The sequence below is a fragment of the Peromyscus californicus genome, unplaced genomic scaffold (assembly GCF_007827085.1).
Source record: "Peromyscus californicus insignis strain IS unplaced genomic scaffold, ASM782708v3 Scaffold_22__1_contigs__length_63687245, whole genome shotgun sequence".
NCBI lineage: Eukaryota > Metazoa > Chordata > Mammalia > Rodentia > Cricetidae > Peromyscus > Peromyscus californicus.
In genome coordinates this window covers 2,732,120-3,020,477 of record NW_026294525.1, presented here as the reverse complement: position 1 = coordinate 3,020,477, position 288,358 = coordinate 2,732,120, and the positions used below count along the sequence as shown (strand labels likewise).

At 46.6% G+C, this 288,358-nt stretch overlaps 1 protein-coding gene across 2 annotated transcripts; it reads left to right on the top strand.

The window, feature by feature from the left end:
* Positions 1–50,465: 50,465 nt before the first annotated feature.
* Positions 50,466–183,081, top strand: Smoc2 (SPARC related modular calcium binding 2). Of its 2 annotated transcripts, none has more exons than XM_052750754.1 (13): positions 50,466–50,771; positions 95,156–95,327; positions 107,708–107,814; positions 108,905–109,004; positions 117,062–117,109; positions 120,277–120,360; positions 121,865–121,939; positions 146,578–146,764; positions 153,203–153,285; positions 175,009–175,111; positions 177,632–177,906; positions 179,833–179,870; positions 181,744–183,081. In XM_052750754.1, the coding sequence occupies exons 1-13, from the start codon at positions 50,688–50,690 to the stop codon at positions 181,759–181,761; spliced, it is 1,374 nt and encodes a 457-aa protein (XP_052606714.1). In that variant the 5' UTR covers positions 50,466–50,687; the 3' UTR covers positions 181,762–183,081. The 2 variants fall into 2 exon arrangements, with proteins under 2 accessions (XP_052606714.1, XP_052606715.1); XM_052750755.1 differs by having other exon boundaries at positions 50,467–50,771; positions 120,310–120,360.
* The last annotated feature ends 105,277 nt before the right edge of the window (positions 183,082–288,358 follow it).

Sequence of the window (288,358 nt, the reverse complement as noted above, 5' to 3'; positions counted from 1 at the left end):
CTCCATCGAAACTCTTTGTAAAGTACGTGTGACATCTTCCATAAAGATGGGTTCTATAGACTGACTGAGAAAAACAAGCTTATGATAAGGGTCTGGGGGAGGGTCCAGGGTGGTCTCTGGCCACACAGATAGTACAAAGGTCACCAGGCTAGAAAGCATGTCCGCTTCTAGCCTTCTGGGCAGATAACAGGTCTTACATTCCTTCCCTTGAAGGAAGAACACTGTGTGCTAAACATTCCAAGTTCCTCTAGTGCTGATGTTTGAGCACAAGGACCTCTGTGTCCCCTACAGTTCAGTCATTCGAGTACACTGGGACTGATTCACTCACTCATTCATTAATTCACCCCTTCATTCCTTTAATCATTCATTTTCTTACTTGGATGTGGGAATGTGGGTTGATTCTTAGGGTTCATGTGCATGGATGTTTTTGATGACAGTGACCATCATTAGCAGCACAAAGCTGGCCATGAAATTGTATCCTCATTTCCTTTGTGTAGAAAATACCACGATAAACTCTGGAAGGACACTTGGGCATGACTATCATTGTTGTTGGCTCTATATCACTTGGCCATCCTGGGGCCTGGGACTTTATGGTTTCCATATTGACTATATTTGTTTCACAGCTCATGTGTCTTTTCTGTTGATGCGAGAAGTCGATTTTGACATTTGAAGGATATCACAGTACTGTTCTATAAACATTATTTTAAGAGTAAAGTTTCACTCCACTGGCTGGGGAGAGAGCTCAGTCAGTAAAGAGATTGAAGTGTAGGCATGAGGACCTGAGTTTGATCCCTAGGACCCAAGTAAAAAGTTGGGAGCTGTGGTGCTCACTTGGAATCCCGGTGCTGGAAAAGAAGAGAGAAGACCTGGATCTTTTGGTTGTGCTGGCCTGTTAGCCTCACCTTACAGGTGTGGTCCAGGCCTCGGAGAGACCTTGTCTCAAAAATAAAGTAAGCAATGACGTCTGAGATTTCCTGTTGACAAAGAGCCTTCACTGATCTAAAAGCTAGGTTTGTGGGGAAGGTGTGCACAGAAATGCTTGTACCTGATGTCTTATACTGGACACTGCCTGGGAGACTCTGGAACACAGAACTCAGGCCTCTGCATTGTAACCTGACTCCTTAAAGAACAGCCAGGGATCAGGGCTGTTTCCAACTCCAGTGGTCCCAGTGCACAGATAACCAGACAACCACTGGAGAGCTGTAAACGCCTGATGCATGGGGTCGCACCTGGGCTTTGGACTAACACGCTCCCATTGTGCCCGGCCATCAGGACTTTAAAATGCCCCCTACTTGTTCCAAATGTGCTGCCACCATGGATGGCCCTGCATTCTATCACACACCCTCCTCAGCACCGCCCCACTGGCTCCTGGCTGTGAGCCCAGGTGAGGTCTGCTGTAGCATAAGCTCCCAGAGGAAGGCAGACTCGCTGGGAGTGGACGCTGGCTCTTGGCTGGATGCCTTTCCCGCTGTGTGATGGATGATCTCGCTGCTTTGCTTTAACCACCTCTCTACGATGGATGCTGACATCTAACCCCACGTCTTCCAGCACAAACAAGGAGCCATCACTGGCAATGATAAATGGGACCAGGCCCGAGCAATGGAAACAGCTCTTCAGTGTCCTTAGTGCCTTTCCCTTGGAGGGAGGCAGGATTAACCACGCACTGGGCAGACAGAAGTCCAGTTCTTGGTTGGAGCCCTAGGTGAAAACCTGGTCTCACTAAGACTGTATTTATAGTCAAATTCCATTGCCACTCAAAGCAGTATTGCTGTTTTTATTTTTCATCTGGAAAATGACTTGCAGACTTGCTGGCTCATGGTGAGGCTCAGAGTCCTTTGTGACTCCACTTCTAATTTTTTTTTTTCAAGATTCTGGCAAAAGCTGTGTCGATGTGCGAAGAGTGCAGAGTCTGAGTGATGAATGGTTTCAGAGGAAAGCTGGCAGAGTGGGAGAACGCAGAGAACCCTGTGAGCCGTGGTTAGCAGTGATAGCTTACCCGAACTCCTCCTTAGGCAGACGTGAAGTATTTTTCATTTTCATTCTCTTACCCTTTGCTCTGTATTGCAAAGGAGAGCTGATACGGCAGGAATATGACTCAAGGCTCTTCATTTCTAATTCACACATGGATGTCCCTAAAGGTTCTCTCTCTCTCTCTCTCTCTCTCTCTCTCTCTCTCTCTCTCTCTCTCTCTCATTTACTTATTTGCATTGCCATGCTGGGATAACCCCAGACCCCCTTTCCCCTCTTCCTGCTTACAGATCCACTGGCATTTTCTGGCAAAGCCTAGACTTGGGAGAAAGGAAGAGCCCCAGGGAAGAGGTGTAAGTCTGGAGTGGTATGATTGGCTCTTAGGACCACTGACCTGAGTTTCTAAAGTGCACGAGCCAAATGGAAGTGAGCCCCAACCGCTCACTGTCTCCTTTGTAGCCCACAGTGGCACTGGGCCTTAGTCTTTCCACTTCGCAGGCACCTCACATCTATGGACCCTGAAAAATGTCCAGGCAGCCAGGTCCCACACCCTGCTGTCCCACGTGATCCATCTGTGTGGCTACCACCCTCATCTTGTTGCTCTCCAGGACAATCTGTAATGCTGACTCCATATTGCCTGTTAATAAATCTTACCTTTCCTTATGTGAGTATCCCGCACTCCATAGTGCCAGCCACACAGGAACCAGCTGCCCTGTCCCTGCGTAAGAGCTGAGATGATGTTAAGATCTGAGGGCACAGCTGACTGACCAGCTCTGCAGTGTTACTCATGATACTGCTTAAACCCAGATATTCAGGGCTGCTGGTTCAAACTCTGAAGGCCAGGCTTTTTCCGAAAAGGCAGATTGTTGTAGAATATTATTTTAAGGTGTGTTACTTTTGTTTAATGTTGCATTCGTTTAACTCTGTGAAGCTGTGTGACTTTGCCTGTCTAAAACACCTGATGGCCTAATAAAGGGCTGAACAGCCAATAGTGAGGCAGGAGAGAGAAATAGGTGGGGCTGGAAGGCAGAGGGAATAAATGAGTGTGAAATCTGGGAGAAAGAATGAGAGAGAAGTAGCTGAGAAAGAGGAGGACTCTGGGGGCCCAGCCACCCAGCTACACAGCCAGCCATGGAGTAAGAGTAAGATGTACAGAAGTCAGAGAACGGGAAAAGCCCAGAGGCAAAAGGTAGACGGGATAATTTAAGGAAAGCTGGCAAGAAACAAGCCAAGCAAAGGCCAGACATCCATAATGAAGAATAATTCTCTGTGTGTGAATTATTTGGGAGCTGGGTGGCGGGCCCTCAAAAGAACAGCAGCAGGTGGTACTCCAATCTCCCTACGGCTTGCTGACCCCATCCTATGCTAAACAGGACAGCAGGTGCGACAAATGCTGAAGCTGTTCACACGGAATCCTTGCCAAAAACTACATTCCCTCATCACGAATTCTAGTAAGCTTCTATCTAAGAGGATTCTACGCTTCAGAAATTAATTGAAATGTATGTATGACCCTATGACATGTATACATTTATTTATATTTACACATATTTATATACATACGTATATTTATGGCAATATATGTTTGGTACAAGGAGCAATGAAGCAGTGAGCCCAGGGCTGCCTTATGTCTGGAAATGCCGTACTGATCATAATGACTACTGGATTTTCTCATTGTTGCTAGGAGGCGGGTTGGTGGTTTGTGCTGTGTTGCTCAGAAGTAGGTCCATGGCCACCAGGAGCTGCAGTTGATTGGAGAGACCCAGAGTTCTTCAACCGGTTGCTCTTGAAATGACCAGTTTGAGCAGTAGTGCCACCAGGGGGCACTCTTGACCCATGCAGGACGAGGTCCTCCTGAGGGCTGGCTCGGTTCAGAGGTGGCCTTCCTGTGGGAGACAGAAAAGTAGTGCCTAGGCTGTTGACACACAAAGCAGGAGCAGACCCTGCAGGCTCTTCTTACTCAGTTCAAATCCTGTTTTCGAAGCTACAGGGAGGCCCACCTTCTTGGGGAGGAGCTGTCTGCCTACTTTGCCACAGGTAGAGTCAGAGATGAAGGACTGGAGGGGCCAGGTACAGGAGCTCGGGGCAGGTTTTTGAGATATCCTTGGGATAGACTGTGGCTGGGTCTTGGAGTCCTGCTGGGCATGGGCGGGTTGGACAGCAAGGTTCAAGGGCCCCATCGTCCCCCTTGGTTTTTGGAGGTCAGTCGTTCAGGGTTTTGTGACTTAGACAAACGCCACACAGATGAATTGTTATTTTGCAAAACGGGCGTGTAATGAATACTTTGGTTAGAAAATGCAAGCGTGTCTGACCTTTCTGTCACTGGCAAAACAAAGAGGCAGAAGCCACACTCGGTCGACACGGTTCTGGCCCAGAAAATCCGAACAAGCGGACAGAGCAGAAGACATGAGGTTCCTGCGCCTGGATGCAAGTGCCTACTGAACATCTCCGTGTCCAGACAATGTCCCTGTTACCTGAGTGTTAGCACAAGATACATCACTGCAGGACCCCCTCCAGAGCTTTGGTACATGTACTGTAAGCCTCCCGTGGCCAGGATGGGTAGATGATTTGAATGTATTCATAGTTTGCAAGACCTGAGAGCAGAGTCAACCTTCAAGAAATGAACACAAGTGCTCTATTTGGTGTCTCTTCCCTTCTGGTCCCCTAGCCTGATTCTGGCTCCAGTAGGACTTCATTTTAACTTTACATCAGCTGAGGTCCTATTCCTAACTAAGCTCACATTCACAAGAACTGGGAGTTGGGATCTCGAAGTGTCATCTCGGGTGACAAAACTCAGTTCAAGAGGTGTGTATGTGGGGGGGACTTTGGGGGTGTTCCCTCTGCTGGCAAGCACCTGGTCATCTGCAGGAGCAGCTATGTACCTCCAGATGGCACTTGGCTCTCAGGACAGGTGTGCTCAGGGCTCTACAACCCTCAGTGGGGAAACTGATTCCCGCAGTAGCCATGGAGCTGGATAATTACAGCCCCTGGTGTTGAGATCCTAGAAGGTTCTCCGCTTCTTTACGAGTCCTTATGGCCACAGTAAAGGGCTTGCTTTCCCCTTCGTCAATTCTGAAAAGACTCGTACTGTCCCTAGGCCACTCTGGCTGGATGTTCCCAGACTCGACAAGCACTCCCAGTGGGTTAGGAGAAGGGAGCGATGAGGAATGGCTACCTGAAAGAGGAAATGTCCGTCTGAATTTACCTGTCTCCCTGGAAAGGGTGTGGGGACAGACAGATTCCTTTGAAACTCTCCTTGGTCAGTGCTGGGAAGATATACGCTACAAAAAAGGACAGGAAGATTCTAGAACCAACAGCCAGATCAGGCATAACATCTTTGGGGTGCCGTGCGAACACTTGCATGAATGTATATAGATATCCCTGAACATAGGAATACTCAAAATGCACACAGATACACACAAGCACACATGCAAGCACCCTTCACACAAGGATGCACACAAATCTCTCTGCATGTATGTGTGGGCTTACATGATCCTTGTATACATATGCACATCTCCATGCACTCATCCACACTTGGTCACACTCACAGGTGACTGGAGCCTGGCCTGTGGCTATTATAATGTCAACTGTGGCTAGATACTGGCCCAAGATGGTGTGCATGGTCCCAGTGCCTGATCTAGATGCAGATCAGAGACCCAGTCACTCTCTCTGAAGGCCCATGCTTTAGCCTTACACCTTACAGGTCTGTCTGCAGGGGAGGCCTCCTCCGGATCTCTCCCCAACCTCCAACCCAGGTCACTGCTCCTCTCCTCCTCCACGGACACGTGTCTCCTAGAGAGTCCTCACTGGTGTCTGCACCTGACTTGGAGCAGCCTGCTGCTGTAGCAAAACTAACACGGCCTTTCATGGTTTTTTATGGCTGTATTTGCTACTGAGAAGCAGTTTGCTTTGATGTGGTGTGCACCCGAGCACGAGCGGGCTACCGGCCCTCAGCAACAGTCCGGCTCTAGGCCGGGGCTCTTTCTAACAGTTTTTTATGGCCTTGCAGGTGCCCGAGGCCAGGATGAACTGGGCGGGCAGGCGGTTATTGATAAGGAAACTTAATACCTAACAAGTGCCAGGTGACATTTCCTGCTTGATCCACACTGGGATGAGGGCTTAGATCTGAGCTGAGGTGAATAAAGAGGATGATTGTGAAGGGAAAGGAAAACAAACCGTCACCTGCCTGGCAGCGATTAATGCACACCTGTGTTGACTTACTGGTAATGAGAACTCTTTCCCCTCAGCTCAGCTGGCTCTCCGCTTACCCAGAGGCCACATCTTTGGGCCCCTTTCAGAGAGAACTATGGCCTCTGGGGAAGATGGGTCTTTGTTCTTTCAGTTTAGGAATGTGGACAACAGAAACTCAAATGAACAACCTTAGTTCCAGTTAAGAGTCCTAGCTCCAGGCTAGGAGGCAGCACAGATTCCCTCGGAGTCAGGGCTGAGCCTAAGGTAGGCTCCTCCATGCAGGAGATGCACTGAGCTGCGCCAAGGCCAAGCGAGAGCCAAGCGGGGCTGAGAAGAGACAGAGGCGGGTGGAGGTAGGGCAGAACTTAGCTAGAGCAAGGCCAAGGTAGGGCCGGCGTAGTTAGAGCAGAGCAAGGGTCAAGGCTATCAAGGGCTAAGCCTAGCTAGGGTCACGCAGAGCTGAGTTGGGCACAGTACCCATCCCGCTGTCTAGGGACTCCATTGGTCCACTGATTCCATTACATCCCAGTACTCCTGCATGGCTTCTTATCACCTTCCTGATGCACACTCACTGCACACCTGCACTCCGCCCAGGCTTGTGGGCCCACAGCGTTATCATAGAGTTAGCCAGCACATTTTCACATCTCCTTATTTCTGTGAACGAGTAAGCTTAGTAGATGAGACAATGGAAACACTGAAGGTCTCGGCCGCAAACTCGGGAACACTGTAAGGTGGAAAGGGCTCCAGTTCGCAAACCATTATGAAATCCAAGGGGATGTGGTGTTCCTTCTCCTTGGAATGAGAGATAGAGCAAGGAGAGCGGCGAGTCCAGTTCTCCCAAGGAAGAGAAGGACCTGGGCCACTGACTGCAGCGGACGTCCAAGGCAGACGCAGCTCTTGGTGACACTGGGCCTGGACATGGCCACCACATCAGCCTCGCACCCCAAGCTTGATACTCAGCTGTCCTGGATCTGAGAGAGAGGGGACACAAGTGAAGGATGACATGCTGGAAGAACAGACCTTCCCCCCTGAGGCCAGCTTCGGCATCCAGCACATGGCTGTCATCTGGGGCCGACTGGTGGTTCAGACACATGGTTATCTGGGTACGGCCAGAAGGAAGGGCTGGTGTGAGGACAAGAAGCCTGGACGGCACAGGGAAGATACAGGGGATGGCAAAGCCACCTTGCTTTTCTTCCAGAAATGATCCGTTCATTCCGCTAGGGTCTGCCACCTCCTGCAGCTGTCTGGAAACCCCAGCTCCTCCAGATAAGGTTGGGTATGGGGCCAGCTATTTTCAGGACCTTCTTGGAGGCTGTTACTGGTGTCCTGGCTGAGGGGACCCAGGGAAGCCTTGTGCTACGTGTACGCTCCTCCAGGTGCCCATTCCTCTCAGGTGACTGCCTGGTTCTAGCCAATTGAGGAAGGACCTCAGCATGTACCCACGATGTCAAGGGAGCCGCTGTCCTTGCCCCAGACTGCTCAGGCCTCTGGAGTTTCAACGAACAGTATTTGCAGAAACAGTTTTAGATCCCAAGAAACCATGAACACAGGACCATGAAAGCCCCCTGTCTCTCCTGCCCAGAGTCACAAGATCTGGCCCTTAAGCTGCCACAACAAACTCCCAGAGCACGTATGGGAGGGAGCACACGCCAGACTTCCTTTTTGCCTGTCTCTTATCACTGTCCCTATTAAGTTGCATTCTGCAATGGGGTGAAGACGTAGTATGTGGCTGTGGGAGCAAAGGGGGGTGGGGGGACTCAAACTTCATTCTGTCACCCCTCAGCTTTGAGAATTTTGATACCCCATGTCAAATTTATCTACAAAACAGGTATCACAGTATATAAGCCATGTTCCAACATTTATCAAACGCATGTGTATGATGAAGTTGAGGATCCTTGGCTGTCAGTCCTGGAGGGTCCCCACGGACAACCTTGAGTTACCTGTGCCTCAGTCTCCTGTAGCAGACAGGCTTATAGAGGCACAAGAACAGCCTGTCTCCCCAGTCCTTCTGGAGTTAGGAGGATTGCTCTGGGGTAAGGAGGGCTGCACTGGGGTCAGTGGCATGGCTGGGGTCGATGACAGAACACTGGAAAGCCAGGTGCTGCCTGCTCCATCATCTGGCTCTCCTCAGTCTCTGACCTCAAGTTGGCTCCTTTCCCAGGTCGCATGGCTCTGAACAAGGTGTTTTGGGCTGAGAATGAATTACCTGGGGCTGGAAACCAGATCCGGCCTCTTGGCCCATCTGTCCTGGAAGTGTCAATATGGAATGATGTCAGGAATGCTTTTCTATTCTTTTAAACGTCCTCTGCACGCGGCTGTTTGGACAGGTCTTACACTGATCAGGATAATGGACTCCATACATTCGATGGTTTAGAATATCTGAGCCAATGCATCCCCCTTCCCATGGCCTCATAAAATCTGACATTTATAATCTTTCTGTAGTCAGGACTTAAAAGATTGGTAACACGGAGGTGGCCCAGCCACATATGCACATGGTTAGAGGAATTTTTAAATAAAGACATCTCTTGGGATTTGTTTTGTTTTGGTTCTGTGTTTTCATACCACCAGATGCTTAGTAATCTGTTGATTTAGTAAAGTATGTATTTCATCCCCAAAGAAAACTCTCAAAGAGTTGGCATCTTCAAACCTCTAGGCACGGGACTAAATTTCGAACAAAGACCCTTGGCTTCTCCAGGCCCCAGCGAGCCCCACCTGTGACAGGGAAGAAGGACACAGTGCCATTTTTTTACGGTCTCTCACTGCACCATGCAGAGCAAATTCCCTCACCAGCAGTGTTCAGGAGTAACCAGGTGCCACACAAGCAGACCAGCCAGGGCTCATGTCTACATCTGCATAAACACTCTGATTTTTTTTTTGCGGGGGGGGGGGGGGGGGGTTACTTTCTGTTCTCTCCATCAAATTTCTTTTTCAAACGTAAGAGCTCTTAAAGGAGTTTTTTGTTTTGTTTTGTTGAGAAAGGGTTTCTCTGTGTAGCTTCACACCTTTCCTGGAACTCACTCTGTAGTCCACGCTGGCCTTGAACTCACAGAGATCTGCCTGCCTTTGCCTGCCCCGTGCTGGGATTAAAGTCGTGCGCCGCCACCACCGCCCAGCTGAATGTTGAGGTTTTAAATGCAGTGTTTTTCTTCTACCCGACACTTCTCTGGGGTGCTCAGAGCCCCTGCTCAGCTGGGAAAAAGGAAGTCTTCTGTCTGCTTCTTTGATCCATGGACAGAGCAGAGCTCAAAGCTCTGAATCCTGAGGCTCCTCAGCATCTCCATGGCTTTTGTCCTCAAGGGCTCTGCCTCAGACTGTGCAGCTGGGGGTGACAGCGATGGTGGTCGAGTGGTCCCAGGGTTGACTGGCTTCTGAGGTGGCTCCATCACTGAAAGACAGAGCTCACATGTGTAGCAAGAATCTTAAAAGTTCTTATTAATAAGAACAAACCCAGGGCCTGATATTGGGGTGAATGCTGGAAGATCAGAGAAGCAGAACAAGCCACAGCTTCCTCACCTCACCAATTCCTCAGCTGATCCTGTTTCCTCAGACTGGAAGCCTTTCAGTCCTCATCTAGAATGAATCTCAGCTGAACTGCTGCTCAAAAGCCTAAAAGCTTAACCAGCCAAATGCTTCTAGTTCCTGGTTTTCACGCCTTATATACCTTTCTGCTTCCTGCCATCACTTCCTAGGATTAAAGGCTCTTGTTACCATGCCTGGCTGTTTCCAGTGTGGCCTTGAACTCACAGAGATCCATGCCTCCCAAGTGATAGGATTAAAGGCGTGTGTGCCACCATTTCCTGGCCTCTACATCTAGTGGCTGTTCTGTTCTGATAAGTTTATTAGGGTACACAATATTTTGGGGAACACAATATCACCACACACATGGTCCACACTGCTGCTGGGTGTGAGCCCCCTCCTTCTGCCTGTGACTTCATGGGGTGCCTTGCAGGGTTCCTTTTGATGTTCCTGTTCTTCTCTGGTCAGAGACTCCAGCTCTGCCAGTATTTGGTAAGATGCATGGTCTGTTGTAAGGCTCCTTCATCCCGTTTCCGGCTGACTCATGGCGATGCTTGCTAGGCCACACAACTGCTTCTGATTCTTGAATGAGAGGGTGTGTGCCAGACAGGTGAGTGTGTGGCATGTGCTGTGTGAGCCACACTACGTTCCCTGTCTTTCTGGCCATGAGACATTAGTGTGAGGTGCAGAGTGCCTTCCTGAGACTGGAACTTCATTTCTGTAGTGGGGCTTAATCGGCCTAGCAACAACACCCATTTCACCTCACATCCAAGCTGTTCTCAGGAGAAATTAATGTGCTCCAGTGTCCCGGGATCAAAAGACGTCTGAGGGAAACTGGTCTGTCTTGACTGATCCAAAAGAGCATTGCTGCCCTTTCTAAGGAAGTGTTTCACTCTTAAAAGACCAAGAGATTTTCCCTCTTCCTGCTAAATTTTGCATGTTCTGAGCCACACTGTGTCCCCGGGGTGCCTAGGCATTCCTCCTGGCCTGAAAAGGATGGTCCAGGGGAAATTGGGGTAAGGCCCAGTGAACTGCAGGAACTAGAACATGAATGTGATTACTCCCCCACCTCCATCTCTGGACCTAACACAGGGAGTATAGCTTCCTATTGCTGCTGTGACAAGTCACTTCTCCCTCAGTGACTCAAAGCAGCACAGATCTGCTGCCCTAGAATTCCAGAGGTCATAAACCAGAAGTCAGACTCACTGGAAAAGGGGTAGGTATGGATAGGGCTGGTTCATTCTTCAGTTCCAGACAACCAACCTTTTCCAGTTTCTAGAGGCCTATGTCTTCCTCTATCTTCTGAGAGTGTCTTTCACTGTAGCCTCTGCTCCTGGAATGTATCAGGAGTCAACACACTGTCAGGTAGGTGTTTCCTCCTCGAGGGAGGAGTTTACAGGGCTAAGGAAGATTAGAAGACTCAGGAAACTCCTGAAACTCACAAGCCCTCACCCCCACCCTAACCCCCAAGCTGGTAAAGGCAATTAGCAACAGCTTGAGAGAGAGCTCGGATCAGTTGAGTTGTGTGGGGAGCTCCGGGAATGCAGATCCTGTGAGTTTCCATGCAGGCCAGGTGAGACTCTGGGGATGCAGCTGTCTCAGAGTCAACCACGCTCCTGTAAGAAACTTGGATAAACTCTGGTGCACCCAGTTAGATCGGGTATTTGTGTCCTCAGTACCCTATCTGGGGAGGGCAGATAGTTATGTCTCCCAGAGGAAGTCATACATGAGACCCTCTCCCCTTTCTCACAAGAACACTTGTGTCTGTGCCCAGAGCTCACTAGTCAGTCTAGGATCTAACATTACTACCCCACCAAGGTTTCTGACTCAATCACATCTGCAAGGTCCCTTTGCTGTAAACCATGTCCACAGCCTTCAGGGGTTACGGTGAGACTTCCCAACTGGTCCCACTGGCCGAAGGTTTTCTGTAGGGTATATACTGAGGCCATATGGATTCTGACATATTCAAACCCTCTGCTGTCAATTCGTTCAAGGCTCGGAAATCCCAGCAGTGCCAGACCTGAAGTCACCGTGTTAATGTGGAGTAAACTGGGAGTGCTGGATGTCACTGTCACAGAGCTCATACCTGGAGGCCAGCCTGAGGACTCTTACTTAGAAAATCTCCCATTCGCAGCGTGTTGGCTGTGGGTGCCAACAACGACCATGAGTGACAGCTGTTAAAATAAAACAGGAGCCAATAAAGGAGCAATGAGTCACACTGTGGTCACAGTTACACCAGCCAAGCTCTTGTAAACGGTAGGGCTGTGAGCCCTGCACTGGGCTGTCTCACTGGGAGTCTTCATGACACCTGGCATGATGACTATTCAGCTCCCACATGCTTATAATAGCATCTACAGAAGACTCAATGGGTCTTTAGCTTCTCCATCTTACTGTATTTAATGTCCTTAAGGGGAAGAGGCTCGGCCCTCTTTATTGTCTTGGTTCCCTTGCTCATTAAAGGGTGGGTATTCACAATTTTGGGCTAGACCTTTCAAAACTGTCATTGAAAATAAACTTTTATCATTAATAGTAAATTATTTTTGGTATTTTGGTATAGCTGATTGATATAAGACATTGGTATCAAGAGTGAGATCATTGGCTACAGCTATACCAGGTAAGCCAGAGGAGGCTTTATGTTATAGGACAGGTTTGGAGAGCCTTGAAGGATCAAGCTATAGGAACTTAGAATGCAGTGAGGAGAATTTATTGTGCAGGTTTGTGCAGTCTTGGAAGAGCAGAATGCTGAAGGAAATGTGGACAGTAAAGGCCATCTTGATGAGGGTTCAGATGGACACAAACAGTCTCCTGGGAATTGGACAAGAGGCTATCCTTATTTGCACAACAACAACAAAAATCGATGGCATTTTGTCCATGTCCTGAGACTTTGTAGAAGACTGAGCTTGAGGTGATGGACAGCTTCCCTGGTGGAGGGAATTTCAAGGCAGCACAGTGTCCAGGCAGCAGCATGAGGGGACCTTCTGCTTTAGTCAACTTTATCGTGAGGATCAGCAGCAAAGAGGAACGGAACAGCCAGCTTCAGAAAATCCCTGGCACAGCCAGGAATGAAATGTGTTTTTGTTGTATCCAGGGCAGGCATAGTCAACAGTATAATATAAAGAACCAAGTGCTTCAGGCCTCTACCACAGGCTCAGAGGTGGAGAAATGCAAATATGTGTTTCAAAGATTTTTCCAAGGCAGATATTCCCCCCAAAAGAGCCCTGGGGTGCTTGCATGCCCAGAACTGTCCTTGGATTCAGACCCATTTCCTTCTGTTCATCCAGTGAAATGTCCCAAGAGTACCATACACATGGTTCAAGCATACTTCCCTCTGATAGCACACCTCACAGCTGCCTCCATGATGCTGGTTCTGTAGACATGCAGAAGGTAAGACTTATTGCACCATGGAGGTCTCTGGTGGGGTTTAAGGAGGATGCTTTGGCTGCCAGGGCACTGTGTGGCAGGGTCAGAGATACTGCATGAATCAACAACAGGATAGTGGAGACCTAGTGATGTGAAACATGTGCCTGGGAAGCTCCGGAGAGCGTGCAAAGCCAGCCTCAGAGAGTAGTCACGTGTGGTGCAAGCAGCCATGTTACAAGGGTGGAGCTCCTGGGAGTTCACGTCCCATGATCATGATCCTGAGACGTTGCCATGGAGATTGTGACTTCAGTTTTGGCCTTGGTCTGCTCCTTGGTCTGTGTTCCTTATTTGTAGAATATGAATCTGAGTGTTGAAAGTTCGTAACCCGGGGCTCCTAGTCAAGTTTCTGGAGTCTTAGAGCAGTCTTCAGACTTGACCCTTTGGCTGATGGCTGGACAGGTGAGACCTGGAATCTCAGGGTGGACATGGGCCTTTGGGGCCAGAGATGGAACGCTGTATTCAGTGTCTCATATAGGCTGTGTGTTAAAGGCTCTCACTAGGGCAGTGCCCCTGGGGAATAGAGGGAAATAGAGCTGGGGCTGACTGGGAGGTCCTTAGGTCCAGAGGGCATGCCCTGAACTGTGGGGCTCCAGGCTCCCCCTTTCTGCTTGGGCTTCCTGGCTGTGAGGTTCCTTCTATCCCAATCTTCACGCCAGTACCCCATGATGAAAGCTGACTCCATCCAGCCATGGACTGGAACTGCTAACACCATGAGACAAAAATAGCAGTTTTCTCTTCACAAGCTAATTATCTCAGGTTTTTTGTTATAGTAATGGTAAGCTAACTAACACAGAACATTTCCTTTTGAGGAAATGATGTTGTTATAGTTGGTGACTTAGAAAGGAAATTTCTGTGACCTTGAAATTTTTTAAACTATTGCTGTATGAGCAAATATTCATTATACGTGGCAATGTGTTTTATGAAGACTTTTTCAAGAATATTTCAGGTATTTCTAGCATTTCCCCACCTCTACCTTCTCCTTCTCTTTTTATCCCCCTTTATTACTCTAGGTTTACTTCTATTTCTGTGTTCTACATGTATATATGATTTTTTTTGGTATCTGTATAAATTCTAGTACTCACAGACGAGAAAAAAATCTGACATCTGTTTTTCTGAATCTGACTCATTTTGTTTGACATAGTGGCTGCCATGGGTGCCCATTTCCCCACAAATACATTCTTCTTTGTGGCTAAATGAAGTTCCACTGTGCGTCTGTGATACATTTCACCCACATCTGTCATGGGCATCTGGGCTGATCATAGTAACTCGCCCAGTGTGAGCAGTTCAGCAGTGAACACACGTTCACAAGTATGTCCGTGACATGTCGACTCTGGGTCTACACCAAAGTCTTACAGGTTAATCTGAAAAGCTCCATTTTTAGTGTTGTTGTTGTTTTTTTTTTTTTTGAGGAGCCCCTACAGTGATTTCCACAGTGGCTGTACCATTCCCCAGCAGTGCAAAAGGGGGCTGGAACATTTTTAATAACAATCATACCTCCCAGTCTTCTTTCTCACCAGAAGATCTCAGCTGGTAGCTCAGGACACAAAGTGAATGGGGGATCTGGAAAGCTGTCGGATAGGTAGGTAGGTAACCCGGCTTGCGAAAGTCAGGGCATTCCCTCAGACTTGAGCTCTGTCAGTCAGAGCAGAGAAAACATGTTTTTCCTAGTCTAAAACCACTCACAAATCATGGGTTATAAGTTACAACAACAAAAACTCAGTCCTGTTCAGAACTGACACACATCCCCACCCGGCACGTATCTGAGGATTACAGGCCATTTGCTGTGGGTTCTGTGCATGAGAAGGCTTGCTGTTTAGTGGGTGGCTGCCTCTCTTGAACGGAACTTTCAGGGACAGTCCAGGGCACTGGCAGGGGCCCCCAACCACCAACGGCTGGCTTGGAGGCCGCAACAAGGGGGATTGGTAATACATGGCTTATATTTCCTTTAAAATAAATATCTGCTGAAAAATTAAAGGGAAACATGGTTGGCCAAATGTATTTGGGTTTTAATCAAACCAGAGTTATGTGAAAAACAGCCCCAATACTCAAATAACTGAGGCCACAGAAAAGAGCTCACAACAGTGTCCTTGGACTGAGTGTGGAAGGCAAGCTGGCTTCAGATCTGACCTGAGGGGCCAGGTAGCCACAGCCAGTGTGGGCTCTGACAATTAGTGGGATGAGTTTGTATTTTGGAATCTGAAGCACATTTAAGAAAAGCTGCTTCCTCAACTTCTCTTCATCGAAGAGCCCCCCCCCCCCCAAAAAAAAACCCCTCTGCTGCATGCAGGAGTTTGCATAGAAGCCTGGGAAGCATGAAAGTGGAGACAGCTGAGCGGCAGACAGAATACCCTGGACCTGGATGACAGCCCAGGTGAGACAATCTGTAAGGGTGGCGATGTGGCCAGGGCTTCCCCAAGGCACCAGGAGACTCACTGGAGTTTATGCCATTCTGAGTCCTCATGCATGAGAGGCAAGATGGAGGGTTAATCTGTATTCTGGCATGTCCGTCAGGGCTATGCCTTGGTATTCATGCCAAACACGGGCCTGGATGTCCCCTGGATTCAGACTCCTGGCAGAACCCCCAAGGAGAAGACTTGGGCTGCACCCCTGGAAAATTAGACAGATCATTGATTACTGTTCATCCCGAGGGGTAAGAACGAGCATGTGTGGGAAAACAAGATCTCTGAGGCCAATCTGCAAGGTAGATGAGGAACTGCTCTGGCCCAGGCGGGTTCCGGCCTTTAGCTTCAGGTCTGCACAGCATGGGAGCCACCCACAAGCTGCTTGCACCTGCAAGCGTTAGTCACAGTGGCCAGGTGGTCCGCAGGGCACCTGCCGGGCCAGGTGTGCCCGATGAGGTGAGCTTGCCGGGTACGTGGCCCACTTCACAAGCTCTTCACAGCCACTTCTTCTCTTTGGTGGAAACCCAGGAGTAGCCCCAGGTCACTGAAGCTGAGAACTGTCACCCTTTCTTCTGTTAATGAGCCCATAATCCATCCTGAGGCGTGCAAAAGCCCATAATCCGCACTAGGCTCTGCACAGAACCATAGCCAAGCTGGTGCCCTCAGCTGGCCCATGTGAACATGAAGAGCAGCGCTCATGTGCGTGGAGGATGTGGGACAAGCAGACAAGCAGACCCCCAGCTTTGAGACAGGAAGAGTCTCTGTGTTTGGCTAGGACTTCTGTGGATGACTGACGTTGGCCACCGTTGCCGATCAGATGTCCTTGGAGGAGAGTGAGGGCACAGGCCTGGCAGTAAGTCTCAGCCAAGGCCTGGCAGCGGTTCCCAGAACCTGGCTGGGCTTGCAGCACACCTGGCTGATCTGCAGCTCTGATTGGGAGCTGAGCTTCTTCCAACAACTTTCCCGCGGAGCCAAGGCAGGGTCCCATTCAAACAAGGGCCTCTGTAGGCCTGCTCGCTGGTTCCAGGATCCAGAAGAGTTCCACAGGAACAAACACAAATGCAAGCCACACCAGGAGGAAAAGAGGACATGAATGAGACCTGGTGTCCTCCTCCACTGCGGAGAAACACCGTCACTAACGGCATGAACACTGGGCTAGCACTCTCGTTCCCGGGACTCACCAGGCTTCTTGCAGCTGGGTAGCCTCAGGCACCTTCCTGTCTAGTTTTAACTTGTCAGATACACACACACACACACACATATATTTTAAGCAAAAAACTAAACCAAGCTCTGCAGGCCTATTTTGGCCTGCCCTTGCCTTGAATGCTCACACATGTCTAAATTCTGAGCTGGTTCTGGGCTGTCCCTGTGTCCTCAGGTAGCCAGGGCTCCAGGTCTATGCATCTGAGTGGACACTCCCAGGCTTCCTCACTCCTGCTGGGACCCAGTGTGTGTAGACACAGTGATCTGGAATGCAGCAGGTGCCCATGCCTCTGCCTGTGTGATCTTTTACCAAGTGCCAGCATGATGGGATCAAACTGGGGAACTGATGGGGGAGCTTTGTAGGTCTGCTCTGCCCTGTGAGAGCCACCACAGACATGGAGGGGTCTGCAGCAACACTGTGTTGCATCCTCTCTGTCCTCAGTGGTAGTGTAGGTCAACAGCAGCATGAGGAGCTGAGGGATACCTCGGGAGAACAGGGACCGCTGTCTGGGGAGTTCATCTAACGTGGGGTGAACACTGTAAAGCTGTTTGGGCACAGTGCTCTTGTCTGCTTAGGTACCACCCAGAGCTGAGCTTCTCAGGCTGTGAGCCACCATGCCTCATAGGTTCCTCATAACCCCAAGCTCCCCCAGGAGGAGCAGAAGTCTGGGCTCCAGCCAGGCCATCTCAGGGAGGGCCTGTTTATCACTCGGTCGGTCGGTTTATTGTTTCTGGGCAAGCGTTCTTTAGAGAAAGGGATCTAAGGCCAAGGCTAGAATCAGTGTTTAGAAACCCATACTTTAGGCCTTGGATGGCTGCTGTGTGCTTAGCATATGAAAATAAGTGCTGTTCTGCTCCACTGTGTTTCGGCCTAACTTGCATCCCTCATCCACTCTATCCTGGGATGGCCACCTGCCCCACAGGCAGCAGGACCCTAATACAGTCACCCTGGGTGAGGCAGCTGAGGAGAAGCCGTCTGACCCAGGAACTGGAGAAGTCAGCATCATCACTCCTACCAGCTGATGTGCAGGGTCATTTCACCAGGAAAGTGACATTTGAGTTAACAAAAATACAACTGGGAAGCCCACAAGAGTCTAAAATATCACCATCTATAGAAAGCAAATGAACCATACAGGGCAGATGGGATTAAATCAACATTTTTAGGCATCTGTCATGTGTGAGCTTTGTGGATGACATAAACAGAAACAGTCTTGGATCCTGCTCTCCAGATAAGAGGGACTGGATTAAAATTCTGTTAAGCTTTTAATCCCCTGTATGTGTAGTGGAATCATCATGTCTGAGCAGACATACAAAGTCAGTTATTTCCAGAAGTTATTATGAAATATAATCATCTGGGCACCAGCTTCAGATATGCATTTATCTGTGAGCATGTTGAATATGGACGTTGTTGAGAGCAATTCACTCATGGTCCTGTGTCCGCTCAGACCCTTGTAGGTTTAGTGGTAGCGTTGGGAACCACATGCTGGGAGCCTCCTGGGCCTCCCTGAATTAGGCTGGGACACTGTAGAGGACAGAATAGAAACCCCTGTAGAGGACAGGTAGGCAGACTACTCACCTTTTCAGGCCAGCTCAGAGTTCCAGAGCTGCTTAGGGGCCACCACAGCCTTTCTTTGTCATTGTCTCCAAGCTTGCCCCTTGCCCTCTACCAGGACACACCAAGGGCTCTCTTGTGTATTATTCAGGATTCTATAGAGGAATAGAACCTATGAAATGAATACATATATGATAAATGGGTTTATTAGATTGGCTTATGTGATAAGAATTGTCTGTGGTGGTTTGAAGGTAATTGGCCCCCATTAGCTCATAGGAAGTGGCACTGTTAGGAGGTGTGGCTTAGGAGTTGGAGTAGGTGTGGCCTTGTTGGAGGAAGTGTGTCATTGTGAGGGCGGGCTTTGAGGTTTCCTATGCTCAAGATACTGCCCAGTATCACAGACCATTTCTTGTTGTTTTCTGATCAAGATGTAGCCAGCACCATGTCTGCTTACATGCCACCATGCTTCTCACCATGATGATAATGGACTGATCCACTGAACTGTAAGCCACCACCTCAACTACATGTTTTCCTTTATAAGAGCTGCTGTGGTCATGGTGTCTCTTCACAGCAACAGAAACCCTAACAGAGACAGTCTGTAAGCTGGAGAGGCTGAGAGGATGGTAGCTGCTCAGTCTATAAGGCTGAGTGCCTCAGCTGTCCCATTCTGGTGCTGAAGACCTGGAGGAGAGTCCCTGGTCTTCAGTCCCCACAGGAAAGCTGAGAAGCTGGTTCCTGGCGGCGCGGCGGCAGAAAGACAAAGCATTAACAACAGCACAGGAACTCACTAGCAAGAGGGGAAGGCAGGCAGGCAAGGGGTGCTGCTTTCCCTCAGATGTTTCTTATATCTGGGTTGCTTATGCTGGGGTGAGGGTCTCCCCACAAGTTAACCTTCCTGGAAATACCCTTACAGACCCACCAGAGGCGTGTCTCTTCTTTGATACCAGAGACAATCAAATTGACAACCAAACATTCACACCTTGTTTCTAAATCAGACACAGGTAGAAACCTATCACCCAGGATTGAGCGCTGCTCACACTAACCGGCAACAGAGCTCATATGTGGACAGCGTGAGGCAGGTACCAAGGCACCTTCCAGGCACCAGGGCAGGGTGCCTAGCAGCACCACCACTGTGGGAAGATGAGGTCAAGCAGGTGTTCACTGAGATGGGCAAATGACCCCTTAGAGGGATGTGAAAAGCAGCCTGTGGCCAAGCTCTGGCACCTGTACTGGTCACCATAGTCTCCCACGTGCATTTTGGGATGAGCATCCCTATGCCATCTTCCCTGGACTCACTCAACACTGAGGATGGGGAGTCTGGGTAACGCCAGCCTCCATCCTCACACATGGATGGAAGACATCCTAGGCCTCTTTGGAGGACTCCACTCCCCCCTGCTGTGACTTTAGCAAAGATCTCCAGAGACAAACGTGAGTCAGTGCTGGGGAAGGAATGTGAAGCCCCTCAGTGGGCCAGGTGAGGACACTTGTTTCCATCCCACCCATCTAGTGAGGCTCCACCTGCGTGTGTGGCTTGGATTAACAACAGTGCTGCTTTTATCTGAAGAGAAGTTGGAGGTTACTAAGCAAGGGTTTTGATGTACATTTAAGGACGGAGCTTGAGAAGGAGTGGGAGATGAAGGAAAGTTTAGGAGGACAGTGCACACACCCAAGCTTTACCCAAACCAGTCTATTGTTAATCTCCTTTTCCAGACTTGCTTTTTTTTCTAGTTATGGAAATAATATAGATTACTTAAAAGAGAGCAAGGGGGAGATAGATAGATAGATAGATAGATAGATAGATAGATAGATGGAGAGAGAGAGAGAGAGAGAGAGAGAGAGAGAGAGAGAGAGAGAGGAGGACATAGGAAGTATAATATGAAGGAAGATAGCTGAATAATCTTGACATGGAAAGCCCCTAAGATTTTGGGACACTTTCTAAAAACAACAACAACAAAACCCACACATGGATATGTGAGTATGCATTACACAAGTATGCACAAGAGCATCCATATGTGCACACGAACCCCTGTACATGTATAGGAATATGCTTAGACACACTTATACACACATGCATCCCAGGACACTGGCATAGGGGTACATGTTCAATTAATATCATGCATGTGTGCACATGTTCCTATGGGGCCACACATAAACATGAATGTGCACACACATAAATATGCACAGGGAACACATATGCATATACATAGGCACACATGCACATGTGTAAACACATGAATGGGCACATGCATGGGCATGGACACACATGCCTAGATGTGTCCAAGCACAGTAGCACACTTCCATGAACACAGCGACATACAGATGCAGTGTGACAATGCACCCATATGTTTGTGGATACACACATGCACGCACACACACATGCACATACACACAGACACACACAGGCACACACACGTGCTCGCTCAAGAGTTTGTACTCAAGGCAGGGAACTGACATATCTTGCTGTCAGATGAAATCAAGTCTCAGAGTGGTGTGTGATCTTGGGCTCAGTCCCTCATCTGAAGATGGAGTGTGAACAATCTTCATTCTCTCAGGCCTGTTGAGAAAAAGCACCAAGCGTGTGGGCCGCCTGAAGCACATAGAAAGTGCTGGGACACCTGCATTTATAGAAACATCCTGAAATGGCATGGGCTATGCTTAGATGTTTTTTTTTTTTCTTGAAGCTTCCAAACCTTTCCATACAGTGTGTGCTGTATTCATTAAACCGACCCCTGACTGTTAGGGCGATCTTTGACTTTTCTCCGGTATGTGAAGCTTCCATGAGCATCCTCTATATAAAACATCGTGGAGAACCCTGGCAATTTCTTTAAACTAGTGTATGGCCTTCCCAGTCTCCCAGGAACTGACTTGAATTTCATCTCAACCTTCCAGGAAATGGTAATTTCCAGGATCTCATCTGCTTCGTGAGGACTCACACCAGTCTCCCCTCTTCAGTCATTGAAAATAGGCGTTGACACGGGCAGGATCGCGTGGGCTTGGCTGGTGCCTTCTCTTCCCTTTGGCCTCTCTCCAACCCGCCACCCTCTCTTCCTTCCCTGTATATTACAACCACTCGCCCGTGTGTGTATGGTTATGTTTTAAATATTTGGCACTGTGGCAAGAATGAGCACGCTGCCATTTAAATCGCGTGTCTTCGGCGGGAGAGGATGGGAAGGGTAGACAGAACCTGCTCAGGTGGCCAGCAGTGGTGGATGGGGAGTCTCCTGATGGCTCCTTGGGAGCTCGCCAGGGCAGGTGTTAGACCTAGACTGTCCCTCCCCATGCTTCTGCCAGGAGGTAGTTTTCTTATCCACGTGACATCCAGAAGAGCAAGAATTGGTTAAAGTGACAAAATGATACTATCTACTTGGACCACCAAGAAGGAGAATAGTATTTCCTCAAGCCTGCCAGCCGTCTGGAGGATGGAGTGCCTGTCCCCAGTCCTGGAGAAGACAACAGTGTGGCATTATTAGCACCAACGGGCACCACTGGGGCTGCCATGCTGTCTGCTTCTCTCTTCAGCTCCGTGGCTGCCTGCGTCCGACTGTCTGCAGTTCCGTGGTTCCTGATGAGCAGAAGGGCCTCTTCGAACAGTGAGGTCTGAGGAGCAGGCTAGGCAGAAGGCCCCTCTGTGTTCTGGGCACCCCTGTCCTGATCACACTTGTGAGAGGCTGGATTTGTCCTTGGTCTCAGGAGTGAAGTCTGTAGTTGTTCAGAATGAGGCAGCATTCGGCGTCAAAGTCGTCACGACCACAGCCAGGTTTGTCCTACTTAAGACCCGGAAGGGACCAGAGGGACCATCAGTGACCCGTGGAGAGCCATTGGCCTACCTCTGATGGGTGAGTGAATGAGCACGTGAAGAGCCAAGTGCCCACGTGTGACTTTGGAAGTACATATGTGAACAGGAATGTGTGTGAGCGTGATTGTATGAGTGTCCAGCCCCATGGGGCCTGTTTAGTTCCAGCAACAGGTAGAGTATGATTATTCTCATACATGTTGGTCATGGGAATAAAAATTTAATCATAGGTTAGTTCTCCTGTATGAGAAGGGGCAGGATGTGACTTTACACTGATGTGAACATGTCAACTGCAGCCCTACCTCACCCAGGGTAAGGCAAACAGATACTGCTGATGAATACATTTCAGACGTCCCCTCAGATCAGCCTGCGCATGGTCCACATGGGAACGGGTCCTAGCGACTTTGCCAGTCTTGTTGATATTTGATATCAGGCCCCAGATATTTCCGGCTCATAAAACCCTAGGGTGTGTGCAATTGATTCAGTTGGAGCAAATGCAGGACGTTATTGAAGCCAATCAGCAAATCCGCTAAGGGGTAATTCTAAGGAGAGGAGCCAGACTGGGAGGTCAGGCTCAAGCCAGAACATCTCAGTGTGGAGGCATCAGTGACAGGAGAGGCGGAGGCGATGGTGTCACTCTGGGGGCTATTCCAGAAGAGACCGTATCATCTGTGTTCACCTGGTGCCCATGTCACGCTGCGTGGCTAGGGACAGATGCAGCATCCTGTCAATCACGTTTTTTTTTTTTTTTTTTTTTTTGTGGCAGATGGCACAGCATTGTGCTGACCAAGATCCACCTCTTATTCAGGTCCTCTGTGGCCCTGAAGTCTCTCCCAGGTGGCTGGCTGGGGTGGAAAGTCAGCTAGCTGGGGAACAGAGCCATCTGTCTGTCCTTCGACTATGCATCCAGGAGGCCACAGGAGGTGAGTCACCCTGACTCACCTATCAGAGAAGTGAGTTCTGGACCTCCCACTTAACCAGGGAGTGAAAGGCATTCGATCCCCAGCCCTGCTGATGGGGGATGGGAGAGCAGAGTCCAAGGAGCCCCACCCACTCCCTGCTCAGAAGCAGAGCCCCAAGAGCCCCTTGATGCTCAGTGCCCTGACAGCAGTTCTCCTCAGGTGGGATCTTTGTGTAGGGCAACGCGTTAGTCAGACTTCCATCACTGTAACAAAATTCAGAGAACATCATCCTAGCGAGAGACGTTTGCCTTTGGCGGTTCATTCCGGAAGCTTCAGTCCATGACTGACTGGCCTGTTGGCTTTGGCAGGTGTTGAGGCAACAAATGGAGGAGGGAGTGTATGCTAGAGCTAAACCACTCATTCAGGAGTCAAGAACAAAGAGAGAGAAGAGCCTGGGGACCCTCTTCAGTGATCCAAGGATGTCTACCTTGGTCTGATCTTTTTGTAAAGTACCACTACTTCCCAGTGGCACCAACTTGAGAATCAAGTTTTTGGACCTTGTCTGGGTACTTGGGGACATTTTAGATCCAAGCTATGATAGGAAACAGCACAGAATGCTTGAACAGCTTGAGGACGGGGAAGAATCCTCCTCATCCCCTTTCTCTGGATGAATTTAGCCCAGTCAAAGAATTGAGCCTTGCTGTACTTGAGCGTGCGTTTTCACAAGGCTTAAGAGGGAAGCATTCTGTTGGCTTCTGTCCCCTAAATTACAGAAGCCAGTGGAGCTCAGATGCACTGGAGTGATGGCAGAGCCGTGTTCCTATGATGACAGAAGGTAATAAGAACCAAACGTCGCCCAAAGCCGAACAACGACAGAGCAGAAGACATTTGTGGAAACCACAGCTGTGATTAAAGGAAATTGTAAAAGTCCATAAAGGGCTCCATAACAGAATGAGGGTAATTAAAGATTCAATTAGTAAACCTGAAGATAAAAGCCAGATTATCTCTCAGAAAACAGCTAAAAACAGAGAGATGGGAAAATGAGGAAAGACTAAGATGTGTGACCAGTCAAACACAGGGCCTGGCGTCTTTCTCCAAAGAGTGATAGTAAGAAAGTTCCAAAAACATTTAGGGAAACTAATCAAAAGGAGAAAAAAGAAAAGAAAACTCAGAGTTGAAGGAAGGCATAAATCTTCAGACTGATGCAATTCACCGAGAACAGAACAGGGTAGACTGTGTAGGGGTTTAACTCATCAGATTCTGGGGACACTAGGCTTGCTAGGAGAACCGGTAGATAGCGAAAGTATCCATAAGAACAAAATGTATTGCCTACAACAACAACAACAACAACAACAATAAACAAAGCAAAACAAAACAAAAAACAAAAACTGAAGGAGATTTGCAAAAGCCTTACTATAAAATCCACTGCCCCAAGGAAGAAAAAGAGATGACTTTGAAATAAGGAGAAGGAGCAATTTTAAATCAAAGATGCAGTGTTCAAACCAGCTACCAGGGAGTGGGATGGGAGGGAAACGAGGCATTTTCAGACCAGCTGAAAATAATAAAAATGTACCTTATGCATGCACATTGATTAAAACAGCCTGATTGTCTCCAGCGAGTCACATAAGGAATCCAAAACACAGAGAGACATGGGACTTGAGCAGAGGTGTGGGGCTCAGCCAGGAATGTGGACGGGAGGGGGCCAGGACAGCAGTCCAACTTGGAAGAGTCGGTCAGAGCCCTGGAAGGCTAGGGCTTCAAGGAGGAAATGTGTTCCATCCAAGAACTTCTAGGATAGAAGGCCCAGAAGGGTGGGGTTGTGAGAGGAATGTGTGCACTGTCTGCAAGCAAGGTGAAAGACAGGGCCACACGTGGGGAGACAGGGCTGTGAACTACTCACCTCACCTGATCCAAAGTCCCCGCCCCACGCCCCCAGACTGTTCTCCATCACCATGAGATTACAACTGCTTTCTCATCACTTGGGAAAGGCCCCCCTCGGGGCCCACGTTCCTCCCATTTTAATGTTACCCATTTTTGATGACAGGTACTGTCAGTCCCATGTGCCTGTGCTGCCGTGGATCCTCAGTGTCCCTTTCTCGAATGGCCTCTCACTCGAGCTGCTCTACATACGATCACTGATGGCCTCTGAGTGACTAGATTCCACAGTGTCCCTTGACTTACGCCCAGTATGATCTCTCCGACCTTCAGGACACTTCATGTCAAGCCCAGCAGTCCATCTGCCTGGGGCCCTCCTGCCTCAGTTTTTCTCTCTTCTCCCTGGTGCCCTGATGTGCAATGTGGGGATGGGGCTTGGTACCCTGGATGCTGCAATTCTAGTTCCCTTCTGTGGTTGTATCTATCAGGGTTCCCAGGGGGGACAGAACCAATGGATGATATTCATCTATTTGTTTCACCACCAAGGATGGGCTCATGTAATGATTCCGCATCACCGTCTGGAGAGAACGGAGGTCACAAATGACAGTACAGCAAGGAAGGAGCTACAGGGTGTGACGGGGTCTCCTTGAACTACAGTCTCCAGGGAGCACAGGAGTGTGTGTGTGGGGGGCGACAGCGTAAGTGCTCTGTATATCTCCGCTTCTCTGCCGGCACACGTCTGTGGGCAGCAGACACAGCAAGAGCTGGAAAGCAGGTCCACAGGCCACCTTGTAGCAGAGGTGCAGGTGTTCAAGCTCCCTCAGGTCCGCCGGGCAGGGCCACCTGCACTCTTGCAGACATACGGTGAGGCGAATCAGTAACATGCGGAGTGGCTGGTTCCCCTAATGATGGGCACGAGTCGGGGAGCCGCACGGCCCCCCCCCCCCCATGTTAGGGGACTGTGGGAAGAAGTTACAGTGTCACTGGGGGGCTGCTGGGAAGTGTTTTCTAAGAAAAAAAAAAGCCATGTCCCTAGCAGTCCAAGTTTTGTACAAAAGATGAAATGTGTATGAAACTGAGAGGGGATGCACAGAGTCAGCAACACTGGTCACCTGGGGCCAGAATGGGACAGTCATGGATGGGCAGAAGATATCCCCATGACCTCTGGATATAGTATCCATGACATTTTGTGGTGTCTCCACGCTGGACCTGTTGACATATTATTCTGCAGTATGGAAGCAGCTGTAAAAATAACAGAAACCGTCAAATAACAAGGGTCAGCAGCGGTGGTGGTGGGCGCAGCCAGAGGCTCTGGCCTTCCATTTCTAGGCTTGGGCAGGGATTTCTTTATCTATGTCTGATATTATTTTTATAGTTTCAGAAAGTTGGAGCTGTGGAAGGTCAGAAGCTGCTGTTCCCCGCTGAGCTGCCACGTAAGCACCTTTGCCTCAGGCCACAAGCCCCACAGGAAAATGCTTTTGACACACAGCAAAAAGGAAGCATCACACAGGGGATTCAGGGTTCAGAGCTTCTAGAGTATGCCTGGCCTCCCCAGGGCCACGTGCCTCCATGGGTGGTGGCCTGCACTAGGCTGTCCCTGTCCAGGGAGTACAAGGACCTCTGGGTGCTGGTTCCTCAGGAGACAGAGGGTGGTGTCTTGGCCTCACTTCCCGAGAGGGATGAGTGTGCCACAGGCTTAGTTTTATACAATAGGAAAATTGTCCTCAGTTTCTTTCAAAGAAAACAAATTTGTGGCCGACTACTTAACAGTCTCCTGGAGCGAGCGTGTTTACCCCGGGTGAGGAGAGGCAGCCTGACCTGGGTCCCACAGGCACCCTGCTGATCACCTGTGAGGGTGTGCTTCTGAACAGTCACTCAGCCTCTACAAGGGAGGCCCCACCTTGGTCCTCCATGTGGCCTGCTGGAGGCTAGTGCTTGGAGGCCAGGCCATCCTCCCATATGCCCGACACACACTTTTCTCCTCCACTTGTGGGGGGCAGCCATGCAGTCTATTAAGGAGTCATCCTCCATGCGTTCAGCTTCGGGGCGAACTCACCTGCTTTACTGAAGGCGGCAGCAGAGAGTCCTCATACCAGATAATGCCCTGAAGCTCTTAAGTGTAGCTTTGGGGTGTGTGTGTGTGTGTGTGTGTGTGTGTGTGTGTGTGTGTGTGTGCTCTCGAGCAGGCAGGCGTGTGCGCAGAGCCCTCTTGGTGTATACTGAGCAAGCACATTTCATAAAATGACAGTTCCTGTGAACGTGAAATAAAATGAAAGAAGTCTGAGGCAGCTGCAATGCTTAAAAGAGTCCGGCAGCATGAAACAGACCGTCAGGGACGACAGCCTCAAGAATGATGCCGCAAGGGCAGGCGTCCTGCAGCCATTGTGAGCTCCGTCCTTTTTCTCAGTATGTCTCCATAGTTGCCATAACTCTTGTCCTCCCACAGGAGAGGGTATTGTCCTCCTCACAGAGCGTGTGAGTAGTAAGGCCTTTGTTTATACAAAGACATGGGAGAGATTTTGAAAATGGTGCTTTGGGTAGAAGAATGAATCAGTAGTGGTGAGAAGTAGCTGGGTTTGCAGGAAATCATGGGCAGGGAGAGCAAGGCAAAGTCCTCTAGTGGGCAGGGCCAGGAGGATAGTGGGGTGTGTGTGTGTGTGTGTGTCCTGGGGTGGATAGGCATCCTTCTCAATCCTTGTAGCCCCAGGATAGCTCTGCTTGGCCTGGCAAGGAGTTGTCTCTGGCATGAAACATACCATCTACCTAAGTTTCTTTTGTGGCTGTCCTAAAATGTCGCTGTAGGTTCTCAGTCTTTCCAGAAGGCTGCTTTTCCTGTCTTCCTTGCCCAAAGCCTAGAATTTAAAGTTTGCCAGCAAGAGAAAAAGGCGCCGAGGATGAGCAGCCTTCCTGTCCTCCACTGATGACTAGGAAGGAGGTGGCCAGCGGAGCAGGTGGTTGGAGGCACATGATGGGGACGGAGGCAGCCGCGAGCCCAGAGGCCCCCGAAGCAGGGTGGGTGACTGCTGGACCTGTGCTTTTTCGGGTCTGGCTGGGTGTCTTAGGTGGTGACTTGTACCTGGGAGTTTTCCTTTAAGTTCTAGAAATGATTTGACAGTGAACGATTCACAGACAGGAACCATAATTGTGGAATGAATCATTTGAGATTTAATAAAGATTTAACTCAAATATTTATAGGCAAAGCTAAAAATATGCTCACCCCTGCCGTGTGGTCTGAGAGTTCGCCAGGAGGGTGAACAGAGCACAGAGTACCATGTGCACCGAGGCCCTGGGCTGGGCGGCCCCTCCCACCTGGCCCCTCCCACCTGGCCCCTCCCACCGGGCCCCTCCCACCTGGCTCTGAGCTCGAGGCGGCCCTTTTCTGACCTCACATCCCAGGGAACCTCCCAGCTCTCCTCAAGCTGGCTGCCTCTCCCAGAAGGTCTGCAGCTCACTGGGGGGTGCTGTGCTGTGCTGAGGCCCTTGGGCAGGTGAGGCGCTGACCTCCACAGGCTGTGCCTTCCTGCATTCTTTCCACAGCTGGCCTCACACTCAGGAAAAGTTGAGACACTTTCTATCTTTTTTATTGAGATTGATTTTTTAAATTATTTTTGTCATATAAACTCGCATAACTCTATGTTCATGCATGTGTGTAGCACACTCCCCATTTCCCTCTACCTCTTCTTTCCCCTGCATACATTCCTTTGTTCTGCAGGTTTCTACTTTCATGCCATCTGCACACATATGATTTTATGGATCTGTAAAGTCTAGGAACACAAATGAGAGAAAATATGCAGCAATTGTTTTACTGAGGCTGACTTAAGTCATTTTGTATGATGTCTCCAGTTGTAACCATTTTTCTACAAATGGCCCCACTTCATTCTTTGTGGCTGAAAAACATCCCCTCCCGTGTATGAACCACACTTTCTTCATCTTTTCCTTTGTTGATGGACACCTAGGTTGGTTCCATAGCTTAGCTGTTGTGAGCAGTGCTACAATGAATGCTGATGTACCAATGTCTCTGTGGTTGGTTGAATTGGTGTCTCTCGCTCTTAAGGAAATAGGCTCCAAATGGGGACAAGTCCTACAGCTTTCCTGGATTTTGAGAGAGGGCATGGCTCAAAGTAAATGTTTCTGGAAACAGTCCAATGCTCTTCTGTAACAAAACATTGCATTGTTTCACACCTGGTTACTTAGAGACACAGTGTGCAGATGGTACCCTCATGGTGACTGAGGCAATGTTACTTCTTTGCTGTCCAGGTTCCCTAGGACAGTGACCTCTGCCTTTCCCAAAGCTATGATGAGAGTCTAGTGAATCTAGAAGATACAGGGCCACATCAGGAGCCCTGGGCTGAGCTGGGAGAACTGGAGGAACTAAAGCTAGTGTGAGATCTCTGCACCTCAGTTGGCTGTGTCAACCCATCAGAGTCAAATCCCAGCCTGTCTCAGTAGCTTCAGCTGGCCTGGTCCCCCAACAACAGACACTTCATTTCAAAGCCGAGGCTAGAAGTCTCTAACCCAGAAATGGAGGCAAAATGCTTTCTAGTGGAAGAATCTTCCCTGGCTTGCAGACAGCGGCCTCTGCTCCCTTACTGTGTCCCAACGTGGCCTCTTCCCTGTGTCTTGAGAGAGTCAGTGCTCCCAAGCTCCTTAGCTCACTCTCTGTAGACACCAGTCCTGCCAGGTCAGGACCCAGCCTGCCAGCCTTAGCTCCCTCACCTGCTCCACCAAAGCCCTGCACTGGATACAGGGTGATGCAGTAGGGATGCAGGATCCGTATTTTGGGAGTATAGTAGAGTTTATGAGACAGGGGTCCCCTGCACAGGGGAGAAAGTTGAAGTTCAAGGAAACTCCTCAAAGCTGAGCCCCAGCATCTCAGAGAAGGCTGGAATTTGCCTAGCAGAGGATGAGCCAGGGGTGTTTTCCGATGAGGAACGTCTCTGTGGGTTCTTGTCAGCTTAGCCTGGGCACTGGTTGCCCTTAGAAGTGAAGACCGACCTCAGGATCCTCCTCCTCTGATGTCCGAGTGACGACGGTCAGGGTGTAGACTTCTAGAGTGGAAACTAGTTTTGTAAACACAGACTTGAAGCTGTTTCACGACTGTTCATGTCACTGTAGGGGTGCGTGGTTCCGAATCCTGGTCCAGCTCGAAGTTGTTTCTCTGCAAGGCAGGGAATCTAACGTCCCATCATGATTTGAGTTTCCCAGGAATATCCTTGGTACAGATGACTTCTGGACTGTGCACTCAGACACAGCAAGCTATATAATGCCCAACAGCCATTTCTCTTGTTCACTGGGCTCCAGGGAGAGCACGCTCTTTCAGGCAGAACAGCGTCTGTCAGGCCCAAGATCTTTTGCCACCAGACACAGACTTCATTGCCTCTCACTGTAGCTGGCTTCCTCTGGTCCAGCGGCCTTCTGACCATGCTGTTCAGTGACTTCCAGGCTGAGGTCAGCTGTTGCCTTTGGTCCCCACCCCGGCCATCCTTTGTGTACTTGTTGGTAGAAGACAGGAACGTGTACAGCACTTCGCACACTAGAGACACCCCGTCTCCAATCAGCTCAACTGAAGTTGCAATTACTCATGTGATCTTCCCAGCTGGGTCTGGTAAGTCAGAGCACTTAAAAGCTTTGCTGGGATCTTATTTTGCTACCATGTAGGAAAGCCAGGTGAGTAGAGAGGCTCCTGGATCCTCCTCCAGGGGCATTCTCTCCACATTTAAGCCACGAAAGATCTGGTCTCCCCTTTAGTGGGTATACAAAGAGTCCACAGCCCCAAATAAGCCAGGCCAGCACTCGTGGGGACCCAGGTACTCCTCAGTTACATGTAAAAGCTGAATCATTTGTCCTTACCACTTAAAAATGATGTTGGCATGTGAGATTATTTTTAGAAACATACTCTTCCATGGTTCAAAAATAAAACGCAGTTTTGTTCAGTCTTAAAACATTCACACAAAATTATTTCTTTGGTGGAAAAAAAAAAAACCAAAAAAAACAAGCCAAAATAGTTTCAGCCAAAAGGTTTTCAGAAATTTATGAGTCACTGAGTGAAGGTCACAGGGGTGGTGGTGGTCTGTGGATAGACTTCGCTGAAGCATGGTGTTCTGTTTTGCTGTGCGAAGTTGTACCCATGGAGGTGCCTGGAGGACCGGAGTGCTGAGCCCAGGCAAGGGTTATGTCTACTTCTGCATGATGTAAGCCTTTCTTGCAAGGCCAAACCATCCCCATTTCTTGAAGACCCACTGGGCTCAGCCTTCTTGAGTAGCACCCACCCCGAATCTGCTCATCCCCTGCCTTAACTGATAAGTTTAGTTTTTCTTTACTGGGTGGCTTCCCAGTTGCTGACGTATTACCATGCAAATATTTCTAAATAGCAGGCACAGGCTGTGGTTATTCTATTGATAAATGATGTTGGATGGCTGCTCCAGGAATGGCAAGGGGCGCTTGGCTCCTCCCAGATAGTCAGAATGTCACAGTTAATAGCGTGTACAGCCAGTGTGGAACAGGTATCTCCACGGCCACGACTGTCCTCAGGGAGCCATGGGAAGAGCCACAGGAGGAGATCAGCCCTGAGTTCCAGGACTTGGTGGAGAGAGCCTGCAGAGCCATGCAAGGAAAGGGGAATATGTTAGTTCCTCTAGGCAAACTCTACAACTAAAGGCTTCCACTCCCATAGGCACACATCAGACCTAACAGTAAACTTAAAGATGTGGGGCCCTAGCCTGAGCTTCCTGCCCCTGTCACTGACTTCTTCTTTCTGTGGCACTTGTGACAGTCAGAAAGGGTAAGACATCCACCCTCTATGGGTGGGTGCAGGAGGGCTGGCAGAAGAGCAACCATATGAGAGAGTGGGGCCTCCCAGAGGAAGGGCTCCTGGCTGTGGAGGGGAGTTGGGGACAGGTCTGCTATTAGGAGCAACGACTGCATGCCTGGCCCTCCGTGGGGCCACATCTCTCTCAGCCCTGTGCTGCAGATGAGGCTTACCTGCTGTCTCATTCGGGGCAGTTGGAGCTGCTGGACAATGTGCCATCCTGGTGAATCAGGAGCACCCAGGCCCAGTGAGGTATTCCTGGGTATCATGCTATTGTATCACACTGCCTGGGAGAAGATCCCGACACAGGCATGTGCTCCTTTAAGATTAGCTGCTGGCCTGCTCTGCACTCCAGTGCTCAGAAACTGCTCCCTACAGTGTCTTGGAAGGGAGGAGCATGAGGGAACAAATAGATTCACAGCCGGGGTGTGCTCAGATGCACCCAGGACACTGCTCAGAACTCAACTCAGGAGCACAGCCTCCGTCTGGGCCTCACACTCCCCCTCGCCTGGGCTGAGTCTTCCTCAAATGCCCTGCTCTCATTTTGGACATGCTCCTGGGCCTCCTGGAAGCTTCTGGCAGAGCACCAGACATCTATGTAACACACTCAGGAAACCTGAGCAGGAATTTCACCATCAGCTCCAGTAAAGAAGAAACACACCTTTGTGATAAAAATACAAACAGTTTTGGCACATGGATACGTCATTAGATATTTATCAAATAATTTAAAAGTTGGCTCAAAATGACTGTAATTGACTGTGAAGCTCCCTGATAGCCAGATAAAAGGAAGGACTGGAAAGCAGTCCTGGCCGACTCTACTCTGGTCCTTCTGCATGGGGCTTCCCCGGGAACCACATGCATACCCACCATGGTGCTGCTCCAGGGACACAGCTTGTGAGCAGCATGAAGAGCCTCTTCAAGCACCTATGAAGATGGTCACCAGGCTGTCTCTGAGATGTGATTAGGAGACCTGGTTTACGGGGGTCCCGAGGGGGTGGCAAGTGGTGCTGTCCTTCACATGCAGATAAAGCAAAGGGTTCTTACGAATAATGGAGTGGTTAAGAGCTAACGTGAACCCGTAATGATGATGAGAATGACTGTGCCCTCTGGGGGTCACTCGTGTCCCTTGGCTACCTGACAAAGGGAGAGGTGTAACTCAGAGCCGAGGAGAAAGTCAACATTTGGTTTTGAAGACAACTGTGTGAACAGAGGGGGTTCTGGGTATTACCAGTCTTCAATCATCACAGAGGCTGCATTCCATTTCTTTATTCTTGGGCTCTTGGCGAGTGTGCCTCTGGTGTTCTGACACTCTGGGAATGTGGGAGACTGGGAGAAGGATGCTGGTTGTTGGCCTCATCTTAAACCTGCTAGGGAGCTTCATAAGGTGTGGACATCACTGGACACATCCACTCAAGGATATGAATAGGGAGGCCCACCCAATCCGCTAGCTGTGGTGAATGGCACCCTCCCATTGTATAGACATGAGGTGAACTAAGAGAGGGTATCAGATCATTCTAGATCCCTAGAGTAAACATGTGGGCTGCCGCAGTATAGGCAGTGGCCCTGGTTTGGTTGAGGACTGGGCTTTATGGCCCACACTCTCCACAGTGCAGCTGTGTACGCCGAGCTCCAATGTGCAGCCCGTGCAGTCTCGTGAAGCCGGCCTCTCTCTCCCTAAACTACCATCAATTCTGCAAAGCAAACGTACTTTAAGACATGTCAAAAGTTGTACATGTCCCAGGTGGGCCAGAGAAGAGGGAAGACTGGTGTGAAGGGAGCCAAGAATTCTCGCTTGTTGATGAAAGGTAAGATTACGCACCTGGCACTGGCTGCCTGACTGCCTGACGGCTGTGAAGCAGCGCCTTGCTCTGGCCCTCTCTAAATGTGTTTGTTATGCTGGCTTACACAGAGGTGCTATTCACAGCTGTGGTGAGCCTCGTTCCCATTTTCTCTGGACGGGCTCTGGAGCCTGGTAGACTGAGTCTCCTGGGAACTCACGCCCGAATGTTGATGAGACAGATGCCTAACATTTTAGAGGGGAGTAAACATCTTCAGGTGTCTTTCGTTGTCTACAACCCAAAAATGCACGTAAGGATGATCAGAGAGCAACCTGAGAAAGGGAATAAAGAGGTCAGGCAATTAAGCTCTCCCGGATGGGGATGGAGGTCTCTTCATGGAGCTGGCATCCAAGCAGGCCACACACCTTTGCTTCTACCAATCACCGTGAGCTGTTCTGTGGCCTGGCTCTGTCGATCTTGGGACGATCTGGGAACCCACCTGGTTGTGGCCATAAGGACATCTGTCTCACCGGAAGACCTTACCTGCTCCTTGGTGGCCTCTCAGGAACTGTCCCACTAAGTCTTTTGTCTGGACTCCAGTCTTCTATCTACATAGCTAACGGGACACCTCAAACACCGTTTTTTCCTGAACGTAGCAGTCTTTGCTTCTTTCCAAAGCTGCTATCTCTGTCTTGACTCACCATGTGAAATCCTTCCCTGTGCATTGACCCATGCCAGAATTCTTCACAACATGTCTGGCTTTTGCCTTTCTTTTAGACGCTGATGCAGTCTGTTAGGAAGCGGCTTACAAAACTTCTAATTCCTTCTGGGTGTTATCCACTGATAGGCCGTGCTAACATGGCATCCCTGCTGATTCTGACCTGGGATCTCTCTCTGAGTCCCAGTGTGAGAATAAGCTGCCAAACACAGAGCTTAGTGAGAAGCCACTAGCTCAGGGAAGCCCCAGCATCTTGCTCTGGCCACCCCACTGTGCCTTTGTGAAGCCTGCCTGCCATCCCCTGCGATCCCCAGGCTGTGAGTTGGTTTCTCAGAGCTTATGGCTCCAGAACAATGGAAAACCATACCTCCCCGCCCCTCTGCTTTATCCCCAATTCTGTTCTCTGACACTCTTTCTCTTGAGTTTGGCGTGGCTAGTGTGTGTGGTGCCACAATAGATATGGGGGGGGGGGGGCTGCCTCTTTTCAGAACTCTGAACTCATTTTCTTCACTTGTGTTCCTGGCAGTACGGTCCTGGGTCCATTGAGTGTCAGATGTCCCATGTACCATCCATTGTGCAGTGGAGCCACCCTCCTGCAAACATTCAACTCTGTGGAAGATCTCCATGCTGTTTACCATTCTCTGTAATAGAACCAACTTACATTCTCCTCAAGAGCACCAAGACTTCCTTCTTGCCAGCACTTGTCTGTGGACCAGGAGGCAGAAGCCATCCTGAAGAAAGGCATGACACCTTGCTGTGACTCGGGTTTGCGTTTTCCTGGGATGACAGCTAGTTTTAGTGGTCAACTGGACATAACAAAAGGGGAAGAGTCTCAATGGGGAATTATCAAGATAAGGTTGGCCCCCCCGGCACGCTTGTGAGGGATTTTCTTAATTGAGTTAATTGAGGTAGGAAGACTTACCCCGAATGTGGCCGCACTTGTGGCTGGGTCCTGGACCCTGTAAGAGTAGAGAAAGCTAGCTGAGCACGTGCGTGCTCGTTAGTTTCTCTGTGCTCACGACTGTAATATGACTGTTGGTTTCAAGTTCCTGCTGTGACTGTCCTACAGCAACGGACTGTAACTCGGCATGGTGAGCTAAAAGGTTGCAAGTTGCTTTTTGTTGGGACACTTAATCACCAAAGCACAAATTAAACTAAAACACCTGTTATTAACACCGCTGAATACTTTTTGATGTATCTATCTGTTGGCCACTTCTTTTGAAAAATGTCTGCTTAGGATCTCTGCCCATTTTCACTTTGTTTCACATGTTGGATGTCTGGCTTTCAAACAGTCTCTCCCCTTTCACAGGCTGCCTTTTTTTTTTTTTTTACTGTGATGAACCCTTTCATTTTTAACATAATGTCTTTTGCCCATTTTTGCTTTTGCCCTGAGGATTCCTTCTGTAGCCCAGGACCCACAAGCTTTCTTCCCAACATTTCCCTCTAGAAGTTTTTACAGCTTCGCTTCTTGCATCTCAGTCTCTATTGAAGTTGATTTTTTTTTTTATGCACAGTGAGTGCGCTGGTTAGTTTATCAACTTGGCACAAACCCAGACTTATCTGGGAAGAGAGAATCTCAATTGAGGAGTTGCCCCTATCAGATTGGCCTGTGGGCATATCTTCAGAGCGTTTTCTTGATTGCTGATTAATGTGGGAGGGCTCAGCCCACCATAGCTGGTCCCATACCTGGGCAGGTGTTGAGCAAGCTAGAGAAAAGCCAGTCACTGAACAGTACTCCATGGTTTTCTATGGTGATATTTTATTTGTACTGAAATGTGATTTTATTTGTATGTTAATAAATAAAGTTGCCTGGGGGTCAGAACTAATAGCAAGCCATAGCAGAAGCCAGGCAGTGGTGGCACACACCTTTAATCCAGATCACATGACAGGCAGATCTCTGTGTGTTCAAGGATACAGCCAGCATGGAGACACACGCCTTTAATCTCAATACCAACCATAGAGACCTGGAGGTCTGTATAGACAGGCAGTGACGAGGAGGTCATGTGGTTGGGTTTACAACCAATGAGAAGGCAGAACAGAAAGTTAATAAAAAGACAGATACACAGGAAGTAGGTCTCTTTTGGAGGGGAAGGACAGCAATGGCAGTGAAGGGTAAGAAAGGTTTTTTTTTTAGTATCAGCTCTTAGCTACTGCTCTGACCTCTTGGGCTTTTAACTCTGCATTTGGCTCTGTGTTTCTTATTTAATAAGACTGTTCATCTACAGTTTTCCTTTGAGCTCCTGCTTCAGCTCCTACGTTGGCTTCCAAACAAACCCTTTCCTCCCCAAGTTGGTTTTGGTCTGGGGTTTATTACAGAAGCAGAAAGCAAACTGGAACAGTGAAATGCAAGAACTGGATTTCATTCTTCTGCATGCAGATATCCAGACTTCCTGCCACTGATTATCCGAAGAGACTGTTTTTGTTATTGTTCTTGTTTGTTTTTCCTCTGTGTATTCCTGGCACCTTGGGAAAAGATTGGAAGACTGCAAATATGTGGATTTATTTCTGGGCTTTCTATTCTGTTATGCATGATACTTACCTGCCTTATGACATGCCATACTGTTTGGGCCACTGTGGCACTATCGTGTACTTTGAAATCAGGAAGCACAATCACCCTGGCATTTTTTCCCCCTTAAGAATGTCTTTTGCTATTCTGAGATTCCATTTGAATTTTAGAGTTTTTAAAAATTTATTCCTATGAAAATGTCATTGGAATTCTGATAGGAGATCACTTTGAATAGCAGGCACATTTTAGTGTATCATTTTTCCCACTCCATAATGAAGGAATATTTTTCCATTTTTTAGCATCTTTAATTATTTTTCATGAGTGTTTTATAGTTTTCTGTGTTTAGGGAAAGAAATACTTTTCTAAAAGGTAATTTCTATCCCCAAATAGCGATAGCGTCAGACTGTGCTTGAGAATTGTGACGACCTTGAGAGACCAGATGAGAATATTGCATAAAAGACAACCAGGGACGGGAAGAAGCAAAGCAACTACATTCAACCAGAGCCGTGGTTCACACAGGAGAGAAGCCATCGCCTGCATCATGACGAGGCTGAGGAAGAAATGACTCTCACGAATGTGCATGGAACAAGCTTCAAGGGTGCACAGAGCACACACGGTGGAGATAGGTCTCTGACTGTACAATATGGTTACGGCACTGCCCGGTCTCCCTATGACCATGAGCACTTTAATGGGAGAATAGGCAGCATAATTCAGAAGAAAGGAGTGCTAGGAAGAGGCACCACGTGTGTGAGCAGAGAAGATGCTGTGTGTGACTCAGCGAGGTTCAGGTTCCTGACAACTGGAGGAGGGGGGCATGGTGAGGGCAGGTAAGGCCTGAGAACTCAGGGGAGTTCACAGCATTGGTGAGGGAAGGTCATAGTAAACTTTGAAAGTGTTTTGACTTTCATATGTTCCCAATATGTTTGACTGTGGATGACTTTACCTAACTGAGTGAACAGATCAGACTGTGTCCCTGGGAGGTCACACAGGCTGCAGGGAGCTTTTGTGGGGAGTGGGGGGTGGGAGGAGCTTCTGTGACTTAGAGTTGAGTAACAGGAGGTGATGGAAGTCCCATGGTCCAGGACCAGAAAAGCATCCTTGTCCATCCTTATCCTCCACCTTCATAACCCCACTGCACTGGAAGCCAGGTTCATTAAAGCTTGATTCCTGTTAGGGTGCAGGGAAGAAATTGCAGTCTAGAGAGAAATAAGAATGATGAGAAAATAGTAAGTAATCAGCACACACTTTTAGTGAAATAAACAATGTGCATAGCCCACAGCTAGGTGAAAGGCATCCCTCCCTCCCCCATCGCCTCTCCGGTGCAGTCTCTGGTCTCTTGGCAGAGTTTGATTCTGTGTGTTCCATACAAGGCAGCTGATTCAGGACCTCGACTTTTGTGTACTTTAAACAGTGCGGATCAGTGCATAGCCTGGCTCTTCTTTTCCTCCTGCAGCCAGACTTATCTATGAGTTATGAAACAAGACAGGAGTAATTGAAAACAGGTGCTGTGGATAATAGCGGGCTGACTTGTTACCTGCTTCTCATCCGGTTTATCCTTCCATGGAAGTGGGTGTGCCCGGGGTATGTGCAGCCATGCTATCTTGATAAGATCTCTTAGATTTCTCTGTCCTTCCCTTTCTAAAACGTTTAAAGAACAGGAAACAGCGAAAGGAGGAAGGAGCAGAAAATGCAAATAATTCATGGGCTGTGCTGCCCACTCCGACTTAGCACAGCTTGATTTTCTTATCTGCTCCGTCTTCTCTTTGAAGGCAGCAGCCCCCTTGCAGCAAGGCCCCGAGTGAGGCTGTTTTCATATGTGTCTCTGTGTGATGCTGTTGATAAAGCCTTCGCCGCTGGAAAACTTTCTCCAAGAGCCATACTCGGTCTACCCAGTTCCAAAATGTTGTTTTAGATGTCTCTCTGTGGCTCGGGGACACGGAACAGCCACAATGATCAATTTTATGTGTTAGTGTGTCTGGGCCAAGATGCCCAGCTGTTTGGCCCAGCACGATGTTACTGTGGCCATGAAGCACTTGAAGATGCTGTGAACATTAAGCCAGCAGATGACCTTGTGCTGTGTAGGTGGGCCTCCACCAGCCGGCTGAAGCCTTTGGAATCAGAAAGTTTCCTGAGAGAGCAGACATTTTGCCTGCAGAAAAAGCCTCTGGACACAAGACTGTGGAACCAGCTGTTTCCAGGGTCAGTTTGCTGTTTTTCCCTGTGGATCTCAGGCTTGCCAGCTCCCAATACTGCAGAAGCCAACTCCAACCGATATCTCCCTCTCTGTCCTGAGTTATGTAACAACTCCCTTTTGCTTTCCATAATACTTTGCTAGACTGTGAGGCTGCCACCATCAAGCCTGGCCATTCATTGAATGCGTGTTAGCTCTGACCTGCCGTGAGCGGTGTACCAGCGTTCATAGGCGCACGGGAAGTTCTGGGTATGACTGCCTGAAACCTCTCTTTTTCTGCAGTACCTCTTCACCCCCCGTTCAAGTCCTGCTCACCCTGTGCTTGCATCTGGGTCCACATATGCCCTCTTAGTACTTATTCCCCGTGACTCACCCTGTATAGCTCAGCAACCTGAGAGCCTGAATGCATGTCAAAGAATATGCCAGGCACTGGGCACACCCAGGCGCTGGGCACACCCAGGCCTTGAATCTATGCAGGAACTTAGAGCTCAGGGGGCAAAGAAGATACATAGGTACTTGGGGCAGACTGTGACTGAACAGCAAGAGGAGGAAGGGGACAGGCATTGATCTGAGTGGCCTGGCATGAAGTCCATGCCTATAGCAGAGATGTCAGGGAGACAGGTTTTCTGAAAGTCAAATTCAGGGGAAATCTATCCAGGCCTCAAGTTTGATGAGTATCTAATGATCTGAGAACAGATACGAGGTGAGGACCTCATGGCAGGGAAACACTCTTCTGCAGAAGCACTGACTGATAAGCAGACCCCTCTGAGTTGGGGTTGTAGCCAGAAGTCAAGACCCAGAAACCTGAAACACGGAGAGAAATGTAAATTCTAGGCACGTGTCAACCTGTGCTATGGAGTTTTTTGTTGTTGCTGTTTTAATTTATCTCACGTAGGAATCATGTATACTCTCAGGTCTCTTCTGCTGAGTTGGTATCTGTTATGCATCCAAGAGCCCAGGTGCAAATATGGAGCTACAAGGCATCAGGTGGGGTGGGGGGATGTGCCTGCGTGTGTGCGCGTGCGTGTGTGTGCGCGTGCGCGTGTGTGTGTGTGTGTGTGCCTGCCTGTGTGTGTGTGTGTGCCTGTGTGTGTGTGTGTGTGTGTGTGTGTGTGTGTGTGTGTGGTGTTGTTGGTAGGAAGAGCACAGGTATAAGGTATCACTGTTGTGTCTGTGGCCATGGCCCCAGTGCAGTGGTAATTAATGCGCAAGATGGCTGCTCCTATGGTGTTGATTCTTGCTCTACCACCCATGCCCCTCAGGCATGGCACTCAATAGAGCAGAAGACATGAATGAGCTCACAAACACTGTAAGAAGGAGGAGGAAGACTTTGAGATAGAAGAGCTCATCTTCTCTGAGTTGGAGGCCATTCCTAGAGCCTTGGCTTCTAAGCCAGGCCTTCCAGAGATAATTTGGGCATATAAGTAGTTCAGTTAGAGCTGGTGCATCATGTCTTGGAGACCTGGGCATGGGTTCTAGCAATGAGAAGCTTGTAGTCAGGCTAGGTACTACTGGGCTGCTGCAGGGCAGCTAGGAGTCTGTCCCTTTGCTAAGGACATTCATGGATCCAGTGACCCGAAGAGACCACAGGGGACAGGGCTGTGAAAACTCTCTGACTTCCGGGTGGGTCTGTGACGGTACCCAGACCCAGAGGACAGCATGCTGTTTCTGCAGCCTCTGTTGCCGACCAAGGTAACCAGCTGAGCCTTCTCCACCCTACCCACCAGCATTTGAAGACAGCTCCCCCCTCTTTTTTTTTAGTTCCTGAAGTTTGGGTTGACTGTTATACAATGGTTGCTGAAGCGTGGGGGTGCTCTGCCCCCAGGTGTTCTGAGAGGTACAGGTGAAGCTGCTGGGGCCACCCTACTCAGAATCTCCAGATGGAAGCTCATTACAAAGTGGAGAAAGAAAGATACCATACTTAAACTGCAGGAGGTCTGGCCACTTGGAGCTTGGTGCTCAGTGGAAGTAGAACACAAAGTATTTAAAGCTTGGGGAAATGGGGCCTCATGACTTCTAAGTTGAGTCTGGAGTGTCTGCTCTGCCAGCTGGCTCAGCTGGAATAAGGCACCTTTCTTGTCATTTCTGTGTTCCTATCGGAGGGAGTGTTTCCATGTAGCTATTTGTCTAGAGCCACAGATCTACAGGGACGTGGGGGAGCCGGGGAGAACCCGACTTATCAGTCCATTTCATTTAAGTAATCTTTCTAAACGTTTATTTTGTGTTTCTATGTATATGCATGTGTGTGTGCCCGCAAGAGGACAATTTACGGAAGTCAGTTCTTCCTCCTCTACTATGTGCATCTCTGGGATCAAACTCAGATAGTTGATGACAAGCACCTTTACATGCTGAGCCAACTAGCTGTCCCCATCCATTTCATTTTAAAGTTAAGACAGTGTCACTTCCTAGAGCAGCCCAATCCAAGGGTCCTATTTTTAATGTACAATTTTTTAACCTAATTAAATATAATTATGTTGCTTCCCTTCTCCCTTTCCTCCTCCCCAGCTCCCTCCCAATTTATAGTCTCTTCTTCATTGTTACCACACACACACACACACACACACACACACACACACACACACTCACATACACACACATACACACACATACACATACACACACATACACACACACATACACACACACACACACACACACACACACACACACACACACAGACACACGAACAAATAAGTAAATGCAACCTGTTGAGTAAGTCAGTGTTGCCTGCATGAGGCCTGAACACTTGGTATTGGACAACCAATCAATCAGGGGCTCATTCCGGGTGACGACTCAGTCCCCCTCTTTCAGGAGTTGTTAATTGAGCTCATCTAGAGGTCAGGCCCGCCCTGTGAGGTTTCCCTCATCTAGGTTGGGATGTCAACTGCTGTTGGCATTGATCAGAGGGTGTTTAAGCAGCCGGTGGTGTTATTAAGACTTCCCTGTCTGTGGTGATTTGAATGAGAATGGGCCTGCCCCATAGGCTCATATGTTTGAATACTTGGTCCCCAGTTGGTGGGAATATTTGGGAAGGATTAGGAAGTGTGTCTTTGTTGGAGGAGATCTGTCACCGGGGGTGGGCTTTGAGTTTTCAAAAGCCAGCGCCATTCCAGTGATCTCTCTGCCTCATGGTTGTTATCTCAACATTTAAGCTCTCAGCTACTACTCTAGGGCCATGCCTGCCTGCTTCCATGTTCCCTGCCATGATGGCTGTGGACTCACCCTCTGAAACTGTGAGGCCCCAAATATACCTTTCCTTCTGTAAATTGTCTTGGTCATGGTGTTTTATCACAGCAGTAGAGGAGTAACCAATACACCATCATAGCTAGAAAGCACAGTCTCCCAGCAGATTTCCTGGTCCTCTGGCTCTCACAGTCTTTCTGCCTCCTCTTCTGTGAGGTTTCATGAGTCTTAGGTTCAGACGTTGTGGTGTAGCTGTATCATCTGGGACTGGGTACTCTAGTCAGGTGTTCTCTCCATCTTGACCAGTTGTGGCTTTTTGTAACAGTCTCCTGCTGCAAAAAGAAGCTTCATGTAGTTGGTTGTTTTTACTCTTTAGTTTTTTGGCTCTTTTGGGGGGCCTACCATCCAGCTCCCAAATAAATCACACACACACACACACACACACACACACACACACACACACACACACAGAGAGAGAGAGAGAGAGAGAGAGAGAGAGAGAGAGAGAGAGAGAGAGAGAGAGAGAGCTTATTTTTTCTTATGAATGATGCCTGGCCTTAGCTTGGCTTATTTCTTGCTAGCTTTTCTTAAATTATTCTGTCTACCTTTTACCTCTGGGTTTTTATCTTTCTCTATTTCTGTATACCTTTCTTTCCTTCTTATTCCATGTCTGGCTGGGTGGCTGGCCCCTTCTTTTCTCACTCCTTCTTCTCTCTTCCCAGGTTTCCCCTCATATTTATTCTCTCTGCCTACCAGACCCACCTGTTCTTTCTACTGCCTGGCTATTGAACGTTCAGCTCTTTATTAGACCAATCAGGTGTGTTAGACAGGCACAGTAAGGCACAGTAACACAGCTTCACAAAGTTAAACAAATGCAACATAAAATAATGCAACACATCTTTGCATCATTAAAAAAAAACAATGTTCCACAGCACAGACAACTGTCACACATCTTAAAATAATATTCCACAATAGCTTCACTAATGAAGAGTGAGAGCTATATTATCTGCAGACTTCAGGATAAGTATTTAGAGTGTAGTTGCAAAATTATATAGGTCTATGAGAGTGGTGGTAGGGTCTATTTTTGAGTAAGTACTCAGTCTGTATCCCTCCCCTACTGCCTTCCCTGCCTTGCCCATCTTTCTCCGATTCCTCGATTTGGTGCTGGTTAGGCCTTCTCCTCTCTCTGATCTTTGTCTTGCCTTCCACGTGCACTGGGGAGGAAAATTGGGGCAGTAATCCTCCTGTGCTGCCCTCCTGTGCTGCCCTCCTGTGCTGCCCTCCGTGGGGTACATGGTACAGAGGCTCTGGCTCCCATGTTCACTGGGTACGTCTTTAAGGTGCTGCAGATCCTGGTACCTCTTCATTTTTGAGGAAGGGGCATGCAGGTGGGTGGATCTGTCTCTGTCTCTCTCATTGTGTGTGTCTGTCTGTCCAAAGGTCCCCTTTAGCAGAGGGCTCTACTCTCCCGTGAGTGGAATCCGGCATCTTGGGGCTTTTGTCCCGCAGGCTGTCATCCTGGAGAATAAGGGCAGCGCCTTCTGCAGCTCGCTCCACCATGTTTTAACATCCACAAAGTGGGGATGGCCCTAAAATATATTTATTTGTAAGACAGTACTGTGTCATAAGCTAATTAGAAATAGTTTCCTTTTCATAGTTGCAGATTAAATAATATTATACTTTCTCTTAATAGTATTATGTAAATTCTAATAGTTTCTTGATAGAAAATAAATTTGAAATGTTTTTTAAAAAAACTGAAAATTCTTAAAATAAAATTTACAAAATCTTAAAAATGATTACAATTACAATTCTTCCCTTCTCCCCTCCCCCTCCTCGAGACAAGGTTTCTCTGTGTAGCCCTGGCTGTCCCAGAACTCGCTTTGAAGACCAACCTGGCCTCAAACTCATAGAGATCTGTCTGTCTCTGCCTGCTGAGTACTGCGATTAAAGGTGTGCACCACCACACCTGGCTACTTCTGATCATTCTAGTCACCCATATTAACCAATAAACTTCAAGACTCTCTTTTCGGCCAGATGAGTCCAACTGTCGTTTCACACCAACTGTTATTCCAGATCATGTCCGCTTAGAGGTTCAAGGTCCTATGGAAGCCCTGGGGTGGTCCTGCTGCTCCTCAGACACTGAGTAGATCAAATATGTTACAGAGCTCACCACATTGCTCCGTCAATGTGAGGGTGCCTTTGGTGTCTTGATCTGTGCACAATTGCTCAAAGGACAAGTGTAGCCCAAAGTCACAACTCCATTTATTCCCAGAAAGTCCAGATGCATCTCCACAGAGATCCTTCTGGAAGTTTCAAAACAGATGCTAAGTGTCCTGAGCACCCGAAGCACATGACAGGCTGTGCCGGGCGAGGGTCGGCGTCCATGTCAGTGTTAGGAAAGCACTGAAGATGTTGGCAGATGTGCAGGAATGAGTAGTGCAGGTTATGGAGGAGGCGGGTTCCAAGGGCTTGAGCAAACAAGGAACTTACCCAGGAGGGGGGAGCAAGAGGTAGCAGACCGGGACTGTGCCACCCTCCCTGTGCCGCTGTGTGTGGATCTACACGCCTCCTCCCCGCATGTCGTGTGAGCCCGCGGCATGAAGCAGCCCTTCGGTGCACACGAAGAGCCAACTCTGTAAGATGTAGAAGTATCTTTCTGTCTTCCTTCCTTGAGCTGTGAGCTTCCTGGTCTGAGTGCTCACAAGGCTAAACTACCTTACAGGAACGAAAGAAGAATGTGGTTTCCTTCGGGCATGCAGAACTTCAAATCACACAACGAAATCTCTTCAGGTGTGATTTTTCTATGGACAAAAGATACTATAGAGGTTGGGGGTAAAGCTGGCCAGGACCAAACCGGTTTCGGCTTTCTGGGCTGGAGGTAGAAAGAGGATGCCTGGCTCTAAAGACAAATCAGAGCCAGCTGGTGAAGGACAGCTGCCTAAGGGATATGTTGTCTAGGGGACACACAGCAGCGGTGTGTGGCGGTGGGGGACTTCTCATATCATGGGCTTCCAGTGCCAGGCAGCTTAGGCATGAGGTTGTTTGTCTGAAATACATAGAGCGTTTTCTCTTTGTGTGAAACATCTTACTGCTCTGAGAAGAGGAAGGAATTAAGGCCTGGAGGGTGTGTGGAATTCTGTTCCACTGTAGCTGGGTCAGGGAGAGCTGAGAGGAGGCGGGAATCACTGGAGGTTAATGGAGAGCTCTTTTTAATAGAGTATCTTCTTACGCTGTTTTCTGTCCTTATAAACTCTGTCTGTGTGGTCCACACTGCCCTAGAGGACTCCTGGCAAGCCATATTTCTCTCACCATTTTAAAACCTCTTCTCCCCCCCCTCTTCTGAAGGTATGTCTCCCATGAAGAAAGGAAGAACGGACTCCCTGGGCTGGGTCGACAGGGAGGGCTGGTCCTGAGGTGGTGGTATAGGCTTGATTGACAAGGAGGGCCGATCCTGAGGCAGTCTAGGCAAGTTCACAGGGAGGGCTGATCCTCCTCTGCTGAGGTGGTTTAGGCTGGGCTGACAAGGAGGGCTGATCCTGAGATTGTCTAGGCTGGGGTAACAAAAGGGCCAGTCCTGAGGTGGTCTAGGGCATGTGAATTTGGAGGAGGTTGACTTCACTCAGCTCTTACCATGCTTCTGTGAATAGACCCACCACACATGGTCTTGGTGGACTTTCCTAACTCTAAGCTGATATATTCTGCAGTTGTCACATCCTGATAGAGGGTGTTCCGGGAGTGCAAAGGCAGATCTTTCATAGAGTCTGAATATCGACAGTAGTCCTCACAGGGTCTTTTGAGCATTCAGTAAGATCCATTATTTAGGTTGAATGAATCACTCATCCACCTTCCCAGGACTGTGTCCTTTCTGCAGGCTCTGGCATCTGTCACCAGTGCTATAAGGAAGGATTGCTCCAGGAAGGTGATGATTCTGCCTGTGGCTTTGTGAGACAGAGCTTTCTTTAGAAACATTAACCTTAAGTTGTGAAACACTGTACTGGGGTTGAAGAATCGTCAATCATTCAGAAACAACCACAAAGTGCTTTTGTTTGTTTTGAGGTAGACCTCGAACAATATGGGAAAGAATGAACTAGTGAGAGTGTGTCCATGTGCGCATGCCCACATGTTCTCCTGGGCGTAATGTCTGTAGTTTCCATCATCCCTCAAAAGACTTCATTATTTTGAATCTTAAGAATTAAGGGTTTCAGGACCAAGCTGTGCTATGGCCTGAGCCTTTCCTAGGCCCTTCAAAAACCAGAGATTCTGGGCAGAAGAAGACCCTATTGAGGCGAAGTCAAGTTAGGGTCTGCTCCTATGCTGTCAATGTGGATCTGGGCATGTTCTGTGACCTCCTGCATTCATTATCATTGTTAGCAGAAGATTGCTACTCTCAGAGCTCCTGTGGGAATGACTTAGCTAATGTGCATGTGACAGCCAACACATTCCAATCAATCACGAGCTATTTCCATGAAAGTGATGGCAAGTGTTGACATGAAATATGTCACGTGAAGGACACAGGGTTGAATAAAAGGACACATCCAAACTCTGGTACAGGCACAAAATTAGAGCAGTGGCCCTAACCTCAGCCAAGAGTAGATACCCAGCTACATGGTCTCTCACCAGTAAACAGTATTGCCCATCTCAGCATGGCAATATTGTCCATTGAGTCCTGCAATGACAGCTTTCCCAACTAGGATTCACTACCCAGAATTATCGGAAACATGATCATCTCTGTCAAGGTCTACTCACATACTCTAACAAGCAGGGTCTATAGTTGAAGAACCTGGTCTAAAGGCTCGGTATGGATGTGGGATCTCAGGTTACTCATGTGTTAGAGCAGCAATGAAGACCCATCAAGGGAAGAGAACAGATGCCCTGTCCTGGGCTGCACCATTCACCTGGCCAAGGGACCATCAGTAGGAAGGCAGGCTTACCTTAATTAAGCCTGCTAAAGAGACACGTGAAATAATTTTTCCTTCAAGAAGACACCATACTTGCTCTTCCCAGAATCTCGGCTGCTAGTGCAACAGCTTACAGAGCAGCAGCAAGGTAGCTTCGTAGATCTGCCCGCTTTTCTGAATTACTCAGAAAAGCTTAACTTTTCTTTTCATACTTTCTATGCTGTAAGCACACTTTCCCTAACTCTTTGGGCTTCCCCATCTTTCTTTAAAGTCCCCCTCACTGCCATGTAACTGCCTGTCCTCTGTGTGTCTGTCCTCCATGCCAGCTCAGAGGGAGTGACCTTTTCCCTTTTCTGCTCCATTCTCTTCCTCTGGGTAGCTGCTAAGATTCACAGCTTGCCTGCCCTGGGGTGCTTTTCTTTTAAACTCTACTAAAATTGTCTTCTAACTTCTGTTTGAGTCATTCTTAATTTCTTCTATTAATGAGTCTAAGATCTCTGAGAGAGGACCCCAATTTCCCCAATATCACAGGGACTGAGGGGACAACATTACAGGAAGTAGAAGGTAGGTCAGGACAGTCGCAGAAGAGGATGGAGACTTCAAAAACCCTGGACACTTACACAGTGTAGACCAGAGGTAACCCAGGGGATCTGTGAAGATTCTTCCTCTCAGGATTAAGTAGAAACCTGGAGAAAATGTTATGGAAACAAGTGTCTGGTGGGTGACCATGATGTGCATCATTGGCACAGTGGTCAGCTGCTTGCTCCAACTCAGCCACAAAAGGACAGCTGAGGTAAACCTTGGGAGTCACCAGACAAGAAAAGAATACTTCACTCTACTTGTGTTTGGTATGCCAGGAGGTGGGAAAATGTCTGACTTTCTTTTTTTTCCTGGTTAAACACAAGTAAGCCATAAATGACCATTATGGTGAACGATCTCTTCCACAAGTGTAAAATGACAACTCAGTTTAACACTGAAAAAAAGAAATTCGATGGCGTGTTAATGGCCAACAAGCGTCTGTGGAGAGAGAGGTGGGAATGGGTTGGGAATGGGGTGGTCTTGGAGATGTACCTGTTCTCATCCTCACTGTAACTTCCACTAATGGCAGAAATGTAAATTTGAGGTTCACGGGTCACATCCAAAAGTGAGTCTGCCACACTAGTTGCCTAAATGTGAACACCCATTTTCCAGGAGAAGGGGATATTCTTCATTCCTGTAGGGATGTCTCAGAAGTGTGAGCTGGCTACTTCCTGTCTTAGCTTTGAAGGAAGTGGCTGACACACATAACCATCTCAGAGTGGTTTTAATAAACATTCTATTTTTTTTCCCCACACAATGGGAGCTGGTTACCTCTCCAAATTCCACTTCTAGCATCTTTGGGAAAACAGAACTTGGCCTTCGGTCCACTTGAGTGCCTCCAAATGTGAGAGGGTCTCTGAAGGCTCCAACTCGCCTCATCTGTCAGTGTCTTGGAAAAGTATGTTGTTACACTGATCTTTCTGGAATCCCAGAGGACACATGAAAGATGTGTTGAGATTTGAGGATTCAATGCAGTGAGAGCCAAGGAGTTTTCTTCTGCCATTTGCTTCTCTGGGGGATGTGAGTAGACTTGCCAGACTTCCAAGTTAGGACATCTGGACTCGGCCCCTGATTCTGTGGCTGGCTAGGACATATGGCCATTTCTTTTGTTTCTCATCTGTAAAATGGGAGCAAATGAAGCCTGTTACTTGCTGGGCACTCACAGTGGAAGAGGGTGGACATAGAGCGATTTCAGACTCTGAGTCCTAAGAAGAGGCCAGACAAGTCAGCAAATAATCTGTGCCCTTGAAATAAAAGGTTAAAGGAAAATGTTTTGTACCAAATGCTTCTTGAATGTGGACTTTCTTGGGATGGTTGTAGAAGTTAGAAGTGAGCAGCATTTATTTATTTGTTTATTTATTTTGTTTTTTTTTGACTTAAATGTTTATGTGATCTGCTTGCTCAGTCATGCCCGTTCCTGGACTGTCTGAACCTTAAGGATTTTGGTACAGTGTTCCCCTATGTCCTCCATGTAGAAAGAGTGTCAAATGCTTGAAAGATTGGAGTTTGAAGATGTCTTCTAGTAGCTGTCTCCAGAAGAGTCTCTTTCTCCATGTGCTGTGAGAATACCCTCCCCGTGGAGGAGAAGGAATTCTCCTCCTCCTCATAAGAGCCCAATAGCAAACCAAACTATGGTTCCACCAAAGGTCAACTCGGGGAAATAATGAGTTTATTAGACTTTCCTACATGGCATGGGTGAGGGGTTACTGGCAGGGATGTGACTGACCTCAAAGCAGCCATAGTAGAAAGTCTTCACATAGCTTGGATGATGGCTTCCCTAGACCCACATAGATGGAGCCCCTCTCAATTAATTTTCCCCAGCCCATGTACTCTAGCACCTCCGGAGACTCCCAAGGCCAAGTGCTGTTAGGGAGAATTGCATAAAATGACTTGGGATAAGCAACTGGAATCTCAGGTGAGGGTCCAGTGACACTTCCCATTCTCTCCGTTGAGAGAATGTTAACAGCCCACAGGCCCACTCCTGATGGCCTCTTTAAAGTAGGCACAGCTGATCTGATGAAGCCGGGTCAGCTTTGCCTGGAGGACCTCATTCTGCAATGCCCTCCTTCCACACCCCCAGTGCTGTCTCCCTCCAGAAGACCCAGTGCACAGGCCAGCGTGGGATAGCTGCTTTCTGATTATAGTCTCAGAGCTCACATGGATCTCCAGAACAGCAGAGGAGAGAAAAGTTTGCTGTGTCGCTCCTTACAGAGAGCCCCTGACAAGTCAATTGATTCTTTGTTCTCAAAAGTCTTCCCCGTTGGCTTTCTGTGTGAGGTAGAATTAGGGCCCTTTCCTGTGAAGCTACCAGCCAAGGTTAAACTATTTCAACAATTCTGTCCCTTTGCAGAGCCTGGCCTGCAGAATCCCCTTGGTTTCTATCACTGTCAACAGCCTTCTCCACCAGGCTTGTTGCAGAGCACCTGAAATGCTTGCTCAAGCTGTTGAAAGCGGCTGGCTACATCAATGTGTGCGCTCACCTTCCCCTAAGTTAGCCCACGTGAAGGAAGTCATAAGCCTCACAGATCTGTGTCTAGACACCCCCTCTCATCCCCAGAGTTAACCTGTGTGGAAAGTGGCGGTGCCCTCAGAGGCCTTGCTGCAGAGCCAATGACTAGTCAGTATCTGAGAGGGCTGCATTCTGGTGAATGCAAAGCCTCAGGAGAGCCAAGGCGCAGTGGGGACCCGCCAAGGCGAGGACAGAAGGCGCCTTGGGGCAGGAGGGCGGGGCGCGGTGCATCTCTGGGAGCCTGTGTGAGTGTGCACGCCTGTAAGGTGTGCCCTTGTGTTCGCTTGAAGGAGGTGTGCAAGCAGCACCAACACGCGTTTGCCGGGCCCTGGTAGCCCTTGCCTTCTCCTTCGCAGCCCTGGGCGCCGGGCGGCCCCTGCGCGGGCGCGGTGGCCGAGGGAGGTGGGGCCAAGGGAGGAGATCTGCGGGCGGGAGGGCGGAGAGGGCGGAGAGGGCGGGAGGGGTGGATCCGGGAAGCTAGGGCTATTTGACAGCACCAGGGGCAGCCGCAGAGTTCGAGGAGCGCCGGCCGGAGCGCGTCTGGAGGGGCCGGGCGGTCTCCACCAGCGGCCGCAGGACCGCGGAGCAGCTCTAACTTGCCCGCCCGCTCGCCGGCGCGCTCGAACACCCGATCTCCGCCGCGTGCCAGGGCGCAGCGCGTGGAGCGCCTGCCTCGCTTGGTCCCCTCTAGCGTCACCATGCTGCCGCCGCAGCTGTGCTGGCTGCCGCTGCTCGCCGCGCTGCTCCCGCCTGTGCCTGCGCAGAAGTTCTCGGCGCTGACGGTAAGTCCCGAGCCCCCGCTTTCCCCCCTCGTTCCTCACTCGGAACCCAGGCTCTCCTCTGGGACAAGGCTCCAGGAGCAGGTGGCCCGGTGAGCTCCAACAGGTGGGTCCGGGAGCGTCCCATGCCTTGCGTGTCCAGGGTCGATAGCGACTCACATGTGAGGGACTGCGGGTCCTACCAGCCCAGGATAGAAGGGAGTTGGCCCTCGGGGATGTACGTAGTCCCCCAATTTGGGTGGGAGTGCACGAGCATAGGAACAAGTATCTGGGCCACCAATGTCCCGCAGCTGTCTCAGGACGAACTCACAGTAACTGGGCACTCACCTTGCCAATGCCGACCCAGTCTGGGGTTAGGAAGTGGGAGGTTTTCAGCTTGGGCGCCACGAGGACCCACTGTTCCCCTCTTTTTGGGGGAAAAGGGGCCGCAGCCCATGGGCTCCACTTGTGGTGGAACGTCGCAGAGACCCCCTTAATTGAGCCGAGGAAGAAGCAGATATGATATTGAATTAAAGACCATCTTTCTTTTGTTGAAGAACTCACAGAGGAGAAACGATCTGTGGCACAGGAGGCACAGAGGAGCGTCCCTGGTTTCGTGGGTCCTCTCCTCAGTGGCAGGATGCTGTGCGCGCCAGGGCGCGCTCCCGAGCGCGTGTGGCACTGAGGTTGACCGCTCTAAGTTTGTCTCTCTTAGTTGCACTACTGGCTACGCCAAGGCAAGAGGTGAGGTGCCAGAAGCCGAGCTGTGGATGGGGGCTGAGCCAGTCCACCTCGGGCCAACACAACCGCGGCCACTCCGCCAGGCCGGTGTCTGCAGATCCCAGCGGGCAGTCCTTGTGTGGCCCGCGCGCTAGCGAGTCCATAATTAATGCAATCTGCAGAAACGAAAGCATTCCACTTAAATGTGTTTTTGAACAAGTGCTTGAGAAAACACTAAGGTAGTGATCAGGCCCCCATGGAGAGGTGTGTTGCCACGGCCAGGCCAGTGCCCTCAGGAGCTGCTTATCCTATGGGAAACCAGGGCTGGCCCAGGAGCTCAGGCTCTTTACAAAACCAAGCTGCCGGCCAGCCTGTTGCTTTTTTCTTTCTCTCTCTTTCTCTCGTTTTCAGCAGCTTGAAGAGGGAAGATTGAGTGAGTTCATTGTTCATACCTAAAATTCTTCTGGAGCAGTCCGAGGGCCCTGCCTTGTGTCTCATGAGTGACTGATAGATTAGAACTGTAGCTAGAAGTTGGAGGGAGTTTTCACCCACTCAATCTTGCCCTACCCTGAAAGAAGCCCAAAGGACTGCATGTATGTATTCATATATGGATGTGTGATGTGTGGATAGATGTGCATGTACATACAGAGCTCACGCACACACTCCAAGTGAATTAAAGGCCACAGGGAAACAGACCAATTCCCAAAAGGAGGTCTTAGCACCATCTTTGTGAGCGCCAAGAAGCAGCTGCCTGCAGCTTCTAAAAGAACCAAATGGACATTTCTTCCCGTTCTCTCTCTCTCTCTCTCTCTCTCTCTCTCTCTCTCTCTCTCTCTCTCTCTCTCTCTCTCTGTCGTGTGTGTGTGTGTGTGTGTGTGTGTGTGTGTGTGTGTGTGTGTGTGTGTGTGTTTAGACTGTTAATGAAGACAGTTTACAACTCAGCAGGTTTTCTTCTCTTCTTGTCCTGTGGTCCTGCCCCTTTTGGAAACTTCTTGATTTCAAACTCTCATCCTTTGTCTCCTTATACTGTTGTAAGGGTCTCCTGGGCTCTGAGGGTGCCAGCAGCTTGTGGGGTCCCTTTACTGGAGCTGGTAGCTGGTCTTAACACTCTATAGGAAGTGCCCCATTTAATGTGCTCCCCAAGAACACTTTGTTTTAAAAATCACCTTAACACGTAAGATGCTGTTTCTTTTGCATCCATGAGAAATATTTAAGGCTATAAACTATTGTCATAATTCTTCTCCCCTCACCCCAATATAGAAAATTAAGACTGTGGTTGCAATAGAAAGTACTTGAGATATAATTGAATTTTGAGTGGTCAGCCACTGGGAAATGTTAGATGTTCTGGATTTTTCTGTGATACTAATTTTTCTGTGTGTTACCTTTTGTTCGTCGGAGAAGTCTTCAGGTTCCTGAAGCCTAACTTAAAGAACAGCCTCCTCTGCACAAAGCTTAAATTCTGCCTCTAGTAAATGACAGAAGTGTTAGTCTGTAGGACTACATGGGACTCAGTTCATAGAAGTGTGTAGAACTCAATTTGTGGAGGTACCTGGAGCTCTCAGTCCACAGGAGTGCATGGGACTCAGTCCATGACAGTGTGTGGCACTCTGTCTACAAGGGTGTGTGTGACTCACAGTTCATGGGGATGTGTGAGAGCCAGGTCTTTTTTTGATGGGTGTCTGATCGTATGCAAGGGACTTGACTTCTTTGGTCTCCTGTGGTTTTACCTATAGAATGAGGATGAAGACTACCTAGCATGTCCTGAGGGTGAAAGCTAACATTTGGTGTACCTGGGCCATGCTCATTCTCCGATCCAGATAGTGCTGCTGGTTCATGGAAGGGAGTTTCAGAAACCATAGGCACCAGCTCACATGTGGTGGTGCCCTTAAGGAGTGTTTGGATATTGACTCTATTGGAATAGATCTCTTGCCTGGCTTAGTTGAGACAAATTGTATGGACTGTCCAGGCAGATGGGAAGAGCACATTTTCTGCCTCCTTTTGTCCTGTCCATTTCCTCTAGAAACAAGTAAACTGATTCACTTCTTGGGGAGGAAGTGTGCAAGGACAGAGCCAGCCCGTGGGTTTTTCCATGGCCTGGTTGTGCACAGACATTGGCATTATTTCCAGTAAGCTGCGGGCATTCTGCTGTGTGTTTTGTGTTCTTCAACTTGGGTTTTTGGAGGGAAGGAGAGTGGGGAGACAATGTTTTGCAAGTGTGGATTCAGAAGAGCGTTGTCGATGATCAGTCCGTGATCTGCTGTTGATTGTCCTGTTTCCTGCGGCACTTGAGTGACGGTGGAGTGGAGGGTATGGACCATGCTGCTGAGACACTTCATCCCTCAGTCTGGATGTTCAACAAACTCATCACATTTCTCTTTCCTCATCTGGCCACACGTTTTTACTATATTCGATGCCATGAGAAGACGTTCATTCTCCAGAGAAGACATAAGGCAGACTCGAAGGCTGTGAAGGAGGAGGGAACTAAAGACAGTGTTTCCTAATAGGAACACATTTACATGCTGTCTAAACCCAAACATTTAGTTTTGATTTGAAATGAGGATCATGAATAACTTCCAGTCTGGTAGGATATGATAGGAGACCCTGGATGCATATGGGCCACCATGGCTCAGAGGTTTAAAAAATCTTATACCTCTGTGACCAGCCAGGTCTATAAGATGGGGAGGCCATAAAGACTGGCTTTGGCTTGTGGAGTTGGAGGTTAAAGGTAATGTTTATAGGTTAAAAATGATGTTAAATGACACATGATTCCATACATTCAAGCACAAGCTTACACCAAGGAAATTAGTACTTTGAAGCTAGAGAAGAAAATGGAAGAGATCATTTCTATTTGTGGATGAGTTCATTTACGAGAGATGAAATGGACAGCCCTGTGTGGTATCAGGTAGGGAGCAGGGCTCTGCCACTAATTGTGTGTCTTTAGACTTCCAATATCAATGCCTATATTTAATATTAGATTGCAGCCCACAAGAGAGGTTTCAGAATGTGAGTTCATGTTTCATTGAGTTCTAATTTCACATGGACTGAAACCAAATTACTCCAAGTGAGAACCATGGATACGTTCTTCTGTGGTCTTCTAGTTCCGGCTGGAAATCAAAAAGCAAAGGTTGTAATTCAACACAAATAAACAGCATGGAGCAAAATGTCAACCCACATTTATATTTTAGAATAAAAAAGGAATTATAAATGAGAATTTTATACTATGATATCTGGCCAAATTAACCAGGTTTTCAACACCAAGAAGGTCATGGGACGGCTTTGCTTTGATGAAACACAAGTATATTCATATTCACAGTGTGGCTTACAGTAAAACTGGCATAGGGCGCACACATGCAAACTCTCCCTCCCCCTCTCTCCCTCTCTCTCTCTTCCTCTCTGTCTTTGTCCCTCTCTCTGTCCCCCTTCTCTGTCTCTCCATCCTTCCCTCCCTCCCTCCCCCCCCTCTCTCTGTCTCTCTGTCCTCCCTCTCTATCTCCCTCTGTCCCCCTCTCTCCGTCTCTGTCTCTCTCTCTCTGTCCCTCTCTCCCTCTCTGTCTGTCCCTCTCTCCTTCTCCCCCTCTCTCTGTCCCTTTCTCTTTCTCTCTCCTCTCTCTCCCTCTCTCTGTCCCTCTCCCCCTCTCTCTGTCCCTCTCCCTCTCTCTCTGTCCCTCTCTCTTTCTCTCTCCCCCTCTCTCTGTCTCTCTCTCTCTCCCCCTCTCTCTGTCCCTCTCTCTTTCTCTCTCCCCCTCTCTCTGTCGCTCTCTCTCTCCCCTTCTCTCTGTCCCTCTCTCTTTCTCTCCCCTCTCTCTCCCTCCCTGTGTAGTGTTAACATCATCGCTTCCTTGTTCCTGGCTTCACTTCTCCATCCATCTAGTGCCGTCACAGTTACACTTGGGCCTGTGACCACCTTCTCCCCAGTGTTGAGATTCTGTTTCCTCCTGGCCCCCACTGCAGCTCCAGAAGGGAGTCCTCAGTCAGCTTCTGTACTTCACATTCTCAGCCCTGTGTCCCTGCGCTGCGGTCTGTGGTTCTGGGGAACCTCTTCTTCTCCCCAGAACCTGGCACTGACAGGGAGGATTCCTCTAACAGCCCCGAGGGCTCAGAGGGCCAGGGGCGGTGGGTCAGCCAGATCTAGAAATTCTAGTGAATGCTTCCCCACTAGGGCCGTTCTGTGCCTGTCCTGGAGTTACACACTGCAGCCACTTTTAAAGGAATAAGACCATACGTTTGTTGGCAACAACCAAAATCACAACTGGCACATGCAAGTTCCCCCTCCAGATTTGGATGTTTTATCTTTTAGATCCAGTAACCAAGGAAATAGCAACAAAGAATCCAATTTGAGCCCCAGATGGGTGCACCCCAGGGTTGAGTGCTCCTTGAGATTAAGACAATTACCTGATGTTTCAGGACATTGCTTGCCCTGGTCAGCTCATATGGTACCACAAAGGACCAGAAAAGAAAGCAGGTCTCTCCAGACCGAGACCCCAGCATTTGCGCAAAAGAACCAGTTATGGGTTGATGGTGGTGAGGGCTGGGTCCTGAAGGAGCAGTGCAGTTGTCACATGCTCCAGGGTGCTCCCTCTCGGAGCTGGACTCAGAAGCCCTCATGTTGGCCCCCAGAGGACTATGCTGGCCACGCCTCTCTGGTTGCACAGGTGTGTGCACACCTGCTAGCACTAATGCTTTCGTAAAGAGCTCAGAAGCCCAGCAGATGTGTTGGCAGCACTCTGAGCAACAATGGTAGCATGTTGTTGGGGTAGTAGATAGGTGATTGTCATTCCTAGGGTACCTTTAGCTTCAGGGCAGCAAGGCTGTGAATGCCTGAGGTGGGAAGTGTCTCTGTGTTTAGCTGACAAATCTTCCTGAATCTTTTCCAACTTCATTACTTTATTGTGCTCTGATTTTTATCCATTGTTACAGGCATACTACACAAGTAAAACCCCAGCCCCGATGTTTAAGACTTCATACCAAATCTGCTTTCTTTTCTCTTTGGTCACATCCAGGCTAGGCTTGCCTCTGCCTTACAGTCTGTCTTGGTCTTTGAGGGTTCCATGTAGACTCCTTTCCTTCTGTGTGGGTTTCATCTACACACATGCCCTTTGTTTCCTACATCAGATGCTTGTTATAACATCAAGGACAACATATCAATCTAAAATATGGAGAGATCTTAGCATAGGCATATTTCACATTTATGGACTCACTATAGCGTCTTTCCTTAGAGATCAAGTAAAAGTAAACAGACTTGATAGGATATAGTCATCTCTATTGATAACCATTCTGATATGAAATAGAGATTTCATGATTTGGGCAGTGGCGGTGCACGCCTTTAATCTCAGCACTCTGGAGGCAGAGGCAGGCAGATCTCTGAGTTTAAGGCCAGCTTAGTCTGCAGAGTGAGTTTCAGGACAGCCAGGGCTACACAGAGAAACTCCATCTTGCAAAACAAACAATAGAGATTTCACAATAATGAAGGAAATTTTATCTGTGCTCATAATTTAGAAAATAATTGAAAGTTATGTACTGTGCAGCTTAGCTTTGATTATTGATTAGTTCATTCAACAGAGGATGTGGGTCTGTGTAGTTAAGTTTTTCCTAGTTATAGTTAAACATTTTAAAATTTAGCTCGTAAAGGCTGGGAAGATGCCTCATTCAGTGACATGTTTGCCTTGCAAGTGCAAGAACTTGGGTTTGATTTTAAGAACTCATGTTTTTGAAAAGCTAGGCCCGGCAGCATGCATTTAGAATCTCAGTGTTGGAGAACCAGAGACGGTCCAATCCCTGTCACTCGTTACCTGTCAGCCTAGCCTACCTGGTGAGCTCCAGGCCAATGTAAGACCAGTCTCAAGTACACAAAGAAGGATATGAATGACGCCCAAGGCTGTCCTTTGACCTCTATCTGTACATGTAAACATGCATATTCACCCACCCCCACACACATGCACCTGCATACGCAAACATATCCACGTACGTGTGTATCTGTGTGTGAGTGTGGGTGTGCATACACCCCCCCCACACACACACACCACACGTGTGCGCAAGCTAAGACCTTAGTGTTATTTTGCTTTCTGGTGTTGGCACGATGTGGGAGGGGGAAGAGGAGAAGTATTTTTGAGTTTTTCATCTGTTTATGGTTTGGGGTTCCAGGCAATGACACTTCCTGCGTGTGGAAGCGGCTCCTGAAGCTGTCTGTGTGGTTTCCTGAGCTTTATGAAAGTGTGAAATGCATGTTGTACTATTCCATCATATTTCTGTGTCAAAGGAGAGTACAACCAAGGATGGCAATAGGTCTGTTTTCAGGGACCCATTACATTCTTCATAGGGAAATGAATAGACAAAGAGCATTCCTGTTGTTCTGGCTGAAACAGTGGCTCTGCCCTGTCTGTCCTGTCTCTAAGGGACGATGAGTTCCAGGGCACACACCATCACTTCACCTTCTTTTAGAGGAGCTTATCTCTTAAAAGGGGCATGAAGAGGAAGGAGAGAGAGAGAGAGAGAGAGACTAAGAAGGGGGAGCAGAGGAAAGCGGATCCTGCTGTTGGAGAAAACCAGATATATGGATCATGGGCTTTTTCTGGGACAGTCTTGGCCAGACCTGCTGCCTCGGGAAGTGAGTGAGTGCACAGGACAGTTTACACTTTGAAACAGGGGGTGAAATACTGAACTCTGCCCCTTTCTCTTACTTGGGATTAAATGCATGACACAGTGCCTTCCCAGGACACCCTGTCTGAGTTGCCTGCAGGAGTGTTTAGGGACTTTGATTCCAGTGGGGTTGGAATCTTTATTTCAAAACTTGGCCTGCTCACCAAGCAACGAGAATCGACATCATTTTCTTTTCTTTGAGAACTGTTCGTTCATCCCAGTGTTGAAAGGAGATGGCAGGACTCTATACGGGCCACCTTCTTTGTCCCTATCCCTGTCTTCTTGGACCTGTGTCTGCTGTCACTGCTAGCCGGGTTCGTGTGGGTTACATGAGGAGCTGACATTGCAGTACTCAGTGCTTGTGTGGTATGGTGACCCTTACTGGTTCCTCCATTGACCCCCACAGAGCGGTTACTGGCCATCTCAAACATGTGACTATCCATACCAGACAAGTGTCAAAATTCATTATCATAAACACAACCTTGAACTACAGCAGATGTTGGTATCTGGCTGATATTCCTAATGACTTTCTGAGATTGTATCCAGTCACCCTTAGCTGTGTTTTTGTTGGTAAACTTTGCTGTTACAGGGATACTTTATCATTGCTGCTCGCTGGCATTTTCACTTGGACGCCTAATTTCAGGTTGGAAATATCCTTCAGATGATGCAAATGTGGTGTGTTCATGTTTCCTCATGTAGAGGGGCTTCCTTAGCCCCTGGGGTGGGCTTGTCCAGACTTGTGCCCCCAGTTGAGACTCAGATGATTTCCATTTGCTGCACAGTAGTCAACTGTCACTGGAAAAAGCCTCAGGAGACTTGGAGCATTGTAGCCTCCAGCCCTCTCATGATTTAACAATGGTCATTGGTAAAATGCTGAATTGGATCCCCAAGTTGCACTACACCATTAGGTAGGTGAGACTGTGTGGTCAGCTGAGGCTGTTCACAACTGTGGATTGTGATTCCAGCCCTCCTTATGTGGACAGCTTCCTTCCTGGACACCTCACACCTCTAGCCCTTCTGAGTAATAGCACGTGGTCTCTCGTACATGGAATTGAGATGCCTGTACTAATAACAAGCTGTTTTTTTTTTTCCCCACTCTGTGCTGTTCTCTCAGCTTTCTGAGCTCTTCCAGATAATATCTCACTTGCCCTCATCGTCTCCCTACCAGATGACTATAAATATATGTCCTAGCTGCGCGTAGCTCCGAATTTTGAGATCCCCCGAGGGTGAGGAAAGTGAGCAATAGCTGCGGCCTGAACATACACGCTCAGGTTCTTTCTTGAGCGGATACACAGATAGGTACTGTGCCAATCAGCGCTTCACTCTTAAAAGGTTTATCTTTGGGTAGAGCTGCCAAAGACAGAGCTTTCTATTCATAGACATAATCCAGGTGGAGCTGGGAGTTCTCTTTCTGTGCTCTTGGCGTCTCTCCCACCCCCCTCTCCTCCCAGAGACATCCAGGTGCAATCACTGGGCAGTATCAACCTACCCGGGGTCTCCACCCTTCAGAAAGTGCTTCGAATGTTTCCTGGATCCGCCACAGGAGGGAGCCCAAAGGTGCAAGCTCTGTCTTCCAGAGGGGCTGAAGGTGGGGCTGGAATTCCCGCCACAGCAGGTTCCAGCTTCCAACTACCCCCAGGCTCTGCCACTTAGCGTGTTCCAACTTTCCAGTCTCAGACATTTAACTCGAGTCACAAAATCCCAACTGAGGGAATTAAAAAGCAGGGACACTGTATTTGATGCTTCTAATAACTTTATTTAGAAGTCTGGGACATTGATGTTAAACTCAGTGTTACTCCCCAAATATCAGATAGCAGTAGAAGGTTTGGCTTTAAAACAAGCCATGTTGGGGGAGAGAACAGGAGGCTGGGCATCTTCTGGGTTACTATTTTGTTTCTGTTGCAGACTTAATTACCCTGTCAGTTTTAAAGCAATGACTAGAGTTATTTTATTTGCTAAATTAATATTATGTCTGTGTTCTTCACAATAAAGCTCCGAAACGTGACATTTTAATGATTTTAACCTATAATAAAAGAACAATAGCTACAGAAAATTACCATTCTGTGTTCAGCATTGCAAAACTTTGTTCCTTCTTAGTTCAGCAAGTTCAAATGTGCTTTCTGGAAGTCCTTTGGGAAGATGAACTACCAGTTTTATTTCCTTTGAGACACATCCTTATCAGACATATACTTGTGTGTGTGTGTGTGTGTGTGTGTGTGTGTGTGTGTGTGTGTGTGTGCGCGTGCACGTGCTCCCACATGCTTATTGGGACCGTTCTTCTTGTTAGATATATTCTACACAGAGGCTCTGATGAGACACACTCTCATGCATATTTTTACAGAGACTTCATTGGCATCTGGCTCAAAAACCATTTACATTTCTTTATTCCAAAGACAGGAGGGAAACTAAACATCACTAATGCCCCTACTAAAATTCATGTCACCATTCTGCCATTTCTATTGCTTTGTCCTCTTCTCTTTCTATTTTCTTTGAAACGTGCTAAACATACCTGCCTGTTGTCCAGCTGCTTTGAATGTAGAAGCCTCTTCAGGAGAAGGGAGTCTTTCCTTCCTCCTTCATCCCCCCTTCCCTCCTTCCTTCTGTCCCTGTCTCTGTCTCTTTATCTCCCATGCTTTTCCCAGTGTGCACACTCCTCATCCCTTTCCGCCCCACCCCCACCCCATGACTGGATCCCTTGCTGTCCTGTAGCTGGGCTCTGCCAGGCTCCAGCTGCTGGTGAGTCTAGGAAACACCAGTGAGGTTGTCACAAGCTCTCGTGAAGAGAGAGGCAGGGGTAGCAAGATGTCTGAAGCAGAGAATGTAAGAAAGGTAAGAGGTAGAGTCCAGAGCCTCTTCTGCTTTGAATCTGACAGTGTCTCCAAAGCTAACTTGCTTTGGAGAGGTGTCTGGACCCTGAGGTCCCTAACCTGGTGAGTGGCTTAGTTCACCTGAATGGGCTGTTAGGAGAGTTTTAGGGAAGGCTGGAGGGAGGAGGCTACTTGGAGCATGCCTTTCAAGGGTAGACTGTGTTCCTGGAGCCTTTTTATCCCTTTCTCTGCTTGTTGGCTACTATGTTCTGCCTCACCACACCCAAGGAACCACAGAGCGACGCCTCAGAAACTCTGAACTGAAATAAACCTTTCCTTGGAAAAGTTATTTTCTCAGGTATTCTGTCACGACAAGACACGTGACTAACACATGACTCAGAGCCAAACCTAATGAGTCCTCTATTTTTACTTTTTAATCACTTAAAAAAAATAACCTTTCCCTCTGTAAATGCTCTCTGAGTTTCCATTTAATGCCGAACCCAAAATAGTAACTTTTAAACTTAAACAAACAAACAAAAAATACCCTCACAATTTTGTAATTTTTTTTCTTTTTTTTAGCTGAGGGATCTAGAGCTCTCAGGACATGGTGGTGGGGGGCAGCAGCTTGACTTGAACTGTGACAGCGGGTGCAGCTGAAATTTACACCACAAGCAGTCATTCTTTGTAAGGTGTGGTAGGAGAGGCAGAAGCTGTCTTGGATGTTCCCTGCCCCCAGAGGCTCTTTGTAGGCAGCCAGGCCCCCCTGCAGGTCTTTGTAGGCGGCCAGGCTCCCTGAAGGATGCTGGGAGCAAAACAGTTCTGATACTGAACACTGCCATTCTAAATCGATGCTGGTCCTCTCTCTGTGGTGTGTAAGTACACACGGGTGGCTTCCGGGGCTAGCCCACCTCCACACACACACTGGTGGCTTCCGGGGCTAGCCACCTCCTCCACACAAAGAGCACTTCTGTGTGGCTCACTCAGGTTAGCTCATCTTTTGTAGTCCCTAAAGGACAGTGTTCTGATTATAAAATGACCTGAAGATGTCATTTGGAAATATGCAGAATAGTGTGTTCTAGTCATGTGTGTGAGACAGAACTCGTGACATGAGATCTGCAAATGAGCTGGTAACAGACACCAGTGACTCCCACATAGCTTCACACCATTACTCCAGGCCCACGCTCCTTCACAGTGTGGCCTCTGGATGGAAGCTCAGCAGATGTCACTCAGGGGAAGCCGGGACTTACCACCTGTCTTAGTTAGGGTTTCTATTGGTGTGAGGAGACACTATGACCACAGCAACTCTTATAAAGGAAAACATTTAATTGGAGTGTCTCACTTAAAGTTCAAGTGATTCCGTCCATTATCATCATGGTGGGGAGCATGGTGGCATGCAGACAGACATGGTGCTGGCTACATTCTTGATCAGAAGGCAACAGGAAGTGGACTATCTCACTAGGGGTATCTTGAGCATGTATGAGACCTCAAAGCCCACCCCCACAGTGACACACTTCCTCCAACAAGGCCACACCTACTCCAACAAAGTCATACCTCCCATTAGTGCCACTCCCTTTGGGGGCCATTTTCTTTCAAGCCACCACACCACCTATTGGTTCTATGTCTTTTTTCTTGTCTTCTTAGCTGATAGCAATGGGCTGGCTTTATTCCTTCCTTCCCTCCTCCTCCTGCACTTCTTCACCTTTGACTTGTCCTCTTACCCTCTTTCCACCGGGAGGGTGGCATCCCACCCCAGTCTGTTCTCCTTACAGTAAAATAGACCACACAGTGAGATAGGGGCCTCTGGGACATTTTCCAAAATATCTAACTCTAGAGGAGCTTGGCAAGAAGACCTGGTGTGTTATAGGTGGAAGACCCAGTGCATGAAGGCCTCCACTGGGCACCAGTTCCCTAAGGCCCCATGAGCACCATGTGGGTGGTACAGGGACTTGAGGTAACGTGGGCTCCGGGTACATTGTTGCCTGAGCCAGCGTTCTGTGCATGTCCTGGACTCAAGGCTTATTGTGGTGGACCTGCTCTTGAGTCTCAGTCCCCTGCGTTATACATGGGAAGAGGGTCCTCAGTCACCACCCTTGTGACTTCAGTCTGGCCCGTCCACATTCTGTGTCTCGTTGCTACAAGTTAGAGCTAGACTCCTGGTGAATGCAAGGCTCTCAGAGCCGAAGGGTACCGTGCTGGTGGGCTTGGCTGCTGATGCAGAATGCTTGCTCCCACCTCCCAATGTTCAGTGCCTCGGGGTTCCCTGTCACTGTGAGCATCTGCCTCTTACTTTATACAACCTCCCTTCCTCCAGAAAGGCCTCTTGGCTTGTAATGGCTGAAACCTCTGTTCTGTGTATAAACAAAACAGAAAGCTAGACATTGGTTGGGCCTGTTATTATATTTATTCTCATTTTTAATGACTAAAATCTAACTTATCTTTGAAAATAATATACTATAGTGGTAAAACTTTCTGGAATTAAATACTTGGCACTAATTGACAATGATGTAGTTTGGACAACAATGGCTAACATTTCTGCAGTGTGTGGTATGCACAAAACCCTGTTCAAAATGATTAACTCACATATATATTCACATATATATATGTGTATATGTATATTCTAATTCTCACTATTATCCTTAGCAATGAGTATCTTTAACTGCATCCCTAATAGCACCTGCATCTAATTCTACCTGTTTTAGTTACTTTCCTACTGCTGTGATAAAACACCATGACAGAGGCTACATATCAAGGAAGAATTTATTTGTGCTAACAGTTCTAAAGGGATAAGAGTCCATCACCATCATGGCAGGGAAGCATGGTGGCAGGCAGGCAGGATACTGGAGCAGCAAACTGAGAGCTCCCATCCTAAACCACAAGCAGGAGGCAGAGAGTGTAAACTGGAAATGGCATATGGCTTTCGAAACCTCAAGGCCCATTCCCATTGACGTACTTCCTCCAATAAGGTCACACCCCCTAGGCCTCCCCAAACAGCATCATTCAAATGTCTGAGGCTATGGGGGACATTCTAATTCAAATCACCACATCTACCCCTGTCCCCAGAGGTTTGTGGTCATATCACAGTACAAAATGTATTTAGTCCAACTTCTAAAATCCCATAGGCTTTCAGTCTCAACGCTGTTTAAAAGTTCCAAGTCCAGGATTCCTTCTGCAACTCAAGACAGTAATTGCAACACCCCCCTCCCCCGTAAAATCAAAAAGTGGATTATATACTTCCAGTCTCTCTGGCACAGAATATACGTTACCATTTCAAAAGGAAGGCATTGAGGAATAGTGAGGAAATACTGGCCAAAGCCCAGCTAGGTGAACACCAATTTCTCTAGTTTAATCTCTGGTATAAAATGGCTTAGATGGTTCTGGCCTTCCAGCTTCACTGCTTGCAGGAGGCATGTCTTACTCAGACTGGCTGCACGACCCGTGTGCAGCTTTTCTTAGAAAACATCCCATGGCTCTGGCATCTGCGACGTCTCTGGGTCTCCAATGCAGACCCAGGCATCACTTCTGCAGCTTCACGCAATGGCCTCTCAGGGCCCCTGTGCAGGGGTCCCCCGACATACTCGGTGGGATCTCAGCAGCTCTCTGAAGCTGCAGAGGAAGAATCTGAGATCCCTTGCTTGTGACTTGTGTACCCTTCCTGACTCTAAAGCCAGCACCGGGTGGATGACATTTATGTTGCCAACCTTTGGCTCCGAGTTTGGGATGGACCCTTGCCCTCCTGAATTACATTTTCAGCAGCTTTTGTTTGTGGTTCCTTTCTAAGAGCAGAAAATCCTCAGGCCTTGTCCTTTCACAGATTGGAAGCTCAGCGGGGTTTGGGGTTGTTCCGATGGCATCTCTTTCCTTTGTTCCTATTAAGAGAAGTCTAGCTTCTCTTAATCTTCCCATAAGCCTTGGCTGTAACACTGAATCCTCTGGTGGTGTTTTTCTCTTCAAACTGTGCATTTTGTGTTTCTCTCTGTCCCACTTGCTTTTCTGCATTGTAGACCTACATGGAAGTGATTACTAATAACCATAGGACAGAGTCAATATTAGGCTGTTAGGAAATTGTCTCAACCAAGGAAATTAGTCCCTTACTTTTAAATTTCGGCTCAGGCAAGTTCTTAGGACAAGGCCAGCAAGCAGTTACATTGTTCACCACAATCTCACAAGAATGGTCTCGAGCCCAGTTGCCAGTGTTGTTTGCTCTGAAACCTTTGGAGCTGGGCTTCCACAGTCCACATCACATGACTTTCAGGACTACTGTTCCATCAGAACTACTCCTTCAGCCCGCCAAACTCTGCTTACAGTGTTCAATTGCTTTTCCAGTGAAAAGTTTCAAAGACTTCCACATTGCTCCCAGTTCCAACATATTCATGTTCTTCACAGAAATATCCCACTTCCTGGTACCAACTTTTGTATTAGTTACTTTTCTATTGCCATGGTAAAACGCCACGGCCAAAGCAATGTATAGAAGGAAGGTTCATTTGGACTTCTAGCTCCAGAGGGATAAGAGTCCATTACTATCATAGTGGGCATATGCCAAGCACAGCAGCAGGCAGACGTCATGGCTGGAGCAGCTGAGGGCTCACATCCTAAACCACAAACAGGAAGCAGAGAAAATGAACTGGGAATGGCATGTGGCTTTTGAAACCTCAAAGACCCCTCCTCCCAGTGACATGCTTCCTTGAGCAAGTGCACACTTCCTCAGCACCCCCAAAGAGCACCACCAACTGGGGACCAGTTATTATAATGCCTGAGATTATGAGTGACATCTCATTCAGAACATTACAATACCCTTGGCAGTGGGTGCTAAACTTGATACTTAACAGCATCTATAACTTACTGTATCCCATAGCAGTGGGCTTTCTTAACCATACCCACAGCACCAGGTACATCTTACTGTACTCCTAGGAGCTGATGCTTCTAACTACATCCCTATCAGTGGATAGATACTTTGAACTACACCCTTAATAATGGGTGCATCTAACTGTATCCCTCCCAATGGGCACCCTTATCACACCCATCTTACAGACAAGACAATTGAGATATGGCTGGATTAAATGACACAGCAGGGTCATGGGATGAGTGAGTGTCCAGCCCTGATGAATGATGTGGGAAAGTTACAGCCAGTACAAGTTGTGAGTCAGGAGCTTGGGCCAGGGCCTAAACCTCACTCTAGTGCTCCATAGATGTGTTCCTGTCAGGGTCACGGGCTTGCTGGACTGGTGTAGAGGAATCTGGGTCATAGGCAGGAAGTATTGGGTCCCAGAACAACCTGGAAAGGATCCGTCTACAACATCTGGAGGGGATTCTCAGGACATGAGAGGATGAGTTCAGATTGGTCATGCCTGGGAAGGTTGGGGGAGCTAGTGAGAGGCGAGGCTGAAATCTGCTGTGGGAGATGCAGGCAGACCTGCATCAAGAGCTGGGATAGAGGCCGAGCTGGGATAGGCCCAGGCCACTGTGGTCAGCATAGCCTCTCTGGCTCCCCTGCCTCTGAATCACGGGTATTCCTTTCCAATAGTAGGCATCTGGCTTCAACAATCTAGACTGAACAATGTCTGTCACTGAAATCCCAAACTCTTTGGAGACCCCTAAAAGATCCTTTGGTTTATTGTAAAAAATAAAATGTGCTTTGACTGATATGCAGAAGCAGTTTCCCAGGCAAATTTTATTTGTGCAAACTTACAGCCAGGATTAAAGCGGCCCACTCACTTGACTGACCACTGGACCCCCGACGTGAAGTACATCCCTGAACTCTAACCTCCAGGCAGTTGTCCAGAATTATGGGGTATCCTTTCAGGCAACCAAAAGGCGTCTTAGAAGTGATACGATGATATAACAGACATTTATATAAGTAAATAGTATATTTTGCAAAATAGTAGTTGTGACTTGTCACAGCAATTTTGGACTGTCTCTGCAAGGCTTTCCTCTGTGGTGTTTGGAAGCATTGTTACAAAGAACGTGTCACAGTGCCTTACTAGTTATTCCTGAGGATAGATGTGGGGCAGGAGACATGTAAGGAGAGAAGAAATCTCTTTCAGTTGGCCTCACTGTGGCACTAGAAGGTTTAGCATCTTGTCTGCTCAGTGCCTTCATTTGATAAGGGGACATTTGAGAATGCACAGTGATGGGCACCCAGGTATGGCACACACATTTTGTCCATTCTACCATCTGCTGCACACCTTTGCTGGCTCTACAATTAACCTGAAGTTAAAGTCATGTTTAACATGGACACAACCAGGGGCAGCCTCAGATACTCAAAGTGTAGACATATGTGTTCATTATTTTGGGAGGAAATATGTTAAAAGGCAATAACTTTACTCATTAAAATTGACTATGTATATATTGTGTCAGTTGCATGGTGAATTGGTTTTGATTTAGATACTTATTCGGTCATGAATGGAAAGCCTGCAGACACTCTGGGGCCGTGAGTGTCTATAGAGATGTGCAGACTCAGGGCTCAGCACCTCTTTCTTGCTAGTGTTGGGCACAGTGGAAATGCCAGGGAGCCACCAGGAGACACAATTCTACAGGGCATCTTTAGAAACAGCATGAAGGGCAACTTAGAAGTTTGTACTCGCCTTGAAGCAAACAGACTGAGGCGGAATCTCTGAGTGTCTTTCCATTGCTATGGGTTGAGCTCCCAGCAGTTTTCTGTCAGTCTGGTAACAGGTGTCTTAGTCAGTGCTCTGTTGCTGTGAAGGGACACCATGACCAAGGCAGCTCTTACAAAAGGAAGCATTTAATTGGGGGCTGCCTTACAGTTTCAGAGGTTTAGTCCACTATCGTCATGGTAATGAGCATGGCAGCATGCAGACAGACCTGGTGGTGGAGAAGTAGCTGAGAATTAATTCTACATCCTGATCAGCAGGCAACAGGAAGAGAGGGACTGGGCCTAGCATGGGCTTTTGAAATCTCAAAGCCCACCCTCAGTAACACACTTCCTCCAAGACTACACCTCCTCCAACAAGGTCACACCTATATGGGCCAGACAACCACATTCCACTCCCTGGCCCCCATAGTTTTGTAGCCATATCATAATGCAAAAATGCATTCAGCCCAACTTCAGAAGTCCCCATAGTCTATCACAACCTCAACACTGTTTAAAAACCCGAAGTTCAAAGCCTCTTCTGAGACCATAGCAATTTCTTACTGCAAACCCCTCTAAAATCAAAAAGCAGATCATGTACTTCCAATATACAATGGCACAGAATATGTATTACCATTCCAAAATGGAGGAAGGGGAGCATAATGAGGAAATACTAGACCGAAAGAAGACTGAAAACCAGCAGGAAAAACTCAAATCCTGCATCTCCATGTCTGATGTCAAAATGCTCTTCAGAACTTCATCTCCTTCGAGCTTTGTTGACTGCAACAGACTTCTCTCTCTTGGGCTGGTTCCACTCCCTGTTAGCAGCTCCTCCTCAGCAGGTAGCCCAAGACTCTAGCATCTCCAATATCTTGGGATTTCCAACTAAATCCAGGCTTCACCCTCACAGCTTCATGCAATGGCCTCTGAGCCTCCATGTGGAGACACCTTGGAAACACACCTGTTCTCAGTGGTTTTTCTTAGCAAAGGAGGGAGAACACAATCCCTTTCTTGTATTTTTGATTCTAAAAAACCATGTGGCTGAAGCTGCCAAGTTCTACTGATTTTTGAGGCTGGCATTGGGCCCGCTTATTCATTTACATTTTCATCAGCTTTCTGTTGTTGATGGTTTCCTTCACTGATGAAACTTTTCTTAATTCCTTTTCACAAGCTTAGCTGGGTAGGGTCTTGCCCTGAGGTCACTGCTCCCTTTATTCCATTAGGATCGGATTTTTCTTTAAACTTTTTACCTCTTTGAGCACTGGACTTAGCTCCATTATACTTCCTGGTGCTCCTTTTCTCCTCAAACTGTACACTTCATATTTCTATTTGTCCAGCTTGTTCTGTATAAGGTTAGGCTGTCTTGAAATCTCCTCTGCCAATGCCACTAATCCAAACCTTTTCAGTTTAGCCTCAGACAGATTTTTAGGACAAGGGCAAAAAGCAGCCATATTCTTGGCCAAATTGTCACAAGAATGGTCTCTAGGCTACTTGGAGATTTCTTAGTGTGCAGTGGTATCCAGTTTTCTGTCCTTGAAATATGTTACAATGTAAACTTAAAAATAGAAAATCCCTTCACTCTCCCTTCTGGAATAGTCCTGGAAGACCAGGCGTGAGTCCTGGCTTGACACCTGGGGGTCCAGGGGGTGGCACTTCCAGGCGGGGATGTTGGTCTCTCTGCAGAGACACTACTAGTGGAGATCTAATTTGGGATTTGAAGTGTGTCACCTGCTCTTGAATGAGTCTAGAAGCATTAACTGAGAAAGTCACACTCCTGAAACCTGATCTCCTGCCAGAGATCAGCTTGTCTGTTGTTATTCTGGTCGGTATTCCTGCACTGGAGGGTTGGACTGCTCTAGGATGGAGGGAGCACTTCTGGATCAGAAGGGCAGTTGGCTTCCACGTCACCAGTTCCACGGCTTCTGTTGGCATGCCCGCCATGCCTAAGACCCAGAAATCCAAGTGCTGTCTCATCTCTAAGTCAAAGCTATCCAGACCTGACAATACTATAGTCAAGGATCCGTAAAATAATTTCCCTGGGGCCAGGTGTGGTGTACGCCTTTAATCCTAGCACTTGAGAGGTAGAGGCAGATAGATCTCCATGAGTTCGAGGACAGCTTGGTCTATGTAGTGAGTTCCAGGCTATCCAGTGCTACAAATTCAGACCTTTTCTTTAAAAAGCTGTCTGTGCCTGTTCAGTAGTCATGTTTTAACATCTTCTGGATTTCCCTCTCCATTGAGACTTCATCCTATCATTATGGAAACATGCTCAGAACAAGTTTGATCTTCAGTACTTTTCTGTTGTGACGATAAACTACCCTGACAAAAGCAACTTAGGAGGAAGAATTTGTCATGGCTCATAGGTTCAGAGGGACACAGTTCATAAATCATGGTAGGGAAGACATGGCAACAGGTAGGAAGACTTGGTGGCAGGTTGGCCGGTGATAACGCATCCACACTCAGGAAGCAGAGCATGAACAGGAAATGGGGCCAGGCTGTGCCCCTTGTGATTCACTTCCTCCAACCAAGTTCCACCTCCTAAAGATTTCACAATCTTCCTAAATAGCACCACCTTCTGGTGACCAAGTGTTCAAATACATGAGCCTATGGTGGACGTTTCTCATTCAATCCACAACCACTTCATATTAATAAAAACAATTTGGATGGGAAACAATGGTCCTATGATGAGACAGGGAGGGGACCATGAGTCAGACTGAGGGTGGACCTGCTTGGAGCATTGGGTATACAGCACCATCCATCCAAGGTTCTACAACATGGGGCTTCCAGACATTGACCTGTAGCTAGAGTTTTCCTGCCGGGCCCACAGTCAGGACAAATCTCTGACACCCGCCAGTCCCACAGCCATTCAGACCCAACCAAATAAACACAGAGACTTATATTGGTTACAAACTGTATGGCCGTGGCAGGCTTCTTGCTAACTGTTCTTACAGCTTAAATTAATCCATTTCTATTAATCTATACCTTGCCACGTAGCTCATGGCTTACCGGTACTTTACATGCTGTTTCTCATCATGGCGGCTGGCAGTGTCTCTCTCACCCAGCTTCCTGTTCTCTCAATTCTCCTCTCTGTTAGTCCCGCCTATACTTCCTGCCTGGCCACTGACCAATCAGTGATTTATTCATTGACCAATCAGCAACACATTTGACATACAGACCATCCCACAGCATTGACCCAGGAAGACCAATGCTCTGAGGAGATTTAGTGGCTCACAGGACAGTCCTGCTCCAAAATCAAACAGCTCACGTGCCAAAAATACCCTCACACCCCCAGCGGATCTCATCTACCAGGGTTTGCCCCTCCATCAGAGGTGGGGACCCGGCTAGTTACCAGTGTCTCCATTCTTCTTTTAATCTGTCACTTCTGCCAAAGATTCAACATATTCCTTCTTTTATTTTTCAAACCCTGAAGTGAATTGTCCCCTTGGTTTTCCCCTAAACTGTTTCTGCTGGCTCTGCTCTCAAGTTCTTGGCTGTAACACAACAAGCTCAGGGACACCTTCGTACAATCCCCCAAAATTACTAGGCTGTATAAAATGGCCTAGATAAGATGTGACTTACAGACCCAAAGATCCGCTCTAGTGTGCCATTAGCTGGGATAGGGAAGATTTGTAGAGATTGTCTGCAGAAAGAAAGAAGCAATCTGGATTACTGGTGTGGACAAATCGCACTGTTGCTTGGTAATTAAAAAAAACAACAACTCGTACAATTTTCTCTGCCAGGTTCATTCAGTGTTTTGTGGGTTGCATCTAGGTGAAGACAAGGTGTTCTTGGTTAGGTGGGAGGACCCCCTCCCAAACCTGGGTCCTTCCCTTATTCCCAGGTCTTGGGCACCTAGAGACCACATGAGGATGCTCAGTGGCCATGGAAATTGGGGGGAGGTTCAGGGAAGTCTGGGCAGCATTTGGTAGGGGAATGGTGGGCAGTCGGGCAACTGTGTGCTGACTCGATGTAGGAGGCATGAGGGAGTGACTCCACCCTCTCCCCTTGCTTGGCTTTAGGGAGTCTATTACCCAAAGCCTCAAGAACAAAGCATATTTGTCATGGTATGTGTACAACACTCAGTCTGGCTTCTCTGCATTTGTCCCAGAGGACAAATTCTTCCAACTCCAGCCCATCGAAGGGTGCACCTGCAATGTGTTTGTTTCCACGTCAGCCACTGACTTGTGTGGGAAGGAAGTGGGGTGGGGAGAGAGGCCAACAAGAAAACTCATCCTGAATGCTTGGCTTACCGGATGTATCAGCTGGCCAAGGAATGGTGACTGGCGCAGAGGGACAGTAAATCCTTGTCCGTCCTCGGCATTCCTTTCAGAACTGCGGTTCCATCTCAGCGAAGGCTCATCTGGGCTGAGCATTGTGGTCATAGTGCTGGTAGGACTGAGTGAGGGGGGCCATCCCGAGGTCCCTGCGGCTCCCAGGTGAACTCTGAGCCTCTCTTTCAGCACCCTCCTGGTTACCATGATGGTTGAGTCTTACTGGTGTCTCTAGAATGCCAGGGGCAGAATGAGTATGACCAACCACCAAAGTGCAATAAGGCCATGTAAAGTTATGTTTGCATGGTAGCTGACTTTAGAGTTCCTTAGACATTTTCATTGCTAATCGAGTGCTATTTTTCTCTTGATATTCCCTTTTTCAGTTCTGGAAATGACACTCGGGACTTTCCCGTGCTAGGTGATCATTCTCCTACTGACTACAGACCTAGGTAGACTTTTCTTGAGTTCAGTGCATTATATGTCACGTGAAAAATCCCTGTGTCTATGAAACTATAGACAAGATGATGTTGCTAATCCATTTCCATTTGGACGAATCACCAGTTTCTTGTAATTATCTGCTGAGTACCTCTCATTGGAGTTAGCCCTGGAGTAGAGCACCTGAAGAGCACAACTGGGTGTCTGACCATTGCTCTTCATTGGCTGAAGGAAGACACTGCCAGCTGTTCACTTAGAGTTTGTGTTCAGGACAAGGGGCACTCTGGGCCCTTGTGTCCCATGGTGACTATAGCCAACAACTGGGGTGTGTACAGGAGTGTCTGCCTTGTCAATACTGGCTACACAATGGGAAGTCCCTACTGCCTAGTGATTTTCATGTCTTTCAAGCCATAGGACCTCCAGTCTGCATTAGTTCCTGCCTGTTGAGAACGTCTTCTTGATGTCACTCCTGTCTATTTATATTCTTAGAGACATTTAAACATTATTCTGTGTGGATCTCAGTAATGGCGGTCTTGTGCCAAACTCATTTCTGGGTCCACAGACGGGTCTGAAGTATTCAGTGGGTGTCTAACAGGGTAACTACTTTCTAATTTCAGAAGCTCTGGCCGTGACATGCTGCAGCCTTGAGGTCACAAGCATCCTCTTTTCTAGTTAGTCACATGAGGCAGTCTGGCTAGGCTGGCCTCCCTCCATGAGGCCAATGTGCTTCTTTTTCCATGTCTTTCACAAGCCCCTGCTTTCCCTGGACCAGGAGCAGCATTAGCTGACCTGAGCCTTCTGTTTAGCTCCAACAAGACTGATTTTCCTTGCCCTGATTGTAGGGGAAAACCAACTTTTACCAAAGATAAGAGCTATCCCTGCAGGTTCTGGTAGAGGCTCCCTTGTGACAGGTTATGTGTGGAGGCCCAGGGCTTGGGGAGTGGGGTGGGGTTAGTCCCTATGAAACCTCCTGAAGTTTTTCTTCCTAGTAAACTTCCTAAGCGTGGGGAATAGTTTTTGGCACAGGAGAGTCCGCAAAGCTGAGCACAGGAATCATCTTTGCTGGGGTAATTGAGTGTTTTTTTAAACAGATATGGCTTCACCAGTTTATGTAAACATAGACATGGCCAGCTGAACAGAAAGAATCAATAGTGTGTAGAAGGTCAGGACTCAAGAACTGGGTAATCTTCTAAATCTCTCTATTTGTAAATGGTCCTGAAATCAATAAACTCCAGCACATCAGCTCCCCATGCAGCTCTGAGTCTGTCCTGAGGCCGGATCACAAGCACTTGTGGTAAAATAAACAGGGCCTTTGGTTCCCGACCAGTGGCTGGTCAGCATACTGACATTTACAGAGACAAAGGGTGCTCACCACATTGCCAGCATGCCAAGATGCCTGGTTGCAGCCTCATTAGAAACAATTTCTCATCCCCATGAGAGACCAGAACGGAAATTTCCAGTTCCTTCAATGAAGTAGTGCATGTTGTCTCTTCCTGCTGTTGGGCAGGCAGACCAAATTAGAAACAATAATTTTCTCTGTTTGATCCACTCAGAAAACACACATGAAACTCAAACAGGTCCATGTCCCCAGAAGTGCCCTTTGCCAGTGGCTTCGATGGGCGCTCTGTGCCTAGTGGGAGCTAAGACTGACCACAGAACTGCCAGGCAGGCGTGAGGCCGCTTGAACAACCCCTTGCCACTTGTTTCTGGCTTCAGATCTGTTTGTGGGTCCCAGTGTTTTCTTCTAGTGGGTTCATAGACCCAGTGTGACTTACTTTGTGGTCTTTGACTGCTCCATGTGGTGAGAGATGGGGTCTAGTTTCTATGCAGCCATGCCCTTTCAACAACCCTCCTGCCCCCACCTCAGCTATACAGGGACCACAGTGAGTCTTCCTGACACACAGGATTCCTGCTTCTTCCTTCTACCGCATCCCTGCTCATTCATGACATAGACTAATAGTTAAGCTATCTTGCAAAAAATGTATGATTTGTTATATTAAAAATCTAGTTTTTAAACAATCTCCATTGACATCACCGGGTTCTCTTTAAGAAAAAAAAAGATGAAAAATGTCTTTAAAGGTATTTCCATTCTAAGATTCCATAATGGCTTCTTTCTGGCTTAAAGAAATTGCAAATGAAGTTGTATTAGATACATCTAAAGCCAATGATGCTCAAACCTGGCACTGATCATAAACTAGCTGCTCTCTACTCTCATCCGAGGCCCCAGGATACAGGGTAGGTAAAGAGAATTGAGTATGAGGGGCAGAAAGTTTGTTATTTGAAGATGCTATCAAATCTGCTAAATAACACAGAAATATCCACACACACAAATCCCTTTAAGGTTTTTAAAAATGATGCGTTTTTATTTTATGTGTTGGAGTGCCAGCATGTATGCCTGGACCGTGTGCATGCAGTGTCCACAGAGGCCAGAAGAGGGCATCGGATCCCCTAGAACCAGAGCTATGTTTGGTTGTGGTCCTCAAGTGAGTGCTGGGGACTGAACTGTCTCTGCCAGAGGGGTGAGCTCTCTTAACCCCTGAGCCCTCCCTCCAGCCCCACTTCTTCAAGGTAAAATTAAGGTAAATTATGTGACGAATTGGTTGTTTTGGACACTTTCATTACTTTCTAGTTACGTTTGTGAAGTACATTTGTGCTGTATACAGCCAACACCCAGAATCTCAAACTTGCAAACCAAATCTCCATCCATTCAACGGCTCCCCATCCCCCCACACCTGTTCCCGCCATCCTGTGTCTGTGGATCTGAGGATGCCCAGCCTTTCTGGTTAGTGGAGTCACTCAGTCTTTGACTTTTCCTCGCTTAGTTCTCGGAATCATCCGCCTAAGGTTCATTTGTGTTGTAGCACCTCCCAGAATTCCCTTCTATTTTAAATTCTTAATATTCCATTATGTGTATAGATGGATTTGCTTAGCCGTTCGTTCATCTGTGGTTCGATGAGGGGACTGGTGTTAGGTTTGTATTTTACGTGTCATTGACCGTCTGGCTCTGTTTAGAGGATATGTAAATACCTCTTCAGACTCTGGTGTGATGGTTTGAACAGCAAAAATCCTCCACAGGCTCATGTAGTCCAACACTTGGTATCAGGTTCATGGCGCTGATTTGGAAAATTCAGAGAGTGTGCCCTTGTTGAAGGGACCATGTCACTGAGTGCGGGCTTTGAGAAGTCACAGCTTTGATCCACTTCCAGTTTGCTCTCTCCCAGACTCTCTCTCCAGCCACCAGGCACCACTACACCCCCACCATTATGGACTCTCCATCTGGAACCCTAAGCAGACACAAACGCTGTCTTCTCTAAGTTGCTTTGGGTGAGGGTGTTTTCTCACAGCAGCACGAAGTAACCAATACACCTTGTTTCAGTTCTTAGTTACTTACTTAGTACTTAGTTACACACTCAAAGCTTGGATCACCTAGAACTTCTATATCTTTTTTCCCCAGTGCCTGTACCCCCAAATATTCCTACCTGAGTTCACCAAGTTCCTGGTCTCTCCCTGTCTCCCAATGACTGTTACTTTCCATTTTAAAATTCTTGTTAGTGGGCCTCCTAATTAGGTAAAATACGACGTTCCATCGTGTGGTTTTGATTTGTATTTCCCAAATCACCAGTGATATTGGACATCTCAATTCCTACCCTGTCTTTGGAGAGGTGTCTGTTCAGCCCCATGCCTATGTGTTCCTCTGGTGATACTGACTACTGTGAGTGGATGGGTGTTCTGCCGATATCCCAAATTTTATCTTCTTTTCAGGGATGTAGTTTATAGACCATTTCCCCCACCCTGAGGATCTGCATTTTTACTTTATTTTTATTTCTTAACGCAGACAGGTCTTTAATCCGATGTCAACCAACTTGCCGACTTTTATTTTTACTGCCTCTGCTTGCGGTGTCGTAGCTGAGAAATCATGGCCAAACCCAAGGTCACGGCTCTTCCCCATGCCTCTTCTTCAAGAGTTTCGTGTCTCGTGACTGCTCTTTGCTTCATTTTCAGTTAACGTCTCTGTGTGGGGTTGGGTCAGTGCCTGGTTCCAGACTTTTGCATGTAGTCGTCTGGTCCTCCCAGCGCCAGTGGCTAAAAGTTGCTGCTCCGTCACCCTTGCTGGCTCTCGATGCCTGTGGAAAATCATTCAGCTGTGTGTGTAGGAGCCTGACTCTGGCCTCCCTTCCTTTTTGTTGGTCTGTATGTCTGAGCTGTCTGCACACACATTGCACGGTTAAAGGACTTTAAAGTACTCCTTTGAAAGAAGTGAAGGTTTCTTTTTGTGTTATGGATGTGAGCTGCATGAGATAACAGTGTGTTTATGTAGACAACACCTTCTTCGTTGCTGAAGTATTGAATTGCTGTTGCCTCTGGGGTCTTGATTCTTCAGTTAAAATTTGACAAGCTTTTGCTAACTCTGATATTTTACATATTATCCTTCATGCAGAGAGATGTGGGGTGCAGGCATTTTCTTCTCCCAAAGCACAAGGCAGCCCCACACTGCACAGGAAGCTCAGGGTCTGTGCTATCAGTACAGGGAAGATGGGAAAATATTTGCTCCTTACGTGAAAGAACTGGCCTGGATGTCCACAGCACGTGGAGAATAGAGGAGGGTTATATTGAAGGTTCCTGCTGTTTCTTCCCTGTTCAAGAGCATGCTTATAATTTCATGGCACCCAAGAAAGCTCTGATTCTTGCATGCGAACACTTCCCCAACTATGAAACTCTTTCATCCTTTGGCCAAAACTCATATGTGCTGAGAAGTGGACAAAGACTGTTAACTAGCCCTTGGCTTTGAATATGACAATGATTCCATATCTGCCAGGACAGGGTGGCGGTGGAGGGAGGGTGGAGAAATGCAGAGACCTTGGCAGTTTGACTGGCTGGAGAAGATGCAGGTTGAGGGGACATGGCCAGTGTGAGCCTGTGGTTATGACTGAACACTGGTGACCTTAGTGAAGCCCAGGTGTGTTGTCTGGGCCCCTGTACTCCTTGCCGTCCTTCTGCTTGCATTTTCTGTATGGTTTTGTTTCCAGCATGCCTGGAGCATACACTTTGCTGTGGCTTTCCCAACTTTCTCCTCTGAGAAGTGCCCAGAGACCATGCTCTGAAGACCCCAGTCCTGCCGGCATGGCTGCAGGGGAAAGTGGTGGGAACCCAGAGTACATGGATGTCAGGCTGCCTCTTTCTGACACTGGAAGATCTTGAGAAATGCATGTCATTCTGCATTTGCTCATGTCACCTGGGAAATAATAGGCAGGGTGAAGTCGGTCACCCAGGCCCAGGAGGAGCTGGCCAGTGCAGAGCCAGTACTGTTAGAGTGAGCACATGTGCCTCAAAGGGCACCTCTGACTAGGATAGTGAGTGTGGGGGGCACACATTCATGATGGGAACTGTAGAACACAGTACATGTGGCAACTGGTGGATCCAGAGCCTGGGGCCCTTTGCTTTTCACTCTCAGGAGACCATGAGCCTTCCAGGGCTCTGTCTCTGCAAAGCCTGGAGCCCCTTGCTGAGGATGCTGAGTGAAGATGGTTCCCTCTCTCCTCTGCATGTTTGTGTGTAGATTGTCTGATGCCTTCTCCAGAAATGGCGAGCTCTTGCTGTGAGCCAGGTGGGGGTTCTCACCCCACACAGGAGCTTTGTCTCCTGTGTGTTGACAGTAAAAGCATTTATATGCAGTCCTTCAAGGGGGCTGGTCCCAGGCACCAGTTCCCTCCTCATTCCAGACTGCCTAGTGCTACCATTATTGATGGGTCCTGGTCAGCTCCCTCCCAGGCTCATCTGAGTCCTCTGACAATATATTGGGCCCAGTTATACCTTCTCTCTCTCTCTCTCTCTGTCTCTCTCTCTCTCTCTCTCTCTCTCTCTCTCTCTCTCTCTCTCTCTCTCTTTTCCCTCTCTCTGTAAAATTCCCTCTTGGATATGCTACTCTGTCAATCGTACACAACGTCTAAGTTAGGTGACCTCCAAGGAGCCCAACTTTCTCTGGCTCGCAGTTAAGAATCACCACTCCATGGCTGATGAGGCCCCATTGTTCTCAGCCTGGGACAAAGCTGAATATCATGGTGGGGTCACACGGAGAGACACGCCGCTCATCTGGTAGTGGTCGGGAAGCAAAGAAAGAGGCGGGAAGACGCGGCAGTCCCAGTGGGTCATTCAGAGGAGCATCTCTGGTGACAGGTCCCATTAGGCTCTACCTGTTAAAGGTTCCGCCATCTCCCAGCGTGCTACAGACTTTGTCCACGCCTTCAGCACACGGGCTTTGGGTAGCATTTAAGCCACAGCAGCCATCGTCTCTGTCGTCAGCTCCCGACTCTCCTCAGCGTTTATGAGGTCTCCTGCTGTTTATACACTGGCTTCCTTGAAAGTTCTATAGACAAGGCTACCATGCTCAGCTGCATGGTAGCTGCACTGCCCAGCCGCAGAAGACTCCATTTAGATACATAGGATATCCTGGTAATCAGCCCAAGCTAAAAAAATTTTAAGTGGCAGTTACCGCGGCGGCTGTTGGATTTAGAAAATGTGGAACCCGTGACAGGTGACATCTCAGCATGCTGTAGTACGTTAAGCTCTCCATATTTGGATGCTAAGAGGCTTGGCCTCCAGACCATACTTTCCTGTGCTACGGGTCTGGCTTATTTTTAAATGGTACTAACTACACTGGTGACTGCAGCCAACTAGTACCTCAGCCTGCAACTCAGAATCCAGATACATACATACATACACACACACACACACACACACACACACACACACACACACACACACACACGGGGTGGGGGGGGGAATAAATGACTCATCTTGGATGTGTTCGCTTGGTAACTAGTTACAATCATGTTCAACCTTCCTTTGAGGGCAGTTTCTTATTTTAGGAAATCCAGGTCTTGTGGTGAGTTTAGAGTCAGGCAGATGGGAGGTTCAAGTCTGGGCTCCATTCCTGGCTGAGTTGGACAATGCCTGTGTGTGGCTCAGTACACGCTCCCTCATACCTGAGTGCTTTTACAGTCTTCTCCGTGGACTCAGTTGAGTTCACTCTCTCACTTACTCCCAAGATACCGAGTACACAGCTGCCCATAGTCCCAGCGCATCACAAATACAGGAATGAAGGAAGCTTGGGTACGGAGTCCTGTCAGTGGGCAAGGATGTTTGGCTACCCCCAAGAGGAGAAACAAGAGTGAAGGAGGTGGTGGCCGTGCTGGATGGAGAGGCAAAGAGGTAGGAGAGGAAGAAAGAGACTGGTGGACTGGGTTGTGTGCACAGTGTACACAGGAGGGCAGAAAGAAAGGTCCTCTAACAGGCAGGCTGCCTCCATAGGCTGGCGTGGCCTCAGGCAGGATCAAACAGATGGATGGGGAGGTTGGACAGGTTTGGGACAAGGCAAGTTTGGAAAGTCTTAAGGTAAATAACTAGTGCTCACTGAGTGACAGTTCATGCCAAGCCCTGGGAGTGTTGTCTCAAAGCTGTCAAGATGGCCATGGAGCAGGATGGGCACCCAGTTCTTACAGATGAGGGCCAAGATCTGAATGCAGCCATAACACACAGGCATAAAGTGTGGGGTGAGGGTGTAACCGATTTACTTCTGACTTAAAACCCTTCAAAGCATGAGGCAGCCTTGGGAATACGCACTGGACCCACACCTCTCCTTATATACAACTGATCACTGACCTGGGAAGAAAAATCTCTCGTGTGAAGGGGCGGAGAACATGTGAGTGCTGGATTTCTTCAGGTGTCTAGCTTGCTTACAGTCTGAGCCTGTTTTCATAATAAAGGCTTTGATCTAGTTTCGCCCCTGATACCCATCCACTTGGGTGCCAAGCACGTTCCTGTGTGCTTTCTGTGGACCTTGAGTATTTTACAAGTTAAGAATGGAAAAACAAAGGAGAATCAAAAATGACTAATTTTAAAAGCAAACCACCAAGGTCCGCTGAAGGAATCTGGAACATTTGAGAGGACAGAGAAGAAAGCACAGGTCTGTAAGTCTGTGACTCAGAGACCAATCGCTCTGACAGTTTTGTGGTGCTGAGAATTTTGCAATTGTTTGTCAATGGAGTTTGTGTGTGTGTGTGTGTGTGTGTGTGTGTGTGTGTGTGTGTGTGTGAGAGAGAGAGAGAGAGAGAGAGAGAGAGAGAGAAAGACAGAGACAGAGACAGAGAGAGACAGAGAGAGGTCCCATATAGTGAATAGAAAACTGGGATCCTATTCTAAATTTACATTTTAAAATATCATTTGCAATGTAAGACAGAACTGTTCAATGTTTCACATGATATGAATTAGTACACTTCCAATGTGTACAAATATAATAGCTATTATCATGACTACTTTTTTGTTTGAGTGGTTTCAAACCCAGGGCCTTGTACATCCTGGGCAGTCACTACCACTGAGCTATAGCCTCAGCCCTGAGGTAACTTACGTGGTTTTATTATTGGAGACCTAGCTTCCCTCGGTTTTATTTTGGTATTTTGAATAGTACTTCAGTGAGTGACATTGCACTCATGCATTTCTGTACAATTCTAAGTTTTACTCCATGCTGTTTGGAAGTGGAATTGCTGGGCAGAGAGGTATTAATCAGCAGGGCGTTGGTTCCAGCACACGCTGTAAATCAGCCCGGCTTTCTGTGTTGTCAAACACTGGGTCTCAGGAGCAAGTCACCACCGAGAGTTCAGAACCAGAAAGTTTGTTTTCCTTGGTTTCAGATCTGCACATCTGCGTTCATTACAGACTCCAGTGTGCGACGGTGGCACTGACTGCAAGCCTTTAACCAAAGCCGGGCTAAGTTAGAAGACTTCTGAGTCCCAATTAAGGTCGGTCGGCTTGAAATCTGCAGTATGCGCGGTCTCATTTTCCTGTGGCTCTGCACTTTTCAAGTCTTGGTGTCAACGAGGAACAGATGGGTTCAGCTGCAGGAGGATTCCTTCCTGGGGAAGCTGCAGCCCGATGCTTCGACGGGCGTCCAGTGTGGTTTGGGCGTTTGAGGTCACTCTCCATAGTCTTATGCTGGGTTCGCTGGTCTCTCTGACTCTGGCTCCACGACCTTCTCCACCTGTCCTTCTGTAGAAACATGTCTGGAACTGAGGCGCTGAGGGTGTTCATTGTTGCAGTTTCTGTGCTGTACTGGGAGAAATGACAGTACTGGGGGCACCTTGTGAGTGACAGAGTTCTGGGTCTTTGTTTTATGACCTCTCAAGTCCTAAAAGGAAGGTAGGACAAGGAACATGAGTGCCTGTCACCTGGTTCTGTGAGTCCTGGCTGTTTGTCTTTTGGGAGAGCAGCATGGTGGGAGTAGGTGTGTGTGTGTGTGTGTGTGTGTGTGTGTGTGTGTGGTGTGTACAAGCACTGTGTACACAAGTGCATGATGTGAGTACATGTGTTTGTGTATGTGACTCTGCGTGAAAGACTACATGTGAATTATATGAGTCTGTGTGCACTTGTGTGTGCAAGTGTATGAATGTGTGAGAATGAAGTACATGAGTGTGTGTGAGTGTGCAAGTGAGTGAGTCATGGGCTTTGGGGAGGTGAGAAACTGTTTAGATATGGTGATCTCAGCAGCCATTCTGGTGAAATACTTGTCTTTGAGGACCCACGGGATAGAAGCTGAAACGCTAACAGTATTTTGCTGCTCTCCAACTCTGTGTGATCTAGAAGGTATTTGTGATTCTACAAACCATGTGTCATTATTACCTATGGCTTCTCTGAAGATGCTGCCTATAAATCCCCGTCTCTGCCAATCCCCGCTTTCTCCTCAGGCACCTGCCGAGCATCTAAAAGTGCTGTGCTCCCCCATACCCATCAGTGCCTTGCTGCTCCTCAGACCCTGCTGCGCTTCCACTTGCAGGAGGTGGTTGGTTTCGGCATCTGTAGCATACTGAGATCAGCTGGGAGAAGGGCCTGAGGTTAGGTAAAAGCCTCAAAAAGGACGTCGTCTGAAACAGACTCCTCTGCCATGTCATCTGTACGAGGGCAGAGCTTCCCACCATGTTGCTTCTTGGTCCATGGGTAAAGGAACCTCTGTGGTGTGTGGTCAAGCTGTCCCCTTATGTCACATAAGAGAGCAAGGGCACCGAACTCCGTGGAGTGTCTGCATTTAACTGGTCCTGCTTTAGAGAGAGCAGTTCGGCTGCTGATTAGTAATTAATATACAATGTTTGAGTTATATTTATGAGACTTGGCAATACTATGTATTGGTGCATTTTTATATACCTAATTACAATACATTCAAAAGGCATTTCTGTATAGATAATAAGAAGTTAAAGATGTGTGGTCTGCAGAAGAGGGTGGAAGAACCCCAGGGCTTCCTCCACCTAGACACCAACTGCTCTGCCAGTGTCTGTTCTGGACTCTGTATTTTGCCTGAGGGCTATGACTTCAGGGGGTGGATTCCACAGTGAAGTGTGGTTAGTTTGTGTTGATTCTAACTCCCAGCATAGGGCAGCTTCACCAATTCTGCCAATTCTCAGTGGTAGATATGGTCGATACTATAGCAGATATATACAGAGACTGAGTGGGAACTAGGGTATTGGGAAGGGACCTTGCTATATGTACTGGGTCCTCTGCTGAGATGAACACTTGCTGCTTCCGATCAGAGGGATGGAGATGGAGATGTGGTAGTCTTCACCACTGTGCCTAGTGTCACACCCTCTCACTGTGCTGAGACTCCTCTTCTAGGGGACTTCAAGGGCCAGTACACATGCCCCTTTTATTTTTTCTGTTTTCCATTTTGAGATATATCGAGGATGAGGGAATAGTTAAAGCTAATCTCATATGCTGAATGAGAACATGTTGCTCAGAAAAGATGTAAGAAGACCTTCGGTTTACCCACCAGGCAGAGCACTCATGCAAAGCCAGCTTGTAACAGAAGAGAAGCACAGCCATTAACAGAAAATGGCTACCTTTGAGGCAGTGGGGCAACCTGATTTCTAGGGTTAGCCCAGTGGATTTTAATGCACAGTTTTAGCAAACAAACAAGAATCACAAGACATTCAAAGAAATATTTCAAAGAAAAAGAATCAATAGTAAAAAACCGACATTACCTGATGGTAAAGGCACATAATAAAGACTCAAGACAATATCTTAAAAAGACTCGAAAAACTCAAGGAAGATGTCAAGGAAATCATGAAACTAGTGTATGGAAAAAACAGAAATTTTACCACAGGGAAACCTTACAAAAGAAATGCTGGAGCTGAGAAGTGATGTAACAGAAATGGAGAACTTGGTAGAGGGTTTCAACAGTAGACTCCTCTCTCTCTCTCTCTCTCTCTCTCTCTCTCTCTCTCTCTCTCTCTCTCTCTGTGTGTGTGTGTGTGTGTGTGTGTGTGTGTGTGTGTGTGTGAGAGAGAGAGAGAGAGAGAGAGAGAGAGAGAGAGAGAGAGAGAGAGAGAGAGAGAGACTGGCCTCTGTTTCTTACCATAGGCCCTGTCTGTTAGCATCATCATGTCTAGGAGAGAGAATAGACTCTGAATCTCCTGAGCCACTTTAGTGAATGAGCTCTGTAGACTCAGTATCTTTCTCAAAGTCATTGAAAAAAAAAAAAAAAACCTAATGGCAGGACCAGGAATTAGAACACCAGCGCACCCAAAGCAGCGCAGTGCCCAGCAAAAGATGTCATGATGTATGGCTTCCCTTCTGCTCAGTTTCTGTCTCACTTCATGGACGATCCCTACGTTTATTGTGCAGCTGGGCAGAAGAAAGGCAATTAAGAAGGGCTTGACTCGTGCTTTTCATTTACCACTCCACAGAATAAGCAGCGGGCCTTGCTGTGAGGTAGAAAGGTCGCCTTGATGGAGACTTAGCCCTGGAAGGGCTGTGATCTGTTCTATGAGCTGAGGAACTAGTTCCAGTTGCTTCCCTTCCCAAAGCTCATGCTTACTGTGTGCACTTCCCAAACCACCGTGACTCACTGTGGCTTGGGGACGGTGCTAGAGGCTGATCTGGGGACACCATCTGTCTCTCTGCTTAGCATGTTCATTTTCTGCTGGTTCTACAAAGAATCTATGACCAGGGCCAACTCTGCTTCCCCAGCCAAGTCCTGTAACTTCATTCGAGGGAGGGCTGGGCTGGGATCTCAGGTCACAGCCCTGCATTCTGGAGACAGGGTATCTGTCTTCCTGCACTGGGCTGTTGTAGCCTCCCGTGACTCACTAGTAGGTCTCTGGCAGCCGGGGAGCCGAAGATGGTGCAAGATGGCTGGTGACTCGACTCCCTTTAGGTTTAACCCCTTAGGACGACACAGCAGGGTGGCGGATGGAGGTTGGATAGGGAGACAGCCGAGAAAAAGCCTCCTTCCATGTTCCAGTACCCTAGACAGCCCTTTCCACCTGTTGCTGCCCATCTTCCTCTCTGCTGAGGTCTGAACTTGTTGGTGATGAGGGTGTAGGTGGTAACAGAATAACCCTAAGCCGAGACCTGTGACCTCGATGTGCCTTCACACTGTCACTTGGTCGTGTTCTCAAGCACCAGATGCTCAAGGTCCTCCTCACCCCGGCTGCCCACAGATACTGGTTGATGGTGAGTCACCGTGGGTTTGGAAGTGTTCACGACCATCAGTGGCTTTGGGAAGGGAAACAGTGTGAGCCAGCCCCGAAGCTCACAGGATAAAGCCTTCCAGAACTCAATCTCCACCAAGGCCTTCTTCCCACCTCACTGCACGGTTTGCTTCTGTGAACAAGCAGCAAAGGGGAGACGTGATTCAGATCCTCCTGTGAGGACACCAGGTGACTGAGCTTGCTGTGGCTGTTGTAACAAGGACCGTGCGTGGGCAGGAAAGTGAGATGCGGTGTGGGCCCCTGCAGGAAGATCTATCCCTGAGGTTAGTTTCCCAGCTCCTGGGCTCTGCTGCTGACTCCTGTCCTGAACAATTAAAGGTTTTTTTTTTCCTCAGAGGATAATTTCCCATGACAGCAAAAATGCAGCCCTGCCTTTCAAAACCATGAAGTCAAGGGGATTTAAATGGGACTTTCCACTTCTCACTGTCTCAGCTACGTCCTTAGCCCAGCGTCCATAGATAGGGGTGCACGTGCGCATGTGTGCGCATGTTCACACACACATACACACATACACACACACACACACACACACACACACGGGGATGACAATGGGGGGCATGTGTGCAAACATACAGGGACACATAGACAGACCTGTATACCAGCACACGTGCAGACACATACAAACATACACACACACACATACAAATGCATAAGCTTATTGTCAACCCATGCAACCCATGGGACTTTTCCTCGGTCTTTGGTAGCCTTTGTTCCCTTGTTTTAGAGACAAGGCACACACAGACAGCAAGGCAGACCCGCCACACACATTGTCCCTTGCCCTGTACTTAGGGCACAAATGGACCCAATTCTCATAGCTGTGTTTAGCCCAACCCCCTGGATCTGAGCCCAGGGAAGTCCCTCTTACAGGAGGTGGGACTCAGTGGTCTCCGAACCCTAATGATATCACGTGACAGAAAAGTGGGCTGTCCATGGGGCAGTGCCAATGTTCGTGACCAAACACCAAGTTGGAGCTACAGCTGGATGGGGCAGATGTCTGCAGACTTTTCTTTGGAGGTGAAGGGACAGTGATGTAACAGATGGATGACAGTCTAAGAGAGTCTCATAGGACAATGTGTGGTCAGGGGCAAGACAAAGGTACATGTCCTAAGCCCTCTCAGAGCTCCCCCCGCCCAAGAGTGTTTTCTATTCTGAGCAAAGCACCTCACTTCTCTGGCGTTGGTGTTGCCTCCTGCACAGTGCAGGATGACCCCCACCTGCACCGGCTCACACTCTTGGGCAGTGATGGCTGTCACCTTGTAGCTTGACTTTGTGTGAGATTGTGTGGCTTTGCTCTGTGTGGGGGGTGCCGGACAAGTGGCATTGGGATGGACACCACTGTTTTCAGGAGAGCTGGCTGTCACGGTCACAGTGCGGCTTATATTAACCCGATGTACTAATGAAATACTAAGTGTACTAAGTGTTCGTAGGTAAAGTAAGTTTGGGAGACACTGCCGATTCAATATGTCTGCTTTTCAATTAGTATACTAATCTTAGGGAAATGATGACCAGGAGGTCATTCCATCCGAGCGCTTACTCCTCAGCTCTGGGCTGCTTCCAACCACCTTGACTGCTGTGCTCGTTTCCATTGGTTCCTCCCGTTCACTGCCTTTTGGGAACTTCTCAGAGGTAACACCCTTCATAGCCTGATATTTTTACAGTCTCTGAACTGCCCACATCACAGGCTTGGAAACCTGGAGATATTATTAACGAGTCACTCAGATGCCATCAAACTGTCCCAAATAAGTCACATCTTTGTCTCCATTGTAAACCCCGTTGTTTTCTTGGGTTGACATGATTCTGGGCACACTGGTCTAGATTTTGGAAAATTGTTATTGGGATACCAGATGCGAAGAGGAGCTTTCTTCTTCGGCCGCCTGAGCAAACGCAGTGACTGATTAAGACAGGGAGCCGGACAACTTGGCAGGGGGGTGCATGCAAGTTTGTCTCTCTTTTTCCTGAAGGTGGGAGTAAACCCGGGCTGGAGGCCTGATTCCAGTACCACACAGCTGCAGGAGCCCAAAAAACTGCTAGGGCACTGATGTCTTCCTGAACAGGTGCTCCAGAAGTGGGAGGGAGAGACACGACCTCAGCCAGCGTAGGGACCTAGGGACGGAGTCTTAGCTGCCCCCAAGCCTCTTGTCACCCAGCTGTTAACTCTGGGGATGTGAACTGAATGGAGCCTTGTGTTAGTTAGATTTCTATTGCTGTGATAAACACCATGACCAAAAGCAACCTGGGGAGGAAAGGGTTTATTTAGTCCATCATCAAGGGAATGCAAGGCAGGAGCTCAAGGCAGGTACGTGGAGGAGAGATCAGAAGCAGAGCCTTGAAGGAAAGCTGCTCACTAGCTTGTTCCACTTCATTGTGTGCAAAAGCCTTCTCACTCTCCTTTGTGAGACAGTGCAGTGACTAGATGCTGTGATGGCCCTTCTCCCAACATCCCAGGTGGGATCCAAGCTTTGCAGGTCAGCTGAATGCTTTGACAAGAGTCACTGAGGGCACATGCTTCCTGTCACAGGGTACCCGGGCTAATGCAAGCTTTCCTCATGCAGGGGTTTCTGTGTCTCTGATAGACAGAGAAGAGGCTCATGTGTCGAGAGCAAGACCTTTGGGTTCTGTCTGCCCAGCTTTTCCTTAATGGCACTTGAATTGCCAGAGATAGTACCTGGGAAGCCAATGGCAGTCAGTTTGGTAACTTCCAGCCCATACATTCTCTGACTGATGCTGACTGAGAGCACCCTGGGGTCTCATCCATAGCCCATCCATATCCTCTGAGAACCTGAACTTTCTTTATGTCTGTGTGTAACATTTAAGCTCTCTGTAATGTGTAGAAAATAGATGCGATTCTATGGGTTCTTCAATGAAGACTAATGCTCACTTACCTCACAGTGAGAGCCCCGGTGCCTGCCAGTGACCTGACAAGCATTTTGTGAGACAGCTGTTAAGGAAAGCTGAGCTGCGCCCCTGGGAGAGAGCTGAGAGTCTCCCCGAATCTGACTCATTCCTGCAGTCCCCCCGGCTATGTCTCATGGACGCTGGTCTCATCACTAGGTTCCCCTCTCAGCACCTCACTTCTCGAGGTCTTCTTCTTTGTGCTTCCCCTTGGGCTAATGTCAGGAGTGAGTCTTTGTCCCGTGCCCTGTTGGGAGGCAGGAGCTGGCCTTCTGAGAGCCTTCCCCCTCAGAGCCTCTCCCTAGGAGTCCCCTTCTCAGAGCTTCTTCACAGCCACCCTTGGGAGTCTCCTCTTCACTCTGCCTCTCTCACTTAAGCACCCCTGAAGTCCCCGGAAATCCTTTCTTCCCCCGCCTACCCAAGCCCTAAATTCTCTCCTTCCTGTAATTATGTCTTCCTTCTCTATAATTAAAAGTGTAAAATTTCAAGATAATTTCTTTAAAATTGTTCTTTTCTTCACAGTTTTGACCTGTTTAACCTGTCACATGCCACAGAATTTATTTCCACCCATCTTATTGAAAATTTGTTCCTTTCTTCAGCATTTTCCAAGCTCAGGTTTAGGGAACTAGTTTAGGGAGGTAATCACATTTCTAGATAAGGAAGGCATGGCCACTGATGGTAGAAGATTTTATGACCTCTACTGTCAGGACAGCAGCAGCTGCCACAGGGGACCACCAAGAACTCAGAGCACAGCTGGGTCCAGTAGGCAGTGGAATTTCTGATTTGATTTTATTGCAATTAGTTTTAACTGTAGAAGCTGCACCACGTAGGGGGTTTCTTCTTGGACTTCAGGGTCTGGAGGAAAATAGATGTTGCGCTACTGAGGGTTCCTTTGAATCATAAACAAGCCTGAAAGAAACCCCCACTGTTGACTGCTTCTGTGGATCACAGACCCTGCTGCAGGACTAGTATCCAGCACGGTAGCACCTGGGAGAAGGGTGCCCCTGCCCAGTCGGGAGGTGTCAGCTGAAGTACTGCAGGCCAGTGTCTGGTGCTGTGGTGCTCAGCACCAGACCCTATCTCCAAGATTGTATTCCTCCTCCAAGGCTGTAGATAGCCCTGGGGCATTCGGGAGTGAGGGGCCTGTACTGGAGGTGCAGAGATGGGGAGAGCTTTCTCTCCAGGATTCCATGACCTGGCCATCCATCTCACAGTGTAAACAAAACTAAAAATATTCCAAGAATCCCTTCCCATCTGTGAAGCAAGGTGAGGGAGAGGGGAGGTGCTGTCTGAGGAAGTTCCCAGACAGGGATTGAAATCAATCCCAGACCCCAGGCTTTCTCCCTATACCCTGCCTTGGCGTCCTTCCTGGGTCATTCACAAGTGTAAGTTTCCTCTTGGAAGAGGAAGACCAAACCTGGTGCCCTGGCAAATGCTACTGGGATGAGTTTGGGTCTGGTGACCTTTTGGACCAGCTGAGTGACCACTGGAAATGATACCGATCTACTGGTGGCCTATGGACCAGCTGAGTGACCACTGGAAATGGTACCTAACTACTGGTGGCCTATGAGCTTCTCCTTCTTGCTCTGATTGAACCATGGCCTCTGTCCCCAACAATACTGTCCCACAAGGAAGGTATCTGAACTTGACCCTTGAGCATTTGACAAAATGATTTTACCCTTTCTGCCACAGGAGAAAGATTTTGGCTTCTTCTCATAGGTTCCTTGCACAGGGGATCAGGCAGGAGAGGTGACATTTTCTTATAGCCCCATCTCCATCCGTGGATCCTTGTAACTTGTCTGGTCATTGGGGCTTTCCCTCACTGATGATGTAACTGAAAGTTTTGGGGCAAAAGCCCTGGTTCCAGCACCCCCAACATGTTTGGCTCAGCCATCCATGTCAACATGCCAATGAAAGAACAAGAGACTTATTTAATATGGCCACACTGAGCAGAGGAGTAGAGGAAGGGTCTGGGGACTCGAGTTCATCTTTAGGATACAGACACGAGCTTTTAGTTTAAATGGAGACAGAACCAGGGGATGTGGAAAGGGTGTGCATAATTAGTATACATTGCCCAAGTGTGGCCAAACTGCTATTGGTCCATCCTTGTCTCAGCTCCTCCCGCCTCTGCAAGGTGGCCTGAAGGAGGCTTTATTGCTGGAGGGGGAAAGGTGGTTCTCAGGATATGATCATTGCTGCTTCAGGTGAGGCCTTCTCTGATGAATAATGGCTAGTGATGGGGGTGTGTGTCTTTCCTAAAAAGCTACCATCTAGGAAGAAAAGGAAACATTAGAGGAAAGGTTAAAAGATATCTTTCAACTCATGTATATCAAGTTATAATGTAGCTTCCGTGCCACACCTCAGAGGGTCCCATGGTTTGCATTTCCCATAGCAGCAGGCTTCTGAGTCTGATCCTGGGGACAAGCCCGCATTTGTCTCTGTGAAACCACAGGAGCATGATGATCACTAGCTGTCCCTCTGTCTCCTCTGCAAGGCAGGCTATGGTATTGTCTCACGAGAAGGATCTAACTGAGAAGAGTAATGCACCTGACAAGCAAGGCTTCCAGCACCTTCCAAAGCCTGGCTCGCCACAGTAACAGCATATTGAAGCTTTAAGCAGGGAGACATCCTGGAAGATGAAGTCTGATAAGACTTGAGCAAAAGGAGGAAAACCGAGATGGGGATGGAGAGATGGAGGACCCATAGGTTCCTCCCACATGGTTCCTGGCTGTTCAGTAGTCTGTGAGCTCCAGGTCATATCGGGGAGTCCTACATCAGTTTCCCAAACCCCTCCTCTTGCCTCTGCCATTCTCCCCACCACACTGACATGGCCCTTCAGGCAATAAACCAGTACTGAGCACCACCATGGAGCCAGTGCCATAGGAGGCACCGAGGCTACATAAATGGGGAGATGCCATCTCCCAGTGATTTCCCGTCAAATGGCTCCAAACTGACTTCCTGAGTCCTCGCTGAAGGGTCTTCCATATCCCAAGTCCGTGTGATGGCCCAGACCTATGACCTGGAATGGGAGTTATTGATGTTTGAGTGGCACTTTTTTGCTTCCTCCTGGGGTCTTGGATAGAATACTGCTTCTCAGTTGTCACTGAAGACAGTGCCTATGGCCCATGGAACCTTCCACAAACACTTTACATTGAAGAGACCTGAGACAGAGCAGGTCCATCAGAGGCCCAACTCTGTCTCAGGACTGCACAGTAAGTCTGCAAACACTTCATCTCTGACCCAAAAGAGTAATGACTGGATGCTGAGGAAGGTAATTTTCTTATTGCCAGAAGTAACTCTTGCATTGAATTAACAACAGCCATATGGTATCTTATTAGGAAGAATTTAGGATAATGAAGTTCCCACTGACTCTTGTAACATGAATCTGTAGCAAAGATTGACTGAATCTCATCCAAGAGGAGTTGACAGGAAGCAAAGGCACCTGTTTTCATCACTGAAAGTACTCAGGAGGAGGAGGCAAGGAAGAGAAAAAGACAAAAGGAAATGTTTGTGGGTATGAGGAAGAGAATTGTAAAGTGAGAAGGACAGCCTGACCCATACCCGAGTCCAGCCGTGGGTTCCTGACCACACACTCCAGAAGTTGAGAGAATGATAGGAAATGTCAAGTCATCATACCCAAAATTGGCATGTCTAATATGTCTATAAAATGTGTAAACAAGGCTTTGTGTCCACTAAAACAAATGATAAATGTCAGGGGAGGGAGGGAGAGAAAGTGAGTGTGTGTGGATGGAGAGAGAATGAATACAAATGGCCAGGATGTCTTAGACGTCTCCTGTTTTGTCTAGGACTCTAGTTCTGAGATCTCCGGCAAGGTGGTGGAGTTGGGTCTTCACTGCACCTGCATCCTGAGTGGCCTTTGCTCCTCAGGCAAGGTGACATTTCCCCATCCTTGATCCTGAGAGAGTGACCACTAGCTTTAGCCCCTGCCTGTCCACCTGTCCCCAGATGTCCCCTGACTTACTCTAGCCACCCTGGGACAGAGCTAACCTCTGTTTTTTCCTCCCCTGAATCCTCCTACGTCCTTTTAACACTTTCTTGAAAGACTTCCTATCACTTTTTGACCTAATTTAGTTCTTTTTACTGCACACTCCCAATCTTTTACCTGGAAATAATCATGCGTGGGAGGGTTGCCCAAAGCTCACATGGTATAGTGGTATTTGTGTGAGTGTTGGAAAGAAGCCATAGTGGACATGTGTGTATTAAAATAATGGACTCCGGGTATGTGATTGGTAGGGCTCGTTGCCAAGGACTTCCTCATGTCTGGGCAAGATGTTTTCCAGAACACTGTCTCATTTTATGGTCATGGTGATCTTTGTGAAATGGGTGCTGTTTTATTGTCTCCGTGTCACACAGAAAGAGGCTGTGATACAGTGTCCAACCTCTGAAGCCAAGACCCACCCTTTATTTCAGACACAGAGCCCTGGTCTGGCTCTCTCCATGTCTTCCCTGGTCGCACAGGTGTCCTTCTGGCTCCCAGATTTCATCTAGTCCTGTAATTCATGACAAAATGTATCTCATTCAGTCGTTTCTCTTAGCTTTCGAATGTCTACACATGTAACTCAGAGGCATTGATGTACACAGACTCTCTTGTACCACCTATCTTACTGAGGCATCGAACCTAAGGCCTGAACTTGAAGGTTTCAATCTTCCCAGTTGAGATCTACATTCTCTCCCCAGACCCACCTTGTCTGTAGATGAGGAGGAAGGAGGGTCTGTCACTATCTTCATGGGGACCGCTTCCTCTGGTGACAGTTGTGCGACCTATGTGAGGCTGCAGAGTTACAGGCAGCACTTCTTCAGGTGTGTAAAACCTTGAAGCCAGATCTTGTGGTACAGCTTTGTCCATAAACTCCAAGCTGCAGGGTGGAGATGAGCTCTCTCTCATCCATGGGCTCTGCGAATCCAGGCAGGTGTTCTTCCCCAGATGTAGAAAATTCGATGGTTATCCATTTGCTTTCAAAGTGGCCAGCACGGTCTTCTCTTCAGTCCTGTTCCTTGTTGGTACCTTGTCTAAGACTCTGCCTCGAAATGAAGACAGGTCTTGGCGTCAGAGGTGGGACATTGCATCGTGTGAAGCATGGTGAAGGGCTGTGGTTGGGAAGAACTTGTGGAATCTTACAGCCTTTGTGTATGTCATTGGTGATGTACTGTTCCACATGCTATCCCATAGCATGACTGACAAGTGGCTGATGGATGTTACAACAGGAATTTTTCTATATTAGGATGTGGAGAGTGTTCACACCTGTTTCTTATCTGGCTTGGTTTTGTTTAAATCTTTTCCTTTTAGTTTAAACTTGGCCATTTATGAAGAGCCGGTGATCTATGATTCACTGTCCTAGTTAGCTTTAAATGTCAGTTTGGGCGAGCATAGGGTCAGAAGAAAGGCCTAGATTAGATTGGCCTGTGGATATATCTGAGGGGGATGGTTTTGATGATTGATGTGGGAGGGCCCAGTTCACTGTGGGCTGCACCATCCCTAGGAGGTGATCCTGACTGGTATAAGACAGCTAGGTCAGTATGGACCTTCAGGGAGTTCTAACCTGTGGACGTCCTGGGTATTCTCATGTGCTATTTGCTTGCTTTATTTTTTTCTGGCACAAGGTTGAGTTGCTCTGGGCCATCCATCTGTGGTGAAGAAAACAAGCTCATAAGAGTCCTCCTTGCTGGGAGAAGAGATACAAATGTAAAGAACTTCTCACCTTAAAGGGCTCCTCCTTCTCCCCTCCTCCCACTCTTCCTGCTCTTCCCCCTCCCCCTTTCCCATCTTTAAAAAGCTTTCTCCCTTTTAATGCATTGCTAATGCTCCATAAATCAGGAAATACCTGGCACTCACGACCCATATCTGTGATGGCCCCTAGTTCCACCGTCACTTGGGAATCATTGTACTTGCCCTTCTATCTGGCTTGATGTACGACTAGACAAGACAGGGTCATGGGCATAAAGAATAGGAAGCAAGATGAATGTGTTGTCCAGGGTGCTTGATCCCTTGTCCAAGGAGAATGGGCAGGGCCAGAAGCATCTGGATTGAGATTTCCCTAGGAGTCACATCGAATTCCTGGAAGAGGAAAGGAAGGATCAAAAGCTTGGGAAATCTGCTCTTGGGAACTACGTCATGCAAAAGGGTCCTGTGGGTAACCACCTTGGTCGCTATAGAGAGGGTCTCGGTGCTGCTACTCTTGTGAGAACTTGTGAGGAAGTGTGGCCTCTTAGACCTCCGCTCTTCCTGCCATGGGGAAGATGTGTGGGATGAGGAGTCCAAAGCATTTCACAGGGATACAGCAGCTTCTCAACTGTGGGGCCAAACATTCACTCAACAAAATGTTTTTTGGAAAACAAAAACTTTCAAAACATAAGAATAAAAATTGAAAAAATGAACAAAGCATAGTAATGCATCCCACTTATCCCAGAACGTGGAAAGTGGAGGTAAGAGAATTAGGAGTTCAAGGCCACCTTTGACTCCATAGCAAGTTTGAGGCCACCCACTGTCTCAAGAAAACAACAACAACAAAAATCAAAACAAAAGCCAATAACCTAGTTCATTGGGGTATACACACATGCATTCTGACAATGCAGCCATTTTACAAGGAAGGATGACTTTCTAGTTCCTGCAGGGCATACTCCTGACATTAGTGACTTCCAGAGGTATGAGAAGACATTGACCTTGAGTGAATTAGCAAAGGGGCTAAAACAACAGCAACAACGACATCTACAGATTCTCCCCCCACCCCAACATAGTATTTTTATTGGTTATTTGGGAGTTTCACATAATGTACCCTGGTCACATTCACTTCCTAGTCCTCCCAAGTCTGTCCCCCACACACTTGTGACCCTCCACTCAATAAAAAAGAAGAAACAAAACAAAACAAAAAACTCAAGTCCAATGTGGATGTCCATGATTGGTGCTCTCCTATAAAGGACAAGGAACCTCTTTTGCAGTGGTCTCAGTGACTGCAGACTCACAGTTGAGAAAGAGAGTCAGAAACTTGTGACAAGCCCTACCCATCCTTCTCCTAAAAGTAACAGCTTAGACAGGAAGCCATCAAAGAGAACTCTTAAGAAGTATGATAAGGATGCCGAAGTGTATCTCTCCACAACTGATGGCTTCTTGAGGGAGTATGGGTGGGGAAGGACTCAATTTTCATTAAGGGACTGGTCACTGGGAGTTTGACCATTCTTAAGAGGATGGCAGAGTAGTGAGCCCCTTCCTCTGTCTACAGGTTCCTAGGGGGAAGCGAGTGGGAGAGCACCTTCCACTCATAAAGGGCTGAAGGTATTTTCTCATCAGACTTTGGATTTGGACTTGTGGCCAGAGATCGCCTACTTGTGAAATGGATGACTTACAATTTTGATAGCGATTCACTTGACGTTTCTGTCAGATGTGAGCACAGAGTGGCTGTATTTCTCTGGAGTCTGTTCTCCTACTGCTCTGTGCTCCTATGGAGTGGACTGTCTTCTGCTCAACCAGAGTTCTTCAAATTTCTCTCGCTTCTTTCTCTTCCCCAAGTTCTTGAGAGTCGATCAAGACAAAGACAGAGACTGCAGCCTGGACTGCCCAAGCTCCTCTCAGAAGCCCCTATGTGCCTCCGATGGGAGGACCTTCCTGTCCCGATGTGAGTTCCAGCGGGCCAAGTGTAAAGATCCGCAGCTGGAGATCGCCCACCGTGGGAATTGCAAAGGTGATCAATGAGAGCCATGGCTGGGGGACAGGCCTGTGTGGAGAGGGCATGAATGATTTATTTGCTCACACTTAACAGCCCAAAAGTTTCATATTGGTAATTACTTCTCAGAGCATATGAAGAGAAACGTTTATGAATTTCAAAGTAATATTTTTTGAGAGCTTTATGTAGCCCAGGTTAGCCCTGAGTTTGCTATGTAACAAAGGCTGGCCTTGAACTTCTGACCCTTGCACTTCCACCTCCAGAGTACTAGGATTAAAGTTGGGTACAACCACACCTGGTTTATGTCTGCTGCAGATTGGGACCAGGGCCTTTTGCATGCTAGGCAAGGGACTCCACCAACTGAACTATTTCCAGCCACAAAACAGTCATTTTTACAAATTGTCCATTGGTCTCTATAAGTGTTTCATGTTGTTGTAAAACAAATTTATCACAAGTGCTTCGGGTTTGTTTATTTGTTTTTCGCTCAAAGTGCCTCTAAAATTATGATCAGCTCTTCTTTCTTAGTGAGTGGGGTTCATGTCCTGTCAGTCAGTTTGGAGTAGACTTGTCACGGACTTGCCAGCCTTCTGATTAGCAACTAGGTCCAGAGTTAAGGCTTAGAGCAAGCCTGGAAAAGCTTCCCACAGTAATGAGGGGTTCAGCTTAGTGGCAAGCACACACAGTGCTTTCAAAGGGGATTTACTTTCTCTGAATCTCTGGGAAACAAGACCACACAGACTAAACTGGCCTTGAGAAGATTTGTGTTGATGAGCCATTAACCCTGACAATCCTCCCATCTAAACAGCCCAACCACATCAACCGCCACCAGGGCCATGCCTCTGCCTGCAGTTAACCAAGCTGCCAAACTGTTGACTCTTTCTGTCACAGTGCACAGTTCTGGCAGGCAGACCCTGGTCCTTGTTACAGGTGAAGCAGACAGACTATCCTGTCGCTCAGAGAGCTCTCCCACTGACAAGATCAAATGTCTTCATTTTGGTCAGGTGTGGTAGAGCACACCTGCAATCCCAGCACTCTGGGAAGCTGAGGCAGGAGAATCCTGAGGTTGAGGCCTGCCTGGGCTATTTAGGGAGACCCTGCCTCAAGATAAAATGGTAGGTGAAAAGAGGACTGGGAGGTAGCTCAGTGGTAGTGTGCTTGCCTAGCATGAAGCCCTGGGTTCAGTACTCAGAACCAAAGCTAGTCATGGTGGTTCACGTTTATAATCCTTATCTTAGGAGGATGAGGAGCACACCTTGAGTTCAAGGCCAATATGGCTGCAGGGTGAGACCCTGTTTCATAAAAACAAAAACAAAACAAAAACCCAGTATCACAACAAAAATACTCAGTACTGCAGAAAACAGAATAACCCAGTTGGTGATCATCTGCCTTCTTAGTGGTTGTGAGGGAAGAGAACAGTTAGGATAAATGTCAATGTCATTTGCAGATGACTTTTTTTTCCCCGGGACAAGGTTTCTGTGTGTAGCTCTGGCTGTCCTAGAACTCACTCTACAGACCAGGCTGGCCTTAAACTCAGAGATCTGCCTGCCCCTGCCTCCTGAGTGCTGGGATTAAAGGTGCGTGCCACTGCTGACCAGCACGATCCACTCCTGTTTATTGCGAAAACAAAACGAAAAACCCAAATAGCTTATTGACTCTCATCCACCTGATGCTGCATACTCCGTATTATTGCTTTGTCTCATTGCCCTTTGTCTCTGGACGCTCAGCTTGTGGTAAACTGAATATTAACTTTCATTTCCTCAGGGGAAGCTTGAATGAGAAAAATCTAATATTTACTCATTGCGGAGCACACATGTAGCCACACACATACTTCTGTATACGTGATCTCATGTCCCCACCAGCATGCAGGTGTACACATGGATACATGCTTATGTACTTGTACACACACACACACACACACACACACACACACACACACACACACACTCACACACGCACACACGCACACACGCACACACGCACACACGCACACACGCACACACGCACACACGCACACACACACACACACACACGCACACTCAGCACGTTCAGGTGGGCCATGGGTGGCTCTGTTCTAATGGACACTACACCTCTCTGGTTCTTTCAAACCAAGCATTGCACTGGGTCTCGACATTTGCTTAGTGTTGGCCATTTTGGAGAGTCACTGCTTCCTTCTGCCCCCCAAAGACTCCTCGAACAGTGCTCTGTAGTCTCAGAGAACCCTTTGTATTCCAGCCTGCAGTCAGTCCCTTGAGAGTGAAGTGTTACCTGAGAGTGAGCAGCCTCCTCTCTGTGAGCTGAGACGTCTCACACTGTGTTTTCAGTTGGGTTCAGATATGAAGGCCACCCAGCCTGTCCCCAGACCTTCTTCTGAGGTGGCTGGGTTTCATGACGGCAGGATGCTGCATATGGCACCAAGAAGAGGCGTGGTGCTCCGAGTCAGGATGTGGAGCTGTATTTAGGCTCTGCCTCTTGCTGCTGTATCCCAATCCAGACCCCAGAGTGCTACCCCATCTCCCAGGGCTCCAACACTTAAGCATCACTGGTGAATTCCCACTAAGCAGCGACTGAGTCTGCTTAGTATAGAGATCAAATACTTATTTTAGGACTACTTTTCAAATTCAAAGAGTCATGTGTATTGTTCTACCTTGTAATTCCAGCCACAGACTGTTCTTCCAAGCCTTCTTGCTCACCTGAAAACACAGCGTGGCTGAAACAGTGTCCTTGGGTTTAATGGGTTCCCTACTGGCATTGTGCCAGCAGCTGTGGGCATTTGGTATGACAGCAAGTCAACACCTGACTTCATGTTCTTCCCTCATGGTTGTCTGAGCAGTGAGTGCTAAACACAGATTTCAAGAATATTTAGATGTAATTTTATGCTTTGGCTATTCCTATCTCAGCTACATGTACAGAAGAGGAACAAATGAAAAATTCTTTTAAATAATCCCGACAGAAGCTTCTAGAAGCAATCGCCTAGGAGGTCTTAGCTTTCAGAAATGAGCACCGTGGGCAGCGGTGGTGGTCACGCAGCTCCACAAACCCTGGCGTCTTTTGTTCCTGCTTCCTGCCACATTCTCTTGGATGACCCCAGTGGGGTATCCCGCTGATGGACCACGAGGAAGTGGTCAGATTGAGCAGCGGCTGCCATGGTTTCTGAGGACCAGTAATGAGACAAGTGTGATGAGGGCCGGGAGACGTCATGATCTCAAGGGTGGCAAAAGGACAGTGGGAGGCTCTCCCGTCCCTACTGCGAGGTATCTCCCCAGGACTTGGACTTTCACTGGCTCTGGTCACAGTTTGATTTCTGTGTTAGAAGGGGACAAAGATATTCTCTCAGGGTGTCCTGTGTCATTTCTGTTTACAGGCAGCCTCCTGTTCCTGGATAATTTTCTTGGTGGAGTTCTCATCCCTTCATGGAGGAAATTTTATATCATGCACTTGAGACCTCTAAAAACACAATGGGGAGAAGCAGTCCAACGTGACACCTCTCCAAAGCAAGTTAACTTAAATAGAAAGGATTACAATAAAAATACCACAGACTCCAACAGCTTTCTGAGTTGTGTTTATGTGGGGCTGTAGCCAGCCCAGGCAGAAAATACAGAGCTGGAGGACATGGTAGCCTTCACACATGTAGTCTTAAAGACAGGTGGGAAACACATGCCTCTGGCCTACGAGGATGTAGCTGAGACCCCAAGAGGCTCTGACTTGCTCCTGTCTGTGATGAGTGAATTTCATCTGCTGGGGTACACCTTCATCTAGGACCTGGCTTGCAGTAGGAGTAAGGAATTACCACAGGGGCTGGGATCTTTGCCTAGGGTGCCTTATACCACCAGGCATTGCTTACCTGGTCCCTAAAGTCCAGTAGATAACATCTCCTGATTTGTATGTCAACCATAGGAAAGATGGCTTGTGGGAATGGACCCGACGCCATGAGACCCAGGCACAGCATTGGCTGCCACAGGATGAATTGTACCAGGACTGACAACTTCTCTCCTTTTTCAATTTCTCTCCTTTTTCAAAGACAACAAATGCTGTGGACTCCACAAGACCCATGTGAGCCCCGCTCCCCTGAGCTAGATGAAGAGGCAGGAGATCAAGTTTTCCTTTATTGCCCTTAACAAAGTATAATATCCACCCAGTGTTTCCCTATGTTCTGCTGGTGTGGAAGCTGGCCATGCAGTAGAGAGTCCCACTACAGCTGGCATCTGCATTTTGAGGTCATTTTTACATATTTTGTGGGTGACAGATTTGTGGGACTGTCTCGTTTGCATGTGCTAGTTTGGAAACAACAATTAAAATATTTTATTCCATGTTTAATTAAATGGAATTAAAATGTTGTACTTGTCTCATGTCATGATTTGACATTGACCCTTACTGGAATCACAGTGGTTTAGACTGATGGATTTTTCTCATGTTTTCATAGAAATTTGTGGAGTTTGTGTTTTCAGAACTCAGCAAACACATTAATATTTTTCTTTTGATCTGAGACCAATATGGATGGCTGCTTTTCTTTTCAACAAAATCTCTGGAACTGAATTTAAAAAAAAAAAAGGAAATAAAAGAAGAAAATAAAGGAAAAGGTCACATGCTAGGAAGCCTTGGAATTATTTTGAGATTTCTGGGAACAAAGCTATAATAGATTTCTGAAAAACAGCTCCCTTGAAGGTTTCTAGACTAAGAGCTTGAAGTAGACTCATGTGGGGTGAGAGGGAGATGCAGATACTTGGTTGTCAGCCCAGTCCACCCATCAGTGCTGGGATCCACCCGTCAGTGCCCACCACCCATCAGTGCTGGGATTCTTGACGTAGGAGAGATATAAACACTGACTCCTGGGAAGGTGCCCAAGCTCACAGGGTGATTGCAGGCAGACCCCATGACAGGAATAAAAGGTTGTCCTTGCTCTGAACTTTCAGAGTTCTCACTGACAGGACAGGTCACAGGACCCTCAGCAGCCTTATCTAACAGATTAAAAATTGATTATTAGGCCTCCACCCAAGCTCAGCTCTCCAGCTGTGATGAGTCGCTCAAGACAGAGGACTTGGAGCTGTAGAGGTCCAGGAGTCAGGATCCTTCCTCAGTGGAGTGGAGAACACATCTGTCTCCCTCTGAGACAAGCAGTAAGAGCAGGCAAACCCCAAGAGTTCTCCCCATCTGAAGGTTTCCTCTCTCTAAAATACTTCTAACATACTTCTACTGATGGGCAACTAGCAAACTAGAAACTTGGTCACAAGCTCCAACATTTACCCCCTTTTCTATACACACTCATGGTTCCACCTTTGAAGACACTCCCATGCGAATGGTAAAGGAAACACTGGGGCAGGCTGGGAAGCACGCAGCCTCGTGTGGGACTGTGTTGACCCCTGGTAATAGCTTGAATGGTCCTGCCAACTGCTGCAGCGATGGGTGGACCTGCATTCCACCGAGGAAAATAGCTGCCCGTGAGAGCTCTGTGCAGGGGTGAGGGCACATGCGTGTGTGCATGCGTACAGGCGTGAGTGTGTGACTGCACACAGGTGCAAGTGTGAGCATGCGCAAGTACACATGTGACCATGCAGGTATAAGTGTGGGTGCAGTGTGTGCAGCATGAGAAGAACAGGTGTGCTTAGCTTTGCTTCTGACTGTGCATGAGAGTCTGTGGCTCTGCTCTGTCCGGCACCTCCCTGCATTTCTTTGTTCTCGAGGATGTATACAGTCCTCTGAGACAGCAGCTCCGTCTGTTTCCCCAGCCCTGCCCGTTGGTCTCTTCCTACAGCCCCACCTGCACCATGCTTAGCCTCCATTACTGCTGTGTCTTCATAGACTTGAGAAGTCACCACAGGAACTTCAGCCCTTCCCCAGGCAAGCCATGGCCAGGAACACAAGCAAATGCTTTGGAATGCTAAGTTGGAAGCAGCCTTCCCTGCTTGCTCAAGCTCCGCTGCAATCTCAGGGTGCAGCTTCCATGGGGAAACAGAAGCCCGGGTCTGCAGTCTCAGCCAGGCTCTCCCTCTGGAGCGTTGGCAGGCAACCCTCACCCAGAGGAACCTGGGGCTGCACCGTCCGTTTTAATGTGCTGGGAGTGATGTGGCTTCTTGTGGCAGAGACGGTGATGGTCAGACCCCCCTGTTCACACGCTGGAGAAACCATCTCCCCTTAACACATGGTGGAGATACTCCCTGCTTACCCTCATGTCCCTTCGCAATGCAGATTGTGTGTGGTGCTTCCTGTCTGTATACTTTATGTTATACTTTGTGAATCTAGGATGAAAGTTTTGTCTCTGTTCCTCTAGTTCTATAATCACATTTTTTTCCCTGTTATCATATGAAGTTAAAAGGACTAACCATTCTTCTATCATCAGTGCAGGACACGCTGTTTTAGCTGACTGCTTCTAGAGATGACAGTGATCTGCCTCTGGTTCCTACCACCGCATCCCATTGTATGGATGGGAAGTATGTTTTCAAGCCAAAGGTCATTACAGTATTGTCTTTCTTTTTCTTTTTTTTCAGTCTGGCCTTAAATTACAAGTGGGTGAAGTATTACAGCTTAAGAACACAGTGTCTGCCTTTATTTGAGGCAGTGAACATCAAAGGCAGGCTCTCCTCGTCTATCATTTCTGTGGCCACTACATGGAGCCACAGGGAAGAGCAGTGAAAAACTGCTCCTGACCCTAGAGAGTTCACATGGCCATCGCAGTAACCATGACAACTGAGTGGCCCGTAGACTCAGACCTGCGACCTTGTCTGCCACACCAATTCCAAGTCTGGTCTGCTTGCCCTGTCCCATGCTAGAAGGCACCAAGGCATTTACCCACCCCCAAGAGGAGCTGGTTCCTCATAAGACACATGTTGGAGGCTGTCCTGGTTTGTTTTAGTTGTTTGTTTGTTTGTTTTTGTCAATTTGACATAAGCTAGAGTTATCTGGGAAGAAGAACCTTAGTTGGGAAAATGTCTCCATCAGATTGCCTGTAGGCAAGCCTGTGAGGACATTTTTCTTGATTAATAATTGCTATGGGAAGGCACAGCCCATGGTGGGTGGGGCCACCCCTGGGCAGGTAGTTCTATAAGAAAGCAGGCTGAGCAAGCCATGTGGAGCAAGTCAGTCAGCAGCATTCCTCATGGCCTCTGCTTGAGTGTCTTCTTCCAGGTTCCTGCTTGAGTTCCCACCCTGGCTTCCTCCAATGTTGGACTGTAACATGGAAATATAATTGAAATAAACCCTTTGCTTTTCAAGCTACTCTTGCTATATTTATCACAGCAATAGAAAGCAAGTGAAGACAGACATAGACAAGCTATCTGTAGTTTGGCATGCAAACATCTCAGCATGGCGGGAGTGAGCAGAGCCCTGGGAACGTTGGTCTTTACCTGCTCCCATCGAACAGGGGTCCCTGAAGGAGGCACCCACTGTGCCCAGAGATCGCGAGCTGCTTCTTCACACAAGCTTTCTGGTAGTGCCCTCTGACTGCTCATCTGAGACTCTTTCTTACTAAGATTCCTTGGTAGGAGCCATCCCTTCCAATGGCTGCTTGATTCTCTTTTGAGTGATTTGAGCAAGAAGGGAAATTATTTGCTTTCTATATTTTTTAAAAAATAGCAGAAATAACCAGAGCAAACCACTGTCCATTGCTTCTTCATAGCAAGCACCACGGTTTTGGGGCTAATATAAATTTATACTCAATCATGTGACCCCACTGGAAAGTATTTTACTCTTCAATTGAGATTGGAAAGAAAAAGTTGTTTCCAAAATAGATTAGTATTAATCAACAATTTATCAGAAACTTCTGTCTGGATATTTTCAGTGGTGCCCTGCTGCCTTATTTGTGAAGTCTTGGCTCTTTCAGGTCAGACCAAAAGGTCTCCAAAATGTCCAATTAAATTTGCATCAAAGATATTTTCTCTGTTCTAGTAAAAAGTAAATTACATACAGTTAGGTGATTAAATTATTAATAAATATATTTAATTTGAATTTTCTTATGTGTATGTGTCTATGTGAGTATATGCTCTCTCTTTCTGTGTGTGTGTGTGTGTGTGTGTGTGTGTGTGTGTGTGTGTGTCTGTGTCTGTGTCTGTGTCTGTGTGTGTCTGTGTGTCTACCAATAGAAGCTAGAAGAGGGCTTTGGATCCCCTGGAGCTGGAGTTACACATGGTTGTGAGCTACCCAGTATAGGTACTGAGAACTGACCTTGGGCCCTCTGGAAGAGCAGCTAGTGCTCTTAACTGTTGAGCCATCTCTCCAGCCCTAGTGAGAACATTAAAATTGGGATTTCTAGTTAAATTGAGTTTCCCTAGGACATAGAAATTAACCATAGTTTTAAAAGCACCAAGAGTGGTGCTTACTAAGATGGCTAGGGCAGTTTAAAAGGAGAGAAGAGATAAGTATTGGCAGATACATAGGTGCAGCATTATAACCCCTGTCCTGTCAATGGGACGTGACACCATTCAGCCCATGTGGAAGTCTCAGCAGCTCTACCATCAGTGACAAAGTCAACTGTGTTGCATCAGTTCTACCCCTATGTCTGAACCCAGAGGACAAGAAAGCAGGCGCTCAGAGCTGACCTGCAAATATTCAGGGCGGCATGTACATGGTGCTGAAGGACGGGATCAGCCAGTGTCTGTCAGTGGACGGCTGGGTGAACAAATCAGGAAACACTGGCGCCTGGTCCACAATGCAGCTGGGGTCTGCTGTGAGGAAGGGTCAGCATGAGGTTCTCCATACAAAATGTCCAGAGCAGGCGAATCTGTAGAAGTAGAAAGGGGGTGGGGTGGAGGGTGTCTGGGCTGGACCCGGGATTCTTTCCAGGGTGACAGCAATGTCCTGGAGCCGCAGAGGATGGAGGCGGCAGAGTGCTGTGGTCACCCACCGTCAGGAATGCAGTAAATGCCACTGACCTGAACTGGAAAATGGCTGAAGGGGGAGTTTTTATGTACCGTTCAGTGGTACCACAGTAATATTTGTTTTGCTTGGGTTTTGAGGATTTAATATTCAGACAAGAAGCAAAAGGCCCAGAGTAAACAACCTCCACAAGGCCTCTGAACAGGAGAGTTGTTCGTTTTCTATAAGAATAAAGAATAGGAACAGTAAGGCAAACTTAACACCAATAAATGAAACTCTGCTAAAAGAGTATTTCTATTCTGTTCTTCAAAATTGACTGAAAATTTAGGTTTGGAAAAATATAATGTTCAAGGTGTGTGAGATTTTGATTCCTGTGTGGATGTGCACATCAGGAGCTTATTAGTTTAGAGTCAGCGGAAGAATACAAGGAGAAGTTGCCATTTCGGACTGCAAATCCCCTGCAGATCCTGCCTCGGGAGGATGGATCTTCCTGGTGGAGACCTTGAACAGACTTGACGGCAGATGTCTGGAGTGAGGCATGGCAGGCAGCTGGCCTTGGCCATCAAGGGGTGGTCGGTATCTGACACATTGATCTTACAGATTTTCTGCTGCTGTCGTCATCGTCTCGTATGACAAACTAGCCTGGGACATGCCAGCCGTGAACTTGGAATGAGCATCCCATTATACAGAATTTCAAGTGAGGGGATGGCTTGACCAGGGGTGATAGAAAATCTTTAGAGATGTTCAAGCCAAGGATGAAACCCACAAGTTGTTTTTTTTTTTTTTTTTTTTTTTTTTTAAATTATGCTCTTCTGGAATGTTTCATGATGGCTCAAGTATTAGGAATATCTTATGGTTCCATCTTTTCCCTAGCTGAGACCCTGCAAGCTAAAGTTCTTATCATTTTTTCTTTTAGGTAGAGAGGCCACAAGTTAGTCTAAAGGAATAGTAATAAGGATAAGCCAGCAAATCCATGGTTTCTGCTCTGTGAGTGCAGACTTCATTAAAACCAAGTGCTGGCCCAAAGAGATGGCTCATTCAGTAAAGGGATAACTCAGAGTCATGAAGACCTGAGCTCAATTTCCAGCACCCACATAAAAAGCTGGAAATAGCAGCAAATGCTTAAAATTCCCACTTTGGGGAGGCAGAGTTTGCTGGCCAGCCAGTCTAGCCAAATGGGTGAGCTCCAGGTTCAGTGAGACATCCTGCTTCAAAACAGAGTGACAGAAGAAGACACTGAATGTGGACCTCTGACCTTTACATGCACACGCACAGGTGCCCCCCAGAGCCTGTCTCATCTGTCTGTCTGTCTCTCTTACACATACTCTCTGTCTCACACATACTCTCTGTCTCTGTCTCTCTGCCTCTGTCTCTCTCACATGTACTCTTTCTCTCATATACACATACATACTCTATTACACACACACTCTTTCTCTCACATACACACATTCTCTTACACACACATACATACTCTATCACACACATGCTCTCTCTCTGTCTCTCTCTCTCTCTCTCTCTCTCTCTCTCTCTCTCTCTCTCTCATACACAAATTCTCTCTCTCCCCACACACACTCTTTCTCACATACACACATTCTCTCTCTTTCTCACACACATACACATTCTCTGTCTCTCCTCTCTCTGTCTCTCTCACACACACACTCTCTCACACATACATACTCTATCACACACACGTACATACTCTCTCTCACAGACACACATTCTCTCTCTCTCCTGTCTCTCTTGCACACACACACATTCTCTCTCTCTCTCTCTCTCTCTCTCTCTCTCTCTCTCTCTCTCTCTCTCTCACACACACACACACACACACACACACACACACAATTTAAAAATTAAACTATATTCTAGGAATACCAGATGCCAGGCCAGAGGCCAAGATGGCTGGAGGCTAGAGCAGGTGAGGGTGCCTCTCAGATGTGCAGGTCTGTGACAACCACACTGTGTCTGATGTGCCAATAACACAGGAAAGGCCCCAAGAAAGTCTGGCTCACCCTCAGCAAGCTTTGTCCGAGAAGTTCCTACAGAGTCCCCCATGTCCCCGGAACTGCTGGGCTAAAGCTGATACATCTGGTCAGTATCCACAATGACAGTGTAGGGTTTAGCTCCCGGGAATAACTGTGGAGAGAAGAGGAATGGACACTTTAGGATGAGGTGTCTTTTGGAGGTGAGAGGCTGGACACTGGTCATTTCAACCACAAGACAGGAATGTTGGCAACTGATCCTTCTCCAGGATTAAATTCAGTGTGGTGATATGATGGTGACTGAAGGAAGCTGGGACTTGCTGTGCTCTGCACAGCACATGGAGCCCATGGCGGCAGATCTGACAATGTTTTAGTGGATTTTCCTCTTAGGACTTGTGACCCTCTCTGCAGCATCGTGAGACAGGTCACAGTTAGTGGTAGACCCACCCCTGAACCCTCCTTGCTGGCATCTGAAATGAGCCAGGAATTCACCTGTGGTTCTCAGGCACCTGCCAGGTCCTGTTCTGGTCAACAGAAAACAAACAAACAAACAAACAAACAAGCAGACAAACATTTTCTCTCCTTCTGTGAGGACTTAACTCTTCTGTTCACATGTACAGATACATTTTTCCCCAGAGGGAAATCAAATGTACTTTAAATTTTTTAAATTACATTACCTTATTTATATTTATTTTCATGTATATCTGTCTTTCCATCATCCATCCATCCATCCGTCCATCTATTTGTGTGTGTGCGTGCGTGCATGCGCACATGCCACAGTACACAAGTGGAGGTCAGAGGACAACTTGTAAGAGTTGGTTTTTCCCTTCCACTCTGTGGGTCCTGAGAATTGAACGTAGGTCAACAAGTTTGTCAACATGTGCCTTTGCCCAGGGAACCATCTCTCTGGCCCTAAATGTACTTTCTGTATTCACGTGGAAGATTGAGCCCAGGGCCTGATGTACCGAGGCGGCATTTTACCACTGAACTCCTTGTGAAGCCTTCTTAGATGTTTTTGAACTTTTCTGTTTTTACCAGTCATTGGATCTTGGAGTCCTCATGCTTCCTATCACTAAATAAATCACTGTGACATCCTCATTTTTTTTTGTATGGGCTATGGGATGTTTAGCTTTTTATCATCATGTTTCCCTAATAGTTTGGCACATATTTTAAGATCCTAGAGATGAGTCTTGACTCCTTTTGAAGGTGGCCTCAGCTCCGACAGGTGTTGGGCTACAGTGGGATGTGAGGTCCCACGCTGTGAGGGGCCCAGTACCTGCTGGTTACCTGTGATTTGAGTTGAACTGTGTCTTCTGGGCTCCCATCTACATGTGGATGCCTCTCAGGGGCCTGGCAGAGCCTGCATCCTGTTTTCAGGAAGCCAGACTTACCTGCTTCCCACAGACACATTTCTGGGAGTGTTCCCAGCCTCCATTTCCCTTCCACACAGCGTGGGGAATGAACATGCTCTTCCCAGCTCTTGTGGGACCAAGAGGGAGGCAACCACTGTGCTAGGTGGTCCCTGCCAGCCCGGCCGGCAGCATTGTCAACAGCTTGTGCTTGCCTCTTAGAATGTCATCTGTTGTCTTCACCTCCTGCCCTGTCTTCCCACAGATGTGTCCAGGTGTGTGGCTGAGAGGAAGTATACCCAGGAGCAGGCCCGGAAGGAGTTCCAGCAAGTGTTCATCCCAGAATGCAATGATGACGGCACTTATAGTCAGGTGACTCATGCTGCTGGGAGCGTCTGAGCCTGGGCCAGTGTGGCTGAGGTACCAGGGAGAGGGGAGGGTGAAGGGGAAGGAGCCAGAGCCATTGGGTGGGAAATAGTCACCTTGTTTCTGAGGTGTCTGGCTCAGGAGCCTCACAGCATAACTAGGTATGTGAGAGAAGGTTCCAGACCCCGGCTGGGGCGGGTGTCCACACCACAGCTGTGATGTGTGCATCTTTGTGCTGCATGAATATGGCACGGGCAGTTCTCTCAGTGAGACTCATCTGCCCTGGTCAACTGGCTGAGCTCTGGCTTTGGCTGTAGCTTCGCTCATTCATGAGCCCCGTGACTCAGGCATCCCACGGAGTCCACCGCTGGATGCTGCCGCATCAAGTCATGGCTTGCCCATGGTCGTGTCGTTGGCCAAACTCAGTGTCAAAAATAGCTTGGTTCTGATGGAGAGTCAGTGCTGTGAGAGAGAGAGAGAGAGAGAAAGAGAGAGAGAGAGAGAGAGAGAGAGAGAGAGAGAGAGAGAGAGAGAGAGAGAAAGAACCGCCTGCAGCATGCCACCGGTGTCATTCATAGGTTCTGGGGTCAGTAAAAGCATTCTGTCGACAACACTTGTGATCTCATGAGAAGTGAGTCCACCTGTCTCAGCATAGTCATGTGATATCAGGAGATGAGAGGGGAAGGGATGGCATGAGGAAGGGCTGGCACTGCTGGACGTTGCCTATGCAGTAGTCACCAGGAGGTCAGACACTGGGCCCTGCGGAACCCAGAAGGTGCAGCAGAAATGCATCTTCACTGCTGGGCACCTGTCAGTCCCGGGCTCACTGAGAGATGCTGGGAAACCTCCTGGCCTCTCCATGTGTGAGGAGAGGGCTTGAGGGTCTCTGCAGCAGGGCCCAGCTCTCACTGCCATGCAGTAAAGTACACTGGTTCCTTTTTTCTCTCCACACACTTGTGGTGAAGCTCGGCACACAGCTTCCACTGAGTCGCCAAATGCTTCACCTGAGCCTCTCAGCCGTCCTAAGGCCTCTGAGGTGACTCTGCAGGAGAGTTGTCTGTGGTTAGCTCACCTTCCTGTCTTTTTTTTCCTGCAGGTCCAGTGTCACAGCTACACGGGTTACTGTTGGTGTGTTACACCAAACGGAAGGCCCATCAGTGGCACTGCTGTGGCCCACAAGACACCCAGGTGCCCTGGTAGGTCTGACTAACATTGGCTCCGTAGAAATTACTTTCCATTTCTCTTGGTCATGTCACTTGTATTTACTCACAAATCAAAAGGACATTTAGAGAGTCAGGGTGAGCTGGCTGGACACATCACTCCATGTTGACCTGAAGGAAAAAAGAAAGCACTTTCGTCTACATGCTGTGGCAGGGGACAGCTCACCCTAGGGACACACTGGCCTTGAGTCATTTGAAAATATATCCACAGAGGCTCGAGTCACCAGCTTGAATGACCCATTGTTTTCTCTGGCCAAAGAAAGCAAAAAGGTCCTGCTCTTATATACGTGGGTTTTTCAAAGAGAAAGTGGATCATTCCTCACAGTTCAGTTTCCAGACGTTTATGTGTGCTATTTTATTACTCAGACGGGAGCTTGATGTACTGAAAGTAACGCGGCTGGCAGCCTCAGTCTATAAAATGGTCCCTTTTCCATTAATATTTTACCAAAAAAGGTTATAAATGATTCAGATCATTTTTATGTGAAACGATCTCCAGCCGGGGCCTAACTTGCTGGGAGACTGTCTGATGAAGCTGAATGATCTTGTCATCCAAGTTTCTGGGCTATAATATGGAAACAGGCAAACCTATCAGTGGCTAGCAACATAAAACAAGTCTGTCCTTTAAGGGTTGAAATGTTAGTGTTTGGAGTTAACCATCAGATTCGTTTTCTATTTAAGGACAGGCATGGCCAGCCGAGATTCTGTTTGTTATTGTGACCCAGGCAGAGGAACTGGGCACAGGTCAGAGCTCATTTCTGTGGCCTCAGTCTCGTGTGACAAATCCTGTATTTAGATGACCATCCATCTCTGAGACCCACGTGATGTGCGTCGTGTGGAAATACATTTGTTTTATTTTTCAAAGCTGTTTTTGCCATTGAAGCCTATACAGTGATAATTCTTTTTCACAAGCTAATGTTTACATTGAATAGTTCCTGTACACACTTGTGGAGGAAAGATGGGAAGGAGAAACAGAGAGTGTTCCGTGGGCCTTGGTGTGAGTCCCATCACGTGTAGCTCAGTTTGCACCTCAGTGGTAGTGCTTTGCATGGAACCTGCCCTCCTGGGAGGAGGCAGAGCGCATGGTGACTTCCATGATCCTAGCCATGTTGTCAGGAAAGCTGAGTTCTCTGTGAAAGAGCTCCCTCAGAGTGGTGTGTAAGATTGCTGGGGTGCTGCATGCAGATGGAACAGCCTTTGCTTCTGGAATGGACTGTACCAGCTTTTCAGTGGTGTGTGACTGCGTGCAGATGCTCCATTGGCATTGTTTACATTGACATTGCACATGAGAGAATAGTCTGGCCCTTTGTTTAAAAAACTAGTATGTGGTGCTTGGGTAGTTCCGAAGTGTCAAAGCAGTGGCATTTCCTAGAAGAAGGTGTCCTTGTGTCTTAGAATCCCAGGGGGACTCTTGGAACACAGGCCTGGAGACAGAAACACAGCAGGGGACTCTGTGGCGAGCTGGTAAGGACAGAACCAGGGACCGTCCACGGCAGTGTGTGTGCCGGTCACTAAGGGTCCAGCTCTTCCCTTCTGGGATGGACCCTGGAGAAACACGGCTGTGTGCTGCAGACATGTGGGAGGCCTATAGCAGTCCTGGTTGCAGAAACCAAACCCCGGGGCCAGTCTGTTGGTGTCTGTAGGATGAAACACTGCAGAGTGCTAGACTCCCAGCAGGATAAACAGCCGTGCAGACAGATACACCCCTGTCTCTCTCACTGGTGCCATGGTGCTGACATCTGTGTGAGTCAGAGGAGTCACAAGAAAGCACAGCACAGGGCAGGGAATTTACAACTCCAAGCAGACAAAACCTCTAGCCTGGGAGGGAGGGTGTCCTGCAGTGACCACAAGGGACAGAACTGACAGGATAGACACACAGCAAAACAGATTTATCAGATTGGCTTGCATTATATGATACAGATAGTTGTGTAGTAGTGGCTGTCTTCAGGACTCAGTAGCTGATCAGACCATGAGGCTGGATTCCTCCACAGTTCCAACCTGGTGCCAAGAGCCTGGAGAATTCCTGGGTTATCACTGGTCTTCAGTACATGTTAGAGGCTGGGTTCTGGTATCGACAAAGGAATGTAGCAACAGTGGCCACAGCAACTGAAAGGCAATGAGGCAAAAAGGCCTCCTTTTATCTGACTGCCATAGGAAGGCAATGTCTACATTTAGGATGTATCTTCCCACTTCAAAAACCCTGATCAAAAAAAAAGAAAGAAAGAAAGAGAAAAAATCCCTCACAGGTTCCCTCGAATGGCTTACGTCTTGGTTGCTTCCAGATCCAGTCAAGCTGACAATCACAGTTAACATCCCATTCACCTTGATCGTTTTATGTTTACGTTCTCGATGCTGATCCACAGTTGTCTTGAGGGGTCAGGATAGAAATGGCCTCATTCCTTTTTTTATGATTCTGAAAAAGTCAGTCTCCTTCACTGGCTTCCTTCATGCCAACCTCCCCTGATGGCCACTGCTTGTGCTAACACATAGGTAGGCCATAAACCAGTGGCCTCCCTGTCCTGATTCCTGGGTGGAGATCTCAGTGTGAGGGGCAGAGGGCTCAGGCAGAAGGGGACATCTGGAGAGGTCCCTTTAACCTGTTCCTCCCATTCTGTCTCTTTCCTCAGTGGGCATTCCTGAGCCAGTGGCCTCCGTCTCACCACAGGACAGTGCTTGGCCGGCTCTTGTAGTGCTCCTGTCTAGACTTGTTTTTCAAGAAGCTCACTCACTGTTCACTGTTATTGCAGTCATTGCCAAGCACTGGCCACAGGGAGCCAGCAGTGAGTGGAGCCTGGCAGACACTGGCATAGCCTGGAGGCTGGGCCAGCAGTGAACAAGCATTACAGCACATACAGGACACCATTTGCTCTGTCCAGTAAAATCCAGAAAAGTACCACAGAGGGGCGGTTCTCATAAATAAGGACAGGTTGGCAGGTATGGGAGAGGGCCTCATTCCTGAGTGCTATTGACCCTGATGCCTTTTGGATTATGTCTGCCCACAGGCAGGTAAAGAAAGAGGGAGGGAGAACTGGAGAAAGACTTGTGGGGGTGGTGGGGGGATTACTTCAAGGAAGAGTAGTGAAGCGGGGGGGGGGGGGGAGGTTGAAAACAGAAGATGCTTTTAGAGGTACCAAGCTGGTCCCAGGTGACGTCCTGTCTCCCCTCCTGAGAGCAGGTGCCTGGAGACTGAGGTCCTTCATGGAACCCAGCAGACTTAGAGCTTCTGGTTTGCAGACAATGCTTGCAGATCCTCTCTGGCACCAGGAATGTCCAAGGAAAACGGCAAAATATCCATTCTCCTATCCTGGTGTCCTGTGCCGGAGGGAGCTGGGCCTCCAGACGACTGTTGTTCATTCAGCTGGTCATGTTTATTCTCCAGGGGTTTTATTTTCATTCTATCCCTCCCTCCTCCTCTTTTTTCTCCCTCTTCCTGCACCTTCTCTCTTCCTTTTAAAAGACTGACATGGCTTGGCATAGATTCAGATGTTAAAAACAAAGAAGTTTTCCTCCAATGTCTGTATCTGGCTAAATCTGTAATTTGGAAAGAACTTCAGGTTTTAACCTCATCTCTCCACCCTAAGCACTGACTGGGAGCTCATTCCTACCCAGGTTTAAGACATCACAGGCTGACCCTTCATACAAAGACTTAAAAGATTGGTTATTATTTTATTTATGTGTGTATGTGCATGCCTTGTGTTTATGTGCATGTGTTTGCAGATGGCGGCAGAGGATGGAGGGCATCAGTTCCCTTGGAATTGGAGTTACAGGTAGTTGTGAGCTGCCTATTGTGAGTGCTTAGAACAGAACTCAGGTCTTCTACAGCAGCAGTGGGTGTGTCTAACCTCCCAGCCATCTCCCCATGAAAGGACTTTTAGCATCAATATATCCTGAGAGTCTTCACTTGGACCTTAGTCAGATCTCGGCCTTTGAAGCAGGCTTCAGATTTCAATTCTCATAAGAGGGACAGAAAGAGCATGGCTTGTATGTGGTGACATTGTACCACTGTCCCCCACACCAAGGACTGGGCCCTGGAGCTGCTGGCAGGCAGATGCTTCAGTAAAGGGCCAGAGATCTTGTCCAACAAGACAGAACCGCACCAAGGGTACCTGGAGAGCAGACAGTCACCGCCTGCCCCAGACCATTTACTAACAAGATTTTGAACGTTCAAACGTGTGACTTGCAGTTTCGTGGCCATTCTGACAGGACTGTGCAGGTTCGTGATCTCTTCTGGAATCTTCTCACGTCCATCTCTGCTGCTACAATCTGCTTTCTTAGTCCAGAGAATTTTACTTCAGGTGTGGAAGACCCAGGGATAAACCACAAAGGGCTTTAGATTGGACCAGATGATCTTTCAACAAGTTGATAAAGAAGTTAGGTAGTCCTCGGCCTCAGCTAGCACAGCCTTTGTAAAATTAATTTAGCAGAACCCTGGTGAACTTCCCTTTGCCAGACATAGTCCACACAGGGCTTTCCCCCTATATATTCTAATAAACTTTCTGAAAAAAATTAAGAGGCCTTTTATAAGTAAGTGGTCCCAGATTATGTCACTCATATGAAGAGTGACACCTGGGGACTCCTGGAGACAGACTACAGACCTTAAAACAAGCGTCATCTCTTCATTTCCCGCTTGGGCCTCACTCCTGAAGCATGAGACAGGAGCGCAGAGGACGGTCTGTATTCCCAAGTCAGCCCCAGAACCCATGACTGTGAGTGCAGCATGTGCAGAGGGCCATGACGTACCCACCCACGGTGCTGCTTCTCTCTGTTAAATCCTCCAAAGATCGCGCAGTAGATGCGAGACACCGAGGCGATGCCCTCTGTGCAGGCTGCGTTCCCAAGGCACTGTAGCACCCAGAAGAGCAGGAAGGGTGAGCTTTGCATCAGCTGCAAGAAGGTATTGCCTCTTCTTTGCGTTGATGAAGATGATGCAAACTTCCAGACGTGGATCCGGCTCAGGCTGCACGAGAAGAGTCTGGAGCCCCCACAGCTGGGAAGGGGCAGGTCAGGTCCCAGTCATGGAAGAGAGTAGATGGCCAGTGACTGGTGCCTTGCTCCCTCAGCAGCCCCACGGGGAAGGAGGTGGCACGAGGGTCCCTCAGATACTTTAAGGAGCAGTACTTGAACTTTAGGCCTAGGAATCTGTGTGGGCTCCACTTCAGGTAACGGCCTTGTGGGTAGGTGGATTGACTGGGAGACTGTGGAATGAGCTTCTGGGGCCCAGAGAAGGACCATGGACACACTCCTCACAGCATCTCCACTTTTGCTAGCCCGATGCTTCATTTGGTGACTGCTCTCCCTCCCCTTCCCCTCTGACCCCCTGCTGGCTGCGGGTCTCAGTTTCCTTATCTGTGTTTTGGGTATAACAGTAGGAACCTGTCTTGAGCTGTTGTTAGCTCGCAGAGACACAGGATGAGGACTGCTTAGGTACTTGCTTCCCACAGAGACATGCCGTGTTTCTGTGCCTGTGTCTCTACTGAACACTTCTCTCTGCATTAGACTGGACTTCCTGGTGCTGTGTTCCCATGCTGTTTATCCAGCAGCACGTGATGCTGTGTCAAATGATTTTACAAATGAGCAAATGAGTTGGAGAAAGCTCATGGCTGAGGCCACAGTGGTGTGGCCATGAGATCTCTGTGCTAAGGAGTAAGCATGCTCCTTCACTGTCTACATGTAGAGCACACAGAGCAAAGCCATGGGTCATTTTGAGGGGGCGGACAGCATTGCTGCTAGCTTCCTTCCTTGTGAGGGTCATGAGTTCACCACACTGCCATCTGACGCTCTGTGGGTGCAGCTGATGTTGGGGCAGTCTTGCTGTGCCTCCTAGGCCAGCCTCAAATTTGAGATTCCCCCGTGCCTCAGCCAAGTGATGGGCTGACAGTCCCCACACGCTCTGCCTATTTTGTAGGTGAGAAAATGGGTTTAGAGAGGTGAATCCAGACGTCTGCCCAGGCCGCAGAGCTGGGAGGTGCTGAGGCCCATAGCCTCTCCTGCCACTCTGCATCCTTCGGTTCTGGCTCGATCTTTTGTGCTATGCTCATACCATCTTGTTAGAGAAGGAGAGAGCAGAAGCCACTGGTCCCTGCTAAGTGACAAAGGGAAATGCTCATCCTAACAGGGAGAGCCGGGTCTGTGTTGAGCTCCCTCGTCAGTCCTTGTCCTTCATGCCAGCACCTTGCAGGGAGGCTGGGCCAGAAAGCTGCAGAATCCTCGATCCTGGACAGAATCCAGACTCCATCAAGTCAAACTCCCTATGTCACAATGATTAGATGGCAGACTGTGTGATCGGGGACACTTGGTTCTGTAGCAAAGCTCTTTCCTGCAGATGAAGATCAAGATAGAACTGTTTTTGGCTAGTGGTAAATGCTAATTGAATGAGGGGCCTGATGGGGGAACCTGGGTGTCCTGGGGAGAGCGCTGGATGCTCAGAGAGAACCTGCCCACGTCCTCCCGTGCCCCCCACCCCTGCCCCGGGAGTGGTGGTGGTGAGCTGTCCTGTCTTTTCCTGATCTTGTCTCTAATCAGCTTTCTGGTCAATAGCTTGCATTGATTCCTCCTCAGATTACAAAAGATTACCTTAATTTAGTCCTGAAGCTCTCTCCAGGGAGTAGCCTAATTACCTATAATATTTTTATTTCCATCAAAAATTAAGACCCACATACACATGCTCAGAAATAGTCCCAAAGTCCTGTCATTGCAGTCACAGGAGGAGAAGTGTAAATTCATCATAGCCACACCTGATGAGTGCAAGGGTGTGTCAGCGCAGGAGCTCTGTTGGAAGCTGGTCCCTGAAGATGGGACAGCCAGAAAGCAGCAGAAGGCTAGGGGACAGGGATGCAGAGTGGCCGGTTCTGACTCTTACCAAGGTAAACCTTGACCTCAGAAGCCATAGATCATGATCACACTCCCTAGTGGGGAAAAATTTAGATGGGAATAAGAAGGTACATGCCTCAAACAACACCTGGTAGGGGTGCATGGTGGTGAGTTGGGCAGTTCAGCCCTTCTGGCCTCCTGGGCTGTGGGCTATCGTCTGTCAGGTGTGACTTAGGCAGCATCTGGAAAGATTAGGATGTATAGAGCTGCCTCCTGCCTTCCAGGAGCCTTGGAATCAGTTGCTTTTGCGTCTCCCAACACATTACCCTGCTTTTCAAGAAATGCCGGCAACAGAAACATCACAAAGTCGTCTTCGCCTTTAAGAGAAGTGTTGATCTCTCTTTCAGTGTCACAGTCACAACTGAAAAGTAATGGATTACGAGTTGAGGTATCTTTGCCGAGGGGCCCTGTTTAGTCTCCGTTCTGACTTTTTTTTTTCTGAGACCTTGAGCAGGTGGCGATATAGGAGAAGGCAGGATCTGACGCAGTTTCAATGCATTGGAAGCAAAGGGACACTGTCTCAGATTTGTGGGAGCTTGGTCTACACTGTGCAGCATCAACACCTTCCTCCACAAAGCAACAAATAGGACGTGTGGTGAATGCATGGCCCTCACATAGAAGGTAGACAAGTTCAGTAGAAATACAGGCACCCACAGCATGTCTGTACGGGGAGCAAGCATCGGAGCAGTCCTCAGCCTGTGTCCCTCACTGCCTCGAGAGCTTCAAACTCCTTATGTCTTTCAGTGGTCTGTGTCCCTCTAGAAAAGACAAGTCTGCAATTTTCCTTCCTGTGGTCAGACTCAAACTGAAGCCAAGGATTTGGTTTTCTTTAGCTTTGTACCCCGTCTGTATCTTGTGGCTCTGACACTCATCGTGGGAGTGTATGCTGACAAGGAGACTGTGGCATCTTTTCAGGTGCATCGATTGCCATGTGTAAAGGTCTCCCACACTTTCTGCGGAGTCTCAGAAATGGGGACTCTTCTGTGCTGTCAGGACTACCACTTTGGGTGACAGTTCCCCCTGGGGTTCCAGGGATGTGCATAATTTAACTAGAACATGAGCGTGCACTTTGAACTTATCAAAATGGAATGACAGAGATGCTTTCCTTAGTTGATGAAACCATTTGGTAGGGTTTTATAATTCCATTCTTTATTTTCCTCTCTTAGGGTCAATAAATGAAAAGATACCCCAGCGGGAAGGCACAGGAAAAGCAGGTAAGTATCTTGAAATGAATTTGCACAATGCTATAGAAGATTTGATGCGATTGTACCGTTAAATGACCCTCAGGTTTAAAGCTGAACTAGGTTGGAAACTGTTACCCAGATCTTCCAGCAGCATGGATCCAGCCCTGCCTTCTGCTAGTCCCCTGTGGGGCAGGCAGTACACTCAGGGGTGTTGGCTATAGCTTGTGTGGGGACCCCTGGAAGGGGCTCAGGACTACTGTGGGTGTGTTGTGTTCAGCTGTACGTGTGTCATATAGTGCCGTAGTGTATGAAGACAACTATGATGTGTTAGGTAACATTGTGGGTGTGGCAGGTTCTACTGTAGGTAGGGATGCTGTGTTCTACTGTGACGTATCAAGGAACACTTCAGGTGTATGAGGACAACTTTGGATGTGTCAGGCAAGACTGTGGATATGGCAGGTCCAAATACTACTGTGGGTCTACGAGGACCACTGTACATGTGTCAGGCTGAGTTGTAGGTGAACTACAGTGAACAGGTGTGTCACGTTCAGCTCTAGGTGTGTCAGGCAATACTGTGGGTATGCCAGAGTCCCTGTAGGCGTACTGAATTCTATTGTAGGTGTGTTGAGTAACTCAGGGAACATCAAGAGAGGCACTCAGTGAGAGGATAGAGGTTCAGTATTCTGGTTTTTCACATATTCCAAGCCATAGAGATTACTGAGGACACTGATAGCGTCTGTGAGAAGGTGACAGCTTTCTCCACGGTAGGTGCTCTTCTGAGGACGAGGTAGACAGTTGACTTCTTTATTTAGGGGCCACTTGATGGTTAAGTTCATCTTCCCCTGGGCTATAACCTGCCTACTGAGACAACTTGGGAAGATTTGTCCCTTTGTTCCTTGACCTTCCTCCGTTTCCACCCCCCAAGTCCCTGGGACACACGTTCTGCTTTAAGTCTTTGAAGTCAGGAGAGATTTTCAAGATGAAATGATTTTTTTTTTTACATAACCGTAAGCATTTCTCTCCTTCTCCCATGGGTTATAGTATAATAAACTTGATAAAGAGAAGCAATATGAAGACAAGACAAATAGAGCTGAGTTTACTCAACCCCGTTTCTGAGGCATAAATTGAAAGTCTCTTGGCTAGGAACTGGGCTTCCTGACCTGGGACAAAAATCTTTATGGTGTTAAGACACATGCATGGAAAAAGTACAGAGAGACCCAGGGCAGATGCAGAGAGGCCCTGAACAGATGCAGAGACACCCGGGGCAGATGCAGAGAGATCCGGGGCAGATGCAGAGGCCCGGGATAGATACAGAGAAGCCCAGAGCAGACACAAAGAGGCCCGGACAGATACAGAGAGGCCCGGGTAGATACAGAGAGGACTGGAGCATCCACAGAGGCTTGAAGTATGCTCCGAGGAGTCTGAAACAGGCACAGTCCTAGATCATTTAGTCTCGAGAACACCTGAAGACTTATGGGAGGGTTCTTTTGTGGCACTTGATGGGGGAACCATGAGGTAGCTCATGGGGTCCACTGGATGACACCCCTAAGGAGTTGGCATATGGGCGCAAAATGAATTCAAGGAACAAGGAGGCTCCTGAACTGAGCTCCACTGCTCTCTGGACACACACACACACACACACACACACACACACACACACACACACACACACACACACAGACTGTGTTAGTGAAGTAACAGTCCAGGCTTAGAGAGAAAAGAGAGGCACGGCAGAATTGTGGAGGGCAAGTATGGCTCCCCTGCTTTATAGACTGCCCCTCTGTTTAGGTTGAGCTTCCTGTGGGCCTGCGGTACCCAGACACAGCATCCCAAGGGCAGGTGGGGAGTTGGGCGGAAGGCAGCCCACACAGGGCCCTCAGCTGGATGGACAGGGCCTGGGCACAGCTCTACCTTCAGGCTGGACATGAACTATGCCCACCTCGTTCTTCGCAGCCAGGCCTATATTCATCCAGCAGGGACCCTGTGGCTTTGGGAATGGCTCATCAGGGTGACCTGCTCCTCAGCAATTATGCACCAGCAAGAATGTCTTGGCCAAACCCCCAGGAGACTTACATATGCTGTTTAAAGGCTTCTCCTATGATCTTTCAAGATCCTTAGTATGTTAAATTTGGTTTAAATGTGTAACTCCTTTCATTTTATTTCCTTAGAAAATAAAATAGTTCAACAGCAAGCTTCCCCCATGTCACTGTCACGGCAAACATTAGGCTTGCATGCTCCATATAAGTCATATTGCGTTTTTGATGTTTGGACAACAAACTTTCGTCAAGAGACTATTTATGATTAAAGGTTTAAAACATAATTCTCCTTTGCTCTCCCGAAAGCCTTGTGCAGGGCTTCTAGACAGTTGGAGGATGCAGTGGGGTCCCAGCTAGCTGAGCCCCATGTCCAGCCCTTGTCTTTCTTATACACTGATTGTGAAATGACTATATCAAAAAGTCTGGGGCAGACATGAAAGAAAGCAGTGGGGAGAGAGTTGGAGAGACCAGGTCCCTAGTCACTGTTACGTCAGGTCCTCCCGACCCTGAACTTCACAGGGAATCCACAGGAGGTGGTTAGTTCAGTGGTGGTTATCCTCCAAGAAACGGGGCTATTCCTCTCAGTGTTCACCCTGCCTTCTCACCAACTCCTTCCCACACCGCGGCCTCCCATGCATACTACTCCTAAGAGTCCCCTTTGTGACTCCACTGCTAACTGGCTGGAAGGACAAGAGGGGAAGGGAAGCCTTGCTGGACCAGACTGTGGCTCCCAAAGTGGCCTCTGCATAGGAACACACACAGGAATGGATTTTCCGCTCCTACAGTGGCCCCCGTGGATCTTCGTCCTCTTCCCCATCTTGTGGCCTTTGCAGACCAAGTTTATTTCCTCGAGCGAGGCCCTCCTGCTTAGTTTTCCCCTTGTCCCTCACTGCCCTATAATGGCCACTGCCCTATAATGGCCACTGCCCTGATGGTTTAGAACTTCATCCAGAGTCTCCCATGTGGGCCGTGGCTTTCAGGTTCCTGTAGCATTTGAGAGTAGCAGCTCCTAAGGCAGCGGGGTCAATGTAGCCACCTGGGCCCCCTTGGTGCTGGCTTTTGTCTGTGCTGGGCTGTGTGGGGAGGTTCTGTGGGGGTGGTTTGCAAGTCCTGGGCTCCAGCCTGGATGCACACTTACTTAGCTTACTCTCATAATTGTAGTCTCCTTGCAAATCTTTTCCGTTCTGAATTCAGATGATGCTGCAGCCCCAGCATTGGAGACTCAGCCCCAAGGAGATGAAGAAGGTGAGCTGGTGATGGGGAGCTGGGCGGGCTCAGGGAAGGATGGTCAGGGGCCGAGAAGTGGTATTGAGTCACTCTGGGTACGATGCTATTCATAATCTGGACACACATAGAAGGGTTCTGCCTGGTGTCACTCACTTGTGAATCTAGAAAGACTCCTCAACCCAAACTGTACACAGAAAGGTAACTCCTGGAAAGGTCAGGAAACACACAGGTCAAGTGACATCAAACTGTGCTTCTGGAGGTCTAGAGATAGAGAACAGATGAGGACCATGATAGCACGTCATGTGCCAGTTCCTTCCCGAGAGAACTCTCCAGCACACACACATGCAGTGCAGAGAATGAGAAGCAGGCACTTTGCTCAACTGCAGACATCAGTTCACTGTGGGTGTCAAGAAATCAGACTGATGTTTTGATATAGATGCAAAATAGTCCAGGGCAGGCTGGCTGTGTGTGGCCATTTCCAGTGTCACAAGGCACCACTGCTTTTCCTGGTGGTTTTCCACATTCTGCTGAGCAGAATACCTTGGTAGTCATTTTGTTAATGGAAATGGATGCATTCAGGTTTTTCCAAGTTGTGATAACACATGCTATTTCCCTACTTATGTAGCTGGTCTTTATGACAAGGATAGATTTCTGATGTTTACCTTTAACGGATTGTCTGTGACAGTGATCATGTTCTCAGGTCAAATGGGGGCAGCTTTGGGAAAAATGTATAAGGAAAGCACAACATAAAAAACAAAAGACAGGAGTACGGAATCTCACGTGCTTTTCAAATAACAACAGTGACTAGTGTGTGCTGGAGGGACTCTGGGTTCTGCCATGTTAACTCTCCAGCCCCTAGAACCCCAGTCCACCCGTAAGAATTCAGGGCTGCCTGTCCTGCACGGAAGGGGGTTCAAACCCAGGCAATGTGCACAGTCTGTGTTCTCAAGGCAGAATAATGACCCTGCCATGCTTAGTCAATCACATTTGGTAAACAGTTTTAAGGGGATACTTTCCTCAAAGGTGTTATGTGAAAGTTGTATTTTAAATATTTTATTTTGTGTTGAATCATTTGACTATGTGAGAACCTCATGTTATGTGGGTAATTACTTTTACTACATGGGATGTGTTTGTGCATTGGGCTGCTTCTTCCCTTGTCTTCCTCGCTCCCTTTATCCCTGACTCAGGGGTGCTGGGGATCAAACCTAGGGCCTCCTGTGTGCTACGCAAGTTACCACACTACTGAGTTACACCCCCAGCTCACACTGGAGTGTTTTATAACACTTAGGACCTGCCTTTATTCAAACAGTTTTTAGTTATGCTTTTGGATTAAGAAAAAATATATTGAAGATTTTATATTATTGTCATGTGCATTCAGCCATTTTTAACTGTGTGTTTTAAAAGGGTGCAGTACACCTTTATTCATTATACTGGGGGACGGGGCCAGAGCACTTACTGAATTCCTTAGCTGAGGGACTCCATGCTTCCTGATGAACTGTCCATCATCTTGTTGTTTCCCTAGATATTGCATCTCGTTATCCTACACTCTGGACTGAGCAAGTTAAAAGTCGGCAGAACAAGACCAATAAAAATTCAGGTAAATCGGGACCTGGTGTCCTTCTGTAGACGAGTATTTAATTCAGGAGTTTTACCTTCTGCAAGTTACTTAAATGTCTTTTATTAGATTCTCTGTATTCTCTGAAGGAGTTCCGTGTAGCTGTGCAGTGGGCTATACTTTCAGGCATGTGTGTGTGTGTGTGTGTGGGGGGGGTGATTGTTGGTGAGTGCTCTCTTTGAGGCAGTTTCTGAACTGTCTGAACACTTGGCTGTTTTAGATTAAAGCCTCCAGATGTATGGATTATACCTACTACAGAACAGCAGTGACAGAACTGACCTTTCAAAGCGACTGCTTTGACATTTTGTAGACAAGCCATGTAGCTTGTTAGTGACCTCCTAGTTTCGGGAGTTTATGGAGCACAGTGGGTGGGGGTCTTGCTTGTTTCCTCTGGCCTTTTGTAGAATCCGAATCCGCCCTCTGGGTTAGTGGATAGGCGGCCAAAGAAGGTCAGGGTGACCACAGGAATTTCCTGGGATTGACCTTGAGCACAGAGATGAGAGGCAGCCACTCCCAAGGGCATCCTGGCACAGAGTGACACTGTCTGGACTGTATGATCCTTTCAAAGTGCATATCTGATATGCTACAGAAGAGTGCTAAGCTTAGGGCATCACAGGTCAGAATAGGAAGGATCTACACAACTCCACAGACAACACAAAGAGGACCAGCTGTCAGGAGGAAGGCTGTCTCTGGTGGTGTACAATCTCAAATCCTCAGGGGACCCCTGTTTGGGAAAGCTTGCTGACTTGTGAGACCAGGGGCCTGAGTGGTGCCATAGAAGGCTTACATGCAATGGTCAGTGGGCTCCTGAAGAGTGAGTGCCACCCCACAATGCTCCCTGCCCGTTCCCTCCTGGCCCTGGCTCTGAATGGCTGAGCCTCACCTAGTCCCCGATGGAGACTTTCCCCCTTCGCTGCTCTGAGAAAGGGTAGAACCCAAAGGTTTCACTACCAGTAAGTATGCAAATGGCAGGGAACTTTAAATATAATTTTCCTCAGCAATGATTGCTATCGACAACTTTCCCTGTTGTTTTAGTCTTATTTCTGTAGCTATGACCAAAAGCAGCTTAGGGTAGGAAAGGGTTTATTCAGCTTACAATTCCATGTCACAAGCCATCATTGAGGGAAGTCAAGGCAGGAACTCAAACAAGAACTTGAAGGCAGGCCTGCTCACTGTTCCCCACAGCACCACCTCAGATCAAGGAACTCATTTTGAAGCCAAAGAAGTGTGGCAGGGCCATGGAGGATGCTGCTTGCTGGCTTGCAGACAGGCTTGTTTATGTTCAGCATGCTTTCTAGACAGTTCTGGATCATTTGCCTAGGAAAGGTGCCTCCCACAGCAGACTGGGCCCTCCTTTAATTAACAATCAAGATACCCCCTCACAGATATGCCCACAGGCTGATATGATCTAAGCAATTCCTCAGCTGAGGCTTTTCTCTCGAGTGACTCTAGGCTGTGTCAAGTTGACAAGGTACTCAAGCTAACTAGAGTACCTACTGTATGAAAAGTCACCTGTGTGTCTCTCTCATAACCTCAAAAATGATTTTGTTCAATTCTATTGCCATACTAGCAAAAGTTATCTCAGTGGTTAGAGTGCTGTATGCTCAGTGGTTAGAGTGCTGGGGACTTAGTGGTTAGAGTGCTGGGGACTCAGTGGTTAGAGTGCTGGGGACTCAGTGAGTAGAGTGCTGTATACTCAACCCTCTCATACGCAAAATAATTAGTGTATGAGAAAATAATTAAATCATTGCTTGTTTCCAATGTATTAATTTACTGATGGATCTTGAGAGCGTCTCATGGGACAAGCAATATGGCCATGACTGATTTTGATTTGAGAAACATGCAGGTGATTATAAACACAGTCACTGGAAACATGTAGTTTAAAGGTGCATTTAATTGTGCTCTGGAAGAATTTCAACTTAGGCAGATAACTCGTAGAACAAGGGCATCAGCTCTCAGCCACCATTGGCAAAGCATTGGGCCGATTATAACTAACCTTCAACAACTGAGCAAGCTTTCAGTATATGGATGATTGAAAAAAAAAATGCTTGAGGAAAGTCTAGTTTACCTATAATAGCAGAGGTTGTCATAGTTTATTTTAAATTTCTATATATGAGTATAATTCAAAACAGAGACATTAAGTTGATTTGTAGAGATGGGTTATGAAACTATTAGGTTTTGTTCATGTTTAACTGTCACCTACTTTCTGAGGGTCAAAAAAAATTAGCTCCTACATGGTGTCATAGGACATTCGAAGCAGTACTAGCAGTGAAGCTGTGAATACTCTTAGTGTTTTGTGGCCTGGCTATTGTTAGCACCATGAGAAGAATTTTATTTGTATTTAATTTCTATTTTTAAAGCTACCTTTACTTACAATCATCTTTGGCAGACATAGAGATGTTTATTTAATAAAATATTTAAGGGTCGGAATGGAGACTGGCTGTGAATGGTGGGGAGTTTCTGTCCCATCAGCAACTCCCAAATACCCAGCAGCCACTTCCCAAATTATCACACAGAGGCTTATATTAATTATAAATGTTTGGCTGATGGCTCAAGCTTATTATTAACTAGCTATTACATTTAAATTAACCCAGTTCTATTAATCTGTTTACTGCCATGTGGTCATGGCTTACCAGTCCTCCAGCATCCTGCTTTTTGGGAGGTTCGCGGCGTCTGTCCCCACTCCGACTTTCTTCATCTCTGTCCTCAGTTTTAATGGTACCGCCTAACCTTATTTTGCCTTGCCATTGGCCAAAACTGCTTTATTATCAACTAATGAGAGCAACACACATTCACAACATACAGAAGGACACCCCACAGCTATTGGCAGCAGAGTACTTTCCTACCTGGGTTTTGTCCCAGGTTGACAAATAACAACTATGAGAGCAGTAATTTATGAGTTATTACTCTCTATTTTAAACATTGACTTACCTTATTGCAATTCTTACATGCTCTTTTACAGTTAATGGCAAACTGGAAATACGCTGGTTTCCCTTTATATGAAAAGTATACACATAAATTAGCATTTTTTCCATGAGTTAATACTAAAATGGTATTATATTACTTTTACTACAAAATCTGTAGGGTACCATGGTATGTATCATGAGACAGGGTAAGCACAAGCCAAACAGACGTCAGGGTTCAGAGTAACAGCAGGAGCCATCCTCACAAAGAGTCAATGAAACTTACACATAGTAGCTACATAAGAAATATTTATTTTCTGAATTAGTAGAGTCTTGTCAGCATGTGTTTTATGGGCTCTTGTGGTACCATTGTCTTGTTGTTAAGCAAGCAAAAAATCAAAAAGCAAATAGGTAAATCTCTCTCTCTCTCTCACACACACACACACATAGACGCACACACACACACACACACAGAGAGAGAGAGAGAGAGAGAGAGAGAGAGAGAGAGAGAGAGAGAGAGAGAGAGACTCAGTGTCATTATATTTTGATTACTGGACCTTTTCTTGGTTGGTTCACCTTGTAGGAGAACCAATTAATGTACATTAAATGAATGAGTAATTTCTTAATTTGCTTTTTACTAAAGAATGTATTATTATTCAAATTTTCCTGTCAATATAAAATGGAAGGTGCTCACTTCTTTCCATTCTTGAATCATCTTACTATATTAAGATTTTTTTTACTCATAGGATATACATTGATTGATTACAAAGTGTTTTGGATAGGAGGTTTTGTAAAATTATTTTATGTACTTACTCACCTATATATTTATTAAACATATATGAAGCTAGGTCACATTCTTTACTATGATGTATATAGTTCTTAATCTGATCCTTTAAAAAACCTTAAAGAGGCTATATTTTTGTCTATTGTATTGTCTGTTAACAGCATCACAAATTAAATGTTGCTCATGAATTACAAATACCAGTGTATATAGGGTTTGTCGTGGTTTGAATGAGAATGGGCCTGCATAGGCTCATATGCTTGAATGCTTGATCCCCAGTTGGTGGAACTGGTTGGAAAGTATTAAGAGGTATGGCTTTGTTGAAAAAGGTGTCACTGAGGGTGGACTTAGAGGTTTCAGAGGCCCACTCCAGTTGTCTTTCTGCCTAATGAATGTTGTTTCAACATGTAAGTTCTCAGCACCATGCTTACCTGTCTGTTGCCAAGCTCCCCACCATGATGGTCAAGGACTCTACTTACCTCTGAAATTGTAAGCAAGCCCCCAATTAAATGCTTTCTTCTCTAAGTTGCCTTGGTCATAGTGTCTCTTCACAGAAATAGAAAAGTAACTAAGACAAGGTTTTATAACCCATTCTAAGTAAGGAGCCTACTCTAGAGGATAAGCCTGAGCTCTGGACAGTTTATGACATTGAGAGAACCTGACTTTCATGGGATGATGATCAGAATAGGAACATCTCTCTGTACCGTTAGAGCCATGGGCAGTTGAACCAGGTGACATGCCCTGGAATAAAAAAGAATCATAGACATGAGGTGCTAGGTGGGTTGCTATCTTCTGGGAAGAGAGGTCTTTCAGTGGGGTGAGTGACTTGAGCATTTCCAGCAAGATTTTGTTTGGACCATGTTTGCATGCTGCACCTCCCCCTCTGCAAAGTAAGCATCACCCTTTACACAACAAATAACCAAACAAAACAAGAACAAGAACATATTTTCAGAGATCACAATCATTTCCAAATGACCAGGAACTGGATGCTTACTCTAACAATGTTCTGAACTTCTCTCAATGTCTATAAATGAATGAATAGCTGGAGGTGTTTTGACATAGGTCATATATGGAGTAGAGAGTAGAGTATGAATTCAAGAAATATCGTTGGAAACTCTTTTGTAGAAGGACAAGTGCCCTGGGAAGGAGGTCTGGGGAAGGGAGGGAAGGGAGGCTGCCTACAGCCTGCCTCAGGCCAGCAGAGTCCTTCTGATGATCAGAATCAAGTTCAAATGTGGACCAAACTCATTCTTCTGCCCATTCCGCTTCCTGTGCCTGAGCTGTAGTTGGGAGAAGTTACAGGGATGTTTTTCCAGGTGAGAAGGCCACAGCTACTTCTTGGGGAGCCTTTGAAAGGACCCGGAGGCTGTGCCAGGGCAGGGCTTCTGTGTCAACCCTGCTCTCCAGGTGCAAGTGCTCTCTGGCTCTTTGCAAGGACCTTTTTGGGGACTTCAGTGGACAGGCACAGGTCGATCTGTCAGTTTTTCTGTCCCTGAATGGACACCAGTAGCTCCACTCACACAGCTCCACCATACTCCCTCCCTCTCATCTCCTCTCATACTGAACACTTGTTCCTCAGTCTCTTTTTAGCCAGTGTGAGTTAGTACTGCCATCAGCATCCAGCCAGGACATCTGGTAAATGGCTGACTACCACTTTAAGACAGAAGAAGTCATGTGGAGATAGCCATACAAAGCCTGAGAGAGACTCATTGCATCTGTCTTCTGCATCCACAGTCTACAGCAAAGCTCCCAGGTGCCTATCCATCAGAACCTAGGGAGTGAGCACTGGGGGGACCCAGAGACTCTGTGCCCTACCAACCTCCTCATGTGAGCACAGTCAATGGTGATGTAACCTGTCCATTTCCTGTGGGGTTGACAGACTGGGTTCTGTGGCTAAGGACAGAATCATTTCAAAATGGGGCCAGACTGGATTCAGTCTAGCAGAGACCTCCCAAGATACCCTCACTGCTCACTGAACCCCACACAGAGCAGCAGGGGAGAGGCATCCTCTCAGAGACTGTGGCTAGAGGAAGGTGAGGCTGAGCTCACCTCTGGAGGGAGGCAGAGGCGCTGGTGTTTATTACGGTCACTTCTTCTAATCCCTGCCATTCTACCTAGCGTCCAAAGCCTCAAGATAACAGGCAATGGTTTTATGTCTATGGTAGCTGTAGCACCCACCGTCTAGATGAACATCTATAGACCTCAGAGGTACCCTACTCTGTGGGCTCCAGCTTGAGCCCATGGCCTCCACAGATGGGCTTGTTCATTCAGGGCTGCAGGAGCCAAAAAGCCCAGCTGGGAGCTTCACACCAGGTGGGGCAGCAGTGACTACCTTTCACTTTCCTTACCCCTACATGGACACTGAAATATTACAGAAGCTATTGCCAGGCCATGTGGGAGCCACATGGACCTCAGATCAGCCAGCCAAAGTGGTACTTACCACCAGGATCAGAATGGAGTTCATGGAGCACAGCATCTGCAGTTACCCCCTTTGCTAGCTGTGAGAGGAGGGAGATGGTCTGACTCCTCTCTATGTCAGGAAGATCTTTTGAGGCTCCTTAAGGTAAGGAAGGCTCTGTTACACTGAGTAGCCTGCCACAGGAAGAGAGCTCTCCTTATTTCCCACCACTTGGAAGCTCTGAAAGATGACAGCCACAGCCTGTGGTAGATGAGCTACGGTGGGCAGAGTGTCCATGGTCACCAGCTACTAACTCAAGAGTGGGTTCCGAGGGCTGCGGCTCCCTGTGGCTGGCTAATCTCTGCAAGTCATCTTTCCCACGTCAGAATGCTGTGGCTTTAATTCCAGCTGTCTGCAGGCAGCCCTCCCCAGGTACTAGCCAAAGGCCGGCCCTCACCTGTACCACTGAAGGGCTTCTGGCTACAGCTCCTGCGCCAGCAGTTGGACATTCCTCCCACTTGAAGTAAGAGGTGGAGAATCTGGGCACTGGTTGTCTCACTGCCTTGTTTATTTTTTTAAATGCAGAGTGGAAGATGTTGAGTATCTGTTTTTTCTCTCCCTCCCTGGCTCTTCCAACAGCTCTAGAGCCCAAGGCTGAGTGAGCCCCGCAGAGCTCCAGGGGAGAGCGCTCCCTGTACTTAGTCTTGCCTGCAGACTGCTGGACACAAGCTAGCCTCTCTGTCTCCCTCAGGCCTCGCCAACTTTTTCTTGTCTTTCTGGATTTTGCACAAGCTGGAGCAAACATAGAGGCCTGGGTTGTGTCATCGTCGGACACCCTCCCCTTCCCTCTGTCCCTCCTCAGCAGTTAAACACTCCTCTGGCTCATGTCCAGGAGGACATCCTTGATGGTCACCATGTCCCGTGGTTTTATGGGACCCCCCTCAGTGGAAATATTTTCTGCCTTATTCTGGATTGATAACTTTTGCTTTATTGCACATATTAAAATTAATGCCAAAAGATAATTATCTTTTAATTCTGCTTTAAATCAAGCTAAATTGCATTCCCTAGGGGAAATAATATGAATTACATTTCATCTGTAACTTTTAGGTTCTTCCTTCTCTTTTTGTTTTTTAAAAGCAACATTATAAAACCATCAAAATACCATTTAGACTCTAAAGTTATAAAGCTTTGGTCATTTGAAGAGATCAAAATCTATAAATTACATAATTCCCATTAAGTATGGCTGTAACCATGCATGATTTTAAAGTGTTCATTATTCTGCTTAATGTACATGACCGAGTTGATTTAATTTTCCTAGCTATACAGGGCTGTGTTAATTTCAAACATGCTTAATTCTCAGATTTCAATGTTCAATCAAACTGTAAGTGATCAGAGTATTCAAAGTTCAGAAAGAAAAAAAAAGGCAGTGAAATCGAGTGGACTCTAGTTTAGGCTGATTGGAAACACGCCAACGCATCTCCATGTAGAGAAGCACATTTGACTTTATTCTCTGAAAGGAAATGAAATTCAATTTGCCATAGAATCGCTAGGTCTAACAGGAGTCTCCTGTGGAGGCAGGGCTGTGCAGAGCTCTGAAGGAACCTGCCTTAAACATGCATTCATTACCTGCTAGTGTTTCTCTGCTGCCTAGCTGTGGTAGGGGAGAGTACAGGGATTGTGCTCTGGCAGATGTAGAATACAGGGTCTTGTATAAGTCCCTTGGACACAGGAAAGGGGCTTGTGTATGAAAACTAAAAAGAGGTAGTCTCCTCATGGCAGACCCTGCTAGCCAGGCCCTGTGATCCCCCTCATCAAACCTGGAAGAGCGGCAGGCATCAGATAAGGCAGAGGTGCATGGTGAAGTCTCACAGGCCAGAACACAGCCTTTTCCAGGTACACTTGGAGTCCGTGGATTCAGCAGCCCAAGGCAGTGTGCTCCTTTTCCCAGGCAGCACCAGGCTAGCTGGAGCCATTCTCCTAACAGCCGTCAGGGCAACTGAGGCTTAGAGTCCTCCAGGCCTTGGGAAGCGCAGACAGTGAGAGGCTCTGGGCTGAGGCTGCCTCTCATCATGGAATCCTGACAGAGAATGTGGCATCTTGAGAAGGCGATGAGGTCTGCCCCGTAGGAAGGCACCAGTCCTCAGTCCTGTTGGGTCATGGGTACCCAATTAGCAAGTAAGAAGGGAACAACATACAGGTATGTGCGCCTCAGCTTGGTGCCCAGCTTGGCAGATGGCAAGGACCAGGGCTTTTCTGAGAACCCTGTGTGTTTTCATATGACAAGGTAACTAATTAGAGTTTAGAGGATTCAGATGCTGGGAATTATAACAGTAGGGTGAAAGGCACCAAGGATTTACCTGTAGTTGTGAGCTCTGTGAGGCCATTCTTCATCATGAGTTAGTCCAAAGCACAGGCTGTGTGAAGGGCCAAGTGTGCATTTCATACTTGAGAACAGAACATCATAGAGGAGATTTCACCATGACGTTCTGTTCTACAGTTTCCTCATGAGTCGGAGCATGTGTATGACTCATCTACAAGGGAAGCTGTGTTTGGAAATGACCACACAGTTGAACTGAAGTTAACAGCCATGCCTTCACCTGAAAAGTCAGCCCGCTCTAAGCCAGTGTCCTTTCATCTGTAGCCACTTTCTCCTTCACTGGGGGACGTTAATACTTGGCATTGGGTGAATAGTAGAGAATGTTATTATCAGTCCCAACTATTTCTCCTGGTCCATCTTCTCTGCAAGGGACAGAGTGAAGCCTCTTTCCTCACTCCTTGTAAACCACTGGTTGATTCAACACCCTTGCCGAGCATGAGATATTAGTACAGTTATAACAGGCTGACTGCCCTACACATTTAAAAACAGAAAGCTGGGGAGGTGGCTCAGTGGTTAGAAGCATTTGCTGTGCTCACACGAGGACTGGAATACAAACTCCCCAGAAACTATATAAAAGCTGGATATGTAGTGTGAGCATCTGTGATCTCAGTGCCCCTACAGGGAGATGTGAGACTGAGACAGGAGACTCTCTGGAAGCTCGCAGCCCAGCTAGCCTGTGTAGACAGTGGAAAAAACAACCAAGGCAGCCTGTCTCCAGCTAGGTGGTAGTTGAGGGCTGGCACCCATGCTTGTTTTCTGACCTTCCCACAAACGCCAGGGTGCATGTGACCATATTCACATACACGGATGGACATGTGCATACATACGCACACCCATACACCTATATATGTATATACACACACATGAATACCCCAAAACAGGATGGGACATTTGCTGAGGAATTTGATTTATTTCCAAGAATTACATGGTAGTTGTGCATCTACATGTATGTGTATAACCAGACATAGGCTAAATCGTTATTTATTCAAAGACATCTTTTTGCTTTAGAGAGAACCTTTTCCCTAGCCCCTGCCCGTCCCCACACTGCCCTCTTCCCCTTTGATATGTCCATATCCTACATAAATGCTGTATGAAAGTTTTGATCATGTTTTTGTTTAGAGTCATCTGAACGTGCTGCTCAAATTCACATCACCAAGATGATGGTGCTCGGAAGGGGGCCACTTGGGAGGTGCTTAGATCTTTAGGCAGAACTCATATAGAAAGGCTTAAGGGGCCCCCTCTGTTCTGATATTTCAGGGACATACGGAGGGCACCATGTGTGAAGGAGACGATGGGCTCTGACCAGATCTGAAGTCTTCCCCTTCTGATCCTGGACTCTAGACTGTAGGGAGTCAGTGTCTGCCGTCCATCTGCTCAGGTCCCAGTGCCCTTGTTAAGGCAGAGTACCAGCTGCATAAAGGCCTTCACAGTGCTGAGGAGGTCAGAGCTGATTTTTTTTGTGTTTGCAGCTGTACATGCACCTTTGGTAGATGCTGGTGGAGGCTGCTAGAGCCTGCTCTCCTACCCTGCTCTTAGAGGTGGTTCCAGAGAAAGACATGGACTCTTAGCACCTGTGTTGCTGGCTCTGAAGTAGCCCTGATGATACATTTTAAGCTTTTTCTTGGTGTGTTGGAAGTTAATGTCAAAATTTATGGACCACCAAGAACACAAACTCACTATTACTGGTGTGAAGTTCTAAATAGATACAAATGCTTCTAATAATCACACTGGATATGAAACAGCTTCCGAGGCATTCTGGGTACAAGTCTTTGATACAGGATAAGCATGCACCTCATTCTATTCTGTGATCTGCCTTTGTGCCTTTTTGGTAGTGTCCTTTGAAGTCTGGTGTTTTCCTTTGGATGGACCCTATTCATTTGGTTTTTCTTTCATTTCTTGTCAAATCCTTTTCTGCAGAACCCTTGCCTAGCTCTGTCCTCTGTGTTTGTCGGTGTTGGTCGCTAGGGCCCTGGAACAGGGATTGGTGGAGCTGCTGCTGGTCCAAAGCCTTTGTGCCCCCGAGGTCAACTGGCCTTAGCTTTGCAGAATTTTGTCTTGTGCACCCTCTTCTTCCATGAGGTTGAGTTGACCCCTGAGAGTAGACTTTGGGATTGATCCCGATAGTTCACTTGTCAGCTTGTTCCTTCATGTGAAAGATTTAAAGTAGTGTCAGCAGCAACTGTGAATGGGAGGCATGATAACAGTGTCATTTACACATGTAGGTCCTGCGTGGGTGTCCTTCCCCTGGTGAGCGTTCTTGCCCCTTGAAGTTCTCATCCATCCCAGTATCTGCTTTGATCTGACAATGTTGCCCAGAAGTGAGGCCACCATGATGTCCACAAACCTTGGTTCAGTTTTTGTGGCCTTAAGGGTTACTCTGATGGGATTCCATAGACACCCCCAGCCCCTCAGCTTAAAGAGTGGGGGATTTCTTCTCATAGGTCATGAGCTAGGGCTGAGCCCAGGGCAAGGAGCTGGAGGAGTTGACTTGTCTTGCAGATTCTCTTTGGCTTGCAGCCGAGCCTCTCTGTTACCTCCCAGGGACGTTCCTCTGAGCACTCCAGGTGTCCCTCTTGCTGTCCCATCAGGAGACATGAGGAACTCACTTAATTCTTAATCGAAATGCCGGGTCTCCAGACCCTCTCATATTCCTTTAAGCTCCATACATGAGGCTTCAGTATACGAATTTTGGGGGACCCACATCAGGATTATTTCTAATAGGGTGACTTGGGCTTGAGTAGATGTAGAGATGGGGCTGACCATGGAATCCTAGTTCTTGTTGTTATATTCTTGCAGTCCAAAGGTCCAAGTGTCCATTTCTGAAATGTCCCCTAAGTAAGAAGGAGTTTTTCTAGCAGGTAGGAGGGACACTCAGCTCCTGGGTGAGTTCTCATGGGTCCTTTGTACAGGTTTCCATTTTTATATAGCAAACATTGGCTGAAAGTGAGAATTCCCCAGGTCAGCCATGGTTTCTCAGCCACAGGTACTATGTATAAAAAAGATTGCTTTTCACCAACAATGCTTGTTTACTAATTTTAGGGGGGGCAGCCAAGTATAAAACTATGCTAATAAACTAAGAAAGCATGTACATGTTTTGGCAAACCACAGCAGCATGTCTGTCTGGCACTTCAGCCAGAAGGCTGCGTCTTCCCGAAGTCCCCTTGTCCCCCAGGGCATGGCCTCCTCTGTGAGCTGCAGTTGTGCACACGGGTGAGGCCCAGGCTCCAAGTGTGCACATCGCACAGGAAAGGGAGCACTTCCGGCTTTGTGGCATGTCCTTGCAGTGGGTGATGCACCTTTCACTGCTGCACCTGTGCATTATTATGCCCACGTGTTAATGCTTCGTAAACTGAAGCTTTCAGCGGAGCTAGAGAGTGTCAAGTACTGACATGTCGCTACATAGAGCAGAGTCAGTCTCTGCAAATGTGGCATGTGTAGCATGTCCAGTCACCCTGAGAGAGGGCCACTGCCGAGAGAGGTGTTCTGGGAACACACCCTGGAGGAGGAGACCTGGGGCATCATTGAGGAATTGTCTCACTGCTGTATCCCCACCCAAACCTTCCAAACTCATCTTGAGAACTAAGTTCTCCAAACCTCTCAGCTGAAAGACGTTTTTCTCTTTTGCTTGGAAACTTAGAAATAATTTTGATTGTTTTTTTCTGTTTTGTCATGATGGTGATTCAAGAAAAAGATACTTTACTTTCAAAGTCAATTTTTAAAACTGAAAAAAAAATAGTGTGCCTTCTTTAAAATGCTTGCTTGTTTGGGGAGACACTTTACTAGTTTAAGCTTTTTTCCTAGTTTAACTGTTTTTAAGTAGTTATATTTTTGTCACAAATGTTGACATATTTTATGATATCTAAAGTTACCCCTATAATTTTTGCAGTAGCAACTTGTTCCCATCAAGTTCCACATGAAATGGAATTATGGGTTGAAGCAAAAGTTAATTAATAAACTACTTAAGATAGTCATCTGTGTTTCTTGTTTTGCCTTTCTGTTTGAAAATCACTACCTTTTATGTCCTGTTTGTGCTTTGCCATAATTTACAAATCCACATTGACATTCTACAGACACCCTGTGGAGTACTGAAAGCCTGTGGACTTCCTAGAATACCCTGTCACAATTCCAACCACTTTTAGATGTGACTGAATCAAAATTAATAGTTTGGGGAAAGAGAGAGGAACACACACACACACACACACACACACACACACACACACACACACACACACAAGAATGGTGGCAGGAAACCAGTGGTGCCTCTGCCCAAACATGAGTGTCCAGGGGGCTGACTAGGACTGCTCTTTAGGTGTGAACAAATTTATTCTTATATCCTAGATACTGTATATTCTGTACCACTGCATATTGGAAGTATATAATCTGATTTTTGATTTTACAGGAGGTTACAATTAAGAGATTGCCTTGAGTATCAGAAGAGACTTTGGACTTTAGCTTTTAAACAGTATTGAGACTGTGAAAAACTGTGGGTACTTTTAAAGTTGGACTAAATAAACTTTGCATTATGATATGGCCACAAGCCTATGAGGAGCAGGGGTTGGTTTGAATGAGGACGCTACCTCCATGTTCTCTCATGGCCATCATGAACTCTGACCCCCTGGAACCATAAGCCCAATTAAACTCTTTCTTCTATAAGTCACCTTGGTCTTGGTGTTTTATCAGAGCAGTAGAAAAGTAAGACAGGGTGTTAGTTCCTTGTTCCATGCCTCGCCAGCCTTTGGTGCTGTCAGAATTCAGGGTGTTAGTTGTTTTCACAGGAGTGTAATTGTGTGTTCTAACTGTTTTGACTGCAATTCGCTTACAGCACTTGAGCCCAAGCACCACCACTCTCTAGGTTCATTTCACATCTGGGTATGTTCCTTGGTGAGATGTCTGTTCAAATTTTTAGTTGAGTTATTTACTTTCTTATTGAGTTTTAAGTGATCTTTCTATGTCAGGGATGTGTTTTATAAATATTTTCTCCCCATGTGTGGCCTCATTTCATTTGCTTTGCAGCATCTTCCTGTGAGCAGATGTTTGGGTTGTAATGAAGTTCTGCTTATCAGTTGATTCTGTGCTCATGGCCTGGTTGTGCCTGAAAGTCATCCTGTCCCCCGTGAGTCACGGACTCTCCTTGCTGTCTCTCTGCCAGGACTCCTTGACCCCAGATATATATGTATATAAAGCATATGTATATGTATATGTATAAAATCAAACATTTACAGATTTGTTATATCATTTATTAATCACAATAACATTTATTTTAACACAATTCTCTGATGGGCATATAATGTTTCTATTTATTAAAGATAGAAGAAAATTGCATACTAATGCTATGGATATGCTTGTTTAGTTTTATGTAGGGTCTTGGCAGAACATCTGATACTTTGGGATGTAAAGCACCTTGAATGTTTATCAGAGATAATCAATATTCTAATTTTATAATTGTTCGTGCTGAGAGTATTGCTTCTCATAAATGCATGGTACAAAATGCCAGAAGTATATTTAAGACCATTTCAGACATAGTTAGAAATTCTGTTCTTTACAAAGCCAGTATTCCCTTAGCAATTTATGTATGTATATATGTGTGCAGGTCTGTACATATATGTGTATATATATATACATATATATACATATATATGTGATGCTTGAGTGTGATATGAATGTGTATCATGAGAGTGTGTATACATACACACACATACACACACATATTTATTTATTTGTCAAACTTTTAAGCTGAGGAATGATAAAAGGGAAATATTCAGTCTTTTTTCCATAACCAAACTCTTATGTTCTATTAGAGCAGAAAACCTTGCAATTTCTGACATACAGCAGTCTTGAATCTGAGCCAAGGTGTTTCAGATAGTTTTCATTGGTGTTGTGTGGTATGATAGTGTCTTAGCTAGTGTTAGTATTGTTGTAATCAAATACCATGACCAAAAGCAAATTTGGGAGGAAAGGGTTTATTTGGTTTACACTTCCATGTTACTGTTCATTATCAGAGGAAGTCAGGACAAGAACTCAAACAAGGCAGGATCCTGGAGGCAGGAGCTGATGCAGAGGCCATGGAGAAGTGCTGCTTACTGGCTTGTTACCCATGACTTGCTCAGCCTGCTTTCTTAGAGAACTCAGGACCACCAGCTCAGGGGTGGCCCCACCCACAATGGGCTGGGCCCCTCCCACACCAATCACTAAAAAATGTCCTTATAAGGCTTATGTACAGCCTGATCTTATGGAGGTGTTTTCTAAATGGAGGCTTCCTCCTCTCTGATGACTAAACCTTGTATCATGTTGATATAAAACTAGACAGCACCATGGACCCCTTATCAACTTGATGCACAAACACATCACTGTTAAGCTACAAACTTTTCTTAAGATCACACATTAATATAAATATCACATACAAAACATCTCCAAATTATTGTGGTCTTCTGCAGCAACTGGGCTGTACCTTCACTGAGAGCCTCTCCTGGGCTCTCTTCAGGAACTCCAGCCCTGCCACATAGGGCCAAGCCTCAGCTGTTCTCCACGACCCCTTCATGTCTTTAAAACCAGTACCACCTGGGTGACTCAAACTACCAGGCTTGACTGCCAGCAGGAGGTACAACCTTGGCTGCTTCTGTGTGCTGACTCAGAGGAAACACCTCCCAGAAGGCTTCCCCCTCAGTGATGCTGGTCTCTTCTTAAATCACCATGAGTTTTTCAGCTCCAGCTGACCAGCATCAATTGTCCCAGTGAAACAGAAGCTGTCTTTTGGTGGCCCTGGCCTCTTACTCAGCAGCTGATTTTTCAGCTCTAGCTGCCCCAACACTATAGAGTCTTCCCATAAATGGCCTGGTAGAGTCTCTGCTTCCCTCTGAAACTTCCCAAACTCTGCACTTCTTTTAACATTCTTGTCTTCAAAGTTCTGACAGATAGCCCACTGAGCTCCCAACACCCAAGGCTCTTCTAGCTCAAAGTTCCAAAGTCTTCCCCAAAACAACATGGCCAGGTCTGTCAAAGCAATACCCCACTTCTGGTACCAATTTCTGTCTTAGTTGGGTTACTGTTGCTGTGATAAAACATCATGACCAACAGCAAGTTGAAGAGGAAAGGGTTTATTTGGCTTATGCGTTCAGAGCACTGTTCATTGCTGAAGGAAGTCAGAACAGGAACTCAAACAGGGCAGGATCCTGGAGGCAGGAACTAATGCAGAGGCCATGGAGAGGTGTTGCTTACTGGCTTGCTTCCCATGACTTGCTCAGCCTGCTTTCTTATATAACCCAGGACTACCAGCCCGCAGGTGCCACTACCCACAATAGACTGGGCCCTGCCTATCCTGGAGCTCCAGTGGCATAATCGGTTAGCACTCAGTTCTCATATCCTACGAGCTTGCATACGGTCTGATTGTCTTAGTCAGAGTTTCTATTGCTGCTGTGAAACACCATGACCAAAGCAACTTCAGGTTACCTATTACTTCCTTTATATTTCATCAATTAATTTAATTGATTAATGTGACTCTGTGTGTGTGCACATGTGCATAGGGCACACACATGCCAGGGCATGAGTAATACATAGGTCAGGGGACAGCTTGCCAGAGTGGGTTCTCTCCTTCTACCACATGGGTCCTCCAGGTCAGCTCAGTCAGGCTCCACAGCAAACGCCACCGCCCACTGAGCCATCTAATTAGTTCCCTTGTCTCCTTTGAAAGCCACTGTTTCAGAGAGGTGGCTCTCTCTGAGCACTGGCAGGCCAGGCCTCTGTCTGCTCTGCTATCAATTCACAGTGGGAAAGCCAGGGGCCTTAATGCTGGGCTTTTCTGTGAAATGGAAGATATTCAGATTGCCTTTGTAAGCACCTGAATACAAAACAAAACCACTTTTCCCTTAACTTCCTTCAGATAGAGCCAGTTTCCCAATTCTATACAGTTTTCAAACAGCATCTCCCATACAACACATTCTCAGGCAACCTGGTGTTCTTCTCACTAACCCCTAAAGGCCCCAGGACAGAAGGGCTCATAGCCAGAGCTGGACTGATTCACTTGATGAGCTACTTTCCTGGGCAGCTGGAGTGTGACCTCTGCGTGGGGACTTGACCACAGAGGAGTGGGGTTGGGACGAGCCCAGTGAAGAGTCAGGCTTTAGGAGGAGAGAGTGAAGATGAATAATATTTCTCAGAATTTCAGAACTGCTCTGAACCTGGTGTGATTACCTCTGAGGAGTGGGAGGACCAAAGAGATTTCAACATAGTGTCCCTTGGTAGGCACCAGGGACAGTGTGATTTCACCATAGGATTTCCTTGGCAGACGTCGGAACACGTGGAGATTAGGGGAAGAGACTGTACTTTAGTAGTTGCTCACAATCAGGGCATCTTTGAACATTCTAGAAGGTCTGTCTCTATTTTAGTTTGGTAGGATGCTTCTCTTCCTCTGACAAGGTACAGAATCAACGGTCTGCTCTGAGCTAGAATCTACCTGATGAGCAATGTCAACTCTAATTTTGAGTCTAGAGAACCTGGATCTAGGTATTTTTTCCAACCTTTATTTTTTTGGAAGTATGCAACTTATTTATTTGTTTATTTATTTATTTATTTGTTTGTTTGTTTGTTTGTTTGGTGCAAGTGAACCACTTTGCCCAGTTTGTCTCTTAGGGGTGCTCTCAGAGAGGGAGGTGTGGGCAGTTTGGCTCCAACCCAGGATTGTGCACCCACATCAATTTCCTGATTCTGTGCTCTCCTGCAGGTTTTGAGTCTCGTGGGAGCCTGGGTCTCCTCACAGATAGAATACAGGGCTCTCACACACCTCCTCCATCCTGAGGATTACAAAGAACACACTTATCATTAGTATCAATCTAGCATGTGTGTTGACCGTGATGGTGATGGCCTTGGATGTGAAAAGCAAGCCTCAAGTCCCCCAGGATTATATTTTGCAGCCAATCATAACCACACCTTGAGCCCAGGAAAAAAAACCAAGCATTGTGATGCTGTTTTGGTCTTTTTACACGGCCCAGGCTGAGTTCTCTGGGCACCCCTTCCCACTCTGCTCACTCCCCATGTCAGTGCTAGCAAATCCAGTTCTGAATTTTTTTTTGTTTCTTTTTAACGTCTTTGATCATCTCATATATGTTTTGTATAATTGACAGAGAACCACAAGAGATTCCATGACTGATGAGGACAGCATGTATAAAAATTAAGCACTGTAATCAGTTCTAGGAAAAACTGAAAACCCACATGGAGAAACCTTTGGCGCATGGAAACATCGCTGATTTCAGCGTGATCTCAGAGCTCCTCAGAAACTCAAATTATGGGGCCTCACCTCCCTCAGACCTGTGGGTCAGAAACCTGGGCAGGAAGTGGGCAGCCTCAGGGACACTCTGATGTTCTGTGGGCTTCCTGCTGGTGCCTTTCTTTGAGGTCACTGGGTGTTGGCAGTTCCATTATGGCCCTAGTCATGAGTTGGTGAATACCCACAGTTAGTAATCATCACAAGATTGAAAACCAACTCTGTGTGAGAGAAGATCATAGCCACTGGGGTTTCATGCACACATAGGCTTCAGCCCAACCTGGCCCTGCCTGTGACCTGCTTTCCTGCAGCCTTGCCATGGACCTTCCCGTTTATCCCTGTTCCCCACCCCCATACACACCCTGTCTGTGCCCCTTGACATTCTACCCCTGCCCAGATCAAGTGATGTGTGCTGTGATATGTGCTGGCAGTCAGGAATCACCTACATGTCAAAGAGGGAATAGATGCTTCCAGGAACAAGTCCTGAGGGTTAAGGAGGCATTTATGAGTTTCCAGAAAATGTCTTAAGAAGACATGAAGAAGCTGGAAGACTTGGGTCCTAACCCCTGGTACACATGGTAGTTGACTGTGCACACAGCAGTATTCCTGTGTAGCCAGCATGAGCTAGCTACCACCAGGCAGGCAGTTTATTTCTCTATACATGCCAATGTAGGGTTCCTGTAGGGGGCTGAGAGTCTGTGCAAGTGGGACCCTTGTGTTTCCAATCCTTCATGGGGTGTGCTTCTCAAAGCGACAGCATAGGCTCAAGAATCAGGTGCACACACAGATAGTGCTGAGCGTGTGTAAGCTTCATGCTGCAAACATGCCCAGGTGGTGAAGGCTCATGTGCTACCCAAAGTTGCCCAGCAGGAAAGAGCATCCAGCTCCATGAGTAACTTCAGAAGCCATGGCGATGGGAAAGAGAGATCAAGCCTGGGATTTACTCCTGAAATAAGGGAGCAAGCATTCCACAGCACAAAGTCAAGGTGCAGGGAGAGGGACTGAATTGCATTGCCAGAAAGGAGTGTGGGCTCAGGCAAGGAAGTAAGGCACTTCCAGTCTTCCAGGCTGTGGTCGTGATAGCCACCAGGACCTTGACATTGTACAGATCATTGTAGGTAAACAAACAAGTCCATACACATCAGATTAGCAAGCAGGATGAAAGTATAGATGTGCATACATAATGCGCGCACGTGTGTGTGTGTGTGTGTGTGTGTGTGTGTGTGTGTGTGTGTGTGTGTGTGTGTGTGTGTTAGTTGGGGAGAGTAAATCAGGCCAGCCAGCGGTAGCAGGATTTCAGGGGGCCACTATCATGTTCACTGTGGAAGTCCAGGAACTCAGGGAATTCTAGCCTCCCAGACCAAGTCCAGAGGAAACAAAGCTACATCTAAGCTAGACCTTCTCATAGTGTGATTTCACATTGGCTTTTGACCAAGTCCATCAGGCACACAACTGAATAGGAATGATGCATTCCGGTGGTCTCCTTCTCACTTCTTAATGAAAACCTTCTCTCTAACAAAGCCAGCACTTTGGGGCCCATGGTGTCATTATATACAAAGGGAAGCATGCACACAGAAGGTCATACTTGGAGATGATGACAATCCATGTCTCATTCATACCCTGAAGTTCATGGAGAGAATGCATTGCTCAGTGGAGAGTGGTGAAGGGGAACAGCACGTCCTCTTTGAAGGACACAAGGCAAGATTGCATGTGCACATGAACTGTGTACTGGGCAGGCAGCTCTGTCCTTCATTTCTGTGCATCAGATGTGAGTTGCTGCCCACTGTGAGAAATTCCAGGGGCTTACTTAGTAATGGACTTTGTTTAATTATAAGTGTGAAAGTCCTTATAGAATGAGATGGGAAGATGGGAGAACATCGCTGGATGTTCCGGTAAATACATGTGCCTCTGGAGAGTCTGAGCCTGTGCCTTACCACACACAGTGGGCGCTACTCTGTAGCTCTGGAGAGCCCCCCCCCCCCCATGGACAATAAGTGCCTTCCCATGAAGGTATCTGCTGCTGTAAGCTCAGCCACCACACATGACTGTTCACTACTTTAGACTTCCTACAGGTAGCTGCAACAGCAGTCTTTCTTTTATTTCTGAGGTGTTGTTTTCAAAGGTAGTACAGTGGTTTTGAGATTCAGTCTTGATAATAATATAGATCTGCCATTCTTCCCTCTCTGTGATATATACATACAACATCATATTATTGCACACAATGTGTAATTCTTTATTTGTGCAACTTTAAGAATCAGGCTGGGATCTTTGAAAAGATCATGTGTCCATTCTTTCATTGGTTGTTTCATGATCTATGCTTTAATTCCTCCTGGACAAGTGTCTAGGATGGATGGGACAGTGGTCTCAGTGCTAGGTCTGCTGTGAGGAGGTCCTGTGAGCTCCAGGTCCTACACGTCCCCCAACATTTGGTGTTGGTGTTTTTAACGTGGAACACGCATGTGTGTGACATCTCAGTGTCGTGATAGTTGCCATTTTCGTGATGACTAATGATGCTGCCCTCTTTTTCTTCAAGTGTTTATTGCTCCATTGATGTCTTGTTTTCTGAAGTCTCAGTGAGTTTTAGGTTTGGTTATTTGTGGTTTTATTGATGTAAAGAGCTGGGGGTCTCTGTCAGATGTGTGTATTAGGAACATTCCCCTCCCCCCCCAATCTGTGGTTGCCTTTTACTTTTTAATTGCATCTTCTGGTGATTGTTTTAAATTTTAATGACGTCTAATTTACCCAGTTTTTCTTCTGTGGTCAGTCTGTCCCCAAGACACAGTGGGGGCAGTGACATGGTGGGGTACTCCTAAAGCCTCTTTTTCATCCTAACATTTCAGGTTTTATATTCATGTATCCCTCATCTCACATAATTATTGTGCAGTGTGTGTCGGTTGTCTTGAATTGGTCCACAGTCACTGCGAAGCTCTGCCATCATTTCTTGGGAACTGTTTCACTTCCCTGTGAGTTGCTCTGATCCCTTCTCAGTGCCAATCAGATAAACACTCCGAGTCTCTTGCTAGTAGAGTCCTCATTCTTCTCTATTCCTCTCTTTACCTGTCGTATCCCACTCTCTGGGTGAATGATTTTATACCTTTTCAAACATGGCACATTAGCCCCCTAACCATGGAGCCATGCTTCAGGCTGTATTTAGGTCTTTGGAATTTCCATATCCATTTTAGAGTCCACATTTTCAGTTTCTACTGAAGAGCTTCTTCAGGTTTTGATAAAAATACATTGTATCCACTAATTAATTTAGAGAAATTGACTTTATAATGTTCCTAAGTCTTGTTACCCATCTACATTCTGTATGTCTCCATTTATTTAGTTAAAAGTTTTTTTTCATTAATGGCATTTTTAAAATATCTTGTACCTCTCATCATGAATTATTTCTAAGTATTTTAGTTTTGATGTTATGACAAATGACATTTAATTATCTTTATTTTGCAATCATTTATTCATGGTATATAAAATATGAATTATTTTTGTACATTCCTTAGTAGTTTCTTTCTTTATAGATGTTTTAGGATTTTTTTGTATATAATACTGTTGTGTGTATTTAAAGGCATTTTTATTTCTTTCATTACAATCTTTTTTTTTTTCCTTTTTGACTCTGTTGCCTTGCCCAGGACCTCTCATGGAATGCTAAAGGAAGGACATTTATAAATGACATCAGCTGTGGACATTTACAAAATATGTCCTTTATCTCAAATAAAGTTTTTCAGATTCCCAGTTTTCTAAGAGTTTTTCCATTTAAGTAATGAAGTCGTTCACCTTAAGAAAAACAAATCAATGAATCCTTGTCACAATACTGGCTGCCCTTGGGGCACAGCCCCCTGACAACCTCCAAAAGAGTAATTCAGTGCTGGCTGCAGTGTTCTCAAGAGCCTCTTCTCTAAGACACATGTGTGGCTTCACTGGCACCCCCTTTCTTGAGGCGGTGGGGGAGGTCTGCTCAGGGTGATGCAATACAACTACATGGATGAAGTCACTTAGAAATAACCCAAGGCTGTTTCCTACAGTTTTGGAAGTCCAGGAGTCCAACTTCAAGGTACAGGCACATTTGGTTTCTGGAGACCTATTTTCTGTTGTATAGGTGACACCTTCTTGAGGTGTCTTCATATGGTGGAAGAGGCAGATGATTCTCTTCTGACCAACTCTAGGTTCCACCCTGTGACTCAAAGATCCCATTTCCTAGTTCCATCACCTTAGAGTTGAAGATTTTGGTGTGTTATTTGGGACATACACAGTGCACATATACACAGACACACAGACAGATACATAGACACACAAACATACAGATACACACACACACACACAGACACACACACACACACACACACACACACACACACATACACGAGTCTACCCTTTACATTAGGAGCTCGAAGCCTCATGGCTAGGTAAATTCAAGTTCAGATTCCACAGCTTTGTCCCTGATTTTCTCATCTTCATTTTTTACTGAGTCAAATTTTTGTAAGGATTAATTCTGAGTTAAGTAATAAAATGCTTTTACTTTGAAAATCAGCTTTACTTGATTTCTTCTTCAGACTCAACTTAGAAAAAAATAAAAAGATAGAAGTGGATTAGCTGTGGATTACGGTGAAGGTGATGAACATTTCATTTAACATTGCATTTATTTTACAGCAAGCTGTCTGTGTAGCAGGAACTTCAGAAGTAGCCTGTGCAGAACTCTGCAGTGGTTGGGGCCTGGGAGGAGCCAAGAGGGGAGGTGTGACCACATTCTGAACTGCCGTCTTGCATTGCCTTCTATTTATGAAGGTCTTACTCATTTTATTAAAATATCCTCGGCCCTCATGGTGGCTTGTCCTACAAGAGAATATGATGGCATCTTTCTAGTAGCCTTGAATTTCCAATATGCAAGCAGATTGTCAAATGCCAGCACCAGTTATCTTCACCACCCTGACGTTCATACAAACAGGATGCCGTCTGACTCCGCCAGAGTAGCTTTGATATTTTACAATATGTGCAACAAATTTTAGAGTTTTTTAATTCAATCAATTTCATTTTGCTTATGAGGATCTTTCAAATATGACATAAATTTCTCACAGGGACATTTCAAAAATTTTCCATTACCAGATACAATATGTCCTTGGAATGGAGCACCAAAAATATTTTGTGGCTAGATAATCACACTGTACATTCTATGAACTAATGAAATTTTGAAAAAGGGCCAAGCAAACCTTAGCTAAATTGAAGAGGTCTGTGTTGCCAAGCTGCTGCGTACAGCTCAGAGGCTGCTCCCATGGGCCATTCCATTTACTCTCACAATGATAGCCTAAATGGTTCCACAAAGAAGTGTCAACTGTCTTCACAGATAGTTGCCTGAACCCTTGTTGCCTGGCCTCCTTGAGTGGCTATCACAGCCTTGATATGATTTGGGAAGAAAGACCAGTGGGTGTCGATTTTTGTTTCACGCCAGTTTCCTGGTGGCAGTTGGGTAAAGGCTTTGTCAAGATCCCCAGCAAGCTCAGGTGTGTTTCATTTGTGTATCTGCACATGTTAGGTACACCTAGAGTGTACTCAGAAAGTGAAGATCATATGGGAAGCAGTACAAAATGTCAGTCAAGGCCCAGTTTCTTAACTTCTCTTTTGCATTTATCAAGTTTTGAGCATCAGCCAGGCGATTTGAACGATCCCCACATACGATCCCCACATGCTGAGCTTTTCCTCCGAGATGTCTGTTTGGAGAGATGTTTGGTTTAGCTTCCTTCTTTTTCATCCAGTAGTCCTTCTGAATAGCAGCGTAGAGGGAGTGTCAGCAAGGTACATCTCTTCCAGTTAGTACACATCATGTTGTGGCTTTTAGAAATCTAGAAACTGCACTTGGTAACGCCGTCAGTGAATGGATAGACCGTAGAAGCGCTTGTAGACTTGTCCTCAGGATCACCCAACGAGCTGACATCTATGTGGCCTTCTAACTGTTGTCTATTGTATCTAGAGACATTAATGAACATGTAGTGAATGCCAATGTTCTTCCAGCCCTGGTACAATGAGGGAAGTGGCAGCGGACATTTACAAAACCCAGTTAGAGGTCCAGCTTGTGCCTGCAATCCCCTGGTCCTAGGAGTGTCACCTGGGCCAGGCTCTGCCCTTCACACCACACCTGCCACCCGTGGCTGGGGCAGCACCAAGGCAGAAGCCCTTCGCCATTGGCGTCTCCATGTTTTCCCCTGACGTCACAGTGTTCATGAACCACTTGAGGCTGTAGCCGGTGCCTTCGGAGCAGGCTTAGACACTGTCAGCATTATCCACTTGCCCAGTTGTAGAGATTGCCTCTTGTGTGTGGTGTCCTTAGCTTGAGTAGAGCCTTTCCTTGCTGTCCTCTGAGTGAGACTGTATGTGGCCACTCCAGGGTCTTTGGTTCTTTTACACTTACTGGTTTAAGCCCTGTTTGGAAAGCGTGTGTGTGTGTGTGTGTGTGTGTGTGTGCGCTTGTGCACATGCCTATTTATGTCTTTTGGCAGATGCCCCTTGGATGTAAACTAGTAGTGGCTAAACACAAAGAAGGAACTGAGTCTCTAGCCTGAGAAGAGATGACTTTGCTCACTGCAGTACGTGTGCCCTGTAGGAAGGCAACTGTTTCCTTCATGGGAACCTGTGAACAGTTACACGTGTTTTTCAGGGAGCGTTCGTGGCTTAGGGGCACACAGTATGACCACCTGAAAAGAATCACATGCTCTTGTCCTGTGGCATAAAACATTCCAGCCTCACAGCATATGGCTGAGGAGGCGGGAGGGGACCTCTTGTCTGTCCCTAGGCCTGGTTCCCACTATCATACTGGGACGGCACCCAGCATCATTTAGCTGTGACTGTGCACCAGCCACCAAGGCTGGCTCCCTGTGCCTGCTCACCACCTGTTTGCTTCTTCCTCTTCCCTGCAGCCTCCTCCTGTGACCAGGAGCATCAGTCGGCTCTTGAGGAAGCCAAGCAGCCCAAGAACGACAACGTAGTGATCCCCGAGTGTGCGCATGGCGGCCTCTACAAGCCTGTTCAGTGCCACCCGTCCACCGGTTACTGCTGGTGTGTGCTGGTGGACACTGGGCGGCCCATTCCTGGGACCTCCACGAGGTAAACGCATCCTTGTGGGAGCTGGGGAAGAGACATCGGGTTATGGAGCCCGGAAAGCTGAACACCCTCCTCCTGCCGCCCCTGCCTCCAGATTCTTTCTGCTATGATGGGTTCAGTTCCTGTTAAAGTCAGTATTACATTGTGAGTGTGACAATCACGCAGGGACTCTGTCCTCTGCGTGGTTCTGGCTCTGGGAAGGGAAGCGTATCCTTAGCAGTCACGGGCCACCAAGCATGAAGCAGAGGAGGGTAACTCTGGAGAGAGCGTTTGGACTACATTAAAGACTAAATACACCCCCTCTTTGCTGCAGGCTTCGGCCAGAGAGGTGAAATGCTGAAGAAGCCAAATGCCTCAGATAGCTTTCTATAGAGCGTAACATTTGCATCTAGGAATTATCATTTAAAGAGAAGAATATATAAGGCAGGAGTGGTCAGTGTTATTCATGATTGCTTGTGTTTTCTGCCAGCTTGAGCAAACAATTATCTTCTCCCAGAGTACCAGCAGAAGCTCGTCCCTACCTGGGCGGGGTATGTTCCTGAGTGGGTGCCTGTGTCGGGTGGGTACCTGTCAGCAGCCTTCATCATTTGACTTGCATCATTTTTCCTAGACTTACAAATACGCAAACATCTTCTCTCTAGAGTTGCTAGCTTCATTCTCTGGTTTCATCCCAGGTGCCTGGATGTTGGAATGCTTCCTAGATCGTTAGTGTGACAACTAGCGCTCAGTGAGGGGCACTGGTCAGACCCCAAGGGTAGAAGCAAAGTCCAGTTGCTCACATGACAATGGCTTCATCAAGACCAAGTCTAACCCCATCACCTTCTAGCTCCTGAGTGAGGCCATCTTCCTTGGGGGCCCTGGTTTGGATACTGTAACAATGCTATAACATCACAGATGATTCTAACACTCAACATCACCTTGCCCTCACCACACTGGAGGACAGTGTGTGTTCTTGGCGACCCACAAAGCCAGGACTAATCTGGGCTCTGGGACAGCCTTAGGTTCGGAAGCAAGCTTGTGCATAGCTCAGCTAGAATTGCCACCGTTCCTGGGTTTTGCTCTGGCAGTTCGCTGTCCTTTGTGTAGGTAGACAGGAGGTACTGTGTTCTGAGCAGCCTTTCTTGGAGGTGATCTTCCTACATACTTGAGCCTCTGGCTCCTTTACTGTGTGTCACTTGGGGCACCAGTGGGCTCCTGCCAGCTGTAGTCTTGGCCCCACGCCACACTTCTACCATAGAGGAGAAGCGGCCCTGGCAGATGTTTTCTCAGAGTTGGCCAATGAAAATCCTTGCGCAGTCAAAACCAGCTCTCCTCCAGCTGGCTCCGAAACAGTGAGATCAGCATTTGTAATGCTTTTCCCGGAGAACCGAGAACAGTTTAGACTGTGAGTAGAAAGCCAGCACCCTCTTTCCTCTGTGCAGACTTTCCCCGGGTTTCGGGCAAACAGGACAACCTCAGCTCTCCGCTTCCACATTTGCCTGATGGAAGGTTCAGGAAAGGGCTCAAACTGAACCCAACTGAAAGGCTTATTCAGATGGCTGTCTTCCTCTGAACCATACTTTCTTATATCCACTAAACAAAAGCCAGAAGAGGGTGTTAAATCTGTTGGGACTGGAGTTATAGACAGTTGTGAGCTGCTGTGTGGATGCTGGGAACTGAACCCATGTCCTCTGGAAGAGCAGCTGATGCTCTTACCTGTGGAACCATTTCTATAGCCAAGGGAGTTTCCCTTTTTGACAACAAGAGCGACATTTCCCTCTGAACTGAGGGACTTGCTCAGTTGTGGTCTCATCCTGAGGCTGTCACCGGTCCAGCCATGGAAGGGAGCCATTTACCAGTCTAATAAACTCTGCTTTGTGAGAAAAAGAGATGATGCCACCTGCAGCATCCAACAGTCAGGCAAACAGAAGGTGACACCAGGGTGGAGAGCAGTTCAGAGGTGGGCAGGGGCACCACCTCTGGGGTGGGGGGCAGGTGGGGTCCCTGCTGCTTCCTGCCTGCTTAGCCTTTCTAGTCAGGGGAGGGTGCAATGTCCTGGGGAAGATAAGCCTATGGGGCGGAGGTAGCATGTGGGGTGTAGAGGGTTCAGTCGGGGCAGGAAAAGCAGAGTCAGGCACGCACTTCCCACAACGGCCCTGATGGACAGACAGTGCTGGCCTGGGTCGCTGCACTTGGTCGGTGGTGGTGAGAACATGTCCTGGCTTCCTCTCCTTCATGTTCCTTTCTGTAAACACTTGAATGATTTGAATGTCCTCAGTGTTCCAGGCATCGCGCTGGAGGATGAGGACTCGGTGAGGGAAGAGGATGAACACCACCGGGGCTTCCTGAGGGAAGGGGGTGGCGGAGACAGAACGGGTCCGTGGCTAAGCCTACACAAGGACATGTTGTGGCTGATGACAAATCTGAAGGGCACTGAGCAAGAACAGGGGCCTGGGGCACAGAGAGATGGAACAGCTGGGTGAGAGACACAGACAGGAGTCAGGAAGAAAGGTGTGAAGGCCACACAGCGAGGCCCAGAGAACGTCGACTAGAAGGCAGAGCATCCCCAGGCAGGCTTTGCACCACACCGAGAAAGACAAGAGTGGAGCAGGCCTCCAGGGAAGCCCTGGCTTGGACTCGCCCTACGTGGAGCTCAGCGTTTGCTTTCCCTGTCTTCCTCCGTAATTCCCCATGAGGACTGCTTGACCTCGGAAACCAGGAAGCTGCAAGCGTCAAACGCTTTGCCGTTTATAAGCCACCTCTCTGTCCTCGTGTCCCACACAGGAATAAGGTGCTTCTGCTGTGGACTTGAGTCCAGCACAAGCCCTAGGCTGTCATCCTTGCAAAGCTGACCTTCCCTCTGAAGCAGACCGGTGGTGGCTCTTGCAGGTTCTCCTGCCCCTTGGGGTCAGGACTGACATTCTGACCATATTTTGTGTGACCCTTCATGGAGTTGGGGCACCACCTGCCAGGCCCTGCTGCCAGGCCTGGTGGCACTCACGCTGGAGGAAGGGCAGATTTCTACCTGGCTGCTGGCCAGCAGTAGCAGGGGTTTGGAGGAGGCTATTGGATTCCTCGTGCAGGCCGACAGCCAGCGGCTCCATTAGTGCCAGAACCGGCTTCCCTTTCACCTTTGTGAGGGCTGGCTTAGGCTTTGTCCACCTGCCTGGTGCTGCAGTCTGGCCTTGAGAGACAGCCTCCGTTTCTGACCCCAGCGCTCTGCACAGTGGCCGTGTGCATGTGGTCATGTGGGCGTGAAATTGCACTTCTCCATGGCGGCAAGCCTGGTATCTGATGGGCAGCCATGGCCAGGCAATGTTCTTTGTTTTCCTTATGTGAAATAAGTGCTGTTGAAAGAACAAAGGTTGTTGCAGCCAAGAGCACTTTGGTAAACCCATGAGCACCTCTCCAGATTCCTGTCTCTGCACTGGCAGGCCATTCTTGGTGCTCTTTCAAATGAGCAGAACACAGTTGCTTAAATGTGCTCTTCAGATTTCAGCACCGCCGTAAGGCTCAAGAGAGCTAAGCCCCAAGTTAGAGCAAAGATCAAATGAGTTGGAATGGAGCTGCAAATGGCCTGGCTCTCAGACTGTGTGAATGACATGAACACTGGAAAGAAAGCTCAGCTCGACACTGGAATACAGTCTGTGGCCCACATACGATGGGACTGCTGGCCTGGGGCTCTGCACTGTCAGTTAGGAGCTGAGACACATGCTCACTTTTCGATAGGTCACAGGTCACTGCAGCAGAGATGTCAGCCCTACCTTACCCCTAACCCTCAGGCACTGCCTGGTACCTGGAATGAAGCTCTGATACCCAGGGCATTTATTCTCTCTAAATTTAGTGTCACTCAGGAATAGGGGTTCATGACCCCTGAGGCAGCCAGTTGTAATCCCCATTGTCTTCAGATGCATTTTGGCTCCTGTCTGGTGATGTGTGGTCCTGGGCAGCAGATGTCGTGGACTGAGTAGGTTTCTCTCCACCCCATTGTCACTGTCCTGTGGTTGTGAATGTTCCCTGCTGTCTGGGACTGAGCCTCTGTGTTCTCAAAGAATATATTTGAGTGGCTTTGTTGGGGGGCAGGAGCGATTGTTCAGCTGTTTGCTGGGGTTCATCGGGGATGCTGATTTTAGAAGCAACATTTCAGAAAGATGTAAAGTTTGTGTGAAGAGGGTGTTGATTTCTCTGGTGCCAAAGCTGCTGTTCAGGCAGGGAAGTCAATGGCACAGTGGTCCTGGGTCTTGTCACAGCTGGGCTGCACCTACTGCTTGGATCTGGTGTTCCATTGAAGTCATTTGTTACGTAGTATATTATTTACGCCGTAGGATATCTTACTGTTTTCGGTTTTGTGAGGTAAATTCTCATGCAACCAAGGCTAGACTCAAAATTACTATGTAGCCAAAGGTATCTTAAACTCTCTTTTAAAAAGTGTGTGTGTGTGTGTGTGTGTGTGTGTGTGTGTGTGTGTGTGTGTGTGTGTGAATCTGGGCACAGACATGTCACATCCTGCATATGGAGCTCAGAAGACAACACTCTGGAGTCAGTTTTTGCCTTCCGCAGTGGATTTTGGGGATTGAACTCAGGTTGTTGGACTTCTGTGACAAGTACTTCTATGCTTAGCGAGGACAGCTGAGCCTCGAAGTCCTGTGCTCCTGCCTCTACTTCCTGTCCTGTGCCTCCTGCCTCTACTTCCTGTCCTGTGCCTTGAAGTCCTGTGCCTCCTGCCTCTACTTCCTGTCCTATGCCTCGAAGTCCTGTGCCTCCTGCCTCTACTTCCTGTCCTGTGCCTCCTGCCTCTACTTCCTGCGTTCTGGGATGATGGACATGCCACCATGCCCAGTTTCAGGAGACATTAAGGAGTGTCTCATAATGAGAAATTTCATTTTATTTTCTTTTTTTGTGGTAGGAAAACAAATTAATAAGGAAAAATGAAACTGAGTAAATGTGACCTCACTATCCTTTCTGTGAGCAGAAAGGAAAGTAGTAGGGAAGAGAGGAAGAAAAGAGTCGGTAGAACTTTGCCATTTCATGACTGAAAATGTGCAGCCCTAGGCCCTAAGACATTCTGTTTGCACCTACTCCCTACTGGCCCTAACCTATCATTCTCTTCTCGTAGCTGGTGTTTTCTGCCTTTAGTCTGAACCTTAGTCCAGACAGGTGTTCCATGAGGGAGCTTCTCCTGTCCATCTCCCACCACATGTGCGAGACCCAGTCCCTAAGGAGTCTCATGGGATCAGTGCATGAGACTTGGACAAAGAGGGCTATAGTTGTGGGAAACAAAGAGACTCAGTCAATGCTGAAGGCCAGGGTCTGCTGGTAGCCGGGAGGGAAGGCTGGGATCACAGGGTCACACCTTTCATTAGGTGGTACAAGTCATCAGGATAGGTTGTCATGAGATACCCATGAGAGAAGACCCCCCTCCCACTTCACTGGGATGGACCTCTCCAGCTCTCCATCCTACCTCTCTGGGATGGACCTCTCCAGCCCTCCACACCTAGTCCTTGTTGAGCAACCCCTTTTCTGACCTCACAGTAGGAGGGTAGTTGTCTTAGGGTTTCTGTTGCTGTGAAGAGATACTATGACCATGGCAACTCTTAAACTGGAAGCCACCCCAATGAAATGTTTTCCTTTATAAGAGTTGCCATGGTCATGGCGTCTCTTCACAGCAATAGAAACCCTAAGACAACTACCCTCTTACTGTGAGGCGTCATGCAGGCAGACACGGTGCTGGAGAAGAAGCTGGGAGCTCTACATCTAGATCTGCAGGCAACAGGAAGTGAACTGTATCACTGGGTAAAGGTTGAGCATAGGAGAACTCAAAGCCCAGCCCCACAGTGACACACTTCCTCCAACAAGGCTACACCTACTTCAGCAATGCCTCACTTCCCAATAGTGCCACTCCCTGTGAGTTTATGGGGGCCAATTACACTCAAACTACCACAGTAGAGAATGATACAGAGGGAGGAAGCAGTGATCTCTAGTACAGGACTCTACTCCACCACTCACACAGATCTGGAACAAGGGCAGTTTCAAGGAGCTGTTGAACCACAACAGAGGTTCATCTGGGTTTGAACCAGAAACACTCAGGAAGCAAGCAGCTCCAGGCAGAAGGCGTGGGCAGACCTTCAGAGCATTCTATTAACACCGGATAGAACCCACAGCACCTAACTTCCTTCCTTCTTTCTCTTTTCTTTTTAAATGTCTGGACAAACTTTTGTAGCTCCGTGAGTTGTATTGAAAATTAGACTTTCAATGACAGATCATTGTGGGCTCTGAGTTCTGAGACCTGGCTAGGATCTAGGAATGTCTGCTCAAGCCACCAAGGAGCTGTGATCCAAGGATGGATCTCCTGGAACATTCTGAGGCGAAAGCTGTACATAGCTGTTAGATGTGAGCAACTGAAGACAACTCCAACTCAGGGTCTCAACCCCACTCTTTTCTCTCTTATCCCCCTGCTCCTAGGTATGAGCAGCCCAAGTGTGACAATACAGCCAGAGCTCACCCAGCGAAGGCCCGGGACCTATACAAGAACCGGCCACTGCAGGGTGAGTACAGCATCCATGGGGTTCAGGCAGCTCTGGGACCACTCAGGACCACTTGTAATGTGGGATGAGGAAGCTGACATCTCTGCTTCCCCGTGGCCTGGTGGATCCTATGTCTTGTGGCTCCACTGAAAGCCTGAATCCCAGCAGATGTGGGAGCCCATGTAAGAGACAGGTAAGACACATGCTGATCTCAGAGCTAACTCAAATTTGGCAATGTGGAAAGGGCTGCTGGTATAAGACCAGATATGTAGGGGAAGAGAGAGAAAGTATCTCTAAAGGGAGCCACAATAACAAAACTCTGAGGGGTTTCTGCAAGGCCTCTAGTTACTCTGTGAGGGATGGTCATCCTGACGTCACTCTTCATTGAACTGGCACTTGAGGCTGGCAGTTGGCTTTCATAAACACAAGTCCATCTGTGTACCAAGTGAACTCAACTGCAAGAACTATTTGAGATTAAACAGAGAGTAGATTTAAACTTACAATGAATCAGAGCTTTTGCTAGAAGATGCTTCTCGGGTGTTTGGTTTTCTCAAAAGGCACATAAGTGTCTGTGACATGTGAGGAACAAGGGTCTTGGCAGACAGACATACACCAACGTCACGGATGAACCCGATGCACCGTGCTTGATGAAGCTCTCTGCTTCATTCTGCTTGGTTGTTTTCCCTTTAAGCATCTGCAGACTACGCAAGTTTAGTCAGAATCTCCAGGCTGTCACGTCCACTCCATCACATCCTCCATGCTAGGCGGGACTGGTCTAGTCTCTTCTGGCCAGGCTAATGTAGTAATTCTCTGCGTTTCCTTCATAGTTTGGAGGGTATTGACAGAGAGGGTAACTTTGAAAGAAAAAATATTTTCCTGTGTATAAACAAAAAGAGAAGGCCAGCACACCCACATTTCCATATCAACCAATGGCACTGTGTGAGCCTGCTCACCTCAGAGGAGTGACTGGCTTAGCTCTGCTGTGGGGAAGCAGGCCACACTTTCCTCCCAGTATGGAACACGTGGTCTGGGTAGTAGTAGCCCACTTTCTGCTCTGATGATCTAGACCAAGACTTTCTGCTGGTTCTCACTCCCTGTCCACCCATAGGTTCAGGAACCCGTGGCGATACAATCTTCAGGACATCATGTTCCTTCTTGTGGACAGCTTCCTGCTTCTTCTTCTTCTTGCTTCCTGCTTCCTCTTTCTGCTTCCTCTTCCTGCTTCCTGGGTCAGGGCTGAGACTCAGAGGATGAGGTTTGGGGGCTAATCTGGCCTAGACTCCCTGCCTGGAACCCTTGCATATGAATGCTATGTTCTTAGAGACCTCTCAGCTGGTGCAGAGGCTCGCTGGCCTGAAGAGTACTTTCCCACCAGTATCTGGCCTCTAAAAATCAGATTATCTTTTGAGGTAATTGCTGATGTAGACTCTGCTGGCTTTCAACTCCCTATGCATTTGAGGATGGCCTTGAATTTCTAGTCCTCCAGTTTCTACCTCTCAGGTGCTGGGACTATAAATGTGCTCCAGCATGCTGCCTGAAACCAGGCTTTTGTGTCAGTGGACACAAAAAGATGGTTTTTAACAATATGCTTGCTGGATTTGACTAGTCCTTATCATATCCTATAGAATTTCATTATGTCCTTTGCCCCCAACACCCATCTTGAAGAACAATACTCCATGACTTCTAAGGACTTCTAAGCATTGTGGCTTTCCATCTATGAATACCACTGTCCAGTGAAACTTCCATTTGTTCCTTTTTATGGTGGGATTTCACACTTTAGGTGGCTACTGTTTTTGATTCAAAGACTGGGGTGGTAAGTAATTTGGTGAGAACTAATGGCCATCACTATGGAGAACATGACAGATATTACTGTTTGGCCTGTTTGAAGGTCAGAAGAAGTTACTCAGGGAGCAAGCATTCAATATGTACAAGAGGTCTCTGTCAGAGCCAAGGCAGCCACTACAGTTTGCCGGCACAAGGAGGAAGGACCGCGGAGCCTCACGGCAGAGACATTGCCTCACTACCCCTCAAACAAGCCCTGGAGAGGTCAGCTCTTCTGCAGTCCCAAGATGTTTGGGAGAGTGATGCTCATGCCCACTTAATAGCTTTCATTATTTGGAAATTATTCTTATTAGGAGAGAAATCCAGGAAAGCCTTAAATTAACTCCAGGATACAGGCTCTTCTTTGTGAGGAGGAAAAAATTTTTTCCACAGGAAGCCAACTGCCCCTGGGTAGGTGAAGCTTCACGTGGCACACGGCCTGAGGGGTGAGCTTTCTTCTGGGAAGACATGCTCTCCCTTCTCTGTTGCTGGCTTCCAGCTGGGCAGCCTTCGTCTCCCACATCAAGCCGGGAAGACCAGTGCTGTCCTCCCCTCTTCTGTCGCTCACACCACCTGGCAGCAAGTGGTGACACAGATTTGGAGTCCAACAATTTAGCACTGGGCTGTATGTGGAAAGGCGACTGCTCCAAGTTCTTTCATGTTGTAGGTTTCTATGTCGGGTTGTCTTACGGCCTCGAGAAAAGTAAAAACTAGGTCAGTAGAAACCTAAACAAAGCACAAAGCCACCTTTCCCCCTTTGGCAAATCTATCTTCTTTCACTTTTAATTAAAATACCTCACAGGGGTGGGGTAGGTTAGAGAGGTGGATCAGTGCTTAAGAACACGGAACTGCTCTTGCTGAGGACCCAACTTTGGTTCCCAGCACTCACATCTGTGTTTCACACTCTATGTGTTTCACACTCTCTGTTACTCTAGTTCCAAGGCAATCTGGTGTTCCTGGGCTTAGAGGGCACCTGCATGAGTGGGCACATACCCACACACAAACATGCAAAGGCACATAATTGAAAATATATGTATTTTTTTTAATCTAAAAAGAGCACATGGGTGTTTTTAAACAATGTACCTGCCCTGTTATTCCATCTACCCCACTCTTCTTATCCTCATACTCTCTTGAGCCTGAAGAGCTATTTGTGAAGAATTCAGTGTGATCCCTTATTGGAGATGTGCCCCCTCCCTTCTTCCCTCAGGACTCACCTTCCAGGGACACCCTCCCTGCCTGTCCATCAGTATGCACCTGTCAGTGTGCTCCTATGTACCCAGGGCTTGAGATATGTGGCGAAGATGTAGAATTATTGGTTTTACCCCTTTTCTGTACCTCACAGGATCCCTTGGGTGAGACCCAGCCCTCCAACTCCCTCCCATCACCACAGAGCCCACCAGTGTGACAGAATAAGGGGCCATTGTTCTCTTCCTCTTGTTATCCTTTGTCAACCCAGCATTCACATTTGTTGATTTCAGTTAACATCAGTCTCTTTCTCTGTATTTTAATTTTTGTTTTGGTTGAGATAGGCCTCCTGAAGCCTCTACCTCTTCATGTTAGGTTGGCCTCTAACTCACTACACAGTTGAGGGTGGCCTTTGAACATCTGATACTTCTGCCTCTACCTCCTAAGTGCTAGAATTGCAAGTGTGTGCTGTACTGCTTCATTTATGCAGTCGTGGGGACTGAACTGATGCATGTTAGGCAAGCATTCTACCAACTGAGCTTCATGCCTTGTCTACGGCATAAGGCTTTAAAAGAATGAACATTTCCGGAGTGGGGAGGGTAACTGATCCTGGAAGTTCACCATTTCTTTAGACCTCAGAGCTCTTTTCATCCAGGGAAAGGAGGAAGAGGTGTCGGAGTGTCTTCTCTCCTTGGCAGCCTACAGCAATTACAGGCATAATTATAACCCTTGACTCAAATACAAACCCCCAAGCCACCTTCTATCCTTTTCAAGCAATAGTTTAGCACCATTTTAAATTGCTTCAAAATTAATTATGACTTTCTGAGGCAGCAGAAAACGATCCTTACCTCGCCATCGGCGTAGCTTAGCTTGCGCCCCAAAGGTAATTAGACCCTAAGCTGTGCGTTCTTGCCAGGTATTGCATGACACATGGAGAGGGTAGTGTTTTCCTTTCTTGCACAGTGCATAGGCTGCCAGCAGACATCGCCTTCCACAGCCAGAGGATTCCATGACAGTGAGAGATGTTGTCAATGGTTCTCTTTCAAGAAATAAATGTCAACTTCCATGATTTTTGCTGTCAGATCAAATGCTGAATTCAGGCATGAGTCAGCTGAGAACAAGGTGCCTTTGTGCTTCTTTATTTATTATTCATTAAAAAAAATTTTGAGACAGGGTCTCATATAGCCTATGCTGACCTTGAACTTGTTATGTAGTGAAGAATCACCTTGAACTCCCGATCCTCCTGCCTCACCTCCTGGGTTCTTTAATTACAGACATGTGCCATTTCACATGGTTTATGTGGTACTGGAGAAGCCAGCCCAAGGCCTCCTGAATCCTAACTAAGCACTTTACTAAGTGAGCTACAGCCCCAGCCCATACTGTGCTTTAGACACAATCCTCTGAACTTGAACATATGGGTGAAGCTGTGTGTGTGTCTCTCTGGGCCATGTGCTCCTCCAACCCCCAAACACACACACACACACACACACACACACACACAGGCCACCCTGTGCCACCCTCCTTCTGTCACGCAGATAGGGAGGAGGTTGAAAGCAATAGAATGCTTTGCTCAAATCAATGACACAAGCCAGGGTATGGTTTCTGCATGTGTTAAGGGTCCCTCCTAACATGGTGATGATTGAAAATGAGACCTGGGTCTTCATGATGTTAGCTTCTGATTACTGGTCTTGATGACTAAGTGTGAAGGTAACCTTGTAGATGAATGTGGTTGATAGTCCTTTAGAAGACAGCTACATGGCAAAAAAGGGAGCATTAAATGGGCTCTGATGAGGAAAGACAGTTGTGGGTCCAGCCAGTCAGGAGGCTCACCTCCTACCTTCCTCCCTAAGGCTTTAGGAATAGGAACAGCAGGAAAAGGAGCCAGGAATGGAGAAGCCCAGTGGTTGGGCAGAGGTGCAGTATGAGAGCCATGTCTGTGAGGATGTTCTGGATGTCATCCCACAGATGTGTTACAGAAAAGAGCCTCCTGGACACCGGGGATAATGGAGAACAAACTTTCTGTTTAGTCCTTACTGCTTCTTCTTTCTTTCTCTCTTTTTTTTATGGCTGAGTTATAAGACACGAACATGGGGCTGAAGGCAAATGATGGGCAAGAATGAAGGAGGAATGCTGTGTACTACTTGACAGAAGTCCTATTGAAATTTTTATTAGAATAGTGCACTCGGTTGATAGTTATTTTCTGGTTTTTCAGAGAATGAGGAGAAATTTGAGGTTTGGGGGGGAGATCTTGAAAAGTATTCATGGTAAAATAAGAATAGACAAGATACAGAAAGAGGTATTTCCCCACTAACCTGTGGAGAAATAAGTGATAAGGGCCAGCCAGAGATTGCAATTTGTCAATGCCCTGACAGGCACGGGGTCCTGAGTGAATGGTGACATTTTCTCCGTTACTTGATGAACATGAAAAGCTTCCTTCCCCCAAAGGGTTTTAAGAAGACTGGATGCATAGGACTGGGAGTGATTTGGAAGGGGCAGGGCACCAGAGTGAGCAAGGGGTGGGGCACCAGAGTGAGCAAGGGGTGGGGCACCAGAGTGAGCAAGGGGTGGGGCACCAGAGTGAGCAAGGGGTGGGGCACCAGAGTGAGCACTCATGGCATCCCATCTACAGAGCATTCACTGTTCTCATAAATTCGGGGGGACATGGTTTCTGCCCCAACTTCTGCCCAGACAAGCCCCTGGGAGACTCCCTCCTCCTGGCTACCAGATGTGTGGTGGCTACTAGTGACTAAAGAGTCTGGGAGGCTTTTCAACCTACCCATAGACCTCATCTTAGAAAGAGGGCGATGTTCAGCCCACACTGCTCCTCATATGTGCTTTATAAGCAGCCGCGCCAGCTTCACCATAGGGACTGGGCACTTGACAGTGTCCTATGCTTTGAAGGGCCTCCTCAGTTGACTGTCTGCTGTCACCACTGCGAGCATCATCCTGAAGTATGAAAACACAGCCTTGTGTGGATGGCTAAGCAACTACCTGTGATTAGTGGTGACACACCAGCGATTCACCTGCATGCCGTCCACAGAAGCAGCGCCATGATGATTAGAGAGCGTTGGTGAACTGTGGGAATCAGCTGGCAGAGGAGTTGGGAGGGCAGGGAAGGTTACCTAGCAGGGTAGGAATCATACTATCTTGGTGGGACACTAGCGAGAGCAGGTAGACAACAAGGAACAGGTAGTCCTCCTCCTCCAGTAAACATCATCCCTGCAGCAGGCCCAGCCCAGATCACAGCTGAATTCAAACACATTTCCCATCACAATGGATGCCAAACCAGGAATACTGACGTACACCGACAGGAAAGTGTTTAAAAATGCTCAGCTTTTGAAAAGCACCTAGATATTCTAAAGATCTACCGGCTTTGATTTGATTTCTTGTTACTCAACACTTTTATATAATAAATACCTCATTCACAAGCTACCCATGGATTTTCCCAAGTAGCCTAGGGCCCTGTGTTAAGTGACACATAAACTAACAGGAGGGGTATTCAGCAGAGAACCCTAAGAGTCTGGAACTTTGGGCCAGCTGTCCAAGCCAGTGTTCCACCAGCCATAGTTGTTTAGAAGAATTGTGTTTATTACTTCTGCTGAGGCAGGTACGTCGCCAGTTATGTGAGAAGCTACTTGACCCCAATGCTTAGAGAGTAGTGTTTACAAAGAAATGAGGCAGAATGAAGTGTAAGTCACTATCAGGTCCTGGAAGAGGCATCATCCTGACAAATTCATAACGTAAGCAGAATTTCAGAAGCAGCTCCAAAAACTTAAGAGAACGCACTGTCCTCGGACACCACCAAATATGTTTAATTGTTGCTAAACAATCTTTATTCTATTACAAACATTTCCTGCCTCTTTATTAAGGCCATTTATCTAGAATAACCCAGTTAGAAGAAACGACCAGCTTGCCCTCTGGCCTTAGTTCATTTTATCCATTTAGGCTCTTCCCAGAACTAATCCGAATTTGCTAAGACTCAACCACAGCCAAGTTAAAAGCTCCCTGCAATACATCTGTTCACAGAATCTAAGTAGACGGCTTAGGCAGAATGGACTGGTCAGAGATGTTGCTGAGGGCCCTGCATCACCAGGCAGGTGCATGATCTCACTCCTCAGGAGCCATCCACCTTGATTTTTAAGTCAGGATCTCTCGCTGGTGCAAAGTTCACCTATTTGACTAGGCTGCCTGGCCACCCAGCCTTAGGGATTCACCTGTCTCCACCTCCCCAGCCCTAAGATTACAAGTGTGTGCCGCCAGCCGTATCTGGCTTGTTACATGGGTTCTGGAGAGCGAACTTGGCCTTCATGTTCTTAAGGCAAACCCTTTACTGGCTGAGCTCTCCCCAGTTCCGTTCTCTTCACTTTAAGTCCTTTTATCATAAGCCCCAGCCCTGACTATTTTTACTAATCTCATTTAGCTTCCTCTGATGGCTCCTGAGTTGGTCTTATTTCTGGAATGATTCAGGTTCCAGAGGGTTGTGACAGCCTTCGAGTATCACATGCCCCAGGCTGGCCAGCAGTGAAGTGAGGTGACACTATTGGCTTGTCATATTGGCTTGTCATGCTGGCTGCTATCTCTCTTCACTGAGAGAAGCCACTCAGACACGGTTAGTTTTTGTCGGTTGTCTTTCTGTCCACCCCTACTAAACTTTTTTTTTTTCATTCTGACATCAAGGTTTCCACCTCAGTATCCCTGTGTTTTGAATCTAGAGCTGGTTAGAATGTCACCCCTTCTCTTTGTAAGTTGTTCCTTTTTAATATTGTGTGTGTGTATGTGTGTGTGTGTGTGTGTGTGTGTGTGTGTGTGTGTGTGTGTGTGTGTGTGTAAGGAGAGAGAGAGAGAGAGCGCTCTGAGGGTTCAGGGTGTGGGAGAACCACTTCTGCTTTCTAGGGGCTGGGACCTGGACACCAAGATCACAGCTTCATTGCCCCACCATCCATGCCCTTAGGCAAAAAACAAACAAACAAAAACAAAAACAAAATAACAATTAACCCCCCCCAAAACAAACAACAACAACAAAAACAATTAGGAAATCTGGGAGAATGGAGGCCAGTATTGGTTAAAATCTCCCCTGAATATGCTTGGGTAAAATTCTTAGAGGCTTTTGTCCAGATTCATTATGATAAGAACAGCTCAGCTCAATCCCCAGAGGGGAGGCACAGGCATTGGGAGGTGACAGTCACCTTCAGGAGAAAGGTGTGGAGACAGGCCACACCCAGCTCCCTGAGGTGATGTTGACCAGGTATCTGGGGTTATGTCCACAACAGGAAGGGATAAGAAAGGGCCCCACTGGTGACAGAAATTGGGTTATATTCTTTCTATAGACCAAGGCTATGGTGCCCACCTGCATAAACCTGTGACAGGCAACAAGGACACTCCTGTAGCCAAAAAATGGAAGGAAACATGGTTTGTAATGAATAATAGCAAGGCATACGAATTTCTAGAATTCTTTTTCTAAAAATATGATTTAAAATTTTTTTCTAGTTCTCTTCGGATGTGTCAAACTGTACCGTGAAACCGAGTCCTTCCCCCCTCCCCATAAGGGTGAAGTGGCTACCCCTTAGGTGTTAATTGGCTTTCAGACATTCCTGAGATGATGGAGGGTGTGCTCTACCCTTTTCTCTTCCCTCCTTCCTATCTAAGCAGCTTCTTGAGCCCTTTGTCCCCAGAGGACAGCTGATGCTGTTCTCACTTCTCACTCTGATGTCTTGTCATCAAGGTCCTGCAAAGTCAAAGAGGAGCTCAAAACTTGAGGGTCCTGTGATGCCTGTCATGTCAGGACACCTCTGGGGCATGCTCTGTGGTGCTCAGCACAGAGGCTCGCTGCCACTTAACACTATCTTGTTAGATAGCAACTACTTTCCACCTTCCCCAAGGCAAGGGGAAGCTGGGAAGCAAGGCAAGACGCTCATTCAATGCAACAGGAATTTTATCTCTGTAATTTTTCTAACTGAACAATTTCTGAAGTAATGAGAGGAATACAGCAGACACCAAGGACACAGAGACACCCCAGCTCCATCACTGCCACCTCCTCTGACATGTCTGTTGGCATCACTCCTCATTCTTGAGACACCAACTCTTCTTGCACAGGCTGGTTTCCCAGAATGCACCAGCCCTGACATCCTCTGTGCATGGCATCTGGAAGGCCATCTAGCCTTCTTCCAAGTCAGTAGAAGTAGAGTTGCTGTGTGTCCAGAGAATCAGCAAGGACCTGGGCCACACCCCCTTCCCTTCCCTGTGGTTTTGACCCTCATATGGATACCTCCACAGCCTCCTCCACAAAGGGAGAGGTGGACACTCTAACAGCTGGTGCCTGTAGCTGCAGATGGGACCAGTTCCAGGAAGCATTCGTGTGTCCTCCAGAGAGGACAGTGTTTCTTCCTCCCCTGTGGACAGGGTAGCTGTAGGAAGCTGTCAAAGTCCGGGTGTGAAGTGGACATTCCAGGAAGCCTGTCTTAGCATGTGCTGGAGAAGTGTGCTGAGTCCTTCTCAGAAGCACCCAGGAGGAGCAGGCTCGGATTTCCACCACCCCTCTCTGTTTCCACACAAGCACGTATACCTGAAATGACCTTTTAACTATCAAAGTGGAAGAGTCAGCGGAGAGTCTGCAGCAGACAAAGGTCCTACACAGTGCTCAGACAGACACTTCAGGCCAGAAGCTTCTGGACTCAGACCTTGCTCTATTGAGGAATTTGCATTTTTTTTTCTGTGAGAGTTAGAGATGAGAACTGGGTAATTGCATTTGTATTAAAAAACAATCATTCTGATGCATTGTGAGGATGATGTGGAGACCCGGGGTGGGGGGTGGGGAGCTCTGAGACCTGCGTGGAGCGACCTGGGCCAGCTGCTGAGGACGAGGGGATGCTGAGCTGATTGTGAGTCCAGAGAAATCCCAGCTTATACTGTGCTTGTTCTCTGCAGGGAACGTGGAGGCCAGGACAGAGTGGTGAGCTGGAGGTCACGTGGCCCAGCAGGACTATAATGTACTGAAAGTCATGCTCAGCCACATCTTGTTGCCCTTAGGATTCTGGGTCTTTTACCTTGGCATTTGCTTTTGGTAGTTTTAGTTTTCAGTCTTCATCCTTTACATATTAACAGTAAATTGTATGTTCTCCAGCTTGGTAGCAAATGCCCAGCTGACCTACTCTGAGGTTTTATGTATGCACTGTCTTGAGAATCCAGTTTTCTTTGAAATAGTTAGTTGCTGGGCCCAGAACCCGCACGAACAGTGTGTGTGTGTCCCCACCACCCGGAATCCATGCAGGCAGTAGGTGCATGCCCTTACCACCTGGAACCCATGCAGGCAGTATGTCCATGTCTCCACCATCTGAAACCTATGCAGGCCAATCACACCTGTCTACTCTCCCAGTCTTCATCTTACAGGTATACACCCCATCTCTAACTCACCCCTCCATTAAGAGGTCAATCACCCAGAGCTAACAAACAGGTTGTAAGTTGCTTCAGACACTCACTTCAAAGAATGACTGTCCAGGCCATCAAGAGTTCTGAATGCTGCTGCCTGGGGAACATGAACTGACGAGGCAAGCCTGGGACCAGCTGCCTTGGCTGCACTTTATGCCTGGTCCGTTACAGAACCTAAGCAGACACAATACTGGGAAAGTTCAGCCATGCTGTCCCCAAGCCTGCCAGTCCCTGTGTAGGTTTGACCTCATTGTCTGTGATGCTCTCCTGCTGTCATTTGTGGCTATGAAAGGACAGAAAGAGGGCTCCAGGGCACTCATCCTAAAACTGAGGTTATCACGAAGGGAGTCCTGTTGTCAGACCAACCCACTCTCAACATTCTCATCAGGCCCATTGTCTGAGCTCACCAGGCCTCTGGCGCTGTCACTACGGTGTAAAGAAACAGAGACGGAGGACACACCGGGCCACCAGGCAGCTGTACAGAAGGGAGGACAGTTGTCTCCAGAGCTCGTGACTGGTGCTGCTCCCGTCACGCTCTGACAAGGGGATGAGAGTACAGAGCCTGGTGATGCCAACACTGCTCAGGGTGATCCAAGCCAGGCACAGAACCAGACGGAGAATACGCCCCGCACACAGAGTATCAGGACTCTGTCGCCCACAGCCTGTGGTGCTTGTCTGGAGCAGGTCACCCAGGTCCCACCACACCTGGTGGTCAACCTACCAGGACAGCGTGTGAAGCAGACGTAAGGCCCATGTGCCAGGATCCTGCAGGCTGCGCCACATCTTAACTGAGGAAACTGAGGGCCTGGTGATGATGTAAGCGTTACTGAAAGGAAAACAGTAGCTTCCAGTTTCCCCATTCGGTGGCTGCTTCTCAAATAAAACTCTAGGGGTTTAGAAAGTCCTTCTGGTTAGCAACATAGCCCATAAATATAAATCAGCACAGAAGCATGAGGAAACAACATTTCATTCAGAATGGGACCCGGCAGCGGTTCACAACAGTCTCGGTAAAGGAAAGTGGAGCGGGACCGAGGAGAGTCTGGAGGAGATAATCAGGGGGAATTCAGAGAGAGTCTGTTTGCAAAGGCAGCGGCATTTAGCCAGTATGAATTATTCTTTCTTTTGTATCGTATCTCTTTTCCTACATCCCTACTCTCTGCTTAGAGTAGTTTGTTTCACAAAGTTTCCATAGGGTGAAGAGAGATGAGTGGAGGCCTTGGTTAAAACAAAAACAAACAAAAACCTCTTGCGGTCCCACCAGCACTGGCCCCCATCCAGATGCTTGCCGCTGGAGCTGACCTCCAGTGCATCTTATACCTGATGACCAGCTGTGGGTATATGCTATTCTATCTGAGTGTACAGGCCAGAGAAGACCCAGGATGGAGGGTTCACCCTCACACGTGGCCAGAGGGTGAGGAGATGCTGGCCATGTCTTTTTTAAAAACTCTTCTTCTTCCTTGGTGAACATACTCTTGGCAGCTCAGCTGCTTTGAAAGGGCTGCCTTGGGTGGCTAGCATGGTGCATTTCCACCTTGTGGCCTCCCATGTATAGGCGCACGGAGGTTGACTTTGTCCCTTCTCCTGGCCACCAGGGTGTGTTTACTCCATCACCAAGGTTCATCTCTGGTCTTGACTTCATATCCTCTGACATGTGCCCCTTGTCTCCACTGTCTGCTTTTGATTCTTCCTTAACACAAATAACCAAGATGGGCAGTCTCCTGGAGCAGCCCTGCCCTGACCCTTTTGTGATTGGCCCTCCACGGTATGAGGCAGCTTTGAGGTTCTACACATGGTTGTCAGAGCATTGGGGCTGCTTCGGTCCATGGGATGCCTGAACTCTGGGCTCCAAAGATTTAATTAAATAGGCCAGCTGTCACTTGGGAGATTTCAGTTTGCTTGAGATCACGATATATAGACCATCTGGCGAGTTTCCACAGGAAGGAATCCCTGCAGCCAAATAGCACCTTTTACATTAGCAACACTCCCCTTGCTGCAGCCCTGGGGAACCCAGGAGTCATCAGGAAATGAGGCGGATTGTTCTGACCTTCACTGAGCAGACACACCACCAAGTGAGCAGCTGAGTCTGAGAGCAGATTCGCAGGCACTGGGCCACCGAGTTTTAAGGTGGAATTCTCATCCTCAGTTCGTGGTCTACCTACCCGCATATTCTTTCTCTCTGCTGCTGCCGTGGAAGTGTTCTTGTAGGAAGTGTAGGAAGCTGGCTTGTCCCTTTCTGGCCCTCAGATTTCCTTCCTAAGCCCTTTCATTCAGTAGCCTGATTAGGTTATCATACACTGTGAGAACATCTCAGCTCCTACTCTGCAAGGAAGCCCCGAGGCTCTGTCTTTGAGTTCTCCAGGGCAGGATCTGGGGGAACCATGACAGGAGTGAAGCGTCTTGTTCATCTGCGGTGAGGAAACTGTGTGGATGATTTCTATGAGCAGTCCTTCCTGGTCAAGATTTCTAAGGTAGAAAAAATCCAAACACATATGGTTGGATCTGATTTTCTAAATGCAACAAGAAATCTCCAGCCATTCGCCAATAAAGGTTGGAAGAGGCTCACGCGAGGTATCCCGGTGGTGTGGGATTCATGGTGGGGATGCAGTGGCTAACGGTGTTGCATTGTACAGAATAGGAAGGAAATCTTCATCAGAGGAACCAAGAAGACAGTGTCCTGAGCACACTGAGGCCTTGAGCTGATTTAGTAAGAATGAAATGACTTAATTTATTAATTGATAGGTGGAGAGAAATGACACCTGAGCAAGATCAGCACCATTGAAGATGAACCAAAAACCAGACCCATGGATTCAGAGTTAAGAAAGCCCAGAGCCAGGGAGCCTTCCTATGCTCCCACGTGCTTGTGTAGCATTGCAGTGTTAGACGTTTTTCAATGAGAGGAAAATTCACATCAGTCATTGGATGGGTCCTGGGGAGATGGGTCAGACAGACATCGTCTTTCCTCAGAGATTTTGCCGCTTTCCTAAACTTTTATCCCGGAATTGCTTGGGCCCTTTCACTTGAGTGACAGCCTGGAAGAGAAGAGAAAAATTTAGTGACTTGAAAAATGTAGATTTAGGCAACATTTTCTGAAGTCATGAGTAAACAACAATCCCTCCACTCCGTTCTTCCAGGCTTGATGCCCTAGTGAGTTTGAAATGGTCAAACAGTCTCCTTCAGCCATCTTCAAGCTTTCCAAGTGACAGGAGGTTCTCTGACAGCTGGGCCATTAGTGGTTGCTGGAGTTGGATGATGGCTAGACATGTGTGCAACACCAGAGACACCCAAGGAGCAGCAACTGTGCTGAAGCACTGTCCCTCGTTGGGGCCTCACCAAGGAGTCCTTAAATGGTTATTTTCCCAGAAAATATTTGGCCGTGCACAGTCACAGATCTAATTTTCCAGAATACTCCTGTGACAGACACCAGTAATTTTGCTATTCTTGACAGTATTTTTACAAGATAACTATTTTAAAAACATTATAAAAACCGTCACTCTTCCATCATGAAAGAAAATGCTTTTTTTCCCAGTGGATGATATGATTGTGCAGGCCTTTGTCACTCACTAAGTACTTTAGGTCAGAGAATATTCATTTTCTAAAAAACAGCAACAACAACAACAACAAAAAAAAAACCACTGGCATATTAGGCTTACATACCCTAGGTCCGGACTTTAGGCTGATTATATTTCGTGTTGGTGCTGCTTCGGTGTTTCAGTAACCATAATGATTTGGGTCATAATTTTCAAAACTTTGGCTATCCCACCTATTGAAAAACAACTCTCGTCTTCATACTGTTTCTGAGTTTGGTTGTCAAGCAATGAATGCCTTTCTTCATTGATGCCATTGTGAAGAATCCTGTGAAGGAGAAACATAAAGACAGAACTTTATCTTTTCCTGGCGGGCTGTGCCAGACCGACATTGGTCCGAGAAGATGATTTTCCTTAATGCTCTTGACCCAGATGTGAACTAATTAACTTTGCCACTGAGTGAGTGTCCCTGATACACCTCAGGGGTCCCACCTAGTCCTCCTGGGTCCCAAGGGCAGAAGTTTCCTCTGTCTCATGGCTGCCCTTGAGGAACTTTCTGAAGCCCAGCAGCTTGTCTAGCTGGGATGAGAGGAAAGTATCCTTCTTTGTCTTCTGAGAATGCTGGTGAGAAACCAGACAACCCCACTTCTCGAAGACTATAATTAAGACGACTCATGGCAACTTTCTTCACTGGCTGGCTAGCCTTCTTCTGCCATTGGGAACCACATCAGATCAGTCCCCTCCAGGGGTCTCTGAATGTGTTGTTTCTTCCATTTCATAATAATGGGGATGATGAATCCCCAGAGCTCTGGGGAGTCTCAGGACTGAGCTTCAGGAGAGCCCCAGGTGAAGTTGGGGTAAGTGGTGTGTGTTCAGCATTTTAGTAAGTGCTGCCCCCATGCTATGGATCCCAGAGTTCACAGCAGCAAAGCCTTGGCCTTCATGCCAATGTAAAATATGAATCATAGCATAGACAATAGAAAACCAAACGTGACCAGCTCAGTCACTCCAGAACACCCAAGACAATGCTAATGCAGAAAGTATGGCATTTGACTACTGGCCATGGAACAGGCCAGAGGTCAGGAAGAGAGGTGTAGCTAGAGTTTTCCTGCCTGACCCACGGTCAGGGCAAATCTCTCTCACCTGCCAGTCCCACAGCCGCTCAGACCCGACCAAGTAAACACAGAGACTTATATTGGTTACAAACTGTATGGCCATGGCAGGCTTCTTGCTAACTGTTCTTACAGCTTAAATTAATCCATTTCCATTAATCTATACCTTGCCACGTGGCTCGTGGCTTACCGGCATCTTCACATGCTGCTTGTCGTGATGGCGGCTGGCAATGTCTCTCTCACTCAGCCTTCCACTTCCCAGCTTTATTCTCCTCCTTGTCCAGCCTATACTTCCTGCCTAGCCACTGGCCAATCAGTGATTTATTTATTGACCAATCAGCAACACACTTGACATACAGAACATCCCACAGCAGAGAGGTCCCATGAGAAGCATGGAGGTCAAGGTGGGAGCCAGGGTATGGGGTTCTGTTTAGTGGAGCCCTCTTGTTAGACCCCACTTCATACTTTGCAACTCTGGACTTCACTGGGTCAGAGGCACGACTTCAAGCAAGAGAGTGTCATCAAGTCAGACACTAGTGCGTGTGTGTTCACTGATACACTCGGGACAGCCTGTGAATGTGGTCTCATTTTACTGCTGCCTTCAGCACTGCCTTTGGAGAGGCAGGGGAGGTAGGAGAGAGCAGGAGCACTGCCTGGGGGGTAGTATGGAGGGAGCACAGTCAAGAAGGAGCGATAGTGGGTGAGGAGGAGGGCTGAGGATGAGCAGCAGGTCTGGGGCTTCCAGCCAGGAGTAGCCACCAGCCTTGCTGTGCCCTTTGGAACTAATGTGGCAGGGAAGAGGACAGTGATGGGGACTAAGAAATCATCAGCCTGTGCAAGGCCTTCGCAGTCTCTCGGGAAGCACAGCGCTGACCTCTGACCTTAAAGTTTTTCTGTGGTGGTGCAAAGAAAAGACACCAAGTTTAGACAGGGCTGAGGGCATGGGGTGGAGAACAGAAGTTTACCTTTCAAGAAAGAAATGCTTCTGGAGCTTTCTGCATGCCCTGAGCTGTGCGGGCCTGGCCTGTCTTCACCTACAGACCTGGACAGGAGCCTACACACGTTCTCATGAACTGACCCAGACTGTAAGACTCTGGGACATTGCTTCCTAGAGACTTTGCAGGGAAGGGGATGCGTGTTCAGGATAGAGGGGTCTTTGTTGGGATCCTTCCCTCATTTCTCTTCTTATTTCTCAAATTCTCTCGTGGGCCCAGTGTAGATAAATTTTTAAAAAGTCTTATTAAATAAGAAACACAGAGCCAAATACAGGAGTGAAAGCCATAGAGATCAGAGAAATAGTGAGAGCCACCAACTAACCTTAGCTCACCACGTCACCATAGCTTCCCAAGAGAGCTTCTTCCTGTCTAACCTGAGCCTTTATTGCCTTCCTGTTCTGTCTTCTCATTGGCTCTTAGCCCAGCCACCTCACTTCCTCATCACTGCCTGTCTATACAGACCTCCAGGTCTCTATGGTTGTTACTGGGATTAAAGGCGTGTGTCACCAGGCTTGGCTGTTCCCTAGTGTGTCCTTGAACACACAGAGACTCTGTCTGCCATGTGATCAGATTAAGGGCATGTGCTACCATTGTCTGACTTCTGTTTATGGCTGGCTATGTCCTCTGATCTCCAGGCAAACATTTATTAACATACAAATAAATTATCACCACAGCCCAGGGCTTTGGCCCCAGAAGCCTGTCTAGATATGACGACAGAGGCTGACAGCACTTCCAAGGCAGGCCAGACGACCCCCATCCCTCATACTCAGCCTTTCGTAAGTCACCCAGACTCCTCCTGGTGTGCCACCAGCTTGCCATCACCTCATGAGTACAATAAGGGGAAAATCAGCGATGTGATATTTCTTATAGCGTTTATTATCCAACCACATCGGTGCTCATCCTGGAATAACTGAGACTGGGAATTGTGTTCAGAATGTAGATGTTCTGGCAAATACCTGCCTACACCTGACTATCCCAGGCTGACGTAAACACGCCGGAGTGTAACAAGCGTTCTCATTGGATTATCTTTGGATAACCAGCCCCACAATAATGACTCGGAGACTTATTAATCATGAAAGCTTAGCCTTAGCTTAGGCTTTTTTTCAGTAGCTTTCATAACTTAAATTAACCCATATTTTTATTAATCTGCATTCTACCACACGGCTTTTGCCTCTCTCCCATTCTGTGTCTGACTTGTTCGGCCTCTTGGTGGTATTTCCTGCATGCCTACATTCTTCTTCCCTGTTTCTCTCTGCCCAGAAGTCCCACCTATACCTCTTGCCTAGCTATTGGCTGTTCAGATTATTATTACACCAATCACAGCGATACATCTTCACACAGTGTACAAATACACCCACACTACATTTCCCCTTTTTTGTCTAAATAAAAAGGAAGATTTTTAACTCTAACACAATAAAACTATGTACAATAAGAGCAATTATCAAGTAAGAATTACATTAACAATGTTTAGTCCGTATGTGTTTGGCAAATTTGGAGAAAGTACTGTATTATCTATCCTGTCTTAGTGAGTCTGGTCTATGGTTTGCCTGTGTCTATGTTTTGATTCTTTTCATAGGCCTGAGGTTAAACATTGAAAAGGTATGAGATGTATGTAAGGAAAGACAGCAGAGGATTGATGGGGGAATGGGTTCTGGGTCCCAGGGCACATGACCCTGAATGAGTCTGTGGCTACACGAGGGGTAGAGATGCTAGTTATCTTGGAACAGCAACATTCTGGGAATATCTGTGACCCTGTGTTTCAGAGGCCATGTGACCCTGGATCATTACTAGTGGCTAAAGTCCCAGGCATCACAGCCACGTCCATTTCCCAACTCCCCACACTCTAGGTGAGGGAACCTTTCTTGGACCCAGGAAAGGTACTAGCTGGGGTTGACTCACAGCAGCCTCTTGCCTGCTCACAAGGCTGTCTACCTTCCCTTCCTCACTCCCCTACCTCCGCAAAGAGATTGAAGTAATGTGAGGACTTCTCTCTACTCCCACCATATACACATTAGGATAGTTGCAAAAGGGAGGTAAATCTGGTCTCTCAGTCTCATCACGGTGGGCTCAGGAGCAGCGAGGAGAATGAAGGAGTCTTGATCCTTGTTCAGTCACAGGGTCCATACACTGGCCTCCTCCAATCCAGTCTGGTCATAGTTTCCTAGACCATCTGCTTTCAGGTTTCCACTAGGCTGGTGTTAAGAGTCATGCCTCTATCTCTTTGTATCTTTATGTATTTGTCTTTCTCAGTATGAATGATTTCATCAATTTTGCAAGGCTGCAGAGTGCCTAAGGCTGGCATGGTGGTTTGGAGAACCTGTGTGTTGAAGTGGGTTCACACAGCAGGTGTAACCCTTTGTGCCATGAGCTGGGTGCTATGACCTGACCTCTGTTAACATCACACTACCACCATGCCCCAGACCCCTTACTCCTTAGAAGTGCTTGTTCAAGAATGCTCAAGGAAACTCTAAGCTTAAAGAAAACAGCACCATGCCTGTTCCTCACTGAGAAGTCACTGCAGAGAGGGACATTTTAGCTGTATGTCCAGTTCAATTGGTAGCAATGCTACAATTTAAAATAGGTTTTCTAAGCTCAGCAAGAATCATTGAACTCAAAATGCAAAATATGTCATCAACCAGATACATTATACCAATGAGGTCTCTGACATTGAGCAGCTCAAGGCCTGGGTTCTCACCCCAACAGCTGGCCTCAATCTCACAGTGTTTTGTTGCCATGACGTTAACACCTTTGTTGTGTCTGGCCAGCTTGGGTATGGACCCAGGTTAGGATCACACAACCTCTTCTCTCTATAAACTGCTCTTTGTCTGTATTGCCTCTGCGTGGGGTTTTTTTGTGGCAGCCAGGCATGCCGTGTAGGTCACTGGGAGAAAGTGTAAATTCATTGTGATGATTTCTAGAGGAGGCTTGCCCGCAATCAAGGGAGTCATCATGAACATGTATAAATTCATGCTGGAAAAAAATCATAAGCATAAGCAAAATTACTGAAATCAGTAGTTTTTAAATAAAAGAAGTCTGTTTTTTTTTTAAATGAGAGTGTTTCATAGAGAGTGCAGAACACATTTATTTTTGAAAGATTAAAAAAAACAAGCAATTTTTTTAAGACATTGACTATGAGCTGTTCTGGAGAAGTGACTTCTGAACTCAATTCTGTCTTTCCTTGGAGAACATCCTCCTAGCAGAACTATCTCTAAGTAAAGTGACTTTCCTGTTACATCAAGACCTGAGTGCCTAATCCTGACACTCACCCTGGAACACCAGCATTCCTGGAAGCCATCTATCCCTAAGACAGGCAGCTGGTCAAGAGGAGAAATTGGAGGCATGAAACATTACCCACTGAGTCTAACCTTTCCTGTCAGCCTGTGTCTGGATGGAGACCTAATCTTGCGGAGGAACCCCAGAGATCACTGTTCATGAGCTAGATGAACAGGTTAAGATTGTAGGGATGGGAACTGGCATCTGTAGAGCTCATGGGCTTCTGTGTACAACACCAGACCACTGTGAGGCCATGTGGGGTCACTGCCCTTTTACCTCAAGCCAGGCCGGTCTCTTGGATGTTTGCCACAATGCATCTCCCTGGTGACACATTTTCAGTGGCATTTCATATACCTGTTTTGAAGGAATCACCTTCAAGAGCAACGGGTTGCTTTAGCTTTCTCTTCTGACCACCACGTCAGTCTCACATCTGTTTGTCTTGGCCCTTGGAAATACTTGGATGCTACAGTCCATGTATCACAGGGGCAATGTTGCCCTGGGCTCTCTAGTGGGGGCAAAGGGCTCTCAGGTTCTGTCATTGAGGAAGTCAGCTCAAGGTGCTCGGTGATGAAGGCAGTGCAAACCCGGGGGGTGTCAGGCATGGCCTTCAGACAGCTCTGGCCCTTCCTCTGGGTCTCTTTCTCACATCTCCACTATTTATGTGGGAGCATCCATGTTCAGTAGACACTCCTTTCACTCTCCCAACTCAGATTGCCTGTGAGTGGCTTCCAGAGTCCTCATTTAGACCGGTCCCATCAATTCTCCTTCATTCTCTCCTCTTTGGAGATGACACAGTGTTCCTTTTCCATTTGTGGATAGCCCTAAAAGTGTAACATCATAGATGTCAGAGTCTAAAGTAAACGGCTCTCAGTTACCTCTGGCAAAATGAAATAAGGACTTCATACCCAGGCATCCATCCCAAGCAAGGGCCTTGCTTGAGTTGACTGTGACCAGATCCCAGCTTCTCCACAGGTCCTCAGTGGACATTCTCTGAGCAGATGTGACCAGTGGCTACCTTTTCCATATTAACCTCCGAATCTCTGGAGAATAAGCAATAGGAGCTCATGGGCGTATCCTATGGTTTTGCCCAAGTCCCCTATGCTCCCTCAGGATGTCTCCTTCCTCATAGTTATCTTGGATCAGCTGGGTGTAAGCCTGGTGCTTGGGAAGCATCATCAGATGGGCCTGTTACATCTTCTCTGTCCTCTGTTTCCACATCATCAATGCCATGTCATCTCTAGTTGTCTTGCAGGGATGGCTTCCACCCACAACCTCAACCACCTCAGGCTTCTGTTTCCTTCCTGGGGAATGCCTCAGGGGATACAGGGCATTTTCTCAGAGACCTTTGCCAAGTGGCTTTTCCTATAGATCCACAATCCATTCTTTTAATTGAGCACAGAAGAGATACACAGTCTTTCTAGTCTGAAGTTCCACACACTCTAGGAAAGACTCACATCTGTTTTCTGCTACAATGTTTAATAAATTGAAACAGACCTCCATAGATCCTTGCCATCGGCAGCTAGCGCTGACTTGAATCATAGTAACAAAAACCCAGGTGTCCAAAAGGAAAACCATGAAACCAGAGTGTCTTCAACCACACCAGCATGCTAGTCTCTCTGAGTAGCGGCCACAACTCAGGGTAGAGAAAATACCTGACTTGATAGAGAAGGAGTCCAGGTAACCCCAGTGGGGCTGAGTAAAGGGAAGTAGGTGTACTTCCATACATGTAAAATGCTCTGTGGAAAGTTGAGCTTTAGAAAGAGGAATTAGTGATTTACTCCTGGGCCCAGTAGCCCTACATAATCAGATCTGGGGCTCAAGGGTGTGAACTCCCTTGATCCTTGATATGTTCAGGAGTGGATCTGCCCCCTCAGGAGGCAATCAGACATCTTCCCCATATTGCTTCTACCCAGACGTGGTGTTTCCAGAAACTTGTGGTGGTTGACTGAGAGCTTCTGGACTCACTACCCGGGGTTAGATCTCCCTATGGGGATCCCAGTTGGGAGAACTTGGTGTCTCCTGACGTTTTCAAGTGTCTCATGTAACAAAGGGATACCCATACATGCCTTGCATTGTGGCTTTGAAGACCAACCAGGGGCCAAAGCCTGAGAATCTTAGTCTCATGTCATAATTCAACAAATGCTAGGTGACGTGGTTAATAGTTGCTGTGAGTCAAGCTCCACACCTCTGAATGACCAAGTGTTTGCATTTGCAGAGGAGCGCCAGTGGCACAATCTTATACAAGGTGTCCAATACCAAGTGTGGGCGCCACATCAGCTCATTCATGTGAAGCAATCTAACATACTTATTTTTGAATACTATGTCTTTTTTTCGTTGCACTGAAAAAAAATCTGTTGTACTTTATGAATTCCACTAACAGAGAAAAAAATGTGCATTTTTTTTTTTAAGGTTGTCCTGGTGCCAAAAAGCACGAGTTTCTGACAAGTGTCCTGGATGCACTCTCTACAGACATGGTTCATGCTGTTTCCGACCCCTCTTCCTCCTCTGGCAGGTATGCTGTGTCTCGCTGCAGAGCAATATGCTGGCCAGAAGCCCAGAAATTTGGAAAGCTAAAGGATTCCTGGCCAGTGGCCAAGTGAAACCAGGCAGTTCACTAGGATATAGTTAGGTCTAAAGAAAGGAGCCCCTCTGGACCAGGAAGGCACTTGGGAACAGCCCCCACTCTTCATTTTCAGGGGCTCCTGGGGTCCAGGCAGGGCTGAGAAGATGAATGCACTTGATTTGGGTGGATATATAGGTTGAAACTGACTCTGAGAGTTACCTATTGGGTTTTAAATACTTTGGAATTCTGCAACTAAAAAAACATTTTTTTTTTTTAAATTTTGTTTTCAAGACAGGGTTTCTCTGTGTAGCCTTGACTGTCCTGGAATTCACTCTGTAGACCAGGCTGGCCTCAGACTCAGAGATCTGCCTGCCTCTGCCTCCTGAGTGCTGGGACTTATTTATTGTTGAATCCGACACGGCACATGAGGTTCAAGTGTACAACCCAGGGGCACTGATCCACCGATACGGCTCCGCCCTAGAGATGGATGCTTTCCTTGTGCACACTGTAGATACACCAAGGCTTCAGTTTTGTATCATGTTAGAACCCACAGTGCCTGTGCCCCCTCTGCCTCATGGTGCAGGGTGACAGAACTCTCCAGGTGAACAGCACTTAAACTCAACCCCATGTGTTCACCAGCTCTGGTGGTGTTTTTAAAAGAGATTTTATTGCAGTGTTTTTGTCTTCCTGAAAATGCTGGTTTCTATCCCACCCTCACAGCCAGCTCCTGGCTGTCTCATGCGTGAAGTCTCCTTAGCAAAAGGCCCTTCATCTTGCAGTTCTTTTGCTAAAGAAGGCGTAAGGGGAGAAGTCAATACCAAGGTGAAATGTCACAATTGCATAATAAGCTAAAGAAAAGAAGTCACCTCTAGCTGAAGAATTCTCTGGTCCCGCCCAGCCCCACAGACCCCGCAGCCACTTATAAAATAATCACTCCGAAGCTTATATTAATTAAAACTGCCTGGCTAGCTCAGTCGGTAGAGCATGAGACTCTTTTTTTTAAAAAAAATTAATGCTTGATTCAGAATCTTGTTTTATTTAAATGTGTTCTTCATGCTACAATACAGCCCTTCAGAGTCAATCAAATACGTAACATCAATAGTTTCCTCAAAACTCTTAAAGACTCACAGCCACATTTCTACACCTCTATAAGGCAGCTTCCGTATGCGAAAGATCACAACACAGTAATTGTGGAATTAAATCCCATTTTTAGAGCATGAGACTCTTAATCTTAGGGTCGTGGGCTTGAGCCCCACATTGGGTGGCAATTGTAGACGACTTTCTAAACAGTCTTATTAAATAAGAAACACAGAGCCAAATACAGGGGTGAAAGCCATAGAAATCAGAGCAATAGCCGCCAACTAACCTTAGCTCATCATGCCGCCATCGCTTCCCAAGAGAACCTCTTCCTGTCTAACCTGCACCTTTATTGCCTTCCTGTTCTGTCTTCTCATTGGCTCTTAACCCAGCCACCTCACTTCCTCATCACTGCCTGTCTATACAGACCTCCAGGTCTCTATGGTTGGTACTGGGATTAAAGGCATTTGTCACCAGTTTGGCTGTGTCCTTGAACACACAGAGACCCTGCCTGCCATGTGATTGGATTAAGGGCGTGTGCTACCGCCACCTGACTTCTGTTTATGGTTGGCTATGTCCTCTGATCTCCAGGCAAACTTTATTTATTAACATACAAATAAAATATCACATTTCGGCACAAATAAAATATCACCACAGTCACCTAAATTTCAACTTTATATTTCATATGGTGGAAGTGACTGACATGCCCTCCAAGTGTCTGACCCAGGATAGTGCCAGGGAGCCCAGTCCCTGCAGACTGTTGGCATCTGCTTGCTATGTCTTCACTCTCATGGAGGAAAGGTCATCCAACCCAGTGGACAGTGGAGTCCACAGAGCCCAAAGTGATGGCACAGGTCCTCCACCTCAGGTGAGAGGTACATGTTATCATGGCACAGCTTCAAGATCTGACTCACAGCCTGACTTACCTGCCTCTTAGAATGTCCAGCTTTAAAAAATATCCAAAGGAAACTGTCTAGTTACAACTTTAAGAATTTTGATGTCACCTTCCACTAGCCTTTTCTATTTAAGTATATCTTATTATACAGTAGAGTAATGATTGCATTAAGGTAGAAACTCTGGGATTCTAGATACCCTTGGTGGATACTGGTGACTGAGGCCACCTGTTGGCCTAAGGGAACCCAGGTCTCAGGACAGCGACCTTTAGTTTCAAGGCCTCAACCAACTGAATAACCACAGAGCACACATGTGCTGTGGCATCCTTAGTTCTGAACACACTGACTGAGCCATTACAGATGACTTTCCTGTCTTGTATCTGAAAGTGACTGTATCCAGGTACTGAGCTGGGACAGGCACAGGCATGGGGGAAGGGAGCTGGAGTCATGGGGTACAGCAGCTTCAGACTTCTGCCTAATATAGTCCTTTCCTTTGTAGGCTGTCAGAGCCAGACCCCAGCCATACCCTGGAGGAGAGGGTCGTGCATTGGTACTTCAAGCTGCTGGATAAGAACGCTAGTGGAGATATTGGCAAGAAGGAAATCAAGCCCTTTAAGAGGTTCCTGAGAAAGAAATCCAAGCCCAAAAAGTGTGTGAAGAAGTTTGTGGAATACTGTGATGTGAACAATGACAAGTCCATTACCGTGCAGGAGCTGATGGGTTGCTTGGGTGTCACCAGAGAGGAGGGTAAAGCCAACACCAGGAAGCGCCATAGTAAGTCTTGCCTCAAAAAGATCTGACAGGATCATTTTGGGGGTTCATGTCTATGGGGTTACTTCCTGGGTTTAACAGGTTGCCTTATGGTCTGTTGTATAGAAGAAACATGGTATGCCATTGGTTGTTGTCACCCATGTAGAAATGATCACAGGTAGTCAGTAACCTGCCACCTGGTCAGGAGAGCAGCAAGCCTTAGGAACATGAACTGAGTGTAGCTCTGAAGCCAAACCAGTTATTGTTCTAATCACAGTGGCTAACTGTCCCAACATGCCTCAGCTCCTGATTTCGGAATCATTGGCGATAACCAGCTGGCACAGTCCACAGACTCCACTGGACCATTCAGGCCAGGTCAGGGGCAGTGAAACCATCACCTCTAGGAGATGATGTCCCAGTGGGTTTAGCTGGCTTATCAATTGGACATGTCTCTCTGTGGGGCCTGGCTTAAGTCACCAGATGTAGCAGGAGTAAAGGAATCCCAGGATAGATGGAGCCTAAGGTTCTGACATTTGATTTGATGACCAGTTTCATCAACGCGCTGGAGAACACATGCAGAGCATGGGTGAGTTTCCACCTCGGTACCTCTGAGCTGTGTGGTTGTGGTCAGCACAACATTACAGTAACTGGCTGAAGGAAATTCAGATAGCCATCTTTAAAGCAAAGATCTACCTTCCCAGAAATTAGCAAGAATCACCTCTCATTGACAGAAATCTAGCCTGGACCCTAATTTAGTTATATAATGTACCCATGGCATGCCCTGGAGACACAGACACAAAAAAGAGAGATGTTTTGCCTTCCAGAAAACCACATGGTGCAGATCACAGTTGAGATGTCTTCAAGAGGGCAGCTGGGGTCAACTTGTTCCTTGGAATGAGGTGGTCATCCGCACAAGACAAAGGGCTGTTGGGAATCATGAACTCAGAACAGGGTTTGGGAGCAGAGCTATTACAGAGGCTTGGCCCGCAAGGAGGGGACATGGATGGGACATCAGGAGACTCCAAAGCAGCTCTAGAGAGGAGCTTCCCGGTCCTGGAAAGGAATGGGCAAGACTACAGTTCTGGGGAAGTAGAGTCCCGTTTTTCTTGCTGCCTTTAAGTCACCTATTAAAACTTCCATGAGTGTCTGTGGTTGGAGGCAGCATCTGGGCTGAGGAACATCTGGGGTTCTGGTCTGTGTGTACTTGTGGGCCACTAGGGAACAGGTTATCTAATGCTACCTCAGGACTAACAGTGAATAGGGAGAGAGAAGGGACATGAGACACGTCCACTGGGACAGACAGCAACTGTCCATGACTAGGAAAGAATAAATGAGGTCATAGAGGTGAGAGGAGACCGTGATGAAGTAGGAAGGAAGGTTGGAGAACCCCACAGACCCTGGCCAAGGAGAGACTGTGGCCAGGTGAGAGGCTGAACTCTGAGCAGAGACCAGGGTGAGGCAGGGGGCACCTGAGGTAGAGGGTCCGTGTACCACAAGAGCGGGTGCCCCACTGGAAATAGGAAGGGGAGAACCCAGTCTCCAAGCCCAGAACAAATAGCACCCATCCCTCAGCTGTGATTTCACGTGAAGATTTTGGTAAAATGAACCTAAGCTGATGTTTTCTAATTTTAATACCGAACCAACATATTTAAAAGAACAGAATGTGTGTGGGGTGCAGCTCAGGCTCAGAGTCCATGCTTTTCTGGGAAAGTTCTGGAAGACCATTCTTGGTGGTTGGTGAACCCATGTTTAAGATTTGGGATAAAACAAGGCATTCTTCTAATGTTGGAGTGTCATTAGACAGTGTCTCTGTGGTGATTTAAAAACCCATTCTTCCAAATCTAGGCTCAGGGTCTCTATGGGTACATTGTCATTTGACCAACTGAGGATGTTGAGCCTGTCATTAAGGAAGCAGTATTTGACTAGCAATAATCTCTTTTCCCCTCCCAGCCCCCAGAGGAAATGCTGAAAGTACGTCTCATCGACAGGTGAGTATGTCTGTGAGTGTATCTGGTTTACTTATATGTTACAAGAAAAATCTGGGGCCGCGTAGGTTTAGGGGCAATAATGCCTTCAGAGAAACCAGAGAGCTCAGCTGGGGCAGCTCCATGTGAGAGCATTTGGAGCAAAGAAGTATTTTTGCCAAATTCTACCTTCAACCACTGACCTGCCAAGTCCTCCATTTAAAGATTCTGCTCTTTTTAAAAAATTATTTAAAATTTCAATTAATTTGTTAATTTAAAGATAGGTTTCTGAGTCTGTGTGGCAGAAATGGTTAGGTAAGCTGATGTTTGCAGTTATTTCTTATATATTGAGGAAATGGCTGGGACAGGAGAAGTTCTTCGGTGCCCATCAAGCGGCCCACTCGCTAGAGACCCAAAGAGGCAGGAGTTGGGCTTCCGAAGAGATTTTCAGTTCCCTGCTGTGTTAATAAACATTTGTGTTTCTGAGGCCACATTTCTAGATGTACAATTAAAGGGCACAGTTGTGGTCCCCACATCCCAGCCACAGCCTAAGTGGGGACACTTTCCAGGGTTCTTTCCCCAAAGCCAGGCAAACTGTGTTCCCTCTGACTCTGGTATGTTAGCTGTTGGCCTTGGCTGCACCTGTTTGATGCCGGACTGAGGCTGGCTGTGTGATGTGGGTTTTAAGTAGGGACCTCCGGCACACACCTTGGAGGGAACTGAAAGCCATTTCATTAGGAAAGACGTGTAATTCGTTCTCCTTTGTTTAGTAAATGTTTATGGTTTTAACTTTTCCAGCCACACTGAAAATCACTTACACTTGCAAAGGGGGCAGGTCTGAGAGCAATTACCCAGCTGCCTCCAAAGACTTCCCGGGGGCTGTTTGCTTTAGCTAATGGCAGCTATTGGCACACATGTGCCATGCAATCTTAAATATCCCCCCCCAAAACCAAGTCTTCCACTTCAGCATTATTCCTGAAAAAGATAAAACAGCGCAGTCTCTCCATCTTTCTTATAGTAACTCAATGCATGGGGTGAATCCCTGCCATTATTACTGTACGGCATGGTGTGGGGCCAGCAGGCCGGGAATCAGAAAAAATGACTTGTTTTTCTAAGCAGCTTCATACTTGCTCAGCAAGGATCAGAGCTGTGCACTCTGGGTGCCAAGGATGACCCTCTTCCCCAATAGTTCTGGTCTTCTTCAGTAATGGCTGAAATACATCCAAAGACTATCTTTATCTGTAACTAATTAAGACAGAACTTCCATCAACTTAGTATAGGAGTTATTCACCTACTCATTGTGTTATCAGAAGGGAGGAAAGACAGTGTAAAAATTTAAAGCTTAGAATTTTCAGTATCCAATAAGAAGATCATCTTCTATTTGTACAAACTGCTGTACTTGACAAAAAAGAGATGGGTGCTTTTCTTTTTCTTATCTAAAAGACTTCCCTTGAAAGTCCGTGTGGTGAAGGACAGCAACAGACCCCTACTATAAACACAAATGCAAGCTGTATGTCCTCGCAAGTAAAAGAGCAAATGGAAAGATAAAAAGGAAGTTTTTAAATGGTATATGACTGTCCAAGCTGGTGGCACATGCCTGTAACCACAGCTCAGGTCTGGCGATGGCAAGGCTGAGGTTACCCTGTTCTAGCAGGTCACTTAAAATATTTGAAGTCAATGTAGTTTTCTCAGATGATGTATTTTCCTGAAGATTTCGAGGGCCGAAAGCACTTTCTACACCATGTGCCCACTCCTCCTTAACTCTGAGCCCCTCTGCCCTTTCCTGTCTGGTTCCCATCATAGCGAGTAGGTTTACCTCCAGAAGCAAGCCTTGGTCTGCACAGAGGGAAGACACAAACATCTTCATAAGATTGTCTTTTTTTTTCTTTCCCCCCAGCCCAGGAAACAAGGATGAACAGCTGGCTATCCAAGGCAGTTCCTAGACATGTGGGAATCTCCCTCACCAAAGAGCTATTAAAAATGAAAAACATATAGTATTTGCACTTTGTACTTTAAATGTAAATTCACTTTGTAGAAATGAGATATTTAAACAGACTGTTTTGATCTGTGAAAATGGAAGGCTGGCTTCGGGAAATTAATCACATACAATGTATGTGTCCTTGTTTGACCTTAAAGATCTGCGCCGGTGGGGATGGGTTTTGAATGCATTTCAAGTTCACTCCCTTGTCCCTCTGTGGAGGGCCTGGTTTATACCCTGGCCCTTTCCTCTGCCTGCAGTCTCTGTTGGCTTGTTCCCAGTGCTCTTGATACAAGCCAGAAGACTATCCTATCTTTAGAAGTTTGCAGGGCCATGCAGTTCCCATGCACGGTCACCTGGTCTAGGGTTGCCTGTTCCATGAGGTTTTTCTGTCTAGAGATGTCACTCACACCCTGGTCACACAGGCACTAGCTGGAGCACAGCCTTAACTTCTAGTATCCCCTGGCTGGGGCTGTGCTGTCAAGCTCCGTCAGGCTCCACTCCGAGCGAGCTTCTCCTTGAGTTTTGCCTCTGCTTGAGCCAATCCTGCTGTTAATCTCCAGGGAGCTGACTGGGCAGAGCACCAGAGGGTCCTCCTTCAGAGAGGAAACAACGCTGGCAGACTGGTTCCATCCTGCTGGCTCAGCACCCAGCCCACCTGCCTCTCTTCCAAGTGACTGTTCCATCCTGCTGTGGCCCTTCATAGGGTCTCCTGGAAGGGAAAATGTCTTCTGCAGAGACCATGGACCACGTCCTGGGGAAGACACAGCTAGACGACATCATGCCAAGAGTCCTGAACAGCAGGCAGCTAAGAATGTCACTGATGAGGGGATTCATCCAAGGCCCTTATGGGATGAAGGTTAGGAGCTGGATGCCCACGCTGTGGGAGACTGGCCTGACCTGTGTGTATGGTTGGCTGTCATTCTCAGACCTAGACTCTAGGTCAATCTGTACTCACTGCTCTCAAGAAACAATTGCAGATGGAAGAGAGCTGGGGCAATTCTCTCTGATGGGCTTCTATATGGAAGACTGTTCATGGCCCCCAGCCTCTCAGTATATGTCTGTAGATGTGCACACACACTCCAAAAGGCCTTTGCTTATTCTAAATGTGTAGAGGTAAGATCTGACCAGCTCACGTGCATGTCAATATTGTCTACAAAAAAAAAAGTATGATCCCAACTGTTTTGGATAATCTTTTATATTTCTGAACCCTGAATTTAATCATTTTTTATTAGATTAAATATGCTATTAAAACTGTATCAGTCTTCTTTTCAGCATTTCATGATTGCTTACTGTTTAAAAATATTTTTTAGATTATTTTATGTGTGTGAGTGTTTTGCCTGAATGTATGTCTGTGTACCTCTTATGTCTCCAGTGCCCACAGATGTCAGAAGAGGGCATCAGATCTCCTGGAACTGCAAAGATGGACACTTATGAGCTGCCATAGAGGAGCTGGGAATTAAAGTTGGTTCCTCTGTAAGAACAACAAGTGCTCTTAATCACTGAGTCATCTCTACAGCTCTTCATAGTTTCTTACTTTAAAAATGTGCCCACTAGTGGAAGTCAAAGGTGTGGGTGATGGCCCAGCAGATTTGGGTCTGATTTTGCCCGTTGAGGCTGTGTGACTTGGGACATATTCCTCAACTTTTCTGAACCTCAGGTTTTCTCCTCTAATACAGGAGTGTTGGCACATTCCCCATGGCAGGTGGGACCTATGAGTTAAGAGTTGTAGATGTCTCAGTTGGCCCTGTGTGATACACTAGAAGTTTCTCTTCCTTCACTCCATGACAGAGACCCAGGACAGATTGATACCCCTGCCCCATGCTTCTCCTGTTGCAGACACTCTAGAGCTGACAGTAGCAACAGAGATGTGCTTTGTTTTATTAAAGCTGATGCTTGTTCCGTGAGTCAAACAGCCAGAACCTTGAACATGACAGTGCGTTCTTCCATTCCAGCATCCAGAGCTCTGCACCATCCTGGTTGACTCTGCAATATTTCACTCAGACTCTTCAAGTCCTTTCTGCACTTGTCTGCCTCTTCCAGTATCTCTACCTCCTCTCAGGTTCTCCCAATTCAGAGCTGAAAGACCCTCTGAAGATCCTCAGTCTGAGCATCAGTGACATGCACAGGGAAGGGAATGAGGAGGACAGAAAGTCACAGAGAGGAGAAAGGGCTTAGGCCAGGTTCTGAAGAAGGCACGAGAGGACAGAATGTTCAGGAGGCTGACAGATCATGGGCGAGGCAGGAGCTACACATGGTTCTGATTGCAGAGCATTAATACTGAAAACCTAAACCAGCAGCTGGCTTCTCTCTCTGCCCACAGTGGCTACATTTAGGGTTGAATGCCTCCCCTAGAATGCCCCACCCACCCTCCATTTGAAAAAGCATTCCTGCTTCCTTGTCATTCTACTTGGAGGCTTTCAGAAGAACACCGAGCATCTCATAAATCATTTGCACAAATGTCACACCCACCTGAGCTGTTTACACGATCAAGGTGAAATGTTTCAGCTCTTGCTGAAACTGATGTAGACATGAGTCATGTGATCCTAACTGCCAAGCACAAAACCAAATTGTACAAGCAACAGAGCTACTTCAGAAAGCCAGTAAAAACACAAGAAGGCTAAAGTCAGAGGAATGGATGATGGTGGTGGTGGTAATAGTGGTGATGTCATGGTGGTAGTGAGGGTAGTCATGATGCTGGCATTGATAATAGTGATTTTGATTGTGGTGATGTTAATGATGGTGGTGGTAGTGGTGATAGTTATGATGATGGTGGTGGTGGTGATGGTGATGATGATGATGGAATTTATGATGCTGGTGATTGTGATGATGATGATGGTGGTGGTATGATGATGGATGGTAACAGTCATGATGGTGGTGGTGATGGTGATGATGATGATGGCGATGATAATGCTGCTGCTGCTGCTGCTGCTGCTGCTGCTGCTAAATGATTGTGGTGAGGAGCAGAAGATGACTTTCTTCCTAATACAATAGCCTACCCCACAGGCTAAAATTTGGAATGCATTTTGAGTAATTAGATACCTAGACATTTTTAGTATTTCTTTACTTTAGAAAGGTGTTGGCCATCTTTTTTTCTTTCTTTCTTTTTTCCTGCAGTACTATAAACAACTCCCTGGAAAACATAGCTGCTCAAGTGTCTCTGGTTTGTTCCTGTTCTTGCCTCTATGTGTGGGAGAGTCAAATAGTCAGGACCCTACTGGACTTGACTCTGTGGCCCACACTGGACACAGGGCTGCTCTGGGATTTCTTCCATTGGATGAGAAAGTCTTCAGGGCATCATCTCATAAATAATCAGAGGCCTGCTGGACCTGACTCTGTGGCTCACACTGGACACTGGGATGCTCTGGGCTCTCATGCTTTGGATGAGTGTGCCTCGGGGCATCTTCTCTAATGTCTGTGCTGAGACATATTGAGCTCAGCTGCTTAAGTGCCCGTTTGTCTGTCCATGCTGCAAATTCCATCTTGTGGGTCAGTGCATGCCACAGGCCAGGAAGCCATGGCAGGGTGGAATGCAGGGTAGAGCCACACTCCCGGGCCCCAATCTACACATGGTATATATAAGGACAGTCTAGTAACAAAGCACTGTTTTTCCAAGGTAGTGAGTAGAAGGGGAATGTGTGCTGGGGTACTGTGAAGAGAATGCTGCTGTGGGCTCCACACGGACCTACGACGTGGTTTACGGCAGATGTTCCACCTCCTCAGCCTCATCATAAAGCTCCCAAAAGATTTTTTTTTAATGCCTCACCTCAGTGTTACTGCAAACCAAGGGGAGTCCTTCCTCGGGAGTGTCTGGTGTGAAGGGCATTCTGTGCTGTCCCACAGCATTCCACGGCTGGTGTGATGTGTTCGCCTCTAGCTGTGATGTTTCTAACAGGATGCTTGAACCCAAGTCCCAGAAATCTATCAGGCTACAAAGTACAGACCCTCCCAGGAGCACAGGCAACCCTCTAAGGTCTAAAAGTGGAGCAGGGAACTTGACCAGGGATGGGCTTTGTTTCTTAGAAACAGAAGTTATGAAGGGAAGTAACAGTGACTGGGAACTCAGTTCACTTTCTCAGTAAACCCAAAGTCAGGCAGGAACCAGCTGAATGGGCTGATGCAGCCAGCTGGTCCATGGCTTCCTCAGACCCCTGGGTCTGGGTTCTGAGCTCTGTCCCTGTGCTGTCCCAAGGGTTTCTGATTGTGCTTCAGGATCTGAGGAGGGAAGGAGGACCGGGAAGTGGCGGAAGTCCGGATATGCTGCATTTTGCTTCGTGCTTTTAGCTTCCCAAGCTCTGGCTGGTAGAATGCCACCAAATCTCTGCCCAGCAGTTACACAGCTTCTTCGCCTCCGTTTGCTGCCTTGGACAAGATGAGAGGCTGAGAGTAGGCAGAGGGGAGAGGCCTGTCAGCAGACAGAGTGGCATCGCCCAAAGGCAGCCTCTCCTTCTTTGTGGAGCAACAACGCCTCATGATTTTTATCTATCTTATGTATTTTATGTGATGTAAATGGCCTCTTTCCTGCCTCTTGCCTCTGGATGCTTGAGTGTTTAGTAATGATGATAAGTGGACTGGATAATTCAGTTCATGTGTGTTACGCAGCAGAGAGGTTTACACGGCCTTCTGCTAAGTCTTTAACTTCGGAACAAATTTTTTATCCTTGAATTAAACTTGAAATCATACCCAGAAAATAATAAATAATATAAATAATAAGTTGGGTTTTTTTGTTGCAAAATTAGAATTTTGATATTCCCTACAATCTGGCTTGATGTTGCCCTCCCTGGTGGAGACGGTTCCTCATAAGAGAAAAAATAAATTCCGAGCATCTTGACAATGAGCCTGGACAGGGTTCTGTATATGCTTCAGTTCCAATTTACATATTCATGGTTCTTTCATTATCATAAACTTCAGAGGGCTAGGTAAGAACATTGAATAAAATATTGTTGGCACAGGCAGATGATGGCGGATATGTAGTTTCTACACTGGGCAACAGTGGTAGTCAACAAAGCAGGTGGAAATATTGGAGGGTGTATCAGTTTTTGTTGCTGTGATAAAACACCACAGCCAAAAGAAATGTACAGAAGAAAGAGTTTATTTAGCTTAGGGTTTCAGAGGGAGAGTCCACAATGGCGTGGGAGCCAAGGTAGAGAAGAAGCCAGGGCAAGAAGCTGAGCGATCACATCTTCAACCACACACAAGAAACATAAGGAGGAACTAGAGTTGGCTGAGGCTATAAACCCTCAAAGCCCATCCCCAGGGACCTACTTCTTCCAGCTGGGCTTCATCATCTAAGCCTTCCTTATCAGCATCGCTAACCAGGTTTCAGATACTGGAGCCTGTAGGGCACATTTCTCATTTGAACCACCACAGAGGAGAGAAAGGTGTGAGAGCATAAATGACACATGAGTGCATGTGTGGCTGGAGCTCCTGGAATTACACACTAGGAGCAGCTCCACACACATCGCTAGGAAGTCAACATCCTTCTCTTAGCTGTTTGGCTCTTGGTTATATTTACACTGTTTGCACAGTCCCTGCAACATCCACGTTATGTATTACACAGACAAGGTAAAACATGAGAAATTGAAGGAGGAACCAACATGGACTTCAAATGAACGGCCCATCTCAGGAGCACGTGGGCACTGAGCCACAACAGAGATGAACACCCCTTCTTAAGTTCTTTGTATTAAGGCTCTAAGCAAAACCCAATTCCACAGTATTTTTATTTCAGTTTCCTTTAACAATAGATCCTTTGAAGCTCTGGCTGGTAGCAGAATAAATTGGTTTTGGATATTTATTTGGTTGACACATTGCTGGTGAGAAAGTCACAAAGGACGTTTTGATTTTGGTGTTCATGTGACTGCCAAGGGTTTTTGTCAGTCGTTGCTAAAAAGAAAACTACTTCTCGAATCAAAGCAGAAGTGTCCGTGTAAATCAGTCTCTCCCGTGGTTGACACTGGGGCCACTTTCTGCAGATCCATGCTGAGCTGAGGAGTGCAGTGTGACTTCCCCACGGGCCCTACCTCGGTGACACTGGGAACAAGATGCTTCTCTGCACCACTCGTGGTCCTGCTGTCTCCTTGGACTTCAATCCGTGCCTGCCTTCAAGGCTAACAGCGAATTGCAGAGGCTTGTGATGGCGTCCTGAGGCTTGCCCTCTGTAAGCTGGAGTGGGTGTGGTTCCTGTAGATGCAGCCGTATGATGAGGGCTGCACAGCAGCCATGTACCTGCCCATGTGTACTCAATCATGTGCCCCCAGCTGTTTGCCTTAGGCACTCTCCATCCACCTCACCACAGACTTCCCAGTGAGTAGAGTTCCCACACTCAGGAACCTCTTGACCTCTATGCCAACAAAAGATGGTCCTGCTCGTGTACAAGAAGCAGAATTATGATCCCAAGTGGCCCAAGGTCATGTAGGGCAGGGCTGCCCCATGGCCCCTAGGTGTGGGAGACTGCTGTGCCAGTGGCTGCAAATCCTTTTCATGAATTTGTGCCCCATGTTGGGCGCCATATGTGGGAGACTGCTAGGAGTCTGTATGAGACCAGCTCCGACCTATCGAAGGATTCTTAGGTAGAGGATAGAGGAATGAGAAATTAGATAGAAAGATAGAAAGAGATGATAAGAAAGACAGAGACAAAGGAAAGCTTCAGGAGGGCCTAGGTCAGTACCCAATAGCCTGGGAGAGGAAAGAAGCAGAAGAGCCAACCGTCTGCATGGGAGAATGTGCAAAAACATCTCATTCTGGCATGTTTGGAGTCTGAGTCTGGGCCTGAGCCTAGGCCTGAGCCTGTGTCTGAGCCTAAACTTGAGCCTAGGCCTGAGCCTAGGTCTGAGCCTGGGCCTGCATCTGTGGAATCAGCTGTCTACACAGGGAAAGGTGTGAGAGTGGCTAACTTCTGTGGTTTTTGGAGCTCAAAAACCTACGGAGTTTGCTGAAGAGAGGCTGCAACAAAAACTGAGCCAGCAGGGTAGGGACTCTGGCCCAGGTTGGGTGGAGGCTCCAGCCGCTTGTAGTTCTGGCCTGAGCCAGTGGCTGCAAAACCACAGGCAAGCAGCTTTTTCATGAATTCATGCTCCACATTGGGCATCAGATGTTGCACGAATTTTAATTTGTCTTATAATGAAAAAAAACTCTGAGCCAGATATTGGGGTAAATGCTGAAAGATCAAAGAGACAAAGGAACAAGCCACTAGAGAAACTTCTCACCACTACCGAATCCTCAGACTGAATGAAAGGCAAGACCCTATCTCCACGAATCCTCTAACTGAAATCCTGAGTCCTCAGCCAAAAGGCTCTGGTTCCTGTCTCCTCACGCCTTATATGCCTTTCTCCACCCATCCATATCACTTCCTTCCTAGTGCTGGGATTAATGGCGTGTGTGCTTCCCTAATACTGGTAGCAAAGGCATGAGATCTCAAGTCCTGGGATTAAAGGCGTATAACTCCCAAGTAATGGGATTAAAAGTGTGTGCCACCACTCTGTTTTCTCTCCTAGACTGAATCAATCTCATGTAGTCCAGGGTGGCTTTGAACTCACAGAGATCCAGATAGATCTTTGCCTCCTGAGTGCTAGGATTAAAGGTGTGTGTCACCACTGCCTGGCCTCTATGTTTAATCTAGTGGCTGGCTCTGTCCTCTGATCCTCAGGCAACCTTTATTTGATACACAATTTATCACCACACCTGGGCACCTCTGGGCAGCTGCACTTTCCATGGGATTCTCATCTGTATCTTCTTCATGTATTTGTCAACCTTCTCCAGAGAAACCACCAATACCATGTATGTGTCATCTATATCACATACACAAGCATAAACTGCATTATATACATGTACAGGTTATGTATAGACCATGTACTATGTACACATAAGTAAGTATATACATTACAAATATATACAAATATGCATGGATCTATATTACATAAATATATGTGTACACATATACACTGCCTATATTGTACATATTAGTTTATTATGCATATGTGCATGTCAAAGCTGCCCCCTTACTGCAGGAGATGCATCTAGAGCCCCTGGTGAATGCCTGCAATTCTGAATGGTGGAGAACTCTGTATAGTACAGGCTTCTTGCACACACACAGCTATCATAAAGTTTAGCTTATAAGTCAGCCTTAGGAAGCCGTCAACAGAAACTCATGATAAAGTTATAATAGTAACACAGCTGGATGGAAGCTATGTGACCAGTCTCTCTCCATGCCTGAGGGACCAATCTTCTTGGGAAGGGGTGAGGTGTTACAGTGCCCATGGATGACACAGGAATCACTAACTGACTGAGGATATCACATTTCCTGTGGACCTGAGTGGATGTTGCAGGATGGCCTGAGGTTTTTACACCACCAGGTGAAATTCTTACGAATTATTTCTGAATTTTCTGTGTCCTATTTACAAGCCACAGCTGACTATGGGTAACTGCTGTGGGATGTTCTGTATGGCAAGTGTGTTGCTGATTAGTCAATAAATAAAACACTGATTGGCCATTGGCTAGGCAGGAAGTGTAGGCGGGACAAGGAGGAGAATAAAGCTGGGAAGTGGAAGGCTGAGTCAGAGAGACACTGCCAGCCGCCACGATGAGAAACAGCATGTGAAGATGCCGGTAAGCCACGAGCCATGTGGCAAGGTATAGATTAATGGAAATGGATTAATTTAAACTGTAAGAACAGTTAGCAAGAAGCCTGCCACGGCCATGCAGTTTGTAACCAATATAAGTCTCTGTGTTTACTTGGTTGGGTCTGAGCGGCTGTGGGACTGGCAGGTGAAAAAGATTTGTCCTGACTGTGGGCCAGGCAGGAAAACTCTAGCTTCAGGTAACTATCACTGTGGATAGCCCACCTACATGCAAAGAAGGGTGTCGCCTGTAAAACACTAGCAGATACGTCCAACCTTTGACGTGATAGTCTATAAAGTTCACATTCAAGAAACATACAATCAAGTTACAAGAGGAAATTGGAAAAAAATGGTGTTTTAAATTTCATGTTGGGCTGCATTCATAGCTATTCTGTGACACACCCACCTTTCAGGCCACAGGTTGAACATGCCTGCCTCTAGCGTGATGGAAGGTATACTTCAGACGTGCATGATGGGTAAAGAGGGCTAAGTGGTCAGCTGGCCCTGAGGTCAGAACTGTCCACTTCTTGGTTCAGTGTGGGCAGTTGTGTGTCTGCTCTAGGAGGAACGGCTGCCCAGCCTGATGTCTGATGATGTCATCACCACACTCCACAGCAGCGTCTCCTTCCGGTTCCGTTTATCCTTGCCTTACCTTAAGCCCTGAGCAGAGTCCCTGGATTTGTTATTCTGAGAAGACCTGACCTCCAGCTAAACTCTCACAGCCACTGCCTTCCTCTCCCCACATGCCCTTTGTGGACCTTCAGTGCCGTCCTCCCGTGTTTCCACCCTGTGCTCTTGTCATTATCCAACGGGGAAGGGTGCTGTGGAGGAGAGGGTGGGTAAGAGGACAACAGCAATGGAGTGTGTCTGAGGGTTTCTATTGCTGCGAAGAGACACCATGACCATAGCAACTCTTACATAGTAAAACACTTAATTGGGGTGGCTCACTTACAATGTCAGAGGTTCAGCCCTTCTTCATCATGGCGGGGGGCATGGCAGTGTGCAGGCAGGTGTAGTGCTGGAAGAGTAGCTGAGAGTCTGACATCTTGCAGGCAACAGGAAGTTGACTGAGACACTGGATGGCATCCTGAGCATAGGAAACCTCAAAGCCTGCCCCCACAGTGACACTTCTTTCAACAAGGCCATATCTATTCCAACAAAGCCACACCTCCTAATAGTGTCACTCCCTATGAGATTACGGGGGGCAATTATATTTAAACTACCACAGAATGTCATAAGAAGGCATCTGAGGTCAACAAGCTGTAGTTCCCACCTCTGGCAGATGGACAGAATGCTACTGTCTCAGTTTCAGGGAGCTGTGGGTTCCACATGCTCGCAGTGTGCTGGTAACATGGACTTCAACACACACACAGATAAAGATGCTTAGGTCATTACTACCATACTGGGCACAAAAGAAATCTCACACTAGCCCACTGCCATGAACAGAGGATGTGTTTCAGAGCTAGTTCATTTGGGGGAGCAGGGGAGCAACCAGGAGACTCTACAGAATGCTTTGTGAGTAAGAAATTGAAGCCTACAAAAAACTGAATGGTCAGGTCCAAGACCCATGGGGACCAGTGAGGGCCACCCCAAGGCAGACCTCAGCTTGGATAGCAGTGGGACAGGCTGTGTGGACTCTGCCCTGCTGCTGGTCTGGCACCATGTGTTATTAGGAAGCCATTGAGTCTCCCAAGGGCCATCTGGAGACACTCTTCAAACTTGCTAGCTACTTGACAGTGAAAGTCAATGAACAATGAAAACACCATTTCATAGCAGTGACCATGACTTTGAAGGCGAGTGACTTTTCGTTATTCCTGGTTGACCTTGAAATGTCAGTTCCATTATGGAAAGAAGAGTGCAAAGCATGTCTTCCTAATGCCCGGGCATGTGAGTCAGCATTGTAGCTCAGAGCCAAGATGCCTCACGTCTGAGTATCAGGGGCCAGGTAGCACTGTTAATCTACCCCTCTGGGAATCATGGAAGGTAGCAGCATGCCAAGGTGAGCTGAAAGGATTGAAATCCTCTCAACTCCACAAGTGGTCCTGTTGCTGTCCTGAAAGACCACGTGCCCACTTGGCCCTGGGGGGCCTGGTTTGTCCTCTGACTTTAGTGACAACAGAAGCCATAAAGAACCTGATACTTTTGCTTTCTTGTCAAGTTCATCACTCCATATGGTCCTCACCTGGAGGCTCAGAACCAGAACACAGGCAAATGTCAAGATGAGTGGGAGGCCAGTGGGCAGAATCAGCAGTCACATGTATGGACCATGGGCTCCAGGAGGCTCTTAGGTCACTAAGGCCTGGCACTGGATGGACCTTTCTCTAAGGTGAGATAAACAGATTGCTTCCTCTTTGGTTCCCACCTCTCTCTCCTGGTTGTAATGGAGAGGGGTGGAGACTGTCTTGCAGAACTAAGCTCTAAACTTGTTCTATAGCCACGCTGGATCCTACAGTGGTCAGAACCTAGGGCTGGACAAGCATCATCGGTTCTGAACGTTTTTGTTTCTAACTTCAGTGACTGCTGAGACTGAGCTTGGAAAAGAGGTAGGCTGTGTCCAAGAACATCGTGTTCTGACAGTGATGATTTGACAAACAGTGTATAGAACGGGCTTTGAGCACTCTAATCCAAACTTCAGAACTGTGATAAAATGGAGGAGGTAGCCAGCTTCAGCTCCACCTCCATCTGGTGTGTGGGGAGGCCCTCCCTCACATAGGCCCTGAGCTGGAGCTGAACTTGGGGGAGGGCTCCCTCCACATTTGGGCAGAGTGCTATCTATTTTGTGTCTAATTGTGTTCTGAAGTGTTTCAACATGGGGGTGTTGTGAACGCCACGTGGTCCTTCCCACAACCATCTCCATCAGTGCAGCTGAAGAGGAGACTGGTGGGCAACCATGGCAGTGTGGAGGTGAGGCTGGACCCCACTGGTCATCCCACTCCACTCTTCTCAAAAGAGGAGAATCCATCTGCCCAGACACGGTGCTGCTGCCTGATTTTCTACCCCATTTTCTCCTCCATTTAGCACATTTCCACAGTTTGGATCAGAGTGCTCTTCACCCATTCCATGCACTATTTATCAATTTGTCTCGGTCAGAACACAACACCCTTGAACACAGCCAACCTCTTTCCCAAGTTTACAGTCCCAGAAATTAGTGACGTTAGGAACAAGTATACTGCAGGTGAAGGCTGTGGGCTGCAGGGGTGAGAGCCCGGTTTCTTGTCACAGGGTATGCAGATGACCTTGTGCCCCTCCGTTGTTGTGGGGGGAGTAGGAGGAGCTAGACTGTCTGCTGGGCAGCCACCTCCATCACATGGATGGTCCCATTCCCTTCCCTGAAAGCCCTTCGGGGAAGTCAGACCATGCACTATCATCCCTCCCTTGGACCCCAGTTTCCTTCCCTCCCACCTGCAAGACTTCCATCTTCATTTTCTAAACCAATTGTATACAGATTAAATATTAAAACGCAGAAAACCTTTCCAGTGACAGTTTTATGAGTTGTTTTTAACCACAGAGGGTGGAATTATAGTTCCCATTTAAAAAACAAAAAACAAAAAACTGAAAACAAATGGAATATTCACTTCTCATTTTACATAGTTAAAGCAAACTTTGTAAAGTTAAAAAATAGTTTCAAAAAAATAAAAAAACAAGACCTGCTGCTCCCATCTCAGTGAGGCCTGGTGCAGCTTTGGTGCGGGGCATTTTGGGGGGGGGGGGTGCTGTTATGCACATGCCAGGCCCTGACTTCTCTTGCTGGATAGAGAAGCAGGGGCAGGCTGCAGAGTAGGGCATGCAACCCCCTGCAGCTTTGACACGTGCTTCTCACTGGTAAAAGCTGAGAAGCGGCTCTGTTCTTGGTGTTGCAAAGGAAAGCCCTGTCCCCAGCCTTGGGGAGTGTAGTGCCAGGTGACGTCCTCCAGAGCTCTGGAAGCCAAAGCCCCACAAAGAGACACATTCATCCCACTCCCACAGGGGGCCTGCAAGACACAGGAGAGGTGCTGTTCAGAGGAGCTCAGGCCACCTGGAGGCGCTCCAACAGCCCCCCAGGAACTCTTGGCATCCCAGTCTCTCAAGCCAGATAAACACACACCATGCAAAAGCCAAGAGGACTCACATTCTGGAGAGATCTCAAAACCGAGTCCACTACCTCTCCATTGCTGCTCCTGAAAACACCAGGTGTGCCTGCCAACCAATAGGATGGACCCACCATCTCTAGGGCGTGAGGTCTAGTGCCTAGCACTGAGAGTGGAGAGGGCACCCGCACTCAGAGTGAACCAAACCCCACAACACAGAGTCCCTCGCCACTTTTCCAGGATTCACTTATTACAAATACACTCTCTGGGGAAGAATCGTCACATTCCTCATGACGTTTATGTCACTGTCGTGGTGTCACTTGGCCTGAGGGGCAAATATTAGGACATTGTGACTCAGAGTCCTACCCTCAGTCACAGCCCAGCCCTATGGATGCCCTGATCTCCCAGTGAATCCAGAAGCCAAGATTCATCACTTCGCATCAGATGCAAGGGATTTATTAAAGACTAGTCCCCCTACCCTTCTCTTGCCCGACTGCTCTGTCAGTTAGAGCACCTACGTCAGCCCTATGTTTTCAGATCCCAGGCCTCAGGTCTGGTCTGTGCCACTGAGAGCGGGAAGGGGAACCAGGTCAGAGTGGAGGAGAGAAAGCTTTGAAAAATCAGCACAGTGTATGCAGAGCAGGAGGTACCAGGCCACAAAGGAAATGGCATCCCAGGCTTGGGTGGTCGTTCAGGAGCACCTGTATTGCCTCTTATTTTTTTTCTAATCCCTGTAGCACAATGACTATTGCATTTTGACAATATTAGCATCGAGTGCTTAGCTAAAATCAGTTAAAAGACTTACTTAAAGCCAGACAAAAAGTGACCCATCTTGTTTCATCCTACGCAGTGACATTAAGAATAGCCTGATGATGGCCGGGCGGTGGTGGCGCACGCCTTTAATCCCAGCACTCGGGAGGCAGAGGCAGGCAGATCTCTGTGAGTTCGAGACCAGCCTGGTCTACAAAGTGAGTTCCAGGAAAGGCGCAAAACTACAGAGAAACCCTGTCTCGAAAAACCAAAAAGAATAGCCTGATGAATGCTGGGTGGTGGTGGTGCACACCTTTAATCCCAGCACTCAGGAGGCAGAGCCAGGTGGATCTCTGTGAGTTCAAGGCCAGCCTGGTCTACAGAGCAAGATCCAGGACAGGCACCAAAACTACACAGAGAAATCCTGTCTCGAACAAAAAGAATAACCTGATGAAATCTTAACGAGTAGAACTTACCAGTTAAACTATGACATCATTGCAGTTTATCTGATGAGCATCCTCTAAGCAGCCTGGAAGTAGCAAGCGGCTCAGTTCAGGTATCAAGAACTGGGAGATGGTGTTTCATCACGCGAAGGTTGAGTAGATATAAATTGTGAGACAACCTAAGATAAATGTCACTCAGCTCTGTGTTACAGACCCCAAGAAGATAGCTGGGCCCTTCTGTGGTGATATTTTGTTCATGCTCTAACAAATAAAGCTTGCCTAGAGATCAGGGTGCAGAGCTAGACACTAATTTACCATAGAGGCCAGGCGGTGGTGGCACACACCTTTAATTCCAGCACTTGGGATCTCATGCCTCTAATCCTATCACTTGGGAGGAGGATACAGGAAGTAATATGGCTGGGTGAAGAGAGAAAGTGATAAAGGGGGGTGGAGACAGGAGCTGGCCCCTTTTAGGCTGAGGAGTTGGTGAGGTAAGAAGTGGCTGGGGCTTGCTCCCTTGTCTCTCTGATCTTTCAGCATTTACCCCAATATCTGACTCCAGGTTTTTATTATTAAGACCAATTAGGATTCATGCTACACCTTCACTCCACTCATTTAGAGGAGAGCCCCAGGTGACAGAGGTACAGCAGAATCATTTGGAAGTTCAGTACCGGGCACGCTTCACCAGACAGAAAACCCAATAGGACCCTCTACTTTGTGTAGGCTCTGATTTGGGGGAGCATGTCTTAGGATAGGGTTCTATAGTATTTTACCAGGCCTTTGGACCTTTAGAATGCCCACAGTTGAGATGGATAATGCATTTATTCTCCCACCTCTTCATCAGATGGTTCCTGTACGGGACCCACTGACCATACCGTTGAAAGGGTCCCCATGATCATTCACTCCAGAGAGAAGACACTGGTCTGGCATCCATGTTTGTCTCTAACAGGTGCAGGCACTTCTGGTCATATTTTGAGCAGTAGCCAGGGGCATGAGAAACCCAATTCCCATTTGTTTATTTTATTTCGCAGAGTGAAGAGGGACCTGCTCAAGATGGACTGACCCTGGCAGAAATATGGATGCACACTCCTCTCGACTTTCCCATGCAATGAGTAACCTTTGTGTGTGGGCTTCATAGATGCAAATAATTCCTTAAAGAACAATTGGATGCAAGTCCATAAACACCTGATTTCTGGAGCCAATAGAGGACTTTGAAAAGGTGCACACACTCACCTAAGTTTCTGTGAGTGGGGATCTCTAAGGATGCTCTTTTATCTGTCATTAAGTGTGTTTAAAGATTGGCCCAGGCATCCTGCCTGTAACTTTTGGTAGCAGGTACACTTTCGTCCCATTTACTCTTCAATCTAAAGCTCTGATTTTTCACCCTCCATCCTGATGACTGAGTAATGCACTTTGAAGTTGAGAGTGAAGGACAGACGTGTAGACCAGGTGGGCTTGGTCCCCCCTGGTCCCCCCCCAAGCATCAGCCATTTTTATAAAATAATCACTCAAAGGCTTAATATTACTTACAAACTGTTTGGTCTATGGCTCAGGCTAGCTTATTGATAACTAGCTCTGACATCTTAAATTAACTCATTTCTATTAATCTATATTTTACCACGTGGCCGTGGCATTACTGGTCTGCTGGCATCTTGTTCCTTGGGTGGGTGGGTGGAGTCTGCTGTGACTCTGCCCTTCTTCTCCTGTATCTATGCTTGGATTTCCTGCCTTGCCATAGGCCAAAACAACTTCTTTATTAACCAATGGAAGCAACACATATTCACAGCGTACAGAAAGACCATCCCACAGCACAGAAGGGTACAAACAAGGTAAGAGATAGAGCCCATTTGACCCCTTGAAGGGGCAGCATGAACATCAGAGTGCTCTCTCCAAGGAAAAGTTCTCTGCTGCTTGATGTCTGAGCACATAAAACATTCCACAGCCCACCCGGCTCTGTGAAATGCTGCCTAGATGCCCATTGTTCTCTGCGCCCAGTTTTGGATTAAACCTGCCAAGCAAGGCTCAGCCTGGGACAATGGCATCATTGAGAAAGTTCTTGTCCTGGAGAGCTGTGTGGGCTTGGCAGAGGTTATTGGACATTCTTAGACACCTTAGTTGGAGACCCATTCTCTGACAGAGAACTGACAGTTTGTGCATTTGGTTAGAAGACGGAATTCCGTGATATCTGTTTGGTGTATTTAACTAATAGCACCTCATTAGTTCCCGGTCTGCCAGTGTTCCGCCCTGCTTCACGACATGGGCTGTAAACCTGCTTTATACCCTAGAAGCTTTACAAAATACAGGATAAGTAAAGCAAAGAGCATGTGTTCAGGAGGAGACCTCTTGAGATGGGTATACTAAATAAAGAGGACGGAATGAATAGGAGTGTGCTTGCTGAATTTCTCATTCTTTGCAAGCAATGGCTATGATTAAAAAAAAAAGTATTGTCATTATCGTGCTGAAATTAACAGCAAACAGGAAATGTTTTCTCAGTGTCCAAATTTTAGGCAAGTGAGTCATAACCTGTACCTTACAGAAGGGAGGTGGTGATGTCCCCACAGACAGAGAAACTCAGGGTTCCTTTGCCTAAGCAGAGACGTTCAGGGTTCAGCTCTGGGGAGTTGGGCCCAGCAGGGTAACCATCAACCCAGGCGCTCAGGAGGGTACTTCCAGCCTGACAACTGAGGAAACTGGGCACCCATTGCTTGAGCTAAAGAGAGGTACAAGCTGTTTGCCTGGGGTTGCCAGAGAAAGCAGAGCAGCTGATGACCAGAGAAGCGGTGGCTTCTGTCACTGGCTGTAAAGGCAATACCCCACAGGAAAAAGCCTGGGGGTCAGCAACAGAGACACCAGACAAGGCAGGAGGAGACAGGAGCCACCAGGCCCAGGATGTGCAGGCTTGCTTTGACTCACAAGGCTCCCCCAGCAAAGCACCAGGCCTACCACAACTGCTGCTCCAAAGTTTATGGCCATTTGGAAGGCAGGTAATCTGTTTCTAGAGTTCTCCCAGTGACGTGGTGGGAACTATGTGCTTGGTGATGGGCGGGCACAAAGTTCGTGTACCCCACTCACATCAGGTACACTGGAATCACAGACTTTCATGGAAATAGGTCTGTTACTGAGTCTGCTTGGTGACATAGCACTGAACATGAAGGACTAGTCTGATCTGGTCTGATCTGACTGACTGGACTAGATAAAGAATTCAGCCCAGAACAATGACTGGGCTACTGTGCTGGACAAGGCTAAGAAAGAGGAATGATGTGTGTGTGTGTGTGTGTGTGTGTGTGTGTGTGTGTGTGTGTGTGTGTGTGTGTGTGTGTGAAAGACAGAGAGAGAGAGAGAGAGAGAGAGAGAGAGAGAGAGAGAGAGAGAGAGAAGACAGAGACAGACAGACAGACAGACAGACAGACAGAGACAGAGAGTATTCAGATGGACCCAATGTGGACAAAAGGAACAGCTGTGGGTATGATGTTTGGGTTCTGCACATTGTCCTTCCAACTTTTGTGTAAACTATAGATTACTTCAGTAAAAGCTAAAACGAAAAGTGGTGCATCTGTAAGAAAAGATCTGTAAGAGCTTTGACGTTGATGTACAACGCAAACAGTCACGGCCACGCGGAAGTATTGACCCATTGCACTGAAACTCAGGGACTGTGCCTTCGTGACAGCAGGTGGAAAACTGGCCTCCACACTGCAGCAGCAAGGGTTTGGAAACTGAACAGACACATTCCCGAATTAGCCATTGACGGAGAAAGGAAATTCAAAGTAAATAACAAAACCGTGTAACTGAACAATGAAAATTCTGGCTGCTATGACATGAAATGCAAGTATAAACAACACAAGAGGGTGTGTCCTGGAGTGTCTTTGGAAAAGCAGGGGCATGGGGATAAGCCAAGCAAATGTCCTCTTCAGAGTAGGGGAACAAGATCGACTCTCTATCCACACCTGTGTCCTCACTGCAGGCCTGAAAGGGGAGATTCCAGAATGGCTGGGGTCTGGTTCCATTACCCTCTTCTCTGCTGGAGATGCCTGGTTCCTCCTTTCAGGGGACTCCAACCGTGTAGCCTGTGGCTGTTTCCAGTCTCAGCTCCTGTGAGCAGACTAAGCAGCATTCGCGGGGATGGTTTCATTTCTCTAACTGGATAAGGATCCCAATCCTTTCTCTGCCTTGCCTTCTCAGATGCTCAACCACATTTGCACCTTTCTCTCTAGCACGGAGTTTTCTGCCCACACGCTGTCTTAGTTCTTCTAAATTTGTGTTCGATGTATACTGATTTTTCTAACTTACTTATCTTTATCTCTGCCTTGACAGAAAGCACCTCCCCATCCTTATTATTCAAATCAGCATATTGTTTGAGGAACTGGCTCACAGGGCCCATGAGGTGACACCCCACGGCAGGTGGAAAAGGCACAAAGGATCCGCCATGCCGGTTTTTTATTTTTCTGTTCTCACACCTTTGCCTGCTGTCTCTGTACTTTTGAATAGCTTCTGTGAGCGCAGAGGTGGAAAGCAGCACAAAGGCAGTGAGGGGTCCGTTCACATGTCTCAGTCTCAAGATTCATTTTTTTTTTTTTTGCCCAGGGTGGGGTAAGCTGTTCTAACCCCAAAATAACTTTGAGAACGTTCTGCACCCAACTTTACTTGCATGGCTTAAAAGGGGGGCTGAATAAATGTTGTAACTATTTTCCTTCTAAATGTCTTCATTATGTTTTAAATATCTGGAATTTAGTAAGCCCTTGAACACATTTAGTTAGGCAATAGCTCTCCGCGCCTTAATCTTTAAGTTCAAGTGGGTCTTAACGGAAATTGTGATTCATATGTTTCTAATTCCCTGCTTCTTACTGAGAGGCATCTAAACGTTGCTTTGTAATAGTTATCTGATGTCCAAAAGTTTTTGAACTTTAAACTGTTTTCTCAAAGTTAGGACCTTATGTTAGGAAAAGGTTTTCTCTCCAAACCTCCATATTTCAACCCTGAACTCATAAGGTTTCTTTTGTACAGGAGTGAATGTCACTCCTGTTGGTTTTTTTGTGGTGCTCTTACCCTATGAGGAAAAGTCACGAAACATGACAGAATCCACTAACAAGAGTTCTATTAAGATAAGAGAGAGGGACAGATGTGCACAGGCCTGCGGAAAGACACGTGAGTAAAGGGGGACCGGGAATCATGGCACCGGCTTATAAAGGCTGGACTGTGCCTGCACACACAGGCCCATGTGGCTATTCCACGCATGCGCATAGATCACATGGTTGCGCTGCGTGCTTTACACAACCACACAAAGCCACGGGGTCCTGGTCACGCGAGACATTTTGACCCAGAAATGACTAGGCGGTCATGATGAGATCCCACCGGGTATGCCTGACCATGCCCAACCATGGGGGTGTGCTGTGAATCCATATCAACTACCAACCAATTATTCAATCTCTTAGGGCTAAGCTGTGAGCAGCCTTCTTCCTCTGTCAGGGCCATACATGAAAAAAACAAACAAACAAGCAAACAAAAGACCCAGGAGCTCTAGAGGGGATGCTGACTTTGCAGTTGGCCACAGGGTTTGGATGAAGGAGTAGAGGATGGCGCAGATGGCCCGGCATGCCTGTGTTCTTACTCACTGTTCTATTGTTGTGAAGAGACACTACAAAAGAAAACATTTATTTTGGGGTCTTGCTTACAGTTTCAGAGGCTTGGTCCATTACCATCATGGCAGGGAGCATGGCGGTAGGGAAGGTACTGGAGAAGGAGCTGAGAGTTCTACATCCTGCTGAAGGCAGACAGACAGACTGGGCCTGGCTTGGGCTTTTAAGCCTCAAAGTCCATCTGTAGTTACACACTTCCTTCAACAAGGCCACACCTCCTAATCCTTCTAATCGCTCTCAAATAGGGCCACTCCCTGGTGACTAAGCATTCAAATAGCCTATGAGGGTCATTCTCATCCAAACCACCACAGCTGTTCACACTGCCTGTGTGCGGAGTCCAGTCCCTTCCAGTGTCCTCCATCTGTCTTAAAGGTGAGATGTTATTTTTCTAGATGTGACTGCTTTGGTAAACAAAGATGAGGAACTCATTACACAGAATTAAGGAGCGTTTCCCTCCATCCCAGTGAAGTTGCTAATGTTTGCTCCCCAAACACAAGAAAAAGAAGCAACCAATCAGGACCGAGATATGCTAGAACTTTAAACCTCAGCTGTCTTGAATCCAGCAGCTTTAGGGGTGACCAGGTTTATAAGCAGAAAACTCAGTGGCAACAGAAGCCTGTGGGGGAGGCGGCCCCCTCTCCTGTCTGTCTCCTCTGCAGTGAGAGACTTCCCTGATGACCCCGTCAGCCCAGTCCTCCTCAATGCAGCCTCTGCCTCGAGTGAGAGAGAAAACACTGCGGAACTCTAGAAGCAACTGAAGATTGCCCCCATCCCAGGCTGCTGTGTCCTGGCTAAACCGTATGCACAAATGCAGTTGGAGACCCAGGACAGGGCCTCATTTTTAATTCATTATATAGCAGGTCTTGAGCACTTAGCAATCCTCCACCGCCTGGACCTCCTGAGTGCTGGGATTATAGGTATGAGGCAGCACACCAACCTTTCTTGGCTGAGGAGGGAGATGATTTTTCTAACAGACTAATGTCACTCCCGTAGAAGCACATGGGAGTCTGCACAATACTGGAACTTCTGCATGATGGACACTGCTCTCAGAGTGAGTATAGAGTGTTTGAGTGCAGAAGCCGACTCTTTACACAGGGAGACAGAGTGTCTGGAGAGAAGGAAGCACATAAAGAAGGGCTTCAGACTGGTCCCTTATGGAATCCCCTTCATCCCAGATTGTCCCTTGGTCAGGGCAACTATTCTATGCTTCCTACTCACCTGATAGTCACTGAGCTATCTTGCATCGGTCTGCTCAGACTAGCTTGGCAGGACCTGATGATGCCTTTGTTCAGATTGTTTTTCTGTGTTCTACACTGCAATATAGCACACAGTTTTGTATCCATCACTTTGCTTCCTCTTATCACATCGGACTAGTGTTGTCTCAAATTACCACAGAAACATTAAGTCTAGTACACTAAGATATTTAGACATAGGTAGAAAGGGGTAGGGGATACGTCAGTATCATAGCATCTGCCACATTTACTTTTTTATACATTTAGTTGTTTTTTTTTTATCTGTATGTACATGTGTGCTTGTGTGTGCCCAGTGTGCATATGGAGGTGAGAGGATGATCTTTGGGAGTCTATTCTCTCCTTCTACCGTGTGAGTTACAGGGATTGAATTCAAGTCATCAGATTTGGCAGCCTGCCCCTTTAACCCACAGACCCATCTTGCTGGCTCATTCTGTCTCATTATTAGTTACTATGATCATTCCTACTGATCCCCTGCTGTGTTCAGTTTATAGGTTAACCTCAGCATTTGATTGAGTAGGAAAAAGCACAGACCATGTTCAGTCCTTTGGAAATTCTAGGTCTGCATGGTCCTGGCAGGCCTCACCAGCCTCAGGGAGGACAGTGGTCTGCTGGAAGGTGTGGGCTGACCCTGGAGTGCCGATTATCACCCCTGCATTGTTATTAGTGTTGTTTCTGTAACACTGAATAGGCCTCCAAGGAGATCCCTGCTACTATGAACCAGATGAGCTCCCAGTGTGTTGGTCTACATAGAGTGATATTCCACTTCTTCACAGGGTGGGTGAACTGACTTTGAACAATGACCTTTTCAAGGAAGCAAATACACCCAGAAAGTGTCACCTGGGATCTTCTTTCTCTTGCTGTTGGGCGGGCAGGAGTCCTCCTGTGTGAGATTCTAGGCAGAGCAGACAGGGTTGGGCAGTCTCCAGGAGACCACCTTGGTTTAAGAGCTTTGCGTGTTTCTCAGACCATTTCCAAACCATACATTTTCTGTGGTCTCTGACCATGCAGATGGGCTGTGTCAGGCCAACAGTAGCTGCCTCTGAGGCCCAACAATGGCAATGGTGACAGCGACGTCGACGGCGATGATGATGATGATGATGGTGATGATGATGATGATGATGGTGGTGGTGGTGGTGATGATGATGGTGATGATGATGGTGGTGATGGTGATGATGGTGGTTGTGGCGGCAGTGATGATGACATCCACCCCACCTCTTTGGGGACCTCCATGAGTGCGGTCTCCAGACTGTTCCCTGGTCTCCAGCTTAGCTTTTGTTTAATTTGTATGGTTTTTGACTAAAGTCATATGGCAATATTGAAGACCAGAACAAAAATCAGCAATTTCATCTGACATTATTGCTGTGGGCTTGCAAGGTTTTGTGGTTTCTTCATCCAACATGTAGTTAAATGTCACAAAATGAAACCATGAAGACCTTGTCTAGGAAAAACCCATGTCTCTCCAGAGGCGCCAAATTAGCTTTCAAGTTAAATGGCTGGGCAAGGCTGGAAAGGTTGCTCTAACGTTTAGTAAACTTGCCTGGATGGAACATTAAATCCAGCAATTACAGTGTTTCTAATAGTTTTCAATTTTGAAATAAAAATAAACTCTGAAAAGAGGACCAGCAGAGACCACAGTGCCTGGGTCTCCTGACTGAGGCTTGTGGGATAACAGACATTAAAAGGTACACGAGGGGGCTGGGGAGGAGTCTCGGTAAAACGCCTTCTGTGTGAGCCAAGGCCTTGCGTTTGAGCCCAAGTTCCTGTGTCAGGCACAGCCGTATGCATCTGTAATCCCAACATTGAGAGGAGGGAGACGGAGAATCTCCAGAGCTCACTGGCCAGTCAACCTAGTGAAACCAGGGAGTTCTAGGTTCAGTGAGAAATGCTGTCCCACAGAAGGTGGAGAGCAGCCAAGGAAGACATGTCAGTCTCCACCTTCCACGTGCACAATCCACCTGCAGGTACACATACAAGCGTGTACACATATGCACTCATACACATCTGCCAATGCTACATGTATTCCTAAAGGATATGAGGCAGAGAGGAGGCCCTGGCTTGCTCCCACCCCAGACTCTCTGGGGCTGGCTCTCCATCTGTAGCACATACTCTTCTCTTCTTCAACTTGTTATGTTTGCAGGGAAAACCGGTTACTCATGGTGACCTGCCGGTGCTGCTGGCTTCTGGGGGCTGTATCTGTCTAGGCCATGGCTCTATGTGGCAGAGAAAACCTCTGTGTCTATAGGACCCACAAAAGAGGGGCTGAGTGGCCTCTCTGCAGCTTCCTCCCCTGCTGCAGCATCCTCTTTTGCACTTTGCCAGGCATCAGTGTAGCACTGAGCTCCTGTGGGTCACTCAGATGCTAGTGTTGAAGGGCAGTTGTGTCCTTATGGCTGCTACAAGCACCTAGAAACAAGCCACAGGAAAGAGGGACTTAGGTTTGCTTGCACACTAACACACCTCGGAGGCCCCTTAACTGGCCAGAAGGCTCCCCTGCTTTTGGCCTGTGGTGAGGTAGACATCACAGCATTTGGTGGAGGAAACTGCTCACTTCAGGGCAACTGGAAAGCAGATAGACAAGAAGGAACTAATCTCACACTAGTTCCTTCAGGACATATCGTAGTGATGTATTTCATTCAACCAGACCCCAGCTCCTATTTGTCACCTCTTCTCCGTAATCCTATAAGTTAGGGGCCATTGTTAAATAAACTCACTGGCAAGTTCTCAGTCTCATGATCCAGCTCTTTCCCAATAACCAATTATCTGACAATCAATCCTTTAACACATTTCAGATTCAAACTATATGGCAGCTGACCAGTGAGTAATCTAGACACTATTACATAAAGGGAAGGACTGAAGGCAGGTTGACCTACATGGTCAGAAACTCGCGTGTTTGGAGAGACTTTGTTTGCTTGCTATTGGTGTGATATGACCACGACCAGAGCAACTTGTGTAGGAGAGGGTTTATTTGGCTTACATGTCCTGGATCATAGTCCATCGAGGAAGACCAAGGCAGAAATGGAAGCAGAAGTCATGGACGAACAATGCTTATTGGCTTCTCTCCATGGCTTGCCCATCCTGCTTGCTTTCTTTCTTATTTTTTTTTAAAGTCTTACTTTTTAAATTGTATTTTAATTTTTGCCTTGTTTTTCAATACCGGGTTTCTAAAGATATTTTATTTTTATGTGCATTGGTGTTTTTCCATGGGTGTTGGGTCCCCTGAAACTGGAGTTACAGGCAGGTATGAGCTGCCATGTGGGTGCTGGGAATTGAACTTGGGTCCTCTGGGAGAGTAGTTAATGTTCTTAACCTCCAAGTCATCTCTCCAGCCCTCATCCTGCTTTCTTATATAACCCAGGACCCCTGCCCAGGGATGGAACCACTCACAGTGGACTGGACCCTTCCACATCAGTCACTAATAAAGTAAATGCTCCACAGAGTTTTCCATGTGCCAATCTGATGGAGGCATTTTTTCAGTTGAGGTTCCTCTTCTGAGATTACTCTAGCTTGTGTCAGATTGACAGAGAACTAACCAGGACAGAAGCTTTACAGACACAGGGTTAGCCATGCAAAGGTTCCCAGGAAGCTGCTCACCCTGCTTGTTTCAGAAACAATGGAATGCCATCTTGCAAACTGCAGGGAGATAGGGAGAGCTGTACTGACTCTCAGTGAGATAGAGGCCTGAGAAGATCTTAGATACATGGTAGGGGTTTACATGGGTATCCCCGGCCCTGGAGAACCAACTAAGAGGGGCTAATGCATGCGTCAGTGGGTAAACTGCTTGTCATACAAATGTGAAGACCTTAGTTTGGATCCCCAGCACCATGTAAAAACTAGGCACAGGGGTGCATGTCTACAATTCCAGGGCTGGGGATGTAGACATACAAGGATCCCTGAAGCTCACTGGAGAGGCACTCTACCTGAATCAGCAAGCTCAGGAAGACACCCAAAGTCAACCTCTTGTACATGCACCTCTTGACACACCATGAACATGAACCTGGTGCGGTGTTAGCACTTGATGCTCTTGCAGAGAGCCGTCTCTCCAGCTCCACTTGTGTTATTCTTTCATTTATTAGTAGTACAAAGTTTCATTACAGCACTTTATTCTCTGGTATTTGTGTATCCTTATTTTGGAAGTCAAGGCCTGTGACAGCAGAATCTGAGACACTCTAAGATTGTCATATTCTGTCACTGGAAGACACAGGACTTATCCTAGGTGGGATGTGCTTTACAGAAAGGGATGCTGTAGGAACAGGAGAGATGTGTTCAGCTGTTAAGAACACATGACGCTCTTGTAGAGGACAGAGATTCAGTTCTCAGCACCCATATTGGGTGGCTCACAACTTCCTCTAACTCAGTTCTAAAAGGTCTATTTTCTTCTGGTCTCTGTGAGCTGCACACAGATGGTGTACAAACCACATAAAAGTAAATAACATTAACTTTTTCTTTCTTTATTTTTTAGAAACAGGATATTGTAGACAAACTGTTGCCAATCCCAGGAGCTTCCAGTATGGCTCTATTTGGAAATAAAGTTTTTGTGGATTAATTAGTTAAGATGATGCCTCAGATGGGTCCTGGTTTGCATGGTGATACTATTATTCAGAGAAAGACATAGAAGACAAGGAGCCAGACTCACTTCTCATGTTCACAGAAGCAGACACCATGGACCACATTTTTCAAAAAGAAGGGTTCGGGAAGGCTCCACAGGACCAGAAGAGCTTGAGTTCATGTCCCCAGCCTCCAGCAGTGAAGGAATTCCAGCACTTGCTGAGGAAAGGGTGAACAGAGGACTCAGGTGTTGGAACCAGAGTCCTCATGGAAGCAGCCCAGCTTGAGCCTAGGCTCAGAGGGACTTGTGGGGAGCTCTGGTCCATTTACAGCTGTTGGCAACTCTCTCACTTCTACCCGTGGTCCGTGAAGTTCTGCTCATCCAAGATGTGGTTAGATCTGCCTTTGGAGGTTGGCTTAGAACAGGTCCTAGGCTCTGTGCCTGCACCCTGAGACAGCTTACATGGAATCCAGACGCAGTGAGGATGCTGCCCCACGAGAGGATGGAGGAGGAGAGTGGAGGGTGCAGTCCCATGCCAAGGGCTGCAAGGGATAACAGCCAGGAGCTGGAAGAGGCACAGGGTGCCCCTTCCTGGAGCCATCACACATTCCTGCTGAGACCCCTAACTCCCACATTCTGGCTTTAGGGCTGTGAGAGGGTAAACGTCTCATGTTTGGAACTGCTCCATTGTTGGCCATTGCCGCTGGCAGCTGTTGGACACCGCCATGGCTTCCTGTGCCCAAGCTGCCAAGCCCTCACTGCATTCCTATTGCCCATCTGGGTCCATTAGAACAGCACTCTTCAGTGCTGTGGAGTCTTTGCTTTGAACCCACTTTGGGGGCAATGCTGGCTTCAGTGTGCTTCTGAAGTGGCTACAGATGCCCACCTGAAGCCAGGGGAGAGGCCTGTGAATGAAGAAGCTCAGGGCCTGGCCAGAGGAAGCAGTGGCTCCTCCACACATTACCCAGAGAGCTGCACAGTATGCCTTAGCAGCTGAGGAAGAAAGAGACTTCTATTCTGGGCACAGAATCCCTTCCTACCTGGATCATCTGGGTGGACAGCTGCATACCATAGAAAACCAAACAGCCTCCCGGTTGGGTGAGCTGAGGTCAGACACTCATTCTAAAACTATTAGCTCTGTGTATTGTGGATATTTCCCAAACACTGCAACTTGCAATATCTTCATCTGTAAAGAGACTAAAGCCTCCTATATTACAGAGACTGTGACCTGTATATGGTATAGACTGTGGCCCTCCTGTAATGTATAGACTATGGCCCTCCTGTATGGTATAGACTGTGGTTCTCCTGTAAGGTATAGACTATGGCCCTCCTGTATGGTATAGACTGTGGCCCTCCTCTATGGTATAGACTGTGGCCCTCCTGTATGGTTTAGACTATGGCCCTCCTGTAAGGTATAGACTATGGGCCTCCTGTATGATGTAGACTGTGACCCACCTGCATGGTGTAGACTGTGACCCTCTGGTATGGTGTAGACTGTGGCCCTACTGTATGATGTAGACTGTGGATCTACTGTATAGTGGAGACTCTGACCTTCCTAAATGGTGACATTCAGGATTTGAGACACCTTAAGAACAGAAAGCAATGGGAGCCAGATGTAGGTCTGAGAGTGAAGGCAAATCACTCTCTTCTCTGTTTAAGACAACACTACACAAGCCTGATCTCTGGACAAAATCATTTTATCAACTCCCACATGCAACCTGAACTTTTTAAGGCTAAGCAGCAAGAAGAGACCGTGGTCCTTCTTCTCACTGAGGTCACTGGGAGCTTGTTCCTGGGGACTGTGTTCTGTACCCTCTGGTCTTAATCAGGCCACCTCCAGATCTGTCATGTCTCATTTAACAGTGTGACAACTGTGGAGGATGCCAGAGGCAGGCTATGTCACTGGTTCTGGACCTATCTTCTCCATGAGTGAGGCATAGAATAGTAAATACCTTCTCCCTCAGAGGAGGAAGCAGTGAGGTTCTTAGGGGCCAGGAGAGGATTATAGAAAGCCTTAGAGGAGGCACAGGAGAGAGGCAGAGAAAGAGGGCCAGGGCAACTCTGATGGGCAAGGCAGTTTACCTTTGAGAGTGGAGAGAGGCCTGGGTAGATTTTCTTAGGTCTGGGAAAAGCCTGCAGGGACTGGGCAACTGGAGATGCATCTGAGGGAGACGGCCAGAGGGCATGCTCCTGGCTCTGTACAGAAGGAAGATGGTTGCAAAGTTTGCTCATAGGCCAGAGAGGTAGAAGGGCATGAGGAGGGACAGGAATAATTCCAGTCCCCTTGGGACACCTCCCTATTGCCACGCCAGTGTGGGTCCCATGAGGCCCAGGCCCATTAGAAGGATCTGTTTAGATGCAAGCCAATGTGGGCTGCCCAACCCCACCAGAAGCTTGGGGAACCAATGGGAATGCTAGAACCCAGGTTTCTGCCCCTCTAGTTAGGCAGCCTGAACAGTTACCATCCCCACAAATTTGGGGGACATCCAGGCACCTTGTGTTTTGAGACCTTGGCCTGAGAAGTTCGGAGCTACCTTGAGTTCTGATCTTCTCACTGGGGTCACTGGAGCTGGGGACCTCACCCCATGAGTGATTGTCAGTGATCTTCACACCACGCCATTCTCCGAATGCTATTCCGACCGCGCCAGCTCGAGCTCTGTTGGTTAGAACAAAGCTGGAAATTATCAGAAAGACGTGCTGAGGAGGGGAGAGAAGAGCAGAGAGAAGTTCAGTACCGACAAAAAGCCTCAGGAGGCAGCAGTACGTGCCAGGAAATGAAACACTGCCTAGAGACCTCTTGGCACACAGCCTTGCAGCCGTTACCTCAGTAGCTTTTGTCTGAGGTGAGAAGAGGAATTCCATGGAATACTTTGAAGCAGCTTCTGAGACTGGTGTGATTTAAAGAGATCAATTTACAGCTCTTTCGTAAAGATTATTTTTTAAAGCCAAAGGGAATCTCTAGTACCTCACTCAAATAAGCTGACAACCACCTGTTAAAGATCCACAGAGAACCATGTGCAGCACTTGGCACCAAGACAGAACAGAATAGAGCTGACACATGGTAGGGGCAGGGGGTGGGGGCCAGGGACTGACTATCCTGCCTTGGCCATTAAGCAGATGAATTGCTTTCTTTTTCAAAGCACACTACAGTCTAGGTAGGCCACTCTAAGCCACTCTTGACAAACAGAAATGATGACCTCCTCCTGGATCCTGAGGGTTGCCTCCTGGCACTGGCCTTCTGGGCATTCAGAGAGTTGATTTAAGCAGGTGTCACCTGTGGCCAGGGTTGGCAGAAGTAGTAATAGAAGAAACCTAGCCTTTCTGTAACGGGAGCATCTCTGGTGTATGATAGGCACCTTTGGCTTCTAGGGAGCCCTCGCCAGGCTGCTCACACTCAAGAACCCCATCAGCTTCTGGGTCTTGGATACTGAACTCCATGTGAGCCACACAGCCTCAACTGACCTCAATAATTGACTCAGCAGCCACATGGCTCTTTTTTCCTGAGAAATTGAAGTAATCAAAAAAAATATGGAGGGTCATAATTTATTGTGAAAATTCTTATAAATGAAAGGGATTTCATGGTTCTTTTTATGTAGGTTAAAAGACACTCAAGTCTACAATTTTCCCAAGGAAATGTGCTGATCATTTAACAATCTTCCCTCATCTGACACTGACTTAACATGACCAACAGAGCATTCTAAGTCTGCATTCAAACACTAGGCCCTAGCCAGAGTAATCTGCCCTTGACAACCTGCAGGACCCTGGGAAGGGATCAGCATTTTCTTTGTGTCAGCCACAGCAGCAGGGCTATGACCAGACCCCCATTTGGTGGGAGCCGCACATGGGTCAGGAAGTTTCTACTTCTGCATTGTGTGACCAAGGAGGAGGGTGGAGTGTGGCTCAAATCCAAACCCCATCAACACCTCATCAAATGTAGAAGAATGAAGGAAAGAGCTCTCCCAGTTCAATGAATGTTCCTACTTAGTTACTAGAGAACTCTCTAGATAGAACATTACAAAGTACAAAAAAAAAAAAAAAAAAAAAGGCAAGGCTGTTGAGGTGAGCTCCCTTTTAGCATCCAGAATACTCGTGGAACATGTTTTATTCAATTGAGTGAGAGGAATTCAAACACTGCCATTTACTTTTGAAGTAGGAAGTGAACACAAGAACCATTATAACAGTGAGTGGGAGTTATTAAGTGACCCACTGGAAGACTTAGGAGCACACAGTGCCATGGGCACAGGACAGCAGCTTCCCACTTATTCAGCCTCCATGGAATGCTGCATTCCTCTGTCAGTGTCCCAGGCCTGTCCTTCATGCATCATCTAGCTCCTGGGGCTCAGGTGTCCACCTGTGGTTGCCTCTCACAGCTCTCTGCCTCCATCTCTTTTTGGCTGTCCTCACTCAGGGTCTCTATATTTATCTTCTTCCTCCTGAGGACACAGGGTACTGCAGTTAGGATCCTTGCCGGTAGAATGAAATATCACCTTAGCTCAGTAACATTTACCAAGACTCATTTTCCAAATAAGGTGACAGTTGGAGCAGAAAGGGTGTATGTGCATATGGGATAGGTGCATGTGTGTCTGTGTGTGCAGGTGGGTGTGTGCATATGTGTCTGTGTGTGCAGGTGGGGGTGAGTACATGTTGAATGTGCAGCTGTATATATGGGGGCTGTGGGAGAACTGAGGTGTGTGTGTGATCATGCAAGTGTGGACGCTTTTCTGTGTACATGTACATATATTTGGGTATATGTATGTGTGTACAGGAAGTGGTATGTTGGATGTGGTATGGGGTAGAGTTAGCACTTCACTCTATCTTCATGGAGATGCAGTTCCACCTATAAGATGCCACTTAGCCACGGACAAATGAATTTATCCCCAGAATTTTGAGCCCTGAGAAGCTATTGGTGTCTGCTGTGGAATAATCCTTCTGTACACTGTGTAAATATATGTCACTATGATTGGTTTAATAAACAAGCTGACTGGCCAGTAGCTGAACAGGATAAAGGTAGGTGGAAAGCCAAACTCAGAATGATGGGATGAGGAAGGGTAGAGTCAGAGAGTCACCAACAGACACAGAGAGAGCGAGATGGGCATGCCATGCTGAGAAAAGGTACCAAGCCATGTGGCTAAGTATGGATAAGAAATATGGGTTAATTTAAGTGTAAGAGTTAGCTAGTAACAAGCCTGAGCTATTGGCCGAACATTTATAATTAATATAAATCTTTGTATGGTAATTTGGGAAGCAGCTGCCAGTTATTTGGGAGCAAGCAGCCAGTACAGGGAAACTCTGCCTACAGGTGCCTAGAAAGGGGAAGAGAGCCTGTATCTTCAGAGGTCCATAGCGACTCTGAGGAGCATCTTGTTTACCATCCCCAATATTGCCGTATTTGCCCTGATCACAAGAGATTTCCAGCTCAGCCTGCATTCTGTGGGAGACCAAGAGAAAACCGATGTGGCCAAACAAGAGTGAGGAAGCTCTGGAACAACACATCTTCCAATTCACTTTCCCACATCTAAACCAGGTGGACAGGGACAAAGTCCGGCAACAGTGTGCAGAGTGCTTTGAGAAGTGGCAGTCCTTTTAGGTATGGCTTACTGCAACACCACAGTCAGTCAGTCCCATCACAGGGTAACCTACAGAACCTCACCAGGCCAAGATGACTTGGCTACCAAGGTCTCTGTCTGACCCAGCTCCTCCTGTGCTAACTGTTCTTGGGAGCCCTAGTAAGCAACACTGGCCAAGCCTTACCTGTCATTTCCAGCTGGGGATCTCAGATGTCATGCTGCCATTTTCAGTGTTGGCGTTGACGTGAGAGGTAAACATAGCCGATGAGGTACAGTGCCATTGCCCTCACAGGCCCAGGATGGCTGTAGCCTGGCATAGTGGCCTGGCCAGCAGGAACCCTCAAACACAGTGGCTGGGAATGGCCTCATCATGTAAAATGGTTCCTTTCCATACTCTAAAGGAATGGGGGCCAGTGTCAAGCATAGCTGCTTCTACCTTGATTTCTTTGCCTGTTTCTGTGATAAAATACTCCAACAAAAAGCAATTAAAGGGAGAAAGGGCTTATTTGGCTCAAAATTCACCACTGTGTAGAAATCAAGGCAGCAAGAGTCACACCCATACACTCAAGAAACAGAGAGGAATGAATGCTTCTTAGTGCCTGGCTTGCTGTCTTGGTTTTAGACAGTTCAGGATCCACTGTGAAAGGAATCATCCCACCCACAGTCAAGATGGACCATCTTATCAGTTAGTGTAATTAAGGCGTTCTTCAGAGGCATTCTCAGAGGCTAAAATCTTATGCCTCATAGGTAATTCCAGATTCCATTGAGTTAAGAATTAACCATACTCATCACAGATGCCAGGAATATCCTGATTCAGGACTCTTGGGAATCAGTTTTCAGAAGCAAGAGCACGTGATCCTGTCAGGGACCAGCAAAATGGCTTGAACCTGTTAGAATTTCAGCTCTTTCAAAGTGTTTATTCTCCCCCCCCCCAGTTTTTATTAGCATATATTCATCATACACAACAGTGGGGGTCATCATGACATTTCACACATGGGTTTTGATCATTTTCACCCCCATTACTGTCTCTTGTCCCCCTCCCTTTCCTGCTGAACCCCTCCCTCTTCCCAGCAGGCCTGGCTAGTTTTATGTCACTGGACACAAACTAAAGTCATGTGTGAAGAGGGAACCTTAATTGAGAAGTCACCCTTACCAGATTGGCCTGTGGGGCATTTTCTTGATTGATGGTTGATTTGGGAGGGCCAGCTCACTGGCGGCATTGCCGTTCTTGAGCTGGTGGTCTCCGGGCTAGAAGAAATCAGACAGCAAGCCATGGGGAGCAGCATTCTTCCCTGGCCTGTGCAGCAGCTCCTGCTGCCACTTTCCTGTCCCGTCCTCTCAGTGCTGGACTGTTACCTGGAATTGTGAGATGAAATAAACTCTTTCCTCCCCAAGTTGCTTTTAGTCATGGTGTTTTATAACAGTCAGAAACTCAACTAAGACACCAGCTAGCCCTCTCTCTTACTATTTTCACGTTTTCCTTTTTATTTTTGGAGTGGGGAGAGGTGACCCATTTATTAGAGTTTCTTACAAGATCCTAGGTGAGAAATTATTTACAAGATTATGGTGGTCCCGACAATGAGGAAGTACTACTCTACACCGGCTGGTTTAAGTCCTGTCTGTCTTTGTTGGAGTCCCTGTCTGTGGAGTCTGGACTCCCCGCTGCTGTTCACCCACTTGTTTGAATGAAGGCCCAGCCCCGAGTCCCCGAGCTGCGCTTCTCTGTTTGGCTCCACGCTGGAAGCTAACTGAACCAATGCTCTTTGATGTGATGGGCAGAGGAAGTCTTCAGAGGGTGTAAGTTCCCTTCTCTCCATTTGTATTTTCCAGGGTCTCGTGTGAACCCTCACTGAGGGGCCTTGTGACAAACATCTCAGATACCCACTGTCAGTGTTCCAGATCGGGTTTGCTCTTCCTACGAACTATATGTGATTACAACATTTTTTAAAAAGAAAGGACACTTCCCTATTACAAATAAAATTAGAACTTTATATCTAAAATATTTATGTGTGCATTTTTTTCTTTTCTACTATAAAACGGAAAACAAATATTTAAAAGTTTTGAAGAAACTGCCGGGCGGTGGTGGCGCACGCCTTTAATCCCAGCACTCGGGAGGCAGAGCCAGGTGGATCTCTGTGAGTTCGAGGCCAGCCTGGTCTCCAAAGCGAGTTCCAGGAAAGGCGCAAAGCTACACAGAGAAACCCTGTCTCGAAAAAAAAAAAAAAAAAAGTTTTGAAGAAACAAAGCTCTTGCCATGACCATTTTGTTCTAAGGAATAAGTACTGAATTTGTGGCAGGGATTTTTGCCTTGCTATAGCTCTAGTGAGTAATTCTGTCTCATGTTTCCTTCATCCTGAAGGCAGTGAGGTTACGAGCCACACCAGCATCTTTTCAACAGGTTGGAGGCCCTGGGTACCATCCTCAGCACAGCAAAAGAATAAGCATGGAAAAATCAGGAAAAATCTAACATAATATAGAAAGCTTTAACAGGACGCAGATTTTCATAAAGTAATACGGAAAATGTCCTGGGGGAGAATCTAAATTATTTACTAATAAAAAAGTAGGGAGTGCTCAGTGAAGTTCAAAGGATAAGGAACACAGGCCTATCTCAGGATGATGCTGGGGCTCGAACTATCAGAGATTCAGAGGACAGTCACCGCTGTGGCCCTGAGTTGAGGTGGCTTTGCTGAAGGAGGAGAGAACTGAGAAGGGAGAGTTTCTCTTTCTCCAGTTCAAGGGCAAGCTTTTAGACTGAGTCACAAGTTCCTGAGTCAGTTTCCCATAGAATGTTGGGAGAAGTCACAACCCAGAAGATGCAGAGGTAGAGCACACAGCCCAGACATCAGACAGAAAATGCAACTGAGCACACAGCCAAGCTGGGGAATTAGATTGTCCAGGCCAGCCTGCAATGCTTGGAGAGAAATTACCCGAAAGAATAATGATTATCACTTCCCACTATGATTCAAGCAAAATCAATCAATCAATAAATAAAGATGACGAAAGTACAGTAACTACACACAGGATCAACTTCAAAGCACATCTGGACAGATCACACCCAACCACTGCAGACAAACCTACAGAAAAAACTTATAGAGGTGTGAGAAATAAAGTTCTCACTAGGTCCACATGCACAATGATACTCTCATTTTAAAACTCCCTTCCCTGCCTGGTGCTTTTACACACGATGCTTAAATCAACAAATAAAGCCGAGGAGAGGGTATTTGGGCTCTGGAAAAGGATGTGCCAAACATGAAGGAAAATAGAAATTAGTGGACAAGTTATCTAAATATTTATAACCTCAGACAAATATTTGGTTTGATTTTGAGGCAAATAAATAACATTGTGGCTTTTTTTTTTTTGTAACCCCTGTCTCGTCTGTGAGGATGAGTAAAAATGAAAACATGGTGAGGTAAGCCATCAGCTCTAAGTGGTGGCTGAAGGCATTGCTCTTTCTACTCTCAAGAGCAAGAACACACTATCACGCCAACTTCTCAACTATCTATTGTATTCCACAATGATGGCATCCCTCAAAATTCTCATTTTGCGCTGAGTGGAAACACCTTGGTGTTTCCTCAGCCCATCCTACTTACATTGTCTTGGTGACAGAGAACTTTCATATTTGTGTGTGTCACCAACAGACTGAAGTTCCAAATGACCTAGAAGTGTGGCCTGGTACATATTTGGAATCTGGATCATTTGGGGGGCCAAAAATAGAGACCCCATTTGGTTCTGGGGGAGGAGCCCCCATCATCCAGGCATCTTACTTGTGTATTTCAAACTCCTGTTTCCAAATTCCTATCATTTGTCACCCAAAAGAGGAGGATCACAAAGACAGGATTCCAACAGAAACCTAGGACCACAGGAGAGGAGAACTCAGCTGTTGACATGTGGGTGACATGGAGTCAGTCTTTCTCTTTATATGGTGGGTTCCATCTAAAATCTTCACCCAGAGCCATTGATTCCCCGCTGCCACAGGCACCTTCCCCGCTCTCGGGTCACGTTAGAAGGGCATGGCCTTCACTCTGACTGCAGTCTCCAATCAGGCGAAGGAGGAGGAGCAGGGTAGGTTATGATCTGAAACATACTGTAGGAAGGCCACCTTGGCTACCAGAACAAGGCGCACAATATGCCACTTTCAGTTCCCAGAGGAGTCCCTGTCTGGTCACCAAGAGGGGAGGAGTAACTGGCTGAGCTAAGGCCTTTCCTAAAGCTGGTTTGTAAAAGTTTTCTCACAATGACAATAAAACAAACAACAACAACAACAACAAAACAGTAGTGAGGATATGCAAGAATATTTAGACACATTAAATTTTCTTCCTCTTTAATTCCTGTTAAGGAAAACCTGAATAACGACTTAGTTTTTGCTCTGTCAACACTAAGGACAAACAAGGCTCTCAAGACTCCTATTTTGGCAAAGGTTAGAGTTGCCCTGACCTGGTATGGCTGTGTCTTGCCTTCACTCTGCCCTGACCTGGTATGGCTGTGTCTTGCCTTCACTCTGCCCTGCAAGGTGAGCAACAGCCCCTGGGATGCGTGCTAGAAATAAAGTGTTTAGAAAACACACGAAACTGAGAACTTCCTGCTCTTTGGTTACCATGAGGGGGTCACCTGACTGGTGGTCCTTTTTTTTTTTTTAACCACAGCCCAGCACCAGCATGTGTGCAGTTACCTACCTCTTGCCCCGCCACTCACAAAGATAAATAAATAAAATGAACAAGGCTGTGTCTCTCAGACCAGCTGTGCTGGAGCTGCAAATGAATGGGCCTCCTTCCTACCCAGCATTCACCAGTCATCAGGTATGTCCACAAGGAAGGCCAAAGGACAAAGGGTCTAGATGGTCTCAAGTATCAATGGCTGTAAGAGCTGCAGAGCCGGTGGTCCAAGCAGAAGCCCTGGCAGCCTTTTCTCAGTTTATTCTTCTCCTGTTGTGTGGGCATCAGACCTGTTCTCACTGCCCTCAGAAGATACCCTGTGACAACCGGTACAGGCCCCTCCATAGTGACCATTTTTCTCTAGAGACCCAGCTAATGCAATGGCATTTTAATTGTAACAGTAAGCAGAGCTAAGTGAATGCCGGAGCTTATCTCATGATGCACTTTTTATTCTGTCTGGAACTCCAGCCCATGGCCCGATGTGCTCACGTTGAACATTCAAGGTGGGTCTTTCCATCTCGTCTAATCCGATCTTGAAACTCCCTTAACAGACATGCTCAGAAGTTTGTTTCCATAGTGAATCTAGATCTCATTGAGTTGACAATCAAGATTGCCCACCACAACTACCTTACACACGGGCACAGGATTTACTGTCCCAGCAAAGATGTGGTTATTCCCAAAGGCCGCATGTCACTCTGACAATTCCACAAATAAGCAATGAGAGTATCTAAATTTCACTTGTCCACTCAAATAATTGTGATTCTTCCACTTCTCCTGACGTCAAAGATGGGAACCTTCCATTACCCCGCCTTCTGCTCCAGAACCAGAGAACTGCAGCTCTGAGCTCCCAGACACTCCTAGTCAAGTTTCTCTCTGTAACTCTGTTCTCCTGTGTGTGATGTCATAGGTTGTGGTTGCTCCAAGGAGTATCTTCCTATTCTGGCTTTGTGACCATGACTTCAGACATCTTTCTAAATAAAACGTGTAAGTTTGATCCCATTTATAAAACTTGATCTGCTTCAATGCTGCAAGTATGTTTTTGGATGTCCTCAATAGATTGTCAAATGCCAAATGTGTCTCCCACCTCCCTCTCCTTTCTGTTCTGCTAAGGCAGCGGATAGGGCAAGAATCTCCAGCACTGAGCATTCTGGCAGCTGCTATTTGAACTTAACAGCCCTGAGGCCTTGGCCTTTAGTTCTTAGGGCTCATAGAGAGGAGTGTGGCTGCTGGGGCCTCTTACCCTGCCTCATGTATCAAACTATCTCCAGACCCAGCCCTCTGGCAGGCAAGCAAGACTGTGGGCCTGGTGTAACCGTAGCTGCTCTTAATTCTCAGTTGCCAGTAACAATGGAGACTCCTGTTGCTAACAGCACAGGGATCCCACACTTACTTGAGATGCTCTCCTATAAGCTGCCACACAGGGTAAGAGTTTCCACATGGGAAGGACCTATCCTCCTCCTCACCAGAGCATTATCTCTAACAACAGTGGGTGCCAGATATTTCCAAGTCCAGCAGGAGCCAGCAGGGGGCATGGGAGTTGACCACAGGTGCAGAGGGGCAGCAGTGGGTGGACATCAGGGCTGTGGTGGGGACCAGCTTGGAGACAGAAGGGGTGGAGAGGAGTTGTTGTGATTTTAGTGGCAGATGACACTGTTCACTTGGTTGCAAGCTGGAGCACAGGTGGAATGGGCACTACATCGACTTCTGACTTTCGTTTCTTTGTGTGGTGCTGGGGTTTGAACCAGGGGCCTTGTCCATGCCAGGCAAGTGCTCTGCCATTATGTATCCAGCCCTTGCCCCATCAGGTCAATGATTCATTTGGAGTCTTATTCTTATTAGAAACTTGGCGTTGAGGAACTCTTAAGTGATACCACAATATGGCTGCAACCATAAACTCCCAAGAACTAAAATACCACAGATTCTCCAAGTACCATGGGTGTAGTAGTAGCTTGCCATGTGTTAGTCACTAATGCAATATTGAATGAACTGTGTACACTTCAAGCACTTAGATTAGTTAAGTCTTCACAAAATCAAATCAGTGCCTTTAATTTTTCATTGTCTTTAAGGTTTATGAAAATAAGAAGTGGATCCTAAAATTGAATAGCCGAGGCAATCCTCACCCCAGTAAAAATATACACCGTGCTGTTGGCACTCACTGCGAGGACTTGTTTAAAACTAATTTGAGCTCAGTAAATGTAAAAACACCCTCCCCGGAAGCGTTCTCTGGCAGCTTCTCACGGGAGGGTTTGCAGCGCCATCCTGTTACTCAATCCTTCTTTCTATTTTTCTCTTCCAGAAAAGACCACTTCAGTCTTGAAGAGACAAAGGACACTCAGGGGTAGGCAGAGAAGTTTTGCCTTGAGTTAACAACAGTGGTGTGAACATGATGCTACTTTTTTTACTCCACTTGGAAAACACGAATTCCTCCTTTCCCCTCTCCTGCTGATTTTGTGAGTTGTCTGTTTAGACTGGTGCTGAAAGTTGTCATTCAGGGAGCCTCAGGAGCAATCAGGCATGGGACTTATCTGCCCATCTTTTGAGGAAGAAGGAAAAAAATGCCCCAGAAGTGTCACAGCAGGGAGTGAGGGGAGAGGGATAGAAATCAACCCTTGGCCTTCATGTGCACATATACTTGTGTGCACACACATGCCCCAACACACACACACACACACACACACACACACACACACACACACACACACACACACACACACACACATTTTGTCAAATTACACAAAATGGAAAATTTTGCAAAACTTGTTACATCCCACACTTGGCTAAGCAATCCCAGCATCACCCTGGCACACTCCCCGGTTGGTCTTGTGGCCAGTTACATGACCTTTTGTCTCTAGCATAATGTCACTCTCCCCTAACATGTCAGCAGGGCAGCAATGTCCAATTTCCTAAAAGCAAAGCCATGAATCACAGAAGAAAGGCTTTTTTCTACAAAATAAGTTTCCTAAACTGTTCTGAAAATCCTGAATTCCTTCCACCCTTACTACTGGGTCCTCTTCTTTTGCGTCTGGTGTTTCTCCTGGACATGGTTTGCTGTGGATCGTTGCACATCCTGCTTTCTCAACTCTATAGACAATCACTGTCAATTTTAGATATTGTTATTGAGATAAAATTTACATCTAGGTGAGTGAAGAGTTTGTAATCCTTAGATAAGCTCATGACTTAAGGACTGACACTCCCAAGCACCCCAATAAAGATACAGAATCTGTCCATCACTCCAGGAAATTCTGCATGCTAAAGTTCATGCCGAGTCCCATTTCCCATTATCAAACAGCAATCTGGTTTAATATTGAAGATGACTCAGGTTTTACTGTTCTTCAATTTCATATCCCTGAAGAATTCCAGGATGGACTCATAGTGTGGACACACACACAGACAGATGCCCACAGACATACACGCAGAGATATACACATCCAGACACACACACACACACACACACACACACACACACACACACACACACACACACACACACACACTGCTATGTCAGCTACTTCTTGTTGGCCACCTCTGGGCTGTGTTCCTCATACCACAGCTTATTTATCCATTTCCATGATGGTTGCATCATGTCTGATCTTTGGCACAATGAATGACATTTGTATAAATTCTTTTATGGATGGACAATTTCATTTCATTTATGTAGAAAGCATTAGAATAAAATTCCTGCCAGTTTTCCAAAGCAGTTTGGCTACTTCCTCACACTTCCACGGCGGTGTGCTTGCTGGCTATGTGCTCCATAGCCTGGGGGATTCAGTGATGACACAGATCATTATGGTTTCAGTTGGTGTTTACTTAATTATTAATGATACTAACTACGTTTTCAAGATTTTATATGAAATTTGCATATATTTCTCCATAACATTCAAAACTTTTGCCCACTTCAATAGTTTATTTTATTTATTTGTGAAGACTCTTGAATGTTATGACTATATAACTTTCACAAATTATATGCATTGCAGATATAATCTCCTGCTTTTACCCCCAAAGGTAACACTGACGATTACCTCTGTGGATTCCAATGTAACACTGAAGGTCAGCTCTGTGACTTCTAAGGCAAGGTTAGTAGTTAGTCTGGTCCTAAGTGCTAAAGGTGAGTTTTGCTTCCTATGTTTAATAAGGTGTGAAAATTCCATTTGTTAGGGGCTGGAGAGATGGCTCAGTGGTTAAGAACACTGGCTGTCCTTCCAGAGGTCCTGAGTTCAATTCCCAGCAACTACATGGTGGCTCACAACCATCTGTAATGAGATCTGGTACCCTCTTCTGGCCTGCAAGGCTATATGCAGACATTACACTGTATATATATAATAAATAAAAAATTCCATTTGTTAATTTTTCCTTTTTGTTTTTGGACCCTTGAGTGTCCACAGTCTCTGACAGGACACTCTCACAATCCATCGTAAAGTGACCCCGTGTAACTTGCCTGTGCCCTCCTTTTGAACTTTGGTGTGACTGTTTTATGTCTTTTGAATTATTCTAAAATTTGAGAAATAGTTTGTTGACTTATATGGCAAAACTATGGATTTGGCTGGGTTTGTGTTACATTTATATATGATCTGTGAACAACTGAGATTTTAAAAAAATACAGGGGTACAGAAGTCCATGAACATTTATGTCCTCCCTTTTATTTAGTTTTCCTTTAATTTATTTCAATGACTTCATAAAATTTTGCAACATAAATTATTTGTATGATCTTTGTTAAATTTATATCTAAGAAGTTATTTTACATTTTCTATGATATTGTAAATGTAATTAAACATATTAAACTTTATTAGTTTCTTTGTTAAATACACTAAATACCATGATGTCTCATACCTCTGTGAGATTATTTTGCTGCTTTCTAAAGTTTTATGTCTTTAAATGATAATTTATTCTTTTCAAATGTGTATACTTGGGGTTGGGGCTTTAGCTCAGTGGTAGAATGCTTGCCTAGCAAGTGTAAGGCCCTGGGTTCGGTCCTCAGCTCCGAGGTAAAAAATAAAATAAAAGGCGAAAGATTTATACGATCTGAAGAGAAACCAGAGAACAAGGGAATCCGTGGCTGATATGTAGAATTGAATTGTTTTGCAAAATAAATTAATAAAAAAAAAAAAGAAATTAAAAAAAATAAAATAAAATAAAATAAATGTGTAAACTTTTATTTTCATCGTCTTATTTCAGAGGATAGGTGGTGGTTGTTGTTTTCCAAAACAACTTCAAATAAAACGAAGAGAAGCTCTATTACTAAGAACATTAGCAACGAGCACTTGAAGTTTCTTGGCCCTGTGATGACAGGTGTACTCTGTTATTCAAAAGGACACAGAGTGTCAGAGAGACGGTTAAGAGGGTGTACGCTCTCGAGAACAAGCCTGAGAACCTGAGTTCAAGTCTAAGGAAATCATATAATGGAAGAAGAGAACCAACTTCTTCGAATTGTCTTCTGATCTACACACACACACACACACACACACACACACACACACACACACACACACAAATAAATAAGTGAATGTAGTAAAATGACTGAATAACAACAGCTGTACATTTTCTATGTGCTTTTTATATCAGATTGAAGTTGTTTTCCTATACCTCAAGTTTATAGTTTATGCCAATATTTTAAAAAACACGAATGGATATTTTGTTTTGTAAGTGCTTTTCTGGTACACAAATTCAGGGTTTTTGTATTACTTTAATGCGTTACTATGGTATAGTCCACTAATGAAAATGTTAACCATGGGAGCCCACAGAGGCTTCCTAGTGAGAACTTACTCAGGGTCAGAGAATCTGAGCTTGCTTTACCCAGCAGGGCTGCATAAGGGGATGATTTGACCACGGGTGTGGTTACCAGGTGTTTTGAAGGGTCTACACTTGGCTGTATGGTGTGCTTTGATCTTGCAAGGGTCTTTTGCCTCTCCCCTTGGAATGTTATAAAAATCCCTTTTGAATAAAGCCTCGAGGCTGTTGGGTATTGACCCAAGCCCTCCCAAAACGATTCCATGTTTCTGTCTTTCTTCTCCTCGGCTAGGTCTCTCTTTCTATCTATCATTTCTTAATTCCTTTCTCCTTCACCTAAGAACCCTTCAAATGGTGGGAGCTAGACACCCCCACACACACACACACATACACACAGTTAACATCAATTAGCCTTGTCTGCTTGGAAAGAACTCTACTTGATCATGATGCTTTGCATGCTGGGAATTAAAGGAGAGCAATGGTGGGTATACTGTAATTTGTAACTTCTGCAGGGGAATAGATATGTTCACAGGGTGGGTGGAAACTTGGCTGTTAGCCAGTATGAAGTCCCTTAGGTAATGAGAACATTTTAGAATTTAGATATTGGTGACCATTGTACAATTATGAGAATCAAGTTGTGGAAAGAGGGTCCACTTGCTAACATGAGGAACAAGGTGAGCTCTTCAAAGCATTTCCGTGGTGGCTCTAGATACAGTTCATAAAGAAGGGTAGCACACACACTTGACCTCAACAGCAACCTCAGAAACTGAAAAGAAAGGAAATGGACTTAATTTTCTCCCATCTTCACCATCAATCCAGTTTGAATGTTGACTATCAAAAAGAAATGACCACAGCCCTCTATTAAAATGCATATGATTTGAGAAGTATATGTGGGGAGCTTGCAGCCATGTAAGTAGCTGGAGTCTACTACATCCAGTTTAGTGCTGACTGGCCCACTGCAGGCTGAACTGGACCGTTATTCTGAGACAGATGAAGGTGGAGTGGGCCAGCTGGGCAGCAGTGCCTAACAGAGACGATGTGAACAGGATTATGGTTTTTTCATTAATAAGACCTTTTAGGGGCAGCAGTGCCTAACAGAGACGATGTGAACAGGATTATGGTTTTTTCATTAATAAGACCTTTTAGGGGCAGCAGTGCCTAACAGAGACGATGTGAACAGGATTATGGTTTTTTCATTAATAAGACCTTTTAAGACTCGTGTTACAGAGTATTTAGACAAAGGAAGGATGACCGACTGGTGGGTGGGAGCAGCCTTCCCAGCCCTGCATCTGAGGAAAGACTGTGGCTGTGGAAAGCATGGTTCTTGTGACTGAAGACTGACATAATCAGAAAGATCACAGTGAGCCTCTTTGACAGGTTGACAGGTCAGTGTTAGAGCTCACAGCAAGAACTACAGAGGACGACGGATTTACTCAAACACACCAGACATCAAACACATGGCGAAGCCGTCTAGCTACTCGTGGCTGGGCATCCGATGCTCACTTCTGATACTCCCTTGAAAATGGCTCAGCTGGCATTGTTTTGACAGTCTCATTGCTGAAGGTACAGTTTCTAAGTCCTGAGTTCTTACTCTTGGATGCCAGAACTCAGAAAAAGGAAGTGTTAAGACATAAGCTTGGGGGATAATTATCTGAGAAAGGGAAACACTGTCCTTAGTTCTTACCCTGAAATTCTTGGGTGTGATAGATCTGTGATGAGTTTAGCTCAAATCTCTTCATGGCATGGACTGCTATGTAGGAGAAAGCACCTGTCTGCAGGGCATTATGGGTTGCAGGTCTCACTTACCTAAGGGCACATAAGTCCTCCTGTTTCAGGTCACAAGCTGTCTTCTAGGCACTGAGACCACATATGGGAAAGGGCATCATGTCCTGAGACTCATCTGGGAAAATTTTTGCAAGTTCAACTGTGTTGCTAAAATGGGTTCTGGGCAGCAGGAGGGAAAGCAGACCTGTGTCCTTGCTCACAGCAGGGGCTTCAGGTCACCGTACATGCATGGTGAAAAGACTTCTTTGCCAAATGGAAAGCAAGTGGTGGCACAAACTCATGGAAGCCACTCACAGGGTCCCAGAAACACAGGAGCTCTCTCTCCGGGGCTGTTGCTGTGATCTAGGGGACAACCACCGGCTCTGGATCCCATCTGCAGACAGAGTGTGGAGTCCTTGGTGACTGGGCTTAATAACAGAACCACCAACACCAGGGCAGACCTAGGGATAGATGCTGGCGGTGTCTGTCCTCATGCTCAGTCTCAGGAGGACGGGCAAGCTTTCTTCTTCAGCTTTGAAAGCAGTTCATACCTGCTGCCCAGTCTATGGAGCAAAGGTCAGTTCAGAAGGCAGTGTTGTGAATCGCTTGCTGTGTTTACATGACTCAGATACACTGTTTTCTTTTGGGTGTGTTTTGCAACCTCATCTCTCTTAATATCCATAAAATAGTTCTCAAGTTCACTTTGTTTCCAAAAACTTTTGATATTTTGTGTGTTTATACTTTTAAAAACTCAATACTGTTTAATATTTAGTTTGAATAAACTCTCCATGAAGGAACACTTGATCAAACAAAATACTTTAATATACAACATTTTTTTACACACAATTTCCTCACCCTTTCCAAAAACTGGATGCACGGATTTCCAATATTAAAAGTGTTTTATTCGTTTGCATTTGAGTTTGCTTAAGACCCTGTGGCTAAGAGGAAAGTCAAACTCATATCCTTTGATTTCTGCAGTAACTGAGAGGCACAGAGGAAAAAGTCTGAAATGACTGTCTAGATGTCAAACAGTCTAAGCAAGCAATCTTGATGAGCCAAGTGGGAGCCTCTGAGGCCCATAGATTCTATCATCATAACACGCAAGGGTTCACTGCTGGGGTCCAGTGACTCTGCACAAGCTATTTCAGGGGGTTATATAGAAATCATTGTATTTCAGGGGATATTTAGAAATCTTTAATAAACCATGAGTGGGTCTGCTCAACCTGGCTGAACTCTCCATCTCTCTCTGGAAGCAATTACTCTATGCAACTGGAAGTCAACAGCTGTTTTGATCATGAAAAGCATATCTGTATGAAAAAAAAATTAGAGGATTGGAACCCAACTGCAAATGAGTTAGGGTATTTTGGTCGTGGCTACACACCTAAGATGAACAGCATGAGTCAAGGAAAGTTAATTTTCCCTGGTGATTTTCGGAGCCTCGGTTCCTGGCCAGCTTGCTCCATTTTGGTAGCCTGTGGCAGACAGACCGTTGTGATGGTCAGAGGATGTGACACCAGAGGTCAAGTGCCACATGAAGAGCCAGGAAGTAGAGAAAGGTCCTGAGACAAGATATAGCCCCCATGAATACAAACCAATGCCCTACATCCTTCAGCTAAGACCCATTTCCCAAAACTGCCATTTAATTATGAACACAGCAGTGGTCTAAGTCGGAGTCTTCATGATCCAACCACTTATCAATGACTGGATCCACTGGCCAGTGACCAAGCCTTTGACACAGGAGGGGGTACCTCATATCCAAACTGTAGCAGCTAAAGAACAAATCCAAACTATGTGGAGGGGTTGGGGAGATGGCTTAGTGGATAAGAACACTTGATGAGACCCATGGGGACCTAAGTTTGAGTCCCCAGCATCCATGTAAGAAGCCGGTAGTGGCCACGCATGCCTGTAAGCCCAGCACTGTATAGGAAGAGGGTGGCACAAGAAGATCACTGGAACTTACTGGCAGCCAACATAACTGAAAAACACAAGCTTCAGGCTCAGTGAGAGACCCTGTTTCAAGGAAATAAGGTGAAGAAACATAGAGGTGTCTGCCTCTGGCCTCTACATGCAGATGTCATACACATATACTTTATTACCAATTGTCTAGACTCAAGTGTCATCCATCTGAAGCTCTGCAAAGCTCCGGAGTCTTTTACTATAACACGCCCTTTAGAACTGGAGCAACTGTCGCTTGGTGCATCTGATTCCACACCTTATCCTTGCCTGTGTGGTCCAGGAACTACCTCACCTGTACTAGTTCCTTCTACATGAAAAAACCTTCATTTTTCTCTTTAAAAAGTCTGAAAAGTTGATACATAAGGAAGCTCAGGGTTTGCTTTCCTGGAAAGGTAGAAGCTATTCCTCTGCATGCCTTCAATGCACCATTTTTTTTCCAGAGCTGACATCTACTGCTTTACAATACTCTATGTTGAGGGTTGGTGTTCCGAGGCAAGGTCCCACAGAAAGGACCTCCCACTTCCAACCTGTCTGGGCGTAGCAGGCATTCAAGGCAGCCAGTGTGCCAGGTGCCGGGCAGCCAGTAGAAACACCAGATCTTTGGTTTAGGCTGGTTCCAAAGACCATTCAGTGCCACTGTAGGGAACTAAACACATTTCCTTGTTCTGCATCATTCATACATCTGCAACGCAAAGCAAGGATCCTTCTCCCATACTGCTTCTGTAGCAGACGGATGCAAGAATACCCATTTACCAGATTTAGCTACTGAAGTTACAGCACGAGTCTTGTTTGTTTAAGACAGGGAACTCTACATCCATCAAGATTTAAAATGGACCTCTGCATTTGAGCTTCCTTGCAGTGGTTGGCTGAGATCACGTGAGAGGGAAACTCGAAGCTTGCTTGGATTTGATGCCGAGCAAGGCTTAAGACTTGACCAAGGCAGCCTCCAGGAGCAGTGTTGGTGAGATTAAAGTGAACAAGTGAAGATCAGCATCAGGTATCTGACTGAGCTTAAAAATCATTATTCGATTCTTCCTAATCTTGGGCAATCTGAAAATGTGCTGCAGAAGCAGTGTGGATTGAAGTGATATTGTGAACTCAAGTTTGGTGCCTAGAAGTCCTCTGGGGGTTGGGATTGGTAAAGTGATCCAAACACTACTGAGGGAGGTGCTCTTGCCTCTGATGCCACTGAGGCAATGGTCCCAGGTCCACACCCAGCTGCCAGGTCAGGTTTTCTTTTTTTTTTTTGAAAGGCTCTGAGTTCAACTAAGGTGAACCAAAAATGTGATTTTTTTTCCCCACATGGAATGCTTGTGTTAAATGAAAATACAGAGCTAATGAAGACCTCCCAGAGTGAAGTTAGATGGAGTGATAGGCCTGGCCTGGGATGAAACACCTGGGCCTGTGGCTTCCTTAACTCCCTTCCGCTCACTGTACATCCGGTTCTGGGGCCCTGTGCCAACCAGCTCCAGGCAGACTCTGCTCTGTGCCCTGTCTGGGCCTGTGGGCTGAGACATCACTCCCTCCCCTGGCCCCACGACCTCAACTGGATGAGCCCCAGGGCCCCGCGCTACACCCCAGGTTAGATCTAATCCTATCAACATGCAAGGATAAGGCAACAGGCCCCTGCAAATACCCCTCACTCAGACTCTCCAGCCCTTTCAACACGCACACTTGCTGCTTCTCAGGGTCAGGAAGGCAAGCATGCCAAGGCAATTATTGTGAGGGCCAGGATGGGTTTAAAGCTGGGGCAAAGGTTATAGAAATGTCCTGTGGGGATGAGCATAGAAAGACCTTGCAGAGCTTGAATTATGTGCAGGGTTGGGCCACTGGAAAAGTTCCCAGGTACTCATGCACATTCTCAGACAATCCTAGTTAGAAAATGACAGTGTAGCCTCACTATCCAAAATATTCCCTCTAAATGCTACAATATAGCAAGGGTCAGGGTGTGAGCCACTGCATGAGCTACTTTCCTGTTGCTGTGATACAATGTCCCCATAAAAGCAACTTTAAGGAGAAAGGGTTTATTTTGGCTTACAGTTCAAGAGGGGCCACAGTCCATCATTGTGGGGGATGCCTGGTGGCAAGAGCAGGAAGCTGGCTGTTCACATTTCCATCTGAAAACAAGAAGCAGAGAGAAAAAACAGGAAATGGAACCAGGATACAAAACCTCAAACCAGAAAGACTTTAAGTCCTAAAGATTCCTTAACTTCCCCAAACAGCGTCGCCAACTGGGGGCAAATGTTTAAACACGCGAGCCTATGGGAGACATTTCTCATTGAAAATCATAGAATTTTACAATAACAGGAAAAGGAGGGATTTGAACAGAATGTCTTAACCAGTACTGACAGCCGTGCAAATAAAAGCTGTTATTTGGTGTGAACCTGTAGGAGCTAAAAACAATGAACAAGCAATTGTGAACTAATGACGATTCATAAGGTGCTAAATAGCCCACCAACTCTAATTAATACGTGTGGAGGCACAGCAGTCTGGTGGGAGTTTTAAGAGTGAAGGAGGAAGTGAGATGTCAAAACCATGTTCTCAAAGTAAATGGAAGATGAATGGTGTCAGGGGAGGAAACGGGACTCCTGTTAGTGATCTTATCCTCATGGTTAAAACTCACTCATCCTCCTTCTTCACCAAACATCCCAACCTCAGAGCCGTCGGCTCTGTTCTGCCACCAGGCTCCTTCCAGACAGCTGTCATTCTTCCATGTCAGCAAGCTCGAGTGCACATCCCACCAGGTCCTTCCTGATGAAGGGCCAAGAAGAGGGCAGCATCCACAGGGTTCTGCTGCCGCATGCCTGTGGGTCTGATGTCCTCAGGGTTGCCTCCTTTCATAGAGTGTGGGGCAGACTGAATGTTGAGTTCCTATGAACAGAGAACTGGGGGTGAGCCACCCCGGGAGCCATGTTGCACATGCCAGGACTTCTTGCTGACTCTCTAGCTCTCTCCCACTTGATCTTCTTAATAGAACTAGCTGCCCATAGAGACTTGCCTCTCAGAGATCACAAGTAGGAAACTTGATGAGATGTGGCTGCTCCAAAAGAACTCCATCCTGCAAGTCTGTACGTGAACTTGTCGTCAGAGCCTTCTAAGAACGTGTTTGTTCTTTTAGATCAGACTACAGCCTTAGCCAGCATTTTGATTAAAGCCTCAGAGAAGCTCTGTCCAAGGAGCTCAACCATGACCGGAGTCCTGACCCTCAAATGTCAGATTAAAAAAGTTTGCATTTATTTTAATTTTATGCATATGGATGGATGTTTTGCCCATGTGTGTATCTGTGTACTGTATGTTTGCCTGCGGCCCAGAGAGGCCAGAAGAGGGTGTCATGGTCCCTGGAACTGTAGTTAACAGATGGTGGTGAGCCACCACGTGAGCGTTAGGAATCAAACCCAGAACTTCTCTAGAAGAGTAACCAGATGGCTTAAACATGGAGCCATCTCTCCAGCCCCAAACGTTATGTTTCAAAGTGACCCGATTTTGGAGTTAATTTATAATTCGATAATGTATAACTAACACAACATTTTAAGTTTTGAGGCTCAGCTTAGGTCTTATCTTTTCCACTAGACTTTTCCAATAACTCAGCCTACAGAAGGTCCTTCTCATATGCATTACCTCAGCCTTATAGTTACTTATTTAATAACAGCTTTTTTTCAATGTGTGTAACTTGTTCTGTGTATATTTTCATTCTATTACTTATTGTAACACTTATACCTAGCAGACCCAGTCATTCACAAAATATCAATTTTATCAGATACAGGCAGATGGATGGTTGGCTGGGTGGGTAGATGAATGACATGGATGGACAGATGAGTGTGAAGGACAAGTGGATGGAAAGAAGGAAGGAAGATGGGTGGACATATGAGTAAAGAATGAATTGGTGAGCAGGTGAGTGGATAGTTGAGTAGATAGATAGATGGAAGGTTGGATAGGTGAGTGGATCGATAGATGGGTATGTGGAATATGAGTAGATATATGAATAGGTAAATGAATGGGATGTACAGGCAGATGGACAGATGAATGGGTAGATAGATGGAGGTTAATGGGTGGGTGGAAGGACAAATTGGTGAGTGAATGGATGGAAGAATTGATAAATAAATGGATGTGTGGATGGAAAGATCAACGAATGGCTGAGTGGAAGGATGGATAGATGAGTAGATGGGTGGATGAAACTCTGGATGAGCAAATGGATCGATGTGTGTGGATGGCTGGCTAACAAGACTGTAAAGGTAGACATTTAATCAGAATAATTGTTCAGGTGAATATCCTAAAAAATTACATGTATCATTCTAGATCATAAGAACAGTCCAGATGGCTGGCATCATCCAAGATGGAAGATGCGGTGCCTGGCTTTGCTGTTCAGGAAGACTACAGTGGGAACAGGTGTGATGGGGAGTAGATACAGTCTCATGCTCTGGTGGTACAGTTGGAGACACCTGCCCCTGAAGATTGATTTTTTAACTTAGCGATTTCTCTGATGGACCACAGCAAGCAAGGACATGGGATCTGAGTGCTGGTGTGTTTACTCTAGACTTGTGGTGCTGGTCTCCCCACCAAGCTCCTAGAGACAACAGCCTCCGAAACGTTCTTGCCTGATCCCAAGTTAGATTCTACAGGATGCTTAAACATTAGTAGAGCGTGGCCAATAAAGATCCCAGCCGCCCTGCTTTCATTGAGTTTTACTGTATAATAATAATAATAATAATAATGAATAATAAAGTAGAAGCCTACTTTGCATATCCAGCCTCAAAACATCAAACCTAATATATTATTACCAGCGTAGTACTATTAGCACATACTGCTTACATATCATTAGCATAAAATCTATCACAAGCCGGGCGGTGGTGGCGCACGCCTTTAATCCCAGCACTCGGGAGGCAGAGCCAGGCGGATCTCTGTGAGTTCGAGGCCAGCCTGGGCTACCAAGTGAGTCCCAGGAAAGGCGCAAAGCTACACAGAGAAACCCTGTCTCGAAAAACCAAAAAAAAAAAAAAAAAAAAAAAAAAAAACAAAATCTATCACAATAGTTTGGAGGGTAAGAATCACAGCAGTTACCTCAGGAACCTATAGTATTAATGAAGGAGGAGAAATAGAGAATAGCTGGGAAGGGCCTTCAGGCACCTGCTAAGTGGGGCAACACTTACGCCATGGTGGACATGTAGAGAGGCCTATTTAGTAGCAGTACCAAGGTCACCAGGGTCCCCCAGGAAGGGGCTTCTGACAATAAGAAGAGATAGAAAGCTCCAGTCAGCCACATGGCCAGAGTTTCTTCCAAAAATCATCTCCCACTTGCTGCTGTCATCACTAAGTTTTTCTGCTTACTGTAAAACTGGCACAACACGTTTATGCCAATTATATACGTTAACACAACTTGACAACATTTTGGAATACCACTAATATGGAAAATCTGATAGACACTCTATCACCGAGTTGACGACAGCCAAGACTTTGTTTTACATGTAGTATGATTTTGTTTTGACCTTTTTAATTTTATCATCATTTATATTTCTTCTCTAAAAGTCACTGGCTAGAAGACTCTTCCGTGGTGGTGGTGGTGGTTGGGGGGATGTGTGGCATACTGCCACCAAGCTTGAGTTTCAGAAGCTTCCACCCCTAGTGACTTAGCTTTCCACCTGTAAAGGTGTCTTGTGGTGGTTAATATTGTCAGTCAGATTCAATCTAGGATCACTTAAGAAACAAGCCTCTGGGCACGTCTGTGAGGAAGTTTCTAGATTGGGTTAACTGAGGAGGCGCCATCCCACGAGCTGTGATCCTGGACTGAGCAAAAACGAGCAAACTGAGCACCAGCATTCGCCTCCCTCTGCCTCGTGGCTGCAGAGGTACCCTAACCAGTTGCCCTGTGCTCTTGCGGCATGCCTTCCCCACCCTCACGGGTGGTGTCTCAGAACCACGAACCCAGACAAGGCCCTCCTTCAGGTGCCTCATCAAGTGCTTGTCAGAGCAGCAGGCTGAGTAACTAACCCATGATCTCTGCCATTGTTCCGCAGACCATACCTACTACACGGGCTTTGATTTTAGAACAAAGCGAAGGAATGGGTGGGGGTAGAGGGTAGAGGTGCGGGTGGGGTGGGAGTGGGAGTGAGCGTGGGGAGGGATCTTCAGAAAGCCAAATCAACTGTCGCCATCTCCGTAGATTAGATGCAGACTCACATAACGAGCCTTTCCCATTTCCCAGAAAACTGAATGTGGTGAAAGAGCGAGAAAAATAACAGCACATGTTCACCTCCAGGGTCTCAGATTACTCAGAGAAAGATTGTTTTATCCGAGCAGCGAGAGAAACACCGCCGCTGAATGACCCGAGCGTTCAGGCGATGGGTGGGTAGCCGCCGCCAAGGCAAAGTCTGTGCAGAGCCGCGGGAGGCTCGGCCAGCCACCTTCACCCAACAGAGTGCGGTTTGTGCTACTGACTGGCACCCCACCTGATACACGGACCCTGCTGAGGCCCGGTGTCACCGAGGCCTGGCATTCCTCCCCAGGCTTCCATCCAGCAGCACGGACGCTCTAACCTGGACATCGCTCTCCTTGATGGGAGACACTGGTGGTGGAGGGGCAGGTGAGATGCAGAGCAGAGCTGTGGGCACGGGCTCTTCCCTGAGCGGCCTGGGTGCCCATAGGTCACTATCACTGCCTCGGAATGGGATGACCTGGCACCAGCCCCTCTCGCCTCAGTCATCTTGGAAGAAGCCCGGGAGTTTGGAAGGCATTTCTGCACTCCTGCGGTGTTGCACATGGTAGTGTAAACAACTGCTCTGAAAGAGTCTATTGGGGTAATTAATCATTTCAACCCCGATAGTTTTTGGATGGGCTCTGATACCTCTGCCATGGGAGGAATGTCTAAATGCCTAGGCGGGGCATCATCTTTTTAAAAAACAATCCAACAAGGGCTGTTTCTTCAGAAATCATTTTGATCTGAATGCCCTGATGACTGGACCTCAAAGAATGATTTAGGTGTTTTTCTACATAACAAGGCAGGTATTCTCCAGCACAGCTGGTCTCAGGAACACACAGAGCTTTCTGTGAAGTATGTCTTGATACTTACAGAGATTTTAAAAGAAAATATTTGGGCTGTGGTTTATGAATCAAACAGTCTTAAGTATGTAAATAAGGAGGGCCTGGCTCTCCTTCCAGAATAGCACACAGGACTGTCCAGCCCAGGCCACCTTCGAACAGCCAGGCTGGGCTGTGCAAGGTGCCAGCAGGCTTGTTTCCTGACCCAGGGCAGATGGGCACGGATTGTGCACAAGGCACTGACACACACTCGTTGGCTGGGTTGGGTGCTCTAGTGAGAACGTGTCCCTTGGTAAGCACGGACACCCAGTCAACTCTCCTCAGAAGTCTTCCTTAGAGTTTATGCTTGGCAATTTGTGTTCTCTCAGGGAGAGTGCATCTTCTTGATGTGTCTCACTGAGTGAGCTACCCTCTGGAGCAGGGGTCAGGAGCCAGGCAGCACAGGGGGCAGGGAAGGGCAGAGACAGGGAGCAAGGGGTTCTTTAGGACCACTTTTGCCCTTTGTCCAGAGCCATGGTGGGCACAAGCAGGACAAGGCTCTGCCTTGCTTTTCCTTCACGATCCTAGAGAAGGTTGTGATGGGCTGATGCTCAGGGAGATTTGGAGTAAAGCTCCAGCCATGCAAATATCATCTGAGGCAGGATTTGGAGGCTAAAATATGAGACAAAGAGCCCAAAAGTGGCCACACCAGGCGCTGGCGGTGAGGGGCACCCCATGCCTGCAGGGGCAGAAGTGTCTTGATCAGCCCACTTCAGGAAGGTCACCCTTGTCCTTTTGGGTAGAAGCAGGCCTGCTATTATGGAGAACTAAACCATCGAACCACCAGCGTGGAGCAGTTAAAAGGTGGGAATCCTCATGGACCGTGACAAATTGGGATAATTACTCAAAGTACTTTCTCTGAGTTGACCCATGGTGGGAAGTGTTTTGGAATATATAATGGGCCAAATGGCTCAATTTTCCACCTCAGCTTCATTTGTAGATAATTTTTAAGATAGGTTTTCAGTTTATGTAAAGTTCTCCTTGGAAAGGACACAAAATGAAGTGTGTTTATGAACAGGCTGATTCCTGGTAGATTTGATTCGTCATTACAACAGAGAAGAAAATTTGTCATCCTTGCCCTGATTTTTAAGAGAGGAAATGGTATCTACCCTTTTAAAAAGATTTTACATTTAAGTGTATGCGCACATGCGTGTGCATGTGCATGCTTGTGTATGTGTGTGTGTGGGGGGGTTGTTGTGTGCACACATATGTTAGCGTGGTTACCTGAGGAAACCCGAGAACCACAAGAGGTGTCTCATGCTCTGGAATTCGAGTTACTAACCAGTGTGACCCACTTGACATGGGTTCGAGGAATGGTACTTGGGTCCTCTGCAAGAGCAGTTAAGTACTTTTTAACTGCTGGGCTGCCTCAAGCTTTCAATATCTATTATCTGCATTTAGAATCCACTAAATTATGGAGCTCTGTGCAAATGGAAACCCAAAAAGTGTCCTACTTTTTATTAATCACATGAGACACAGAAGTCCATCTCGGTGGCTCGTCATGTAACTTTGACAAGCTTCTACTCGCCTGTGCTGAGAAAATTCAGTAGTAGTCCAGAGTAAGTGAAGAATTACCCAGCACTGCGAACTAGCAAGGGTAGATTCCTGTCCTACTTCCCTGAGCAAGACCAGGTGGACAGCTAGCAGGCATGAAGTCCTGACGTGACTCTCTGGGTTGGCCCTAGTGACACCCGTGGCTTGTAGTGTGAAAATAACCAGGACAAGTTTTGCTTCCCAGCACAGCTCTAGTGTGCCCCTCACACACTTTTAATTCACACACTTTCATTCTCCCCTGTTTCACAGTAGAGAGTCAGAAGTTAATTTCTATTTGTGAACTAATTGGGACTCTCGGAAACTAATTAATACTCTTGGGGGAAGATACATGTTGCATTTATATCACAGACTCTAGGATGCTTCCTTATACACCAGCCAGTGGGCAGAGGGTCAGAAGATGGGCATTGGAGCAAAGCAGAATACACTGCAGAGTTACCACTTTCTGGAGGTGATCATGTGACCCACACAGTTGCTCATGGGGGAGGAGGGAGTCAGGGAACCAATCCTGAAGCAGATTGTGTTTCCCATATGTTCTGAGTGCTTCACGATCCCAGGCCTCCTTTACAACTATCGGTGCCTCATTACACTGAATTATTTCTAGCTCATTGCAGATATTTCCTCCCCCTCCATTCTGGACTGAGGTGATAAGCTGTCCCTGGCAAATCTGACACCTCGTCTTGGGGTATGTGCTTCCTTCAGAAATATCCACTAAAGCATACTAGGCTGCCTGACTTGGTCTTCACATAGCAACACCATTTTTTTTTCCTATCATAATGGTTGATTGACTATTTAGCTGGGTATAAAAGTCTGTGTTTCCCTCCTGAAAACATGAGTATTTTTTCCACTGCCTTCCAGCTCCCTGGATTGCCCATGAGTTGTCTGACTTTCAACATTATGTCCAGTTCTGGTCCTGCGCCTGCTGTGCTGAAGGCAGCTCATTCCTGTTTGTAAATCTGCACTGACACCCCTGACCAATGCAGTCCTGTCCCCTGGCATAGTCGGCCTTTGGGAGACAATTCCAGAAGGGCAACTTAATGCATGGGATTTTGATAAATCTAATGATGTCTCATCCTCTACATTCTCTACATTTGGTCAAAGTTTCTTCAGATTTGCTTTTGCTATTTTCTTCTAGTTGTATGCAATGTTCTGAGAAAGTTGTTATTCCCTCCAACTTTCTGTGTCTCCGTTTGCCCCCCCCTCGTGTGTGTGTGTGTGTGTGTGTGTGTGTGTGTGTGTGTGTGTGTGTAAGCAGAGGGGCACATTCAGACGTACAAAGTATATATGCATTCATAAATTCTATTGTTTTAGATTTTAGGATTCTCAATCTTGATTATTGTGGTTTCTTCCTTTTCAGATTGGATGAAATTATATCAGATGGATATAGTTTTTTTTTATCTCCTTGAAAACTTTTCATTTTAATTGTGATTTTCAAGTTTCTTTTGTGTGATGGTTCTAGCATCTCTACTTTCTGTTCTTTCTGCTTACTTGTTAACGATTGGTTTTTTTGTTCGGGTTTCTCTCAAGAATGCAGAGAGCTCAGGTTCCATTTTCAGACTGATCACTAGGCCATTGGTTAGGGGAATGACTCCAGGTGACATCACTGTAAGGGGCCACAGGTGGACCAGAGTCTGGATGGACTTGGGGTGTGTGTGTGTGTGTGTGTGTGTGTGTGTGTGTGTGTGTGTGTGTGTGTGTGAGTGGCTGATGTGTGGAGGGCCCATATGTCTTTGCACATGTAGAGGGGAATCAGAGAAGGGTGTTGGGCATCTTCTATAATTCTTACCACCTTATTCCCTTGAGGCCCTTGAGATTGGGCCTCTCATTAAATGTAGAGCTAAGGTTGGCAATCAGTAAGCCCTGGCCACCCTGTCCCTGCCCAGGGTTACAGGTACACATGACCACCCCTGCCTTTTTTCCTGGGCGCTAGGGATTCACACTCAGGCCCCCATGTGTGTGCAGCAAGTGAGGCTGGGCTTTTCTGGAGCATCCCAAGTTTCCTGGTGAGTGTCCTTCACGGAGCTGCACTGGAAAGTAGGTTAAGGAAGGGCACTGACCCCTGTTTGCTGCAGTGTACTGCCGTAACCATAGCTACTACCCAGAGTCCCTTCATGGGAGGACCAGTGTGCGCAGAAGCATAGTCTTTCTCTAGTGTCTGCTTCTGTCAGGAGCTGTGGATTACCCTGAATGGCTGAAGACGTGGTTGCATTCAGGATTTCAGCTGGTAACACTGTCCCTGAGTATTCTAGAGGCTCAGAGGGACCATAGGGTTGCCACAGTAGAAAGGGAGGCCCAGAGGCAGATGCAGAGATGAGAGAGATGAAGGCAGCGAAGTGGAGGCTCAGCCAATGTCAAGTTTTGGCTCTGCAGGTAGAGGAGGGACCAGGAGCCAAGCACAGGGGCTGGAACATCAGAGATAGACTCAGCCACAGCCCCCCAAAGAAGCCAGTCTTGCTGGCACCTACCCATCCTGCTAAACCATTTTGAACATCTGACTCCCTGACTTCACACTTGCCGGAACTTGTGACCACAGTATAAATCACATGCTGTCTTCTTCCACCCAGTGTGAATGTGAGTGTGTCTGCCGAATGCATCAGCACCATGAAATGAGTAGATAGGTGTGTAGAGGTCTTTTCCTTCATTCAATGCTGCAGTGTATGTCTGTTTTCTGGGGCGGGGCTCCAAACCCATAACTGCCTTGGCGTCCTCGTGAGCAGGTGGGTTTCTCCTCTTCTTGGTTCACTTCCCGTTGGACAGAACTCTGACATTTGAGAAAATCACCATCTCTCCTATCTCTTCTGCTCCTTCCCCAGATTCTCAGCTTTGGCTGCACACAGAGCATAGCTCTTGACTCCTGTATACATGGGATGAAAGGACAGTAGTTGAATTCCAGATTACAGCATTTCAACACAGGTACAAGGATCTCTGGGAGGCCATCAGATGAGTAACCATCAACAAGGGGGTCAGAGTGAGACCCTCCTAAGGCTGAGGACAGACCATGCCACAAGTGATCTTGCCTCCTTCACCCTCAAGAAATAATACTTCAATGTATTGACAAACCTCCTGACCGGTACAGATGTGGGTCCTAGAATCCTAGAATTGGGGAATATCCAGAACCAGGTGACTTGGGCATGTAGTACAGAAAATGAGGTAGAATGGGACAGGTGCTTCTCCAGGATAAGGAACATCCCCCCACCCCGGGGCTGCAGGCTCCAGCTTTCCATATCTGATCCTCACAGTTCAGTACCTCTTTCCTGTATGTGGCTGCCACTTACATGTATTCTGAAGAAGGGCACATTTATAGGACTTATGGAAATGAGGAAGTTTTTTGTTTGTTTGTTTTTCTGAGAGATTTTGAGGCTCTATGTTCTGGTGACTATTCCAGAGATGTGGTGACAAGTCTCATGCTAAGGTGCAGCAAGGAAGCTAACAGGATGTCACAGTGGGACAGAACCAGGAGAAAGTCCTGGAGACCCATTCAGGGCCAAATCCTGGTGCTTCTAGAAAGATCTGTGAGAATGGGTTTGTTGGGCAGGGGGGAAATAAGGAGAGTCCGTGGCTCTGTTGAGGTCAGAGTCTGCATGTGCCCAGCACGGCAGCAGTGTGAGTCACTGAGAGCCACACATTCAGAAATAATGGTGCTGTGTGTATGACGTGGTGTTCGCTCACTGCACTGGGAGTCTTGGACTCATAATTCAAGTCTTGATCACTTGGCTGTCATCTAGTCACACGGCGGGGGTGTGGGGGTGTTGGGTACGAAAGTGTTCTCTTGTGGTGAGAGAAAGTCCTGGTGTGAGTTTCTGTGATCAGTTCCCTGGGGACAGCGTCCTTGGTTGAACACAATCCGCAGTGCTCATTCTTTGACAATAAAAGAAAGTTTCCATTGAGTTTACTGTGAAAATGATGAAGCCCGCCCTGCGTGGTCAGGGACAAGAGGTGGAGGTGTGAAGAGACACAAGGCTGTCAAGTGAGGAGGCTTTCCTCGTAGGGGTCAATAAATCGTGCTCAGCAAGCTGGCTCCACGGGAGGGAGTTGACACCACCCCTCAGCATGCACGGTGACAATGCATCTGGACGCCACAGGCTGATGCAGAGACACCTTAACAAAGCGCAGCATTGTGCTGCCAGCTCCCATCTGTGTAAGAGCACCACCAGGCCCTGCTGGCCCAGACAGAGGTTGCTTCTGTACAGCTGCCCAGTGAGACTGCCAGCTTCCTACACAAGAGAAGGTACTGTGGACAGAGTGCAGCTCACTGGGATTGTGTTTGCTTCTTAGGATGCCCAGCTCTGCTGGTCCAGCCGAAACCATAAACATTCAATTTCAGAAGCCTCTTTCAAAACCGTGAATTTAATATACTCAGTTCCAGAACCTTCCATGAAACTCTTAAAGGTGCCTCCTTCTTAACACTTCTCCTTATCCTGCAGTGAACTTTCACCTCTCGGGGGTGTAGCATGACCTGGTCTGCTGCAGGGTAGTCTATTAGGGCAGGCTTCTTTCCAGGTGGTTCTGACTGATGGATGAAATTTGAAAGACTCCCCAACAGGGCTGCAGAGGGCTGACCCAGAGGTTGCCAGAGGCACTGAACAAGTTCCTTTGGAAACAGCCTAGCCTAGATGTGGCCTCAGGACAGCTCAGCTGACAGTCCCTCATATACAGCCTCCCATCTGTCTTCTGCGGTGGACATCAGTCCTTGTGGTCAGGGGAGGGTCTGTCTTTTGGAACATTTTGGAATTCTGGAGGAGTCCAGCAGCTTTGTTAGAAAGGGTCTGACAGAACTAGCTCACCATGTTCTAGTCGAAGAGAGCTGCGCTGTGGGGAAGGAGAGGTGTGTCTGTGGGCAATCACCATGTGCAGTCACTTGGCATGTGCTGCTTATTCAGTTCTTGAAGCAGAGGTGCCAGTGACCTGTGGTGTACTGAGGCTTAAAAGCCCCCAGAGGCATCATCTACTGCTGCCACTTTCTTTCCTAAGGACATCCTTGAACTTGGTGCCTATGCTGTGGGACACACAGGAGAGATTTAGATCCTATTTTACTGACCCTAGGAATCACAGTGAGTTGTGCTGGATTCCAGAAGCTGTCTCTCCCTGACTTATGAGTAAGCATTTCTGCTCAGACCCCACACCTTTCTTCTAACCTACCCCCTACTCCTGCAGGGTGGAAAGTGTGCTTTTAAAAAGCAGAATGAACCCCCAAACAAAAGTTACCTTTGAACACTGACGTCTTGCTGGATTCTAGAAAGGGTACCTGTGAGACACACCTGTCTCCACTCCATGTCTTTGTACCACATTCCAAACACTACTATGCAGGTGTAGAGGTGGCTTCACTCTCAGGCTTCAGTACCCGCTTGTACGATGGCCAATCCTTCATGGGCCCACTGAGGGGTCTTTCAGAACTGTTCGAACCCTTCACAGAATCTACCTGTAGTGGTGATGCTGTCCCGAGCTTGTGACTCATCAGGAGGACCCGCTGACCTCACTCAGCCTGGTCCTGCTGCTGGCTGCCCAGCTTCGGTGGGTTTTCCCATTGGGTTCTTGTTGGAACGACTGCTGGTCACACGTGCACTTGGCAGCCAGAAAGAGAAGGATGACCATATGTATGTGGAGAATTATGATTCTTAATGGCAAATCTCTCCTAGGAATCCTTTGCTATCGCCCCTTCCCATTGTCTCCACAGCTAAATTCAAATTCAAGTGTTGTCTCCATGACGCAGCCTTTCTTTGTCCCTGACCCAGAGGCTCCCTCTCCCTTTGTGAACTCATTCTGATATCTTGTTCATGTGGCTAAGCATCCCTTGGGCATTTTAAAGTGAGCATCTACTGTGCTCAGCATGGCATAGGCTCCTACCCTCATGGAGCTTTCAGTCCAAGGGGCCAAGCAGGTCTATGAAACTTCTTATTTTTTTCTTCTAAACTATTTTTACTGACATGTATTTTTTGTGCATGGTGTGGGTTTTATATAAACAATTTCTTTCAGGTGCTTTATGTACTGTCTTCACCCTTCCCCAGCCCCTCTTTGGTCCCTTTCTCCTTCACCACTCTCCTCCCTTTCCCAAATCTCCCTTCTGCTTCCTCATCATACTATGATGAGGCATCAAACTTTAATTTGAGCTCTCTCTAAATTCCAGGATGGCATAATGGCTGTGATAATGACTTTGAGGCTGGCTCCATTTTGGAACACAAATAAACAGAAAAATGAGTGGTTTTTCCAGATAGAACCACTTTTCATATACTTTATATAAAAGAATGATTATATTTCACTTGGGAAAGCCAGAAGAGGATTATTTAAGAAATTATGCTAAGACAAAGTTGGCTATCTGTGCAAAAATAGAATTAAATATTTATTTAATGCCTTTTTTTTCAAAATTAATTCCAGACCAATATGAAAAGGAATAATTTTTTAAGAACTGGACACACATGTTGGAGAATAATAACCTTAAAATCAAAGAACATTTTCTAAGATTTAACTCAAGAAATAATAAGACAAATATTAATTTTATTTTATAATAGGAAGTTATATGTTCGACATCATAAAGCAAATTAAGCTGCAAATAGTAACTGGAAATAATTTTCAACAATACATAACATAGCCAATAAAGTATAAAAAGCATTAAATTGACTAATGGCATAAATAAACATTCATAGAAAAAAATGACATGAATAAAGGAAATCAAATGGCTAAAATAAATGACAAAATGTGCGGGCTAACTTTATATGTACTTAATACTGCTAGCTATTGAGTCAGCAAGGAATCTGAAACATTGGCTTCTTCACAGCTGCCATGGACAGCGGAAGACAAACACTTCTCTGTGCCCCTTGAAGAAGACGTAATTGATATATATGTTTTAGAAAGCGACTGATACTATGTTCCAATGTCCAATTTCATTTAAAATAGCCACATTCTTTGACTCTATAGGGCTCCATTTGAAGACTTTCCAAGTTACATAGTAAAGAAGGAATAAACTTGTTTAGACACACAAAGATGTATATTGTAGCATTGTCTGAAAAAGAACTATTTTCTGAATGACAAGGAAGCCTGTCATTCAGAGCATCTTGCATGTATTACATGATAATCATAGCACTGACTGCATCATGGTATTTGACTTGTGATACAAAATGCATCACAAAGTTACAGTCACCCAAAGAGCATGGCGTTAACTTGAAGTTAGACCCTGAGACCAATGGAAGGCAACATAAACCCCAGAAACAAATCAGATTTGAAGGCCGTCTTTGCTCAGTCTCATGTCTTGTGGCTTTAATAGAGCTGAGCATCTCAGATAATGGAACACAACCTTCCTGGCAACAGATTCTTCAGCCCCACCCTCACAGTTTGCCATTTTTTTTTTTGCCTGTGGCATGTTCCCACAGTTGCACTCTGTTCTTTGTTGTTGTTTATTTGTTTATGACTTCTGCACACACTTCTGTAGTCATAAACACCCTCTAAAACACATGGACACCGAGTTCTGTCAGTGTGTGTGCATGTGTTTTGTACATGTCTGTGTGTGTGTGTGTGTGTGTGTGTGTGTGTGTGTGTGTGTGTGTGAAGCTTCTGACTTTTCCTTACAAGCATCTCAGAGTGTTTATGAGGTTGGTCATTAAATAAAGGGCAGAGCCATCCCCTCCAGCTCTAGATGCCTTTGCCCTCTGTCCTTGGTCCCTGGGAAGCTCAGGCTCTTCAGACAAGTAGCCCTCAGATGTTCAGGACATGGTGGAGCTGTTTCTATTCCCTGTCAGGCCTTCTCTACAGGTTAGGCTCTCGGAGCTGTGGCTGGGGCTGATCCCTGCTGTTTTGGTAATACTTGCCTGAATTCTGAACCCACCTCACCCCACCACCCCAACATGAGCATTGTTAGGTCAAACTGAACAGCTGACACACTCTGAAAACGTGTCTGGGATCTGCAAGTTTGTAAAGAAACACTGACAATGTTCTGGGGACATTGTTTTCCAGTCAAGTTTCTTCAGCATTGGCAACACTCTGGAGTCAACTACAGGGAATGAGCTGGTGGTGGAAGACTGGTATAGCCCCAAGGTTATGTCATCTACACAACTGTCATACCAAGTTCCAGAAGATTCTCTTGAATAGACCTTTCCAGTTTGTTCTGATGTTTTGTTCAGTTGCCTAGATTCTGAGCTAGGTTATTTCCTTTGATTGTGACAGCATTTCCAGTGCTTTGGAAGGAAAGCCAACCAAGGACCTCTGCCTACTGGTCTCTGGAGAAGCAGTCAGTATTCATGGCACTCTGTAGTTACTAATCTAGAGATGGTTGTTGCATATTAACAAGACTCACCTTAGCTCCTACTACATTTAGGAAAAAGGGAGTTTGGGATCACTTGGGTCTTACATTTACCTTATATTGCATCTGCAAAGAAATGTATTTCCTTATAGACTCTATAGACTCGTACATAAAATGTTAGGAAAGCATGCAAGTGAAGTCCATCTGAATGAATTCTAATACATGCAAGTGTTTTCTTTAGCTGAATATTGAGAGAAACAAATAAAGCATAAGATACAGCTAGTTATGACATTTAAAATGAAGTCCTCCTTGCATTGACTGTAGAACTCAGAATGGAAGTGTCCTGGATTCCAAGTGCATTAGAACTCTGTAGGACTTTATATCTCCAGTGCTTGAGGTTTCCATTTTCTGAACTCACGGGACTTATTACAATTAGAGCCGTTAAAACAGAAAGGAACCCACACCATTGATTACGTTTAGCAGGAAAAAGTAAGAAAACTGTATTTCTTATCCCAAATAGAGTCCTATTGCAGCTCTGATTGTATACTATTCATTTTTCCAACTAGAATTTTTGTCATTTTTGTGAAATAGAAAACATATGCGAAAAATTAGATGGTCTGATTCATCATTTGGAATAAACCACAAAGCCGAAAGCTCCTCATTCAGGCTAGCTGTGTGTAAGTCAGAGAAGCAGCAGGAGTATTGCTGTGCCTAATATTGACAGATTCCATGAACAGATTGACTTCCTAAGGCTTGCTTTCAACACTTTACATAGAGTTTGGGATTTTTCTCATTGCGAACCAAACATTGGATCTCTGTTCTGGCCTTCTCCTAATGTCAGAATGCAGAAGACTGAGAGAGGGCTCTGAGTCATCAAATCCAAGTTCATCGATTTCCTCGCCTTACTCTCTACGCTCGTATCTTCTGTCACTCCAGTTTTAGATACAGTGTGACATTTTTGCCATGTAATGGCTGCTCCTTTATCTATCAGACGAGACTATCATTGAAAGGTAAACCGCTGTTTGCTCCCCTACCATTGTATAATCTCCTCAACTATACCAGGAGTGCTTTAAGCAGATGAAACCATGCCGTCCTTTAAAGGCGGTATCGTTCTGGCTAGCACCTTGCGTTACAGCCGCAGTAACATCACCGATCAATGTGATCAAGCAAAACCCATGCCACTTCCTGAGTAATTTGTTTTATTATCGTCTTAAAAAATAAAGTTTCCCCGAGGTCTCTGGAGGGAGGGAGAGAAGAAGAAACGGCATTGGGGCACAGAATGAGTGTCCTCTGCTGAGCCATCACTGGGGCCACTTTGGTTAGTGTGATGTGGGGCCTTTCTCAGTGACTCAGAGTGACTTTTCATCCCATGCTTACAAACTCATCTCTAATTAATGAAAGTGCGTGCGTGTGCGTGTGCGTGTGCGTGTGCGTGTGCGTGTGCGTGTGTGTGTGTGTGTGTGTGTGTGTGTGTGTGTGTGTTTAAATGCTACAGTTAAACTATGGCTCTCCCATCTAACCTAAGCAGTAACTCTTTTCATCCATTATTTAATTCTGTGAAGTGCTCAGGCTTTAATGCCTGCAATTCATTCTCTCTTGTTTAAGGCTTCATTATTGTGGTGTAAAGAAAATTGCAGCTTTTGCTCCACTCTGCTGGTTTAGTTGTTAGTGTGTGAAGCACAAAGCATGCCCTAAAACCGTCCATAAATGAACAATAAGAAACCAAGAGAGCAGAGACTGAGAGAGCATTGCAGGGGGATTAGCTTAATGCTGACAAGATGGACATTTCTAGATGGAGCATACTTTAAACCTTTCCTTTTATTTTGTAATGAAAAACATAATTCAATTTGTTGTCTTCTTGGCATGTATAAAATATTAGGTGAAAGTACAAACATGTCACATAAGTATCTTGGAATTTATGAATATGGTAAATAAAACGGTTTTGCAGATTAGTCCTCCCCAAATCATCCCTTTTTCCTGAGTCAGTTGCCTCAGGAGCATGTGAGCTCACATGAGGAGACTCCACTTACTGCCTAACTTGGGCATCTCAATCAGCTCCAGCTGTGGAATGATGACATTTTTGAGTGGGAAGGGCCCTGATCTTAACTTCGTTCCATCCCTGTGGTTAAGTGCACTAGCAATGGCCACTTTGGTTAAAAGCCCACCAGACACTTCACTCACTGTTTTCACATTATTTCTTACACTAATTCCAAAAGATGCTCTTTTGAAGGAAGGCATTGGATCCATTAATGCTTGGTCAGGAAACAGGAGATGGAGGCTTGATGCTTCTGATTCTTCTTCCAGGTCTGTGTGCCCCTCGCCCACCCCAGGTCCTAGGCTGTATGTCTCTGCTCCGATCCTCTTCCCACACATCTGCACTCGGTAGCCGCTAGCTGGATGGGAACATGCTGTTTTGTGCCGTGCCTGACTTTAGACAACTAGAAGCACTTGTCCCCCACTTGAAGCTGCTGCCTATGTCATACCACACCTGTACAATGGACAAGCAATAAACCACAGGAGGTGGAAATAAGACGACAGACTAGCAACCCAGAAAAAGAATTTAAGTGAGCGTTTGATGGGAAGATAAACACGAGAAATCGAAGTTGGCGTTGATATTTACCAGGAAAATGGCACTAACTCACATGGAGCCACACAGTGGTCAATTGGTCGACACAGCCACATAGCCACGGGCTGGGGGTTAGAGCAGACAGTTGTAAATGCTGCTGCAAATAGTAAAAATGCTTGAGAAATTCTCTTGGCAGCCTCTTACAAAGTTGAAAATACAAATGTGTCTGACTCATGAGTGTGTAAAAATGACTTGCATCCAATGGAAGCTGGACTTCACGTTTTAAGGTGTGGCCTCTCTGTTTGCTGAGACTTCAACCTTGGCAATTCCAGGCAGCCTAGAGAGCTGCAGCTCCGCTCAGCTGCATGGTCTTCAGGGTGAAAGGTCAATCTGTTCTGGCACTGAGTTGAAGTAGAAATTAAAGCAGTGTCTGTAAGAAGCTGTGCACAAATGTGCTTAAACTGGAACCTAGGAGATTCCATCTACAGTTGGTGAACATGTTGCCACTCATGTGCACCACATGGTACAACGTTCAAAGCACACACATGTTGATTCGAGAACAGATCAGATAAATGTCTCAATCACAGTGACAAAGCAGTCCCCACAGGGTACCTAATGAAGCAGGATACTGCTGGAGGCTGAATTCTGTCTGCGACAATGAAAACCAGTCACAGTTCTTGGGGACAAAGAGTGTAGATTAGGGATAGATGGAGAAGGGACAGGAGAAGTTTTCAAAATCTATTTACTGTTGAGCGGTTGGAGATCCAACCTGGGGCCTCACATAGGCTATGCTACATCCCTAACCCTGAACTATTTGTTTCTGAGGTAATGAAATTTTACTCTGTCTTGACAGAGGCTCTTACATACTAGCTTGTGTTTTCAGAATTCATAAAAAAAAAAAAATCCGTGGCTGTATCATGTGCATATCCTGCCTAGCAGTGCTGACTACCGATGGAAGAGAAGAACAGGTGAGCTGGCCAGTGGTGCTGTGTGGACCCAGGGAACTGGTACGTGTGACCTAGGACCTTCAGCACCTGGGGCAAGTGCCATTCTTTCTCTGTCTGTTAAGACTATAGAAGTTACACACCTGTCTAGGACAGTCCCGACACAGTCATGAGAAAGGATTTACTGTGATCAGTCCCTCACAAACGTAGCTACACGCACTGAACCCAGACACTGCCCTCTGGGCAGCTGATCTCCCCCTTCTTCTGGTGACAAAGGCTGCAGGCAATACGAGCCACTTAAAATGATTAAGTACAAATGGAGCTGCAGAAAGCTCTTTAGTGTTCAGATTAGAGGAGATCAGTTTTGGAATAAATTCTTTTAGGCGTTGTTACTGACAGTGTTGAAACTTCACATAAATTAAGGATAATCTTCTAGAATTAATTATTCTAACCGTGTCTCTAGGCATGAGCCCTCTAATTTAATATGAAATTTTATTAGTGATGTATTTTAAAGTCTATTAAACCCCTCAGCGTTTGCCCTGATAAAATTCTTCTGTTTTCTAGTTTAAAATATCTGATCCTTTCTCCCTCTGTCTGTGCCTTCATTCCCTTGTTCTCTCTCTTTTTTTTTTAGCTAAAAGACATTATTTTTCTTAAATAGTATTTTTATTATGTGTACTGTGAAAATAATTAAACATCATGACATAAGCAAATTATCCTTTACCCTCACATTTTCATGTGTCGGAAAATGGACTTGCCTTAAAATTTTTTATTTTATGTTTTCACAAATTAAATGTTGGATTTAAAAACAAGAGCAGGGTTTTGACTGCAGTGCTCACTCAAAAGTCCCTAATGTCCAGAGAGTAGACTGAATCAAGCCTATGGATGAGTAGACGCTTTCCATTTTTTCTTTCTTTAATAAACTGTTAGCGGACAAAAGTGTGTTCTTTTCTTATAGGAGTGAAAATGAAATTTTTGTATCCTGAAAACTTGACCGTGCACCTCACACGTGTAAGATGAGCAAGTATGCGACTGAAGATGCTGGGAACTTGAATGGATACATACACAGGAATGTGAGTCTGAGATAGCCATATTTGCTGGGAGCTGGACCAGGAGCCTCTGGAAGGGCAGCGGGCGCTCTTAATGGTTGATCCACCTCTCCAGCCCCTCTCTGATACCTTTTAAGCTTAAGACATTAAAATAACCATGTCATCTTTTTAAAGACACACAGGCTGACACTCCCTGTCTGGCCTTGCATCGTGGGCTAACATTCTCTAATCCCATTTGCTTCGTGTTTTGGGGGTTTCCACTCCTGTCCGACTGCACGTCGGCTCTGGAGAGGTTTTAACCATCTCTTACAATTTGTACTTTGGTGCTTTCAAATTCCGCAATTTGAGAACTCCGGGAGCTAAGCTGTCTGCTAATTATGTGTGACCTGACTGTGTTGGACTCCACTTCAGAGTCCTGAAGTCCTTCAAGGGTATGGACCCCTGAAGCAAGTATGGACTGGACTGTGCCATCTCAAGTGCGCACAGATCTTGTCTTTGCTTCCTCATGTCTCTGTGTTGTGAGATCTGGAGCTCCCGGAAGGCTGACCTTCAGAAAAAGGGGTGGAGCCCAGCTTCCCATGGGGATTTCTAGTCAGGTCACAGTCCCAGCTCCTGATAAACTTTGTGACACCAGAGTTTGCTTTGGTACTCACATTAATTCGATAACATGAAAAATTAGAAACGCCACTCATCTTTCTAGCTCACATTACAGTTTCTGTGGATGGTGTTTATTTTTCTTTATTTAATTTACTTGATCATAAATTGTCAGTTGATATTAAGAGTCTAAATTGCTCTTCCTCCTTCCTTAATTTAACATCTAGCAAACAAGCAAAAGACGGATATGTGATGTGTGATTAGCTCCTGGTGAGCACGAGGCTTCTTGTACAGTTTGTAAGTCTGCATTGCCGTACCTTGATTTTTCAGTTCTCTAAGCACCATATCATTAGGCTTAGATGTTTTCTCTAATGTCAGGCACCACGATTAAAAGCCTATTCTAAAAAATATTTTAAAAACATGTACATTTCACTATTTCACAGCTACTTTTCTTTTCTTACATTCATTTCACTGTCTCCTTTTAACTGATTTTTCCTGCTTTTCTAACTTCTTTCCAACTTAGCAGAATATGAGAAACATAAATAACTAGGGGGCAAATACATCTATAGCGACCATCACACAGTCAGAGAGAAATGAGTCCTGAGAGTGATGATGGGTTTAGATAAAAGAATCACAGCATGCTGTGGGGTGTTCTGTATGTTAAATGTGCTGCTCTGATTGGTTAATAAATAAAACACTGATTGGCCAGTAGCCAGGCAGGAAGTATAGGCGGGACAAGGAGAGAGGAGAATTCTGGGAAGTGGGAGGCTGAGGCAGAGAGCCGCTGCCAGCCGCTGCCATGACAAGCAAGATGAAAGGCACCAGAAGGCCACGAGCCATGTGGCAACTTATAGACTAATAGAAATGGGTTAATTTAAGATATAAGAACTAGATAACAAGAAGACTGTCATGGCCATGCAGTTTGTAAGCAATGTAAGTCTCTGCATGTTTAGTTGGTTGGGTCTGAGCAGCTGCCGGAATGGTGGGTGAGAGAGGTTTGTCCTGACCCTGGGTCAGGCAGGACCAGGAAAATGCCAGCTACAACTGCACACTGACACGCATTTTATACGAGAGCATATATGCATGTATGTGAGTGTTACATATGCCTGTATATTATACATATGCCTGTGTAGACACACACATGTTAACAGATAAACTTTTATTTTTTTATGGGAAAGATTCAATAACCCCGATACTATCATCAAAAAAACAAAAACAAAAACAAAAACAAAAAACTTAATTGGTCACCGCTGTTTCCAATTTCCATTTTGTTTGTTCTTACCTTAATTCTTGAGATTGGGGCTGTCTGTAAAAACCTCTCCACATTCAGTAGGTTTGAAATGTCCCCAAAGGTGCAAATGTTGCAGGCTTACTACATGGATCCCAGCAGGAGGAGGGAAGGGTATCAGGGCATACCCATGAAGGGGTACAGGACATTCACTTGCTATCCTTTGTCTCTTTGCTTCCTGGCCTCCATGAGGTGAGCAGCTTTCCCAACCATGGACTCCCACTCTGCTGTTCCACTTCTCCACAGGACGAAAGCAACGGAGTCAAGTGACCACGGACTGAGCTCGAGACAAAATACGCTTGTCCTTTATAAAGTTGATTATCTTGGTAATTTGCTACATGGACAACATAATATCCTCTCTTCAAGGATTCCCCCGATTTGGGAGGTTCCAGCAGCTAAGTCAGTTGCTGGCTCTTTGACAGAATGGAGAGAAGTTTAGAAGCTGACAGATCAAGAATTGGTGTGTGGGCTTGCTTGCATCTGCTTGAAGGCAGCAGAGGCGTTTTTAATTAAATATTTCGTATATGACATAAATAAACATGAAGTCTTTTCAGTGACCATAGCAAAACAAAATGGAGACTTCACTATAATCACTTAACTGAGTTTGGAAGAACCCAGGCTGATGAAAGTCCCGTGAAGGAAGCTAGAGCACCTTAGATACCGGCAGACTGGGAGACAGTGACGAGACAGGTGTCTTCTCCAACAGCGTGTCTGACATGCTCAGTTTCCAGGAATGGAGTAGGACAGAGCAGCATACAATGCAAGCTTCAGTCTGGGAACAGACTGTGGGGATGGGTTAGGGAGTTGAACTCTGGAGCTTGGCTGGTTACACTGCACAACCTTGGGTATTGACATGCTGAACGCTATGATGGTTGATGTGGGTGTCAGCTGACTGGATCAGGGATGCCCAGGGTGCTGGTCAAGTGTGGCTTATTCTCAACTGTTGCATTAGTCACCCTGAAAGCTTCTGTCAGCGTTGGCTTCTTGTCTCCTATTCAGTGGGAAGCCAGGTGGTCTGACCTGTGATTGGACTGAGTAGAACCGCAGGTGTGTCTGGGACAGTGTTCCCGAGAGAGCTTCATGTGAGTTGGTGGACAGGGTGAAGATCTGCCCACCCTCAGTGTGCTCAGCTCCATCCAGTGTGCCAGGCTCCCATGGACCATCCAGGCAGACGACTGGTGGGTTCTCACTGTTTATACTAGAACCAGGACATCCTTGTTCTCCTGTCTTAGGGCACTATAACTCAAGTCTCTGGCCTTTGGTCTTGAAATGGGCCGCCAGGGTCAGGAGCCTTTGACTAAGGTTTCAGTCACACCCTTGGCTCCTGTCATCCCCGGTGCTTCAGTTCATAGTCATCCTGTCGCAGGACTTCCCTGCCACAATCACCCCTCCTCCTGCACTTGGAATCTCATCTTCCAGCAAGCCCTCCCCCGATTCCGAACGAAAACTTCATTTATACCACAGTTGCTGAAATAATAGGAGTTAGTATGCTTCTTTTAAACCATGCAGTGGAAAAATCAATTTTTAAAAAGTGGAAGGAGTCAATAAAAACACAGAAAACAAGAGAAAAAAAAAAAAAAGACCAAAGCAGAGGACATGCAGACCTGTTGGGATTTTAGTACGTATAAATGGAGAACATGCACATTTGCAAGACAAAGTTTGAGTCACTGGATATTTTGAAGACCCATAGCAAACAACCCTGGAGTGCCCTGTTTCTTGGGTAATCATGAGGAAAATAATTCTGTGGTGGAAATGGGCAGAGGGCCCAAACCTGATGAAGCCAGTGGCTATCAAAACTCAACTATGCAAGTTGGATTTCTGTTAGGCAATTAAAAGAAAACACCTTATTAGAGAAATACTTATCACAGACCGAGACATGTTTTAAGTCACCAGAAATGTTATGTTTTGAACTAGCACCCACTGAGTAATACAAAGCCGTATATTGCATAAAACAAAGGTGGAAAGAGCCCCAAGTCCATACAAAACAGTAGCTAAGCCTAGTGGACACTGCTAACGCTTGCTTAATTGATAAGAATATGGGAAAACAAACTGAATGCTACAATTCACAATTCACAGCGATGCCTGCCTACCAATAGGAGAATAGTGATTCTACTGTTGGACACTTCATCTCTGCAAACACGTAAAAGTGATAACACATCAGCCAGAAATTAAGACTTAAAAAAATTCAAAGAATTGATTTCATAGAAATAATAGTCTCCAAAAAAAATACAATTGATTGAAAATTTAAACTCTCAATAGGCTTGAGAATTTGAAAACATGTTTAAAATGAAAAAGGAGATAATTCATAAGTTAAAGGAAAAATAATAAGAAGAAATAATATTTGATGCTGGAAAAGTTTGAAACGTATTCATATTTCAATTAGTAGCTGAAAAGCTAAAATACTTCAAAAAAGGAAAGGCTTAAAGGATAAGAGTGTAGACACAAAAATGGGAAGTATTAAGTATTCGTTTGTGTATGTGCAGGTGTGTATGTGTGCATGTGGGGGGGGGGCAGAGGTCAACCACAGGTGGCATTCCTCTTCAGGAATCGTCCACCCTCTGGAGCCAGGCTCTCTCACTGCACCTGGGGCCTTGCAGATTAGAACTGGCAGACTGGCCAGTGAGTGGCTGCCAGGAACCCACCTGTGTCTGCACCCTAGTGCTGTGATTATGAGTACATCACACTCAGGTTTTTATGTGGGCGTTGGGGTGGAGCTCACTGACAAGCACTTTGTCACCCCATGCCCCAAAGGACTAAACATTCATGAGCAGTCCACTTACAACAATCCCCAAGACATAAAGAAGTTGGCAAATTTTTTTAAAAAAATACCACAGAAATTATTAAAGAAAATTAATTTACAATGGCAAGAATAAAAACAATAGACTATAACCCTTAGAAAGAACCAATAAAATGTCTGGTAAACAATTTAAAAAATAGACTGAGGAAACTAGACAAATTATATAGATAGCTCTGATAGCTTTAAAAAAACACAAAGGCTACAGTTATTAATAAGAAAATACCACCCTGTTAACTTTGAAACAAATTAAACTGATAAGAAGATATAATACAACTAAAATACTCAAAGCAAAAATTGTCATATATAAACAGAATTTTACTGGAACTGTTTTCATGTCATGTATGAACAGAATTTAGCTTGAAATATTGAGGATATTTTACCAGGAACAACAAAAATAACACTGTCAAATTAATTTATTGTTAAATTAAAGGCAACATTCATGTAAGAAATAATATAATCTTAATCCAACCAAAATATAGAAAAACAAAAATCTCCCTCATGTCACTTGACACTGGCAAGTCCAACATGAGAAATGACTAACACAGGCTAAAAGATGAAAGTCTTACCTACCCATCTACTATCCTCGCATGAGAAATATATTAAATAAAATTATGCATATTACACCAAAGAAGTCATCTCAGGAACATCAGGTCAAGGAAAACCAATTAATATAATTAACTATAGAAACAGAGTAAAAAAGAAAATGTACATGATGAACTCTATAAGTGTTTAATTAACAATTGTATTTGATATGTTTAGTATTAAAATATTAATGATATAAATTATACATAACCACAGCCATGTTTCGTGCCCTGCTTAGGGATGTCCTAGTTTAAGATAATAACTGAAACCTTATTTCATGAACTTTCACAGGATAAGAAGCACATCACAAGATAGCATGCACACTAATTTCATTAACTTTGTATAATAATTTGACCTGTTTTGTTCTTAAAATATCCAGGTTTATATAGTATATTTCATGCAACTCCAAAGAAAAAACAATTTTAAAACCTTGACATGCTCCCTTCATAAGGAACTGTTGAGAATGCATCCCATGAGAATCTTGGAGGATGCTTGCTTTGAGATTCTGAAGGATTTTTTTTTTTTTTTGAGATCTGAGTAGCTGGTCTCACATTACCATTTCTGCTGCCTAAGAGACTCTAAGCAGAGAAATAGGGTTTTTTCTAAGTGCATAAATAAATATTGAATATAAGATCTTAAAATATAAAATTGCCAACATCAGACACTCAAAAGAATCTCAACTTACAATTAAGACAGAAAAATCATTTAGAACTTCAAGTGCTTTGTGTACTCCATGCTATTGAACGGTATGGTGATATTTTATTTGTGCTGAAATGTGGTGATATTTTATTTGTGTGTTACTAAATAAAGTTTGCCTGGAGATCAGAGGACATAGATAGCCATCCATAAACAAAAGTCAGGTGGTGGTAGCACATACCTTAATCTGATCACATGGCAGGTAGAGTCTCTGTGTGTTCAAGGACACAGCCAAGCATGGTGACACATGCCTTTAATCCCAGTACCAACCATAGAGACCTGGAGGTCTGTATAGACAGGCAGTGATGAGGAAGTGAGGTGGCTGGGCTAAGAGCCAATGAGAAGGCAGAACAGCAAGGCAATAAAGGTGCAGGTTAGACAGGAAGAAGCTGGTTCTCTTGGGAAGCTATGGTGGCATGGTGAGTAAGGTTAGCTGGTGGCTATCCCTATTTCTCTGATCTCTACAACTTTCACCCCTACATTTTGGTTCTGTGTTTCTTACTTAATAAGACTGTTTAGAAATTTGTCTACAGAATGGTGAGAACACATAACGTTGCCTCAAAGACAAAAATCAAAGCAACATCTGGGAATAAATAAATGCACAGAAGGTTCACAAAACTTCTGCAGAGAAAACCATGACATCACCAAGAAGGCTAACTTCTAGACTGCAATGAAGTTTCAGAAACAGACTCAGAGATTTGAGGCAGCATAATTTTTGTAGGTCCACGGAGAAGGGACCGTTCCACAGTTGCTGAGACAAATGGCTGACCCTCAGGGAACAGTAAAGCAGGATTCAACCCATCTACCTCTATGCACAATAAGTAAAACAATGAGAAACAAAAGACGCTGTTAGAAGATACCTCCGATTTATATTTATGGCCTCAGGGGAGGGAAAGACTTACGAAACAGGACATAAAAACCACTCAACTACAACAAAATTAATAACTTCTGTTCACCAAAAACATCATAAAGAGTGCAATGAATATGGCACACCATGGCACAAATGGCCATGAGAGGTAATGGCACAGACCAGAGTCTATTATGCATAAATTATTCCTATAAAAAAAAAGCCAAGGACAGGCTGGTATGGAGTGTGCGCAGAATTCCCACTGAATGTAAACGAGAGGACAGAATACTCCACAAGCGTACGTGGAGTCATCGGCCCGCCACTGGTACTCTAGCCTTCCTGGGTACCTACCCTGCTCCCACTCCATCCCGTGATGTTGAGAGGAGCTGGCCTCAGGTTCTTTACTACTAACTCCATTTCCGTCTCTGTGGCTGCTGGTTAGTGGGTATCCTGGCCTGGATTGTGTCCCCCCAAATATATGCCTCGAATTCCGCTTGCACAACAGCTGCGTGAAGGTCTTTGGAGATGAGTCAGTGGAAGTGAGGCTGCCGAGGGTTGCTTCCATCCAGTTTCGTAGGTACTTGTGTTAGAAGAGGAGATTGGACACAGGGCAGGTGTGCACCAAGGAGAGGGTGCACCACCACACAGACACAGCCAGGAGCTGCCACCAGCAAGCCAAGGGGGAGGCAGACTCTGGCCTACTGACCCCAAATCTTGGACACCTAGCTTTGGACACTGTTAGAGAACTGATGTCTGTACTTTGAGCCCCAACCTGTGGCATGATCCCCATTTTCAAGGGATCTGACAGCATCTTTTGATCTCTGGGCACTAGGCATGCATGTGGTGCACAGACATGCATGCAGAAAAAATACATAAAATAGTTAATAAAATTATTGAATTGAACAATTAAGGCAGATGACATTTATGCCATATAAGTGAAACCTCAAAAAAATCCATTAAGAGCTCAGTCTGAGGTAGTGACACATGCCTGTAACTCCAGCACTGAGGAGGGTGAGGCAGGAAGATGGTGTGAGACCAGCCTGGGCTAGTGTGTTCGAAGACAATTGGAGCTATATGACAAGACCCTCCCTCAAAGACAGAACAAGCCATTAACAGAGAAATGATAACATGGACAGAGAAAGTCCAGCCCTGAACCCTAAGCAAAATCCACCCCAAACCATGTCAGTTTCTTCATAGCCTCCCTTGCTGACGGTGGATGCAAGAAAGAGGACTCAAGTGGTGCCAGAAACAAAGTGAAAGTGGGGAGCAGGCTTCACAGGGTGGGGCTGGGGAAGGTAGGATGCCAAGTGCACGTGGGTCAAGGAAGTGGTTTTGCTGGTCCACCCCAAGTCTTGCAGTGAGCCACATAAAGAGCCCCTGGTTTGGAGGGATATCCTGGGCACAAGAGGAATGAAACAGGCCAGACTGCTGTCAGTCTTGGGATTCAAAGCAGGAACAGGTTGAAGGGGGAAGGACGGGAGAGCATGCAGAAAGCCAGCAGCCGAGCCAAGTGCCGGCTAGCACCAGAGCCAGCAGGCTTGTGGAGGGTCTTCCTCTGACCTCCCAGGATTAGAACATCAAAGGAGACTGTTAGCAGCCTTGAAACGGGATCTCTGTCATCCGCCCAGGCTATAAAAAGCATCTGATAAATGGAGATAAGGATCCACATGTTAGTATGGCTTTAAAAGGGGCTGAAGCCGTATGTGTTTATTTCTTGCGATTTTTAAGATGCCTTGACATGGGTGTATTAAAAGTGATGTGTGTTAATTTTATTTAAAGTTTTACGAAGCTTAGTGATCCTATCACATCACCCCGTCCCCATTAAATATGTCATACTTTATAGTTTTAAATTTTTCTTTTTAAATGCAGTGTTTATTCAGCTGCATAAACCACCGTGGTTGTAAGTGGTCTTAAGAGCTCATTTTCAGCTACAACATAAAAAAGGAGGGGCCTCTGAGCTCTGGCTCACTGTGCCTTCTCAAGGGCGTTGGCACAACATGGAGCTGGGTCTCAGCCTTTATACCGCTCTCAGAAATCATTGCCAGACACTTGTAAGAACCCAGCATGCTGAGGACTAGGCTAGACAGTTCCACACCTCCCTGTCCTGGAGGCCAATGGCTTTTTGCTGGACTTATTGGGTGACAGTGTGGCCCCTGGCACACCTGTGTACAGACCCACTATCCTCACTGTCTTCAGAGATGAGAGCTGCCAGGAACTTGTCATCATAGCTTTCTACTGATATCACTCAACACTTAAAATGTTAATAAAACAAAGAACGCCAGAGTCAGGGGCACACTGGGGTGTGGAAGCCCTGTAGCAGCTCTGGGGCTCCTCTGGAAGAGCCTACAGGGCAGGGAAGAAAAGCTGCTGCCAGCGGCTGTTTGCTTTCTTGGGACCAAACATTCCCCCTGATTTAACTGAGATAAGCATCTCTTAAATCTCTTAAAGTGTTTCTGGTGGTGCAAAGTTAAATGTCATCACGCCTTTCCTTACTCTCAGCAGCAGTATGGTTTTCATCAGTGGAGAGGGAACCAATTAGAAGGAGCCCGAGCTTACCGCCAGCGTCAAGTAGGAAGTCTTTCCAGAAGGAACACAGGTACCAAGCATCAGTCTGTGATCATGCACCACCACCTGTGACACTCATGCCTTCTCCCTGTCTATCAGCCTTCCATCACTGAAGAAGCAGACAGAGAAGGTCCCCCAGGCCATTCTGGCTCACCTCCCATGGGTCCCCATGCTTGCCTGTGCTCCTCTATAGACAAAACCTCACATGTACTTTCTCCTTGCCCAGGAGAGCCCCTAGCAGGATAGGTCCCTGTGGTGGTATTGTGTTCCCCAAAATATTGTGCACTCTAATAAACTTATCTGGGGTTAGAGACAGAGCAGCCACAATATTAAACATAGAGGTTAGGCAGTGATAGCACACGCCTTTAATCCTAGCATTCCAGAGGCAGAAATTTGTCTGGATCTCTGTGATTTCAAGGTCACAAGGATACAGCCAAGCATGGTGACACAAGCCTTTAATCCCAGGAAGTGATGGCAGAAAGCAGAAAGGTATTTAAGGCGTGAGAACCAGGAACTAGAGCCTGGTTAAGCTTTTAGGCTTTGAGCAACACAATTCAGCTGAGATCCATTCTGGATGAGGACTCAGAGGCTTTCAGTTTGAGGAAACAGGATCAACTGAGGAATTGGCTAGGTGAGGTGGCTGTGGCTTATTCTGCTTCTCTGATCTTCCAGCATTCACCCCAATACCTGGCTCAGCTGTGATTTTATTAATAAGACCTGTTAAGATTCCTGCTACAGGTCCCTGGTTCCCTTCAGAGTCCAGCTACATCTCCTCTTCTCCACAGTCAGCCCCACACTCTCTCTCCCCAACCAGTCACTGCAGGTGTCATGGCTGCGAACATTGTGAGTGGTCTCACCAGAGTGGTAGCCTGATGGTTGCAGTTAACCTGCCTCATGGGCAGGACTGTTGGGCACCTTGCCGGCTCTCCTGGCTGTGTGACCTACAGCAGTGTGGTCCAGCCACTGAGCTGGTGTCTACTGTACATGGTGCTAAAGCAATAAATGCACTGGAGTCTGTTTAAGAAGTATTAGGGAAATTTATTAAGGTAAATTGAGGAAATACACTCACGAATACAGAATGGAGTAGGCAGCTAAAGTTGTCCTCTGATCTGACCTGGAGCGAATCCACCTCGCAGGCAGGAGCAGGAAGAAGGAGCAGGTGATCTTTCTCCCTCTCCTTTTAAGAGGTCACATACAACAGCAGGAAGCACCTCCTCCTTTGGGCCCGACTACAGACATAAAAACATAAACCTGAAAGAACTGCAGGACACGTAATGTATATTTTACCTGCTCAAACACACAACAAGAATTTATCTTTGGCTGTGAACAATGCATAGTCTGTACTTGTATTAACGCAGATATATATGGTACCTTTAAAAGTCTGAAAACAGACGGCCCAGATAATCCAATGTTTCAGAGAGCCTCTGTTGTAGTTTCCTCTGAGTTCTGCATCCAGAAAAGCTTCAAGGAAACTGGTTGAGATGATGCAGCCTCATAGATTACTCCAGTCAGGACTTGATCATAATTCTAAATTTTCTCAGGGTCCACCAAAGATTACAGCACCCCTAGTCAGCAGGAAGTAGCCTAGAGGACTATGCCCACATTCCCTCAAAAAAAAAAAAAAAAGGATTATGGATGTTTGTCTTTGTTTAGGGTTGGTTATAAATTGTTACTGATCATAGTCAATCTTTTTCTAAAAGAAGGAAAGGAGATATGATATAGAAATGATGAAGGAAAAGGTAGATTATTGAATCTACTTTAATCCAAAAAACAACTGTTAATCTCAAAATATTTTACTTTGGTATGGATTTTGGTTTATTGATACAAATTTAATCTTGTTATACTATGTGTATATTTTTATTCTTTTTAAGGTGTTATGTTTATGCAACTCATTTAAAATTATAATTAAGAAATACAGATTAATATATATAACTATATATATATATATATATATATATAACTATATAGTTATTTATTCCTAAATATATAAATACAACCTGGTCCCTTATATGTATATGATTTGGGGACTGACCACTTGGTATTGAATAACCAATGGGGGAAGATTATTTCTGCCATTCTCTGTACCCCTTAGTTCTTTTTTTAGGGTTGGGACCCTGTGAGATTCCCCCTTTTCACGTTAGTGTATCTCTTGGTGTTGTTATGGTTCAGGTCTTGTTTAGGCAGCCACGTTGATGAGGCCTCATGAGCGTAACTTCTCTGTCGCCCCAAATGTCTGTCTTTTACAATCTTTCCGCCCCTGTTCCGTGATGTGCCTTGGATGCCGGAGTTGTGTTGTAGATGCATCACCTGGAGCTGGATTCCACATGATCACTTGCAGTTCGGTCGGCTGTGGTTTTCTAGAATGGCCTCCATCTGTTGTGAAGAGAACTTTCTTTTATGAGGGGTGAGAGCTATGTTTATCTCTGGGTATAAAGATAAATGGTTTAGAATGTAGTTAGGAATTATGCTGGTTTAGTGAAGTAGTGGGAGAACCCACTCAGTGATTTTTAAAAAATAAAAGTCCAGAGTCGTATAACCCAAACCACTGTCCAATTTTAGTTCATTCCCCTCCTTGAAACAGTGTCCCTCCCCATCATCAGGGAAAATCTGCTTTTCCCTGAGGCCCCAGCCCCCCACTGCCTGTCTGGGGCTTTCCTGTTACAAAAGCCATTTTGGGTTTGTGTACTTACTCTCCACTCAACCTAGAGTGTTTTAGACCCATGCTGGAGTGAGCTACTTGCTAGATCTCGTTACCCATGAGTACTCCAAGGTGGACAAACCACAGTGTGTATCTGTTTTTACGCTGAACTCCTCAGCTCGTTCCTCTTTTCATTACTATGAATATTGCTGCAGTGAACATTTGTGCCCATGTTTCCTTGTGGGCACATTTGTATTTTCTATATTGCATTGTAAAATGTGATAATAGAAGTACATAGCAGACTTATGTGTATGGCTTAAGGAATATTGATGTACCAGGACCCACCACGTCAACACCCCAGCTTGAGAAATGTATCATTTATATTTTGAAAATCAGCTATGTGTCTATTGCCCCCCCCACTGGGACAACACATCCTTACTTTTTTTGTAGCTTGCTGTGTACATAGTATGTGAACTTTTCCTGGGGAGACAAATTGTCTAGTCATCCTAGACAGCACACAAATTACAGGTGATAGGAACATCCTCACTCTGGTCTAGCTTGATGAACCAGGAAGCTTAATTGAGGTTACTTACCAGTACATGGGTGGGGAGATTCCTAGGGTCATTTAGAAATAGCCACACTGCCGCAGAACTGTCCCCCCAGGAACCATGAACCACGTGTCTATCTATCCTTGGAGAGGGGCAAGGCATCATGATCTCCTTCCATCATGGAACTCAATAGGCACAGGCTTATGGATCTCCTTCAGGTAACTGCAGCTGCCAAGAGTTCAAGGGAGCAACACCCACATGTTGCCTGAAGGACAGTATCCTATGACAGCACATATTCCTCAAAAGATATAGAGTCGGTTTCACTTGTATCACAAAATGGAATCATACTGCATTATTTGTGGCTTCCTTGTGTCTCTGCACAGTGAGATTTATGCAAACAAATTCATGCCACTGATTTGTTTTCCCTTTCCATCTCACAGAGGAGCCAGGTTTTAAAGCAACCCTACTTTGTTCCTGAACAGAGTCTGGAACTTGCTGTGATGAACTGTTGTATCTGCCTCATAACATGTGCGTGTAGGAATTGGAATGTGCTCCTAGGAGGCGTTCCAGGTCTTAGAATAACAGTCATGCTCTATGGACAGATATATCGGAGACGTACGTGGTTCACAGCCCCTCAGCAACATGTAGGATCCCAATGATCCCAAAACTGAGCTTCATGCTTCATAGTTAAATCACTTTTCTTTTTCCTAACCTCATGGGAGACACGTGTTACTGCCTCTGGCTATTCATATTTGTTTGATAACAGATTGAGTACGTTCCATTTGCTTCCGGACACGTTGATTTCTGTTTAGTAAAGGCCCAACTGGGACCTGCCATGGCTTTGGAATTCCACTTCTGTTTGGTCCCCACCTTGTTCTTTCTAAATAGATTCAAGATTTTGTTATTCTCACCACTGGCACTGTGTGGATAAGAGGCAAGGCTATGCTTTGTGTCTACCTCAAATGGGTGTTTTATCTTTTCTTTTAAGTCAACCTAAATAAATTTTCAAAATAGGAGACAAAATTTCCTCACCTTTATTTTTTTTAAAGATTATATGGACTATTTTGAGTCTCTGTGTCTTCATGGAAATTTTCAGATTGGTTTGTCACTCACTGCGAAAAGCTTGCTGGCACGTGTACAGACACCAAATTGAATCTATGAACCAATTTCTTACAAATTTCCATCTTAAAAACACTGACCTTTGCAAGCAAGAGTGGAGAGCACAACTCTTCTTAATGAGATGTGCTTGGGTCTCTTTCAGCCTGTTTTACAGTTCTTACTGGAGAACCTTACTTGGGAGGGCAGGTTGTTTCCACGGCTTCTCTGGCAGGGTGTATTTATAAATGGAGGCTGGGGCATCTTCCCTGTGTTGTCGACTCCAGCCTTCCATGCTGAGTAGGAGAGCTACATTAAGCCTGTAGCTTTTGTCACATGCTGCCATGACACAGGATCTCCCTGAGGACCTAGCCTCCCACTGCTTGTGAAGCGTTCACACCGTCCATTGTGGTGAGTTGTTTTGTGCTTGACGCTATGCTTGTTCTGAGCATTGGTGTGTATTAGTTACTTACTTGCTGCTGTGAGAAACATCCAACAAAAACAACTTAAAGAAGGAAGGGCTTATTTTGGCTCACAGTTTGAGGTTACAGTCGTCCATGCTAGGGAAAACATGGTGGAAGTACCCTGAGGCTGTGAGGAAGCAGAGTGATGAACTCCGGCCAGTGCTCAGCTTGTTTTCTTCTTTTTATTCAGTTCAGGACTCCAGCTGTGCACCCATAGTGGATGTTCCAATTATCCCAATCTAGAATCTTCTCTTCTCAATGTAATTCAGTCCAGCATCCCCCTCACAGACACGCTCAGAGGTTTATCTAAGTGGTTCTCTGGTCTGTCAAGCTGATAATCAACACTAGCCATCCATCACGTAACGTATTTTTGTCTCCTGTTGTCACACTAATTGATATATATGTATTGTACTAGCCATGCATGACTTCTCTCAGTCCAGTCACACGTTGCCTCGGACTTCAGTCTCCTAGTGCTAAGTAAAGAGTTTTGCTTCAGTATTCACAAGGGTTGTCAGTTTACGGTGTTCATTTAGAACAAAGTTTTGTTGTTGTTGTTTGTTGTTTTTTAATCTGTTTTGGTATCAGGGAAATGTTGGCTTCACGGAGTGTGTTGGCTTCACAGAGTCAGTTGGGAGCTCTTCCTTCCTCCTCTGTTTTCTGGCAGTTTTGTGAGAAGGTGGGATTGCTCCTTCGCTACATCTTTGGAGGTGTTCACACATGGAGACAGCCCTATCAGAGTTCAGCTTCTGCAGGAGGCCAACTTTTCATTGTTTCACTTTCTTTGGCATAGAAATGGTTAAATGTCCTAGTTTCTGTGGCATTTTTGGTTATTTGTGACCCCAAGAGTTTGTCCATCTGTCTATCTAATGTAGTAATACAAGGAGATCCCTGCTTTTGTTGTTGTTGCTGTTGTTCTCTTGCTCAGTATTTGCTGATTTTGGTTAAGCCTTCATAATGTGGATTCTAGCCCATGGTGGAGAACATCATGGTATAACCAAGTTTAAAAGACTGGTGCCGAGGGACAAGTAGCAGATACAGGGTGGGGGGCTCCGGCTCTGTCATTGGAGAACGCTAACTCTTCCCAAGGGCCTCGTTCCCACTGGCATAATTACTCCCCCCTAAAACTCCCCTCTGGAGGCTTTGCCACCTTCCAGTTTCAGCACACTGATGTCCATGCTTCCAGCACTTGGCATGGAGGATAAACACAGATCATATGCACCCACAGTATATAACATGTTTAGTAGGCTGTGTGCTACTAAATACATGTTAAGTGTCATGTCATGTGGATGATATGGATATTTATGTCATATACTAGCATACACATATATTATTCACATTTCATATTTTATATAGCAGATTGAGATTTTTGATCTTCATGTGTCTTGCTAACAATACAGTGCTTGAGAGATTGGTAACTATACTATAGTGTGTTTGAAAAGTGACCTGATGAAGCAAAGGTACCTGAAACATCAGGAAGTCAGTATATTTAAAAACAATTCAAATAATAGTGAAGATATACAAGATTGAAGCAACAGCATGGACTAACTTTTTTCCTATTTCAAGAACTTTAGATCCATACAGGTAACACATTTTTTTTTCATGTGGATATGAAATTTCATAAGGCTATGGCTTGTCATTAAACAGGTCCCAGTAATTTGGAAGCTGAAATGCTTAAAAATATAACTCTGACTATTAAAGAATTATATTAAAGTTATTAAGATAGTTTAAAAGTCCTCAAACATTTGATCATTCAATAATGAAATTCAGAATACAAAGAAATGAAGGAAGAAAAAACATGTATATTCAGATATCTTTGAGACTGAACAGGGTGTCAAAGTGTGTGGATGCAGCTAAAGCAGCCTAGAGAGGGAAATGTATAGCTTCATTAATTATATTAGGGAAAAGAAAGGTACAGAGCAATTGACTTGCACTTCATCTTAAGAAACCAAAAGAAAAACAAAATAAGCTGGCATAAAAACAGCAATTTATAAAGAGTATAATTCAGTAAAACAAAATTCACAAATAATAGGTTTTTCAAAAATCTTAAAATCAATGAAATTAATAAACTCCTAATAACACTGACTAGGGGAGAATGAGAACCACAGCTAGTAATATCAAACATAAGGGACAAGAAGACATCAGTACAGGACCTACAGACAATGTAACAGTCTCTATACACATTTTGTATATGTTTGTAGGTGCAAAATTACCAACAGAGCTAGGAAATAAATCAAGCAATACTTTAACACCATAACTAAATTGGTTTAAATTTGAAAACCAATCAATTAAAATTGTCAGAATAACAAAATAAAGCAGTTGTAAGATAATCTAGTAGTCAAAGTTAAAGTATTTAACAAAATTTAATGTCCATTTGTGATTTAAAACATTCAACACACTAGAAATAGATGTCAATTTGTTTGCTTTCATAAAGTACATTTAAGAAAAATTTATACAGAAATTCATAATTTATGGTAAGATTTATACATAAAACCTGCAACATCCTATAAAACATTGAAGTAGTAAGTAGATTTAACAAAAATTGCAAAGTGTAAGGTCAATATACAAAAATCAAATGCACTTTTATACAATATAGTGAAAACTTAAATGGAGAGGTAGACCATAAATAACCACTCATCATACCTAAGAATATTGATTAAAATTGAATACACTGTCTCATATTTACTGTAAGTACTAGCTCAAGTTGTTTCTTGTCAAGCATTGGGTTATAGCAGTTCATATTTAGGTAAAAAGGGATGGATAGAAATCATTGGCATGTCAAATGGAATCAAACCAAGATCAGCTCATGGGCCTTCATCTAGTAATGGATGTAAGCAGATGCAGAGATTCACAGCCAAGCACTAGACCAAGCTCCAGGAGTCCAGTCAAAGAGAGAGAAGAAGGATTCTACGAGCAAAGGGTCATCAGGATCATGGTGGGGAAACCTACAGAGACAACCAAACCAAACTAGTGGGAACTCATGAATTCTAGACCAATAGCTGTGGAGCCTCCATGGGACTCAAGACAGTTGTGCAGCTTGATCTGCTTAAGGGGTCCCCTGGCAGTAGGATCAGGATCCATCCCTGGTGCATGAGCTGGCTTTTTGGAGCCTACTACCTATGGTAGGACACCTTGCACAGCCTTGATGCAAGGGGGAGGGTCTTGGACCTGCCTCAGCTGAATGTACCAGGCTCTGCTGACTCCCCTTGGCAGGCCTTACCTTGTCTGAGGAGGGAATAGGGGGTGGGTTGAGGGGGGAAGGCTGAGGGGCCTGGAGGAGGGAAGAGAGGGAGATCTGTGGTTGGTATGTAAAATTAATAAAAAATTTCTTAATTAAAAAAAAAAAGAGAGAGAGAAAGATCAGCTCATGAACATCACAGTGGGGTTCCCGAAGAGGCATTGTACTTGCGAGCAAGATGGATGGAACTTTGGGCTTTCCCAGGCATTTGTTCCTCTGACTTACGCTAAAGGTCTCTACAAGGGCTGCACTACTCCCAAGACAGCCCAGGCTCTCCTGTGCAGCCACGAATGGGTTGTGTTCAAATGAAGACCCCATCCACATGTGACATCAATTTGTCTGTCCATCTCTGCATTTACCCATCCAGCCACCTTATACAATTTTGCTCTTGAACAAAGTTAAACCCCTGGCTTTATTCTCAAACCAAGTGAAAATTTTCCTCCCCCTTCTGTGTGTCCTCCGTTGTCTGTGAGCATGGTACAGATATAAAGGCAGTGGTTCAGAAGCTCCAGTGTTGGGAACAGTCCTGTGAACATCTGAGCCACAGGCTCCAAGGGGAACCCTTCCAGGGCCTCCCGGGAAAGCTGTTTCTTTTCCATCGTAAAACAAGAGTCAGATGGAAATTCTGCTACTAATGGTCTCAGCACAGACTGAGTGCTTTGCATGCTTCTTATCTGACTTTTATTTCCTCCATAGGAAATGTTACATTCTGTTAATTAACACATCTTGGAAAGAACATTGTCTACTGCCCTTTTGGCGGGTGGGTAATGGACATCCATAACTTACTATTTTTATTGCTGTCTTTTTCTAAATAGTCTGTATTTTTAATCTTTTGTGTTATCATCAATTACACAGCAATCAATGAACAAAATACCCCATCTCACTTCTTCCATCCATTCTCCCAGACATCCCCCTTCACGCTAATGCCCCATTCCCCCTCAACAATTTCACTCCAACTTCCACTTAATGCATCCATACATGATTTTATGTGACTTATAAAATCTAGGAGCCACAAATGAGAGAAACCATAGGAAGTCTGTCTTCATGGGACTGGCTTAATTTGTTTAACATGATGATATCAATTGCATGTACTTTCCTGTGAGTGACATAGCTTCATCTTTCTTGGTGGCTGAAAACACTGCATGTGTCACACACCACATTGGCCTCGTCCATCCCCCTGTGGTTGAACACCTAACTTGGTCCTTCTAAATAGGGCTGCAGAAGACACTAATGCCAAGTATCTTTGTGACAGTCCTTCCAGGAACCCAACTGCTGTGTCTCCCCCTTCCATATTTCACATCGATTTGGGCTCTTTTGTGTAAATACCCAGGAGTGGTAGACCAACTCTTTAGTTTTATGAGTTTCCTTAAATTGCACTGGGTCATAGTTCTGCCAGCATCCACTGTTGCCTTCAAAAGACCCCAGTGGGGTGTTATTTGAAAGTGTCCCTGGGTTGGAAAACACACATTTGAAAGATAACTGCTATTTACAACTATCCTTCTTAGAGTTAGTTAATCAGAAGTTTCTTGCTAAGTGGAAGAAATCCAGACTCTGCACCATATAATGCCGTCATCACAGCCTCTGCCTGAGATCCAACTGTTAAATGTCTATCAGGCTGGCCTCAGTGTTCTCTGATCACGATAGTTGTGTACTAAAAAAGTGACAGAATCATTTGTTGTAAACGGGTAGCCGTCTCTGTTTTCATCTCAGAACCTCCAGGACAACTCCATTCGGAAGACAGAGTCTACTTTTGAAAGTGTTTTCAGACAAGTGTTATAGACAAAGAGGCTGCAAATTGGCAAGCCAAGAGTCATCTGGTGACGAGTTTAAACAGCCACTTACATAAAACAAGCTAACCAGGCTCCTCTTCAAGATCAAAGGGTTCAGCCCTGTGATCCGACGTTGAACTTGGCAGTGACCTGCTTGAAGTGAGTAGAGGGACCTCTAAACAGGCTCAGGCTCCTCCTGTGACTTCAGGCCTCTGGGACCCACTCCCTCTTCTCAGCTGCACACCCAGTGCACACGTCCAGCCTCACCTTCACCTCCACACATCACATCAGGTGATGCTCACAGGTGGGAACTGCCTCTGCTCTCTGCCCAGATGCACACCCAGCATCTCCAGCACCACGTCAGGCTCAGGCATCTTGTGCATTGTGATGTCTGATGCTCTGTTTACGCCATCCTGTCACACACTGCATGGGAAGGGAGCTAAAGGTTTTCAGCGAACTCTTTGAGCTCACTGACTGGATTGTGAAGCACCGCATGGTCAAGGTTAGGAGTGAGCACTGTGTTTGACACACTAGCGAAGACTGTTCTGTGTTTCAGCTGTAACACAGTTCTGTGTTCCTCAAAGTATGTGTATATTTAAAAAAAAATCAAAGGAATGAAAATTGTTTAGCCAAACATGAAAGGGGGTGCCCACGTTCACGTGCACAGCTAGGGTGACAGGCTTATTAAACACCTATCCTTCAGCTATGGTTCACCCTTTGGGTGATGTTCTGCCTCCCAAGATGTTTGGAAAACTCTGTCCAGACAGATCCCATCATGACACACTGCCTAGATGTTCAGCTGCCTTCAAGCAAATCAGTGTTTACTGAGTTCATAGAAGTCAGAGGCTCCACCCCTTCCCCAGGAGGCCTTTCATGTTCTTCCTTCAGCCTCCTGACACAGGATTCCCAAGCAGAGTGCTCCCAACCTCCAGAGGCAGGGTGACAGTGATAGGGCGTGGTGTGGTGAGACCGACATGTCTGGTAATAGGCTATGGACTCCGTGCTGGTGCGAGGCCACCATGGCCACAGACCAGTGGCCACAGCCACACCCAAGACAGTGTGGCACAGCTGGTAGAGTCACAAAGAAGAGAGGCAGACACTGGGCAGTTACTAAGACATGAAGAGACAGCTCCAAGGACCATGGGCACAGTCACCCTGGCATGTTTTTCAAGTCTAGGAGGTGTCTTAGTGCTTCCTTCATTATAGATACATGATGGAGCTGTGTCTACACACACACACACACACACACACACACACACACACACACAGAGAGAGAGAGAGAGAGAGAGAGAGAGAGAGAGAGAGAGAGAGAGAGAGAGAGAGAGAGAGAGCTGTCATCCACAGTTGGTGAAGAACAGAGACCACAGTCTTCTAATACATGGCCTGTCTGTTTCATAGGTGAGGAGATGAGGTGTAGGCACTCAGAGAGAGCAAAAGACTCTAGAGCTAAGAAGAAAACACTAGGAAAGGGAGTCTAAGAAGGCTGTGTGGGCATCTCAAAGGAGACTGGGTACCAGCTCTAGAGAAGCCAAAGGAAGCAAGGTTGTGAGAGCTCAATGAATGTGGAATTATGAGGTCCACAAGGTAGACTTGTTTCCATTGACCACAAGGGACAAGATCAAAGGGCAGGATTCAAACAAGGGGTTCCAGTGAAGGCATTGTTTGGTGATCAGGATGGAGATGGGGTGCTAACACAGAGGGCTGGTGAGGGCTTCATTGGGCTGCCTCTCTGCTGCTGGTATGAGGGAAGGCTCCATTTCTCTTATGGCACAGCCCCAGCCATGAGGACCCTTCCTCATGACCTGACCACCTCCAAATACCTCATCTATCAGTACAATGTGCTTGTGAATCTGTAGGACACAGACATCCAGCAACATATGGATCTGTGAGGTCCTGATCCTGTGGGGTCCTGTCACAGTGTGATTGCTCCAGTGTCTTCCACTGCTGCCTGGCTGTTAAGACAAACAGCACACCTCAGAAGTGGTCCCCATCACAGTCACAGAGTCCTCAGTCCCTGATATCTGACTATGTCTGTCCTTTGGTTTTCAGTAGAATGTTGAAGCTACAGAGTGCCCCTTACATGCTATCACAGATGCCTCAGGGTTGGGCTTGCTCAGCTGGGCTCCAGGATAAACTCCTGTTGTTTTTGTGAAACATCTGGTGACAACCCAGCCATCCCTGGATGTGCAAGTCTATATTACCTTATTTGAGAAATGCATTCCAATGCAGGTGGTAAGTTATGAAAAACTGTGTCCCCTAGGATGGAGAGCATGCAGGTATCAGGGTTTCTCAAACAAGGCATCTCTTAAGGAGTAGAGACAGGAGAGCAAACATTTCCATTTGTGACTTGTGCAATGCAAATTACAGGGATCTGGGACCTGGCCACTCACCCCTGACCCCGCAGTTCAGAATTTTGGTGTAGATGTAAAATCCAGGTTGTCCTCAAAGTGAAGTTTAATATCTCAGTCTGCTGTCTTGACCAGAGGGCAACAGAAAAGACAAAATTTGGGGGTCTGGAAAGTTTTCAAGGTTTGATGAGAAGGTTGGAATAGATAAGATGAAGGTGATAAACCTTGAACAGGTGAGTCCTGAGACCAATCCCCCAGCAGCATGACCACTCAGACTCCTGTTCTACCCCTACTCTAAGAAACACTTCCAGCCAAGTCCCTCGGTTCCACTAACTGACTGGTAGGAGCAGCGCTCAATGCAATGTTCTTTTTAATAAAGATGAAGAAGAAACCCACAGGGCTGGACCAGTCTCCACACAGCCAGAGCAAGATGCTGGGGCACTGTCAAGCTGGGGAAGTGGATTGTCCAGGGGAAGATCACTCCAGATGGTTAGGAATGACTCTCAACTCCCTTTTCTTCTTTTCAGGTCAGCTCAGTGGTAAGTGGTTTGTATCCGAGCCAAGATGTTGCCCATCTTTTCTTTGCAAAGGATCTAGGGGGCTGACTGAACCACTGAAGCCATGTAGGAGTCTCCTGTCTGGAAAGAAGCTTGTCACTGGAGTGCACATTCATTCATCCGCAGCCTAGAATGGGGCATGAGTCCCTTGAGTAGGTTTCCAATGACCATTCCTGATGGACCAGTCCAAACTGCCTTTGCAGCACCGTTCTCCCTAGCGGTCCCTGCTCAGACTGCTCTTCCAGATTCATACATTTCAGGTGTCAAAGGGCCACCTGCTTTGGGATGTCTTTATGCTGTGAATATGTGTGGCTCCCATTGGATAATAAATAAAGCTGTTTTGGCCTATGGCAAGAAAGCTTACAGCCAGGTGGGAAATCCAAGCAGAGATACAGAGAGAAGAAGGGCAGAGTCGGGAGAGATGCCAGCTGCTGCCCAAGGAGCAACTAGATGCCAACAGACTGGTAATGCCACGGCCACGTGGCAGCATATAGATTAATAGGAATGGGTTAAATTAAGATGAAAGAACTAGCTAGCAAGAAGCTGAAGTCATAGGCCATACAGTTTGTAATTAATATAAGCCTTTGAGTAATTATTTTATAAGCAGCTGTGGGATGGCAGGCCAGAGAAAATTGTCCAGACTCCTGGGCAAGACAGGACCGGAAAAAACATCCAGCTATAGCCACCTGTCAGGGCATAAGACACATGCAACCTACTTTTCACTGAGAAGCCCATGGGGATTAAGCAGATGCATACACTTACAAACAGCAACTAAGACAAAACTCCATTGCAATGGGCAGAGGATGCCCTGGTCGTCTTCAGGTGCCTGAGGATATGAAGCTTATATGTATTGTCAACAAGGAAAAGGATGGTCACCATTTGTACTTGAGAAGGTGGTTGTGTGATGATGGATTCCTCACAAGGAACTAGATCTTTAATTCCAACCTTGATGGAGCTCCAAGTCTATTGTTCCAAGTGTGGGGGCTGCAGCAGATGAAAACATGAGGCTGGTCTGCCATGCTTCTCCTCCATACCTGGCCTGCAGTGAGGAGCCTGGAAATTCCTGGTATCCAGTAGAAAGCATCAGTAGCTCGATTCCCAGTCTTTTATTTAAGAACTTTTTTTTGATAATAACTAACTCTAGTTTCTCCGAGTCTAAAATTCTGAGTAATAACTTTCTCGTAAGACAAAGAGTGAAGCACCAGGAAACAAAACTGCTCAGATGACCTCAGGGACAAGGGAGGGGGTGAAGACTCCATTGTTGTTTCTCACAAACAATTTAAACTGATGGGGGAAAAAGTGCACATTAGGAAAGGAATGGTTTTCCTAGACTTCTGACCTGAGGCATGGCACCTGTACCAACAGGTACCTCCCACATCTTTCTCTACTAACACATCTGCCTGGGAAAGGACTGAGCATAACAGCCTATGGTCTCTTCATGGTGCCTGGATAGGCAGCTGTCCTTTGGGCAAGGAGCTGGATCCCTCCTCCACGGTGTCCCACAGACCAACACCTGGCACTGTTCCTGGCAGCTCTGTCCCATTCAGAAATAGTTGTCTCTGACATTGTGAAATGTACCTTTTATCTTAACCTTGTGATTGGTGGCTTTCAAGTTCCAAAATATGATTTTAGGCTTAACATTCCCAAAGAGTTTGGGAACGGGATTCATTTTATTCTCAGCCAGAAATATCCTTTTAAGGGCAAAAGTGAACTGAATCCGTGGCTGCTACTCATTAACTCTGCTTGATGAAGTAACTATATGCTCGGTAGCAAAGTCTGCATGAGTTCACTGTCTCTCAATTAATAGTGACGTGATGACAAAATATATTTGTTTGAAGGGCAGACACAATGAGAGGTTTGTAGAGGAAACAGAATGCAGGAGCTCAGAGTTTCCAGAGCCACGAGCTGGCCAGGCTGGGCGAGGCCACGTAGCTGGTCATCAGAGCGAAGCCTCAGTGCAACCACGACACTCTGCCCGGTTAGCATAGACCTGAAGGCTGTGAGCAACACTCCTTAAGAAAGTGGGCTTGTGTTCCAAGTCAATGACCAGAAGAATGAAATTTATGGGGCTGAAAAGATGGTTCGGTAGTTAAGAGCAGCAGCTTTGGGTTTGATTCCCAGCACCCACACGGGGGCTCACAAGTGTCCGTAACTCCAGTTCCAGGGGATCTGATGCCCTCTTCTGGCCTCTTCATACATGAGGCATGCACACAGTGCACAGACATGCACAAAGGTAAAACACCTATACACATAAGATAAAATAATTTTAAAAAACAGAATAAAATTTCCCTAATCCTCAGAATGTGCAGATTTAGACCTAGAACTCAAGGTACTCTCCACATGAGGTGAGAGCTTGGCCTTTCCCAGTGTGAATTTATAAAGCTGTGAGCCAGTTGGGATTAACCCTACGTGCTCAGATACTGGAAAGAAGTGCGTGTGGCCACAGCCCTCACGGGCAGCAGGGCTCTGACCACCCCGTAGCCCTTCCCAGGCATGGGTCCACAGCCTCACCAGCGACAGCTGCACAGCCATTCTTCTGCACACTCCTTTCATATCACTGTTTTCTGCTTGAAAGATTTTCGTAACAGAACTTATAGGGGAAGTTCTTTTTCCTTTTGTTGAAAACAGATTTTTTTTCTCACATAATACATCCTTATTATGTTTTCCCCTCCTCCCAGTCTTCCCCCAACCCCCTTCCCTAATGAATCCATCTTCTTTTTGTCTCTCATTAGAAAACAAACAGGTGGGCTGGAGAGATGGTTTAGCGGTCAAGAGTACGAGCTGCTCTTCCAGAAGACCAGCATTGGGCTCCCAAGTCCCACATGGTGGCTCAAAACCATCTGTAACTCCAGTCTCAGGGAATCTGATGCCTTCTTTTGGCCTCCAAAGGCATTTGGAACACTCAACCCTAAACAAGAAAGGGTCTCCGTATTTGTTTCCATCTGCTGCAGGAGGAGGCTTCTCTGATGATGACTGAGCAAGGCACGGATCTGTGAATATAGCAGAATGTCATTCATTAGGAGTCATTTTATTGCTACATCCTTTTAGTAGAATAGTAGTAATTAGTTTTACCCTAGGTAGCTGGGCTATCTAGTCTTAGGGAATGAGGGTGGAGAGTGAAGAGAAGCCATGACAGATAGCCTGATGGGGATGAGACTGGGGGATTAGCTATGGAGGAGAGAAGGAGTGAAGATCTGAAGCTCACTTACCTGCTTCCCTGGCCCACTTGCTTCTCTGACAGGCTTGGCTGGCGGGTTCCCAGGGAGTGCTTGCTGGAGCTGGGGCTGGGGTGACAGGATGAGAAGAGAGGAAAGTTGGAGGAGATCTGCACACTGGAGATGGGGGCAGAGAGGAGGGGAGGGCACAGCAGGTCATCTGCTATAGAAATGGGGGTGTGATAGGGGCGATGCAGATGTGACAATCTGCAGTCAGCCTACCTGCTTTCCTGGACAGAATTGGGGCAGGAGTGAGAGAGCTTAGGTGAGAAAAAAAAATAAATGCAGCCTTGCTGCAAAAGTAATATAATACAACCAAGACCACCCACACTGCATGTGTGTCCAGAGAGAAGGATTTGAGCCTTCCCAGGTGCTAGCATTCCATCTTTAGCCCCAAAAGTTAAATTGTGAACCACATTCCACCCCCAGATCTCTGATGTCATTTGCCTGAGGACCACAGGTGCCTCGTTCCTTGAGAGCAGACCTCAGGATGGTCAGACAGGGTCTAGATGTTTCTGGAGACCTCCTTACAGGTGCTCTGTTCTGAGGCTTCTGCCCAGTGCTGGGCGCTGGAGTGAGGCGTGTCCCGTAGAAATGCAAACAGGCCTCTTCTGTTGCAAGTGTGCGGTCTGTTTCTTGACCATCCACTAGACTGAGCACAGGATCTTTGGCTAGGCCGCAGAGCAAGTGCACACATGCAGAAGCTGGGCCTGCTCTTAGTAGCCTGAGGAGGCTGACCTAGCCCCTGCAACCAGCCAGGAAGACGGGAAGGCGTGTTGGGGATGTTGGCCATGCCCATTTCAAGGATGACCAGGACCCCCTTTCAGCCTTGCCAACCCTTTTCCTAGGTCCTTGACCTCCACTCTAGCCTGGCAGCAGACCAGCTGCTAATGTGGGCACAGGCTCCCGAGTATGCTGCGGGCAGGCCACCCACCCCGAGCCTGAGACTCTCTGTTCTCTCAGCCTTGGCAGGCCCCTGACACCCCAGCAGCGAGCTGTGGGTGCAGCACGCCTCCTATCACGTGCTAACACGTCCCCAGGGCCAGCTCTTGTTTCCATTTTCCAGTCAAGTTTTTCCTTATGTGAAACTAAAACTGGTTTTATTTTTGTTTGTTTTGCTTTGCTTTGCTTTAAGCCAATTTCCTCTTTTGCAAACATCTGTGGAAAGAGAAAATTACTTCCTAACATTGCCCCATCACACACATTGTCGGGAAGGCGTTGGTCCTGCTCTCACTACTTCCCTGCTCTAACCACTTCTCTTTCTTACCTGGGTCTTCAGCACTTACTCACAGAGATGCGTTAATTCTGATTGGGGTTCTGACTTAAGAATGAGCTATGAGCCTCATGCTTGAAGCCCAGACTTCATGTGGGAGCACTGGATATGTGTAATGCCCATACAGCGTCCATTAGTCATGGGAGAAGATGGAAGTTAATGGGTATTTGGAGGACCACATGAATGTGGGGGTGCTCAGTCATTTTGATCCTGTCTTGTGAAAAGCCTAAGAAGGAAGAAGCAGCTAGAACTCTCAGGGAGACCAGCCCTGATGTCTTGCTTTGGTTTTATAGATGTTTTGGTCTTACCCCAGGGGAAACACTCAGCTGTCTGTCCCTTTTGGAGTTACTTCATGGTGTGTGTGGGGATGTGCGGGGGGTACATTGAATTGGCATATCTATAATGTTGTTTGTGCCAGCAAAGGCAGAGAGCATGGAGAGCCTGTGGGACAATCTCATGCCATGGCTATGATGGTGGGGGCAGAGAAAGAGAGAGAGACACACACACACACAAAGAGAGATAAAGAGAGGGGGTAAGGAGAGAAGGGGGAGGGATAATGGGAGAGAGAGACACAGACACAGACACGGGGGCTGGGGGAGGGGGTAACAGTCACTGATCTGTGCCAGGCAAAGCATACACAGGCTTAATTCCTGCAGCTATCTTGGAGGAGCAGGGCATAGAAATGCTCAGGCTGTTTTAGGGGGTCACTCAGTACCACATCCTCGGCCTCTGTTCATCTCCCTGACTATGTAACAGTCCCTGTGGAATGGGTTGGGCTAGGAGCTAGGTTCTTCCTCCCAGATCCCCACAGAGTAGGACAACTCACATGTTATATCTATGACGGCTCAGATCAGCTGGTCAGCAGAACAGCCCATGATAGCAAAGGGGAACTAGAGTCCACTCTCAAATCCTGCAAAGACCTCGCCAATGGCTCAAACTGGGGGACACAGCCTACCTGCCTTCCTACCCAGTTCCACTGCTGGCCATGTGCTGCTGAGCAGTCTGCTCTGAAGCCAGACTTGGCTAGCAATCACGCTATAATAAAAACAATTCTTTGATGTCCAGTCCCAGCACATAAAATCCCAAAATATGCTTTTACTAAGGTGAATGAGTGGATGGTTTGGGTTAGCACGTGAACAGTTACAAATGTCAGAGGCTTGGAGGGATGTAAACTCCACTGGAAGCTGCACTCGGGCCAGGTCTGGTTTACATTTGTAGACTTGAATATATTAAATATGCTTTATTGAGCTGCCATGCATGAAATTGCATCCTTACGTATCTGAAAAACAGTGGGTTCTTTCCTCAGACACATGGAATGGTCTCGGAGATGGAGGGAGAGACCTTGCCTCCGTCTCCCTCACACATGGCCTCACACCCTGGCCGAGCGTGAGGCGGGGGAGGGGTGAGTCTCTGTGGCTTGGTCTGGCCATTGGCTCCCTGGGAGCTCTGCATCTTTCACAGCAGGAAAACCAGTCTTGTGTGTATTCCGGTGAGATCCCAGTCCAGATGACAAGCTGAGGACAAGTTAAGGAGGAGCGCTCTTCCTGCACAAGGGGATGCAGCTCTGGGGTCTCTGCGGAGCAGCTGGAGCGGGGAATGCTGTCTCTGCCTATCCTTCCCCTCGTGAAGTGTGACAGAAACCAGTGAGGGAGGGAGCAGCTCGACACCGTGAGCAATCGGCACACGCAGAGATGGGGCACGTGCCTTTAGATTTAAGCGACAGAATGTATAGCAGAGCACTTGAGAAACTAAATGCAAACAAAGAAGGCTGTCTCTTTGGTATGGTTCATCAGATTCCACAGGCGTTACCTTCTCTGTAACCTCCGCTCTTATGTCCACATCTGCACACAGGAAGCAGGCGATGTTCTCCTTACCCACAGAGCATCCATCCGATGGTGGCTCAGTCTCATCTCTTCCCGGGTGCTGCGCCCATGTCTAGAGGGAATGAGGAAGGGGACACATGGTAGAACAGGGGAGGTTAACAAGTGGTGAAATGCAAACCACTGAGAACAGAGACGGTGAGAACTCACAGGCACCACTGCCATAGTTAGTAAAGCTTAGACTTCTTCTGGGTCCCCATAAGCCAGAGAAATGGCACAAAGTAGATGAGACTCTAGAAGACAATGTTGAAGATGATGGATGATGAGCATCCTTTGGGAGGAGACGGGGGAGTCCTGTGCATATCTGAGTGTGTATGTACATTCACATGTGTGCATGAATGCATGTGTGTGTGTGTGTGTGTGTGTGTGTGTGTAGTTGTGCATGTGTGAATTTGTGCCTACTTGTGTGCATGCATGTGTGCACTTGTGTGAATATGTGTGTGTATGAGAAGAAGGGAGGGACAGAAAAAGAATGTTTCTCCTGGTGGTTGCTGAGTTGATGAATGCTGCAGGTCCTTTTCTCCACTCCTTATCCAAAGCCTCAAATCTAAAGTTTTTGCAGAAAACAGAAATGCTTTCATGTAACATTTTTCCAGGAGACATTCAAAGTCCATTGGACATCTGCACAGAACCACTTACAGTGGTCCTCAACCCTCCTAACGCTGCAACCTTTTAATACAGTTCCTCGTGTTGTGATGACCCCCAACTATAAAATTATTTTAGTTGCTACTTCATAACTAATTTTGCTACTGTTATGAACTGTGATATAAATATCTGATATGCAGGATATCTGATACGGGACTCTGAAGGGGTCATGACCCACAGGTTAAGAACCACTGTGATAAGGCCTCTCAAGAGGGCTCACTGCTGCTGGAGGTGGACATGGCTCAGGGAGGGGCCAGCCTGGACTTCATCCATGTTCCCCTCTTGTGTTACCTGGGCTCAGGGCAGCAGAAGGCGTCGCTTAGGATTAGGCCTGCTGCAGCTCCAGTCAGCTCCTGCAGCTGGTATAAATAGGCATGGATGACACCTTGAACAACCCAGAACAGCAGGTGTTGCATTGTTAATGCAGCTGTGAGCTCTTAGATCCACCAGAGGCCCAGTCTCCATCACGCCTTGGAACATGGTGGATGGACTCAAAGCAGGCAGCTGCCTGGTAACAGCTGAAATTTTATGAAGGAAGCACATTACATGCACATTTATGTATCCATTAAATATTGAAACAGAATGAAAGGTTTTCAAACATAAATTCTACATTAAAGTGGGGGGAAATGCTTGTGAGAAAGGTGGCCAAGTTCTTAATTACCTGCTCCTGTCTCATCCAGGATGTCCTCTCAGGGTCTCTAACACCAGGCTTCCAAAACCATCTTTTACAAAATGACAGTGACTCTTTAGGTGCCTCGGGCCACATGGTCACTGTTACACTCAGCTTCGTCAGTGTCAATCACAGTGGCCACAGACCACATGGAAGTGGATGAATACAACTAGGTGCCAGCATAATTTCAGTTTCAAATTCATCAGACACAGGGTTGGAAAATGGTTCAGAACACTTACCGTTCTTGCAAATGACCAGGGGTCGTGATGACTTACAATTGTCTTTAACTCCAATTTCAGGGTATCTGAAGCCGTTTTCTGGCCTTGAAGGCACCAAGCACTCAACTAGTACACATACATATATGCAGGCAAAACATCTATACACATCCATACACATGGAATAAAAATAATCAATTAATCTTAAAAAAAAAACACCCTTGGGTGGACACCCTTGCCTGTTTCTCTAGTGAAATACCTTTTCCCCCCCCATTATTGTGAGAGTCATACTTGAAGTTGAACAATCTGGATTTTTTTGCCTGTCTTCTTAGGTCTGTTAGTGAATTTAAAGAACTTTAAATCTAAATGTTCAGAGCCTGAAAGAACCAGGGAAGAACAGGGTTTCACTGGTCCTGGGAGTAATATGAAGAAACTCAACCACTATTGCCAGGGCGCCCGATGGAGGGGAAGAAGACTTCAGACAGGGGCGGCTAAAGCCTCTTCTAAATTGGAGAGAACTGTAATTCTGCAGATCTGGGGCATTTAAAACACTCCAAGAGAAAAGTGTACAGAAACTGAGAGAGAGAGAGAAAGAGAGAGAGAGAGAGAGAGAGAGAGAGAGAGAGAGAGAGAGAGAGAGAGCTCTTACCAAGGTCTAACATCCAACTTCCAAAACCCAGCAGAAAGACGGCGTCTTAAAGAGGACCAGGGAGGACCAGAGAGGACCAGGGAGGACCCGGTCTGAGGTGAGAGGCTTGAATGGGGTGGGGAATCGGGAAAGCATCCTAGACTGTGAAAAAGTAGTCTGTGATTTGAAATCGTCAGCCATCGTAGACTAAGCCATCCCCATGGGAAGGGCTGGATGTCCCAGTTCTCTGGCTGTGGTGACTTGTGCCTCCCTGCTGTGGCGATGTGAAGTCACACACAGCCCTTGGTTTTCCACTGGGAAGTGTCTGACCAAAGCTGCTCACTCACCATGTTGTCACGTGATGTAGCCAGTGTATCCTGGGTGTGAACCCCGGGGGGGAGGGGAGTGGTGCTCCATAGAATTACAGCAGATGGTCCTAGCAGGATGTTCACCCAAATGTACCTCAAGAGATGATGAAGGAGAGAGAAATACTTCTTCAGATAAGCAAAACGGAGACCCAATATCACAGCAAGAGCCATGGTCCAAGAATAGCCCCAGGAGAGGCCTGCGGAACGTTGGCAGCCTGGAAAGGAGTCCGAACCCCTTGAGATGGGGAGAGACAGGGTCTGTGTCCCTCTCCTTGGAGAACACATCTTTAAAACACAACAGATTATTTCATAAAATCACATTGCAAGGCTCTTATCACACAGAGAAGCAAAATCTAGCACAATCCCAGCCCCAAGAATGGGGGCGGAGGGATGCTGCTCTTTCCCACCCTCTTGGATGGAGAGGTATCTGGAGTGGGCAGGATCATTACTCCTGCAGTGGTACCAGATGAGAGAAGGGTGTGTCTGATGGGCAGCAAATGGGGAAAACCCAAACCCTAAAGACTGCCTAAACCAGAAAGGAAGGAAGAGAGGACAGGTGGAGAGGAGAAAAAGCAACCAATTAGTATCTTCACCCTCAACCTACTGACGAGTGCATTAAAGCACATCCAAGTGCCCAACACTCAGTCCCCTAAAGACCAGCTCTAGAACACATGGGGGTGACCTGCAGGGCAGAAAGCGCAGCAGAGTCATCTGGGGACAGAGGGCGGGTGGGGGAGATGAGTGACTATGAAGAGGCACAGGTGTGCACTTACCAAACTTGTACACTTTACCATGGGCTCCCGGCTGGATTTCAATTCCCCATGGTACGGTACTCAGAAGCAAGCTTATAAAACTACAATTTTAAACATGTGCCCTATGTTGTATGTCACTTACAGCTCAATAGAATGTTTAAAATCGTGCTCAGAGAAAAACACAATGGGCCGAGATTCTCTTCCATTCACGCTTATGTTGCTGCTAGAGTCCTACATACTTAGTACATGGTTGGGTTGTTTGTTTGTTTGCTTGTTGTGTTGTTTTGTTTTGTTTTTTACTCATGGGTTGGAGCTATTGGCAGTTGATAGTTTCTGGAGAAAGGAGACTCACTCTTTTTCTGAGGACGTGGCCTCTGCCGGTTTTCTATGCTCCAGTGGGTGCCTGACACCCACGCAGTTACCGGCTTTGTGAGTTATTCTTTTAAAAGACATTGGAAGGGAGGTATTAGGGAGGAAAAAAGGGCCAGTTGGAAGGGGAAATGGTGGTAGATATGATCATATTTCATTTTATGACATGCTTGAAATGCTCAAAAATAAGTACTTTTTTTTTTGTAATGCTCCTAGCTTAAAGAATAACACAGCAAGACACACCCCAGCAAAGAAGATTTGAGACAAAGTGGTTCCGGGGGCAGAAGGTTTTACCTGTCATGAAGAGAGGTGCCTAGAGCTGAGTGTTTGAAATGAAGTAGGGTCTCCTCTGAGCAGAGACCCAGGACAGAAAGCCAGGAAACTGAAGCATGCACTTGCAAGGTTGGCTGGGACCAAGCCTTTCCCACCCCAGTCCTACACACTGTACCACAGCGCTTGACTCAGAAGCTGCTGCGTCCTCATTGCCGTGTTTGAAATTCTCCACGTGCACTCCTCGTTTCTGACTTGTGTTGCTCTACTCTCCTCCATGTAAAGGGAAGTAGAATGTTTGGTGGACAAAGAGTTAAACCGTCAGGAATGCTGGCTGAGTCTGTGCACTCCATGTTTGCCTATTCCTCCTGACAGCTTTCCCTATTATTTATGGGAACCGGGGGATTGCCGCATTCCACCAGGTCACCTGTGCAACATCTGGCATTCATTGAGGCAGACGGGCCCATTAATGGAGCTGTAATTTATTCGACTTCTCTGGCACTGCTTGCAGAGTGCAGGGTTGTCAATATTCCAGGCAGATGTGTGTGCAGGCCAGGCCACCTTCGGGTGCCTGAAAAGCAGCAGTGTTCTAGATGTCAGGCTGGACAACGCGGCCTGGATCAATACTCACCACTCAATGAATTGATAGCAATTCATAACACTTGCATCTTCCTGTTGTTTTGTGAGGCTAAGGCTGGGAGAGGATTCCGGGGCTTTGCATATGGTAGGTAAATGCACCCTACCTCCTGTTTGCAGATATCTGCAGTCCACAGGGCTGTCTTTTTACTGCTGCAGCATCTCCACAGAGGAGCTCTGGTCAAAGAGCTGCAAAGAGTCCTTGGCACACCTGCAGCCAGGGAAGGTGTGGCTCCTCCTTAGAGGCCTTCCCGACATCCGTAAAATGGGGTGGACGTGAAAAAACCTGACCAGATTGAAAACAGAAAAACAAGGCAAGATGACCCCGCCATGCCCTTGTCAATCAGACCCTGACCCAGGAGAAATACCCATTGTGCCAGGGGGAAGAGGTGCACTCTGTTCATCTCAGGGCAGGAAATTGCTGAGCATGGAATGTAGACACCTCAGTTTCTTCTGTGACTGAAGGACTCATGCGTCAAGGCCTGGGGGAGATGCTCCACCTTCAGCACTTGCCTGGGAAAGCACGCACCTGCCTTTCACTTCTTCTCTGACTACGAAAACAAAAATAGAACTAGACAGAAACCTTTGATGATAATTTACAAAATGTGGGAAAATGTTTCCTGTAATTGCCATGAATGCAAGGCCAAAGTCTTGAACATGGCCCGGAGGAGCTAAGAACGCAACGTGACGGCAGTAACTCCAGTGGGAGGGAGCTAACTGCTCAGGACTCTAAGAGCCAAGAGAGTTCTTGGGGGAAACTCTTCTGCAAGAGCCCTGCCCTACGAAACTGAGCGCTGGGAGAAAAATGGAGAGATAGAGAGAGTAAAAGAAGGGGTATAATGAAGCCCAGATGCCCATCGACATGAGGGTGGGTGAAAACACATAGTGGACTATTATTTAGCTATGAAGAACAAAGTCATGTCCATTTTGGGAAAATAGATGGAACTTGAGCTCATCATCTTCAGCTAAATAAAGCAGACTTGGAAAGACACACATCCCATGTTTTCTTTCCTATGCAAAACTAGGATTTAACAATAACAAAAAGGACACCAAAGTAGATGGGAGACTGTTTGGAAATGTAGTAGGCTGAGACAGGATGAGGCAAGACAAGGTAAGGGGTGCGTGTGTGAAACAGAATGGAGGTTATCTCTGCTAACATATGCCAATTTACTTACTTTATTAAAATTTTATTGTAAGGAACTTGCAAGTTCCCCCATTAGCAGCTGGTCTGCTGCCAGATGGTATGAAGAGGGGTCTTCCTGCCTGCCAGGCCCCAGCCTCAGCAGCACAGCCCTGCTGAGTTCCAGGAACAAACTTCTCTGTCAACCAAGGCAGACAAACAATGCTCCAGACCCCTCCACCCCTGGACTCGGCCTGAGGGTGGATAACACTTCGAAGGTGGAAAGTAGAGGTGGCCAGATAATGAAGTTACCACCGCAGTCTACTACTTCTACTATTGGGGGTGGTTCTCATTTTAATTTGGATTTTAAAATGAGATTCTTAAAGGACTGGCTGAACTGCTCATTTTTGGTGATTTTTTCAAGGGCATCATTCTGATGTTTCCCCAGGTGTCTTCGCTGATGTCTTTTTTAAAAAATTGATATTTATCAATGTGTTAATTTTTGTCAGAACATCTATTTGATCATATTCTCCCCAACTCCCCCCCACAGATCCTCTCTGCCTCTCTATCCACCCAACCTCACATTCTTTTTCTCTTTCTCTCAAAAATTCAAAACAGACAAACTAAATAACTAAAAAAAAAATAAAAATCAAAGAAAATATAAAAACAGAACAGAAAGTACACAAAAAACCATGGCATCCATTTTGTGTTGGCCAACTACTCCTGGGCATGGGTTCTTCCCTTGAGTGTGGTTGGTCGACCTAGTGACACTATGTTGGAGAAAAGTGATTTTCACTTTCCCAGCAGATGTCAATTACAAGCAGCTCTTGGGCAGGGGCAGGACTCTAGGTCCACTTCCCCCTCTCAGCACTTGGATTTTGTCTGGAATGAACCTGTGTGAGTCTTGTGAGTGTTATCATAGTCTGAATTTATATGTGTACCAGGTCTGTTGTATCGGAAGATGCTGTTTCCTTGGAATCAGTGTCTTTCTGCCTCCTCTGACACATAGATCCCTGGACCTTGAGGGGAGGGATTTGATGAGAACACCCCATGTAGGGCTGAGTGCTCTGGTCTCTCATTCTCTTCACATTGTCCAGTTGTGGGTCTCTGTGTTAATTCCCATCTACTACAAGAAGAAGCATCTCTGATGAGGGCTGAGGGATGCTTTGCTTTTGGGGTCACTGGGAGTCATTTTACTGCTATGTTCCTTTAGCAGAACAGCAGTATTTGGTTTTGCTCTGGGCCCACCACCTATCCAGTCTCAGGTTCTTGGCCACGTTGGCAGGGTTGGGTATTGGTTCTATCTCACGGAGTAGACCTTACAGCCAATTAAAAAAAAGTAGTTGGTGACTCCCATAACACTTGTGCCGATGTTGCTTCAGCATATCTTGCAGGCGGGTTGCTGTTATGGGTTACAGAGTTGGTAGCTGGGTGATACTGATGGTTGACTTTCTCTTCCAGTGGCTCACAAGGTACTTTCCAACACCATGAAGGCTAGTCAGCAGGGATGAAGTTTCTTGTTTGGCACCAACTCCATGTTGCCATGTTCAATGAAATAAGTAAATTTTGTCCTTTTCCCTGAAGTTCTTACTTGACCTTAATCATATCACAATTAGGAAGATTTTTAGGGAAGCTATATGTAAATAAATTATTTCCTTTTGTGTTATGAACAGATTCAGGAAAACGATTCATCCATTCCCCAGCAGAGGAAATGTTCCAGGACACCCCCCCCCAAAGAAATAAGCTTCATCTTGCAATTGATCAGGGGCTGAGCAACAGGCACTCTGCTAAGCCTGATGGACCTTCTTATAGGGCTCCTGAGAGTGGAGCACACTGCCATTGTGTGAATTTAGCAATGCTGGCATCATTTCAGCTCATCTCTTAACACTTGTGCTCAGGGAAGCTCCAGGAGAGGAAGCCCCTCTGCAACTGTGCACCTGACATTCACATTTGTAATCTATGTAACCCCCCAAGCCTTCTCTCCCCCCAAATATCTCAGAGGAGAGAGGCAAGAGCCCACACAGTGAAGGCATCTGTAAACACAATCTTGATGCTCTTCAGTCCCAGAAATTGTATGATCACAAAGGTTCCTTGGGAGGTGTCCTTACACAGCAGTCATATATACACACACATCATGGAAGATATGGTGCTCTTGTGGTGCTCTGAAATCATGCAGAGTGTAAAGCTCACATTCATGCACATAACATTTAAAATTAATATTCTGAGTCAGACTTTATTTAATTTGAACCAGCTGTCAGTCTGCACAGCTTTCTTCTATTTTTACATTCATTTTACATTTAATACACCCTGAAATCATTGTAAATAACCACACTCAAACTTTTCTTCACATATATAACATAATTAATTACCCCTGTCTTGTTTTGTTCCTTGGTGATCACAAATTACATTACATTCAAATTTAACTTAGTGGAAAAGGATGGTAATTTTTCCAAATCCCCTTAGTCCAAGATGGAACACTTGTGTGGGATTAAGTCAAGATTTCATGACCAGTGTCCCAGGATTTACAGACAAGGCCTGGCTTGACAGAAATGCTCTTTATAGCTTTCTTCCTCTGCTGCTTGGAGCAAGGGATGGGAGCACAAGACAGTGGAAGTCTTCTCTTTCGGACCATGTGTCAGGGAACAGTGTACACAGCCACACTTCCCACGATGCTGGCTAATGTCACTTTGATTGACTTTTTCATGGATGTGTTATCATCCAATTGTAAAGCTAAATGATTTATCTCTTGCTTGTGCCTAGTTATGGATTGTGTGTGTGTGTATTAGTGTGCATGTGTGTATGACAGAGAGAGAGAGAGAGAGAGAGAGAGAGAGAGAGAGAGAGAGAGAGAGAGAGAGATCACGTGGTGGCAAAGCCTCTACAGATTTATAGAGGTGTCCATCCTTCTCTTGAAGTCATCACTCTTCCTCCTGCCAACCATGGGACACCTGTGCAGTCCTACTGAACAATGGGTTGCATTGACTTAAGTGGTCTGAGGTCCCTCCCTGTATAGTAACCCAGGCCATAAGTCATTATCAAAGGTCCTGTCCACAACAGGGCTCATGGGAAACCAATACTGTCCAGGTGAGTGACCACCCCAAGGGAGGCATCCTTAAGCCAACTGAGAACAAGTGGCTAAAGGCAAAGGAAGTTCAGTGGTCCCTCAGTTTATAGCTATTTATTAGGGAAGTATAGAAACTGAAGGATGAGATGGCTTTTTGAAAGCTCTAAGAAGATCCAAGTCATAATTGTGAGCTCTCTTTAAAGGATGAAAGTGACATTTAAGCTAAGTGGAAGAAAATGTCAGCAACCTATCCATGTCTCAAGAAAGAAGCATCTTCGGGCCAGTTAATGTATAGTAGCAAAGAGTGGTATCAGCAGCTTAAGGCTAGCACAGAAACTTGCTGCGAGACCTGACTAAGGCCACAAGTTACAGGGCAAGTGGGATGCCCTTTGCTCTCTCCCATTTCCATCGTCTGAAAAGATTCCAAGAAACCATCTGCTCCAACAGTGAGTGTTAAGACCTTGGGACCTGGAGGACCACTTCATGTGGGAACATGACCTCTAGAAGCTGCCTCAGGACACTTGATGCATGCCAGCTGCAGACTCCTACCTCTGGCCAGAGGAAAATGAACAGCTGGCTTTGGGGCTAATTTCCAAGACCCTTCTTGTCAGATAGGCTGGGGACTAGCCCTGTGTGTCAGAGATCATGGTGGGAGGCCTCGCTTCTTCCCAACATGAGGGCTTGAACAAGAAAGGAAGAAACCAACCGAATTGAAATGCCCAGCTTCCTAATGAGTGTTTGAAGACTAGTAACCAGAAGTCTATGATGTGTGACAGGGAACCTTCTACCACAACAGGGGCTGTGACAATTGCAAAGCTTGGGGACTGTGACTCATACTCATTATCAACCCAGCTATGGGACCCACTATTGCACCACCCATGAGAAATCACAAGTCACCTAAGCAACTTTTTCTTTTTTAAGATGCAGTCTCTTGTAGCCCAGACTAGATTCTGGAACTTACCACATAGCCAAGGATGACCTTGAACTTTTGATCCTTCTGCCTCTACCTCAAAAACAATGGGTCAATAAAAATAGTAATAGAGTACATCTATGAAATAACCTGAATAAATAGTAGAGATTGCTTGAACATCATCACTACTTGCATCAGTGGTATTTCCTAGGAGGCTCAGACACCAGCAGCTTTCACAGTTGTGTCTTTTTTTTGTTTGTTTTTACTTGAAGGGAAGTAACAGAGGAATACATGATGGTTTCTCAGGCACTATGATTTAAGTTTTGACCCCTTCTCACCACTGTAACAAAAATGTTGCACTGCACAATGGGCAAATACAATGTTACAAAGCAAGCAAGCAAGCAGCAAGCCAGCAAGCAAGCAGCAAGCAAGTGAGCAAGCAAAGCCACTTTCCACATAGCAGTATTCTTCTTAAGTCTTGTCACACTCAACTCACTATGCGTTTGCCTAGGGGTGCCTTACTGGCTTGGCAGAACCATATGAGAAAAACATATTTAAAATGGAGAGACTCATCACATAGTTTTAAATTGCTTGTGCTACTATTATTTATTTAGATAGCTTTCACAGTTTATTTGCTTATTTCTTTTTATTTTATCATATTGGATACCAAATTCAGGGCCCAGACAAGCTGCTAAAGTAACAAGCTGTACTCTCAGCCCCTGTACTTTTTAATAAACAGTCCTTAGTGAAATAAAGTTGCTTATAACTTTAGCTACAAATAAGTATGAATATAATTAAATGCCTCTGTGTAAACACAGATGTGCAAACATTTGTAGATACACATTGATGGGTGTAACTACAGTGCTGGGAGAGGTGTTTGAATCCTCAGTAATGAGTTCATGATGGCAAAGCCACACAGGCACCAGCGTTTGCCTCGGCTTATGTGACGCATGAACCCCTCTGCTTTAGGACTCAGACTTTTGGCTGTAGATTTCTAATGATCCTCTGCTTGAACAGGGTCATGAATCAGAAGAAATTATCAAAGTCTCCCAAGATGATGGTGCAAATCACCTGGGCCTTGAACTATCTCTCTTGATTCTTCACATGCAGGGTCACTGTGCAGAGGTGGACCAGCCCTGCTTTCTGCCTGGGCCTTCCAGGAGAGGGGCATGAATCAAGCATTGAGTCCCGGCTCTGTGATTCCCTTGCTGTTTGCTCTTATTATCAGCACTCCATTCCTTGGACATCCCTTTCTGAACTCAGTAAGGGCTGTCGATGATTGGGAGTGTGACATGGTGAACTTGACCCTGGTGATTTTGGAATATGGGCCAGGCTCTCACCTGGGAAACCCAACTTGAAACAGCTGTTACACTTAGTGAAGCTTTTTCAGTTCCCCATTATTGTTCTTATGTCAAGCCTCACTCACCCTACAGGGGCTAACCTTTCTTCTTGCAGCTCCCAGGACCTGCCATCATCACAGTACCCTCCAATCCAGCAAGGCTGGTGCCTGTTCTCCGCTGCATACTTCCCTTCCCTGGAAAGGGTGGTGGTGGAGAAGCATGTGCCACCACTGTACTCCAAAGGCACTGGTTGCAACCTAGACAAAAACCTTTGTTGTTATCGATAAAATCTTGCATGTGGATATATTTTAGACTATTGGGAAGTATTGAAAATTAGACTGTAGATGTGACCTATGCTCCTTTAAATCCTAAAACACCTTGAGAGGTCTGTGTCTTATATATTGGGCTTCATCCAGGAGCTAGGAATAATTAATGAAGTGTCTCTTTTTTTTTTTAAAGGGATGCTCCTTTACAACCTTTTAAACATCTTTTAAGACAACTCAAAAGAATGGGTGGTTCTTCTCCCCAAGTTGCATCAACAAATGTGAACCCCAAGGAGCATCCTAACTATTCTTGTCCTGAGAGACTCAGCATCTTCATGGTGAATTACCAGGTGCTCCAGGTCTCCTAGAGGACAACAGCTACCTCCTCTATAGTCAATCAATGGCGTAGTGGAGGAGGAAGTAGGGTCTGACTCTGCTGGGGTGGCTCAGAGCTCACTGGGAGAACATACCAGCTGCTCCGTGCTCACAGCTATGTCTGGCTGAACATTCTA

Bases quoted from the DNA above. Each gene is read 5' to 3' on its own strand.
- Smoc2 (XM_052750754.1), top strand. From the start codon at position 50,688: ATGCTGCCGCCGCAGCTGTGCTGGCTGCCGCTGCTCGCCGCGCTGCTC. The intron at 50,772-95,155 runs GTAAGTCCCGAG...CTCTTCCCCAAG, and splicing joins AGAAGTTCTCGGCGCTGACG to TTCTTGAGAGTCGATCAAGA. The intron at 120,361-121,864 runs GTGAGCTGGTGA...TTGTTTCCCTAG, and splicing joins GCCCCAAGGAGATGAAGAAG to ATATTGCATCTCGTTATCCT.